Genomic DNA, 288358 nt, shown 5'->3' with positions numbered 1-288358 from the left:
CGATCGGACACATTCCGTCTGAATCTCCGACCGTGTGTACAAGGGCAAAGACAAAGCTCCTGGGCGGAGGTGGTGATCTCCCATAGACACAGAGTGAAAGATACAGCAGGAGAGATAGAGATGACTGGAGAGGGGGGAGAGAAGCCGCTGTTTGGTCAAGGAGAGGAGCAGGAAAGTTGTTATATGTTGGTGAAAGAAGACACTGAACTTTGGTGTGGTTATCTATAAGAAGACACTGCTGTTGTTCACAACTTTTCACATTTGGTTGGAGACACCTGGTGGCAGTTTATGGACACTGTATTCACATACTGTATACACATTATTAATGTATTTTTTTTTTTGTTTGAAGTCAGTTTGAATATTTGTGGAGCACAGTTATTAATATTTGTTTTATTATTCTGCATACCTTGGTTGTAATGAGTGGTTATTTGAGTTACTGTTGCCTTTCTATCATCTCAAACAAGTCTGCCCATTCTCCTCTGATCTCTGACATCAGCAAGGCATTTTCGTCCACAACTGCTGCTCACTGGATGTTTTCTCTTTTTCAAAGTCACTTAAATCTCCTTTCTTCCCCATTCTGATACTTGGTTTGAACTGCGGCAAATCGTGGTCTAGATCCCTAAATGCGTGGCTGCCATGATTGGCTGATTAGCAATTTGTGTTACCAAGCAATTAAACAGGTGTACCTAATAAAGTGGCTGGTGAGTGTATGTTCTCTATGCAAGACCTTTTTCATGATTTTCTTCAGTTTCAGTAGACTAGGTCTAATACTATGTACAGGATTACATTAGAAGTTTAACTTTATGCAGATATAAAATGCATTAATTAACACTGCTATGATTTCTTTAATACTTTAGGAAATGTAATTTGTTATTAAAATTAGTGTTAGTACCTGTCTTTAGCTTGGTATTCGCCTCTTGAGTTCCCTTATACAGCAGAGCTCAGACTGAGAGAGCAGCACAAGAAACCAGTCAGCTGTTTTGCAGTGTTTGGCCTTACTTGGTTGATTAGCTGCATATACACCAAATTCTAGCTGCAAGAATCTGCAGATTCTTGTATTTGGAATGACAGGTGCATACGAACACGGACGGATGCTTCGCCTGTACAAACCATTGAGAGGCTGACAGTAAGTGTCGGTTCATACTGAGGCAGCATGACTTGCAGCGCGACTGCCTCAGGCGACCTGGACATGACCGCTGCGGCGACTTGCAAAACAACTTCTCTATAGAGGTCAATGCAAGTCGCCCCCAAAGTCGTATAGGAAGGGTTTTATTTATGTATGTGCCCCATTGGGGAGATTCACCCACTTTATTTGTCTGGTTTACTATTATCACTGAGAGTAAAAGTGAAAGAAAATCCCAAATTTTCGGTTGTCACCAGAGCATAAAAAGAGGGGAAATCGTCCAATGAGGACACACGTTCTGGCGACCTTGGTGACAACCAGGGATTCCCTCACTTTGGAGAGATTTCTGCTCTCTTTCTGTTTTAGCTAAGAAACATGGTGTGAATGTTAATCTCCCTAGCTTTATGGCAAAATCAAAACTGATGGGTTCTAACCATCACTTATAGGCTGGGTTCACACTGCAGCGATGCGGGAACGCCGCGAATCCGCGGCGAGTTCCCGCATCGCATGCCTCCCGGCGGCAGTTCACACTGCCCTATGGGAACTGCTGGGAGTGTCAGTGAAATGTTAATGACACCCCCAGATCAGTTCGCATATCGCAGTGCGATCTGCAAACTCAGACAGGAATCGGATCGCATGGTGTGAACACCCATGCGATCCGATTCTGCTGCGGACCAAAAAAAGGGTCCTGTGCGAGTTTGGGGCGGGTGCGACGCAAATTCAGCCATACTATCTGTATGGCTGAACTCGCATCGCTACAGAGATCGGATGTGATTTGCGTTGCAGTGCGGTGCGAATCACATCCGGTTCTCGTAGCCGCAGCAGTGTGAACCCAGCCATAAAGCCCCATACACACTATGCGTTTTTCTGCTGAGTTTTTCCTTCAGGTTTACCAAAACCATGTAGTGTAAGGGCCATACAAATTGAAACTCCTAAGGTTTAACCTCATATTATATGGTTTTGGTAAATCTGAAGGAAAAACTCAGCAGAAAAACTGATAGTGTGTATGGGGCTTTACTCTAGCTCTGAACTGTATTCTGTGTGGAATAGAGATTTGTTTTTTGGAATGGAGATGTACACAGATGTAACCCCTCCATTCAATTGTACTGGTACACAGCGCCCCCCTCAAAACTGCACCCCATACACAGCGCACTCCCCTCAACCCTGCACACAGCGCCCCCCTCAAAACTGCACCCCATACACAGCGCGCTCCCCTCAACCCTGCACACAGTGCACCCCCTCAACCCTGCACACCGCACACAGCGCACCCCCTCAACCCTGGAAACTGTGGGGAAGAGAGCTTTGTATTGGTAGGGAGATGTACTCAGATGTAACCCTCAACTCTGTACTGGTACACAGTACCCTCCCTAACCCTGCACGCTGCACATAGCGCACCCCCTCAACCCTGCACACTACACATAGCGCACCCCCTCAACCCTGCACATTGCACACAGCGCACCCCCTTAACCCTGCAGGCCATACACAGCACACCCCCCTCAACCCTGCTTGCCATACAAAGCGCACATCCCCTCAACCCTGCATGCCACACACAGCACACTCCCTCAACCCTGCACTTCGTACACAGAACACCCCCTCAACCCTGCACTCCATACACAGCACACCTCTCAACTCTGCAATCCATACACAGCACACCTCTGAGCCCTGCATTCCACACTAAGTGCGCCCCTCAATCTTGCACTTCATACACAGCGCACCTCTCAACCCTCATTGAAAATAATTCATTGTAGAATTTTTTGTCTATTGGTGGGTCCCCTCACCTCTGCAGTCTGTTGTGTGCAAGCAGTGAGATGATGTGCTGTAACCTTAAGCAATCAAACAGTGGGTTGTAATGATGTGCTGTAACCTCTAGCAACCAATTAGGGAGCATTAATAATGTGCAGTAACCTCTAGCAACCAGTGAGTTGTAATGATGTGCTGTAACCTTCAGGAACCAATCAGTGAACAGTAATGATCTTCTGTAATATCTACCATGCAATCAGTGAGCAATAATAATTTGCAGTAACCTCTAGCAACCAATCAGTTGGTAGTAATGATGTGCAGTAACCTCTAGCAACTAATGGGTAAGCGGTAATTTTGTGCAGTAACTCTAGCAAAGTTCAGCAACCAAACAGTTAGGAATCAGATAGGTCAGTGTAGTAATCAGGTATGTTAGTATAGTGGTCAGGTAGGTCAATGTAGGAATCAGGTTGGTCAGTACTACTGTACTAGTGGAAGGACTCAGGGAGTGCTAAAAGTCTGCGGGGTTAGGGGATGTAAATTTCTTGCCTTAGCATGGGCACCGACAACCCATGCTACGCCACTGCTCCAGCAGATCTATAAAAGGGAAACATAACTACCCTAGGACAGCAGTATTGTCAAGCTATGGAGAGGGTACTGTTGGTTGGAACAGTAAATTTAGATGAACATTACATAAATGACTAACTTATTACATCATTACTTCAGGTATCACATTTTAAACAGTTACAAAACATTTTTTCCTTTTGGGATAAAAGTTTACATAAATAAATAAAAGCTAACCATTGTAAGTATCCCTGTCAGTATCACATAATTTGCCACTTTTGGTAGACAGTTTGGTCTGGTAAAGGAAGTTGAAAAATAATAGACTTACTGACAGGATCACCAGGTAAAAATAAAGGAAAAAAGCCTCAAAAAGAAAATGAATGCAGCCACCGCAGCTAAGAATTCAATACGATAATACATTCTTGTTTTGGGGTTAAAATGCACTTTAAGCGGAGAATTACTAAACACTGAAAATTGCAAACAAACCCCTTGAAGAGCTACAATACTATTGCAAGGGTGACATCTGCTGGTATTCTCTGGTCGGAAAGAAAAGAATATAGTGGAAGTCTGACATAAACCCTTGCAATAGTTATACTTTATAAAAGCAGCTTAGTGAGTAATATGTGTTTATTCTTCAATCTGAAAATATTGTTTGTCTTCTGCTGTTTATAATGTATTATTTATAAATCTTTAAAGGGCTTGCGCTGTATCACCTAGGATTCTAGGACAGACGAGAGGAGAGGAGGGGCCGGCGGGAGCAACGTGCCTCACTCACCCGATGCCTGTAATAATACCGCTAACGGCGCGTTGCTCGGCGCCAGCCCCTCCCCTCCTCTCATCCGTCCTAGACTCCTAGGTGATACAGTGCAAGGCTTGCACGGGGCCCCACACCTTCCCCCCTGTATACTCTCCCCCCCACACCGCCCCCTGTATACTCTCCCCCCCACACCGCCCCCTGTATACTCTCCCCCCCACACCATCCCCCTGTATACTCTCCCCCCCCACACCTTCCCCCCTGTATACTCTCCCCCCCATACCTTCCGCCTGTATACTCTCCCCCCACACCTTCCCCCTGTATACTCCCCCCACACCTTTCCCATTGTATACTCTCCCCCCACACTGTCCCCCTGTATATTCCCCCCCCTCCACACTGTCCCCCCTGTATATTCTCCCCCCACACTGTCCCCCCTGTATATTCTCCCCCCACACTGTCCCCCCTGTATACTCTCCCCCCACACCGTCCCCCCTGTATACTCTCCCCCACACCTTCCCCCCTGTATACTGTCCCCACACACCATCCCCCTGTATACTCTCCCCCACACCTTCCCCCTTGTATAATCTCCCCCCCACACCTTCCCCATTGTATACTCTCCCCCCCACACTGTCCCCCTGTATATTCTACCCCCCACACTGCCCCCCCTGTATATTCTCCCCCCACACTGTTCCCTTGTATATTCTCCCCCCACACTGTCCCCCTATATACACTCCCCCCCACACTGTCCCCCCTGTATACTCTACCCCCACACTGTCCCCCCTGTATACTCTCCCCCCACACTGTCCCCCTGTATACTCCCCCCTTACACTGTCCCCCTGTATACTCTCCCCCCACACTGTCCCACTTGTATACTCTCCCCCACACTGTCCCCCCACACTATCCCCCCTGTATGCTCTCCCCCACACTGTCCCCCCTATATGCTGTCCCCCCACACTGCCCCCCATATTCTCTCCCCCACACTGTCCCCCCTGTGTGCTCCCCTCCCCCCACAGTGTCCCCCTGTGTGCTCCCCCCCACAGCGCCCCCCTGTGTGCTCCCCCCCACAGCGTCCCCCTGTGTGCTCCCCCCACAGCGTCCCCCTGTGTGCTCCCCACCACAGTGTCCCCCTGTGTGCTCCGCCCCCCCCCGTGTCTCCCTGTGTGCTCCCCCCCATGTCCCCCTGTGCAGGTGTGGCTTGGGGTGCAGGGGGCCCCATGATCTTCTATTGCCCGGGGGCCCCATCAGTTGTCAGTCCTCCCCTGTTCACAATGTTTGATTTTGAGTCTTTTTGTTTATTTCATTAGTAAGTCCATCACGATTTTTCTTTGAAGAAGCTGAAACGGCGAAACTTGTCGGAAATACAAGCGTGGTAAAAGACAATGTTCTTGCATTAGAGGAATGACAACACGTGGCTTTACACATATTTTTAACCAATTATGTTTGATTAAATAAATATTATCTATTTTAAAAAAATATCCTGTGCTACCCTTGTAGTAAGCACCTAAAAAGCCCTGCCTCTCCTACCTTGTTAAAGATTTCCATCCACCCATGGCCTTTGGATTAAACATTCCCACTGTTACAGCATATGGTCAGATATCTACTGTGAGTTCTAACATTTTTAATAAACTGCCCACTAGATAGCACTTGTACCTTCTCTTCATACACATACACATGGGAGCATTGGGGAAAATCGCATGTGATTCAGACAGGAATTTACTGCATTCCTTTCCAAATCACATGTGAACCTTTGCAGTGTGAGTTGCAGCATTTTTTTGTATTGACACAAATCGCACCGCAAAGAATCAGTACTCGTACTCACAGAAAAAAATGGTATTGGTGCAACCCTAGTGAGAATGTTCCTCTTGGAGTCATGGCCTGATCTAGGGAGATGCTGGGGTGGGCTGTGTCACCCCAGATTTCAGGTGCAACCCTCCAAGCAGCCTACGAAGGTTATGTATCATTAGAAGCTGTCTGCAGCTACTGGCTGAGTGCCTGGGGACATTCTCACAGGGCCCAGCCAGCACTGAACACTCTTCAGAGAGAATTTGGAAGGTAGTGAGGAGGTGTTGTATCACGTCCTCACCACCTGCTTCAATTTCTAGAACCCCACACTAGCGCAACCTTCTGCATTGCATGTAGTTGTGGAGTGCTTGCGGAGCAGTCCCATTGACTTGAATGGGTCAGACTCAGCAGGAGTTGTGCCCACAGAAAACAAAAGGGGGTATAATTCCTGCCATTGCCAGGAAACAAAGCATCATAGTGGCAGCATGTGAACACCCCAGCCCTGTGTTGCCCATCATTTGTAAATTTACAGACAGTTTGTATAAAACAGGCACTTTTCTCCTGCCTGTAAATGTTCATGGACAGAAGAAAAGAGGCCATAAAAAATTCCCTTGTCAGCCAATTAGAGAACTGCCGGGCTCAGCCTCAGATCGGGCAGTGGGGAAGGTCCAGGTGGACATCATGGCACCTATAAGGCATGAGTTATATTCACACTCCTTATGGCATAAGTTGATGCTTCATTAAGGGCCGGTTCACACTATTGCGATGCGAAAACCCTGCAAATCAACTGCTGGTTCCCGTATGCACCCGACACGCACGGCAGTTCTTACTGCCATATGTGAACTGCTGGGGAGTGTCATTATATGTTAACGACACCCCCATTTAAGCTTGCATATCGCACTGCGAGCTGACAGTTTGGACATGAATCGGATCACATATGTGTGAATACACATGCGATCCGATTCTGGTCCGAACAGAAAAAAGGGTCCTGTGCGTGTTTGCACCGAATGCGGTGCAATATCAGCAATACTATCTGTATGGCTGACATCGCACCGCACAGACATCGCATGTAATGTGAATAGCAGTGGCGCTGCAAATTACATGCAATGTCTTCCATAGAAATAGTGCGAACCGGCCCTAATTGACACCATTGGTGAAGGTATGTGTAAGGGGTTACTCTGCCAGACTCTCATATAAGGGGCACTCTGCTGAACTTTGATGTAAGGGGAGACTCTGTCAGACTCTGATGTAAGGGGGATGCTGATGGACTCTGATGTAAGGGGGGACTCTGACGGACTCTGATGTAAGAGGGAATTCTGCCAGACTTTGATATATAGGGGGTCTCTGCAAGACCCTGGTGTAAGGGGGGACTCTGTCAGACTCTGATGTAAGGGAGGACTCTGCCAGACTCTGATGTAAGGGGGAATTCTGCCAGACTCTGATGTAAGGGGGAATTCTGCCAGACTCTGATGTAAGGGGGGACTCTGCCAGACTCTGATGTAAGGTGGCAGCACTCTGGGAACACAGTTATAAGATGGGACTATGATGTGGTGCTCATCCTGACCACTGCACTCCATATGTTGATTTGTTTTTTACTTACTCATTAGACTTTAGACATTAGACTCCCATTCACAAAATTCAATGTAGATGAAAAAACACCCCCAAAGAGGTATTGTGTTTTGACAGTGGAAAGAATTCCATGCTGCCAGAATTCACTGATCATGCAACCAGCTTTAGATGCATTTACAGTCGGTCAGTAGATCAACTTCTGTACAACCAGTCTGCCCATACATGGATTAAAACTCAGCTGGTCCCTGCTGAACCAGATGAATTTCAATCCATGTATGGCCACCTATTAGTATTTTGCAGGTACAAGGACTTTGGTATATGTGTGCATTGTATCCAGCAGGCACAAATTCTGTGCAATCCCCCTTTAAGCCTCCCCCTCCCCCCCCCCCCACTGGCCAGCTGCAGTCATTAATGTTATTTGTCCTGTGCCCTGCTGACCCCCTGTACACTGCCATACTTACCCCTGTCCTCCGCTCTGTTGACCCCCCCATCTTCTGCCCTGCTGACCCACTACACATTGCCCTGCTGACCCTTGTCTCCTGCCCTGCTGACCCACTACACCCTGCCCTGCTTCTCTCTGTCCTATGCCCTGCTGACCCACTACACACTGCCCTGCTTACCCACTACACACTGCCCTGCTTCTCTCTGTCCTATGCCCTGCTGACCCATTACACAATGCCCTGCTGCTTCTTGACTTCTGCACTGCTAACCCACTATACACTGCCCTGCTCCCCCTTGTCCTCTGCCCTGCTGGCCCAATACAAACTGCTCTGATGCTCCTTGTCCTCTGCTATGCTGACCCCCTATATACTGCCCTACAAACTGCTGACCCTATCCTTTGCCCTACTGACCCCTAATACACTGCCCTACTGAATCCTGTTTTTGTACACAGCCCTGCAGACCCCTTATCCCTCTGCCCAGCTGACATTTTCTACTGCACCCCCACATCAGACAGTCTAGATTCAGCCCTGCTTGGAGTCTTAAATCTCAGGCAGTTACTGAACCCACTAAAATGATAATCAATCACTGTAGTTTGAAGAATATATAATTGGATTAAATTGTGTTGTTTTTTTGTGATTTGCATTGAATTCAGATTTTAAAAGACAGTTTATGTTTTTGGATTTTGTTTGCTCATTGAATGTACATAACTTTTGTTTAAAGCAAGCAACAGGCATTGGGCTAACATTTTTTTTAATTATGTGCATATTTGCTTTGTCTCCTAGTTCTGCCACATAATAGATAAAAGTTCCTTGGTAATTTTGAATCATGACAGAGACATGCTGCAATTCACCACAAGATGGCAGCAATACTCTCTTTTTGTATAGGGACTACATAGCAGTCTACTTAAAGGAAACCTATATTTTACGTTAGTCTTTCCTCTTTGTTCCATTATGACAACCTTGGAACCCCTGTTTTTTTTTTTTTTTTTTTTTTTTTTTTGTCAAAGCTTAATTGAACAAGTTGCAGTTAGAAGCTGATTTGCTACCATGCACAACTGTCCCAGATTTTGCACTCTCCTGTTTTAGTAAATCAACCCCAATATCACATTATCCTACATGGGCAATGTGACAGTGTCCCTATCATTTTGAATTGGATAGAGTTCCCTACATGTTTAGAACCATCTCCACCAAGGTTTCCCTTTAGGATTATTTTAAGGTAAGTTAATAAGAGAGCTGGTTCATAGTAATATTTTTGGGCTTTTAAAAAAAATCCTTAAAGTGGGCCTAAAGGCAAAAGGTTTTTTTATCTTAATGCATCCTAATACTTACCTGATCCCATCTTGATCCAGCGATATTGCATTAGAGACTCAGCTGTTTGGGACTCTCCATCCTCATTGGCTGAGACAGCAGCGAAGTGCCATTGTTCCCTCCTGTCAATCAAAGTCAATAAAGAGAGAGAGGGGGCGGGGCCAGGACGCAGCTCCATGTCTGAATGGACACAGGAACCTCCGGCTTGACTCGAGGGCCCCTTAGCAAACTGCTTGCTGTGGGAGCACTCAGCAGGAGGGAGGGGCCACGAGTGCCAAAGAAGGACCCGAGATAAGGAGGATCTGGGCTGCTATGTGCAAAACCACTACACAGGGCAGATAAGTATAAAATGTTTGTTGTTTTAAACAAAATACAAAAAGGAAACTTTACAATCACTTTAATGTACCATTAAAGCCATAGTCAACACTTGACATGTGTGATAATCTAAAATAGAAGTATAAGCTACTGTGTGTAGAATGGAGTAATAATCTACTTCCAAATACTTTATTTCTTTATAGGTTCTGATCACGTGATGTTTATTCCCTTGGTGTGCACTGCACTGTGCGCTTGGTGAGCAGAACAAGCAGCAGCCTCTGACTCATCTTGAAGGCATCACTCCTGGAAGTTGTATTGCTTTTCCATGGCTGCCTAGGGCAGGTTGGTGCTGCTTTGGTCATGTGGAACACTTCAACAAGAAAAAAGTGTTCTAATTTCTAATGAAAAACAAACTTAAAATGCAAAGAAACACCAACATGAAAATACCAAGGCTGCATGTGGCTGGCTGCTTCGGTCTAATAATAAAATGGCAGATCTTTCTAGGGCCTGCTGACTAGGGATGAGCCTGCGGTTCGAGTCGAACGTAACTTCAATTTGAACATCAGGTGTTCATTTGCTCACAAACCAACTGAACATATGGGACATTCGCGGCAAATTCAAGCACCGCGGAATGTCCCGTAATGCACTGCAAGATCGCAATGCAATCACTGCGTGCTCTGCTGCAAGAGCCATAATTGGCCAAAGGCAGGCTGCCTATATATATATATATATATATATATATATATATATATATATATCTATACCTATACAGTCTAGTATAATATATATCTATATCTATATATACACTCTGCATTTAGTGTAGACTAGATAGTCAGTATAGACTCTACATTCAGCCAGTGCAGGCAGTGTAGTATATATAACACGGTGTAATGAAGTCTTTAAGGGGAACTCCGCGCCAACATTTAAAAATAAAATGGAGTGGGGATCCTCCCCAAAATTCATATCAGGTCCTTCAGGTCTGGTGTGGATTTTAAGGGGAACCCCATGCCATAAATAAAAAAAATGGCATGGGGGTCCCCCCCCCAAAATCCATACCAGGCCCTTCAGGTCGGGTATAGATTTTAAGGGGCACCCTTTGGCAAAATTTGAAAAAACAAAATGGCGCGGGGGTCCCCCAAAAATCCATACCAGACCCTTATCCGAGCATGCTACCTGGCAGTTCATTTGTTTTCAAGGTGAAGTGTAGTAGATGTGTAATTCCAAGGTATGTGTAATATTCTGAGTTAGCTAGGTTGTATTCTATTTGTAAGGACCTGAAGGTTTTTGGAGTTGAACCTTTCATCATATCTTCAATTTTTTTCTATCCATTTTTCCACCCAGCTTGAGACGTTTAAGTCAGGTATGATGTGTGTCAAGCTATAGGTAGGCATTGATAGCGTGGAGGTAATGGAGTCCTGAGATGGAGCATTTAACAAAGCTCTCCAGGCATAAAGTGATGCTGTGATAGTGGGAGAAAGCGATGCGTATCTAGGGGTGTATTGTTGACTAGTAAGAAAAAAGTGATAAAGATTGCCACATTTAAGTTGTACTGTATATATTCCAATTCTTTCCATCTGGTATTAGGGCTTTGGAGGAACCATGTTTTAATTTGCGACAATTTTGAGGCAATGTAGTAGTCTTTAAGTACTACTAAGCCCACTCCTCCCACCTTCCTAGTATTGATTAGTTTGAAGAATGTACACCTCGCCCTCTTTCCTTGTCAAAGATATCTATTGTAGTGATGGCCGAACGGTTCGCCCGGCGGTCGTTTCGCGGCGAATTTCCGACTTTCGCCGTCCGCGGGTTCGAACGCCTTTTTCCGTCGTTCGCCCCGGCGGACTTACGTGTTTAATGTATACAAGAACTTTAACCTTTCGTGACACGTTTATCATGTGTTACAGGACAACCAATTGAGACATGACAGCTCATGGACACTTGGACATTCCCCCTAACCTATAAATACACCCGATCCGGTGGCCATTTTACATTCTTTCTTCTGTCACTGTAGGGAAAGGATCCTGTGTGGAGTAGGGACAGAGAAAACGCTAGCTATTTGGTACACAAAAGTTCTTTTCAGGACTGGTATAGGTGTTAGGTCAGCAGCCTGAGTTTCTTTTGTCAGTTTAGATAAAGGGACAGAGCGCTGTATGCTGCTATTTTAGGGACAGCTCAGCCAGATTAGTCTTTCTTCATCATCATCATCATCATCATCATCATTAGCTGTTACTATCAGGTCCACAAAAGAGCTGTTCCAGCTAATCGTTCCAGCCTACTCTTTTTTGCCAATTTGTATAGGGACAGGCAGGAAGCAGTGTGTCAGGCAGTGAGGATAATTTTAAAGACTTGCTGTTACTATTAGTTCCACAAAGGTTCTTTTCAGGACTGGTATCAGTGGTACGGTAATAGGCTTGTACACGTATAATATTCTTTCTTCCAAATATAGAAAGAATATTATACTTGACTGCTGCCCTTCTGCTGCAGTCTGCTAATCATTCACAACTCACTTGTTCCACAAAGCTCTTTATCAGGACTGGTAACTTGGTCTGTCTAGGGTGCTACGGTACATAGGCTTGGGTGCGGTACAGTCTGCTGTTCTGTAAGGACCGCTATCGGTCCACAATACATAGGGTTGCCGTGCACTACTGCTGACCGCTGCCCTATACTGCAGCAGTCCTTCAGCGGTATAGGGACTGACGCACAGTCTGCTAAACACTAATACACAACCTGCTTGGTCCACAAAAGTTCTTATAAGGACTGGTAACTTGGTATAGGGTGCTACGGTACATAGGCCTGAGTGCAGTACAGTCTGCTGTTCTGTAAGGACCGCTATCGGTCCACAATACATAGGGTTGCCGTGCACTACTGCTGACCGCTGCCCTATACTGCAGCAGTCCTTCATTGGTATAGGGACTGACGTACAGTCTGCTAATCACTAACACACAACCTGCTTGGTCCACAAAAGTTCTTATAAGGACTGGTAACTTGGTATAGGGTGCTACGGTACATAGGCCTGAGTGCAGTACAGTCTGCTGTTCTGTAAGGACCGCTATCGGTCCACAATACATAGGGTTGCCGTGCACTACTGCTGACCGCTGCCCTATACTGCAGCAGTCCTTCATTGGTATAGGGACTGACGTACAGTCTGCTAATCACTAACACACAACCTGCTTGGTCCACAAAAGTTCTTATAAGGACTGGTAACTTGGTATAGGGTGCTACGGTACATAGGCCTGAGTGCGTTACAGTCTGCTGTTCTGTAAGGACCGCTATCGGTCCACAATACATAGGGTTGCCGTGCACTACTGCTGACCGCTGCCCTATACTGCAGCAGTCCTTCAGCGGTATAGGGACTGACGCACAGTCTGCTAAACACTAACACACAACCTGCTTGGTCCACAAAAGTTTTTATAAGGACTGGTAACTTGGTATAGGGTGCTACGGTACATAGGCCTGAGTGCAGTACAGTCTGCTGTTCTGTAAGGACCGCTATCGGTCCACAATACATAGGGTTGCCGTGCACTACTGCTGACCGCTGCCCTATACTGCAGCAGTCCTTCATTGGTATAGGGACTGACGTACAGTCTGCTAATCACTAACACACAACCTGCTTGGTCCACAAAAGTTCTTATAAGGACTGGTAACTTGGTATAGGGTGCTACGGTACATAGGCCTGAGTGCGTTACAGTCTGCTGTTCTGTAAGGACCGCTATCGGTCCACAATACATAGGGTTGCCGTGCACTACTGCTGACCGCTGCCCTATACTGCAGCAGTCCTTCATTGGTATAGGGACTGACGTACAGTCTGCTAATCACTAACACACAACCTGCTTGTTCCACAAAAGTTCTTATAAGGACTGGTAACTTGGTATAGGGTGCTACGGTACATAGGCTTGAGTGCGGTACAGTCTGCTGTTCTGTAAGGACCGCTATCGGTCCACAATAGATAGGGTTGACGTGCACCACTGCTGACCGCTGCCCTATACTGCAGCAGTCCTTCAGCGGTATAGGGACTGACGTACAGTCTGCTAAACACTAATACACAACCTGCTTGGTCCACAAAAGTTCTTATAAGGACTGGTAACTTGGTATAGGGTGCTACGGTACATAGGCTTGAGTGCGGTACAGTCTGCTGTTCTGTAAGGACCGCTATCGGTCCACAATAGATAGGGTTGACGTGCACCACTGCTGACCGCTGCCCTATACTGCAGCAGTCCTTCAGCGGTATAGGGACTGACGTACAGTCTGCTAAACACTAACACACAACCTGCTTGGTCCACAAAAGTTCTTATAAGGACTGGTAACTTGGTATAGGGTGCTACGGTACATAGGCTTGAGTGCGGTACAGTCTGCTGTTCTGTAAGGACCGCTATCGGTCCACAATAGATAGGGTTGACGTGCACCACTGCTGACCGCTGCCCTATACTGCAGCAGTCCTTCAGCGGTATAGGGACTGACGTACAGTCTGCTAAACACTAATACACAACCTGCTTGGTCCACAAAAGTTCTTATAAGGACTGGTAACTTGGTATAGGGTGCTACGGTACATAGGCTTGAGTGCGGTACAGTCTGCTGTTCTGTAAGGACCGCTATCGGTCCACAATAGATAGGGTTGACGTGCACCACTGCTGACCGCTCACCTATACTGCAGCAGTCCTTCAGCGGTATAGGGACTGACGTACAGTCTGCTAATCACTAACACACAACCTGCTTGTTCCACAAAAGTTCTTATAAGGACTGGTAACTTGGTATAGGGTGCTACGGTACATAGGCTTGAGTGCGGTACAGTCTGCTGTTCTGTAAGGACCGCTATCGGTCCACAATAGATAGGGTTGACGTGCACCACTGCTGACCGCTGCCCTATACTGCAGCAGTCCTTCAGCGGTATAGGGACTGACGTACAGTCTGCTAAACACTAATACACAACCTGCTTGGTCCACAAAAGTTCTTATAAGGACTGGTAACTTGGTATAGGGTGCTACGGTACATAGGCTTGAGTGCGGTACAGTCTGCTGTTCTGTAAGGACCGCTATCGGTCCACAATAGATAGGGTTGACGTGCACCACTGCTGACCGCTGCCCTATACTGCAGCAGTCCTTCAGCGGTATAGGGACTGACGTACAGTCTGCTAAACACTAATACACAACCTGCTTGGTCCACAAAAGTTCTTATAAGGACTGGTAACTTGGTATAGGGTGCTACGGTACATAGGCTTGAGTGCGGTACAGTCTGCTGTTCTGTAAGGACCGCTATCGGTCCACAATAGATAGGGTTGACGTGCACCACTGCTGACCGCTCACCTATACTGCAGCAGTCCTTCAGCGGTATAGGGACTAAGAGTTTTGTCACAGGGTCATTTAAAAAATGACATGCAGAGGAAGAGGCAGGCCCTTCCGCAGGGGTGGTAGGGGTAGGGCAGGAGCAACAGGCTTGAGCCAAAGTGGGAAGTTGCAGAAGGTGCGTTCAATTACTTTAAAGGATGCACCAGACTTGGTTGAGTGGCTCGCTCAGCCTTACTCTTCTGCACCCTCCTCATCCTCTCGATCTGCACCCTCTTCTTCACTCTCTGCTATGTGCACCCCCAAAGACACTACCACCAACAACACGACCACCACCACCACCACCACATACCTTCCGCTTGAGTCACTGGAATTATTTTCCGATCCATATCAAGAGGACATTTCTGATGCGCAGCCACTCTTGGTATTGGATCAGGAAGAGGAGGTAGCAACAAGCGCTACTCAGCAGTCTGACGCCAGTACCCAGATCAGCCCAAGGAGGAGGTTGGTCCCCGGTGTTGCTGCCTACTCTACTTATAGCGGTGGGGAAGGTGACGTTGATGATGACGTGTCTAGTGATGTCACGTGGGTGCCCACAAGAGAGGAAGAGGAGGGGAGTTCAGAGGGAGATATGGACCAGCAGATAGGGAGGAGAAGCAGCAATGACTTACATTGCACAGCAGGGACAAAGCAGACTGCAAATGTATCAGGAGCGAGTCATCGACCATGTACGGTCACATCTGGCGCTCCCAGGACACCGGCACATGGCTCCGCAGTGTGGGCTTTTTTTAACGTGTCCGCTGCTGACAATAGCGTTGCCATCTGCAATCTTTGCAGTCAACGCGTTAGTCGCGGTAAGCCCAATACTCACCTAGGGACGACCGCCTTAAGAAGGCACATGAGCAGCCATCACCGAGCCCAGTGGGAGCAACGGAACACACAAAGCCACACTGCAGGCTCTCACCGTCCAGCCTCGTCTTCTACTTCTCCTTCTCCTCTCTCCTCACAATTGTCCTCCACTCCACCTTCCATCACGCCAAGCTCACATTTTTCTGCAAAAAGGCAGGCTTCCGTGGGCCTAATGTTTGAGCGTAAAAAAATGATGACGCCGGATAACCCTCTTGCCCAACGGTTGGCGGCTGGCTTGTCAGAACTCATAGCCCGCCAACTACTGCCATATAAACTGGTGGACTCGGAGGCCTTTCGCAAATTTGTGGCCATTGGAACACCACAATGGAAGGTCCCAGGAAGGAAGTATTTCTCAGAGAAGGGCATCCCAGAGCTATATGGCCATGTTCAGCGGCAAGTGAATGTATCTCTGGCACACAGTGTCGGTGCCAAGATACATCTGACCACAGACACGTGGTCTAGCAAACACGGGCAGGGAAGGTATATCAGTTTTACTGCCCACTGGGTGAACCTTCTGACGGCCGTCAAGCATGTAACCCGTGGCACCCGTGTAGATTTGGTTTTACCGCCACGGATTGCATGCAGGCCTGACTCTTCTTCTCCTCCTCCTACTCCATCCTCCTCCCTCTCCTCCTCAGCTGCCTCCTCCTTTTCCGCTGCTAGCGTCTCTTCCACTGCACCGCCCAAGCTCCCCAGAACCTATTCCACATGCCAGGTGAGACGTTGCCATGCCGTGCTGCGTCTGTTGTGCCTGGAAGCAAAGAGCCACACTGGCCCGGCACTCCTTTCAGCTTTGCGTTCACAGGCAGATGAGTGGCTAACACCGCTCAATTTGACAGTTGGTAAAGTGGTGTGTGACAACGGTGCCAATCTGCTTAGCGCATTGAAACAGGGCAAAATCACGCACGTGCCGTGCATGGCACACGTCTTAAACTTGGTCGTGCAGCGATTCCTTGTCAAATACCCTGGGGTCCAGGACATCTTGCGGCAGGCAAGGAAAATCTCGGCCCATTTCAGAAGATCTTACACGGCCATGGCTCGCCTTGCTGACATTCAGCGGCGACACCATCTGCCGGTCAGACGTCTTATTTGCGATTGCCCGACGCGATGGAACTCAACCTTCTATATGCTTGATAGGCTGCTCCAGCAGAAACGTGCAGTTAACGTCTACCTGTATGAACTCTGCGAAAGAAACGGTTCTGGGGAGCTGGGTTTTTTTTCACCGCGCCAGTGGCTGCTCATGCGCGACACATGCAGACTTCTGCGGCCATTTGAGGAGATCACCAAACTGGTCAGTCGCAGCCATGGCGCCATCAGTGACATGGTACCTTATGCCTTCTTTCTGGAGCGTGCATTGCGTCGTGTCATTGATCAGGCTGTGGAGGAGCAGGAGCGGGAAGATGAGGAAGTCGCAATGCTGGATGAATTCCCAGGGGGGGCTACTCTATCTGAGACAAGTCAACAACAGGAGTCTGATGAGGAGTCAGAGGAGGATGGTGCCGGGGCGGATGAGCAGGAGCAAGAAGAGCATGCTTTAAACCTTTCTGGGATCCCTGTTGTGCGAGGATGGGGAGAGGAGAATGAAGAGGACGACATTATCCTGGATGATGAGCAGGAGCCAGGCCACCACACCGCTTCCACTTTAGTGCAAATGGGGGCCTTCATGCTCCAGTGTTTTAATAGGGACCCCCGTATAAAAAGCATGAGGGTCAAGGACCAGTACTGGGTGGCAACGTACTTAGACCCCCGGTACAAACACAAAATGGCGGAAATGTTACCGCCGTCGCAGAGGGCTGTCAGAATGCAGCACTTCCAGGCCTTGCTTCGAGAAATGCTGCATTCTGCTTTTGCGTGCGCTGGCAGAGGAGCAATTCCCACTCCCAGAGAAGGATTTGCGGGTACCAATCCAACAGCGCCTGCAAGAAGAGGCCGGTTTGAAGATGTGTTGGTGACTTCGGATATGAGGTCATTCTTTCAGCCGACCCATCGACAGGTGTCATCCGGATCCAGCATCAGGGAACGCCTAGACCGTCAGGTGTCCGACTACATTGGGTTAACGGCCGATGTGGACGCTCTGAGGAGTGATGAACCCCTAGACTACTGGGTGGGCAGGCTTGACCTCTGGCCAGAGCTTGCCCAATTTGCAATCGAACTGTTGGCTTGCCCCTCATCCAGTGTCCTGTCCGAAAGGACGTTCAGCGCAGCAGGGGGGATTGTGACCGATAAGCGTACTCGCCTAGCTCACCACAGTGTTAACTACCTCACATTTCTAAAAATGAATGAGGCATGGATCTCGGAGGAATTCAACACATGTGATCAGTAGACCATGTATATGTCTATAAACAATTTTTGGAATCAAGCACACAGACCTTCTTAATTCATTTGGCTCACTTCCCTGACCCAAAAAAGCACACCGTACTATATGCCCCTACCCTCCTCTTTGAAGAGGTTGAGCGGTGTCATATTTCTACTGGGGCTGCTTATTATGAGGGGTTCCCACCATCCCTGTGCTGTGCTGACTTCCTCCTGGGTGTTCTTATTATGAGGGGCTCCCACCATCCCTGTGCTGTGCTGACTTCCTCCTGGGGGTTCTTATTATGAGGGGATCACACCATCCCTGTGCTGTGCTGACTTCCTCCTGGGGCTGCTTACGGTGCTGCTGTCAGCGCTGTATGTCACGGAGCTGCTGTCAGCGCTGTATGTCACGGAGCTGCTGTCAGCGCTGTATGTCACGGAGCTGCTGTCAGCGCTGTATGTCACGGAGCTGCTGTCAGCGCTGTATGTCACGGAGCTGCTGTCAGCGCTGTATGTCACGGAGCTGCTGTCAGCGCTGTATGTCACGGAGCTGCTGTCAGCGCTGTATGTCACGGAGCTGCTGTCAGCGCTGTATGTCACGGAGCTGCTGTCAGCGCTGTATGTCACGGAGCTGCTGTCAGCGCTGTATGTCACGGTGCTGCTGTCAGCGCTGTATGTCACGGAGCTGCTGTCAGCGCTGTATGTCACGGAGCTGCTGTCAGTGCTGTATGTCACGGAGCTGCTGTCAGCGCTGTATGTCACGGAGCTGCTGTCAGCGCTGTATGTCACGGAGCTGCTGTCAGCGCTGTATGTCACGGTGCTGCTGTCAGCGCTGTATGTCACGGAGCTGCTGTCAGCGCTGTATGTCACGGAGCTGCTGTCAGCGCTGTATGTCACGGAGCTGCTGTCAGCGCTGTATGTCACGGAGCTGCTGTCAGCGCTGTATGTCACGGAGCTGCTGTCAGCGCTGTATGTCACGGTGCTGATGTCAGTGCTCTGTATTACGGTGCTGCTGTCAGTGCTCTGTATCTCCTGCACCCTCTTGTTTGCCTACCCTGGTCCCTGACCTTCCCTCTCCTCCATTGCCTTCATTAGCTCCATAGTCCTGAATTGTCAGAACAATTTCCCAAATAAAAAAAAAATGCTTGTAGTTATCGATCCCAAATTCACCTCATACATGTATTATGCTATTGTCCAGGTGGTGGGACTACGTGCTACCCCCTAATAATTACCCCGTGGCCGCAAATTCGACCTAAAGGTTTGCGAAATTCGCCTCCCATTGAAGTCAATGGAGCCCGCGGCGAACGGTCGTTTTCGCGAACGTTTGTGTCCGTTCGCGTTTCGCGTTCGCGAAACGTCCCGTCGGAAGTTCGTCCATCACTAATCTATTGATCATAGATTGGGCTTTAATAAAGAAGATGTTAGGCACTGGGATAGGGATGGTCCTAAATAGGTATAGAACTTGTGGTATCAGTACCATTTTAAAGGAAGCCAGTCTACTGGACCAGGATAATTCTGTTTTTTCTAGATCTTGGAGTTTGGGGTGTAGTTTATCTAAGACTATGGAGAAATTAGCTTTGAACGAGTCTTATGTGTTATGGTGATGCCTAAGTAATTTATACCGGTGGTGTTCCACGTATATAGGTATAATTGTTCCATTTTGCGCCTAGTTTTAGGAGGTATATTGATGCCAAGGCTGTATGACTTGTTGTTTACTTTGTAGTAGGATATACCATTGAATATTTTGAGTGTTTGATGTATCAAGGCTAATGAGGTCTCTGCGTCTGTGATCATGAGTATAACATCGCCAGCAAATAGACTGATGGTGTGTGCTGAGTTGTTAAACCTATGTCCTGTAATTTGAGGGTGGTTGTGTATGTAACTCACCAGAGGTTCCATGAGAAGGTTGAAAATTAATGATGAAAGTAGTCACCCCTGGCGAGTTCAATTTGTAATATTAAATGGAGTGGAAAGTGCCACCGAAGTGTAAACCTGGGCAGAGGGCTTGTAATATAATGCCATAATTGCAGAAAATATGGCGCCTTGGAATCCAAACTTCTTCAATAACCTGGAAAGATATCCCCAATGTATCCGATTGAATGCCTTCTCTGCATCCAAAACTAGATGCAGAGAAGGCGTTCCCTTCAGATTTCCGTGGCAGATTATATTAATTATGTGCCTAGTGGCGTCAGTGGTTTGATGTCCTTTTGTAAAACCAGATTGATCCATATGTATTAGCTGTGGAAGTATGTTTATCAGCCTCATGCCGCGTACACACGACCGGAATTTTCGACATCAAAAGTCCAACGGAATGATTCCAGCAGACCATTCGATCGTGTGTGGGCTGCAGCGGAGTTTTGATTTGCAAAAATCCGACAGACTTTAGAAATGGAACATGTTTCAAATTTTTCCGCCGGAACTCCGCTGGACCCAGTTCCTACAGAGAAATCCGCTCGTGTGTAAGCTAGTCCGACGGACAAAAACCGACGCGAGGGCAGCTACTGGCTACTGACTATGAACTTCCTTATTCTAGTCCGGTCGTACGTCATCACGTTCGAATCCGTCGGACTTTGGTGTGATTGTGTGTGGCCAAGTCCGATCATTCGGAAAGTCCGTCAGAACTCTGTCAGAACTCCGCCGAAAGTCCGTCAAGCCTAGTCCCTCAAAAAGTCCGGTCGTGTGTACGCGGCATTAGTGCGATCAGTTTGGCATATAGTTTCAGGTCGTTATTAAGTAACGATATTGGCCTGAAATTATGTGGAAGAGATGGTTTGGGCAGGGTGATTACAAGTGCTTTCAACATTTCTGATGGGAAGGAGGAAGAGGCATCTGCAAAGTTGAAAATACTGGTTAGGTGGGGTGTGAGGATGTACTCCCTTTTCTATTTTTAATATAAAGGGATGTTGGTGCTAATTGAATAAATTTGGGAATCAATGACTTCAAACTCTCTATCTGTACCCCATTTGTTCATGTTAATGTTAAATTTAATGTTAAATCTACTTCTTTTTCTTTTCGAATGATAAGCAAGGGATCAACCAGCATTTTGTCAAACTGGAGATTCAGAGTATCATCAGTAGATAGAGACAATAAGAAACTTTAGCTCTAGGATAAAATGGAGTCCTGTCACCCAGAGCTGTCATTTTTATATCAGTATTATATGACACCCGCTAGTAAATGTCTATTGCTAGTTGTGTTTATTACTCATTTATTTGCCAGACATGGGGCAAGAAAACAACCGTCTCTGACCTGCATTTAAAACCTAGACTTAGTTTAAAAACAAATCAGTGCCATTTTGACATGATGGGCTCTATGAATACACTGGTGTGGGTTATTTTTGTTCTGGGTTTAAAGATTAGTCATATTAAGGGTGACCACAATCCCCACTTAACTAAATGCTCCCAGACTGAGGTCACCTGGCAGCTGCTATCAGAGCTATAAAATGATATGTGGAAAGCTCATAACAGGCTTTCTCGTAAAGCTCTAATCAACTCAACAATGAGGAAGGATTGTAAATGCAATGAAAAGGGAAGTAGTGCTGATATCATTTGTTATGGAGCAATAACATTTGTCTGAGCCATTCTTTTTGTTCTAAAAACGAATTATTCTTCATTATACTGTACTGTTTAAATAGTCTGGTTGTGGGGGATATACTAGCTTGAAAAAAGCAAAACACTGCGCTACTTAAATCAAAATAGCGGCTAACATTCAAACATACAAAGTTAAAATAAATGTGAAAAATAAAATGTAGCGCTAAACAAACATTAAACCTTTTTTGAGTAGGTGTGAGTGACCTATACTCAACAAAGAAAAAACTATTAGGCCGCGTACACACGCGCGGACTGTTCGCCCAACCTTGTCCGCTGAACAGTGTTTGGGCGGACAGTCCGCTCGTGTGTGGGGCTTCAGCGGACAGTTTCAGCGGACAGTTGGCCGAACAAGGTCTTACGGAAATTCCGAAAAACTGTCCGCTGAAACAAGGTTTCAGCGGACTGTTCGCTCGTGTGTAGGCTTGTTCGGCCAACTAAGTCTCGCGCATGCTCAGAAAGGATTTCCACGTCGGAAGGTTGCATTGCAGTGTATAGGAGGTCGTATTTTTCGTCCCGTCGTACGTGCCGTTCACGTCATCGCGCACGGTTTCAGCAAACTGTTCGTCCGTCGTGTGTGGCCATGTCCGTCCATGCTAAGTTTGAGCGGACTGTTCGCTCAAACTGTTGGACGGACAAAGTTGGGCCAACAGTCCGCGCGTGTGTACGCGGCCTTAGGCTAATTAGCAAGCAAGTGCAAACCACACTTTAACTCAACGTATCCACAAGACACTTCACAGCAATCTGTTGGTCTATGGAGGTATCTTTAGATGCAACAATCTGAAGATATAAGATGGATACGCTTACCAGAACAGTTGGACCCGCATGCCATACGACAATGGGTCAAAAGAGCTTGTTAATCCCAACGGATTGCACTCCAACTCCTGGGGAGAAAGGGTCTCGGTGTGAAGTCCTCTCAAAAGCATCAGCAGTCCCAAATCGGAACAGGTGAATCCGATGATTACCAGCCAGTGGTTCACATGTTCAGGGTCGAAGGTACCTCAAGGACCCAATGTATCTCACTTTCAATTCAGGGGTTTGTGCAGGTAATATATAAATAGGAAGAAGAAAAAAGAAAAAGGCTCCGGATGGTGTAGGTAAAAAAAAACCCAATAGGTTTTAATAAAAAATGCGTATTATACAAATATAAAAAGTGATCACAAAAACAAAAATTTTCTATTAAATGAACTAGAAACAAAGCAATATGGGGTGCAAGTAATGCTGTCCGACGCATTACTTGCCCCTGTTGATGACCACTTGTGTCGAAACGCGTCGGGCAGCATTACTTGCACCCCATATTGCTTTGTTTCTAGTTCATTTTAAAAAAAAAATTGTTTTTGTGATCACTTTTTATATTTGTATAATACGCATTTTTTATTAAAACCTATTGTTTTTTTTTTACCTACACCATCCGGAGCCTTTTTCTTTTTTCTTCTTCCTATTTATATATTACCTGCACGAACCCCTGAATTGAAAGTGAGAAACATTGGGTCCTTGAGGTACCTTTGACCCTGAACATGTGAACTACTGGCTGGTAATCATCGGATTCACCTGTTCCGATTTGGGACTGCTGATGCTCTTGAGAGGACTTCACACCGAGACCCTTTCTCCCCAGGAGTTGGAGTGCAATCCGTTGGGATTAACAAGCTCTTTTGACCCATTGTTGTATGGCATGCGGGTCCAACTGTTCTGGTAAGCGTATCCATCTTATATCTTCAGATTGTTGCATCTACAGATACCTCCATAGACCAACAGATTGCTGTGAAGTGTCTTGTGGATACTTTGAGTTAAAGTCTATTTGAGAAGATTGTCCACTCTCTCTCCATACAAGTGGACTTGTGTACAGATTGATGAACTGGCAATACTTTTCTTTTCCTTTTAGGATCCACGTTATGTGTCCCTAATATGATTATATTGTCCATGCACTATTGTTTTTATATAGCACCAGGGACTATATCTCTGCACATAGTGTGATATACTAGCTTGACAGCACTATGGCCCTAATGTATTTTGTTTGTGGAACATGTTTGTCTTATCTAAAGAGGGGAAGTCTCTTTTTGAACCTTAGGTGGTTGATTGGGAGTCCCTCCTGTGTCTTTCCACTACAATATACCGTTAGGTCACCCTAAGCCTTCTTAACTTTCTTCACCACTGCCTTGCCTTTTTCTCTGGACTTTTCTTTACTCTCCTTATCTCTTCTTAGTTACTCTAAAAATAAGAAAAAATGGGGTAGGGCTATCCTGTGTATTGGTACGGTGGCCAGTTCTTGGGAGCCTTTAAGTTCACAGAGCGGGTATGTTAAATGCGTCTTTAACAGGGACACTCTGCAAACTCACTGTTCCCCGTTCATATCCAGATCTCATGTATAACTTGGATTTGTATAATCTATGTGTGATGGAACCCTCTTGACCACCCTGCTGAGGTGCATCTGTCCGCTAGGCAGCGCCCTCTGCCCTCCAAATCGTTCCGAGCAGTTTGAGAGCTAATACCAGCCTTTTTTAACCTAAACATCGTATACAGACAAGATGTGAGGTAGTCTCCAAAGGAATGACTCTTTATTGACTCTCAGACACATACTTTATCCCCGGGTTAGGCAAACTTTTGAGCACAGTGTGCCGAAAAATGTTTTTAAAGAAATTGAGCCTGACGATTTTATAACAAAAAAGCCGAAAAGGGTTTTTTATAAAGTAAATTCTGTAAACTACTTTAGTACTGAGAAATTAACATCCTGCACTCTCACGCCTCAGATCAGTCCCAATTCCTGCAACTCCATGCCTCAAATTACTGTCCTCCCTGCACATCTGCAGCATCACTGTAACCCCCTGCACATTTGTCCCACCACTGCAACTTCCTGCATATCTGCTCCACCACTGTAACCCCCTGCACTTCTGCCCCCCCATGACCTTCTGCACTTCTGCCCCACCACTGTAACCTTTTGCTCATCTGCACCACCGCTGTAATGCCCTCCTCATCTGCCCTACCACTGTAAGCCCCTGCTTATCTGCCCCACTACTGTAACCCCCTGTACATCTGCCCCACCACTGTACCAACCTACTCATCTGCCCCACCACTGTACCACTCTGCTCATCTGCCCCACCACTGTACCACTCTGCTCATCTGCCCCACCACTGTCCCCTCTATCTCATCTGCCCCACCAATGTACCCCCTTTCTCATCTACCCTACCAATGTACCCCCTTTCTCATCTGCCCCACCACTGTACCTCTCTGTTCCTGTGCCCACCACAGTAACCCCCTGATCATCTGCCCCACCATTGTAACCCCCTGTATATCTACCCCACAACGGTACCACCCTGATCATCTACCCCACCACTGTACCACCCTGCTCATCTGCCCCACCACTGTACCTCCTTTCTCATCTGCCCAACCACTGTAACACCATGCGCATCTGCCCCACCACTATAACCCCCTGCTCATCTGCCCCACCACTATAACTCCTGTACATCTGCCCCACCACTGTAACCCCCTGCTCATCTGCCCCACCACTGTACCACCCTGCTCATCTGCCCTACCACTGTACCCCCTTTTTCATCTGCCCCACCACTGTATCACCCTGCTCTTCTGCCCTACCAATGTACCCCCTTTCTCATCTACCCTACCAATGTACTCCCTTTCTTATGTGACCCATCACTGTAACACCCTGCACATCTGTCCCACCACTATACCTCCCTGCTCATCTGCCCCACCACTGTAACCCCCTGTACATCTGCCCCACCACTGTAACCCCTTGTACATCTGCCCCACCACTGTAACCCCCTGTACATCTGCCCCACCACTGTACCACCCTGCTCATCTGCCCCACCACTGTACCACCCTGCTCATCTGCCCCACTACTGTACCACCCTGCTCATCTTCCCAGATAGTGGGCGGGGCTAGCAGGACTGTTATTGGCTTTAGCAGTAGCTAATGACAGTCTTCCTCCTCCTGGAAACAGGAACCACCCCGCCCTAGTAGAACTGCACTCTATCTCTTCCTCATCACAAAAGCTGATGATCGCATGTACAGCAAAGTTAGAGAACCAACGTTCCCCATCTTTTACAATGTGTGAAGGCACAGTGCCTCCCCCTCAATGCAGGTGCGGGGTGGGGAACTCTGAAATTGGAATGCATTAGTGTCTCACTGACACTTCCCTGCGCTGCTCTGCTGATGGGGACGGAGTCGAGTGCTGGCAAAAGAGATTTTATGTGCCACTTGCAACACAGCGTTGTGCTTTATACCCTACAGGAGGACATCCCCCTCTTGATCATATTACTCTAACAATAAAAACTATACACAGGAGGAATATAATTACCAAGGCTAAACAACAGCCAACATAGACTATAAACATTACTTTAATTAAACAACTAGCCACCTGGACAATGTTGTGATTAATCAGATATCCCCACTTCAGGTCAGACTGTTTGGCACCGAGCTCACAAAGTACATATCACAGTGGTTTGCTAGAAGACAAATAGGTGAGTTAATTAGCACAATTAACTTTACAAACAGTGATCTCACCCCATCTCAGACTAGTAGACAACAGAAGACCCAGAGCTTTCCAGATTTCATTGGTCAGCTTTCTTTTCACATACATCTGTTTACTGAATTTCAGGTTGGCAGAGACCATCATGGCGTCCTTGATTGTTAAATATAATAATGTCATTTTTGCATTATATAACAGAACATCTTCCTAAATGCATGTAGCTCCCTCAAATGCCAGGGCCCATAGTCGGTAGCATGAGGCTATCCTTCAGCCCCCTCCAAAAGCCTCTGTCCGGGGTAAGTCTGTCATAATATGCATACTGCTGTACCGTTATTTTTGTATTACTTCTTTCTGTTATGACATAGATTTGCCTTCCCTGGTGAAAAATAAAATATTTGGAAAAATAAATTATTTTGTTTTATCTGTTCAATAAGTGCAAACATCTCAGAAAAGTGGTAGTAAAGGCTAAAGTCTTTTTTTTTTTACTTTAATACATTCTCTGCAATAAAGTAAAGAAAACTCCCATGATCAGCCCCTCCCCAACCCCCCCCCCCCCCCCTCCCGCCAATACTTACCTGAGCATGATCTTTATTCAGTGCTATGTCCAAGAACAGCAGTGCTGCTCTCTCTCTCCTCACAGGATGCAGAGGCAGCAGCATGATCCATTGGTTCCTGCTGGTGTCAATCAAATCCCACAATAGACGCGCACAGCCTGGCTTGGGATCAAGTTTGCACAAAAGCCCTCATAACAAGCAGCTTGCTATGGGGGAACTTGGAAAGGAGGGGGAGTCAAGAGCACTGGCAGGGAACCCCAGAAGAAGAAGTGTGGGGCTGCTCTCTGCAAAGCTGTTGCACAGAGCAAATAATTATAAAATCTTTATTATAAAAATTAAAGTTTACAATCAATAAATGTTCTGCTTTTCTTTCACTGTTCAATAATAGAGTCAGGGGATCCTTGACCAGGCTGCTTTGTCTAACTGCAGTGTATTCTGCATGAAGATCCTAGACCTGGTTTTTCTGTTTGGAACATTTGTCTGGATCATGAGACTAGTTGAACATAATCATAATAATAAGTCTTATTTCAGGTAAAACAGTTTAAATACAGTATATGGATTTCCCCAAACCAGTAAGTAGCTTTCAGTGCAAAAAAAAACAGTGTCATAAAATTTGGCAGGAGACTTCAGTGCTAACAACAAAAATAACTTCCACAATGAGCACCCATGGCCCACCAATCCCTAACACTTATTGTCTTCCAAACCCTTACCCTAGTCTACCCCTATACTTTACCTAACAAACTAACCCTTAATACTTAAACCATTAACACTCAAATTTAAAGTGATATTAAAACTAGACACTCAATTCACAATATAAGGTCTCCCACAGTACACAAAACATGGTAGTGCATTTATTTTAGAAAAGTCAAACCACGAAATACCTTTTAACAGCTAGGTATACAGCAGTCACATGACAGCGGTATACAGCAGTTCAGCTTCAAGGAGGAGCTTTCATTCCTCTCCGATGTTTCCTCTGTATGTCAGCAGAGGCAGTATGACCCATGACCCTCTGTCTGCGCTGCAGTGATTGGTGCTGTGCCAACCACATACACCCTCCCAAAAAAAACTTACAACAAAAACATTTTAAACACATTTCAGGCTGAGTTTACACTAGTGCTAATTGGATGCTGGGTTTCCCTGCTGGTCCAAGCTCTTAAAAGATCCCGGGTGCTCGAGAGGCACAGTAGAGAGTCGATGACTGACAATCAATTGCTCTCTGCTCACTGAAGGCTGAGGACCACCGAGCGATCACTGTTTTTTGATCACTTGGTTCTCAGTCTTATGCCCTGTACACATGGTCGGACTTTCCGACAGAAAATGTGCGATCGGATCGTGTTGTCGGAAAATCCGATCATGTACGGGCTCCATCAGACTTTTTCCGTCTGAATTTCCGACACACAAAGTTTGAGAGCTGGATCTAAAATTTTCCGACAACAAAATCTGATTGTTTAAATTCCAATCGTGTGTAGACAATTCCAACGGACAAAGTGCCACGCATGCTCAGAATAAATTACACGATGAAAGCTATTGGCTACTGGCCTCCTTATAGTCCCATCGTACGTGATTTACGTCACCTCATTCTGAACGATCGGATTTTCTGACAACTTTGTGTGACTGTGTGTATGTAAGCCTAGTTTGGGCCAAAATCCGTTGGGAAAAAATCAGATGGTTTTTGTTGTTGGATTGTCCAACCGTGTGTACAGGGCATTAGAGCCGGCGGGGGACAGCATGTGTCTAGGGAAGTATAAATGTATTGGGGTTTTTGTTATAAGCCCATACTTCTTTTTTTAAATAATAACAAAGTTATTGCTGAATAAACCAGTCCATAGCATAAATGTAAAATTTGCTGTGGTCCATAGGGGGTGTAAAGGTGTGACAGGTGAAGTGGTTAAAAAAGCCCTTAAAATAATCTCCTAAAACCTAATCTAAATCTCAAAATTGAGTAGACTAATGCCTGGTACAGTGCCCTGAAAAAGTATTCATACCCCTTGACATTTTGCACATTTTTTCATGTTATGACCAAAAACGTAAATGTATTTCATTGGGATTTTATGTGATAGACCAACACAAACAATTAGTGGCACATAGTTGTGAAGTGGAAGGAAAGTGATAAATAGTTTTCTAATATTTTTACAAATAAATATCTGAAAAGTGTGGTGTGCATTTGTATTCAACCCCCCTGAGTCAATACTTTGGAGACCCACCTTTTGGTGCAATCACAGCTGTAAGTCTTTTTGGGTAAGTCTCTACCAGCTTTGCACATCTAGTGAGTGAAATTGTTGCCCATTCTTCTATGCAAAATAGCTCAAGCTCTGTTAGATTGGATGGAGAGCATCTGTGAATAGCAATTTTCAAGTCTTGCAACAGATTCTCAATTGGATTTAGGTATGGACTTTGACTGGGCCATTCTAACACATGAATATGCTTTGAGCTAAACCATTCCATTGTAGCTCTGGCTGTATGTTTAGGGTCGTTGTCATCCTGGTGAACCTCTACCCCAGTCTCAAGTCTTTTGCAGACTCTAACAGGATTTCTTCTAAGATTGCCCTGTATTTTGCTCCATCCATCCTCCCATCAACTCTGACCAGCTTCCCTGTCCCTGCTGAAGAAAAGCAAGATGGTGGGTTCAGGGTGATGTACAGTGTTAGTTTTCCGTCACACGTAGCGTTTTGCTTTTAGGCAAAAACGTTAAATTTTGGTCTCATCTGACCATAACACCTTCTTCCACATGTTTTTGTCCCCCACGATCCAACGTTAGTACAGCTATCTCCCCCCACTGAGCTGTTGTGTTCTGACAGGGGGAAGCCCACCCCCACCAGAACACTTTGATAAGCACTCTCCACCATTGGTGAGACTGGTGATTGGGGGCCAGTCGGCTGCTGGTTTTTCAGCATGTTCGTCTTACGGCCAGCTTCTGTCAGACTGGATACCTTACACATGGGCTGAATGTCGGATGTTTTTTATTAAACCGGCCGATTGCACCCGACATTTGGCCCGCGTGTATGGGGCTTTAGGTTGGTCATAGATGAGTAAATTTTTTTCTTTCTGGAAGTGGAACTTCCGCTCATCAGATACCCCCCCCTCTATTGCCAAAATTGGCACCTTGCAGGGGGAAGGGAACAGGTATCCTGTTCAGGTATCCTGTTCCCACCCACAGGAGTCCGGGCCGCGGCCCATGACATCACCATGGGTCTCGCACATGTGCAGTAGGGTTCCCAGCGTGAACCGTAAGGCTACACTGTCGGGTACCCTTTACCCCCAATGGCAGCGGCAGCACTCGACAGCTGATGAAAACATCAGTTGCGGTGCTGACATTGCGGGACTCCAGGACAGGTAAGTGTTGTTAAAAGCCAGCAGCTGCAGTATGTATAGCTGCTGGCTTTTATTTTTATTTTTTTGGGGTCGGAACACCGCTTTAAATCATTTAAAGATTACAATTGTCTATGTAATATGGCCCTACAGAGACATCATCCTGAGGCAGCTAGAAATTAGGATGTTATAGAGTACATAATGTAAAATAAAAACACAGACAACATAATTATAGCTATTACAGCCAGGTAATCATTTTGTGCAAATACAGTTACTGGGAAATGTCATCTATTAAGCTGAAGCGGGATACAGAAGAGGTTCATTGTTTTTACAGGAAAAAAACAGAATAGATTCAGTTCACTAAGGTGTTTTTTTTAAATTTAATTCTACTCTCTGTTTTCTCATAAAATGTTCAATTATTAAACATAAAGATTGCTTATACCGCGTACACATGATCAGACTATCCGGCATCCGCCAGACAATTCGCCCATGTGTGGGCTCCGGCTGACATTTTCTTCCCAAAAGTCCGCCGGACTTTTTAAATGAACGGACCTGCCCACATTTTGAACGCGACTCCAGGTAGACGGGACTAGGGAAGAAAGACAATGTAGCTGCCTCCATCGACAAGTTTGACACGTCGCTAGCCCCGTCGCCTAGTATGGATTTAAAGGGGAACACCTACGCCGAAAAAAAGCGTGGGGTCCCCCCAAAGTCCATACCAGACCCTTATCTGAGCACGTAGCCTGGTCGGTCAGGAAAGGGGGTGGGGACGAGCGAGCGCTCCCCTCCTGAGCTTTCCCTCCTGCGGCCCCTCACCCCAAAGCACCTCATCCCCATGTTGATAAGGACAAGGGCCTCTTTCTGACAACCCTGGCTGTTGGTTGACGGGGTCTACGGGCGGGGGGCTTATCGGAATGTACCCCTACCAATTCACCTGGGGGAAAAAATGTCAATTAAAAAAACACAACACAGGTTTTTAAAGTAGTTTATTAGACTTGATGACATGATGTCAGCAAGAGCAGTTTGGCCACACCCACTGTTGGCATCATTGGGGGGCATGATGTCAGCAAGAGCAGTTTGGCCACACCCACTGTTAGCCGCAGCATGCTGCATTACCACTCTCCTTGGGGCACCCAAAGGTGTCCCAGGTCTTTTATAATCCTATAGTGTATACTATGCAAAAACGAATGTGCCCTGTGCCGCTAAAGTGTTCGGGTTTGGCTTGAAGAAAAGGTGGCGACCCTACAGTAGGGACCTATGGCTCCTGCTGCTATCTGTGTCTCCTGTGAGACCAGCAAGAGAAGGCAGAAAAGCTACAGCCGGGACAGCACTGGATCACTGATGGAACTCACAAGTGAGTGTTTGGTATGTGTGTTTTGAGGGGGTTGGGGCAATAAGATATAAAGCTGTTTACTTTAGAAACACCTTAAGGTGAGATACTTTTTTAATATTTGTGAAGTGACTTTACAAATCGGTGTTAAAATAACAATGCAAAGGCCCAAAATGCCTCCTTAGTTGAGCAGAGGCAGTTATCAGGCAGAACGACAGTCCTGTCATTTTGTTGATTTGCTGTGAGCCCAACCTATCATTTAAACTCCTCCATGGGGGCATGTCATCACACAGGCCTGGCTCACAGCACTCCAGGACTGAGTGGCGCTCACACATCATAATGCAAGTTCTGCTCAGTCCTAGAAGAATGCCCGCCACTGACAGGGGAAAGAGAGCGAAAAGTTGAGATGTCACCAGATTGCCTGGATGACTGCAAGAAAAAAATATGTTTTGGTTTGTTTTTTTAAAATAACTAATACCAAGGTGGGGATGCTTCAAGGGTTGGAGGCTTATAGTTGTAGGGGGTGGGGAGGGGATCCTGGAGTTCCACTTTAAACACAACTACGGTACTTACAAGGCTAGGTAACATGTTATACACCTTTAAATTAGGCTCTTGGAGATATGAGCTTTGTTAAGGTGCTACATCATCAGGACATCATCCCAACAAGAGCAGAACAGTTTTGGAAAATGTTTATTCCCTTTTATGTTTTGTATGAGCTAAGATAGAAAATAGTTGTAGCACTTCCACCAAGGGAGTTGCTTGGTAGATTGGGTTCTCTGTTCTTTGCCTCAACTCGGTGAATGACCTCAGCCCCTCTGACACACTAGGTTAAGCAAAGAGCATATTGCACTACTATTACTATTACAAATATAAATACCCTGCACACACTACAGTTCAGTAAGCAAACACCAGACTGTTTAGGAATAAAGAAGTATGTTATATTGCAACAAATAACGTAGGGAGCAATATATATATATATATATATATATATATATATATATATATATATATATATATATATATATATTGTAATGGACGCCGTGGCTGGGTCCTGGAAGGACGCTATATTTCCCCTCTGTTTGGGTTGTGCTCTCTTTAGGGAATGAAAATTGATTAACCCACCTGTTAGAGGAAGTGTCTTTAAAAGGCAAGGCAGGAAGTTGTAGATGGGTGTGGAGGAGTGGAGAAGACATGGTGGATGGTGTTTATGTTGGATTGCAGCTACTGAAGTGGACAGCAAAGTCCTGTTTGGAAGGCTCCTGGCAGGAGAAGCTACCTGCCATCAAGACCAAGCTCTGTTTCTGATAAGGACAGCTGTTCTGGACTTTGCAAGTCGGTGAGACTACAAATCTTTTTCCTTTTGTTTTTGGCTGCTGTAAAGCTATTTAAGTTAATAAACCCTTTGTTGTATGAAAAGCCTGTGTCCTGTGATCTACCTGGTCCCCCGAACATTACAAGTGGTGCTCGAATGCGGGCAGGACAAAGTAACAGGCATTTTTTCTTGCTATTTTTTTTGTGGATTTGAACTGGCATTTAAAGGGACAGTACAGTGAATTTATGTCCTGGGTTAAAGCTGCACAACTGCGGAAAGCTGAAACCATGGAGGAGCTAATTAAACAGCTGTCCTTGGCGAATATACAAGCGCAGACCCGCCATGAGGAAGCTAATCAGCGCTTAGCAACGCAGCACAACGAGGCACTGGCTTTGCAGCAAGAAAATACTCGCCTGTTGGTGGCCCAGTTAGCAGCCCAGCAAGCGACCCAACAAGGGGTTATGCAGGCTCAGATGGCGGCCTTAAAAGAATCAGTGCAGCAGCTGTCTCAGGGCCGTGAACAAGTGGCCGTTGCCCCTGGCAACCAGGTGACCATAAGGGCAAGCCATTTCTTGCAGAAGTTGTCCCCGAGTGATGATGTAGAGGCGTTTCTAGCAACATTTGAGAGGACGGCAGAGAGAGAAGGGTGGCCCCAGGACCAGTGGGCCGGCTTAATTGCTCCTTTCCTCACCGGAGATTCTCAAAAAGCCTATTTTGACCTACCACCAGAAGATGCTAAAAATTATCAAACACTAAAGGCAGAAATACTGGCTCGGTTGGGGGTGACTACGGCCGTTCGGGCCCAACGAGTGCACCAATGGAAGTATCGTTCAAACCGGCCACCGCGATCTCAAATGCATGACCTGGTGCAACTAGTAAAAAAATGGCTGCAGCCCGAAGTGTTGTCTGGCCCCCAAATTGTGGAGCGGATCGTGCTGGACCGATACTTAAGGTCACTGCCAGATGACCTTCAACGGTGGGTCAGTCATGGAGACCCCAAAACCGCGAACGGCCTTGTTGAGATGGTGGAACGATATACGGTGGTGGAGGATCTGCTTGGCCCCACCAAGCGTCAAGGGCCCAGTCTGCCACGGCCCTTCCGATCAACTGCCGCCCTTCGAACGGATGTCCCCAGGAGCCCTGGAACCAACACCCCGGAAGGCCAAGAGTCACACCCGTTACCCCCTCAGCGACCTGTTCCTGATCGGAGAGGAGGGGATGTACAATGTTGGCGATGTCATGCCTGGGGCCATACCCGGGCCCACTGCCCATTGCAGGAAGAACCCATGGAATGCGGGGTTCTTCGGAGGGGGTCTTTTTATGCCCATAAATCGTGTACAACACATCTTGACCTTGGAGAGAGGAATTTTGAGTGTGAAGTCCAAGTGAACAACCACCCTGCATGGGCCTTGCTGGACTCCGGAAGCATGGTAACCCTGGTTCACCCTAGAGCAGGGGTGTCCAAACTACGGCCCTCCAGCTGTTGCAGAACTACACATCCCATGAGGCATTGTAAAACTCTGACATTCAAAGACATGACTAGGCATGATGGGGATTGTAGTTCCTGAACAACTGGAGGGCCGTAGTTTGGACACCCCTGCCCTAGAGTAATTGGGAAGATCGGTCCGGTAAGCAAAATTTTGCGGGTTGTCTGCATTCATGGGGACACTAGAGAGTACCCTCTCATCTCGGTGTCCATCTCCACAGCATGTGGCACTGGTACTCAAGAGGTGGGGGTGGTAAAGAACTTGGTACATGACGTTATCATAGGACGAGACTGTCCATTATTTGCAAAACTTTGGAGACAAGGAGAACTATCTGAAAGGTCCAGAGACTGGGAAGAAACTAGTCCCTCTGTTCCTGTTGTAGAGGGTAATAACCCTGAGATGCCACATGTTCATAATATGGACCCAGTTGATAAAAACGCCAAGACTTTGGTTAATAATGATGAAAATAGTGCTGATACTGTTAAAGATGTCAATATGTGGGGTTCTCAGACCTACCTGAACACTGAGGGGGGGGAACCTTCCCCGCTTCAGGTAATGCTGGGGGAAGACGATGAGGAAATGGCCTCTACCCCTGACTTGCCAGATTTGGGTGTTCCCCAGGGGGCATTTGGTACTGCCCAGATGCAGGACCCCACTTTGGCCAGGGCACGGGAACAGGTTGTAGTAATAAATGGGGAGCCCCAAGAGCCAGGTGCTAATGAGCGGTGGCCACATTTTTCAATATGTAATGAATTGCTTTATCGGGTTACTAAAGTGAGAGAAAATGTGGTAGAACAATTATTGGTACCCCAACAATATAGACGCAAGGTCCTGGACCTGGCCCATGATGATGTTTTAGGGGGACACCTGGGAGTTGAAAAGACGGAGGCACGGATCGCCGACCGGTTTTACTGGCCAGGCTTGAAAGCAGAGGTAAGGAGATACTGTACCTCTTGTCCCACCTGTCAGTTGACCGCTCCGGCGACCCATTTCCGGAGCCCGTTGGTCCCTCTGCCCATAATTGAGGTCCCATTCGAAAGGATAGCCATGGATATAGTGGGTCCCTTGGTAAAGTCGGCTCGAGGTCATTCTTACATACTAGTGATCCTCGACTATGCCACTCGTTATCCTGAGGCACTACCCCTGCGGAATACCTCCTCTAAGGCTATTGCACGGGAGTTATTCCAGTTGTTTACACGGACGGGTTTTCCCAAGGAAATACTCACAGACCAGGGCACCCCGTTTATGTCGAAGGTTATGGCCGATGTATGCAGACTGTTCCGGATTAAGCAGCTGCGCACATCGGTCTACCATCCCCAAACAGATGGATTGGTAGAACGTTTTAATAAGACCCTTAAGTCTATGCTCAAGAGAGTGGTACAAAGGGATGGGAAAGACTGGGACTGCCTGTTACCAGCTCTCCTGTTCGCTATCCGAGAAGTGCCCCAGGCCTCCACTGGGTTTTCGCCCTTTGAATTGGTATATGGGCGGAGACCTCGTGGATTACTGGACTTTGTTAAAGAAGAATGGGAAAGTGAACCAATTCAGCATAAAAGTGTTCTTGAATATGTCTCTCAAATGCAGGAGAGGATCCGAACTGTGATGCCGCTAGTTAAGGAACACTTACAAAAAGCCCAGGAGGCTCAACGACGGGTCTATAATAGGGCAGCCAAAATTAGGAACTTTCAAGTGGGGGATCGAGTAGCAGTGTTGATTCCCACTGTGGAAAGTAAATTCTTGGCCAGATGGCAAGGCCCTTTCGAGGTTGTAGAAAAAATGGGAGAGGTAAATTATAGAGTCCACCAGCCAGGCAAGAGGAAACCCTTCCAGATATATCATGTAAACTTGTTAAAGCCCTGGACAGACAGGGAACCAGCAACCTCCCTTGCTAGTACAAAACTTGAGCCTCGGGTTGGGGTGGAGAGTGTCCAAGTAGCAAAGACCCTGTCTAAAACCCAAAGTCAGCAAGCAAAGGAGTTCTTGCAGCGAAATAAAGAAAAATTTTCAGACTTGCCAGGGCTCACTAGTGTCATAGAGCATGATATTATCACAGAACCAGGTGTCAAAGTTTTTGTCCGGCCTTACCGCATCCCAGAGGCTCAAAGGAAGGCCGTTTCAGAGGAAGTAAAAAAGATGTTAGACCTAGGGATTATTGAGGAATCGCAGAGTGAGTGGTCGAGCCCGATTGTGTTGGTACCGAAGCCCAACGGAACTCTGCGATTCTGCAATGATTTCCGGAAACTTAATGAAGTTTCCCGGTTTGATGCCTACCCCATGCCCCGGGTAGATGAGCTTATCGAGAGACTAGGTCCAGCCAGGTATATCACTACGTTAGACCTTACCAAGGGGTATTGGCAAATCCCGTTGACTAAGGCTGCTAGAGAGAAAACTGCTTTTTCTACCCCGGAGGGGAGTTTTCAGTACAAAAGGATGCCTTTTGGATTGCAAACTGCTCCAGCCACGTTCCAGAGAGCAATGGATAGGATTTTACGACCTCACCGGAAGTATGCCTCAGTATACTTGGACGATATAGTCATTTTTAGCAAAGACTGGGAATCACATTTGCCCAAAGTGCAGGCAGTGCTGGACTCTCTTTGGAAGGAGGGGTTTACAATAAACCCTGAAAAATGTGCTTTGGGAATGGAGGAGGTGAAATACCTGGGTTATATCGTGGGTAGAGGGGTAGTGAAACCGCAGGTCAACAAGATAGAGGCTATACAGAATTGGCCCCGCCCCCTCACAAAAAAGCAGGTACGTGCATTCCTGGGCATGGTGGGATACTACAGGAGGTTTGTACCCAACTTTGCCACGTTGGCGGCTCCGTTGACCGATCTGACTAAGGGTCGGAAATCGGTCATGGTGGAGTGGAATGCAGACGCTGAGAAGGCTTTTTTGGAGCTCAAGTCAGCGCTGTGCCAACACCCTGTCCTGGTAGCACCTAATTTTTCAAAAGAATTTATTGTCCAGACTGATGCATCCGATGTAGGATTGGGAGCGGTGTTGTCACAGGTTATTCATGGCGAGGAACACCCGATAGTCTTCCTCAGCAGGAAGTTAACACCAGCGGAGAAAAACTATGCCATAATTGAACGAGAGTGTCTGGCCATTAAGTGGGCTCTGGAATCCCTCAGATATTACCTTTTGGGTAGGAAGTTTAGGTTGATTTCTGACCATGCCCCTTTAACATGGCTGAGACAGGGAAAAGGGACTAATGCCAGGGTTACCCGGTGGTTCCTGGCACTCCAGGAATTTAAGTTTGTAGTGGAGCATAGGCCCGGGAGACTGCATCAAAACGCAGATGCCCTCTCCCGAGTCCATTGTTTGAGCTCCACTGTTGCCTCCACCTCCTTGGCGTTGGGGCACAGGGGGGGGATATGTAATGGATGCCGTGGCTGGGTCCTGGAAGGACGCTATATTTCCCCTCTGTTTGGGTTGTGCTCTCTTTAGGGAATGAAAATTGATTAACCCACCTGTTAGAGGAAGTGTCTTTAAAAGGCAAGGCAGGAAGTTGTAGATGGGTGTGGAGGAGTGGAGAAGACATGGTGGATGGTGTTTATGTTGGATTGCAGCTACTGAAGTGGACAGCAAAGTCCTGTTTGGAAGGCTCCTGGCAGGAGAAGCTACCTGCCATCAAGACCAAGCTCTGTTTCTGATAAGGACAGCTGTTCTGGACTTTGCAAGTCGGTGAGACTACAAATCTTTTTCCTTTTGTTTTTGGCTGCTGTAAAGCTATTTAAGTTAATAAACCCTTTGTTGTATGAAAAGCCTGTGTCCTGTGATCTACCTGGTCCCCCGAACATTACAATATATATATATATATATATATATATATATATATATATATATATATATATATAATATAGGAACAGGTAGAAAGTAAGTCAAATACATCTATTCTAGTCATATACATTTTATCTAGACAAAGGAGTTACTAAATTGCAGTAGCTTATAATAAGGATCTTTTCAGAAAGATTCATCTATAATTGGTAGTCTGCAAATCAGCATTAATCAATAACACAGATAACATTAACACCAGTGGTAAATGGTACTGTAATAACTTCCCTGAAACCAGTGTACTATGCTGCTATAGTGCACTCTAGGAATAACTATGCTAAGAAGATCCAGGTCTACTGCAATGGTACCCATTACTTTAGGCAGCAAGTGAAGTCCTTGCAGAACAGATTGTCTAATAGGACAGTTTATTTGCCGTAGTTCTTCAGTCAGCAAACGCTGGGGCCAGTGGAGTCTGCATGCAGTGGTTAGAGCTGCTAGTCAAATTTCCAGTCTCTAAGTGCTCAGTCTCTACTAGTAGCAACAGGTCAATGGCAGTCCTGGCCTCTCACAATCCCAGCAATATGGCAGCAACAGTCCCTTGTTCAGATGTTCTCTGGATCTGCCTGCAATGGCTCCCGTCCTCAGCCCACAGGTATGCAGCACTCCAGTCTTACTCCAGCAAAGGTCTATGTAACAGTCAGGAAAGGCATGGTCGTGCAGCAGGAATTGCACGACAAGGACGCACGTTCGCAGCACATCGGCGTGCACCTGTCACCAACACTGGTGCCAAAGGGGCTATTTAAACTGAGTGCACCAAGAACTCTTTGCTGTTTGGTCTGCAGCTTCTGTATGTTCTGACCTATTACCTGTGCTGACCTCTGATCTTGATTTGGCTTGTTCTCACTAACGCTATCTGCTTGATACCCCCAAATTCTCTTCTGCCTGCTGCTCTGCTGATCTGCCTGAACGTTACCCATCTGGCTTGTCTGACCCTGCACCTGCTCATCCATCCCGCCACGGCTCTACTCTGCAAATCGCATCCGGTTCCTGCTCCTGCTGCAATTCCAGCCTGCTACAACTCTGGTCTGCCTAACCATTACCGACCTGCCTGCTGCACACTGTGCAGGGACAGCCCTGTCAGCTCTCCGTTCTCCTCTATGGGGGATCGGATGAACATGGGCCGTGTGTCCGTGTTCATCCGATCTGCAGACGGATAGAAAAATAGGATTTTCCTCCGTCTGCAGAATCGGACAATAGCGGAGGCGGACGATATCAGGTGTCACACATCCACGTTCATCCGCAGACACCCGCTATCCCATAGAAGTGCATGTATGTCCGTATTTCATCCGCAAATGGATGGATGAAATACGGACATACTGTGTGAAAGGGGCCTAATGCATAAGATTAAGAACACTTACCAGATGTAAGGTAATTCACGCTTTAGAAGATTATCGACATCCTCAGGGCCTGCCTCCACCCTGGAAGTCTGTCAGGGAGTCTGGATAGCTGCTGGAAGGAGAGCTGGGATGCCTGGAGAGTCACAGGAAATTACGTCACAGGAGAAGGCAGGGTCCTGGATCATGAGATGGATGTGTGACACACATCTCCTTCTACTGGCCAGTCATCACATCCTTCACATGATCCAGGTCCCCGCCTCTTCCTGTGATGTAATTTCCTCCTGTGCGATCTACGCCGGGATGCATGGACTTCCTGGATGCTCCAAGCATCCCAGCTGTCCTTCCAGCAGATATCCAGACCCCCAGATCCAGATATCCAGATATCCAGACCCCCTGAAGGACTTACAGGATGGCGGCAGCCCCTGAGTATGATGATATTCTTCTAAAGCGTGAATTACGTCACATCCTGTAAGTGTTCCTAATCTTAAGCATTAAAATACCATGTTTTAATACTACACTTAGGTGTGCCTCCCCCTCCCTTCCTTTCTGTTAAAACTGTCAATTTAACTACTATCAAGGTCTTCATTACATTGATTTGCCTCTCACTTATTGTGCGGGTGACAAAAAAGTGTTCTTATTTCTGTCTACCCTCAATAACTCTATTTGGAAAGGGTTGTCACTGAAATCATGCTAATTAAGCCCTGACAGTGATTATAACTCTTCTTTACTCTATCAAAAATGAAAAAAAAAAAAAAAAGTTGAGGCTGGACATACACTTTAAGGATAGGTGGAGCATGCAATTTACAAATGAGTAATTGTAATAGTGGAGGGGAAGGTTGGGTTGAAAAATTTAGGAAATACTTTCTACAAACATTGTACTCAAAAATAAGAATATATATATATATTTTAAAGTTTTATAAAATAGTAGTGTAGCGCACTACTCCCTTGGGAGCTGCAAAGTGTGTTCACTACCTTTCTGTTAACTTGTTCCGTTCTTCCTCCCCATGTATAAGTTCCACAAACAGCAGACAGACCTTGAAACTTTATAAAAGGCTTCATTTCTTGAGCTTGAATGGGCGTTACATTAAAGTAGAGGATATGAGTTGCCTCTAATAATATGGTTTGTAACTGATACTCTGTACTTTCCTTTGATGAACCGACCAGCATCACTCTGAATAACGCTGCGGGTTATGGATGTTAAAAGTCCCAGGCCTCACCACCTACCGTGACTCTTGCAATCCGCCCAGTGTCAGTTCTGGAAAGTGTCCCTCACTAGGTCCTTGGACACAAGCGAGTTGATGGTTAAGCACTGCTGGGTTGCACTCCCTTTGCTCTCTCCCAATCGACAGTCCATGATTGCCACAGAAGGTCAATCCCAGTTTCCTTCGCCTACTCCTCCTCTGCATGGTCCGGTACATCCCAGGCTGGGACACCCAGTTTTCTCCTCCAGATTACATAGCGACTGTGTGGGCTATCCAGCACTGAGGTCCCTGAACCCTCAGGCCTTCAAACCCGCTCCTGCGATCCAGCACTGGGGTCTCTGAACCCCCAGGCTTTCAAGCCTGCTCCATGCTCTTCTCCTCCCAGGAAGCAGGGGACCCCCAGCTTATATGCGAGTCCTGCCCCTGCCAACACAAATTAATGATTGGTCCAGAGCTCTCCACATAAGCTGCCTGCCACTCCAGTCCCAACATTTTACTGAAAGGCTGAGGGGATCTCTCTGAGCCAGAGTGTAGGTGGCCACACCCCCCTCCACTCTGTCACTCCTACCTCCAAAATAAACAACCAGGCCTAGAAAAGTGCAAGGCCCTGGCTAAATTTACTGTACCTATCAATATATACAGAAAACCTGTTTAGCACTCACTAGAATGGGTGGGCGCTACGATAGCTGACAGTAAAAATAAAAAGATATATTTTTTTTAACACTGATTTTCAAAATGGCTTTCATATCACTTATAATACATTTTAAATTAGAGCCACATTTTGTCATTATTTCATTATTACAGTACCTCTCTGAATTTGCAACTGGATGAGTCAGTCTAGAAATCTGCTGGTCACGCAGGCAATGCTGATGAGCAGGATCTAGTAAAATCTTTATGCTTCTCAAATCAATGGCTCTGGGAAGTCTGTCATTATCTGGCGAGTGCAGTTATTACTATTCGCATTATAACTCATTACAGGACTGTGATTATAAATATACTGTAGTGTCACAGTTAAGCGGTTGTATACCCGCTGAATTTTTTATTTTTTTTTGCTCTCCTCCAAAGGAAAAGGCATAATGAACTAGTATGCACTGCATACTAGCTCATTATGAAATACCTTAGAACGAGGCCCCGACATCTGTCCCGATCCACGCCGAGGGAGCTGACATATTCCCTCTGCGTTTCTTCCGGGTATCGCGGCTCCGGCGCTGTGAGTGGCCGGAGACGCGATATCGTCATTCCCGCTCATGCGCGCAGGAGATTTCTCTCCGGCAGGGTCCGGCATCTGCCGGGCTTCCAGCGGAGAATCCAATGTGCTCATGCGCTGCTGCAGTCAGCGGTGCATTGCAAGGGGAATATGTACGGTTTAGGAGATATTTTTTTTACCTACAGGTAAGCCTTATTATAGGCTTTCCTGTAGGTAAAAGTCCCAAATTTGACTATACAACCACTTTAGTTTTTGACTTAATTTCAAATTACATTATTGTGACATTGTGAATAAGTCAAAGAAGCATATTCTTCAAATGTAAAATAAACAGAACAGGCATATTATTCTGTCTATGAAAACTCAGTTAGCTAGTGTTCAGCATTGAAAATGTAGGTCTTATTGATAGGGTTTAAAAAACCTAGAATGTTGAAAATTCTGAGTTGGGACCTCCTGGCTATTAAATGGCATTGACAGTCCATACATGGCTTCCAGCGGCTTTGTTGAATGTTGTTAGTGGTCAGCTTCAGACTGAATTAGGTCATTAGTCACTCCCTTTAGTGTGCTGATATTTGGCCTGCTGGAAAATCTTTACTAGATATACCACAGACTGTTTTACTTGCAAATTCTGCTTATTAGCTGCTTCTTTAGCAGAATATTGTAATGCCGCGTACATACGATTGGAATTCCAGCCAGAAAAAGACCGATGAGAGCTTTTCATCGGAAAATGCGTGTATGCTCCATTGGAATTTACCTGTCTGAATTTCCACCAGCCAAAAATTGATAGCATGTTCTCAATTTTCCAGACGGAAAAACGTTCTATCGGTAATTCCGATCGTGTGTATGCAATTCCGACACGCCAAAAATCACGCATGCTCAGATTCAACTACGAGACAGAAGCTATTGGCTACTGGCTATTGAACTTCCTTTTTCTAGTCACGTCGTACGTGTTGTACGTCACCGCGTTATAAACGATCGGAATTCAATGCGACCGTGTGTAGGCAAGACAGCTTGAGCCGAATTCTACCGGAATTCCGTCGGGAAAACCATCAGAGCTTTTTCCGATGAGAATTCCGATCGTGTGTATGTGGCATTAGAGTTGCTTGGATGGTTTGTACTTTTTAAATATATTGTGTACCAGAATAATCCAATGCAAAAACATCAAGATAACAACTTACCATCTATGGAAAGGTGTCACTTTATTATAATTGGAGTTACAAATGTGTGGAAAAATATGTTTCTGAGAGAAAAGCACGACCAAAGGATTCCAACAATGGAATCTGCTATTTGACACTGTGCCTTGATTAGCTTACTCATGCATTTCACAGAGAAGACGTGTGGTAGACATGGAAAAGCCCTTTAAACATAGTTGGTGTCTCAGCTGTCAGGGCCAGTAACAGGAAGTCAGTGCGGCTGAATCACAATTATTTTGACTATGTGGCTGAGCGGCCAGTACCCCCCTAGAGAACAGCTGAGCCGTGCAGCCCACAGAGAATGCTACACATGAAAACTCATCTGCTGGCACAGCCTGAGAGAATTTTGCATATCTTACTTCACATACTGGAGACTTTGCTTTTGCGAACTCTCTGTATGTGTCTATATCTGTGTATAGTATTTAAAAATGATATGAACTTTTGTAATATAACAACGTTTTGTGACTTTGAGGAAGCCAAATTGAGAAGTAATTTAAGGTGTAACTCAAACCCCTACTGGGCTATTGTTAGGCAGGGTGTGTGTGTGTATGTGTCACTATATAAAATTTCCTGAAACGATAAGCCAGGAAATAGACCAGCATCAATTTGTAGGCTTTAGGGATGAGCAAATCTGCTCTGGATTGATTTGCAAGGTTTTGCCAAATTCTGCATGCAGTCTGGACTGCAAATTCTAAATATTAACTATATTGTCAAAAGTATTGGAACTCCTGCCTTTACACACCCATGAACCTTAATGGCATCCCCGTCTTAGCCCGTAGGGTTCATTATTGAGTTGGCCCACCCTTTGCAGCTATAACAGCTTCAACTCTCCTGTGAAGGCCATCTACAAGGTTTAGGAGTGTGTCTATGGGAATGTAAGCCAATCTTTCAGAAGCGGATTTGTGAGATCGGGCACTTATGTTGGACAAGAAGGCCTGGCTTGCAGTCTCTGCTCTAATTCATCCCAAAGGTGTTCTATTGGGTTGAGGTCAGGACTCTGTACAGGCCAGTCAGGGTCCTCCACCCCAAACTCGCTCATCCATATCTTTATGGACCTTGCTTTGTGCACTGGTGCGCAGTCATGTTGGAACAGGAAGGGGCCATCCCCAAACTGTTCCCACAAAGTTAGGAGCATGAAATTGTCTAAAATGTCTTGGGTGGAAGAACTTGACTGGCCTGCACAGTCCTGACCTCAAGACTTCTTTCTAAGTCCGCCGGACTTTTGGGAACAAAAAGTCTGTCGGAGCCCACACACGGGCGGATTGTCCGGCGGACTCTGGTCCGCCGGGTAATCCGATCATGTGTACGCGGCATAACTCAACTAACCACTCGTTACAACCAAGGTATGCAGAATACATCTCTGAACTCACAACACTTTTATTCTTGAAGCACACTGGATGCCACGCTTGTCAGCTAAGAACAGGAAACTGAGGCTACAATTTGCACAGGCTCACCAAAATTGGACAATAAAAGATTAGAAAAACGTTGCCTGGTCTGATGAGTCTCGATTTCAGCTATGACATTCAGATGGTAGGGTCACAATTTGGAGTAATCAACATGAAAGCATGGATCCATCCTGCCTTGTATCAATGGTTCAGACTGGTGGTGGTGGTGTAATGGTGTGGGGGTATTTTCTTGGCACACTTTGGGACCTTTAGTACCACTTGAGCATCGTTTAAATGCCACGGCCTACCTGAGTATTGTTGCTGACCATGTCCATCCCTTTATGACTACAGTGTACCCATCTTCTGATGGCTACTTTCAGCAGAATAATTGCACTGTGTCACAAAGCTCATCTAATATAAATGTGGGATAATTATTATAGCAAAAAGTCAAAATTATTGTTTTTTTTTTCAAAATGGTCGCTATTTTTTTGTTTATAACGCAAAAAATAAAAAACTCAGGGGTGATCAAATAGCACCAAAAGAAAGCTCCATTTGTGGGAAAAAAAGGACATCAATTTTGTTTCAGGTAAAACGTCACACGTCCGCGCAATTGTCAGTTAAAATTACGCAGTGCCAAATCACAAAAAATGCTCCGGTCATTAAGAGGGTAAAACCTTCCAGGGCTGAAGTGGTTAAATTAGTTTAACCAACTTAATTCGTTTTCGGAATTCATATTGTTTATTCGTACTCAAATCAATTCTAAATTTCAGAATTCAAATCATTTTCTAATCAATTTTTATTTTCTATTCTATTTTATTCTCTTTGGAAATTGGAAAAATATTCGAAAATGTTTCAAATTCAAATTTGAAAACTATTCTGATTCAAAAACTTTTTGAATTCGAAAACTATTTGAAATTGATTTGAAAACTATTAGAATCTATTCAAATTTCATCCGATTTTTTTTTTTTTCTCGTTATTTCGGATTTGTATAAATTTGGTACTATTGTAATTCGGAGATTCGCATACATCCAAATTTCCAAAAAAATTACAATTCGTCTGAATTTCAATTCAGAACGAAACAAACTGCACATGTCTAGCCATTGGTTTGAACCCCAACCATAGCACCACGTTCTTGGAGTTTGCATGTTCTCCCTGTGCCTGCATGGGTTTCCTTCCACACTCCAAAGTCATGCTGGTAGGTTAATTGACTCCTGCCTAAATTGCCCCTCGTATGTGTGTGTGTGTGTGTGTATAAATGTTAGGGACCTTTGATTGTAAATAGATATCTGATTGCCAGTAGGAGACTATCCAAGAAACTGGCAGAGGAGACATCCTTTAAGGGGAAACCTACTCTTTCCCTCCTCAACAGGTACCTCTCCCTAATGCTGCTCCTACTTTGTCCCTGAATTACATCTCCTTCTATATGGTACTATTCTGACTCAAGATGGCCACTCAAATCTTGTGGGAATTTGGTATCCAACAGAACTCATCCCTTCCCCAAAATGGCTGCCCGAAGCCCATATCACAAATTATTCCTCAATGGGCTCTTGACAGCCTAAAGAAATCAGTTTGAAGGATATGCTGCAGCCTACGCCTGCCTACACTTACCCCCTCCTAACGAATGCAGCCTTCTACATAACAAATTACCAAACACATTATGAAAAACAGCAAAAAGGTTTCACAAAATATAGTCAAAATATAGTCAGAATATTTAGTGGGCATAAGTCCTCTGGTGTACTTTGCAAGGATGCGGTTTCCTCTGTCCACCTCTCAATTGGATATTTCAAGGCTCCGGGAATAGAGGATAGCTGTTTATCTTGATGGTCATCACTCACAGACAGGACATGTTTGATCTGAGAATTTGGAGTTCCTGAAGTAAAATATTACGGTTCATTCTGAGTTTCTGGACTGAGTGATTGACTCTCTGTTGGTGGCAAATACTACTCCAGTGGGGCCTCCAGGATTGGGTCAAGCCTATTATTTTAAAATCATTGAGGGTTGTGGAGGGTAATGGAAGTGTGTCTGCACCAAAGGCACAAGGTTGCAGCAGATTATGCTAAAATAATTTCCAAAGCATTTTCTGATCTTCCAAACATCATACACAGGATGATTTGGAAAGGGTTAATTTTCAATGCAATATGGACAAGGTTAAACGTGTAGCGCTAAACGAAAAGGTGAAAAATGTGCCAGGAAAAAAACCTGTATGGTGACCCCTGTGTACAACCGCCAAGGGGTATGCCAATGTTTCCTATGGTGAGAACATTAATCTGAATAAACATCAAACTAGTGGTAATAAACCATTTACCTCAAAAAGTTGTGCATTAAATATGTCTATAGGACATTTACCACATAACGATATATTGCTTTGTGTGCAAAAATGAAAATAATCAAAAATAATCAATAAAACAAAACAGTTTGTTGATATAGGTATAAAGTCTCTTTATATGGTGAAAATGATCGAATCCCACGTTTGTAGTCAAATTATCAATCCACCTTCGCTCTTAAAGGGATAACATGTGAACACCACGTGACAGTCCCACCACCACTGTGAATGCGGGCTTACCGAAACGTATTGGACCCAAAGGAATACATATTCAAAGGGTCATACAGGCTTTTTGTGATACCAGTAGAAATTCGAACTCATGCCGATTGAATCTCCAGGGAAACATCAAAACGGTCTCTCCACCCATATAATTGATGATGATAGGTTTTCTCCAATTGTGTAAAGGTCCAGTTCAAAATATTGGACACATGAAATAAGAAGATGGGGCCATATAGTGTAATACCATTTAAAAAAACAAAATTGAATAAGAATAGTAACAAACTCACATTTGAGAAGTAAATCAAGCTCTTTTCAGACGATGTCTATGAGGACGAAACGCGTCGGGAGCACTCTACTGCAGCCGATTTTTATTTGAAAAGCATTTTATTTGAAAAGCGCTTGATTTACTTCTCAAATGTGAGTTTGTTACTATTCTTATTAAATTTTATTTTTTAAATGGTATTACACTATATGGCCTACTGTTGTCTGTGTACATGTCCACTTGTCCCCCTATCAAGTATTCTGCAAACATTTCCGTTATGGCCCATACTACCCTGTTTCCCTGAAAATAAGACCTAGCGTGATTGTCAGTGATGGCTGCAATATAAGCCCTACCCCCTAAATAAGCCCTACCCTGTTTCCCTGAAAATAAGTCCTACCCTGAAAATAAGACCTACACGGACTTTAACTAGGGCTTATTTGGGGTGTAGGGCTTATATTGCAGCCATCACCGACAATCACGCTAGGTCTTATTTTCGGGGAAACAGGGTACCATCAGCTCTAGCTTAAAGGAATTATTGTTATGCAGCTTGCGTTCTGTTGGCCACAAAGGTTGACTTGCATAGGCAATGACATGCTCAACCTTACCCTGCTACTGGGCAATTGCAATCTCAAGTCCCAAAGAACTGCCATTAGTGTACATATGGAAAGGTTTTGTGTAAACAGCATACACCAGAAGTGGAGCAGTAGTTAGTTGTTCCTGTAGTGTCTCAAAAGCTTCAGCTTGGGTAGATTGCCTACTGGACTAGACGGAAATGTTATGTCTTTTTGGTGGGTTGAATGTCTGCACAATAATTGTGTAAATATTGGGAGTGACAATCTATGCAAAACTGTGGTGGAAAAAAAAAGTACCCTACCAGCTCCAGAAAGGAGCAAAGTTAGACCCCTTTCACACCACACCGCCGATAGCGTGGGTGGTAAACCGCATTTTGGCCGCTAGCGGGGCGCTTTTACCCCCACTAGCGGCCACGAAAGGGTTAAAACCGCCGGCAATACGCCGCAATAGTGGCGTTTTGCCGGCGGTATTACAGCGCTGCCCCATTGATTTCAATGGGGAGCAGTGGTGGAGGAGCGGTAAACACACCGCTCCGTCACTGCTCCAAAGAAGCTGCTGGCAGGACTTTTTTCTGATGTCCTGCCAGTGCACCGCTGTAGTGTGAAAGCCCAAGGGCTTTCACACTACAGACAATGGTGCAGCTTCTTTAGGGCGTTTTGCAGGTGCTATTTCTAACGCTATAGCGTCTGCAAAACGCCCTGGTGTGAAAGGGGTCTTAAATTACTGTTTTTGGAACCAGCCAGTCCTGTACCACCTGGATTTTAGATAAATCAGAAGATACTCCCCCAGCTTCTATGACATGGACTTTATCCAGTTTAGCATGAGGTGACACTTCCTGGGCTTTAACTTTAATCCATATTGTGTCAATCTGGTGAAGACCTGATCAAAATAGACTGGAAAAATTTAATGTGAACAAATGACCAGAGCCAGATGGATTACACCCAAGAGTCCTCAAAGAAGTCAGCCAGGTGATTGCTAGATTGCTAATCCTAGGAAAGCTTACTGGCGGGAATGGTGCCAGCGTATTGATGAAAAGCTAATGTGGTACAAGAATTCAAGAATGGGCCAAGATATATACCTGTAAACTACAGGCAAGCCAGCCTAAAATCAATGGTTTGTAAACTACTGAAAGGGATGATAAGGGACCATATCTAGGAAAGGTGGTGATAAATAGCACATCTTTAGAGCCATGTGGACTGTGCACTGTCTGTTCTGTAGGACTATATACAGTATTTCTAAAAGGTTATGGACCCAGGCATAGCACAGACACCCAGAACCCAGTCATGGCCTGCTACAGCAGACAAGTGTAAAATAGAGCAAAATAACAGAATAAAAGAAAATGGCCACTAACACAGCTTCAGTAAAGCTTTTATTTGCAAATTTGACAACCCAGAACTACCAGTCTTGAAAATTCAAGATAAAAATGTTGCTAATTAGAGAAGGTACATGTATAAATGAAGTCAGGCCAGAACATCCTTCAGATGATTGGATAGAGAAAGTTCAAAAAACTCAGAACACAATCTCTCTTAGCATAGAAGATGATCAAATCATAAATATATGTAAGTGTGAAACTGACAAAGAAATGTGGGAAGGATTACAAAAGGTGCATAAAAGAGCTAATCTCAGCAATAAACTATTTAATTAGAAAGCTAAACCAAACCAAGCAGACGAAGGGCCAGGATTTGTAGGTTTGCACACCTTGAAAATGGTTGAACGACCATTCATGCCACAGCACTATCACTCAGTGGTTTACCAGAAAGTTACGAAACGCCATAGCACTTGATGCATGTCCAGCTGATGACCTTATATTGGAATATGTTAAGTGCAAGTTTTTGGATGAATATAAGCATAAAAGAGAAAGCATTATTAGTGAATTAATCTTCTGTCGCAGAGTCTGCTTTAAAGATGAAAAATAGAAATAAGGTCATGTAAAACCTGATTGCAGAATCTGGAAAACTAGAATGCAAAAAAAAACGAAACTACAAAAGGCCTAAAGTGTGAAGGAAGAAACAGATTTTGCTTCAGATAATAAATTTATATTTTAATTGAAAAGTCACACCTCATCTTTGCAGGCATTGTCTGTTAATTCAGGAGCTACAGGTAACATGACAAATGAGATACATTTCTTTATTTGCCTTGACCAAAGTAAAACAGAAAAAATCCCACAGCTAATGGGCAAATAATGAAATCTGAAGGAATAGGAGACTTTTTTTACTGTCCTATTTCCCAGAGTGTCACCACAAAGATACTTGTGAAAAATGTCCTCTATGTCCCTGCTCTGGAAACAAATTTTTTATCGGTAAAGAAGCTCATAAAACAAGGCAATGTAGTGACCTTCCAAGATGACAGTTGTGCCATCACAAAAGGGGATATCTTACTTGCAAATGCTAAAATTCATTCAAATTGCCTTCACTCATGGACTAGATGACTTGGATACAGAAGTCCTGACATAATTAAGAAATTAACTGAGAAAAATCTTTCCAAAGCAGAGTAACATCAAAGTTAAGAAACCTCTGGATTTAATTATTTAGATCCTTGCAGTCCAATGGAAAAATTTTAATCCAGGAAAAATAGGTATTTTCTCACTTTATAGATTACTCCAGGTATACAACACTACTGTATATCTAAATAAAGGAAGAATACTGCACATTTGTAAAAATATAAAAATAAATAATGTCAATCACCACCATTACAGTGTAAATTGTCCAGCGGCACCACAGGTTCCCCCAGAAGAAGTCCTTTTGTGATGAAGTCGGTCGGGTAAGGGGCTGTTTCCTGCTATCATATTTGTTTGCACAGTGTCTGGATATCTTAAGGCGGCCACCTATATTGTACACAACGCTGGTTTTACCTGTACTAATATAAGTGCAATACTTTATATTAAACAAACCTTTTGGGATTTTACACTATATGTTGTCTCTTTAATTTTTTGATCAATCTGATTGCGGGGTGGATGGAGCTTGGTTTGAATATCCTGCTTATGCCCTGTTTGATCTGAGGACACATCTCCAGCTGATAACCCCTGCAAAGAATGTTACATCAAGCCCATTTGAATCTTCATAATAAAGGGTCCAGGTTCTCTGGTAAGAGTCTATATTGCCTGGTGGAGGTTTTCTTTTTTGGGTTCAACTACTTATCACAAATTTGTGTTTTTTACAGTTGGACTTAAAGTGGAGGGCCACCCTTAAAAAAAAACAAAAAAAAATAGCATTAATATTTTTTAAAAAAAAACAAAAAAAAAATTTTTTTTTTAAATTTACCAGAAACCCCTGTTGCAGAGGCAGTCTTACTAATCTGCCTCTTCCTATTCCTTATCAAACACTCGGATGGACCTCCAGTTGACCCCTTCTACAAGAATGGAAAGATTGTTGACTGCCTTCAAGGTGAGACAAGATGGGTCTAGTGTTGAGGCTTGCTTAAACTGTTGCTGGTAGGAAGTATAGTCCATACTGATCAACTCTGACCCGGTGCCAACGAAACAATTTGCCTGGTGGCGATTTAAAACTGCGAACACCACTGGGCAAGAAGATATTTTCTTGGAGCTAGCATATAACTAAAGGCAATCGTTTTTGTTTTTTTTTGTTTTTGTTTTGGATAGAGGGAGGTGGATTTTTTTTTTATTTTTTTTTTGCTGTTGATGCCCCTGTTAGGGGGTATCACCCTCTCTATTGGTCCTATTTACCATTATCATTGAAAGCGCAAGTAAAAGAAAATCCCAAATTTTGAGTTGTCTCCAGAAAAGTAATAGAAGGGAAATCTTCCATTGGGGACACTAGTTCTGGTGACCTGAGAGTCCCCAAGAGACTCCCTTAATTTGCAAGGATTTCCACTCACTTCCTGTTTTGGCTATGGGACAGGAAGTGAAGGTTTAAGCCTGGGACCAGATGAAATAATTTCTACAGGTTGCCTTTCAGCCTCAGGAACTTCTAGTTGAATGGCATATGAAGGTGAGGCCTGTTCTCTCCTCAGTCCCTGCGGAAAGGATTACTGCCTCGACTTGCACTTAACAACAGATACATCTTGTCTGATCAAAGTGTTGGACTCGGTCTACTCTCTAACTGTACTATCGAGTGCATGTGGATATAAAGGAGAGAGAAGAATTGACTTCTGTTTGCTTTTGATTTAGCTTCACAGCTTTCGAGTAGGACAGCATTGAGCTTCCCCACTGCATTAGCCCACAATGGGTCCTGTAGAATCGTTTTAATGGGGCCAGCTTATATATCCGAGATAAACTGATCCCACATCACTTGATCCAGAGTGCCTATAGTGGCACAGCCTAGTTGTTTTTTTTCCTTCCAGCCAACTCCTAAACCACTGTAAAAAGAATTTGTGGCATAACTCAGCTGGAGAAAGGACTTCACCGTACAGTTCTCTAATTGAGCTATGAGTTGTACCAGTATGGTCTGTTCTGCATTCGACAAAACCCGTACAGCTCTCCTAGGATCCCCTACCATGGAGTTAATTGCCATGTCAGGGAGATATGTCATTTGCACCTAAAACAGGTGGGCCAAAGGTGGGTGTCAAAGCTGCTTCCAATGGTACCATGGAGCGTGGGTTTTCCATATGCCACATATTATACCAAGTTGAAGTAACTGATCAATACCAACTATTATTTTTATCAGTTATGTATTACTTTGTCTAGTCCCTATAGATTAGTTAGTCTATCACTCTGAGCACATGCTATCGTTAATATCACAATACTACAGCAATTAGCTATGAACCCAAACACACAGTCTAAAATCAAACAAATCTCATTTATTTCCCAAGGAAATAAGAAAGCTTAGGTATCAATAGAAATTACAAGAGTACATAGCATACAATCAGAATACAATACAAGCAGTATACTTAGCAGATCCTCGTGACTGAACCTCATGATGGAATAAGAGACAGCTCTCTTTGATGAATCCCTTTTTGATAAACACACACCATCCAAACCGCATCCTACTGCCAGTCCCATTTGCTTTGGACCAACCAGTGTTGACATGACAGCCCTCCTTATATTACTGACTGTCCTGCCATACTTGGCTTCTGGGGACAGTATTGCAGTCGATGTGCCCTGGGCCATCTTCGTCATCAATCTCTTTGAAGCTTCGTGCACACCAGGTGGGCTGAAGATAACTCCTTTGCTATGCAGATTCTGTTTGGTGCCACATTCCTCTATACCTTTTAAACATGTGGGACTGCAAATATCAATATGGCTGAGTTTGGTTGTACAAACAGATGTGTAGAACTTTAGATATATAACATTAATTCATGTTCAATTCCAACACAAGTGTAGGCGGAGCCTGATCAGTTTACCTGAAGCGTGAGAGGAATCACCACAAGGAGTTTTTTGAATATGATGATATATTGTAGAAATTTCACAGGCACAAACAAGGCAGATGGTACTATATACACAATATTGTCAAAAGTATTGAGACACCTGCCTTTACATGGACATGAACTTTAATGGCATCTCAGTCTTAGCTGGTAGGGTTCAATATTAAGTTGGCCCACCCCTTGCAGCTACAACAGCTTCAAATCTCCTGGGAAGGCCATCCACAATGTTTAATGGCACGTACACACGACCAGACCAGACCTAGAAATAGAACATGTTTCAAATCTGTGCGACTGACTCAATTCCTATTGGGAAAACAATTTGTCTGTATGCTGGTCCGACGGACCAAATATGACGCAAGTGAAGCTACTGGCCATTGAACTTCCTTTTTAAGTCCCATATTATGCCATCACGTTCAAAAGGAACAGACTTTCGAATGGACTTGGACCTCATATGTGGCCAAGTACATTTGTTTGGAAAGTCTGTGGGAACTCCGCTGAAAGTCCGTCAGGAAGACCGTCGGACCTAGTCTGGCAGAAAGTCCAGTTGTCTGTACGCGGCATAAGAGTGTGTCTATGCGAATATTTGACCATTCTTCCAGAAGCGCATTTGGGAGGTCAGGCACAGGTGCTGGACAAAAAGACCTGGCTTGCAGTCTCCGCTCTAATTCATCCCAAAGGTGTTCTATCGGGTTTAGGTCGGGACTCTGAGCAGGCCAGTCGAATTCCTCCATCCCAAACTCGCTCAGTTTCAGTGTGAAGAATTTTTAAGGTGTTAGCATACCAAGACATTTTGGACAATTTCATGCTCCCAACTTGGTGAGAACAATTTAGGGAGTAATTGGTCACCACACAAGGCTGATGCCAGAGTGCACCATGACAGCAGAACACCTGGTGCTGCAGGCTGGTTTGATCAACTAGCTTTAGGCCTGGCTGGCCTCAATTTTAGCCTGACTATCTGCTCTGACCTCTGGCCAGTGTAAATATTATACAGGGTAGTGTCCAGAAGTCAGTAGTATGCAGGGCAGGGAAATGTACAGAAGTCAATAAGAAGTAGGCTAGTGTTCAATGTTCAGTCATGTTTAGGGCTGTGTCCAGGGGTCAGTAGCAAGTAGGGCAGGGCACAGAGGGCAGTAGGCTGTAGGACAGTGTACAGAGGTCAACAGGATAAAAGGAGAACTATACAGAGGTGAGCAGCATGCAGAGCAGTGTATAGGGATCGGTAGGACAGATGACAGGGGGAGCAGGTCAGGGGTTAGCAGGGAGGACAACAGGGGCCCAGTAGGGAAATGGACAGGGGTTAGTAGGACAAAAGACATGGCATCAGCAGGTCAAAAGACCGGGCGTCATCAGGGCAGAGGACAGGGTGTTAACAAAGGAATCAAGAGGGCACGGTACTGGGGGTCAGGAGAGTACGATGTGTGTGTGTGTGTGGGGCGGTGGCAGGAGGGCAAAGTACAGGGGTGGGGTCAGGTGGCCACTATATAGGGATGTAACGAGTCGACAGGTAGATTGCAATCGATGGTTTGTCAACCCTTGTTGTAGACTATACAGTTCTTCAGGCAGAGAAAACATTGTTTATAAGGCCCCTTTGACATGGGGCGAACTCTGTTGAGATCAGCAGGGGATCTGTCCGCTGATTTCCTGCTCTGATCCCTTGCTGATCAAAGCAAAGCAGGCAGATGAGCCATCTGTGTCGGCTCAGTTTTTTGCAGAGTGGACACAGACAGAGCCCACTCGGCTATATGGGCAGCCAGTAGTAAATGGATTGCACTGTCCGTTTAAACCAAACTGCCCTCTGATACAATATGTGTAGATTGAGGAGAATGGATTCCCTTCAATTTTTTCTTAGATGACCAGAGGTAGGCAAATGTAAGCTTACACAAGTCCGTTTACACCTGCCACTCCATATGTGAATAGACTGTCCAATCAGATCTACCTGAAAAACTGACAAGTGGACCTGATAGAACCCTTTATGTGAAAAGGGCCTAAGTAAGGCAGTTTTCCAGCAGTGATATGATACACACTTACAGATTACAGGATTTCAGAAGAGTGCTTCTCTTGCAAGGTTGATTTGGAAGGATTGATCCTCTTTTTGGAACAAAGTCCCTTTGCTCCCCTTTCCTCCTCATTTGTCCCTCATTTTGGTCTGATGTTCATTCCTGTTTAAATAATACACCATTTATATATCAAAAAGTGTTTTACACTTTTGGTTAAATTTTTAAATTTCAAAAGCCAGAATAAGGGAATTGTATTGATAGGAAAAGCACTTTTGCTTTTTTTGTGTATTAAATCTCCATGTAACGGGGATATGAATGGGAGTGTTTCCTTTGCCAATGTTGATTAGGCTAATATGCTTCCCTCTTTCCTGTTTCAGAAGGTTGGGAGGGATGTTTTTCAGTAAACTGGCAGAGAAGACACTATGTAGAGTGGAACCTACTCTTTCCCTCCTCAACACTTACCTCTTCCTAACGCTCTCCCTATCCAGCAGGGGTTCTGATCCTAGCTTACTCCCACATACTGAATGGCACAGAGTCAAGACGCCGATCCGATTTTAGAATCCAATAGGATTTATGGGCATCGCCAAGATGGCTGCGTGGAACCCATAACAGAGCACAATCGTTCCTCGATAGGTACAGTGCCAGTACAGCACTACCTAGTACAGTGGTGTCCTGCACCTACCTATAGTCTGCTGACTGGATAGTGAAGGAGCAGTAACATATAATGAGCTATTAAATCTCCTAATTTTGCCAGCGTGTGCATTGTCAGCACATGTACAACACAGAGAAGCCTGATTAGTACCTTGTGGTGCTCCTATCGCTCTATCTGAGTGCTGTTATGGGTAGGATGACATGAAACAGGTTTCAAAACTAGAGCCAAATTGACCAGCTTTACTTTGCCAAAATCAGAACAGTTTGTAAATGTGGGCAGCACAGTGGCTAAGTGGTTAGCACTTCCATTTAGCAGCACTAGGGTCATTAGTTTGAATCCCAACCATGGTACTACCTGGCTTTAGTTTGCATGTTCTCCCTGTGCCTGTGTGGGTTTTCTCCCACACTACAAAGACATGCTGGTAGGTTCATTGGCTTCTGTCTAAATTTGACCTAGTATGCAGGGGTGGTCCCTTACCTTTCCTTCACTGCCACCACCCCCACCCCCTATCCATGCATCTGGCCCCTTTCATGACACCAGGCGCATAAATTACAACGGCAGGTTTTTTCTCTGAAGCCCCTGATTAGAACCAGAGGCTCTTATAGGCTTCAAAATAGGGTGGGCTCCGTACGCAGGGCATTGCACTCGGAGCCCACCCAGGTGTGCTAGAATAGCAAATTAATATTTGCTATTCTAACACTGAATCGCCTCTCCGCCAATCAGGAAGTGTGGGTCTGATACCTGTTTCCCGATTGGCTGAAAGGACAGGCGATCCTATTAGTGACCTAGGAGGAGGAGGAGGGAGATGCACACTGGAAGCCGCCATGATCCACAGGAGGAGGAAGGAAGAAAGCTAGCACTCGCTGGACATGCAGCCTGCCTGCCCGCTTCCTAGATGAGGTACCAACTGACCAACCGAGGGGGGGGGGGGGGGTTGGCAGGGTTGTTTGCCCCCCCAAAAGAAAAAAATCAACCAACCGCCGCTGCTAGTATGTGTATGTACAAATGTGAGTTAGGGATTTTAGATTGTTAGCTCCTTGAGGGCAAGGACTGATGTGAATGTACAGTATACTGTATATGTAAAGTGCTGTGCAAATTGATGGTACTATAAAAGTACCTGTAATAAATAAAAAACATGCTGCAATATTATGCATTGAACAATTGGACAAAACTAAGGCGGTCATTTGTGGGTTTAAAGAGTGCAATGGGCTTTAACTGATTGCTGAGGGCTATAGAAGGACCAGCATCTGCAGGGCCCAGCTTTTAAACAACACAGATATTGGCCATATCCTTTGAGCTATTTCTAAATATCCGGCTCAGTCTTTTATCATGTCTTGTTTAACCTAGAAACCTAATGATGGATCTGTATTTTGTATCTGGTACTCTTTAATCCAAGAGTCATTGGTTCTACGTGTTTGGTGTGGGGGTATGCATATGTTTTCTTTTGCATGTCTAAAAATTAGAATTGGAAAAATTAGTTCCTCAGTCATACAATATTTGAGTCATATTTGCATTGTGCAAGGAAAGGTAACACAAAAAATACCAGGCCTTTGTTACAGTAACAAATCCATGCAAATCAGTTTGCAAATGTTTTATTAGGACAGAATTCTTGTCTAGCTGAAAAGTGGGGTATTTGGTTTAAATAGAAAAGCTGCAAAAAAATATATTTTAACCAGTTAACATTTTTATTTATGATCCTTGCAATGACAGAACAACTAATATGGAGCAAAAAGTTTGACCCCAAGAAAGAATCCCTGTCCGTTCTCCCCAATATATCATGCTGACAACACAGGTTAAAGTGAGCCTTGGGAGAAATGCAAGATACTTTACTTGCATCACAGGTTTCCTTCTATGGAGCATAGGCACTTACATGCTTGTCACCATAGTTTATACTGTGCACAGTATGTATTAAGAAATGGTGCACTTTGTTAAATAGAGAATTTTTCTGTTGCTGTGATAGAGTGTAGTTTGCTCTCTGTAGAGGCAATATTCTAATATGAGTTTCTTAGTTTTGCCTATACTGGTTTCCAAATCTTACCACCCTGGTAACTGGCTTCTGTAATGTGTCTTCCTGTTTTTTTTTTTTTTTTTGGGGGGGGGGGGGGGGGGGTTGGTTTTGATATTTGGTTCTCACCCTCCCCACTTCTGACCCTTTGGGTAGTTCCATTTTATGATTCCAAGTTCCAATGTGACCAAAGTACCTACTTGTGTTTTAAGTAATATAGATAGGGTGGTCGCTAAAAGTAATCAGTGAGACTGAGACAGTTACATTTTCTGAGCTCTGTACTTACTGGAAACTCCTATTGTATCACAGGACCTACTGTATGTTTCTTTCTTAGTTCAGGCTAATAACATGTTAAAAAGAAGAAATGGTCTCCTGCCAGACTGTTATGCCCCGTACACATGATTGGAAATTCGGCCAGCAAAAGACCGATGAGAGCTTTTGGTCGGAAAAAGCAATCGTGTGTATGCTCCATCGGACTTTTGCTGGCCGAATTTCGGCCAGCAAAAGATTGAGAAGCATATTCTCAATTTTTCGGTCGGAAAAAGTTCCTATCTGAAAATCCGTTCGTGTGTATGCAATTCCGACGCACATGCTCACATTCAACTAGGAGACAGAAGCTATTGGCTACTGGGTATTGAACTTCCTTTTTATAGTCCCGTCGTACGTGTTGTATGTCACCACGATGACGGTTGGAATTTGATGTGACCATGTGTATGCAAGACAGCTTGAGCGAAATCCTGTCGGAATTCCATTGGGAAAACCATCAGTGCTTTTTCCGACCAAAATTTAGATCGTGTGTACGTGGCATTAGAGGTATGGAAGCTTAGAAAGAATGAACATGTACACAAAATGTAAAAAAAAAAAAAATGACATAGAAAAACAAAATCATTTTTGTTCACAGAAAGGGTTGCTGCTTCCTTTTGCTTGCTTTTTTTTCACTTCATATTATTATTAATATTATTATTGAACAATGTTTATACAATACATGTTTTTAAATTGACTCTAGACTTTAAAGTGGTTCTTAAGCCACTACAGAAGGGATATGCAATTAGCGGATCTCCAGCTGTTGCAGAACTACAAGTCCCATGAGGCATAACAAGTCTCTGAAAGCCACAAACATGACACTCAGAGGCAGAGGCATGATGGGAGTTGTAGTTTTGCAACAGCTGGAGGTCCGCTAATTGCATATCCCTGAACTACAGTATAACCATACAATCCCTTCTACCTTATATCAGAGCATCTCCCAGCACTCACGTGACTCCTCGGCTCTCTCCTCTCCCTGGCTGACAGCTAAAGCAGTAGAGGCCTAGAACTCCCGCTGATGCCGAGCAGTCATATGAGCGATGGGAGATGCTCTGATATAAGATAGAAATTTCCACAGTTTTTATATAACACAGACACTGGGACACATAGGGGGTTATTTACGAAAGGCAAATCCACTTTGCACTACAAGTGCACTGCAAGTGCGCTTGGAAGTGCAGTCGCTGTACATTTGAGGGGTAGATCTGAAATGAGGGAAAGCTCTGCTGATTTTATCATCCAATCATGTGCAAGCTAAAATGCTGTTTATTATTTTCCTTGCATGTCACCTTCCACTATACAGCGACTTCACTTCCAAGTGCACATGTAGTGCAAAGTGGATTTGCCTTTTGTGTCCACAAAGTTGTTTGTGTATCCAACAGGTGGTGTAAAAACACTGGTATTGTGCAGCATTTTGACACTGAGCTGGCAGCAACCCCAAACTGAAAAGCTTCCATGGCCACTTTGAACTGCTACTAAAGAAAGAGTTAAAGTGATTGTAAACGATCACCTTGTAAAACAACACATTCAGTTTAAAATAAAAATGAAATGCAAAACATTTTTGTATAAATATAAAAAAAAGATTATAAATGCTTTTTTTCCCCTTTTTATATAAATGATCACATTCCCTCTGTTCTCAACTGCATATAAGTTGGGGGAGGAGAAGCAGCAGCACACTAAGCTTTCCAGTGAATGGCTGTGCAGCGGGGGCGTGTCAGGACAAGTCTGATCATTGGAGCAGAGTACGCTGAGTTCCCATCACAGCTAGAGACCTGACCATGGTGTGTTCTCCCGCTTAGTATGGGCAGTTTTTAATAGGAAAGCAGAGGGACTGGCATGAAAACCAGGCATTTCACTCAAAGGAAGCAATACAAAGAGAACAGGATACTTGCTCATACAAGTACATCGTACAGCAGGCACAAATCAGTAATATGAAGTTTTGGGGTAACAACCGTTTTAAGGACAAGAGTGCCACACCAGGGCACTGAAGTAACAAAAACGTTTATTTTAATAAAAAGCAGACTTTGTGTACATATCCAACATGTTTCAGTGGCTCAGGAGTGCCCTCTTCACCAGGGCTGGATATACAGTAAACTGTAAGTGGAAAAGAATGCACTCAAAGTTTTGAATTAACTGGGTTATTAAAAGCAGCTTATAGGTATGCTCATCTCTAGCTGTTTGTTGCAGCTGATGAATGAAATGAACTAAGCAAGCCTGGATCCACTGACATGTGAAATTGCCCTGATCATGTGCAAAGGTAACAAGGTCAGAAGTACTTGAAAGTGTGCGCAAAGATTCAGGTGCTGTACTGAGCATAGTGCTCACCCCCGTAGGGTCCGCTGAGAATAGACAGGTTCTCCCTAAGTAATACAGAGACTGCCCGTCACAAGCACAGTTTTATGCACACTGAGAACAAAGGTTTAGTCTAGGGGATATCTTTTTAGAATTTATTGTTGGGTAACTTAAAACTGGAGAGGGGTTTGGGGGATTCAGGATACTCCAAAATGGTAATACTAACCATTAAAGTGGATGTAAACCCGATTTTTTATTTTATTTCATAATGTAGAGTATAAGATTTCCTATCATTTGAGCCCAGTCTTGCCTCAAAGAGTTAATCCAGCTCTGAGCAATCCTCTTATTGTTCAGTGAGATAAATCTTGACAAACAGAGAAAAACTTTGTCAAATCCTCCCCCTTGCTGTGAGTGACAGGTGATTTACATATCTCGTGCACTAGCCTAAGAGACATGCATTATTTTTAAATTCCCTCCCACTCCTTTCTTCTGCTGCTCTGCCAGGATTGGATACATGCAGGAGACATGTATACAGGCATACCCCACTTTTAAGTACACAATGGCGTGTAGCAGCCAGAAACCCTTGCAGGGCGGCCTTAGAACTATTGGGCTTACCAGTTACCTCCTCTCGGCCTGCTCTTCCACGTCTAGGGGTTCCCAGTGTTGATAACCAATGACTTGAATGCTGACACAAATAAAGTCCTTTTGAAAGGTTTTATTTTGCAGTAATAACATCAAATATCACAGTCTCTTGTGGGAACAGAGGGCACGGGTGAAGAACTCAGGCACCTTGAACTGCAGGTCTAGCAAAGTCTCTAATTCCACCAAGAAAGTAGTCACTCGCAGCTGGGTATTTCAAGGCTGAACAGATCTCTAGCCAGAGATCATGGCAGTCAGCAAATTGACTCGAAACTTGAAGCAATTCTATGAACATGTACAAGTTGTAACTAAGGGTGAACAGGAACCTTTTCCTCAGTACCTGGAATGTTTCCCTCTCCTCAATGGTACTGGAAAACGTGAATTTGTCAATGTCCTTCCCAACTCAGTAACCAGGCACTTCCCAGGATGTCACTTGCCAGCCCTCCTCCGAAAAGTCCTCCCCCGGTCACTTCCACGAGCTGTGGTGCCTCTCCAAGCCGAGAGCACACCGGACACCTTGAATCCTCCCTCAGTTACTGCGCCTCGGACCAGAAGGTTCCGAGACTCGGGAACAGACGGATCCCTACCCCAGACCAGGCAGGTCCATTGGGGGCCTCTAACAGGAACATGTTGCGGGTGTGAAACACCCCGTGACCGGGACTCCTCATGGGGCTACCCCCGGTCCTGGAACCAGAACAGACCACACAGGCCTCACAAACTCCTCTCCCTAAACACGTGACCCACACATCTTAAGTACCCCTTCCCGGACTCCCCAGCAGGGCCTGGCACTCCCAGTGACTGGTTCCGAGAAGGTTGATACTCAAAACGTCCAACCAGGCCTGGTTCTGGCCTGTGACGTGCACCTCACTGCTCACATGACCAGGCAGAACTTCCAACACAGCAAACAAATAAACCCCATTGTGTACTTAAAAGTGGGGTATGCCTGTATCCTTATAGATAACCCCTATGGCAGTAGTTTAGAAAGCATTACATTGGGTTTACATCCACTTTAAGAGGGCAAACTTTTTAGCAGACAATCTTTATAAGAGCAGACACATGCTTAAGTCCCAAACCAGTTCTTACTCACAATGTCCCAGGAGCTGTCTACCACCAGGAATCCGCAGCAAGCCAGCAGTCTCTTACTACATACTGTAACCCCTTTGAATATGCAAAATTTATTGCAAAATATGATACAGTCTGAAACCCTCCCAAAATTAGAACCCCTTATTGCAGTTGTTCCTTTTAGATGTTTTATTTTTGTGTAGGAAAGAAACTGTGTTCTTCAATGCAAGTTGTTTCCAAATGTTCTGCCAATGATATAGTAACCTTGGAAAAAACTATAACATATTTCGATCTTCTATACATGCCTATGTAATTTGTTAAATTGACAAACATAATTTGAACAATAAATCGAACATCTGTATTTTTTTTGTTCCCCACCAACCTGACATCAGTCAGACATTAGCGAGGCCATAACAGGCATCTCTTACACCTGACAACAACACAATTTTTTATTGACTGTTAAATTTATTTTCTATTATAGGGAATACAGTCTCCTTAGAATAAAAGAAGAGTTAGTATGGAGTCCTGTGGCCTATGCCTTCCATGGTGGCCTATGGCATTCACTGTGGTTTGTATTCTCTGCTTCAGAGAAGATTTAATATTATCGGTTATGTAACCAATAGCAATGATTATAATAAGTCATCAGCGAATGGCCACACCATTAGTAGAGTTTTCATTTTATTTACATACTTCCCATTTTTTAAACATTAAAAGGTTAATATTTCACAAATATACAATTTTTACTAAAATTTTTTTTTTTTACAAGACTTTTTCAATAATTCTCCCCACCCATAATCATGGTAGTGACTGAGAATAGATACAGGCTGAATGTCTATTCATATTGGTCGAGTTGCCTAACTCTTCTCAGTATAGTATAACGCAAGTGATTGGTGAAAGTCTGTAAATCTTTCCAACCCTTGAATCACACAATTCAGAATCAATGTCAGATATAAAAAGTTTCTCATTTCAACTGAGCCCAGGTCAAACCCACCTTGTCAAGTAGCTTCACAGGTCATAATCATGAACATTTGGTCATTCTTTTATCAGCCTAGCTACCTCTGTATCAGGCCCAATAACATGTAGATAGCATTTACACTTTAGCTTATAGAACACTGTACGGGTATTCCACTGGTTAATAAATACATCCTAATTATAGTTGGCTCCATGGAAATATAATTCCCCTTTTTCATAGCACACCTGCACTGGTCATTCTGCATTCTTATGCCGCGTACACACGACCGGACTTTTCAACAGCAAAGGTCAGACAGAACGAATCCGTCGGACAATTCAATCGTGTGTGGGCTCCATCAGACCTTTGCTGTCCAAAAATCTGAGGGACTTTAGAAATAGAACATGTTTCAAAATTTTCTGCCAGAACTCCGCCGGACCCAGTTCCTATGGAGAAATCAGCTCGTCTGTATGCTAGCCCGACGGACGAAAACTGACGCTAGGGTAGCTATTGGCTACTGGCTATGAACTTCCTTATTCTAGTCTGGTCAGGGCCGTTTTTAAGGCAGGGCAAAAGGGGCAGCTGCCCTGGGCCCTGTCATTGTTTTGGGGCCCAAAGCAGCTGCCTCATACTTGCCAACTATCCTGGTTTAAATTCCCTTGTCCCTTGAGGTTTTAGTCCAGTGCTGTGTCTCAATATCTCAGTGTGAAGTGCTGCTACTAATGCTGCCCAGCTCTGCCCTATTGTTGTGTACAGATGACTCACCTGTAGACCCTGTGTGTATATGTAAATTACCAGCATTCATATATAAATAGTGACGGCATTGATATGTAAATAGCGGTGGACGACGGCATTGATATGTATATCATGCCCCCCTGACGTCATATCCACAGTAATCTCTAGCAACCAAGCAACAAGCAGAAATCGTGTGCTGTAACCTCTAGCAACTAACCAGTGAGCTATAATGTGTGCTGTAACCTCTAGCAACCAGTCAGTGAGCGATAATGATACACTGTAACCTCTGGCAACCAATTGCAATAGCTGCCTGATCTGATTCAGTAAACTGAATTTTGAGTCTAGCTGCTATTTATTGTATGTCTCAGAGCAGATGGAGAGCAAAACTGCATGGGGGGCCCCAAGAAAAGTTTTGCCCAGGGTCCAATCAATATTAAAGACGGCCCTGAGTCCGGTCATACGTCATCACGTTAGAATCCGTCGGACTTTGGTGTGATTGTGTGTGGCCAAGTCCGTTCATTCGGAAAGTCTGTCGGAACTCCGCCGAAAGTCCGTCGGGAAGACCGTTGGACCTAGTCTGCCGGAAAGTCCAGTTGTGTGTACGTGGAATTACCTGTACACGAAGAGCCAGATTAGAGAAAGTACTGGTATACATGGACACGTTTATAGGGTATCTCAAAGTTTATTTGAACATATCCTAAAACAGTGATGGCGAACCTTGGCACCCCTGATGTTTTGGAACTACATTTCCCATGATGCTCAAGGATTCTGCAGTGTGGTTGAGCATCATGGGAAATGTAGTTCCAAAACATCTGGAGTGCCAAGGTTCGCCATCACTGTCCTAAAATGTAGCTAAACCCAAATAACTACACTCAATGTGCTGTTGTATTTTACAAATACAAAAAACAGATGAATTTTTTCATTTGCACAGGGATGCGATGCGTCTGTTTCCAGGTATAACCAAAACTGGGGATGTCCAAATTAAAGCCAAAGCTGGGTCAGGCTTTCTGATCACAGTGGGCAATCATAATAACACATTTAAAGATATAGATAAACACATCGTGCTGTTTTTTTCTGGATGCTAATTTTATGTATAAAATGATGTGTGCATATTCAAGGATCAAATCCTTATAAATCCTAATCACAAACTGCTCAGTGCTTCCAGAAGCATTTAGAACAGGGGTTAACCAGAGCAGGAGGAGTGTCTCATTTTAGGCACTAGGACCTGGAAGCAAACACCCACACTGGTAGGAATCCCTTGGCTGGGAGCTCAGATAACAAAGGCAGATTGGAAATAGTCTTCATTCCAACAGCATCCTCAGCTTGTACCAGTGGCAGCACGGTGAGTAGCTGCTTTCCAGTAATGCATGTGTTTGCCTATTCATTCTGAATTCAGCGCTTGCCATACTATATAAATGATAACGTAGAGAATTATGTAGAATAATTTATATGTTTACTGCAGCACATTTCACCCACTAAAATACGATCAGATTTTTTTTTTTTATTTCTTTTAAATTGAGCATATTATATTTAGTACAATATTTAATAATTGTAGTACCGATTGCAGCTATGTGTATAAACCACCAATAGGAGTAGGCTTTAACGAATGGAATTTGAACCTTGTGCTACAATTATTGGGATGTAGAATTTTATTAGAGGAGTGGTCCTGGGGGAGGAGGGGGATTGTCTGCTGTGTCACATAGGTGACAGACAGTAAGTCGATTGGCGTGCTGCTGATCTCATACTGAGTGGTTGTTACGGTAACAGAGGGCTTGGTAGATGCATGGAAATTAAATGGAAATAAGTACTTATATCTTGCATTTTTTAGTCTTTTTAATTTATACTTAACAACGAGTTGTATGCTACCCAGTGATATTTGATAAATCGGAATGGCAATATGATATCTTCTGAAACAATATGTAATATAAAAGTCATGCATGGATCACAGGTAAATCTTTAAACTAAGATATATAACAAGAAATGTTGGCTTAGGAAAGTTAGAAACAAAGACGTATGCTTAGTTAGCATAGTAAAGAAAATTTAAATCGTGAGCATGTAGCCTTTTTTTTTTTTTTTTCCTAGAAATTTTAATTTATTCAGACAATGAGCATGGCGTTACGTGAAGAGGTGTGCCTCCATTTCTCAATGCTGCTACATAGGATTGTAATAATACATCCCCCTGGTGCAGTACAACCAGGGGTGAAGAATGCTATGCTGATACATATACATATTAAACATGCAGAATGTAGAGAAATGGGAGAGGCCAATTGTCATGGAGTTAACACCTTCCTTCCAATTTTTCTGAACAGTGGTGCAGCTGTGCCGTAGAATATATATTACCAGCTTTTCCTGTTCCACCCATTCTCTGCAGCATGGTGTCTAGGATGGATAGCGCAGATATAAAACCTTGAAACAATACACAGGGCTGATTTAAAACCATTCGATAAAAGGGTTCATTTTAGAGCAGGTATTTCCATCCCGACTAGCTAGTGCCATTGTGTTAGACTCTTTAGAACAAATAATAATATTTTTTTTTTTTTTTTTTTTTACATTTGGCTAGCTAATAACAGAGTTTTTTTTTGGGTGCTGTGGGTGTGAAACCGAACATGTGGTTGATGGTTGGCTTGTCTTGTTGCTGATCAATAATCCTTTGTTGCTCGCTGTCACGTACTGATTGCAAATTTTAAAGGGATGCAATTTCTGGGTGATTCTAGTTTATGTACTTTTCACAAGGGTACTTAGAATACATACATTTTCTTGAAATATATTTCTTTGCACAAATGTTTAGTTATACATAAGCTTATCATTTTGATGATGGCATTTATCCTATTTATGAGATAACATAGCTGGTTAGATTCAGATTTAAACTGGATTTGTTTAATCTGCTTATTTGTAGACTGGGAGGAGGGCCAGATACTTAAACGTTTGTTCATCCCCCAACCACAGATAATAACAGCATAAGTATAGGACCATGATGGTCTAAGGTTCAAGTACTTGTAAAGTTTGGTAATTTGAGTTCAAATCCCCTATTTATTCCATGAACACATTTACCTCCCCACTTACAAAGTATATATTTGCTTTAGGGTGAATGTATCATAACTTATATGCATACAGTGGCCAGTTTATTAGGTACACCTATCTAGGACCTCAATGGAAGTGCATATGGTCAACTACATTACTGAGGTATGGTGTAGCGTTTTAATAATGGTTATCTGGCATTATGGGTCAAATTAATCACTTTTATTAGTCAAATTAGATGGGTTTATTGGTTGAGTTAGATGGATTTTTATTGGTTGAAGTATTTTGAGTCTATTGAACAAGATGGACTTTTGTCTTGTTTTCAACCTGAATAACTATGTAATATGTGCTGAAAAAACATTCCCCAAACCATTACACTACCACCAGCTGCCTGAACTGCTCACACAAGACGTATGTATCCATGGTTACACGCTATGTACAGTATACCATATTTTGATCTTACCATCCGCATGTTGCAGTAGAAATTGAGATTGATCAGACCAGGCAACATTTTTCCAGTCTTCTATTACTCGGTTTTGTTGACCATGTGCCCTCTGTAGCTGCAATTTCATCTTCTTGCCTAACCTGGTTTGGTCTTTGGCTTTCATGGTTCAACATGTTGTGTGTTTTTTAATGGTTTCCAGTAGACCACTATAGAGAAGATTGGTTATTTGAGTAAGTGGGGGATTTCTATGACCTTGGACAAGTCTGGCCGTTCTTCTCTGACCTTCTTAATAACAGTGTTTTCACCCCAGAACTGACGCTTACTGGGCGTTTCTTGTTTTTTTCCCACCATTTTCTGATGGTTTCTGAGATACTACAACCACCAGGTCTGACATCAACAATCGCAGAACAAAGTTTCTTGATCATTCATCTGATTCATAATTTGGCTATTTGTGTTAACATGCTGGTTTATCCTACAAAGTAAATGAGAGTGATTTCTAAATGACAGATTTCAAGACCGATTGTTCCACTTAGCAGTTGATGAATAGTCAAATGGCAACTATTTTTATTGACATGTATGGGAAAATATTGTCCGATTATCTCATCCTAAAGAGAGATCGTGTACAATGGTCATTATGTTTCATTATCTTCTCGCATGGTGTACTGTCTTGTTTGTACTTTGTTTCAGTGTCCTCTCACCATCAAAGCTACTTGTATTTTCAGTTATAAATAATTTAGAAATAATTAGGTCCTCATGTATCAACATGTTTTTATTTAAAAAGGGAGTTATTTCCTCACATGTGCCAATGCTGTTCAAGCTTTCAGGGAGCTCTGATACTGATTGTCAGGTCACCTTGAGGCGAGGTGACAGATGCACACCGTAGGGATCAGGAGTGCACCGCAAGGTTGTGGACCCTACGGCTGACTGCTGCGGATGGGATACAGGTCCCACCGGGGTTAGAGCGTAAGATTCCCTGGGGCGTGGAGTCTAAGAGCCAGCAGGTGTTCACCAGAGCCTCGAGTGGTGAGGATGGACTTGGCTGCAACTGGCTCCAGGTCGCGACCCCCAGGGTCCCCCAGCTCACACCCACAGTAGGCAACTGGAGGATAGGGATGGTGAGGGACAAAGCCAAGGTCGGGGCCACAAGCAGACAGGAATGGTCAGGGACACGCCAAAAGGTCAGGATCACAGGCAAACAGGGATAGTCAAAGACACGCCAAAGTCGGTAACGGAACAACAGAAGAGCACACGGCAGGTAACAGGAAGCTAAACACACAAAGGAATACACAATGGTTGATCAGCCCTGTTGGCTTGCAGTGCACAGGTTAATATAAGGTTCCCTGATAGGGCCTGGGGTGGAGCCATGCTTAGAGGAGAGGTTATAAAAACCACCAGGTGGAAGTGGCGGGCCTCTTAGCCTAAACACATGAGCAAACAGGAAGATCACTGCATAACCATGACACTGATTAGTGGCTGTGAACAAGTATTCCTAATTGTTAATTGACTCATGTTGTTGATACACAAGACCTTTTGTGATCATTTGCACTTTGTTTCAAAGTTTAGCGATTAGGTATGTCTACCTAAACAAAAACCACCCATGCATCTTGTACCCTAGTACTCAATCTATATAGTATGTCTGAGATCCATTGTCATAGAGATAGATTAAGGATGAATGAGACCCTTAGCAAAGTTGCAGTTTAGCCCCACATCCCCTCAAATGACAGTGATAAGGATTTCAATAAACACAGAGAAGACACCCATGTGCATTGTCTGTACTGGCATGGCATGCCCCATCAGACACCAACTGCCCACACGTGCTTCCTCTTTGTTGAAGTGACAAGCAGGTACACAGCTTTAATCAGTTTTGTTATCCCTCTGGCTTACTTGATTATGAAGACTGTAGTTGGGCCCCCTGAACATCCAATGGGCCCTACACCTCTGCCTAGGTTGACTTGTAGTTGATCTGGCTCTGTTCATAGAGTTTTCTGTATCGGCTCTATGTCAATCATGGTTTTGCTGCTCTTAGCAGATCAAAGATGTTTTATGGTATCTGTTGCATCACATCTCTCAAGAATGCAAATTTTTTTGAAAGTATTAAATACCTGATTGGCTCATGTCCCACCAGAAATCACAAACTTCTGGGTCTTAAGGTGGTGGGGAACTTTTACGCCAGGAGCAAATGTCTGAGTTTTTCAATTGACTCTTAAAATAGGTGTTTTATGTGTTAACATGTTGTCTGTTAAAATATTTTTTTCCACTGAAAACCATGTCCATGGGTAATTTTAAACATCCGCATTAGGGTTAGTATGAGGCAAGGATCAGTATTTCTCTCTTCTGAAATTCGCCATGTAGTTACATAATTTACATTTTTACATTGTCATGTTAAGATTAGACCGGTCCTTTAATCCTATTTGAACATCCCTCACACGACGTCTGTGTTGCCAGCTTTGCCTTCGGTCATACTACTGGCAGAGTCTGCCATGTGATAATTGCCTTTCTTGTTGCATCCCTCAACCATGGTAACTGATTCTTTTGTGTGGGCTCAGGCTGCGGCAGAATCAAATAGATGACATCATGCCACATGTACGAGGATTGTCTTTTATATTTAGGAAATGTGGCTCGATTAAGAATAAAACAGATTCATGAAGTTGAGTCATGGGAAATGCTGAAAAATACTTTAGCTAAAAGCGCATTTATAGACAAATTTCAAAATACAGTGAAGGCTTGGGAAAAATGAAAGAGAAATGAGCTGTGAGGCATGCAGTTACACCCCATTTATAACTAACAGGACTGGCATAACACGATAGGGTGTTCACATCAGCTGAGTGCCATCTCTTCAGGGTTCCCTATAAGTTAGCAGCACCTGATTATTATTTTTTATATATATAAATATATATATTATCAACAGACAATGCCCATACCTGTAACAGTTTCATTTTGTGTGACAGTACCCTAGTGTTAATATAGAACATATGATTTTTTTCCTCTTCATATATGTTCTAATATTTCCATTATTCCTTGATTTGTTTAACCTGATGACACCGACATTTGGCAAGCATATTACAATCCCAGCAGTTTACACATTATGTCAGCTGTCAGTGAAATGATAAAGAAGTGGGTGTGCCATCCTCAGATCCATCATACGTTGTCTAGTCTAAACAAGGCCCGTCCATAGACATAGATGCCACCTGTCCCCAATTTCCAGGCACATTCCCAGGTTTTAATTTAGAATTTATTACAGATCTGACCATTAATCAAATTTGCAACATTTCCATTTTTAAATGTATTCATATGATGCTTGTATTTAAAGATTAGAAAATATTTACAAAGGGACATTTAAGACTAAAAAAAATTGTAGTGTGAAACTGTCCTAAGCATTTTGGCTAGGTTCACACCTAAGCGCTCTGCGAGCCGTGTTTGCTCAGGCGCAGCAGAGCATTCATTTTAATGGGCTGCTGTGCCTGCGTTCCATGCAGAAAAAGGTTCCTGCACCTTTTTTTAAAAATGCAGCTAGAGGAAAATTACATTTCTCACAACTGAATGCATGGGGTGCCATAAAAACCCCATGCACACTATCAGATTTTCTGCTGACTTTTTCCTTCAGATTTACCAAAACCATGTAGTACAAGGGCCTGCCTGATTGCATACAAATTGAAACTCCTAAGGTTTGACCTCATATTATATGGTTTTGGTAAATCTGAAGGAAAAACTCAGCAGAAAAACTGACAGTGTGTATGGGGCTTAAGAATGAATGGCAGCCCCACGCTAAGGAGCAGAGAGGTTTGGTTGCAGGTTCAGAAACAGGTGTGATCTACACCCTGCGCCGCACCTGCAACCACCTGCACATGTGTAAACTTAGCCTTTAAAGTGGTTGTAAACCCTCCCCCACAACTTTGCCCCAATATAAATCAGCATAAAAAACCCTAATGATCACTGCTTGTAGATATCTCCTTACTTGCTTAGTATTGTTGTAATCCTTGTTGTTCTGTCGAATGAAGTCACTGAGCATGCCCAGATCTCCCCTGATTTAAGGCACACTCTCTGTGCTTATCTATCTGTTATCAGGATTTCCTACGGCACAACACTGAACTCTGCTAATCACTCAGAGCTTCCTCCTACACACCATGTGACCATGTGACCTCACATACAGTCTAAACTTGGCCATTGCTGCGGTCTTATCAGCTGAAGCTGATAAGTCTGACAAAGGGAAACATTAGACATCGGCACAAGTAAATACTATGAAATAAACAAGTAAGCTATGAACAGGGAAGCAGGGTTGCCATAGAAATGTTGGATTGAGAAGGAGGCTTGGTTAACAGTACAGGACGTGCTCAATGTAAGGGCGGAAATACACTCCACTGTGGACTCAGAAAACAATACTTAAGATGGCGCTGCCTAACCCCTGGAAACAAGTTTTTTAACGTTTCTTTAAACAGTAAGTAATATGCGATTTGGGCTGGATTACAGTGGCTATAGTCTGATAATGACTTATTATAATGGACTAAATGAAAAGAAGCATCAGAGTGGGAGAGTTTACTTCCTCTTTAAAGCAGTAGTAAACCGCACCAATTTTTTTATTAACCGTACAAGGTAAAGGCACCATTATGAAATACTTACCTTAGAATGAAGTCCTGCAGTGCTGCGCTGTCACCACTGACAGGTGCTTCCATCTACACCCAGTCTTCCTTCTGGGTTCACGTCCACCGGCCATCTGATTGGCACACATGCGCGTAGGAGTCACAGACCACGGCACAAAGCTCTGAAGGGACGGCACGGGTATACTGTCCCTTCAGAGTGCATGCGTTGGTGACGTTAGGTTTAGAAGATAATAACTGTACTTACAAGTAAGTACTTGTATAACTTGTATGTTATTATAGGCTTACCTTTAAGTACAAGTGCCCAAAAAGTGTTTAATTCCACTGTAAAAGTGAATTATGTAGCATTTCAGTGTATTGCTGAAATATAGTTTGAAATGCTGATAACTGTGATACACTTGATCACTAGAAATTGCCCCATTGCCTACCTATATTTGGCAATCCTATAACATTTTGTTAACCATTTCAATACTGGGCAGTGGGTACTTTCACACCTTTCCTGCCAAGGCCAATTTTCAGCTTTCAGCGCTGTCGCACTTTGAATGACAATTGCACGGTCATGCGACACTGTACCCAAAGGACATTTTTATATTTTTTTCACAGAAATAGAGCTTTCTTTTGGTGGTATTTAATCACCAGGACAGTACAAATATCCTCCAAATTACCCCTTTTTGAAAAGTAGACAGTCTAAGGTATTTAGTAAGAGACATGGCGAGTTTTTGGAAGTTTTTAATTTTTTTGTCCAATTTTTTGAGAAATTAAAACATTTGTAAAAAAAAATAAAAATAAAATTCACAATTGTTTTTTTACATACCATCACCAGTGCTGTACAACATATAATACGTGTAGCGGTAATCAGGGACATGTAAAAAAAAAAAAATAATAATAATGAATTTAACACACTGTAGCCAGAGCAATACAGTGTTACCATAGTAATACTGTACTACTCTGAGAAAGTGATCAGGATTTTTTTTCTCATACACATTATGATTGTTTATACCAGTGAATTTCACTGGTATAAGCAACCATTTTTATTGAATGAAACTGTGTTTTGTTGTGATTAGCTGTGATTGGCCACAACTAATCACATGGTACAGATGGGCTGTGATTGGTCCTGTCTGTACCATGTGATCACTGTGACCAATCACAACTAGCAACACAATTGTACACATTGGTTGGCATGAAAGGAAGCCATCCATTGTTTACAACTGTCATGCGATCTGCTGTGATTGGTCACAGTGATCTCATGGTACCGGCAGCTGGCCGATACACTGATCAGTCATCAACTGTGACTGGAGGATACAGCTGGTGACAGATCACGCCGCAGTGTGGCCCCAGGGTTGCACGCAAGTGTGATCTGGGAGGAGACATATGCCCAGCCTATAGCAAAATGACGGCTGGGTGGGAAGTGGCCAAAGTGGTTGTAAACCCTTTCATATAGTGAAGTGACTAGCTGCAGGTGATCCAAAGAGATAAAGCAAATCCTCCTACATACGTTGTACCCATTTATCTGCAGCAATTTCTCTCCTCCACAACCTTCTAAAACACACTGATAAAATAATTTTTCTCATCACTAGAAAGCAGGGGGCAGGGATCTGACATCACACACAGAGCACAGAGCTCTATTGAAATCTGAAACCTGAGTGAGGGAAAGGACACATCCCCTCTACACACTGATACAGGGAAATAGTCAATAGCTTGCAGTGCTGGAGGGGGGCTGGCTATGTCCCAGGAGGCTGTTGTGTACCCTTACAATCTTATTAGTGATTCATGCAGATAGCAGAGGAGAGATCAGAGAGGAACCACACTTGGTACTTTGGATTGAGGCATGTACCCACTAGAGTAGGATGTGATTTGTTCATTTTTAATAACTGAGGTTTACAGCCACTTTTCAGGCTGGTCCGATTTTCATTGCATTCAGAAACAGGCCTGGCATCACTGCAGTTGTGGTGAACCTGAATCAACATTTTCTCTCAAATTTTTGGGTGAAAGAATTTGTTCATTTTAATAGCAGAAAAGAGGGTGAGTATTAAAAGATGTCTGAGATATGTCAGAACGGTATAATATCTCAGGAGGTATTTCTCATACATATACCTGCTTGTTAAAGGATACCTGTACTAAGAGAAGCTTTCTGTCCTTTATGACCTTTTTTTTGTTGATTTGCCTTCTCTAATTTTAGTGCATCATGCAGCAAGTGATGTCAGAACTTCTAATCTGCATACTACTATCAGGTCACTGACTGAGGCTGGGTTCAAACTAGTGTGCATTAGATGCAGATTTTCTCTGCATCCAATTCGCATGACAGGAGATTGTGACCAACTCTCAATGGAGCTGGTCCACACATGTCCATGGCGGCTGCGGGGCGGATTGCACAGGAGTCCTGCGCATCTTTGGCTCTGTTTCAGGTCTGAATTCAGGCAAAATTGTGGGCCTGATTTGTCCCTGAAACAGAGAACAGGGACCCCTACTATGAGCCACATCCATTTTAGGTGTGAACCCAGCCTCAGACAAGTATTGGAACCATTACATCAGTCTAAGCCCCTGTACACACGGTCGGAGATTTCCACAACCAAATCCGTCGGATTTTGTCCGTCAGATCTTGTCCGAAACTGTTGCATACACACGGTCGGGCCAAGTTGGCGAAAAATCCAATCTTTCAGAATGTGATGACGTAATTTCGTTACGATGGGACTACGTTCAGGCTAGTAGCCAATAGCTTTGATGTAGGAATTTGATCTGAGCATGCGTGGCACTTGGTCCGATCAAAATTCTCTACACATGATCGGAATATGTCCAACCAGCCCAGTTGGTCGGGAAATATTTCCAACATGTTGGAAAATTGGGTCCGACGGAGATTTGGACAGAATCAATCCGATGCATACCACACACAGTCGGATTATCTGACGACACGGTCCGATAAGACGCATTCCGACGGATTCTCCGACCGTGTGTACGCGGCATAACAGCCAGGCAGCAAAATCTGCAATAAGTCACCATGTGCAGCCAGGATTTCTGTTCATTTTCTTTTTTTTTTTGAAGGGAGAGAAAGAACTGCAGGCAGCTATACAAACCTTCTGTTTAAGTAGACTAAATTAGACAAAGTCACCTTCACTTGAATAAACGAAGCGCATCCATCTTCAATGTTCATATACCCTCTTGGCTTTGCATGGGCTCAGGTGTTTAGTCTACTGTTTGCCTCAATTAACAATCTCAGCATTTAGGGCATGCCTCAATTCAGTCACTTTACAGTATCAATTATTTACCATCTATGGGCAACATGAGAATGTGCATGTAACAAGTGAAAGGAATTATTAATGTTACAAGGGGATTGCTCTGTTTGTTAGTTTCTCTAGAAGAGACATGGAAGTAACATTGTCATCTCTGCATGATTGCCTTTTTTAGGTCTCAAGAGGAACTAAGAAATGGAGCTTGATTTTGGACACTTTGACGAGCGGGATAAGACTTCGAGGAATGCAAAAACATCTCGGATGAATGGATTGCCCAGTCCTACACACAGTGCTCACTGCAGTTTTTACAGAACCCGTACCTTGCAGGCCCTCAGTAATGAAAAGAAAGCCAAAAAAGTACGGTTCTATCGTAACGGCGATCGATACTTCAAGGGGATAGTATACGCCGTCTCTCCTGACCGCTTTAGAAGTTTTGATGCTTTGCTGGCTGACTTGACCAGGTCTCTCTCTGATAATATTAACTTGCCCCAAGGTGTTCGCTACATCTACACCATTGATGGATCAATCAAGATTACCAGCATGGATGAACTAGAGGAAGGTGAGTTATTGTCTTATAGCTTTCATTCTCATATTTAAATATATACAGTATCTAATTCAACAGCAGCTGGTTTTACAAGATGTGCAAATGTTACTATAAAAATTCCGAGGACACTTTCTTATCAAATGGCAGACTGCTTTTCCAGTTGACACTTATCAAAAGCTTGTTACTTAGATTAGTTACACTAGCACTAATCAGAGCAAAAATGATGTGTATGAATTCAACTTGGCATGGGGATGTTATTTCAGACAAGTAAAGAATTACATTACAACATTCAAAACCAAGTTCTTCATTTGCATTATGTTCTTTTTTACAAACTGTACTTGTACATCAACTCCTCTCTAGAGACCTGCAGTATGCTACCCTTTGATGCACACTGATACACTTTGCTGAGCATGACATCTTCTCAGACACAATAAATAGTCCCAGTGGTAGATCTGTTATTTCTGTTACATCTTTCACAACATTATTTTAGTCAAGCAATCTCCAGTCGCCAAATAAAATAATGTGGTCCCATGGTAAGAACTCATTCATCTCTAGAGAAATCAGTGCTACAATCTTTATTAAAGCACCCAGTAATTTACAGTGTAATGTAACAACATGATGGAGCCTTCTCTTTTTTTTGTTTGCAGTTAACTTTTAAAAAAGTCCAGAAAAAATGATATTATAATATATATATATATATATATATATATATATATATATATATATATATATATATATATATATATCAATTTTTCTGGACTTTACTTTAAGTAAATGTTCTCATGCCGAAGGAAACAACATTAATGCAGTTACTATATCTAAGGACTGGTAAATTGGTAAATTGCTATATATTACACTTTTTGTTTCTTGGGTTTAAGTAGACTTGAGAATACACTGATGATTTGTAAGGTCAACATCTTTGCATGCAGTGTATTCTCAAGTCTACTTAAAGAGGAAGTAAACCCTGATGGCTTTACTTCCTCTTTGTCTCCCTGCAAAGGTAAAGCATAATGGGCTACTATGCATCGCATAGTAGCCCATTATGTGTTGCTTACCTGACACAGGAGCCAGCGATGTCACCGCTGTCCCCTGTAGTCCGGAGCATCCATCTTCTTCAGGGTATCGCTGCTCCGGCCACTCACAGTGCTGGAGCAGCAATGACGTCACTCCCGCGCATGAGCACGGGAGCCGCCACTAACGGCATATCGCCGTAGACAGCTGTGACTGTATTTTAGTAAATATCTCCTAAACCGTGTAGGTTTAGGAGATATTTCTTGAGCCTACAGCTAAGCCTTAATCTAGGCTTACCTGTAGGTCAAAGTGGTTTGTAAGGGTTTACAACCACTTTAAATTAAACAAAAAAAAAAAGTGTAATATATAGCAACTTACCAGTCCTTAGATATAGTAGCTGCATTAATGTTCTTTCCTTAGGGCATGAGAACATTTACTTAAAGTAAAGTTCATTGCGGGTTGATCCTATCAATGTCTTTGAACTAAATTAACATCTCAAGCAATGTTGTCAGCTCTCCCAGTGATCTTTGGTGAACCACAAAATCCTTGTTACCTATGTAATGGATTTGATGAGTAGGAGTTTGTAGTTTTCAGGTCACCTGGGGCCAGGTGATAGGTGTACCCTGTTGGGGTCAGGAGTGCACCGCTAAGGTAGTGGACTCTACGGCTGACTGCTGCGGATGGAGCTATGGGTGGTTCAGGAAAGCAGGTCCACTGGAGCACCAACATGGATCTCACTGGGAGCTAGACCATAAGATTCACCAGGGCGTGGAGTCTAAGAGCCAGCAGGTATTCACCAGGGCCCCTGGTGGTGGCGATGGACTTTGCTGCAACTGGCTCCAGGTCACGGCCCCCAGGGTCTCCCAGCTTATGCTCACAATAGGCTACTAGAAGATAGAGAGGAAGCAGCAGTCCAGGACAACAAGGGATAGTCAGAATATAAGCCAAAGTTTCGGGCAACTAGCAGACAAGGATTAGACAAAGAACACGCCGAAAGTCAGGGTAATAAGCAGGCAGGGATAGTCAAAGAACAAACCAAAATCGGTGAACAGACACAGACATAGAGCACACGGCAAGAAACACACAGGAAGCCAAACACGCAATATTAATCAGCAAGGTTGACTTGCAGTGCACAGGTTAATATAGTGTTCCTCGTTGGAGGCTGGGGTGGGGCCATGCTTGTGGAAAGATTACTTAAGCAGACAGGTGTGAGAGTGCAGGCCCTAGGGCTGATACACAACCAGAGGTAAGCAGACAGACAGGGCATGAAAGCATTACTGCAGATTCAAGACAGTAGTCCAAATTAGCAGAACAGCCTATGGTGACAATGCTGCATAGATACAGTACAATTAATGAGTTGTGTCACTCTAGGACAAGAACTGTTTTAATGGTAGGATCACCAGGTAAAAAAAGCCTGTAAAAAGAAACTAAAGTAGCCACCACATCAAATTACTGGTAAACTACAATATATTACATTTTGTTTTGGGGTGGAATTCCAGGCTTAACTAATCCGAAAAATGCTCCCTCCCCCTTCTAAAACCTATGCTGACTAAGCTATGTATAAAACACGTATATACTTACCTATTTTCAGGCTGCTGCCGTTTGATCACATGATGCCAGCTTGTGCCAGCCAGCTGAAGGAGAGAGTGGAAAGAGCACTCGACAATGGCTGGGAATGCCTGGTGATGTCACCCATGGGCTCCTATGGCCCATCCAAAGTGGTGCTCCCTACTCTCCACTGCAGCTGCCACTGTTTGACACAAGGAAGCTGGATCATGTGCATCTTCCTTACCCAGGTTAGTCAGCATAGATGTTAGAAGGTGGGAGGGCACACCTTTTTTTAAGATTAGTTAGATTTATCCTGGAATTACATTTTAAGAAAACCATCTGGTTAAACGTTAAAACTAATATAAACACAAAAACACAATGAAATGAATTGCTGATTACCAGTACTTGCATGTAGTGGCTGCATTAGTTTTCATTTGTCCCTGTGTGAGAAGTTCTTATTATTATGATTGCTCATAAGAGCTTCCAATCCAAGAGGGTAGAGCAAGCGGTACAAAAGGTAATAACTGTGAGGGATAAGCTGATGAGTTGTTAGGTGGGGGTGGAATAGGCTTCCCTGAAGAGATGAGTTTTTATGGATTGCCTAAAGGTGGACAGAGTAAAACCTAACCATACGGATTGAGGTAGAGGGTCCTGAAGAAAGAGAGAGGTTCTGGAGAAGTCCTGGAGACAAGCATGGGAGGAGTCAAGGGAGCTAGAGACCAAAAAGGATTTCAGGAGGAACAGAGTGGACAGTTTGGGTGATATTCTGAGACAAGATTGTAGCTGTAGCTCGGGGCAGTGCTGTGAACGACTTTGCATGTTATTATTAGTATTTTGAATTTAATTTATTGGACAATTGGAAGGATTGGCAGAGAGAAGTGGTGGACACTGAGTGGTTGATAAGGTAGATTAATCTGGCAGCAGCATTAATGTAAACTGAACAGGGGATAGCCTGTGTAAAGGTAGGCCTATGAGGAGAGAGTTGCAATAGTCAAGTAAAGAGATATTAAGGGAGTGAATGTGTAGCTTGTTGGTTTCATTGGTTAAAAGAGGGCAAATTTTACAGAGGTGAAGTCTATAAGCTTTTGATAGTGATTGGATTTGGGGCTGAAAGAACAGATCAGTGTCTACGTTTACACCTAATACTATAACATGAGGGGAACGACTATTAAATGTGGTTATTCAGCAATTTGGATGTATCCGATTCTCTGAATGTCACTGAATTCCATTAAAATGTGTTTTATTTTCTAACGAATTCCAATGATTATAATTCAGATCAGTCGAAAAACAATCAGCCAATTCTAATTCTGAGTGATGAAATAGCTGGTTATTAATCAGCAGGTCAGGAAACCGACAGCTCACGTCATTGACAACCATGATTCATCATCTGTCAGCAGGCTTTCCTGGCATTATACGGTCTGTGCCCATCATATACAGCCATTGTGCCCATCATATGCAGCCATTGTGCCCACATATGCAACTTCTGTGCCCACCATATACAGCCATTGTGCCCACCATATGCAGCCATTGTACCCACCATATGCAGCCATTGTACCCACCATATGCAGCTTCTGTGCCCATCATATGCAGCCTCTGTGCCCATAAGAGGCAGCCTCTGTGCCCATAATATGAACCCTGTGTCCATCATATGCAGCCCCTGTGCCCACCAGGTGAATGAGTAGGGGTACATGGTACCCCAATACTCATTCACATAAGGTGGGGGGCCGCTTATTAAATGGGGGCTCCCGGATTCCGATAAGCCCCCCGCCCGCAGACCCCTACAACCAACGGTCATGGTTGTTGGGAAGAGGCCCTTGTCCTCATCAACATGGGGACAAGGTGCTTTGGGGTGGGGGGCCGCGCGGCCCCCCTTTCCCAAAGAACCTCCCATGTTGAGGGCACACGGCCTGGTACGGCTCAGGAGGGGGGGGGGGCCCTCGCTCGTCTCCAACCCCTTTTCTGACCGGCCAGGTAGTGTGCTCGGATAAGGGTCTGATATGGACCTGGGGGGACTCCCACGCCGTTTTATCAGCGTAGGGCTTTCCCTTTAAGTCCATACCAGGTGACAGGGCCAGCGTTGTGTCAATCTCGCCGCCGAAGGCCACACACGGGCAGATTGTCTGCTTTTCCGCCAGATAGTTTGATCGTTTGTACGTGGCATTAGGCAGTTAAAACCATGGAGCCCCCCTCACAAGTTTCTGGAGGTTTCTTGTGCGTGTGCTGTAGTGGGATAACATTGAACTCAGTGTACACATTGGCCACTAGATGAAGATGACCATCTCTACTGTACATTACACATACGTAGGTTGCACCAAATTTTTTTACAAGATGACAGCTGAAAGAAAATGAGTTTTTAAGAGACAAGCTGTATTGCAAGCCTATGGTTTATGCACTTTCATTTGGTATTGGGTACATTACATTAATACAGTAATTTCTCTATAGAGTATTTAATGTAAAGTTTTAATTTCTTTGATTTCATCAATTTTTTTTCATGCTCTTGTAACAATTTAAGAAAGATTTAATGTAAAAGTAAATATTACTTTCATCTGTTGTCATGGGGCCCTTAATTACTGCCGGGCTCATAGGCCGGTGCTTACTCTGCTTGTGGTGTTGGTGAATGTTGGCTTTATCCATTCTGCTGTCTTTGCAATTAAAAATTGGTTGAAAGTGGTTAAAATTCCCCTAAAAGCAAAGTGCCTGGCCACCATTAGATCTCTGTACACAGATGTCTATTTTAGAGGGATAGTCTATAGCAGCCTTTCTCAACCTTTTCAACACAGAGGAACCCTTGAAATAGTTCTCTGGTCTCGGAGGAACCCCTGCTAAAAATTTGAAATCTACAACTCTTGATACATTAGTGTGATGGTCAGTGGGAAGAATGGTCCTTACACTTGTGGTCATTGGGAAGAATTACCTCCTTACAGATAGCTAAAAAGATCAATGGTGTCAGTGGGAACTTATCTGAGAGGCAGAAATTGGCCAATGCTGAAGGAACCCCTAGCAACCTCTGGAGGAACCCTGGTTGAGAATCACTGGTCTATAGGCTCTGAAGTGTTTGAGGTCTAATGGCTTATTTCAATCTGATCTGCTGATTGAAGAAGAATGGATAACATTCATGTTATCTCTGCTGGCAACATTTTACTGCATTGGTAGTTTATTTATTTTAAGTTCCTAGAAAATGCCAAAAACCTGAAATGCATTTATGTCTCTTTATGTCTCTTATTCTGTGTAATAAATGTTTCTTTCACAAATGGCCCCTTGCTCGCAAACACTAATGTGGATTCATATGGGAAAGAAATTCCCTGAGCCTAATCTATCACTGGCCAGAGGGCCCAGGTGGCTCTCTGCCCATTAATTTGTGTACTGGTAGCAGAGCAGATGACTCCCAAGCTCCCTAGGGTGACATGTCAGATGTTTAAATATAATTTATTTGAAGCAAATTAAGTTACAATATATATTTTAACAGATATTTTATACAAATATAAAATCTTCACCAGTATAATTAATTCATTTGGCATTATGAAGTATAGCAGGACATACTGTAAGTGTCTGTGTTGTCCATTACAACCTGCTATTAATTACACTAGAAAAACTACAGTTAGAAATGTGTTGTTTATGGCTGAAAAAGACAAAGATGATAAGGTGAAATATAGACAAACCTATCAAGTTTGTCATTTTATGACCTGCAGCAATGTTGGTTCACAGGGAGGTAAAACATCAGTATGATCCATACAGCCCCAGAACAGGTGAAATCCTGGCTCCACAGACACATTTGCATCAATGCTATGTTAGGTCTTTTTCGCCTTTAGTTATTATAACACTAGTAACATTTGTGAGAAAAAACATTTTAAATTGTATTTATTTTGATATCACTTCCATATATAGCAATGGTATTGCCTTTGTCCAGCCCTTAAGGCGCTATTCCTCCCACTGACACCAACAATTGGGCAGTAATTTCTGCAGGGACACCAACAATGGGGCACTATTCCTTCCACTGACACCAACAATGGGGCACTATTCCTTCCACTGACACCAACGATGGGGCACTATTCCTTCCACTGACACCAACGATGGGACACTATTCCTTCCACTGACACCAAAGATGGGGCACTATTCCCTCCACTGACACCAACGATGGGGCGCTATTCCTTCCACTGACTCCAACAACAGGGCACTAATCCTTCCACTGACACCAATGATGGGGCACTTTTCCTTCCACTGACACCAATGATGAGCCACTATTCCTTCCACTGACACCAACGACAGGGCACTATTCCTTCCACTGACGCCAACGATGGGGCACTATTCCTTCCACTGACACCAACGATGTCAGCGGAAGGATTTGCATGAAAAAAATGGTCAGAATTGAATTTGGGTACAGACCACACAATTGTCATTCAAAATGTTACAGCGATTAAAGCTAAAAATTGGCCTGGGCAGGAAGGGGGTGAAAGTGCCGGTATTGAAGTGGTTAAGCGGTTCTATAGCCTAAATATTTTATACCCTAATGCATTCCTTGTTTAAGCATCAGCATTCACCACCCCCACCCCTTTACTTACCTGAGCCCTCATTTGATCCAGCTCTGTACACATCTCTCCCTTCACTTCCTGCAGGGGGTGGGTCCAAATCCTGCTGTCTGTGTGTCAGAAACCATGAAATCAGGCCGAGACAGAAGTACAGTTAATTCACACTTGTTTAATAATAAAAGTAAAATGAACAAACATAGTCAAAACTAGCCAAAGTTCAGTAACCGGAACGGATAGTCAGCCAAGCCAGAAGTCAGGGATCAATGTAGTGGAACAGCAAGCAGGATCTGGAGCCAGAAGGGATGTCAGCAAAGCAAGTTTTTGAACAGGAATGCACGAGAGCATCTCCGTGGTGTTGACCAAGGCGAAGGCAGAGATCCACTGGGCTGAACGAGCACATTCATAGTCTGAGCTTTAGAAGTATTCAGCAGCATTTTCCTGTTCAAGGGATTCCACCTGCCTGTGTGGGGGTGGATAACCCCTCCCGAGCCTTTTCACTTAAGCAGTTGTTCATTAAGGTTCCGGAAGGGCAGACTCAGGGGACCCACACCTGAAAGTTTCTTTGACACCACCAAGCCTTCACTTAAGGATCCAGTCCGCACAACCTCATCAGAAAGACACCTGGAAGCAGCTAAATGGGCACAGCTACTCCCTTGGTCTCATGAGTACTACTCTACTACAAAGATTCTGGTGACTGTGTACTGCTGGGATAGCTAGGTCAAGTAGTTCTCCTCCCTGGGGGTTCATACCTATGGCCTTCTCTAGTCTATCATAGGAGAACCATCTTCTGAACCACAGCCACCTTCTGGGCCCACCTCCCCAGGGATTGGCTGCAGCATCCTAAATATTCATGCTGTTCATTTGCTTTGCTCCACTCCCTATGTTCCAGTACTTTTTAGAAGGCAGGGGACAGCAATCAAACACGTAGCCTGTGAAATCCAGAACAGTCGTAAGAAATCAACAACAGCTCCAATGATTACAGAGGAACCAAAAAGGCGAAATTTACCTGACGTCCTAGAAACCTAACTAGGAGAATGCTACAAAAAAAAGCAAAGAGGCTCAGTTTCATTTTTTAAACTAGATCTTCAATCGCTGTCATTGCCTTAGGGGGCAATATGTAATGAAAAACAAATATCACAAGCTGTGCACACTACTATGCTACACACACCATGACTGGTTACTAGCATTCATTCATAAAATGCAAGTTGTGGTGTGTAGCCAGTAGAGCGGCCCCAGAGAGTCTTGCAGCAGAGAGAGTGCTTGGCCATGTAACTTTGACAAGTCCCTTGAGTGGGCTCTGCTCCCAGCTTTTTTCTGTTTTTCTATAAACTCCCTCTTGTATAATATTGCTACAATAACTATAGATTACCGAATCTGGTAGCTGCATACGGTTCATTTAAAATGCGCAATGCTTTTTTTTCCAAGCTGCCGCTTCTGTATGAGGCTCTTGGTTGATATCCTTTGAATTTTCTCCAATTCTAATATATCACTTGCACTGAACAGTTCCCCTAATTTTGCCCCTTTTCTCCAGGTTGGCCACTGTGTTTCACTTTGAACAGGCTACCTTGATATTTTATGTAAACCTATTTGGCACTATAGACATTTTACACAACAATACATAACATTTTGTCTAGGGAAATTAACAATTCTTTGTGAGTAGCTAAAGGTCTCCTGATCTCTAAAATACAAATATATTTTATCACATATGGAAAAGCTATTAGACGTGGGAGAAGAAAATTTTTCCTAAAATGTATTGTTTTCATATGAAATGACCTTGCATAGGGTTTAGATTTGCCAATTACAGTATCATATTGTTCTGCTTTTGTGGAAAAAGTAGGACTGATGTATAAAAACGAAAACAAAGCATTATCTGTGGTATTTTCCATAGGTCGGTTGCTCCAGACAGAAACACTACTTTTTATTTTTTACTTGGATATTTCGGGCTCATTATGTTTTAAAGTGGTTTTAAAGCATCAGTTTTTTTTAGAAATAATTTGTTCTCTGCATTAAAGAGGACGTACCCACTCTGCAGGCTTGTACTTACAGGCAAGCCTATAATAAGGCTTACCAGTAGGTACTATGAATATCTCCTAAACCGTGAAGATTTAGGAGATATTTGCACTTCATGCAGCTGGTGATATCACCGGCGCATGCGTTCTGAGGGAACGGTATACCTGTGTCGTCCCTTTAGAGCTCCATGGTGCGGTCAGTGACTCCCGTGCGAATGCGCAGGAATGATGTCATCGTGGCGCAGCCAATCAGACAGCTGAGGACGCATACCTGGAAGGAAGACCGGGTGAAGATGGAAGCATCTGTCAGAGCTGACAGCACGTTGGTGCAGGGCTTTGTTCTAAGGTAAAAAAAAACCTGCAAAAAGCACATTATGCCTTTACAGTGGCCCGAAGCTGCTCTTTTGGGGTCCCCAGGTGGCTCTCACGGCTCCTCCCCGCATCAGATAACCCCCTAGGGGAAGCGCTTCCCCGAGGGGGTTATCTTGCAGACGCGCTCCAGCATTTGGTGTCCATAGCTGCCGAATGTATCACTCAGACCCGCCCCCGGTGCCCCGCTTTATTGAGAGCCAATGGCTGCGCTGCTATCAATCTATCCAATCAGGATACGAGACACCGGCCGGAGCTGGTGTGCTCCTTCCTGCCGCACAAATTTCGGGGCTCAGGTAAGTATAAGGGGGGCTCTGGGGTGCTGCTGCATCGAAAAATGTTTTTCATCTTGATGCATAGAATGCATTAAGGTGAAAAACAGCGATGGTTTACAACCCCTTTACTTTATTACTCCATTTAGACATTAACAGCTGGCAGTTTTACCATTCATAGCTGAATACCAAGTCAGTTCCGGAAGCGGAGCCAAACCCATTGATTTAACAGTATCAAAAAACAGTTACATTCCCAGCACATGACAGGAATTTAACTGTCACATTGGTTGTATGCTTTATGACCTCTATGATTAATCCTCGGTGGGTGGGGCGAAACATGTCAGAGGGCATGACTTGTGGAGTGATGTAAGGCTGAGGCCATCTCACACAACATAGACTGGACTGAGAGAGCAGTGATTTTTCTAAGCATACTACACACACTACTGGATGGTGATATTTCATACCAACACCCCATTCCTGAGCATCAGTGGGAAATATTTATCTTGCTTTTTTGTTTGGAAAGGCACTACATGTGTGCTCTCAACCAAACCATCGAACCATCAAATGACTGGAGTCATAACCGATCGCTTGTGCAACATCATGGCAGTTGAAGATCAAACAAAGGCCAAGGTGGCAGCTTCCTTGGCTGAAAACAATAGGAGGGTTTAATGCCGCCTAAAGGGCAACTGATGCCTTAAACAGTCCAATATTAGTGCCCACCTCAGCCACACTATTGCTTAATTGACAGGAGATTAAGACTCATTAAGTACTGAAGTGAAATAAAAATTGGGCATGGATGAAATTCAAGCGACTAAATTCGTTTTTTTTATTTTGAAACGATGAGGGAAATTATTTCTATGATAAATGATAATTAAAAATAGTTATATTATTGTATATTTTTGTTCACTCCGCATTAACAATTCTCATGATGATGTTCACAGAGTCACACTTTATTGTTAACAAAATTGAAAAATTTACTCAAAACCCTTTTATAAAAAAAAAAGACTCTGATGGAGAGTGTAGCGGTAGTGCAGAGTATAGTCTGCTGTGGAATGGACTATCAGGAAGCACCTTGGAGTGATATGTCTAACATATAGACCTTTAAAGTATAAATAATCGTGAACAATCAATATTCTTCTCCCATTTTTATTTATTCTTCTCTCCTTCTCTTTCCTTTCATTTCTGTTCTATACTTTTTAGGGCACTTCTCAGAGGCCCACCATTTCATTCTTCTTTTCAAACTAAATAATAGATTTTTCTACACAAACTCAGAGTATTTCTAAATAGACCATCGATGTAATGATCGGCTGATCACAAAGCAATTTTGTTGGTTTTACTAGTAATATACTCTACCACTGAACTCAATTATACTTTGTTATATTTTAATATGATACTCCTGTACAGATGTTAGTATTATTGTACAATTGTTATATCTAAGATCCAATAAAAGCTTATTGTTTAAAAAAAAAAAAAGGGTGAGGCACTGGCAAATTTACCTAACTCTTACCTATTAGCACCCACCTAAAGGTGGTGGGCGCTACAAGAACAATATATGCCCCACACATATACTGCCATTCTTGGGGTATTGTTTCTGGCTAGGAAACTTATTGCTAGAAAATGGCTATCTACAACGGCCCCACACAAACAGAATGGACTTCATCCATAAACGACTCTCTTATTAGAGAACAACTCACATACAAACACAGAGGTAGTCCAAGAAAATTTGAGAATATATGGGATCCCAGGTTGGACACCCCTGGATTAGCTCCACTACACCTGGTCCACAATAGAATCCTAGGGGGCAGAACCATACCAGTAATTATTCCACTTTAGAACTTAGCACTAAGAGGAACTTGCGAGGTTTGAGAGATCTGTGTGAATGATCACCCATCTACCCCAGAAGGGAGCTACTATGAAAATCCCGGGTCCTGCAGAGGTTGAACTGTTTATATTTGTTTTACCCACTGGTTCATATATGAAAATGCTGAACACCGCTCCGTGCTGGTTAGGGGATGACGGTCTTCGGCTCTGCTCAGTGGTTCTGGTAGGGTCGGGAGCAGAACGGGGAAGAATATAAGGAGGACACACGTGACATGTAAGGTGACCAAAGAATTACAACCTCAGTTGTCTTATTATACAATGATATCTTTATTTGCATTTATTATTGTAGAAATATAAGACGGTCATTTAACATTCATACCTTTGTGTCCTCACAAATGTAGAATGTGTTTTGTGTAGTGAAATGAAAAAAGCTGTTGTTTTTTTGTTTTTTGTGTTTGTTTTCAATAAAAAATATCTGATTTAAAATATGTATCAGTCATCACTGTCATTGTGATTTTGGATGCACAGTTGGGCACGGAAGCATAGAAATCTATGTGGCTTTATCCTCCAGTAACAAACTTCTAGTTTGGATTGGAATAATTGGATTTATAATAGGAGCAATGATGAATAAATACCTTCTATTTTTAAGGAAAGCTGTCGTCACAGAGACCATTGATTACCTCTCCTTCTGCAAATGATGGTTGCATTCTAGTAATGCTGGCCTCAATACTTTGAATCACCAACCCAGATCAAGAATGAAGATAAAGACTTCCTACTTTTCTCCTACATTAATGACCTGTATACTTATTCTGGCCAAGGACAGCCAACAAAGAGTATTTACAGGAGGAAATCAGAAATGGTAGCTCATGCATTTCCTTTAGGACAGAGTTAATTGTGCTCTGCTCTGTAAGACAAGAGAGGTCACTGTGATATGTAATGATGGGCAATTGAAGCAACTGTATGTATTAATTAACCTAAGATTACTGAAAAAAGAATCATCTACATAACTCTAATGCCGCGTACACATGACCAGACTTCGAGGGACTAGGTCCGACGTTCTTTCCGGCGGACTTTCAATGGAGTTCCGACAGACTTTCCGAATGAACAGACTTGGCCGCACACAATCACACCAAAGTCCGACAGATTCGAACGTGATGATGTACGACCGGACTAGAATAAGGAAGTTCATAGCCAGTAGCCAATTGCTGCCCTAGCATCGGTTTTTGTCCGTCTGACTAGCATACACACCAATGGATTTCTCGGTCCGGCGGAGTTCCAGTGGAAAAATTTAAAACATGTTCTATTTCTAAAGTCCGCCGGATTTTTGGCAAGCAAAGGTCCGGTGGAGCCCACACATGATTGAATTGTCCGACGGACTCGTTCCGTCTGACTTTTGCTGTCAAAAAGTCCGGTCGTGTGTACGCGGCATTAGAACTAGGATACCTGAATCAAGAAATTACATTTTCTGCCCTCTGATGCATGTTCCGCGCACGTACATTATTTTTTAATTGAATAAATCTATATCCCTACTAAAGTCAAAGTTGCCTTGGATCAATTGTAACTCATCTCAACCTAACACCACTTCAAACAAGAAAAAGCCTGTTATCAACAGCTAAGACATTTTGTTTTCGAAGTTGGAGGAGAGTAATGGTTTTGTCCAGTGGTAATTGGCCTGTAAAATGTTTGGCCTCAGAAGTTACCCTTGTATCTCTAGGATGGAACACTGCAATTAGTTTTTTTTTTTTTGTGCTTACAGTTACGTAAGGAAACAAAAACACAATCTCTAAGGCTATATGATAAATAGTACAGTGGAAATCCTTTTATTGTAATTTTGGAAATAAAAACTAAATAGGAAATACATAGTGTTAGGAAGTTGAATATCTCCAACATTCATGAGCTCGTGTGTTCATCCAGGCTTTTCTAACATTGTCAAAATACTGTGCAGCATAAGCATATACTGGTGCCAGTATAAATGTTACTGCTCAATCAAACATAGCAAAATCTTGACAGATACACAGAGCAATTGGTTTCTGAAAGAAAAGTTTCTTAATATTCTGATTTTCCTAGCAGGAGTAGAAGCCTAATTGCTTGCTATAGGTCAGCCATGCACGACTGCTAGTATTCCTTTACTGTATTTCTAAAATAAAAGCTCTAGAATGGGCAAGGGCATTTTCATAAGTCAACCCTACTTGCTTTTGAAGCAATACTGTATCTACTTTCAAACAGCATTTTCTGAACATTTGCTCACCCTTTACTTCCTTCCCGCTGTGCTAATCTAAGACCACCCTCCCCCTCCTCTGCTGTACAGTATATGCACACAATTATGATACCGAGGTCACTGGCATTATGCCGCAATGGTTCTCTGTGTGTGACTGATGCCTCTTCTACTCTCCACTGCCTGTGTGTGCGTAGTGGAAAGCCACATACTAATATCAGCCCAGGAGACTGTGCTTTTCTAGCCACATAGAAGGAAGTGGGATCCAGCATCAGAACACAGAAACAGACCCAGCAACAGAAAACAGAAACAGCATTTGGGTTATCTTAAAGACTACACTAATCCCAGAGTGGACCTGGCTTTTGGAGACAGTTCTGCTGATCTTATCTATGCCCCCCCCCCCCCCCCAAATACCAGCAACTAGCTCCCAGCACAGGAAGTCTCTCATCACTAATAACTTGCTTGTGGCTCTTTTGTAGAGCATGTTGTAGATCATTCAGTAGATCGGTTGGCATGTAGGAGTCACAAAGTTATTAGTGACAGGGAGACTTCCTGTGCTGGGAGTTGCTTGCTGCTGGTATATGCAGGGACCACTGCACGTTAGAGAAGATCAGCAGCACTGTTACTAAATACCAGGTCCACTGTGGGAATAGTGTAGAGTCTTTAAGATAACCCAAATGCTGTCCCTGTTTTCCATGTCTGTGTTGCAATCGGACATAACCTTCTAATTTATGGCCTTTTCAGCTAAGAGCGCCTCCTTACCAGTGGCGGCTGGTGCTAAAAAATTTTGGGGGGTCGCAAATTGAAAAATTCTGAAAAAAACTCCTGTCAATTGCAGCCTAACTGTGCCCATCAAATGCAGCCACTGTGCCCATCAAACGCAGCCACTGTTCCCATCAAACGCCGCCACTGTGCCATCAATTTCTGCCACTGTACCATCAAACACAGCCACTGTGCCCATCAGTTGCCGCCACTGTGTCCATCAAATGCAGCCACTGCGTCCATCAATTGCCACCACTGTACCATAAAACACAGCCACTGTGCCCATCAACTGCCTCCACTGTGCCATCAAACGCAGCCACTGTGCCCATCAAACGCAGCCACTGTGCCAATCAATTGCTGCCACTGTATCATCAAACACAGCCACTGTGCCAAACGCAACCACTGAGCCCATCAATTGCTGCCACTGTGCCATCAAATACAGCCACTGTGCCCCATCAAATAACGCTACAGTGCCCATCATAGGCAGCCACTGTGCCCATCTTATGCAGCCACCTTGCCCATCTTATGCAGCCTCACTGTGCCCCATCTAATGCAGCCTCACTGTTTCCAGTCTAATGCAGCCTCACTGTGCCCAGCCTAATGCAGCCCTGAGCCTCACTTTCCTTACTGGCAGCTCCACTTGCGCCGTGAGTTCCACAGAGCTGCCGGCGTCACTTCCAGGTTCCCTTAAACAGGGAAACCGGAAGTAACCTCTTCACTTGAATAACAAAGCTTCTGCCCTTAGTAATACTATGGGCGGAAGCTGCTCGGTGCTTTGGATTGCGCCGCAAAACAGGTCAAAGGCCGGCAAATGAAGCGCTTAGTTTACAATCTCGTGATTGCATTGATGTGGCTCTTCCCACCATAGTGCACTGTGTCCAGCGCCTAAACACAGTGCACTTAATCTCCCTGGCGGTATTCCCGGTATTCTCGGGGTGGAATTTCAGAACCAAAAGTGGTAACCCTGAGCCAGACTCGGGATCGCATCGCAGGATCCAGAAAGAGTGTGATTACCTTATCCCCTGGATCCAACAATGTCCCCTCCCCCCCCCCCCCCCCCGTTGTGTGAGCTGCTCGTCCTCCGCTCGATGTATCACGGAGCCAAGCTCCGTTCCCTGTGAGCGTTGCTGATAATGGTGCCAAATTAAAAAAATTGAAACACACACATTACCTACAGTATAATGTAATCTTACAGATTACATTGCTGTATGAAATTATTTGACATCCCTTTTGTCCCTAGTGGTCTGTCCAGTGCACTGCATGTAGTTTTAGATTATAAAAACTGTTCTTTCTGCCTGGTAACTAGAGATTGTCCATAGCAACCAAAACTGTCCCTCTACATCAAAAGTGGTTTTAGACCAGCTAGAAAACAGCGATAATAAATTAATCACTCGCAGAATTGAGCGATAGGGATTTGTGGGGAGATCCATCATCAAACCCTAAAAAGTAATGACAGTGACAATTCTGCAACTGAGCAAATTTCTGTGTTTTTGATTTGATTAAATTATTGAATAATTTTTTATTATTATCATATTATTATTTGTTATAATTATTTATAGTTATTTATTATATTTTAATTTATGATTTTGTTCTTCAAATTTTATCATACCCAGGATGTCTACTAGACTCTGGTTTGGACAGATTTAAGTGAGTTATTCCTAAGAATTACAGGCCTACAATATAAAACGCAAAATTTCCATGCAAAATAATTGTACCGCTTTAAGCATCAAAAAATCTGAACTAATCATAATGCCAGGGAGGTTAAAGAACATTTTTTTCAATTACTTTTTTTACATGGACCTTTTAAAAAACAAATTTTTTTTGGTGACCGCTAGGCGGGGCGGGGGGGGGGTTGGTTGGATGGCGGCGCCTGTGCACCCCCTATGGACGGGCTGCCACTGCTCCTTACACCTTGGTTTCTGCTGCTTCTTACACAGGCACTGTAATTCTTGGCTTGGTAGTTAACACCACCAACCCCCCCAACACACACCTATGCAAAAACACACATCCTCTATGTCCTCTGCTTATGCCTGCAATTGGAGTTACAGCTGACAGCTCCCTGCAGACACACTGCTCACTACCATGCAGCACCACCCCCCTCCTTACCACCACCACACTTGCCTAAAATGGCATCATCACCAACCTCCTCCTCCTTCCAACCCAATCCCCTGTGCTCTCACCATTGCAACTGGAACCTATCCTCCTCCCCACTACAGCACACAAACCCCAACTCTCACCAAGGCCCCTGATCCCTATGCTCCCTCTGCTCACACTGCCCCTCTCACATGCCCCCACATCACTTACCACTGCACCAATGGTTGCCTCAGTGCTTCTACCGCCCCCCACTGTGCCAATATGCTTTTCTGTGCTTTCCTCCATTGTAGTGACGTGTTTTACCTTCTTCAGCCCACTCAACAAATGGGCACACTTTTGCTAGTTGCTCTCTAAAAAGAAGGTTTAGCATGGTCGTTAGTGTTAATTACACAGTTTTGTGTGAGCTGGCACCATTAACATTCTGGACTGTGCATCTACTGTAAGTTAATAATGATAATGAGAAAGACAAAAGCTATGAATTATTTTACAGATATTTTTGTGATTGTAAATGCTTTAAAGAAAAAAACAAAAAAAAAAAAACAAGTTTATACTTAACTGCTCTGTGCGGCCCGGAAACCTCCTCTTCTCAGGTACCTAACCAGTGTTTCTGGCTCTTCCTCTCTAGCTAGTGCCCCCATAGAAAGCCACTTTCTACTGGGACACTCATGCGGGCCTGCTCTCACAGACAGTGGGACTCCCATCACAGGCTTTGATTGACAGCAGCAGCATCCAATGACTCCTCCTGCCTCAGCAAATCCTGTGTGACCAGGAAGTGAGGGGAGAGAAGAGCTGCAGACGGGGACAGTGCTGGATCAAATGAGGGCTCATTTAAGTAAAAGAGGAGGATACTGTTGCCTAAACATTTGTTACCTTAATGCAGGAATGCATTAAGGTAAAAATGTTTAGGCTTTAGAACTAATTAAAGTGCTCAGTGCTGTGGACCTACCATACCGACATCATGAATCATCTGAAGGCTAAAGTAGAGGTACTTTGTGTTACCATAATTGTTGGTGTTAATCTTCAGATATATTTCTTTGTCCCTGTGGAACCCCATAAATTCCAATCTCTATTTGTACACAAGACTTTAAAGCAATATTAAACACAAAACTTAAAACGTAATATATTTCAGCTTACCAAGCATGAGATGTGGTGGCTACACTAGCTTTCTTTTTTAGTTTTTTTTCCTCTGCTTTCAACTGGTGACATGAAAGACACCGAAAGACACCACTAACAGTAGCATTAAAAGCATCCAGTGCATGAGGCCTTATAATAATACAAGTTAGGAATACTGCACAGGCAGAAAAGAAGTAAAAAAAAAAAAAAAAAACTTAAAACATCTATGTTTAGAAATATTAATCAATTTGCCACTAATGATAAATGATAACGCTGATTTAAAAATGCGCCAGCCAAAAATATTTTTTCAGGCATATTTGATTCTAGTTTTTCAGTGTAATAATCAATCCATGTTTTTGTACTGGTGCATCTGTTGACCTGAAAGTTTGATGGCCATATAAGCTAAAGCATGTAATTACTTATTAGTTTCACAGTGTGGAGTCCTCTGTGCTGTCATACCATAAGGCCATCTGTCCCTTTCTGTGCTGACTTGGCAGCTCAGCATTGCTTTGCCTGGAAGGCTGCCCTGCCTACTACACAGAGGCAGATTTTGCATTGTAATGGCAGGTGGTGAAGCTTTTACATGACAATGCAGTCCTATGCCTTTTACAAGGATCACAGTTTATGTTATTGGGCAGGAAATGGTCAATCTGTTTAACCTTCTTCCTGCCAATGTTACGCAAGGCACTGTTAGCACTGCTCCCTTTTTTTTATTTAGGGAAATTTCAACTTTGTCTTTCAAATATGTGAATTCACTCTTATAGTCGGCGATGATGTACAATAATTTCCAAGGATGCATTGCAGGTAAATTCTATTATAATGAAGTGTGGTGTCAATGGTCTCAAAGACGCACAAATAGTGTCATGTTTCTTTAATTGCAATATAGACACTTTATTATTTATATAGGTGTCTGCAATCCCCTGTGGTCAGGAGACCTGTACAAATCAATGACAGGCTGACGACCGGGGCTGTCTGGGGACATTTTGCTTCCAGGGTCGTTCATTTGTTCCTAATCATATGTAACTGCTCAATGTGAAGTTACATGCGAACAACCGTGGCACTTATCAGCTTATTATTGATTTGTACAGGCTTCCTGGTCATGGCTGATAACAATCACCTATGATTCTTGCTGCAGAAATGCTAAATATTGGCTGTGTATGACCGAATGTATATGGACTGTGTGAATGAGGCCTAATGGACATCTCAGCATAAGCAAAGTCAACTGACCAGAGCTAAGGGATTGCTTGGTAATGATCGTATATATTTTTTTTTAAATGGTACTGTTGTATTAGGGGACATGTCAGGAACCTATTTATGCAGATAGGTTACCAAAAGGTCCACTTTAAGAAACCCCACATGTGTTGAAAAAATCAAAATCTTCTCCAGGTTAGTTATATATATTTACATTTTTATAACAATTGCAACTATGTGCTCAAATGCCTTCAAACAGACTAGGCAGATCAGTCTGCTATGATAACACAATCAGTCCCAATCTTTAAAAAAAAGAAAATGTGCATGTCAGGTTTCCTCCTTACATGCAGTACCTTTGGGGAGTATCTCACCAAGAATAAAAGACTCACTGTAGCTATGTGGAGGATACCTGATGTATAGAGCTTCTCCAACATTAACATGGTCGCCATTTTTTTTTTTTTTTAGTTTTTTGCTCTTTTCATAAAACTATAGGTGGCTGCAGATGTAAATAGAATGGCCAATGCTAGTAACAGTGGGGTACTACTTTAAGGAGTGCTACTCAGCAAAACAGGATTTTACTAACCTGTAACTCACCTGTCCTGTGCTTTCCATTAGCATGCACAGTATATTGAAGACGGGTCACATAACCTAAAAGAAAATATAGGAACCAAAAGGTTCCAAACTTGCACAAATCAAGGACCAAAAAACGAATTAACTACAACAAAGAGCTGTACGTTGTAAAGTGTAAAAAACACCTATAACGTGAAAAGAAACAAAGGAACCGCGCTCTTATATCATGAATTACATATCACCATAGTGAATAAACAAATAAATAAATATACCTTAATTTAAATTATGGAGGGCAAGAGCAAAGGACACTCTCATGATGCAGTATTTCAAATAATTTAATTAAAAAATACGGTTGTATTACATCAAAGACGACAAGGATCAGCATGTATTGTATAGAAATCGCCGGTTTGCGCTCCACCTGCGTTCCAGCTGACCAGAAATGACATATCTCAAACACCAGCCAATGTCGTTTTGTCAGCGTACGTCTGACGTCTTCAGAGGTTACATAACCTACATTACTTTGTATTGTCAAATATTAATATCTGAGGCTAAAAATACCGAGCTTGAGCTTGTAATGACAAATGCTTTGGTATCTTCAGCCACTATTAATGTATGTTTTTTCTAAATTTAACACCCATAACTTTTTATATCACTCCTTATTTTACTGTTCACAATATAGCAAAATTAATATAATATTTACCTTTATGTTTAACGCCAAACCCCTGGAAATATAGATACACAGTTGAAATACACTTATGAGAATGGTTTTATCTGCCAAAGGATTTGTAAATTTTTGCAGACAATTTTGTGATCCAGGCATCCCTGCCAAACAACACCTTCACTCTAACCAGCACAAACCAATTGAGAAAACAGGAACAGGTGCACCCGAGCTACCACCTCCTGTGCAATGCCTGGTGAGCCTCAAGAAAACAGCACTCAGCCTATGAAGTCTCTGTAAGCCTCCATATAGTCCATGCAAAAAAGGAGAAAGGCTGGTGCTATGAACGTCAGCTAAAACATTGTTTTATTATTGCATGTGAACAGCAGTCAAAAAGAAAGCCAAAGCATTTCACCCATCAGGCCTTAATCATGGCTGATTATCATCATGGCTGATTATCATCAGGCGAATCCGAAGGTTCTTTTTCCTGCCTCTAAATGTTGAGCTCAAAATATGCATAATCGCCCTAATTTGCATGGACACATTGGATAACATTGAGTAGCTTCTACAGGTAGAACACAAAACTCCTGTAGAAGCAACGTTTTTTAAGCCAGTGTGCATGGAGCCTTACAGAAACATGTATTACACAAAATCATAATTTTGATGACATGGAAAATTGTCAAGTTGCAGTTGCACCAGCTTTTTTGTGGCCCCTGGGGAGGGGTTTACAGAAATGACACGTCCAAGGGGCTGGATGTAGAGTGCTAAAACATGTGTGATATTTTTGGAAGACCATCCCTCTAGGTCAGATTTGCAAATGCAATCGTGTTTTTATAGGGTCTTGTGTTACAATCTGAAAACCAATAAATTATTGCATGGTATGAAATAATGGCTTGATAGAGACCAATTATGATGTATCTTTTATGTGTGGCTTCGTCAGAAGAGGTAATGTTTACCATCAGTTTGCTGCGCCTCATAAGATGGGGATGTTTAGTCTTAGCCCTTGTACACACGGTCGGACATTCTGACAACCAAATCCGTTGGATTTTGTCCGACGGCTTTTGTCCGACGGATTTTGTCCGAAACTGTTGCATACACACGGTCAGACAAAGTTGTCGGAAAATCCGATTGTACGTGATAACGTGATGGCGTTATTTCATTACGATGGGACTATGTTCAGGCTAGTAGCCAATAGTTTTGGTCTAGGAATTTGATCTGAGCATGCGTGGCACTTTGTCCGTCGGAGTAGGCTACACATGATTGGAGTATGTTCAATCGGAGCATGTTGTCTGAAAATGTTACCGGCAAGTTGGAAAAGTTGGTCCGTCGGATATTCTGACGGAAACAGTCCGATGGAGACCACACACAGTCGGAATATCCGACAAAACGGTCCGATAGGACACATTCCGTCGGAATCTCCGACCGTGTGTACAAGGGCTAAAAGTGATTGTTACTTCCTTTTACAGTAGTGTAGACATACTTTATAAAGATACAGTATCTCACAAAAGTGAGTACACCCCTCACATTTTTGTAAATATTTTATTATATCTTTTCATGTGACAACACCAAAGAAATTACATTTTGCTACAATGTAAAGTATTGAGTGTACAACTTGTATAACAGTGTAAATTTGCTGTCCCCTCAAAATAACTCAAAACACAGCCATTAATGTCTAAACTGCTGGCAGGAAAAGTGAGTACACCCCTAAGTGAAAATGTCCCGAACTGGTCAGCACTCATGCAGCCCCAGACCATGAAACTCCCACCACCATGCTTGATTGTAGGCAAGACACACTTGTCTTTGTACTCCTCACCTGGTTGCCGCCACACCTGCTTGACACCATCTGAAACAAATATGTTTATTTTAGTCTCATAAAGACCACAGGACATGGTTCCAGTAATCCATGACCTTAGTCTGGTTGTTTTCATAAAACTGTTTGCAGGCATTCTTGTACATCATCTTTAGAAGAGGCTTCATTCTGGGACAACAGCCATGCAGACCAATTTGGTGCAGTGTGTGGTGTGACAGACTTACCCCCACCTCCTCAACCTCTGCAGCAATGCTAGCAGCACTGATATGTCTATTTCCCAAAGATAACCTTTGGATATGATGCTTGTGAACTCAACTTCTTTGGTTGACCATGGTGAGGCCTGTTCTGAGTGGAACCTGTCCTGTCAAACCGCAGTAAGGTCTTGGCCACCCTGCTGCAGCTCAGATTCAGGGTCTTGGCAATCTTCTTATAGCCTAAGCCATCTTTATGTAGTGCAAAAATGTTTTTTTTTTTTTTTAGATCCTCAGAGTTCTTTGCCGTGAGGTGCCATATTGAACTTCCAGTGACCAGTATGAGAGAGTCACATGACACCGGGGAGGGAAAATGGCTAGCTTGGCCAAATTTGGACATTTTTACTTGTGTGTACTTACTTTTGTTGTCAGCAGTTTAGACATTAATGACTATGTGAGTTATTTTGAGAAGAATTCAAATTTACACTGTTATACAAGCTGTACACTCACGACTTTACATTGTAGCAAACAGGGCCATCTTTAATATTGATTGGACCCCGGGCAAAAAAATTTTTGGGGGCCCCCTCCCATGCAATTTCACTCTCCACCTGCTCTGAGACATACAATAAATAGAAGCTGGACTTAAAATCAGTTTACTGTATCAGATCAGGCAGCAAATGTGATTGGTTGCCAGAAGTTACAGCACACATTACGGCTCACAGATTAGTTGCTAGAGGTTACAGCAAATTATTTCTGCTTGTTAATTAGTTGCTAGAGATTACTGTACAGTAATACTGCTCACTGATTGATAGAGGTTACAGCACATCATCTTCTCACTGCAGGGAAGCATGATATACATATGAATGCCACCTTTATTTACATATCAATGCAGATGGCCACAGCTCTTTGCTTAGTAATGCCGCTGCTATTTACATATGAATGCCAGTTATTTATATGTAAACACAGGGTCTGCAGGTGAGTCATCTGTACACAACAACAGGGCTAAAACTTCAAGGGACAAGGAAATTTAAACTGGGATAGTTGGCAAGTATGAGGCAGCTGCTTTGGGCCCCACAACAATGACAGGGCCCAGGGCAGCTGCCCCTTTTGCCCTGCCTTAAAGACGGCCCTGGTAGCAAAGTGTCATTTCTTCAGTGTTGTCACATGAAAATATATAATAAAATATTTACAAAAATGTGAGGGGTGTATTCACTTTTGTGAGATACTGTATCCCCATTATATCCAGAGTTGTATAAAACTTAAAGCCTGGTACACACTACGAAAAAACTGCCAGCTATGGTCGGAGCCATTGTACTCACTATGCGAGGCAAGTACAGCGATCTCCCCCACTGAACAGTTGTGTTCTGACAGGGGGTCAGCCCCTCCGGTAGAACGCTCCAGTCAGCGCTCTCCGCCACTGGCGGAGGGCGCTGATTGGGTGACGGTTGACTCCTGGTTTTCCAGCATGCGTGTCTGACAGAAGCTGGCCAAACAGCCGATTTCTTTCAGACAGACTGTCATACACACAGGCTGAATGTTGGACTTTTTTTTAAACCGGCCAATGTCTCCCAACATTTGCCCCGTGGGTACCTGGCTTAACACTATGTAATCCACAACCTAAACTGCAGATGTGGAGTCTCTTACCAGGTAGGCATTTTACACTCTGCTATTAGCAGGCCTAGATTAAGAGCCATTCTATTTAGTGGATTTTTTTGACCTCTAATTAGTCATTTACAACTGGGCCCCCTTGACAAGCCTCTGGTTATCAGGATTTTGCTTATGATAGTCATCAGCACTTTGTGCAAGGCTACAGGTTGTGAGGCATGCTAAGCCACATTTACATTAACCTGCTGCCCTGCTTAGTTTTCTGAATTTAATTTATGATACTGCTAGGATTTTACAATCTTCTGCTTACAAAGTTTAAAACAGAAGTATCACCACAACTTGTAAATCTATCTTCAATCCCCCAGGGGACCAAGTAGCCCATGACTTTGTTGTTCTGCTCCATGCTGTGGTGCTGAAACCAACCACATCTCAGATTTTCCATTTTCATTTAACTTTTTTTTACATGTATTCATATACTGAATTAGTTTCATAGTATAAGAATGGGGTGGAGAGATTTGAAGTCCTCACACCAGCCAGCAGATAGATCAGTCAGAGCTGCAGAGCTGTGTAACTCATCTGCCACCTTACACAGCCCTATCAGTGCTGACTCATCATTTACTAATGTGAGTATGAGTCTTTTAAGGATTACTAGCAGCCAATAGTCCAGCGCTGGCATGGCTGTGTGAGCCAGCAGATGAATCACCAGCTCTGACAGATCTATCTGCCCGCTATGGATATCGGATGATGTACAGGGAGCTTTATACCCAATGCCATATTTAACATTTTTTGACCAAATCATTTTTAACTGTGCCAAATACATTTAGTCTCTCTCTTGTTTTCCGTGATAATGGTACATACCGTACAGACAATTTACTGTGAAGTGGGCTAAAAGGTACCAAAAAAGGCGCCCACCTTACTATAAACTAATTGTATTGTCATGTAGATCTATAAGCCCTTGTACACACGGTCGGAGAATCCGTCGGAATGTGTCCTATCGGACCGTGTTGCCGGATAATCCGACTGTGTGTGGTATGTATCGGACTGATTCCGTCGGAATATCCGTCTGACCCAATTTTCCAACATGTTGGAAATATTTTCCGACCAACTGGTTCGATCGGACATACTCCGATCATGTGTAGAGAATTTTAATCAGACCAAGTGCCACGCATGCTCAGATCAAATTCCTACATTAAAGCTATTGGTTACTAGTCCCATCGTAACGAAATTACGTCATCACGTTCTGAATGATCGGATTTTTCGACAACTTAGTCTGACCGTGTGTATGCAACAGTTTCGGACAAGATCCGACAGGCAAAATCCGACGGACAAAATCCGACGGATTTGGTTGGCAGAATGTCCGACCTTGTGTACAGGGGCTAAGGCATACTCTGTAGAAACCATTGTTTCCATATACTGCACCGGCCATGGCCAACTAAGCTGAAACAGAGCTATGTAGTTTGGAATAATAGGCTTTATAATAATAAACTGTATCTGTAGTATAAACCCTAGAAACAAAATGGTGTGCTTTGCATGCTCTGTTCACTATCCTGAAATGAAGTAAACCCCATAGTTTTTGCATTTTTTTTTTTTTTTACATTTATCTATTTAAAAAAAAAATAAGGCTGTACTTGCCATTTCTAGTTAGTCTAATTAGCAGTGTTTTCTGCTAATTGTTTCCAATTATAATTACAAATACATCCATGCTCAAGTTCTATACAGCTTAGTTATTGATCTTAAAAAAAAAATGGAATAAATTAAAAAGGAAAGTGCTGCAGGTCGCAATGTTAGGGAGGGTATAAAACGGAATTTCTTAGCATACATATTTATAGCTGCGGTGGAATTTCAGTTCTGCGGTGCGGGGTCCATGAATAGGATACAGGCTGCTGGAATGAGGGGGCTGTTTAGATAAGCATGTGCTGCTTTTCAGCAAGGCTAAAACCGCTCCAATTAATTTGCAAATCCCATTGAGACTAGAAGCTGAAATAAATTAAAATGGATGGGTATGAGATGTGTTTAGAGGGACTGGCAAGCAATGTTAATCTTATAAGCAGTTTTAGTTCCTTCCTTGCTTCAAGTAGCAGTATAAAATAAGCATATGCATGGTGGCCATGGCTTATTAACATAGCCTCAGGTTAAAGGCGGTTTAACACCTCAATAGTTGCCACCATCTGTAAATCTGTTTTTTTTGTTTGTTTTTTTCAAATGTTCCCTGTTATAAAAAAAAAAAAGATTTTTCATAAATTGAATAGCAGGTACTTTAACCCTGTTGTGTTGCTGTAGGCATATTTGTAAGGCAAGTAATGTGGTCTACTGTTTAGAGATTGCGTAGCTTCCATGGTAACTACAGGTTTAACTTACACTGTCTTTATTCAACGTCGTATGCTGAATGCCTGTTTTTTTTTTTTTTTTTTCTACTCACAGCAATTTTTAGATATTAAAGATCTTTTCATGTCATTCTTGCCTTCACATTTTAAGGTCACAGTTCACCTAAGCCCTTGTACACATGGTCGGACATTCCGACGGAAAATGTCCGATCGGACCATGTTATCGGATAATCCGACCGTGTGTGGGCTCCATCGGACTATTTCCGTTGGAATATCCGACCGACAAAGTTTTAGAGCTGGGCTATAAAATTTTCCGACAACATGATCCGATCGGACTTTGTCCGACCGTTTGTAGAGAATTCCGATCGGACAAAGTGCCACGCATGCTCAGATCAAATTCCTAGACCAAAGCTATTGGCTACTAGCCTGAACGTAGTTCCGTCGTAACGAAATAATGTCATCACATTCTGAACTATCGGATTTTCCAACAACTTTGTCCGACCGTGTGTATGCAACACCAGTTTCGGACAAAATCCGTCGGACAACATTCGACGGATTTTGTTGTCGGAATGTCCGACCGTGTGTACAAGGGCTAAGATGTTCTTATATAATGGACATAAATGAATTTTTAAGGTGAATTAGACAACAATCATAATTATAAGATATTATTTATAAGATTATAAGATATCGATTTCTCTAGCCCTGTGCATAGTACTACTTCAAAATTATATTTTAGACTAAAGGGTTTATTTAAATTATCCTACCAAACCACATATTATATGGCGGCTGTTAAAACTGTGTTTTACTCATACAAAAATATACATCATAAAGCCATGTTAATAATCTTGTTTGGACAGATAAAGATTAACAAAAGGGATGAGGATGACCGGGTTAGCTATGAATCTATAAGTGCAGGGATATGCGATTGGCACTCATTTTGAACTGATGACTATAATGACTCTCTGTGACCTGAGATTGGATCACTTTTGAGTGGAGTGGCAGTTCCTGCTGCAAGGTTCACAATGGTGTGATGTGGTTTGCCTGCAGTGCTGGCTTACCTGCAGTTTTCCTTCATTTTATCCATGATTTTAGAGACGGTCCCTAAGATTTGTATTAGGTCGCACATTTTTTGCCGTATTTTCTGAAAGTGCACCAAAGATGCAGATGCCGGACTTTTGGTATGATTTCAGAAAACGCTCAACCTAAAAAAATCTGTGTGACTGCAGCTAAAACCACTGGTAAGATGCAGTAAACTGCGGATACACCGACACTGCAGCCGGACCGCTACACACCAGGACCATGTACTGGCTGATGACAGGTTCTGCTGGAGGACAAAGTAAGAAATATTGGGAGGGAGAGAGATGAGCAGTAAAGATGCTCTTTCATTGTCCAGTGAGCAATCTGTAGGCAGAGAGGATTAGGAATCTGCCTTGCTAAATCAGGACATAAGTATGTCACCTGCCTGCCACGCCTTGTGTCAAGGGGTGTACAGAAAAACTTAAGGTTAATTAAAAAAATAAAATAACTAACAAACATATTATACTCACTTACCCTGTGCAGTGGTTTTGCATAGAGCAGTCCCAATCCTATTATTTTTGGGTCCCCTGCTGGCACTTCTGGCCCCTCCTCTTAAACCAGTGCCCCCAATAGCAAGCTGCTAGTTCTAGGGGCACTGGTGCATGCTTACTCCTGAGCCCCGCTCTATGCATCCATAAAACACACAGAGCCGTGCCTGGGCCCCGCCCCCATTCTCTGCTCATTGACTTACTGGCTGTGATTGACAGTAACAGGAACCATTGGCTCCTGCTGCTGTCTCAGCCTATGAGGAATGAGATATCCAGGAGAAGCTCTCTTGTACATCGCTGGATTGAGAGACAGCTCAGGTGAGTATTAGAGTTGCTGGGGGGGTGGGTGGGGTGACATGTATAGAAGGTTGAAACCACTTTATGGTATTATTATGATTTTTATTATTATTACCTTCTGCCTGTGATGTGCTCTTTTGTAACACGCACTAATGCTTGGCTTTTAGGTTAAGTTCACATTTTTGCAGAGGAAAATTCACTTTCTGCAGAGGAAAGCAGGCGAAAGCATTGTCAGAGGGTATTGTCAGGGGGCATTGTGATCTCTGTGAGAAGTAATAATTCCCGCTCTATCACTTCACCCGGGGTTCAATATCTTAATTTTACCAGATGATGTAGTAACTCACACCCAGGCACATGGGAAATAAAGTATACCTAACAAAGCTAGGGTATTGGACTTTCCTAAAAAGGAGTTGTACCCCTCTTTGGGGGGGGGGGGTCATGAGAAATGGCCCTTCCCAAACAGGATGTTGCACTAGACCTGTAGGTAAATAAGAGAACCATAAGAAGAATGGGATTGATAATATAGTTGTCAGTGCCTCAACCAAGCACAGAGCCTCTGTGAACAGAGGTCCCTTCCTGGGAAATTACCCAGTAACCTAACAAAAGTAATTGGAAGCAGTGGAACTAGCACAATCAGCATATAACATTAACTACAAGCATATAGATGCACATCAGTATGGACATAATACAAGCTTTATATAAGAAGAGTTTAAAAACGGTACATACATTCAATGTACAAACAGATATTATCAGCAAAGGAATCGATAGGATTCCTGATGGAATTGTGCAAATATATCTAGTTATATATACTTATTCATAGAGATAACGCCAGATGAATGTTGCAGCAAAGTCCCATTACAGAGGTCCCCGAGGACGATGCAGCATATGCCTTTGTGTCTGAGACCCGAAGACAAGATCTGTGGTGATGAGGATACCCTCCAGCCTTTACTCAACCAATCTTGAATGCAGTCCTAGTTATCTGTCTGTCTCTTCTAATCTAGCATTATTAGCATGGACAGGACATGTGGCTGAGACTTTCTCTCTCTCCACTTCCTCTTTCCAGGATCTTTTCCCAACAATCCCCCAAGTCAATAAGTGACATACATAATATTACATTACAGTGTGATACTAGCAGATAATGGTAGAGGGCAGGGGATCCCTACAGAGGGAGGTGGTGGTTACATGACTGAAATATCCAAAAAGGGTCAGTAGTAGGATGTATGACATGCAGAGGTCTAGAAAGTAAAACTAGGGGAGAGGCAGTGGCTTCTAAGATGATAATACTGTTAACTTTATGTTGCTGGTGGTTATGGGTAACCTACCCATATTTGTTTTGTTTTTCCCCCAATATTTGCATATCTATGATTCTGCACTTGTTATACACACTCTGTAAAATATACAGTATATCATTGTTTTCTTTACAATCTTAGTTATCTGTATCTATGCCTTATTATGTGGTGATGTTGTAAAACACTGAAATAAAGACTGAAAAAAGTATACCTAAAGGCAAATTTTTTTTTAGTTTTGGACAGAAAGGGGTAGGGTTAAAACCTCTGTAGGATTTTATTGCTGTCTGTGACCCCATGGCGGAGAGTCACCCTCTCTGTTTATCCTGGTGACCATAGGCTCTGGAACAGAACATGATTGAAAATCTAAAATTTTGAGCTGCCACTAGAACAACAATAGGGTGGGGATCTTCCGATTGGGATGCTTGTTCAGGTGCTGTCTGACCCATACACGCTATTAGATTTTCTGCAGATTTTTGTCTTCACATTTACCAAAACCATATAATATGAGGTCAAACCTTAAGAGTTTCATGTTGTATGCAATCAGGCAGGCCCTTGCATTACATGGTTTTGGTGAATCTGAAGGAAAATCTGCAGAAAATCTAATAGTGTGTATGGGATCTTAAGCCTCGTACACACGGTTTGGTTGTTGGACGACAGAGCGTCTGATTTTTGTCAAAAGGGCATGTGCAGGATTTTGTCTAGCATACTAGCTATCCTCAAATTGTTGTTTGCAAACACGAGCCTAGTGACATATTACGAGAGTATAGAGAAAGTTAATTTCTCAAGCGCCACCCATTGGGCCCCTTCTGCTTATTTCATGTTAGTAGAAGTTTGATTCGTTATTTTCAGATCGTACAAAACAAATGCTTTTTAAAATAAGTTTGGCATAACTACATGCAAAGCAGCTTCACTATTATCCCATTAAAAGAGATGAGAATTTCAACATTTCATCAATTGTCACGTCACGAATGTTAATTCTAGATTACGAACAGTAGTTTACAAGTCCGAACTCTTCCCAGTTGTTCCTTGATTCGGAGCATGCGTGTTTGCAATTTCAACTTTTCTGTGATGGATTTCTGTAATAAACAACCGAAAATCAGACGTTGAGTTCACATGAGACAAAAATTTTATAGCCTGCACATCCAGCTGCTTTTGTCTGATGTAAAAGTCAAATCGTCTGTCGAATGCACCGTACTAACGATACAAAAATCCGGAGACAGCTCATCTTCAGACTTTTCCCTTCTGATTTTCGTACCGTGTGTGCGAGGCCTAAAGCCTCGTACACATGGTACGAAAATCAGAAGGGGATTGACGTTTGACAGACTGTTGTCTGAAGTTCTTACCATTAGTATGCTCCTTTCAACAATTGTTTTCCATTTTTCGGCCAACAAATGTTGAATGACAGGCTGGTAAATTTTTGTCAAACGTCAGCTCCACGTCAGATTTTCGGATGGTCAGTACACAAATTCATCACACAAAAATCGAAAGTACAAACATGCATGCTCGGAATCAATGCTCAAAATTAGTAAAAGGGGCCCAAAGGGTGGCGCTCAAGAGCTAAAATTACTTGTAGTTCCTCACTACATTCATGTTTGTGGCACAACACTTTTTGTGTAACGTTAGCATGCAAATAAGATCCTGGCACACACCATTTTGACAAAAATCAGGCGCTTGGTTGTCCAACAATCGTACTGTGTGTACGAGGCTTAAGAGAGAATATCCCTCATGTTAGGAGATATCTTTTTGCTTCCTGTGGTGTCTACAGCACAAAAAGTGAAGGGAAATTCTTGAACAAGACATATTAAAAAAAAAAAACCTGAGAGAGGTTTTATCTATTCCCTACTGTATACAAAATGGAAAAAAGAATTTTTTAAAATATACACTTTAGTTCCACGTTAACATAAAAAAAATATATATGTTGCTAGGTCTACTTTAAAGATGAATTCTAGTAATATAGACATAAAAATCCCCTGTACAACTGATGACATTTTTATCTGCCCATAGGAGTGTCAAAAGCAAAGTTTATCTATTTAAATATGTTTGGTACTTGTCATGTCTTGTAGGTGAAAGCTATGTTTGTTCATCCGACAACTTTTTCAAGAGACTGGAATACACTAAGAATGTCAATCCAAACTGGTCTGTGAATGTGAAGACCCCCTCAGCTCAGAAGTCCCCACAATCACTTGGCAGCAGCAATAATGCCCAGTCCAGGGAGAGCAAGGACTTTGTCCGTCCCAAGCTGGTAACTATCATTCGGAGTGGAGTAAAACCAAGGAAGGCTGTACGTGTTCTCCTTAATAAAAAGACGGCCCATTCATTCGAGCAAGTACTCACTGATATCACTGATGCTATTAAGCTGGAGACAGGAGTGGTGAAGAAGCTCTACACCTTGGATGGAAAACAGGTAAGCTCATATTTGGAAAATAAACATAATGGTCTAAAAGAACTACAAGTAAACATTAAATCGAAACTCCATGTAAAGAGCTAAGTACATGGTTTATATAAACGTTTTCTCTTTTCTTGACTAAGGATTTGTAATTTTGTTTGGCTAGTTTTGAGATTTACACACACATTCTACACTTTACAGCTTGAGTAAGAAACTCTGCTGCTGATGGTACTTTTCTGCTTCTTGGATCACCTACCTACTAACCGGACTGTCGTTAGCTGTCGTTATACAGTCTTAGAAATATGTGTAAATCACAAGACTCAGACAAGGCTGTAAAGAATTGGAAAACCCTTTGGCATGTAAAATAGTGAACATATAAGTACTTAAACTGTGAATTTTTAGCCTTTTGTCTGGCATATTGCTTAAAGTGGTAGTAAAGCCTACCTTGTTTTCTTGTACCTACAGGTAAGCCTTATTTTAGTCTTATGGGCAGGTAGACAGAACAAAACTCTGGATAGCCATAGCTATGAGTTAGCACTGATTTCAGTGCGAAACACGTCAGCTCTATTGCACCCCCTTTTTTTTGCTGTGAATGTTTGATGTGATATGACCTATGATTTTTTAATAAAACACGGGATTTCAAGTCTTCTTCCAGTGTGCGGCTATCTAGAGTTTTGTTCTGTCTACCTGCCCATAGTGTGTGTAACAGCCAGCACCTGGGGCTCATCAATAGGAGAAAGAGCTTTTGCCCTGGAGGGCTATCTTGGAGCGGTGTTTTTTCCTTCCTTATTTTAGTCTCACCTGTAGGTACAGTAAATATCTCCTAAAGGTGCATCCTTTAGGAGATATTTACTAAAGTAGCAGCCAGTGACGTCACCAGCGCATACGCACTGCGCAGGAGTGACGTCATCGTGACTTGGCCAGTCAGTGCCGAAGCCCGCAAACCCTGCAGGAAGACCAGGTGAAGATGTAAGCCCTATCAGTGGTAACAGCGCCCCACTGGAGGGCTTCATTATAAGGTAAGTCTTTCATTAGCTGCTAGTATGCAATGCATACTAGCACATTATTCTATTATTTTGCAGGGGATATTTATTTATATATTTTGGTGCTTTACTACTCCTTTAAAAGAAGAACATTTTCCTTTATAACCAATGATTATTAAATGCACCCCTTTGATGCAGAAGGTGTGATCTTTTGCTTTATAATCTTCCAATAATTTGTGCCATTTTATATTTATGGTTGAATGGTATGTAAATGTTACCATCAAAAAATGAAGAGTCTGCTTAGACCCCATACATCCTATTAGATTTTCTGCAGATTTTTGTCTTCAGATTTATCAAAACCATATAATATGTACCGTAGTCAAACCTCAAGAGTTTCAATTTGTATGCAATCAGGCAGGCCCTTGCACTAAATGGTTTTGGTAAATCTGAAGACAAAAATATGCAGACAATCTAATAGTGTGTATGGGGCCTTAGAGTTGTGCTGAACAGAAGAATATGTAGTTGCACTCAGCTGTTTAGGTTTTGCTTCTGATTTGCATTTGTGAAAGATTTTTTAAACAATTGGCACGTAGTTTAGTTAAGTAAATATACAACTGTATTTATTGTTGCTTTTGCCAGGCAACACATCACTTTTCTTTTTTTCATTCACATAAGTCAGTGTAAATGTATCAAAAAGACTTCCCAACAATGATCTCAGACAACCCTTAAGCCTTGTACACACGATCGGAGAATCCGTCGGAATGTGTCCTATCGGACTGTGTTGTCGGATAATCCGACTGTGTGTGGCATGCATCGGAATGTTTCCATCGGAATATCCGTCGGACCCAAATTTCCAACTTGTTGGAAATATTTCCCGACCAACTGCTTCGATCGGACATACTCCGATCATGTGTAGAGAATTTTGATCAGACCAAGTGCCACGCATGCTCAGATCAAATTCCTACATCAAAGCTATTGGCTACTAGCCTGAATGTAGTCCCATCGTAACGAAATGACGTCATCACGTTCTGAAAGATCGGATTTTTCGACAACTTAGTCCGACCGTGTGTATGCAACAGTTTCGGACAAGATCCGACGGACAAAATCCGACGGGCAAAATCCGACGGATTTGGTTGTCGAAATCTCTGACCGTGTGTACAGGGGCTTAGACTGACCTCAAATGCAAGCCAGTAGTAGTGAGTAGTGAAGTGAGTATCTATGAATATGTTTTTTTTAATAATTGCAGTAATCGTGTATTGCTATATTTAGATTTCTCTCAACCAATGACTGCAGAGATCTAGAGAAATCCGCACTTTGCCCAGATTGGTATGATTTCAGAAGTATACAAGAGACAGTGCAGCGCTAAATAAACACAAGTCCATAAAAATATATAATGATAAAAAAGAAGATCCAAGCACTCTTCAATGGTGAACTGCCAGTGCAAATATAGTATGTAGGTGACTTTGTGGGAAAACCTCCACCACAGTATAAGATGGCCGCTCACCTCACTATGTTGACCCTTTAATTATAGAGAGTCTAAAGCACTTTCCCACTCAGGGTATCAGAATGATGAGCGCTGCATACGTGCCTCAAGTCCTCACTTCTCAATAACAGAGTACCACTGGTAATTTGCTCTCACAATTCACATGTATTAAGGGGATAAAAAGCAATACAAAGTGTTCTCAGTTTGTAAAGTTTAATGTATTAAAAGCAAAAAAAAGTAAACTCACAATGGTGGCACTTAAACCAAGTGCTAGGTCGATACAGCATATAAATATCCAAGTCGAATGATGGCTGTGGGTGACGTCACATCAGTCCGTACATGTTACGTCCAGTGTGGGCGGGACTTCATCAGCGGATGATTTCAGATGTCACAGACCAAAGATGGATCAAAGCTTGAGCATATCTAAACCCAAGAACATTCATTTCATATATTACAGTTTACCAGTGCTTAGATGTGGAGTCTGAATTCCTTTCTTTTTTCCACCTGGTGATCCTGCTAGTAACACACTTCCTGTCCTAGAGTGACAATGCTCACTGAGCCTATTCTATCTAAAGAGGATTAGCACTGTCACCACAGGAGAAGACTATAAAACATTTCTCCATCCCCTCCATAACATAAAGAGAAGTGTTCTGTACTGCACAGAGAGAACTGAGAGCAGTGCTCATAAGCCTGAAGCATAGGCACAAGAGTACAAGAACTCGAAAACTCACTGAATTTCTTTCGGGGTCAACGGGTATTGTTACAGGTACCTTTAACTTTCAGTTGTGTCTTAAACATGCCAAAAGGGAGCATATATAGTTAGGTTTTACATATGTTTTTTTTTACTATATATGCTATTTTAAGATAAAACTGATACAGTAACTTTCACTCAGTGACACTTTTTATATGTAAATGGTGTTCTGATGAGTCAGTGTTCCTCGGGGCGGACTACAAGTCCCAGCAGCCATCTTCTTCTCTCTTTATCTGCAACTCCAAAAAAAAACCTAGGAATCCAATTCCCTTTCCCTTTTATATCAAACAGGATGGGACCCTAAAAAACCTGCAAACTTAGCCCAAGGGAGGTGTTGAAAACATGAACCTCTTCCCCTTGGCTAGGTCAGCCAGAACTGACTAACTTGCAGTAGGCAACCTGCTTACAAGTTCATTAAATGACATAAAGTTGTGGCACCCACTATTATATTAGTTGTATGTTTAACAAAGATGCACTCACTTCACATAATTCATTTCTGTCTTCTGGCAGACATATTGTAGTAAGCTAGCAGACAAAAGGGTCATTTGTGTTTAGTGGGGGTCATAGGATTGACCTCATAAATCCAGGTAAACCTGAAGACTTTTCATTTTTATGCCCTCATGGTCCATCACTTCCTAATAAAATGTGTAGTCAACCATTACAATAAAGATTTAGTGTATCTTACAAAATAAAACTACACTCATTTAGTGATGCTCATGCCATCAAATGATTGTATAAATTAATTATGTTTCACTTGTCCTAGTGCTGCCAGATTAGGAAATTAGGAATGAAAGAAGCCCAGTACTATTGAGCACAAAAGACATTTAGCACCAAGTATTGCTCAGTGCTGCAGACACAGAGGTGAAGGGACTATATATATATATATATATATATATATATATATATATATATATATATATATATATATATATATATATATTGTGAGGGGGTTAGCTCGGTAGCGGGTGTGTGTGACCCCCTGGATGGGTTCACAACACAAAGTCAGGCACAGCAGACAGCGGTGTAGGTGCAAAAAAACAAAAGATCCGGTTTATTTATGCTACATGCAATGATACATATAACAGCCAAGCAAAATAAAACAAGAAAATAAATCCTGGTCAGCTTGACCTCTAACTACACACGTAGACTCCCTGTCTAACAACTGGGTGCAGCCTTGTGCTGCCCCAGTCCCTGTCTCTATTGTAGAGGTTTGCCACACAGGCGTTAACTCACCGCACAGAACAGATCTCAGACTCCCCAGTCTATACACACAAAACTGGTTCCAGGATGGAGCATCTCCCTATGCATGCTGGTTTTTTTTGTAGAGGTCTTAATGAGCCCACTTACTACAGCTGGGCTCATTAACTCTTCCCCTCTAATTGTAAAAGTCTGCATAAAGCCTGAATCTAGGACACACATATTTCCCATCCTGAATACAACCAGGTGATTTTACCTGCGTGCTGCCACAATATATATATATATATATATATATATATATATATATACATATATATATATATATGTGTGTGTGTGTGTGTGTGTGTGTGTACTTTTGAATATGTATTGAGTTTCATTGCTTGCCTTTTAACATGTTGCACCTCATCCAGGCCCCGATTTCTTTAAATAGGGGCTTCAAAAGTTTTATTATAATTTGTAATATGAACTATATTATGTTTAGTCATTGCACAACACAAGTTTCTGTTTTTCCTTATAGTATTAGAGGGATCACAATGTGAATAAGGCATCTAATATAAGATACAAATTTAAAAGAAAAATCTAACACCCTTTCTGCCTTTTACAGAAGCCTAAATGCAAATATCGAGTATCCTTGTGCTTAGAGGTTCTATTATGTGAGATGCTAAATGGTATTTCCTACAGTAACACTGAGCCAGACCACGTTAGTAACATAGCAAACTGTTCCTTTTTTTAACTCATTTAAGTAAATGTACTGGCATTGTCTACTATTGTGTCTGTAGTAGTTAAGAATTTCAATTATTAGTGCAATGATTGAGTTGAATATGTAGGACCTCAAAAAAAAAAAAAACGGTCAGATTTCAGCTTTTGCAATCAAATGGGGATTAAAATGAAATCAGATTGGTTAGTGTGGGTTGCACTATCTTGTACACTATTAATATATTTGCATTAAATAATCATATATAGTTCATCAAGACACATTCAGTTATTAATTCTGTAAAAATGATTCCATATAAGTGGTTCAGGAGATGAACTGTTATTTTAATACTTTTTTTTTTGCATACTTAAAGTATGAAATTTCTAGGACACCTCAAAGTGTAAAGGTCTTTTTGGCAAGTGTGGAAAATGTGAAAACCAACATAAAGTCACTTCACGCTGAAATCCATAAAACCATTTTAAGAGATTAATATGAGAAACCTTTCTTTAGAAAAAGCTGAGTTAACGCAACACCAAGAATAATCTTTATATTAAGTCCAGCTGACAGTGCTTACACATATCTTCATCCTTATCAATAGCAGCAGACTCAAGGATTACATGTAAATGAGACACCGAAAAGACTTTCATCGCTTCTTTAAATGGCATCTGAGTAATGTTTTCAATGAGTTCAAGACATAAAATTAAGTTCTACATGTACCGCAGAAGCTGGGCAGGGTAAAACATGAAGCAATATCAGCTCTTTTTGCAAGTCCTAAAATAGTAAGTTTTGAGTAAAAGTTTTCATTGACTCTTTAAGGCTCCATGCACACTAGTTTTTTGGGGGTTTTTTAAGCTAAAATATGCTTTGAAAAATCCTGGATAAAAAACCCTTGTAATAAGTAAAAGGAAAAAAAAAGCTCTAAAAATGCTACTAGTAGCGTTTAGAAGAGTTTAGGAGTGTTTACCAGTGTTTAGGAGCGTTTCTGCTGAAAGAGCGCTCCATGAAACTTTTTTTTCTGTTCCTAGACGCTGAAGCTTAAAAAAACGCTAATGGCCTAAGTAGTGTGCATGGACACATAGGATAACATTATTTAGCTTCTAGGAGCAGAAAAGAGAATGCTAATAACAGCTTCTAGGAGCTTAACAAATTGCTAGTGTGCTTTACCCTCTGTCTTGCTAATAAGGATCAACTTTATTTTTTGTAGAATGGGGAAGTGTTAGAACCTCTGTCAGGTTTCTATTTTTTTCTGGACCTTCCAGTTCCTTTTGTTTCTTGTCCTGGTGTCAAAAGGATAGGAAGTTAGGGGAAATGTCCAAAATAAGGACGCAATTTAATGCCACGTACACACGATCGAATTGTCTGGCGTACTTAGTCCGACATACAATCCGGCGGATAATCCGGCGGACTTTCTACTGAATGGACTTGGCCACACACGGACACACAGAAAGTCCGACGTTCGCTTGCGCGATGATGTACAGCACGTACGACGGGACTAGAAAAAGGAAGTTCAATAGCCAGTAGCCAATAGCTTCCTTTTTCGTACTTGCTTCTGAGCATGCGTCATTCTTAGTCCGCCGTACTAGCATACTGACGAACGTATTGTCCGCTGAAACCCAAGTCCGACGGGAAGATTGGAGTCCAAAAATACTTTCTTAGTCCGCCGGACTTCACGCTGGAAAAGTCAGCTGAAGCCCACACACAATCGAATTGTCCGCTGAAATGCGTTTCGGCGGACTAAGTACGCCGGACAATCTGATCGTGTGTACGCGGCATAATATAATGCTCACAGATATCTTCCCTCTTTCTTACTCTTATTGAAAACCCAAAATAATGTTTTAGTAGTCAGGCTTTAAAGCGTACCTGTGTCCATTCTGTAAGCATTAAAGTTTTTACTTATTTTTTAACAAGCATTAAAATAGCCCTTTAGCCCTGGTTCACACTGGAGAGTTTTGACATTCTCCAAACCTGAGATGTCAATTCAGTAAAATATGTCATGCCAAATGCTAAACATGCATAGGTTCCAATGTGAACACCTCAGTAGACAACAAATAAACTATCACTGCTAGACTGCTTTAAGCCATAAGCAACGTACCGGTACACACAATCGGATTTTCGTCAGAGAATTGTGTGATGACAGACTGTTTGCCTAAAATCCGACCATTAGTATGCTCCATCAGACAATTGTCCAACTTTCCACTAACAAATGTTGGATGGTAGGCTAGTAAATTTTTAGCGGACAAAGGTCTGTTGTCAGATTTTCCCATCATGTCTACACAAGTCCATTACAGAAGTCCAAAGTACAAACACGCATGCTCGGAATCAATGCTCACCAAACATGACATTAGCAGAAGATGCCGAAAGGGTGGCGCTCAAGAGCTGAAATTCCACATAGTACGTCACTACGTTTGTGTTTGTTGGCTGACAATGTTGGCCGTTTGTATGCCGTTTGTTGGCGATTTGTATGCAAGACAAGTTCCTGGCTAGGGATGAGTTTGGTGTTTGAGTCGAACGCATGTTCGCCCATTCGGTGAAGCCAGAACTCTGTGGGCCCTTTATTGCTGTTTTCCAATAGAGCAATCTGCAGGAGTTAGTAGGTGTTGTGTGCCTCCAGCACAGCACAATATACACCTGTATCTACCCTTTATTGCTGGAGTTCTCTAATACAGCCATCTGCAGAAGTTAGTGGGTGTTGTGTGCCTCCAGCACAGCACAGTATACACCTGTATCTACCCTTTATTGCTGGTGTTCTCTAACAGAGCCATCTGCATGAGTTAGTGGGTGTTGTGTGCCTCCAGCACAGCACAATATACACCCGTATCTACCCTTTATTGCTGGTGTTTTCTAACAGAGCCATCTGCATGAGTTAGTGGGTGTTGTGTGCCTCCAGCACAGAACAGTATACACCTGTATCTACCCTTTATTGCTGGAGTTCTCTAAATACAGCCATCTGCAGTAGTTAGTGGGTGTTGTGTGCCTCCAGCACAGTATACACCTGTATCTACCCTTTATTGCTGGTGTTCTATCATACAGGCATCTGCAGGAGTTAGCGGGTGTTGTGTGCCTCCAGCACAATATACACTACCCAACTGCTGGTTTTCCCATCTCCCTGCAGGCCATTACTATGTCTGGAAGGCCAACAAGGAGAGGCAGACAGTCACAAGTCAATAAAAGAGGGCAAGCAGGCTCTGTGTCTAGACACAACAGTGCTGGTCGTGGACGTGGCGCATTGTCATAAGCACGTGGCCATGGGACACACTTGACCTTATTTTCGGCAGCTGGACGCGTTGAGCCGCATCATGCTGAAGACTTGGTAGAGTGGATGACCAAGCCCTTTTCATCCTCCTCATCCTCTCTCACCCAGACTCAGGGTACTGGCAAAGCAGCTGCCAACGCATCCTCTTCCCTCGTCTCAATGTCATCATCAGTCACTCCTTCCCTAGGTCCACCATGTCCTCCTGAGGAGTCCCCCGAACTGTTTTAGCACAGTGTTGGGTACATGCTCCAGGAGGATGCCCAGTGTTTTGAAGGCTCTGATGATGATACTCAGCTAGAGGAAGGCAGTAGCGTGAGAACAGAGGCAATGCTCAAGAAGGACAGCAATCTGGCAGTCATGTTCCACAAGCTGCAGCATACTGCCAGGTTTGCTCCAGTGATGAAGAGGGAGGGGAGGATGAGGTCACTGACTCCACGTGGGTGTCTGGTAGGAGAGAGGAGGAGGAGGCACATCTCCAACGAGGCAGGATTCCCTCCGGGGGCCAGCTTAGGGGCAGCACACCGACTGAATCACACCACAGAGCTCCGCCTGTGCAGGGGGCTACCTCTGTGTGTTATTCCAAAAGTTCTTTGATGTGGGCCTTTTTTGAGACGAATGCATCAGATCGCACCACTGCTATTTGCAACATATGTCTCAAGCGTATCTCGCGTGGCCAAAGCATCAGCTGCTTGGGCACCACATGCTTGACCAGACATATGTTGATCTGCCATGCAGCTCGTTGGCAAGTGTACCTTAAAGACTCACACCAAAGAATAAAGTGGACCTCTCCTTGCTCCTCATCAGCTGGGATCTCCAACCCCACTAGACCTTCAGTCCTCTCTGAAACCTGCACTGAGAGGAATGAAGATGTAGAATTAGGTGTGTCACAGCCAAGTGGTTGTGGGCACTCTGCTAGCAGTACACCTACGTCCAGTTGTAGCAGGCAAATTTCCCTGCCCCAGCTGCTGGACTGTAGAAAGAAGTTCACTCCCAGCCATCCACATGCCCAGAAGTTGAATGCTAGCTTGACTAAATTGCTAGCACTTCAACTGCCTTTTCAGTTGGTAGACTCAGCCCCCTTCCGTGAGTTTGTGCAATGTGCGGTTCCTCAGTGGCAGGTCCCCAAACGCCACTTTTTGCCATGGAAGGCGATTCCTGCTCTCTACCGGCATTTAGAAGGCAATGTCCTTGCCTCGCTGGACAGGGCGGTCAATGGTAAGGTACATATTATACAGGAATACCTAGGGGCAAGGTCAGACTTGGACACCTTTCCCACCGAAAATTGTCTGGCTTACTGGGTCTTGAGGATGGATCACTGGCCAGAGTTTGCGCAGTATGCAATTCAGCTACTGGCCTGTCCTGCATCCAGCGTTCTTTCGTAACACACCTTCAGTGCTGCTGGTGGCTTTGCAACCGATCACAGGGTGCACCTGTCCACCGACTTGGTTGATCGACTGACCTTCATAAAGATGAATCAGTCTTGGATCACCACCAGCTACCAAGCTCCTGAAGCTGATGTAACCAAATAATTTTTTTTGAAATGTCGCATCTCTTCAAGACTATGCTGATGCTGAGTGACTGTCCTGTTATGTTGACTGCCTATCCTCTTCCTCCTCAATAATCCCGCTGATATCTTGGAAGAACATTTTTGGTTCTGGGTGATGCCCCCAGCCCAATTTTTCAGCCCGTTTAACAGGGGCGTGTAATTAAATTTTTTGATGCAATGCTTTGCAGCAGGGCTCATTCCTGCCCTCCAACTAGAGTATCTGGGAGAGGTTGCAGTGTAGTGGCACCAGCAAGCAGTGCCTAAGGCCCAATTTTTCAGCCCCTGTTTAACAGGGGCATGTAATTACAATTTGTGATGCAATGCTTTGCAGCAGGGCTCATTCCTGCACTCCAACTAGAGTATATGGGAGAGGTTGCAGTGTTGTGGCACCAGCAAGCAGTGCCTAAGGCTCAATTTTTCAGCCCCTGATTAACAGGGGCATGTAATTACATTTCTTGATACAATATTTCACAGCAGGGCCCTTTCCTGTGCCCACCGAGAGTAACTGTGAAGACTTATAGTGTTGTGGCACCAGCACCATCACCACAAACACCAAAGGCCCAATTTTTCTACCACTGTTCAACAATGGCATGAAATTACAATTCTTGATATAATCGTTCACAGCAGAGTGCTCCAGCACCCACCAAGAGTCACTTTGAGGGCTTACAGTGTTGTGGCAACACCAACACCTTGTTCCGCCATTTCTGCAGAGCATATAGGGCAGGCCCCTACTTTCAAACATCCAACTTACAAACGTCTCCTACTTACAAAAGGAAGGAGACAACAGGAAGTGAGATGAAAAAAGACGGACAGCCAAAAAAATTATACAGGGGTGATAAACCTCCCCATGTTTTCCAAAAAAGCTTAAAAATAGATTTTTTGGACTGGAGCTACACTTTCAAAATGTGCCAGTTCAAAATTACAAACAGATTCTACTTAACGCAACAAACCTACACAGTCCCTGTCTTGTTTGCACCGCCTGTATACTGCTGTTCTAAGTATATAGGGCCTGGGGGCCCCACACCTTTCCTTTTTTTTTTTTTTTGGGTACAGGGTTTCCCTTAATATCCGTACAAGACCCAAAGGGGCTGGTAATGGGCAGGGGGGCTACCCATGCCATTTTTCTCAATGATTTTCATCCATATTGCCGGAACCAGATATTACATTAAAACCGGAAGCAGTTTTAAATGACTTTTTTTCCGTTAAATTTCATTTTGTGCAGGGACTGTTCTAAACACAGGAAACACATGCCACTTCACAGGCATACTATAGAAACCCCCCAGGCACGATATTTAAAGGAATATTTCACTTTTTTTTTCACTTCGTCATTAAAATCAGTGCTCCCGAAAAAAATGGCCATTTTTAAAAACAATTTTGCCATTGATCCATGTCCCCTGGGGCAGGAGCCAGGTCCCCAAACCCATTTTAGGACAATATTTTGCATATTAGCCATTAAAATTAGCACTTTTTATGTTGAACGTTCGAGTCCCATAGACTTCAATGGGGTTCTAAAGTTCGCACAAATATTCGGTCCGTTCGAAAGTTCTGGTGCGAACCGAACCGGGGGATGTTCAGCTCATCCCTATTCCTGGCACATGCCCTTCAGATAAAAGTCTGACACTTTGTTGTCAAACATTCCGATCGTGTATACTACAAGGCTTAAGTGAAAAAAGTGGATCCCTTAGCACAGCATGGAACTGGGATCTGAGTGGCAATTGCTTTTTGACTGAATAAGTTTGTAGCAGGAACCTTGTGGTGTGTACTGCTAGGGAGAATTTACATTTGTAAAAGTTTGGAAATCCTATTACATTGGTTTTAGGTAAGATCTGTTCCATTTTTGTCCCACAGCCACCAATTAGATTCAAGCTTTCATTTCAACTTTAATTTTAATTACTTCGTTTTTTACTGCACATTTAAACCTGATTGGTGGCTATCAGTTAACATTTCTCTTCTGGCAATATAATATGCTGCATTGAATATTTAGTTTCAATATGTGCAAATTTTTTTTTTTTTTTTTGCTGTACCCATGTGTTTTTGCCCCTACAACAGGGGCTGCTAGTTCAGACAGCACTGATTTGACATAATAAAACATAAATATATAAGGCAGTAAGACAGTCTCAACGCATTTGGCTTTGTTACAAAGCTGGTCTGAGCTGTGAGAAAAAGAGGCATAGAGCTATTTTTGTTTAATTTATATTGAGCTGACATTTCCTCCAGAAAGCCTTAGGCTCCATCCACATTAATGCGGTGTGGGAACATGCACATTACTGCGCTTGTTACTGCAATGCGAGTCACTGTGTGCTTCTTGCATTAGAGTGATACAGTGCTATTCATTCTCAATGGAACTCCAAAATGCCTTTCCGACAGAGGTGCGCTGCACAGTGGTACAGCACACAACGTGCTAATATGTATTGCAGTCTGGTGCTCTGTCAAAATGGGTGCAAGATTTGTGGGCCACTGAATGGTCTGCCTAATGCAGCACAGATAAACATGTGAAAAACCTTGCACACTTTACCACACCTCACCTCAATGGTTAGGTGTGAACCTGGACTAACAGAGAACATTAAACCAGTAGGAGTCTTCAGGCTATGCAGATAATGTCCTTGATGGTAATGGAGCCCAGCGTCTCAGCATTATGGTCACAAGTGATAATTGGCATGCTCATTAAATAATATAGTATCAAAGTCTATGGTTTGCAGCAGCTACAAATAACTGAAACCAAAAAAAAATCATTATGCATGAGGCCAACCATGCATGGCTTGATATAGGCGAGCAATGCAACCAGTAATAATAAGCATATGTGGCAACATGCTTGGAAAAACTAGGTGACACATTTAGTTATTCATTTTTCTCTGGAGATAACAATGGAAAGGCTATTTTACTGCACTGATGAATCATTTGAGTGATGCTGTCATAATAAGACAGTGCAGATCCTGGCGGTGCTTCGGTGGTTTGCAATAAGCACTTGCAGATCTCTCATCACCTTTTCATGGACATCTTCCTCTGAATGGCCATTTTATAAGATGTCAGTTAAGAACTGTAGGTAGCTCAATCTGCAACAGATTTGACAAAATACTGGCTTGTGGTAATCACCATACTAATAACGCTTGTGGGACATGGGAAACAATCATGTCTTTCATCTCGTCCTAGTGCCATCCGACTACTGGAGTGGAGTACTGGTGCATACAGTGATTGGCAGACCAGCTTAAAAATAAACTTTTCTGTAGTGATAATGACACTGTTACTCAGTTTGTTTTAAGGGCCAAATTTAATGGTGAAGGAAAAGCATTAATTTCTTTCACCATAAAAGCACCTCCTATGTCAACGTGATAAATGATACCTATTAAAAAACAGATTAGTAGTCTGACATTCTGCTATTATGCAGGACACATATACCGTACACATAAACCCAAGCCTTAGGAAACTATCCAATACAGTACCACTATATTTTCCTTTCTTGTAAGCATACAATATTAAATACACAATCACATCAAACAGTACAGACTTTACAAATTCGTTTTTTTAAGTCACTGTGACTGTTGCATGCTAAAAATGCTATGATATAAAAACATAATCCATAAGAATCTATCTATTGATTTCAAGGCTAAGTTTAGATGTGCAGTTGGGACAGCAGTAAAAGCAGTAAGTTGTGTTTTTAGCATCACCAATGCCCGCCTGAAGCTGCAATGGTAGCAGGTGGGGGTGTTTACATGCTGATGTCATGATGCTTCACTTTGGTCCTGCAGCAAAAACTATCTAACACATTGCGATCCATGGACACCAAACCCGCCAAACACAACATATTTAATCAAATGGGGAAGCTCTGCAAACGCCACACACACACACACACACACACACACACACACACACACACACACACACACACACACACACACACACACACACACACACACACACACACACACACACACACACACGGTTATTTACGAAAGGCAAATTCATTTCAGATCTACTCCTCAGATTTACAGCGACAGCACTTCCAAGTGCACTTGCAGTGCAATTTCAAGTGCACTTTGCACTTGTAGTTTGCACTTGTAGTGCAAAATGAATGTGTCTTTTGTAAATAACCCCCATTGTGTGCAAAACATGCACTTGCAGAACGTTTGTTGGCAAGAATGGGGTTAAAACAGGTGGGGAAGAAGCATCACATCAACGCATGTCAAATCCAGCCTAAAGACATTAAAGTGTTGACTAGAGGTGTAGCAACCAGTTTGGGTCCCTAACTATTTTAGCCTACTACAAAAGTCGGACCACTATCCAGCTGTATGAGGGGTTTGGGGAACTGAAGTCCACCATAAAAGTAAAGCAAGGTAGATATTTTGAAGGAAACTGATGGTAGAAAGAGATGAGCTGCTATTGCTGACTTGTATTTAAAGAGTGTATCCAGTGTTTTGGATAGAGTAGGGAAGGATTAGAACACCTGTCAGGTTTTAATGCCACTGGAGAGGTTCCTTCACTTCTTATCTGGTAAAAAGGTGTCCACAGGACAGGAAGTGAGGGGAAATCTCTCTAACAGCAACACGGGCAGAAGTTTTTGTTTTTTGGGGGAGGGGGTGTAAGTAGTCTATTTCCCTGCTGCAGATTTTCCCTTACTGCCTGTCTGGAAAAAGGTTGTCCGGAAAACACTACATTCTATGCAAAATAAAAATAAAATGGAACTTTGCGTATAGATACACTCTACCGTTTTTTCCATCAGAATAAATTCTGACGGTTTTTCTGACGGAGTTCCGCTGAAACGGTCTTGCCTACACATGATCACATCAAAGTCTGATCGTCTAGAACGCAGTGACATACAACACGTACGACGGGACTAGAAAAAGTAAGTTCAATAGCCAGTAGCCAATAGCTGCCCATGCGTCGTTTTTCCTCCGTCGGAACAGCATACAGATGAACAGTTTTCCTGATAGGAATTGATTCCGTTGGAAAGATTTAAAACATGTTCTAATTCTAGGTCAGTCAGAGTTTTCTAAAAAAAAAAAGTCTGAGGCCCACACACGATCCGAATATCTGATGAAAAGATTCCGTCTGACTTTTTCTGCCGGAAAGTCCCACCGTGTGTACACAACATAAAAAGTGCAGGATTAAAAGCTTTCATTGTGATCCTTGCTTTACTACTACTAGTAAGACACAGACGTAGAAGAAGCATGTGGCTTAATCCAGGTCAGATTCACTATGTAGTAAATAAAGGTTAAGTAAAAATCAGGATAGTAACCCTGAGAACCTGCTCCCTTTAAAGGTAATAATGGTCATGGCATTGTGCATAAACGCCAGCATTGACCACATGGTAACTTAGCAATTGAAAACTATCACAGTTTTTTCTCCAAAAAAAGAACTTGCAAGAGATTCGAAAGCTCCCATTTACCAAATGTCGGCATGCTGAACAAAATCAGACAATGGTTTACAAACAAGGGTGGGGAGGGATAAGCTGTATACAAAGTCAAAGGTCACAATTATTTTAGGTCTCCACATCTGTTGAACTATCAAATCTATAATATAGGTCAAAAGCAATGAGCAGAGAACAAAGACTTTGTTCCCTCATCTGCATTTTTATTCAGAGACTGAAAGAGTTTGAGGTTTATAGAGTGGCCCCATAGGGTGCAAACAAATGGACACAGTTCTCACATCAGCTGTGAGTTAACAATGAATACTTAGAAATCATTATAATAATGGTCAATTATGGCATCTTCAGAAAATATATTTATGCAATAACGAAGGAATAAAATGAACATAAGGCTGGAGTTATATCAAATCCAATGCAGTGAGAAATTATCAAATCTGTCTCAAACAGTTAAAGTAGATCTCAATCCAATCATAAATAATTCATGGAAGTACAAGTATGCACAAACATTAGTTCTATTTTCTGCTTTCTGTAAGGGTGAGAAAATCCCCTTTCCTCCCGTGACATCATCACGGGGCCACTATGGTCTATGCTTAATTTGAGCCAAGAGGTAGAATTCAAAAAGGCACATTCTTGTTAATTAATAATCACAAGCTAGATTTTACAGTTTGGGTAAAGTTATACTTTAACATGTTTATGTCCTTTCATAGGTTCTTATCAGTCTTTTTAAAGTAACTCTGTTGCCAAAAAACTAAAAGAAAGGCAAAAGGAGAGTATTAATGCTTACTTGTCCTGCTGCCCATGCCACAGATCATCACTCATCACTTTGTAGAGCTACAGCTACATGCAGAATATTTAGCATCCGACATGTCTGGGTGTGTCAGATACCTGTATCCCCCACCAAGGCCTGTGGTTTTACCTGTTGGCCCTTACATTGCTATTGTGGCCCTGGGGCACAGGGTTTGATTTACTAAAACAGGAGACTGCAAAATCTGGTGCAAATGTGCATGGTAGCCAATCAGCCTCTAACTTCAGCTTCACTTTAAAGGGGTTGTAAATCTACGTGTTTTTTCACCTTAATGCATTCTATGCATTAAGGTGAAAATGACTGGCCCCCCATTTTACTTACCTGAGCCCTGGAACTTGACCCACATGGACGCGCTGTCTCTCTGCCCGGAGTTATCGGCATTGATTGGATAGATTGATAGCAGCGCAGCCATTGGCTCCCGCTGCTGTCAATCAAATTCAGTAACATGGGGGGGGGGGGGCGAGTCCTGCATTCGGCCTCTATGGATGCACGAATGCTGGACATGGGAGCGTACCCACAGGGTAATCCCCCGGGAGATTCTCCCAGGGGGTTATCTGATGTGAGGGGGGGCCGCGAGAGCCGCCGGGGGACCACAGAAGAGCAGGTTTCGGGGCCACTCTGTGCAAAACAAGCTGCACAGTGGAGGTAAGTATATGCTTGTTATTTAAAAAGAAAAACAAACCCTTACAATCACTTTAAGCTTTGACAAAAAAAACCTGGAAGATGATTGGCTTCTGTGGAGAGCTACACCAAATATTGCACTCCCCAGTTTTAGTAAATCAACCCCACAGTGTATCTGGAGGAATACCTTGCTGAACTGCAGTAGATGTGTTATTTTTTACATAAGTAATTAAGAAACTGAAATTAGCTGTCAGTGTCATTAACTATCTTGATGTATATAGCCCAGCATTACTTTTCCTGTAACAGACTTTAAGAAGAGATGAATAAATAGATCAACCTAAACTCAGATCATAACCAAATCAATCTAGAGCCAATTTGAAAGAGAAATCTCCAGACAGAAATATGTTCCAAGGCGTTGATTTCGCCACTAGTTATACATTGTCCTCAAGCTGTCTAACCTTCCTTGTTCCTTTCTTGTGTTCCCATCATATCTTGTCAAGGCTGTCATGGTTAAACAGTAACCTCGTTTTTAATTGTCACATAACTCTGTCTTCAATAACAATAAAAAGAGCAGCTTCAGTCAATATGTACAGTGAACTGTTCATAAAAAAATAAATAAAATATTCCCAAATTCTGATTTAGGAAACTCACGCATATTATATTGATCTGTGTATTATATTGATCTGTGTAAGAAAGCCTGCCCTAAGCCAGCCTGCTGCAGAAAAAATAAACTTGCTCTCTGTGTGTAAGCAGTGGTGTATCTAGAGAGGACCAACACTCCACTCTCCTTAGTCAGATCTAAGGCTCTAAGGCCTTGTGATCAGCAGACTCTCCCTGCAGACTGGAAAAAGCTCTACATGTGACTCAGTATGCAGGGTGTAGCGGACAGAGGGCACTTGACCTTTTCTACAGCTTCCTGACGGGGGGGGGGGGGGGGGGTAGGATTATTTTTTTCCTTCAGGGGCTGCACTCAAAAGAAAATGTACTGTAAGCCGTTGCACACCTTTTGGTTTTGATGCACCTATAATGTACTTATGTGATTTTAACTGAAAGTTCACTCGGAATTTAGGGGGATGTGATTGTATGTTGTGTAGCTTCCATTTTTTCTATATGCAAGAAGCAGCAAGTATCCTATAGCAGAAAATGAAGAATCGCTCTACTTGGATTTCTGAACTATAGGAGGGCCAAGAATACCAGATCACTGATATAAATTTGGACTTTATGCAGTAGGGTGGTAGTGCAGCTATGACTAAAATATAGATGCCTGTGTTCCTGTATACATCTGATGGCTCGATTTTCAGTTTTAACTGGATAAGAGCAATAGTAGGGTTTTCAGTGGCTCAGCACAACAGGAAAAGGAGAACAAATTGGACCATTATAGCAACAACAAAAAAATTGTATTATTAAATCATTTTTAAAATGTATATTGCTGTTGAGGATTATCCCAGGAAAGTTTGATAATAGTTTCTTCTGTGAGTATCGGAATATCCCGCAGCTGGTTACTGCAGCAGATTTTTCAAAGGTTGCTTATCTACCTCTAGCACCCACGTCGAATGATAACAAATTTAGCTTCTGTGATACTAAATTGTATGATACATTGTGACTCTTAATTTTCATTTTTTTTATATTTTTTGCGGCTAAGCCAATTTAATTAGCATATTTAAGGTAAACCTGTCACAAATCTACAAACTTTCAGATGGAGCATATGATAAAGTGTATCAACAGATATCTTTAAAGTCCCACTGCAGGCAAAATATGAATAAACTCCCAGCCCACTCTAACCCAACCTACAAGGCGGTTTGTTTTGGTGAAGCTGGAGGCTGGGAGGAAGCGTTTGAGTTTATTCAAATGATGCCTGAAATGGAACATAGTTTTCCCTAATTCCTAAGTCATATTGGTAAAAATATAAAAGTTTCAATTTTAGTAACAGATTTTATCTTTAAAGCCCCACTCCAGGGAAATAATGAATAAACTCCCTTGCTTTCAGCATTTCTTTAGCCGTTTTATTTTTCCTACCGGTTGAAGATACTGTATTCTCACGTAACAATGAATAGAAACTTTTGGTTTGGATATTTTAGGCACTGATAAATAAATAAAGCAATACATTTTTTATTTATTAAGCCCCACATAAAAGCATAGCCCAATAGTGTTAAAAACAGAACAAGGGGGATAGGAGGCATGGAAGCACGAGGAAGAGTCAAGATTGGCATATCATTTAAAAAACACAAGTAAAGGCGCAAAAAAACTTAGAACCATTAGTATCCCAATAGCAAAACCGTTATAAAATATATAGTCTATGTTAGTCCATGTAGGTAGTCAATAGCATATGGGAAATAAAAAGTCCAGAGCACTCAAGGCTGCCATCATATAGGAACAGAAACTAGGTTCCAAAAGCACTGCAAGAAAACAAGGAGAGAGGTGTCTCTGAGTGAAGATGTTTTAAAAACTTTAATGATACATAAGGTTATCAACTTACATTTGAGTAGTAAGTGTGAGCAGGTGGGTCCCAACAAGGGTGAGTCCTGGTGATGACGATCCTGCTTCCTCGGTCCTTCACGCACGGGCGTTGTCTGCATCGGAATCCTCCGCTGTGAAGGAAAATCTGGCTGCTGTGGGAAGACTCATGCCACGTACACACGATCGGAATTCTCTTTGGAAAAAGCTCTGATGGTTTTCCAGACGGAATTCCGACGGAATTCGGCTCAAGCTATCTTGCCTACACACGGTCACACCAAATTCCGATCGTTTATAACACGTACGACGCGACTAGAAAAAGGAAGTTCAATAGCCAGTAGCCAATAGCTTCTGTCTCGTAGTTGAATCTGAGCATGCGTGATTTTTGGCGTGTCAGAATTGCATACACACGATCGTAATTACCGATAGAACGTTTTTCCGTCGGGAAAATCATCGGAGAACGGAGTCAGAGAACATGCTATAAATTTTTGGCTGGTGGGAATTCGGACAGCTAAATTCCGATAGAGCATACACACGGTCGCATTTTCCGATGAAAAGCTCTCATCGGTCTTTTTTTGGCTGGAATTCCTTTCGTGCGTACGCGGCATTAGAGCGAGGCGTGAGGCACAATGGGAAGAATGGCAACAGAGAATGACGTCACACATTATGAGGCGCATTTCGTGAGCATGCGCACTGCGATATTATGGCAAGCCGCACTCCTTTTTCAAACAGACTGTTGACCCACATGCTCGCACTTACTACTCAAATGTGAGTTGATAACCTTATGTATCATTAAAGTTTTTAAAACATCTACACTCTGAGTCGCCTCCCTCCTTGTTTTCTGGCACATCATTTCAGCTGCCTATAATTGATTGTGACATGCAGTTCTCCTTCAAGGTAACCTCTGCCTTGTTACATCATATGTTCAGTTGGTGGGACACGGTTACTTTAAAGCAGCCACTTTACTAGATGCTTCTGCCTATATATATATATATATATATATATATATATATATATATATATATATATATATATATATAGGCTGTGCAGTCCCACCTTAACATATTCATTATTTCTGCGATTCTCGTGTCATTTGTAGTCTGGCAGCTGCAGATTCAGGTTGCTAGGAAACAGCCTCAGCAACACAAAAGGTTCTCAGCTGGATCAGTCTGATCTGTCATGCTGCAAATAGCTGGGCTTGATTTTTCTTTTTTTTTCTCTATATCTGCAGTTTGGGATCTGATGTGACCAGCTTACTCATTTTATGCATGCAATGATAGGGTTAATATGAACACTACAAATCACAGTGGCAACAGTAGTCTATTTGAAGGCATTTTGTTCAATAAATGTTTTTATTTAGATTTTGCTTTGAATCATCTCTTCAGTAATAATTTGTCCTTACCATTCTACACTTTTGACATTGAGGTTTCTAGAATATACAGTGATTTAGGCAGAACGTAAAACCCCTTTTTCAGGGATGTCACAATTAATGATCAAAATATTTTATAGTTGCCCTCTTATTCCCAAGTCATATTTCTAAAATTTCAAGATTACATTTTAGTATTGAAAAAAAAGAAAACATATCAAAGCATCTGTATCATACCATACCATCAAAATGCTATTCGCTATATTTATATCATTACTGTCACAATGAATATATCCATCAGTGCCACCAAATACCACCAAGTCCTTGATACAAAAATATAGAATTACACTCAGGTAATTTGAATCGCGGATGGAATCGCCATGATTCTGCCCATGATTCAGAATTGCGGCAAAACACGAGATGCGTTTGCGATGCTATAATTTTTCAATGGCACCCCAAATAATGACATCACAAACATGCCCTGCTTTCTTCCACGATACTGAATCGTGGGCAGAATCGCAGAAATTCCGCCCGCAATTCAAATCTCCAAGGTGTGAATGGAACCTTAGCGATTGATACATTAAACAATAGTTGGAAATGTCTAAGCATTTCGGACATTCCGACAACAAAATCCGTCGGATTTTGTCCGACGGATCTTGTCCGAAACTGGTGTTGCATACACACGGTCGGACAAAGTTGACGGAAAATCCGATCATTCGTAACGTGATGATGTTATTTAGTTACGACGGGACTACGTTCAGGCTAGTAGCCAATAGCTTTGGTCTAGGAATTTGATCTGAGCATGCGTGGCACTTTGTCCGATCGGAATTCTCTACAAATGATCGGACAAAGTCCGATCGGATCATGTTGTCCGAAAATTTTATAGCCCAGCTCTAAAACTTTGTCGGTCGGATATTCCGATGGAAACAGTCCGATGGAGCCCACACACGGTCGAATTATCCAACAACATGGTCCAATTGGACATTTTCCGTCGGAATGCCTGACCGTGTGTACAAGGGCTTAAAGGAAATGAGCGCAACAATGGAAATTAATGACTTTAAGGTAACTAACAGAAAAAGGCCCAAATTAAATGTTTACATTTAAAAAGGCTCTTGAGAGGCATATGGTAGCCACCATTGCAGTCATGGAACAAGCATAAATGAGTGTGAGAAAAGTGGTAGAGCTACTATACCTATACTATATCTCTATAGTAGTTTTGGGTTGAAGTCAGAATGACAGCCAGGGAACCAGCATTCTCAAAGTTCAGTAACCGCAGTCTCATTAGGGCTTGTTTATACAAAATTTCTCATGATAAAACACTTGGTCTTGGCATGCAGACTGCTGTCACTTCAGGGCCTGGGGCTGCAATGCATTGCACTGTTTACTTTTTCTTTCTTTTTTTTTTTACTTTTATTTGAAGATCCACAAAGTGACATATCATTTAAGTCTCCGCACTGCAGTATGGTGCATGGTGGTCTGGTGACATTCAGTTCCTTCCAATGCTCTACGGTAAAATGCTACATTTCTGAATTTTACCATAGCTCACCATACTTTCCAGCTGCATTGCAATGTTAATGGAACACTGACATTACAATTGCTTTCAATGTGCCCTAGTGGTGACCTGCATTGTTCCAGTGCAGAAAAATGCTGGTCACTGCACTGTGTGTGAATGAACCCTCCCATGACCACGGGAGTCTATGCCGTTTCCTGTCCCGCCGCGCTGTCTGCTGGGACACACACAGGTCCCAGAGACAGCGCGGACCATTCCTTGTGCGCTGCGCGACTTGCGCATGCACAGTAGGGAACCGGGAAGTGAAGCCGCAACGCTTCACTTCCTGATTCCCTCACCTAAAATGGCGGCGGTAGCAGCCGAGACCCGAGCGATCGATCGGTCTCGGCTGCCGATATCGCTGCATTCCTGGGACAGGTGAGTGTCTATTTATTAAAAGTCAGCAGCTGTAGTATTTATAGCTGCTGGCTTTTAATATTTTTTTTGTAGGTGGAATCCCTCTTTAAGATAAAAGGCCTTCTGTGTGCAACAGCCCCCCTCAGTCCCCCCAATACTTACCTGAGCCCATCTCAATCCAGCAATGTTCCACAAGAGACTCGGCTGTCCGGGACTCTCTCTCCTCAATGGCTGAGACAGTAGCAAAGTACCATTGGCTCCCGCTGCTGTCAGTCAAATTCAGTGAGCGGATGAGGAGCGAGGGGGTGGGGCGGGCCACAGCTCCATATCTGAATGGACACACGGTGCTGTGACTCGGCTCGGAAGCCCTCATAGCAAGCTGCTTGCTGTGGGGAGCACTCAACAGGAGGAAGGGGCCAGGAGCGCCAAAGGGGGACCTGAAAAGAGGAGGATCTGGGCTGCTCTGTGCAAAACCATTACATGGAGGAGATAAGTATAACATGTTTGTTATTTTTAACAAAAAAAAACAAGACTTTAGTATCACTTTAAAGTGGCTGTAAATACAGCGCCGGAGCCACGATACCCAGAAGTAACCCCCTCCCGGGAGCGATGTCGGCTGCCAGAGCGGTGAACGAGGACCTCTGCGGGGGCTTCGATCTTAGGTAAGTAATTCACAATGAGCTAGTATGCTATGCATACTAGCTCATTATGCCTTTGTTTTGCAGTTTACAACAACTTTAATAGTTTGTTTTGTCTAGTGGAGAGAAACAATATTTCTTGCTTGATCCTCCACTCCCTGGCAGAAGGTGCTCCCCCATACTCTGGCGGTGGACTGTTCTTTAGGATCATCACATCGCATAGCAAATCTATTGACCCTGCTTCGGTCTTGATAATGTCAGGACCTTAGATCACTGGAGTATGAGGGAGAAGAAGTTGCGGGGACTGGTCTAGCTGTAGAGAGGAATGGAGGATTGGGCAAGTAAATATTTTCTTTTTTTCCTCTAGATCACAGCTCCACTGCAAGGAATACGTTTTTAGTTGCCCAATGTTGCTTGTATCAGCTACTGTACTGTTGCTTCAAAAGAGAAGAAGCCAGCTGCACATCTTCACATCTCCACCGTCTATAGAAAGCTGATCTGTCTGGAGCTGGCCCTGGTCCTGAATGTTTATTTTTTTTCTGTGGTTTTTTTGACCACAGCGTGTTTGAAGATGCCAAATACCCCCAGTTTGTTTAAAGATATCAACAAATCAAATAAAATCTCACTTGTTCATTATATAACACTTATCTAAAGGCTGAATATTACTTATGCCGTGTACACACCATCGAATTACCCTGCGGACTCGGTCCGCCGGACCACAGTACACCGGACAATTCGATCGTGTGCGGGCTCCAGCGGACTTTTTCATCGTAAAGTCCGGCGGAAAGTAGTTTTGACTCAAAATTTGTCCGCCGGACTTGGCTTTCAGCAGAAAATCCATTCGTCAGTGTGCTAGTCCAGCGGACTAAGAATGACACATGCTCAGAAGCAAGTACGAGAAGGAAGCTATTGGCTACTGGCTATTGAACTTCCTTTTTCTAGTCCCGTCGTACGTGTTGTACGTCACCGGGTTATAAACAATCGGTATTTGGTGTGACCGCGTGTAGGCAAAACAGCTTGAGCCGAATTCCGTCGGAATTCCGTCGGGAAACCCATCAGAGCTTTTTTTCCCGACGAGAATTCTGAACGTGTATACGCGGCATTAAGCTCGCCACACTCATAAGCATTTTCCATATTTAAAAACCTATAGTAACATATTTATACCAATAATGTGTTTTACACACTTATCCTGCTAATCCTTACATTAAACAAGAAACACTGTGATTTATTCCTTTAAATTGCTTTGGGAATGCACATTTTCATCTCTAGGATGTTATTCTTGAATTTTTTGAAGTGTGATACAAATTTATGAGACACTACGCCTTGAACTTGTTTGTTGAGAGTTCTCGTCTGATTCTTATAATAAATTCTGAGTGAAAGTGACAGGAAAAGCAGCAAAGATGTCTTTGGTTAAATAATATAAATGCCAAGTTTCCACGCAGCTAAATTACTGTACTAGATTATAATATTAAATTTTATTAGCTTAAAGCAGTACTTTTCAGGCAGACGATTCCCGCCCTTCTCTTGTTTCATTTAGAAAGAAAAGATTTTATTTAAAGCAAAGGACATTTTCCTAGTAAAACGAATTCCCCATGATATGTGTTTGAGTGTTTTTAAGACAGATCTCGGCTTGGAGCTGTAATGTTTAAGTTAAGTTAAAATACAGCAGAGGACAGTGAAGTGTTTTACTTGAATGATTTCCAAGGCTCCGTTTTTTTTCTCTCCCTGTGTCAGTAACAAAATAGCTGTGGCTGAACAGACCGCTGTAATGGAAATTCTGATTTCATCTAAAATTGTGCAAGATCAGATTTTCTGCAGTATGATCTCAGCTTAACAGGCTGGCTTTTGCGGTCTTCTATACCAAAAAAATAAGCTCTCCCTCTCTTCTAATAAGCAAATTCTCCAGTTGTGTTGCCTTTGAAATATGTTCACTCAGCAATAATTTTTACAAATATTGACAACGTAGATTGCTTTTGTGTTTTCTGTCCAGAAATATTCTCAGTGCAATGAAGTCATCCATTTTTTTTTCTTGGTTATCTTATGCAGCTGCCAACAGAACATCGAAATATTATGTTGAAAATTTCAAACGGACTACCAAAGGTTAATTATAATTAAAGTAGAACTAAACACTTTTTTTTAACATTTCGACAACAACTATCATTTAGGAAAACATTCTACAGTATATAGGCCTATGTGCTTAGAAGACAGGAGGAAGGAAGGAGTAAAGAGTGTAGGAGTGGCACGGAGACAAGAGGAGGGAGCAGAGAGATGCGGAGTGCAGCGTGCTGCTCAAGGTTTTGGAGGAAGATGTGTGAATGTATGCAGGAACATGCTCACAATGGCAGGCTCACAATGGCAGCTCCAAAGGATGCCATAATGGGATAGTGCCATCAAACAAAAGGCATCTGAGGGTATCCAGGGATCTGAACCAGGAAGCAGGCACTAATGCATTCTGAAGCCAAAGCTTTTTCTTCAGACCGGTCTGAAGAAGAAGCTTTGGCTTCGAAATGCATTACCATCTCTTTCATCCTTTTTTTTTTTATAAATTTCTGTTTATTAAGCATGTTTTTATATAGCATACAAACATCTGGGTTATGCCAACATGACAGTCACCCGGAAACAACAGCCACGCGGGGCCTAACATATCAACCTGACTAACATAGTCTTCTGGCTTTTGAACATTCCCCAACTTCATCTCTTCCATCTTTAAATGCCAATTATCTGCTTGCTGTGACATCACGTCTGGCCTGACGCCATCTTGCGGTTCATGCTGGTCACGGCTGTGATCAGAGGCTTCCTACTTCCTGTTTGGATCCCTGGATACCCCCCACACACATTATCCGTGCTTGTGGTGGCTATAGGCCAGGGATATGCAATTAGTGGACCTCCAGCTGTTGCAGAACTACAAATCCCATCATGCCTCTGCTTCTGGGTGTCATGCTTGTGGTTGTCAGAGTCTTGTTATGCCGCATGGACTTGTAGCTCTGCAGCAGCTGGAGGCATGCTAATTGCTTATGCCTGCTATAGGCCATCCAGATGCTGAAAACAGACTCCAGGACTGGTGATTACAACACCTATGCCTATCTGATCCTGCTATTTTGTGAGTGTATAATTTTCTTTTATATTAAATCTACACTTAGTTTGGTGCCCCTCTGTTCTTCCTTTACCCACAGAGTCTACTCCTTTGCTCTAAGCCCACGTACACACGGTCGGAGATTTTGCCAACCAAATCCGTCGGATTTTGCCCGTCGGATTTAGCCCGACGGATTGTGTCCGAAACTGTTGCATACACACGGTCGGGCCAAGTTGGCGAAAAATCCGATCTTTCAGAACGTGATGACGTAATTTCGTTACGATGGGACTACATTCAGGCTAGTAGCCAATAGCTTTGATGTAGGAATTTGATCTGAGCATGCGTGGCACTTGGTCCGATGAAAATGCTCTACACATGATCGGATTAGGTCCGTCCAGCCCAGTTGGTCGGGAAATATTTCCAACATGTTGGAAAATTGGGTCGGGCGGAGATTCGGACGGAATCAGTCCGATGCATACCACACACAGTCGGATTATCTGACGACACGGTCCGATAAGACTCATTCCGACAGATTCTCCGACCGTGTGTACAAGGGCTTAGGGTGCTTCCTCCAGGTGTTGACAGAAGTACATTATGGACTAAAATTGACTATTCATCCTGTATACAAATTCATAATTTTGCATATATATAGATATATATATATATATATCTATATATATAATTTGCATCCAGATGTCACATCATCATTGGTCTAGCGCCACTGTTCATCCTGGTTTTTATTACCATTGACGAGCATAAAGAAAGGTTTATGACAGAAGAGAATAACTTGCTATCTTCTGTCTTAAAAACCCTACCTATCAGTGGATTTCATTTTTTAAAAATGTAACACTGCTTTACATTTTTTAGAGGTTCCCTATATGCTAGTGAATCTTCAATTTTGATTATAAACAAATAAATAGATAAATAGTAAAATATTCCCACAACCCGTCACTCCTATTGCTTGAATATCCAAGTATCCGAGTACACACTGCTTGTTAGCATTCCTCTGTTGAGTAGGACTAGATCTCAGACAGTTCTCTGCCTACTGTGTATCAATGTCTGTATGATGATAATACACAGTAGGCAGAGGTGTCACGTGGAGATAATTGCAAGATTGCTGTGAACGCCGTCTTTCCTATTCTCGGACTCAGTTTACAGCCATTCATCCCATCTTCCACATAGGTCAGCTGTGGAAAATAGTTGTTACTGTATAACTGCTTAGTATTTTAGACAGCTGCACCTAAAAATTTATATTCTGACCTGGTTTGTGGTTCAGATACCTCTGCATGAAAGTACTCACTCATATCTGAAAATAGTGGTCTTTAGAAACAGAATTTATAAAAATAATTTAAATGCACATTTAGGATCCTTTCCTACTAGGTGTGTTGTATTGCACCGGGCAGCTTGTTCCATTGTAGTCCCAACACAAAGACAAGGCAAATTGCTTTTTGCACAATCAAGTCAGGTCTGTACTTTTTTCACTGCAAAGTGTTGTGATGCAGTACTCCACATCACAATGAAATCGAAAATTGAAAATAAAAAGGTAAAAACTTGACGTGCTGTTTGCAGAGCACAACACAGTGCACTGCCTTCTAACATAGTTGTTGATGTTCACAGTTTAAAGTTCTCAAATGCGTACAACATTTTTTATAATTGACATGTAATCTACCACAGCAGAAAAAAAAAAAGAAAAAACAATGCTGGTGCTTCTTTTTCCTGTGGTTCACAAAGTATTGCTCCTTAAGCTAGGAATATCTCCATAATTTTCTGAGTGTTGGGATGACTGGTTTCACAGAAGGCAGTTTGTAAAGCCTATATAATTTGGGTATTACAGCTCTTTGGATTTTTCAGTTTGTGGTCCATAGACAACTGGTGGTTCATTAGTGTGTGCTGGATGATCTCTGGCTATGTTATGCTGTAGGAACTGGTGGGAGTAGTTGGCAACCAAGTCGAGTATTTCAAGCTAAAGCTTCTTTCCAACCTTGTCAGGAGCAAGTATGGTCCTATGCTGCTTCGTTATGCTTCATGCTTCCTTATGCATAATAATGTGCATGTGATGCATAAGAGAGTCTAAGCCCTTGTACACACGGTCGGAGATTCCGACGGAAAATGTCCGATCGGACCGTGTCGTCGGATAATCCGACTGTGTGTGGGCTCCATCGGACTGTTTCCGTCGGAATATCCGACGGACAAAGTTTTAGAGCTGAGCTATAAAACTTTCCAATAACATGATCTGATCGGACTTTGTACAATTGTGTGTAGAGAATTCCGATCAGACAAAGTGCCACGCATGCTCAGATCAAATTCTTAGACCAAAGCTATTGGCTACTAGCGTGAACGTAGTCCTGTCGTAACGAAATAACGTCATCACATTATGTACGATCGGATTTTCCGACAACTTTGTCCGACCGTGTGTATGCAACACAAGTTTCAGACAAAATCCGACGGATTTTGTTGTCGGAATGTCTGACCGTGTGTACAAGGGCTAAGGCTGGCCATACACTATACAATTTTCCTGTACACTTTTCTTTTTAGATTTTCCGAAACCATATAATAGGAGGTCAAACCTAAACACTTTCAATTTGTATGCAATCATGCAGGTCCTTGCACTACATAGTTGAAGGTAAATCTAAAGGAAATTGAACAAGTGTATACTGTATGGCCAGCCTAAGTGTAGCAATAAGATAATCAGGGCTTTTAAAGAGCAGTAACTGGCAGGGGCAGTTTTAAAGGGTTAACAACCAGAGATCAGAAAAAGGTCCACTTTTTGCAATCTACTTATCAGGTACTTTACAGAAGGTACAGTCCATACTCAGATCCAAGCTTACAAACAATCTTTCTGAATTGCTGTCCCACAAGTAATACATTTTGTCTTCTGTTCAGCCTTCCCTCTGAAAGAGGCAATGCTGGGGTTCTACATACAGCATTTCTACGCCCCTGTACACACTGTCGGAGATTTCGACAACCAAATCCGACGGATTTTGTCAGTCGGATCTTGTCCGAAACTGTTGCATACACACGGTCGGACTAAGTTGTCGAAAAATCCGATCTTTCAGAACGTGATGACGTAATTTCGTTACGATGGGACTACATTCAGGCTAGTAGCCAATAGTTTTGATGTAGGAATTTGATCTGAGCATGTGTGGCACTTGGTCCGATCAAAATTCGCTACACATGATCGGAGTATGTCCGATCGAACCAGTTGGTCGGGAAATATTTCCAACAAATTGGAAAATTGGGTCCGACGGATATTCAGACGGAATCAGTCCGATGCATACCACACACAGTCGGATTATCCGACAACACGGTCCGATAGGACACATTCCGACTAATTCCCTGACCGTGTGTACAAGGGCTACTAATGCTATAATCATTCATTCTAAAATAAATATTGGCAATCAGTTAGATCCACTGAAAGGATTCGGATATATAGATCCCTACTCACCACACTACAGATCATTCATAGCACCCTTAAAGGAACTATTCACCCCTTGCTGTGTATACTTCTGTGTGCCAGACAGCTAATCAATAGACACGGTTGGTCTGATTTTACTAACAGAGTTGAGAATCTCCACGCAATAAATTGTGTGAAGATTAACTTCAGTTATCTAATCATATGAAAATCATATTTATGTTCACCTTTAATATCGAATTAGTAAAATATGAAATAATTAAACAGGGATTTGCTTTTTACAAAATTGACAATTAACAATTGAAGTAAAATTGAAGTAAATATTCACACGTTGTATTGTGTAAAAATCCTCAATTCTTTTAGTAAATCAATTTTATTAATAACCAATCTGCCCACTCATTCCTCGTGTACAGATATAACGGGAAGAAGTTGTGTAATATTTCCCGACTTTGATAATTAAACCAGGTAGCTATCTGACAATGATAAATGAAGTCGTTTACCATCCGCCTAGCCTTTGTTTTACCTGTAATGGCCTTTTTATTTGATTGTCAGCATATGCAAGGATTCCAATAATTACTGGAAAGTGTTAAACAGCAGCATAGAAATCAGATTTGCAATGAAGCATAGCCCACTTAAAAAGAGAAAATAACATCCGCATTGTAGCCAAAGGCTGTATTAATTGTATTTAGAGGAATTTAATTCCAGCTAATCTTCATTAACAATACCATCTTAGTATGCATAATTCAATGTGATTTTCCACACTTGCTATTCAATAACATTCTCTACAGAGACATGGGATTGCTGGCATTATTCTCCAATACATTGTACAGCGTGCAAGTATTTTTAGTAGGTTTTCCTATTATTTATTACATACCATTTTTTCCGCTAAGGCTAAGAAAAAAATGTGGAGATACAAAGATGTCATTCAGTAAAAAATATTTATTTTAAATGAAACCCTTCAAATACCCTTGAGGGGATTTATTAAAGTAAAGAAATTAACCAGCATTTACTTTGGACATTAAAGGCAGGGTAAATTCTAAAGAATTATGCATCTTCAAAGCAAAATACAGATTAACTTCTCTTTATTTCCCTAAACCTTTCAACCAGTACACAGTTTTAAATTCTGCCTATGGATAGGCATTAAAAGACACCAACCCATTTTAGCCAGGAAAACCTCCTTATCTCTGATTTAAATGGGACTTTACATGCATATCAGAAGGTCCCCAAAATAAAGGTCACTTCTTTGCATGATAATGAATGTTTTTCAAATTCCCCATTTCCCTTAAAAATTTGTGGAATCCTAAATTATTTGTATTGAAAACTTTATTCTGCATGCACAGCCTGAACAGTGTTTTCAACATGTAAGAGATATACTGAAATATACTGACATATGCAGTTTGCTCTGTCATGGAGACATTGCTCGTTGGGGGACAGCAGCAATTGTTATCACAGTAACAGAGCTACAGTTTTCCTTTACCTTCATCATGCAAAGGGTGGCTCAGGAAATACATGTTACAGATGGTATAACACATAATACAGGCATTGGCCTGGTCCAAATGTAGATGCCCACATGTCCCTCCTTTCACTGCTGACAGCTAGTTAATCTAAAGGAGCCCTGATGCAAGGGTGGTAGCGGAACAGGGACCGATATGTTTACGCAGATCATGCCTATAGTCCTTCCTCTATGTTCATTGGAAACTGTTCTGACAATAGGCAAAGTAGGGCTAGGGAAAAGAACACACCTGCAATAGCGGTAGAGAATTTTTTTTGTCTTAGCCATGTCAATGCTGTAACCAAATGTTACAGTATACATGTGCAGGATTTAGAGATGAGTAAGGGCGACCAAGAATATCAAAATTGGCAGTGCTATATCAAAACAGGATAGCGAAGGGGCCAGTTTTTGTTTTTGACTACAAGAAGAATCATTGATCTTGACCGGAAGTCATTGATTTTACTATTCAGTAAACCAGATAGCCAACAAATTGTATTACTTTAAAGTGTATCTCCAGTCAAACCTTATATTGGATTCCATAACAAATGGTCAGAATCCCATTTATCTAAGAAGATTTCCCCTCACATCATGACCCAGAGACAACACGGAAAGTGAACCTCTCCAAAGTGAGGTGAAATTCCTTATAAGCCCTTGTACACACGGTCGTAAATTTCCGACCACAAAATCCGTCTGATTTTTTCCGACGGATTTTGTCCGAAACCGGTGTTGCATACACAGTCGGACAAAGTTGTCGGAAAATCCAATCGTTCGGAACGTGATGTTGTTCGTACGTAACGACGGGACTACGTTCAGGCTAGTAGCCAATAGCTTTGGTCTCGTAATTTGATCTGAGCATGCGTGGCACTTTGTCCGATTGGAATTCTCTACAAACGATCGGACAAAGGCCAATTGGATCATGTTGTCGGAAAATTTTATATCCAGCTCTCAAACTTTGTTGGTCGGACATTCCAACGGAAAAATGGAGCCCACACACGGTCGGATTATCCGACAACACGGTCCGATCGGACATTTTCCGTCGGAATGTCCGACCATGTGTACAAGGGCTAAGACAGTTGTCAGAAGGTGTTTCCATTAGAAGACTTCCCTGCATTGCCTATTCTACTAATAACCAGAAGATTTTGTATTTACCAACATGTTCTCTCCTGATGACATTGGTCACTGGGACAAATCCGCTCGATTTGTCCCAGTGACCAGTGTCCGCTTGAAAGCCGAGTCCGGCGGACAATTTTGAGTCAAGTCTTCTTTCTAAGTCCGCCGGACCTTTGGGAAGAAAAAGTCCATTGGAGCCCACACGCAATCGAATTGTCCGGCGAACTCTAATCTGCCGGACTAAGTCCGCCGGATAGTCTGATTGTGTGTACGTGGCATTACTCTCTTTCACTCTGGCTTCCAGTTCTCAAGGTTCTCAGGTTAAAAATTTGCGGCAGCAACAAGCATTTGCCATTTGTCTTTACTGCTGATGGGAGACTGCTGTGCCTCCAGATTTTGTCCAATGATTTAGAAGCACTAGTGTTACCATGCTAAAGAGTTTTTTGGCGTAGGGGTTACCCTTAAAGCCCATACCATGTGCTGGATGGATGAAGGCGGCGAGATTGACTTCCTTCTCTAGTCCCGTCGTACCTGAAGTCACGTTCAAAAGGAACGAACTTTAGTCCGTGTGTGGGCAAGTCTGCTCGTTCGGAAAGTCCGGTGGACCTCCGCTGCAAAGTCTGGCGGATTGTTCGATCGTGTGTATGCGGCATAACAGTCACCAAGCCTGAATGTCAAAAAGAAGCATATTTGTGTTCCTTTTTTTTTAAAGCCCAGCTCCAAGAAAAAAGTTATTGCAAATCTTACCCGAGCTATGTAGAAAAAATGTTATAGGAATGCTCTGTGTGCGTTGCTGTTGTATAGTAATAAAATCAAACCTCACTACAAGCAAGCCCTGCTAGAGTTCAGGGTGCTGCAGGCATATGAGCAGCAGCTATGAAGCCGTAAAGGATTTTGGTCACTCCATACTCATTCACAGGAAGCCTTTTTTTTAACAGAATACAAGACGTTCTTTAATTGGAGGATGGGAAATCATGTGCATCTCCATCCCTCCTGCTCACTGTAAGAATTGATAATGTTAAAAGGTTGATTTATTGTCCAATAAAAAGTCTATAGGTAAAGAGGTGACCCAGAAAGCTACATTGCTAAACCAAGAAGATAAATTGTTCAATCAGGCATTGTCTGGCTGTACATTGTGGAAAAAGGATTAAACCCAAAAGCAAACATTTATTACTATATTGCAGCTTAACACTTATTAGATGTGATGACTGTATTGGTTTCCCTTTTTAGGCTTTCTTTCTTCTATTTTTATATGGTGATCCTGCCAGCAAGTATGTTGTTTTTCAAGATCTTAAAGCGTTTTTTTTTAATTTTTTCTTTATATTTAAATACTTTTTCTTTATTTATATATTAATATGTTGTTACGCAGATAGCAAAACAATGTTAAAAAAGAAATATAGAATCTTAAGCTACGATACCAAATATTGTAATATAACATTCTAATGTTGCTTTAATTACCCACTTCCTTCCTCCCCATGCATAGCTATCCCCCCACACCACTCAGTTATCAACCCTATAGCACCAAGCTATAGCAACAGCTATATTAGCTATAAGACAAAAAGAAAGGAAAGGGGAGAGGGAAGAGGCAGAAAAAAGAATCAGGAAGAGGGCAAGGGGAGATACTTTAGACCTCGCTCGTCCTATAAAGGGAGACCCATCTTATCCAACCAAAGGCTCCACACTGTCTTAAACTTTCTATAATTTCCTTGTCTAATAAAAATCACTCTCTCATTCCCTACTATTGAGTTGACAGTCGCGACCCAGTTCTCTACAAGCAGGGGACTATTTGCTTGCCAGTGCTGGGCAATTAATTTCCTCGCCTGAAATAGGCATCTTAGCGCTGCTTCAGTGATGTCCTTCGGGACATTACCCTCCTCCATATTCCCCAATAGGCAGGTCTTGACCGTCGGCTCAATTGTAATCTTAAAAGTTTTATTTGTCCTGTCTACAATCTCTACCCAGTATCTGAATAGCTTCGGACATTTCCATAACATGTGGACAAAATCACCAGGAGCCCTACACCTAGGGCATTGGTCATCCTGATGCCACCCGAGTTTAAACATTTTTAAAGCGTTACTAAAGCCACAACAGTACAATCAGTCTGTATATGCAGTAAAGCATGCATGCTATACTCACTGTGGAACCTAAGGGGTTAAACCTCTGCATTGTGTGAAAAGGTTTTTTTAATCCTGTCTTCTGTGATCCTCCCTTCTTCTATTGTCCCCAATCCATCTCCTGATAGTACAGAGCCTTGGGGGTAAGCTGCACATGCTCAGTTTGGTGTATATTGCTAGAGACATTTTGGGAGGGTGCGTGTGATCATCACAGGGCCAATACAGCACTATCCAGACAGAGGGTCAGGGGTTCTGCAGCCTCCATAGGACAATCAGAGGAGAATACAAACTCCTCCTACAAGCTTTAACCAGACACTGATACAAGTCACAAGACTGCTCTAACTGCTAATGAGTAAACGTATTTAGCAGTTTATATTTACTACAATTATTGAATTTCCATGGTCCTGGGTTTACGTTAAGTTTGCCAGCAAAATGTATCAGTTTATATTGGTGAGACAAACCTCTGAACACCGGTGGGGTGGGGGGGATTAAAATGATCAGCATTTATTTATTCATGCAACATTTTTATCCCAAAAGAAAAAAAAAATGTTTGCTGTAACTGATTATAAGTGTTAGCTGGAGTCTGGCATCGGTTTGTTTAGTGTATCTAAATCTGCTAGTACATTTAACACTACCCTCCCCCCAGACTGACAATGCTGTTGTCCATTGTGCCTCTTATGCTTATCCCTCCAGAGTTGTGACTCACCAATACAGGAGGTGTGCTACTGGCCAGATCATCAGGTGATGTCTGACAATGGAAAGAGCTTCTGATATTTTATAGCACAAGTTAAATGCTCTACCTTTCTTTTTGCAGACCACTTCATAGAGGTTAATTATTTAAGGTACTTGTATAGCACAAGGCTCAATTTACGCAGCACTTTACATATACATTGTACATTCACATCAGTCCCCACCCTCAAGAAGCTTATAATCTAAGGTCCCTAACTCACATTCACATACTAGGACCAATTTAGACAGAAGCCAATTTACCTACCAGCATGTCTTCAGAGTGTGGGAGGAAACCGGAGTACCCAGAGGAAACCCACACAGGCACAGGGAGAACATGCAAACTCCAGGCAGGTAGTGTCGTGTTTGGGAATCAAACCAGCGACCCTTTTTACTGCTTGGCGAGAGTGCTAACCACTACACCACTGTGCTGCCCAGGTTATGTATTATTGATGCTTTAGACCTCATGGATCTCATGTATATCATAGGTAGATCTGATAAGATGTCTTTCATGATAGATTTCTTCCATTTATTATGGTGTTATTGGTCTGTATTATGTAGCTACCCATCATATGTTTTTATCCTGTTATGTTCTCCTTTTTGTGTATCTACAATAGTTTGTTGTATACACGGAGATATGCAAGGATTGTTTGCTGCTCTGCTCTGTATTGTTCCTTTTTTTTCTTCAGGAAACATTTAATAACAAAACGACTGAAACAGATCACTAGGTGAAAACAGCCAAAAAAAAAGAAAGCTGGGGCAGCCACCACATCTAATGTTTGGCAAGCTGCAATATAATCCATTTTTGGTTTTGGGAAAAAAAGAAAAAAAGAAGAAAAAAAAGAAAAAAAAATGGAAAAAAAAATACATTTTTGGTTTTGGGTTTAAAGTGGTTGTAAACTCTCCCCCACAACTTTGTCCCATGTAAATCAGCATAAAAAACCCAAATGAACACTACTAATCACTCAGAACTTCCTCCTACACACCATGTGACCATGTGACCTCACATACAGTCTAAACTTGGCCATTACTGCAGTCTTATCAGCTGAAGCTGATAAGTCTGACAAAGGCAAACATTATACATCAGCACAAGTAAATACTATGAAATAAGTAAGCTATGAACAGGGAAGCAGGGTTGCCATAGAAACGTTGGATTGAGAAGGAGGCTTGGTTAACAGTACAGGAAGTGCTTAATGTAAGGGCGGAAATACACTCCACTGTGGACTCAGAAAACAATACTTAAGATGGCGCTGCCTAACCCCTGGAAACAAGTTTTTTTAAAGTTTCTTTAAACAGTAAGTAATATGCGATTTGGGCTGGATTACAGTGGCTATAGTCTGATAATGACTTATTATAATGGACTAAATGAAGAGAAGCATCAGAGTGGGAGAGTTTACTTCCTCTTTAATACGGCTGTAAATCAGAAAAGTATCTAATTATTATTTGAAAGGCATATTATGTACCGTATTTTCCAGCGTATAAGACGACCTTTTACACTTAAAAAAACTGGGCAAAAAGGAGGGGTCGTCTTATACGCCGGGTCAGCTGCTGGGATGCCTTCTGGATGTCCGGTAATACTGTATGTAGCTTCGGCTACATACAGTATATACCACTGAGCCAATCCCAGTGAGCAATGTATTCAAATGAATACAGAGCCTGCTCGGATTGGAGTAACAATCTCTACCAATCCGAGCAGGCTACACACAGTAGCCTGCTTGGATTGGCTTTGAGAGTGAGAAAGGCGCGGGCTGATGATGTTACAGCCTCTGCCAATCCAAGCAGGCTTTGTATTCATTAATAGAATACATCGCTCGCCGTGATTGGCTCCAGCACCAGCAAGAAGGAAGAAGGAAATGGCTCCAGCAAGAACGAAGAAGAGGGATATGAAGCGTCGGAAGCCTCGGAATGGGGGGTCATCTTAAACGGTGAGTACGGGCAAAACATTTTAAAAACCTGTACAGTTATGGGGTCGTCTTATATGCAGGGTCGTCTTATACACCGGCAAATACGGTATATATTTTAACTGTGCATTTAGCTGATTGCTTGACGCTTCACATTTATGATAATGCTGTAAATTATCTACAGACCTGCTAGGGTTTTATGGTTGATCATTTCACAGTTACAATCACACTGTCACTATTGCTGATTTACTTGGTTTACTTTATATCAACTCATTCATAGTTCATTTGCAAATAAAGTGTTTCAATGTCTCTATTTCTCAGCAGAATTGTGTTGCCTTTTTTTATGTACAGTTGGGATGATCTAGTTAAAATACATAGCTGGTATAATTTACCTTAGGAGCGCACTGTAGCTCAGATATTTGTTCTAATTCTTCTAGAAAATGATCCCGCAATGCCCAGAGGTTGACATGACAAGCTCCACTCTATACTGATAGTTCCACGAATCTTTTGATTTTCAGCTACATTTCTGAAAACTTCCAGAAGCAGAGGGCTTTTTTTTGTCACTATAAAGGAATCCATCACACAGAGAGGAAGGCTATATCCCGAGTCTGAAATTGTATCAACAGAGATTGATGGTAGAAATCTGCATGCAGCACTGCTAACTTGTGCTGTTAGAGAATGGGAAATGCTTAATGTGAAATGGGATGGGTTTTGTGTTCCAGCTCACCCTGTGGCATTTTCCGTATTATAAAATGATTTAAAAATCCAATTGGATTTCCATATAATGGCCACAGCAGACCCAGTAATTGCAGATATTTCACCAATAAAGTCTAAGCCCTTGTACACACGGTCGGAGATTCCGACAACCAAATCCGTCGGATTTTGTCAGACGGATTTTGTCCGAAACTATTGTATACACACGGTCGGACAAAGTTGTCTGAAAATCCGACGTGACGACGTTATTTCGTTGCGACGGGACTATGTTCAGGCTAGTAGCCAATAGCTTTGATGTAGGAATTTGATCTGAGCATGCGTGGCAATTTGTCCGATCGGAATTCTCTACACATGATCAGAGTATGTCCGATAGGAGCATTTTGTCGGAAAATATTTCCGGCAAGTTGGAAAATTTGGTCCGGCAGATATTCCGACAGAAACAGTCCGATGCATACCACACACAGTCGGAATATCCGACAAAACGCTCCGATCGGACACATTCCGTCGGAATCTCTGATCGTGTGTACAAGAGCTAACAGGGAACTAAAGCATTTACTAAAAACTGAAGTATCAGTTTTAAATGGACCGAACCTTTAAAGGAAAAGTACAGCCAAAGCTCATTAGCTCTACTTCTGTGGATCACAGGAGTGCAGTCAGGATCCACTCATATGCCTGGACCATCACCCAGCTCAGTCTTCCAGTGAGCAGCCTTGCCCCAGTGTAATTTGCAGCCTTGTCATTTGTAGCCTTGTCATTGCAGTCTTGAAGTTTAAAAATGGTGTCCCGCCGAGATAGAGTCCTGTGTATCTCAGCGGCTCTCGGGTCCTGACGAGTGTACTCGGCTTGGCTCACGGTCACGCCCAGTCCCTGTGTTATGTCCATCATAGGGCGGGACTGGGCATGACTGTGAGCGGAGCCCAGCAGAGTACACTCGGCTATGTATCTCAGCAGGGCCCCCTATTTGGCGGGGCCCATGGGCTTGAGCCCAGTCAAGCCCAATGGTAAGTCCTGCCCTGGTTACAAGGACAAAAAAGAAGATTTCTTTGTGGTGGTAGACATTGTATGTTAGGTGGGTGAGATGCCCGGACAATGGAGATCTCAGAGGAGATTTATTAAAACTGGAACACTCAGAATCTGGTGCAACTGTGTATGATAGCCAATCAGCTTCTAAATTCAGCTTATTCAGTTAAGTTTTACCAATATATCTTGTAAGTTGATTGGTTCCTATGCACAGCTGCACCAGATTTTGCACACTCCAGTTTTAGTAAATAACCCCCTCATCACAAATTTCCCCTGTCCTGGGTTTTTAATGATTGGCAACCTCCTGGGAAGGGAGTGAGTTATTGGGTACAGATAGAGGGGGATAAAAAGGAGAGTTAAAGGTAGAGTTGGAGAGGTAGGAGTTGATGAGGAATGGATGAGTGAATGTTAATATAACTATATGATTAGTTCTTAAATTAATCCTATGCAATAACCTAAACTGAAAATTACAATTTGCTATTGTTTTTTAAACCTTTTATGTACATAGAGGCAGGTGTACAGTACCATTTGAATACAATGCAGACGTTATTGTTACTGCAGGTGAACAAGGATTATCATTTTACTAGAAGCTAAGCAAAACGCAGTGCAGTATTTGGCAGGATCCTCATTAGATTATTTTGATCGAATTAATACTTTTTAGTGAATGACGCTTTAAGCCGCGTACACACGTGGCGGACTGTCTGGCCAACTTAGTCCGACAGACAATCCGATGGACAGTCCGTCATACTTTCGAATGAACGGACTTGCCCACACACGGCCCTTTTTGAGCGGACTAATACGGCGGACTAAGTCCGCCATACTATCCGCCCTACTTTTGAAATGAACGGACTCGCCCACACACGTGGAGGAAAGTCCGCTCATTTCGAGCGCGTCTCCAGGTAGGCGGGGCCCGCGAAGGAGACGTCACTGACCCCGCCGCCTGGTATGGACTTAAAGGGGAACCCCAACGCCGAAAAAAATCGGCATGGTGGTCCCCCCCAAGTCCACAACAGACCCTTGTCCGAGCACGCTACCTGGCCGGCCAGGAAAGGGGGGTGAGCGAGCGCCCCCCCTCCTGAGCCGTACCAGGCCGCGTGCCCTCAAAATGGGGGGGTGCCTCAGGGAAGGGGGGCCGCGCGGCCCCCCCCACCCCAAAGCACCTTGTCCCCATGTTGATGAGGACAAGGGCCTCTTCCCGACAACCCTGGCCGTTGGTTGTCGGGGTCTGCGGGCGGGGGGCTTATCGGAATCCGGGAGCCCCCTTTAATAAGGGGGCCCCCGGATACCGGCCCCCCACCCTATGTGAATGAGTATGGGGTACAATGTACCCCTACCCATTCACCTGTGAAAAAAAGTACAAAAAAAACACAACACAGGGTTAAAATATTTTATTGCACAGCTCCGGGGGTCTTCCGTCTTCAGGGGTCTTCTCGCCGGACTCCTCCGCTATCTTCTTGTAGCTCTTTTGCTAGCGGAGGAGTCCGGCTTTCTTCCTCGCCGCCGGCCTCTTCTCCCGACTTCGGGGGTCTTGTCCCCCTCTTCGGTTCTTCTGCCGGGCCACCGCGCCTTCTTATAGCTCTTTTACAGGCGGTGGCCCGGTCTTCTGTCGCCGCCGTCGCCGCCGTCGCCGCCGCCTTCCGTTCTTCTTCTTCTTCTTCTTCTCCTGGAGATGTTGCCTCAACGATCTCTCCGGCCGGAATGCCAGGGACGCACTGCGCGGCCACTTTTATAGGGACAATGGGGCGGTGTCACATGGCTTTATGTCACATGGGTTGGTCACATGGGTTGATGTCACATGGGGACTATGACATTGTAAGGGGGCGGGGTCACCATGTGACCAACCCATGTGACATAAAGCCATGTGACACCGCCCCTTGCCCCTATATAAGTGGCCGCGCAGTGCGTCCCTGGCATTCCGGCCGGAGAGATCGTCGAGGCAACATCTCCTGGAGAAGAAGAAGAAGAAGAAGAAGAACGGAAGGCGGCGGCGACGGCGGCGACAGAAGACCGGGCCACCGCCTGTAAAAGAGCTATAAGAAGGCGCGTGGCCCGGCAGAAGAACTGAAGAGGGGGACAAGACCCCCGAAGTCGGGAGAAGAGGCCGGCGGCGAGGAAGAAAGCCGGACTCCTCCGCTAGCAAAAGAGCTACAAGAAGATAGCGGAGGAGTCCGGCGAGAAGACCCCCGAAGACGGAAGACCCCCGGAGCTGTGCAATAAAGTATTTTATCTCGTGTGTTGTGTTTTTTTTTGTACTTTTATTTTACAGGTGAATGGGTAGTGGTACATTGTACCCCATACTCATTCACATAGGGTGGGGGGCCGGTATCCGGGGGCCCCCTTATTAAAGGGGGCTCCCGGATTCCGATAAGCCCCCCGCCCGCAGACCCCGACAACCAACGGCCAGGGTTGTCGGGAAGAGGCCCTTGTCCTCATCAACATGGGGACAAGGTGCTTTGGGGTGGGGGGGCCGCGCGGCCCCCCCTTCCCCAAGGCAACCCCCATGTTGAGGGCACGCAGCCTGGTACGGCTCAGGAGGGGGGGGCGCTCGCTCGCCCCCCTTTCCTGGCCGGCCGGGTAGCGTGCTCGGACAAGGGTCTGTTGTGGACTTTTTGTGGACTTTTGGCGATTTTTTGCGGCGTTGGGGTTCCCCTTTAAGTCCATACCAGGCGGCGGGGCCAGCGACGTCTCCGTCGCGGGCCCCGCCTACCTGGATACCCGCTCGAAATGAGCGGACTTTTCTCCGGGTGGGAAAAGTCCGCTCATTTCAAAAGTACAGCGGACTGGCACACACACGGGCGGATTGTCCGCTGAAATGCGAGTCCGACGGACTGTATTACGGAAATTCCGAAATACTTAGTCCGCCAGACTGCACGCTGAAAAAGTCAGCTGAAGCCCACACACGAGCGGACTGTCCGCTGAAATGTGTTTCGGCGGACTAAGTAGGCCAGACAGTCTGCCCGTGTGTACGCGGCTTAAGTCTTTACAATAGTAGCATGCATGGATGAGATTGTCTACAATAGCCAAAACGCAGCTGATGAGGACCCCCTCCTCCTAAAACATAATAACAAAACTTCTCTGAGGGTGCTACAGTGATGATGAAAATTATGTCGGAAGAAAAAGTCAATGGTTTACAAAATACTTTTGGCTACAGGCTCAGCCATCTCTTGGTGCATATACACATTAGAATAACAAAAAAATAATAATTATTAAAATTAAATTATAAAATGATCTTCTTTAACTTGTAATGCCTACTTATAAAATGTTTTATATACTACCTACCTGTATTCTTTCAACCCAATACAAACCTGTCTGAAAAAAAGCCAACCCACCCTGTCTTAGGCATCCTTCACTGCCTATACCAGTGATGGTGAACCTTGGCACCCCAGATGTTCTGGAACTACATTTCCCATGATGCTCATGCACTCTGCAGTGTAGTTGAGGATCATGGGAAATGTAGTTCCAAAACATCTGGGGTGCCAAGGTTCGCCATCACTGGCCTATACTAACCACTGCTGCTCTATATTTTAAGTCAGGGGAAACATGCATCAGCTGCCTCCCTACAAAGCAGCAGTTGGGTGGCCAATCACAAGGCCTCAGCACAGTCATGTGGGGAGCCATTTGGTCTGCAGTCATTGACAATTGTCAAAGACTTTGCAAGAGTACTACATGATCGTGCAGGGATCTGAGTGGTTGAGGAACACCAGTAAAACAAGGTAGAGGCACTTCATAAATATGTGGGGTACTGGTGCCTTCAGACTTAAGTTTCTACTGATGAATTCTGATTTCCCTTTCTTTTACGAGTTATTCTTTTTGATACATACCATAGTAAAAGGAATCTTAAAAGCTGTTAATGTGCTGCAGTATAGGCATTCCACATGACATTTTTGATTTTTGAACGGCCTGTTTGCTTTCACTGGGGTAAATATTCTATCATCCATTCAACATCAATGCAATGCTGATCATTGAAGCTACTTCATTGCTTGTCAAAACACCTGCCAAAAAAGACATGGAATAAAGATGAGAAAGGGGTGTTGGAGTGTTGAGAAGTCTGTGTTTGAGTCTGTGTTCTTTCCATTTGCTTTTGTATTCCATCTGGCTATTTTCTTTGTCAGTTAATAGCAAGCACTTTCAGCATGTGAAAGAAGGATGTAATTACTACGTAGATACCATGCACATCGGGGTCTAGTAAAACATCTAAAACCAGCCTCCACTTGTGTATATTTTTCCTAATGATTACCAGTTTCAAATGAAATAATTATATGAAGAAAATATATTTTTTGTGTGTGTATATATGTATATATATATATATATCTTATTATATTTATATATTTCTGAATTGTGTTTCTTAGTATTCAGTTCCCCTTATCTCTTGTATCTTCTCCCTTTGAGCTCCTATTTGTTCTGTCAACTCAAAAGAGAGCAGTATCTGAAGCATGCATGGATTTTTTAAAAATATAGTGGTCTTTGTAGCTGCATTAACCAATAACTACTTAACCACCAAACCACCAATGGATTAAACCGGAAGCCCTTTCACACCTAGACCACCCCGTGTTCACGGTAAAGCGCACCAGATTCTTAGTGCTCCAGTTTTAGTACATCTCCCCCTGAGTAATCGGTACTGATCACTCACTGTGTTATAACTAAAGCATAGTAAACTGTGTTTATTTGGGGGGTGTTGGCTGTTGGGATGGCTGTTGGGATGGCTGAATGGGTCCTTGCAGTTTCTAACAGCAGCCCTGCCTAGGGTTATAATATTTTAGAGACCAACGACTCTTTAAGGTTATACTTAAAATTATAAATCAACTAAATTGTGGCAACCAAAGCTGAATGGGTGAATCTTCAGTTGATCAGGAAATCTTATTTATCAGCTGTTAACAGTTGTAGCAGCCCACCCTTTTTCTAAAATATGTGAGCTGTTATTAGCTAAATAGAATTTGCTGCTCAGACATTGAATCTTTGCCATTTGGATCCTTCCTGTGCTCAGGAAGGACACAAGTTTGCTACTGCTAGAATATTTTTTAACCAAATTTATTTTTAAATAACACGTTTACTTTTTATGTTTTTTTGTGGATTAGATCTAGAATTTGGCTATTTAGATGCCCTAATTATAGTAGATGTAAAGCCTAACCAAATTACTTTTAGTACATTAAAGCAATCGCTTACAATTGCCATTTTTCCTATTATTCAATTGTTTCATATCAGTGCAGCTAATTTCTGCAACTCCTTTGCAGCTACTACCTGTCTACATGCATGGACTCCACCAATGGCTACGTGACATTTCTCAGGGCAGGTTTTCTGATGGTGACAACAGTAAATCATGCCTGCAGAACGTGTTGAACTGGACACTTATAGGTTTGGAAGCCTACACGTCAGGGTGAAAAAGACAGATAAAGTTAGATAAACAGGTTGTCTTATCCTGTAAAAGCTATGTCTCATGTCCTACCCCTTTCTGTTTCCTGAGACTCCCTATTGGCCAGTGCAATCTCCCATAAAAAAAAAGAGTAGGCAGGCTTAGAGGGTTGAAAAGGTAAAGGCAAGCTCAGCAAGTTGAAATTTGCATATCATTTAGGCTGTTTCACATACCTAGTAGTGAGCCTGACATGAAGAGGAAGACCTCTCATACAGCTCCAGCTCAGGGGCTATTGGTAGTAAGACAGCAGCCACAGGAGCACGGCGAGGTATGAGTGCCTGTGATCAGTCCAGTAGTCCGCATGTGTGGCAGCAGTCAGTAGGTGGATGTGGAAGCAGAAAAGGCTGGTGGCAGATGAGCTGCCACGGAGCTTGGCTGGCGGCAGACTGTGGATGTGCAGCTGGAAGCAGGAACCAGATGTGAATTTGCTGGACTGAAAAGCTGTAGCTGGCTGGATGAGCAGGATGCAGGGTCAGACAAGCTGGGTCGGTAACGGTTGGGCAGATCAGGCAGAGACGAGAGGCAGCAGGATAGTTGGGTCACAAGCCAAGTAAGAAACAGAAGATAAGTCAGGCAAGAACAGGAGGCAGAAGCAGAATACAAAGACGGACTGTGGTCAGGGCAGGAAGCAGACAAACAAAGGTCGGGAACAAGCTGAGTCAGCCTCAGAAGTCAAACACAGGAACCAGGAATGAGCACACAGAAGCTGTAGACCAAACAGCAATGAGCCAATACTGTAGCCTGTTTAAAAAGCCCATTTGGCGCCAGCATTGGTGACAGGTGCATACCTGTATGCGTGAGTGCTCACTCTGGCCGGCTAGTTGGTGTCCTGCACATGAGCATATGTATGCACCAAGAAACGTAATTTTCACTATGGGCAAGCCTTTCCTGGCAGGTTGCCTGTGTGTATGGATTTACCAATCATTCTGACATGCCATTTTCATTCAAGGTAACCTCTGCTAACTTCACTTTCAAAGAGGTTAAAATACTTCACTGTCCTAATAATCTAGATGGCTAGGTAGACTTCCACTGTCCTAATAAACAAAATAGCTAGGTAGACATCCACTGTCCTAACGCACTATTGTCCTAATAAGCTAGATGGATAGGGTTCACTGTGCTAATAAATAAAATAGCTAGATCGACTTCAATTTCCCTAACAAACCAGATGGGTGGGTAGATTTCACTGTCCTAATATGAGATGGTGTGGTTGATTTCCACAATCCTAATAAACTAGATGGCTATATAGACTACTGTTGTCCCAATGAACTAGGTGGCTAGGTAGATTTCCACTGTCCTAATTAATTAGACGGTAGATAAACCTTCATTGTCCTAATAGACTAAATGGCTAGGTAGACTTCCACTTCCCCAACAAACCAGATTGCTAGGTAGATTCTCACTATCTCAGCAAACTAGATGGATAAATAGACTTCCACTGTCCTAATAAACTAAATTTCTAGATAGACTTCAACTTCACTAACAAACCAGATGGCTAGGTACACCTTCACTGTGCTAATGAACTAAATGGCTGGATTGACTTTCGCTGTCCTAATAAACTAAATGGCTAGGTAGACTTCCACTGTTAAAATAAAATAGGTGGCCAGATGGACTAACTCTGTCCTAATAAGGTAAATGGTTGAGAGCAAGGGAACAGTCTGTTTCAGTTTAAAAATAAATCATGTATGGGAAAAAAAACATGGCATTTACCAACTAGTAAAAATATTTTTTAGTAATGCAAGAATTGTGTTTAAGAAGACCTATTTATCACTATTATGTAAGTGCTAACGTCCACACGTAGCAGTAATGTAACTTGTCCCAGAATCTCAGGTTATTCTCTACAGGGAACAGGAGACATAAGTGTAAATAATGGCACACAAGTTTTACTATTGATTGGCCCATTCTTGTTAGTAATTACAATTAGATTGCCTGGAAAGTGATTGATTTCAATTCATCATGCCTTTACAGTGAGGAATATTCACATGTTTTTTATTCTGACCATTTTCTGTACAAATGTTCCATAAGAAAATGTACTGGGCTTTGATGTCCATGTAATCCAGAATTATTAACAAACATTTCTGCTCTGTCATATTATATTTAGAAATATATTTAGAAACTAGAAGGCTAGACTCAACGGTGGAACTGTCAGTATGTGGCCACTAGGGGATGAGCTTTGAGTTTGAGTCGAACGTAAATTAAACTCGAACATCGGGTGTTCACCGAACAGCAAATTTTATAGGGCGTTCTCGGCAAATTTTAGTACCCCATAATGCATTGCGAGAACGCAGTGCATTGCTGTATGATGATTGACCAAAGCATACACCTGGCCTGCATGCTTTGGCCAATCACAGCATGATCCTTAGCGAGAGCCATAGCTGGCCAAAGGCAGGGTGCCTTTGGCCAATCATGGCTCAGGGGGACTAAGTCCACACTCCACATTATATAACGCTGGTTACACAGCACCGTATAATGTGTTATAGTGGTCAGAGATAGAGAGATTGAGCTAGATTAGGCAGGCATATTAGTTAGTTAGTGGCAGTGTATTTGATATATATATCAGTCAGACTAGTATATATATATATATATATATATATATATATATATATATATATATATATATATATATGATATATATATAGATGTGAACCACATAAACACGTCACAAGATTAAAAACATAAAGTAGACCCGAATTGTGCCCTGGTCTGCTGGACGGTATGCCAGGAGAAGGGGGCATACCCAAGATAATTAAGTGGATGGTTTGTAGAGAAAGTGTTTTGAGAGAAGTGCCCTAAAAAGGGGAATGGGCAGGTGGGCACCGCGCACTGAAACCGACAAAGACGGTGGGTGGTCTGCTTAAATACCCCCCGGCTCCTCCCATAATTTCAGGCCATATACAGTACATCTGTTTGAGGCTTTAATGAGAAACTGCATTGTTGAACTGTATTTTCTCTGTAGAAAAACATATTGCGCTGAGAATTGTGTCATTTGTAAACAACGTATAGTATTTGTATGTAGTAAAACAACAGATAAACAACCATTTAAAATGTATACACTTAAAAATTACTATACAATTGACTCTAAAGTTTCCCTTTATTAATACAGAGACATAGGTTGAGAATTGACTGTTACATGTTTTCAAATATGTGAATGGATTTCATTTCAATGCAACTTACTAAAGAGAAACCATACACATGTTCTGTTTATTAAATAAAGCCTTTTAAACTGGAGTTTAACATATATTTCAATATTATTTGCAAGGGGACAGTTCTGTTTAACATGCAAATTCTTATAGCCGACCCTGTTGAAAACCTTTGGACCTTGATTTCTTTAAAGGAAAACAGCAGGAAGACTCATATGCAGTCTGGAATATTAATTATTAATAATTTTTCTCTATTGCCCCTTGCTGGGACTAAAAGCAGAATGAACAAGCATATTATCAAGGGCAGGCAGAGACATCAGGAAGCTTATTACCAGGGTTGGATTGAGTGGATAAAGATAGCCCTAAAACATAAAGCACCTTGGAGACCATTTCTAAATCTAAAAAACACGCCTTACTATGCTCTGATGTTCCTCTGTATGTACGGCTTCTCTTCTCAAAAGTATGTAACCCAAAATGTGATAGATTTCATACTATATAACAGTATGTTATTGCCAGTTGAAGGGGATAATGGTAGCCTCTTTCCTTTGATACAGTCAACATGTCACCTATGGTAAACCCCAAAATCCCCAAATTGGGTGGGACCAGAATAACACAGCAATGTGAAGATTTGCAAAAAAAAAAAGAAAGACGTAAATTATCAAAGAATTTAAGACAAATATTTTGTCTTTACAAAATGAAGTAAAGGCAATCTTGCGAATTAAAGGCAATGATGCAGCAGCAATTATGTACTTAAAACTTACTTTAGAACAAAGCCCTCCAGTTTCACGATGTCACCAGTGAGAGGGCTGACATCTTTCCCCGGCCTTCCTTATGGGTTTGCGGCCTCTGGCTACATGGGTGTCCAGAGGGCGTGATGACATCGCTCCCATGCATGCACGCGGAAGCTGCAGTTTAGGGAAAGGGCTCTCAAGATCCGTCACTGTAAGCCAAACCTTCAGAGCGCATTGGCGCTGGTGATGTCACTGGTTGCATGCAAATTTAGGAGATATTCACAGTACCTACAGTTAAGCCTTATTATAGGCTTACCTGTAGATACAAATGATGTAACAGAGTTTACTACCATTTTAAGTTTAGTGGTCATTTAAAACCATATTAGCATCGAATGCCGAATGTGTGTGTGGCTTAAATCAAATTTTACCAAATGTTACAAGCACAGGTGTATTAAGGGATGAGCAGTCCTACCTAAGATTCCCCCAGACCTCAAACTTTTTCAGACACATGTATTCTTCTAGTAAATACCAGTGTTGCCAGAATTCCAGTCCAGAATAGACATGATCATTCATTGATTATGAGCTCTATAGTGAGCACTAGGGATGAGCTGAACACCCCCCCCCCCCCAATTCGCTTTGCACCAGAACTTGCGAACAGACAGAAAAATTTGTGCGAACATGCAAACATCATTAAAGTCTATGGGACACAAACGTGAAAAATCAAAAGTGCTCAGAGTTTAGTGAGCGGTTTTCTGCTCAGAATCCAGCACTGCTCCACTCGGTTATCCAATGTCATTAGGGCAATATAGACGGGAAGGGGTAGTCAAATCTTAGACCCCTTTCACACTTTGGCGCTTTTCGTTTTAGCACTAAAAATAGCACCTGTAAAGTGCCTGAAAAGCACATCTCATGCCTTCCCAGTGTGAAAGCCTTTCACACTGGGGGGTGGTGCGCTTGCAGGATGGGAAAAAGTCCTGCAAGCAGCATCCTTGGGGTGCTGTTGGAGCAGTGTATACACCACTCCTAAACTGCCCGTGCCATTGAAATCAATGAGCAGCGCTTTACAGACACTTTTAACCCTTTATTCAGCCACTAGCGGAGGGTTAAAAGAGGCCCACTAGTGGCCGAAATGTGCCTCTAAGGCTACTTTCACACTGGGGCAGTGGGGGTGTTACTGGTAAAGCACAGCTAGTTTTAGTGGCACTTTACCGCTGTTATAGCGGCACTTTTCGCCCACTAGTGGGGCGCTTTTAACTCCTGCTAGCGGACGAATAAAGGGTTAAAAGTGCCCATGTTGGGGCGTTATGGAAGCACTTTGCAGGTGCTTCGGCAGCAATGCCCATTCATTTCAATGGACAGGGATGGTGGAGGAGAGGTGTATTCATGGCTCCCGCACCACCCCAAAGATGCTACCTGCAGGACTTTTTTTCCTCGGACTTTCACACTGGGGTGGCTTGAGAGGTGCTTTACAGGTGCTTTAAAGGTGCTATTTTTAGTGCAAAAACGCCTGTAAAGTGCCTTAGTGTGAAAGGAGTCTAAAACAGCAGTAAAGCGCCGCTAAAACTAAAAGTGGTTTACCGCTAAGGCCCCCCGTCCCAGTGTGAAAGTAGCCTAAGTGCCAGTCTACCTTGAAGGAAAAGTTTCCTACCTGCCCAGTCACCCCCCCCCCCCCCCACCCCAAGAACAGTCTTTTGGCACAACCAGACTCTTGGGACCTAAGATTGTTGTCTGTTCTGAAATCTGATAGAACAATTGATTGCAATTTCTTAACCAACGGCACCCTTGGGCCAGTAATCAGTAGTTACACTGCTGTATGTTGCTTATTAACTACAGAACTTTTAATGTCTACAATAAAAATCAGTTACATTTGATATGCATCAGCTGGTTTAAAAGTGCTGATGTCATGTGACTTTGACACTTGGATGTCAGAAAGACGAACATCTCAGAGGGAAAGCACATTGCTTGGCATCATTTAAAACAAAACAAAAAATCTGGTTGTTATATATTATTCTCGGATGCAAAATATTAATATTTGCTAGATCGCACCAAACGTTTTGCCATGTTACTCATATGTGTAGGTAGATGAGTCTGCTGTCTTCAGAAATCCCCAGAGTTGAATGGGATGCTGTCCAAATGAAATCTGCCTGCTGCACAACAGGCATTGGACGTGAGCAGATTGTCAAACATGGCTTTTTTTTTTTTCCAGTGTAAGAGCTTTAATTCACTGCAGTCAATTATGCAGTTTTAAACATTACACATTGAATTCTCACTGCAGCCAACTAGAGCTACTGCATACTGCTGGTGAATACAAATGGCTTTAGCTTGACTTACGTAGTGCAAGGTTTGCTGAAAAACTAGGTATAAAATAGAAGATATTTCATCCACACGACAGGACAAAGGAAAAAATGTTAAGCTCTCTGGGAACAATTGCATCCTCTTTTTGTGTAGCTGGTTTGTAACAAATGAGTGTGTATGTTGAATCTAAGCTTATCCCACTCAGATAATGCACTGATATGTAAAAAGATTCCTTATTGTCAAGGAAAACATTGCTCCTTACTGGTAGACCAGATCAAATGAGCAATACTCTGTAAGCACTGCAGTGTCTTTATTAATCCTGGTAGACAGGTTGTAAAATACAGACTTACGAATTACATTTTTTGCTCTTTTAATTTTTATTAGATTAATTATTAAATATTGATTCATTTTTAAAGGGGTTAGGAAAACGAGTGATATTACTCATGTGTGAAACAATAGCTCTTAAAAAAAAATATATATATATATATATATATATATATATATATATATATATATATATATATATATATATATATATATATAGCATTAAAGAACACTCAAATTTATTATGACATTTATGCATTTACAGCAAAATCCAAGCAGGTATAAAACACCAACAAATCAATTTTTGCATTTAATAAAAAAAAAAAAAAAAAATTGGTTTATTTTTACATGCAATAAGCAAAATCTGCATGTAAATGGCATTGACTTCCTAGAATCCCCTACACAGGAACACACAAACTAGAGGGGGAGGACAGCACTGGGTCCTGTTGCTTTGCATAGTGTTGATCATTTAGCACCAGTAGCTTTTTGATAGAAGAGTAACAACCTTATCAGTGAATCTGTGCTCATTCATTGCCCAGTTGCAGTCTATGAGGGTAATTTACTAAAGAAGTTGAGAATGTGACACACAAAAAAAAGTATCCAATTATGTGCAGATGAAATAAATTGATTAGAGTTTGCTCTTCACAGGACTGCATACGTGAAGTGAATAATGTGCAGCCTACACAGGAGTGAGTGCATGTAGACAGGAAGTGGCTAGAAAAAGCAAATCAGCAACACTGGCATGCAAAAAAAGGCTAAAAAAATGTAAATAGTGTGACAGTTTGTTTTAGTAAATACCACCCAGTTAGGGCCGGTTCACACTGCGACGCGAGGCGAGGCGACACGGCTCGCCTCGCCTCGCTCCCGCAAGTCGCCACCATTCAGTACTATGGAACCGTTCTGAGAGGAGCGACTCGAGTCGCTCCGACTCAGAAAAAAGGTTCCTGTACTACTTCGGGGCGACTTCGGGGGCGACTTGCATTGACTTCTATGCAGAAGTCCTCTGCAAGTCGCCGCTGAGCTCCCCGCAAGTCGCGGCGAGGTAAGTCGGAGACGCCTCGCCGCGGCTCGCTGTGTGAACCGGCCTTTAGGGTTTGGGTCTACTTTAAGGGGCTGCTATAGGCATTGTAATATATTACATTGCATGTTTTTATCTTTACCAATTTAGGAACAGGAAAGTTTGCAGTGAAGGGGTTAAAAGCTTGCCATTGTGCCAAACAATGACATCAGATCCCCAAGCCATTTCTTCTGGCAACGGGTAATTAGTGACAGCAGGGCAGACAGCTATGGGTATAATTATTAATGCTGCAGCAGATAAGGATGTGGCTGGTGGGTAACTCATAAAGCAGCAAGGCTGTGCACATGGAGCTGACCTTTGTGCTGAGACATAACTCTACTGACACTGAGACAGCAGCTGTTTACTTAATCTTCTTGTACCACACCCTACATGAGCCATTAGATTTGCTTCTACATATTAGAAGTAATGGAAATATTTTTTTAAAACCATATGTAGAATAAACTGATATTAAAAAGCATCCAGTCTTTTATGTTTTATTCACATTTGTTTTATTTAAAAAAAAAAAAAAAAATGATACATACTTCATAAGATAAGAAATAAAGAAATATTTAGGGTAATCGTTTTTTGTACAACATAAAATTCCTAAAATCATAGAGATTACTTCATAAAATTGACAAAATTAGAAAATGTATGTATGTCTTGAGTCAGATGGCTTAAGAGCCGGTTCACACTGCGGGCGATGCGAGGCAACACGACTTGCCTCGCCTCGATCTGACAAGTCGCCCCCGTTCTGTACAATGGAACCGTTCTGAGAGGAGCGACTCGAGTCGCTCCGACTCAGAAAAAAGGTTCCTGTACTACTTTCGGGCGACCTCGGGGCGACTTGCATTGACTTCTATACAGAAGTCATCTGCAAGTTGCCGCTGAGGTCGCGGCAGGTCGCGGCGAGGCAAGTCGGTGTCGCCTCGCATCGCCTGCAGTGTGAACCGGCCCTAAGAGAAAATGATCAGTGTTGCACCTACAGCATGGGGTGGAGGAGTTGCTCACAGTCATGTCTATGTTGCCATCTCCTGTGACCCTCAAATCAGCCCTTATGGGCATGAGTAGAACTGGAAGCCTCCACATATTATTCATCTGCTCGTAGGGACTGATTTGAGGCAGGGGCATAAAAAAGCCCCCCCTAATGCATTGAAACCTGTGGAGGGTCTCTATGCCCTAAGGCCTGGTTCACACCTATGCATTTTTTCGTGCGTCTTCATTTTTGCAGAAACATACTACAGTCCATTTAACATTGTTTACTATGGGTCATGTTCACATCTATGAATTTTATGGAAAGGGCCAGGGACTTTTTTTTCTGGTTTTTGGTTTCATAGACTTGAATAGATTATTATTATTATTATTATACAGGTTTTATATAGCGCCAACAGTTTGCTCAGCGCTTTACAACATGAGGGCAGACATTACAGTTACATTACAATTTGGTACAAGAGGATTAAAAATGTATATTGAGGAGTATATGCCAGCTATGGTAGAGGATGCTGTTGACAGGTTTGACAAGATCTGGGATATGTGGGATCATTCCGAGTATGGTTCTCCTCCCTGAATCCCTCCAGTACCCCACATACAGTTCCATGTCACCCTATCATCAACCATCCTCTCTATGTCCTTGTTGACCTGGTTACACATAACAGCCCACTGCTTAACACCTCCTAGGTCTATGTCCCCAGGGTATACCCAGATAACACTCTGCCTTTTCAGTAGTTTTGCCTGTATTATGATCAACATATTTTTCTTTTTGTTTCTTTGTCTTTTTTTTTATGTTTGATTTCTCTGACTTTAATATGTATAACTTGCTATATCTGTATTCCAACAAATTTTCAATAAAAATACAATAAAAAAAAAAATGTATATTGAAAAATGCAAAATGCACCTGGAATATGCAAACTGCAACCTGCAAAGGTGTGAATTGGGCCTTAACCTCCCTGGCGGTATGATTATTTCTGATTTTAGGTGCTGAAAGTGGTAAAATTATTTTGCATGGAAATTTGGCATTTTATATTGTAGGCCTGCAATTCTTATGCCGCGTAAACACGACCGGACTTTTCGAGGGACTAGGTCCGACGGACTTTCGGCGGAGTTCTGACGGAGTTCTGATGGACTTTCCGAATGAATGGACTTGGCCACACACAATCACACCAAAGTCCGACGGATTCGAACGTGATGACGTACGACCGGACTAGAATAAGGAAGTTCATAGCCAGTAGCCACTAGCTGCCCTCGCGTCGGTTTTTGTCCGTCGGACTAGCACACACAGGAGCGGATTTCTCAGTAGGAACTGGGTCCGGTGGAGTTCCGGTGGAAAAATTTGAAACATGTTCCATTTCTGAAAGTCTGTCGGATTTTTGCAAATCAAAAGTCCGCTGCAGCCCACACACGATCGAATGGTCCGCCGGAATCGTTCCGTCGGACCTTTGATGTCAAAGTCCGGTCGTGTGTACGTGGCATTAGGAATAACTCTCTTAAATCTGTTCAAACCAGAGTGTAGTAGACATCCCGGGTATGATAACGTTTCTAGTATAATAAATAACTATAAATAATGATAACAAATAATAATAAAAATTATTCAATAATGTAATCAAATCCAAAAACACTGAAATTTGCTGATTTGCAGAATTGTCGCTGTCATTAGATTTAGTGTTTGATGACGGATCTCCCCACAAATCGATATCGCTCAATTCTGCAAGTGAATCTAATTTATTATCGCTGTTTTCTAGCTGGTCTAAAATCACTTTTGACATAAAGGGACAGTTTTTGGTTGCTATGGACAATCTCCAAATTCCAGGAAGAAAAAAAACAGTATTTATAATATAAAAGTGCATGCAGGGCACTGGACAGACCACTAGGGACAAAGGGGATGTGTATTTTTTTTTTATACAGTACTGTAATCTTACAGATTACTGTATAATGTATGTGTTTTGTGTTTTTACTTTTTTGAATTTGGCACCGATCTCCGCTCCCGTGCGTTGTAACGTCGCAGGGAACGGAGATCAGCGGCACTTGGGCACTGTGTGAATCGAGCGGAGGACGGCTCGCATACACAGCGGGGAGGACATCACAGGATCCAGGGGACAAGGTAAGTAAGGCCGCGTACACACGGGCGGACTGTTCGCCCAACTTAGTTTGTCAAACAATCCGACAAACAGTCCGCTCAAAATTTGCATGAGCGGACTTGACCACACACGATGAACGAACAGTCCGCTGAAAGCGTGCGCGATGACGTGAACGGCACGTGCGACGGGACTAGAAAAACGACGTCCTATACACTGCAATGCAACCTTCGGCGTGTAAATCCTTTCTGAGCATGCGCGGAACTTAGTTTGACGAACAAGCCTACACACGCGCGGACTGTCCCCTCAAACCAAGTTTCAGCGGACTGTCTTACGGGAATTCCGAAAAACTTTGTTCGTCAGACTGTCCGCTGAAACTGTCCGCTGAAGCCCACACACGAGCGGACTGTCCGCTGAAACACTGTTCAGCGGACAAAGTTGGGCGAACAGTCCGCCCGTGTGTACGCGGCCTAAGTCTCCCTGTATCCTGCAATGCGATCCCGAGTCTGGCTCGGGGTTACCACTCGTGGTACTGAAATTCCACCCCGAGCCAGACTTGGTAATACCGCCAGGCAAGTTAGTCATTAAGTCACTGACCTGGAACAAATATGCAGAGAAGCATCCATGACTTTTCTCTGACTTTGCAAATCTGTTTCAGGTCAGTCAGTCAGAAATGAATGAATCCAAAGGGTCAACTAACATTTTCAAGAGGTGGTTTCAAAATGTCAGATTACTCAGATTTTACACACATAGAGAGCCTCCACAGTGCAAAAAAATCCTAATAAATCTGGGTCAAATCAGCCACCACAAACAAACAAATAACACTTTATAGCTAACTATGTTGTCGTTTTTGTTAGAATGAGTTACAATTTCAGAGAGGTCTTTTGTATATAGTAATATAGTGCAGTGCTGATGAAAAATGAAATAAGCAATGAGATTATTTCCAATATAAATTGATACAATATATAAATGTGCAGATAAATATACAACAAATTAAGATTGTCCAACAATAATGAGAAAATGTAAGCAAACCAACAGTGTTAGTGCATATAAAGTGAATATAGTCCATATAATATAGATAATGTGACTGTGAATCTGGGTGAAATGGTTGTCTGTAGATAATCCACCACCATAAGGAAAGAGGTTTACCTGACAGGTTGAACCCAGCTAGGTGTATGCCTGATGGGTCAACCAAGCTTTTAGTGTAAAGCCCCGTACACACTATCAGATTGTCTGCTGAGTTTTTCCTTCAGATTTACCAAAACCATATAATATGAGGTCAAACCTTAGGAGTTTCAATGTGTATGCAATCAGGCAGGCCCTTCTACTACATGGTTTTGGTAAATCTGAAGGAAAAACTCAGCAGACAATCTGATAGTGTGTACGGGGCTTAACACACCCAAGGAAAGTTACAGCAACCACGACTTCCAATATAGACCAATCTGGTAGGGATCCGTTAAAGTAGCGACATCAATAGGTATCCACCATAGGTATAATGACCGAAGGTCTTTTGTATATGAACTAATTGGGGAGATTTTCTGTGACTTGTTCTTGCGACAAATGTACAGGAAAGAAAGGAAGGGACATTTGTCATTGGGATAGGAAGTTACAGACAGCAGTAAAAACATTGGGGTTGATTTGCTAAATGCAAAAATCAGCTGTTCACTTAGCAAGAGAACGTTCCCCAGAGCATAGTAAATGTGGTAAAATTATACTTTGCAAAGAATACCCAATCACATGCAAGGAAAGTTTGAAAAAAATGCATTTTTGCTTGCACATGATTGGATGATGAAAGTCAGCAGAGTGTCACCTCATTCACTAAACCCTGCAAAGTGCAATCCTCCTTGCAACGTGAACAGTTTATTTGCCTTTATTCAATTGACGATTGTCAGAAGATCTAGTCCTTTACTCCTGACAAAAATTTCACATTTTTGCAGTGCTTGCCATCATAAAATGAATTTACAGCTATTCTTACCAATAGGGACATTGCAATAAAAACCCAACAGAGGCTGTAACCCTTTCCTGCTTTTTACTAAATTAAATTAAATGTTTAAGCTGGAGATGAGCTTTATGGAGCAGCAATATAGATGATGCGTTATCTTGCAATATAATTATCATGAAGAGCACTTTTGATAGTCAGGAGCAGGGTATTGAAAATACATTCCTGAAATTGGCAGGTTGGCAAGTTTACAGGTTACACTTACCTGACACAGGAGCCAGTGAAGTCACCGCTGTCCCCTTGTGTACGGAGCCTCCATCTTCTTGGTGGGTCTCTCTGCTCCGGCACTGTCATGCGGCGGAGCCATGGTGACGTCACTCCCGCGCAAGCGCACGGGAGCCGCCACTCGCGGCATATCGCCGTTAACAGCAGTTCACTCAGTGCACCTGCGCGCCGCTGTCTACGGCGCATGCACCACAGACAGCGGCGCCTGTCTTTTGGAAAATATCTCCTAAACCGTGTAGGTTTAGGAGATATTTCTTAGACCTACAGGTAAGCCTTAATCTAGGCTTACCTGTAGGTCAAAGTGGTTTGTAAGGGTTTACAACCACTTTAAGCATGGTACACACCTGCCAAATATTGGCTGGTGTCGGCCGGTTCAACAAAAACTGTCCGATGTTTGACCCGTGCGTTTAGCATCCTGTCTGACAAAAGCCGTCTGAGTGTCCAGCTTCTGTCGAAGGGATGTGTCAAAAATACCTCTGCCGATCGGCATCCAACCACCGCTCTAAGCCAATGGCTGTGAACGCTGACTGGTGTGTTCTGGCGGGGGGGGGGGGGGAGATTCCCCCTGTCAGAACAAAATAGCTCAGTGGGGAGTTAGTACTGCGGCTCCTCCTGAGCTACTCAGTTTTTTCTTGTTCAGCCCACTGGATGTACTAATTTTAATACCCTGTTCTCATTTTTTTTCTCAGTACTGAAAATTGTCAAAGACCATTTGTTTGTGAAAAATTGTAGTTTATCCATATTTATTCCATGATCCATGTCATTTAGATCACTACTATGACATCTTGTAATCCTTGAGTCAAAATGATGACCTTAGGGAGACGGTGATTAAAGAAAAGGGGAGGGCGTGTACAATAGTGGAGGCGTGGCACTTCAGTTAATGACTGAGCAGCCATTGTTGGTGACAGCCCTGCTGTGATGGAAGGTCCCAGATCCAGCCTCTCTTTGTTTTCCTAACTCAGACAAAATGTGCAATTTCAGATCTTCTTTGCCTGCAGGCTTTTGGAAATGCTGCTATAAATACACAGTATAATGAGCTGAAGAAATTTGAATCAAATTAGTAGCTTGCTTCCCCTAGCAATAATCTGTTATCAGCTCACTTCCCGACACCAGAAGACATTGCTAGCTGGCAGCTCAGGGAAACATTTACAATTATTAACTCCTCTTACCCCGAAGGGGGTTTGCTAGGGGTGAATTTGGGTTCTCCCCGGGCAAGAAATTGAAGAATGCAGTAAACTCTAATTACCCAAAAACATTTTTAGATATTGTCTATATATGGCTTTTCATAGAATCATGTAACACTAAAGCCTTGTACACACGGTCGGACATTCCGAAGACAAAATCCGTCTGATTTTTTTCTGATGGATTTTAGGCCAAACTTGTCTTGCATACACACAGTCGCACAAAGTTGTCAGAAAATCCGATCAGTCAGAACGAGGTGACGTAAATCGACGTACGATGGGACTATAAAGAGGCCAGTAGCCAATAGCTTTCATCTCGTAATTTATTCTGAGTATGCGTGGGACTTTGTGCTTCGGAATTGTCTACACCCACGATCGGAATTTAAACGATCGGATCTTGTTGTCGGAAAATTTTACATCCAGCTCTCAACTTTGTGTGTCTGGAATTCCGACCGAAAAAGCCCAATGGAGCCCACACACGATCGGAATTTCCGACAACACAATCCGATCGCACATTTTCCATTGGAAAGTCTGACCGTGTGTACAGGACATTAGAGGGAGGTAATCAACATGTACAATAATACAGTATAACACCTGAATAATGAATTCTCTACAACTTGTAGCAAACCAGTGTATTATCACCAATACTTAAGGCTTTATTATTATGGTATTTTGCATTTTTAAAGTCTATTGATACCATTGGGCCTTGGCAGACTGCAAACATATCTGTAAATAGATGGAATTACATAGCTATTTTGTTTTCTTTACATGCATTCAAAAGTAGCTCTATTTACCAGGGATGTAACCATAGGTGTCTCAAATGTAACCCGGCCCCATGCTCCTGCGGGCCCATGAAGCTCACCTGTACACCTGGATTGGAGGGTCTGCAGGGACAGCATATAGAGCAGGGATATGCAATTAGCGGACCTCCAGCTAGTGCAGAACTACAAGTCCCATGAGGCATAGCAAGACTCTGACAGCCAAAAGCATGACACCCAGAGGCAGAGGCATGATGGGACTTGTAGTTTTGCAACAGCTGGAGGTCTGCTAATTGCATATCCCTGATTTTTTTACCAAAAATATGTAAAAGAATACGTATCGACCTAAACTGAGGGGAAAAAACGTTTTTTTATACTTTTTTGGGGGATATTTATTATAGCAAAAGTAAAAAATAATGCGTTTTTTTTTCAAAATTGTCGCTCTTTATTTGTTTATAGCGCAAAAAATAAAAACTGCAGGGGTGATAAAGTACCACCAAAAGAAAGCTCTATTTGTGGGAATTCTGTTCAATTTTGTTTGGGAGACACGTCGCACGACCGCGCAATTGTCAGTTAAATCGACGCAGTGCCGAATCGCAAAAAGTGGTCTGGTCTTTGGCCAGCAAAATGGTCCAGGGCTTATGTGTTTAATTGTGTGCAGCTGAGGCTGCAGAGATGGAGATTGAGGGCTGCCACTGTGTCCTCATTCCACAGCTTTCCACAAACATGTTGAGGAATTTTGGACTCTCCCTTTAACCCTTACATATAGTATCTTTAAAGTGGTTGTAAACCCTTACAAACCACTTTGACCTACAGGTAAGCCTAGATTAAGGCTTACCTGTAGGTCCAAGAAATATCTCCTAAATCTATACGGTTTAGGAGATATTTACCTGAAGACAGCCACCGCTGTCTATGGTGCATGCGCCGTAGACAGCGGCACGCAGGCGCACTGGGCAAGCCGCAGATCGCGGCGATATGCCGCGAGTGTCGGCTCCCGTGCGCATTCGCGGGAGTGACGTCATGATTGTGATGTGATTCGCCGGAGCAGCGAGACCCACCAAGAAGATGGACGCTCGGAACTACAGGGGACAGCGGTGACATCGCTGGCTCCTGTGTCAGGTAAGTGACACATAATGGACTACTATGTGATGCATAGTAGTCCATTATGCTTTACCTTTGCAGGGAATCAAAGAGGAAGTAAACCCATCAGGGTTTACTTCCTCTTTAATGCATGTCTCTGTACATCTTCTGTTTCATAAGTGCCATACTAAGGAGACTTTTCCTTCTGTATATTGGAGGTGTAACATTTACTGTTTAGCTTTTAGTTGTCTATGTGGTTTTTACTATCGACATTACTGTTGAATACGTTATTTATACTTTTAACCTATTGTTGTGTGACTCCTTGGGGTGCCAATAAAGTCCAATTATTTTTTCAGATTTGTTTTTATTTTGTAAAAGGCAATATAATATGTACTGTTGGAATTATTCAACTATTTAAAATAAATAAATCATAGGAATTGTCTTCCTAAGGTCATTACCATACTGTTTCTGACTGTACTTTATATTTCAGCATACCAGTCCTGAATATACATTTTTCTTTACAATAATGTTTTCTGTATTAACCTTTACATAGACATCTACATTTTTACAAATCTGTGTCAGAGGTAAAGCTGGGATATTCAAAACCCCATTTGCTGACCTGTTTTTATTTTTTGTAGGTGACTTGCCTCCATGATTTCTTTGGGGAGGATGATGTATTTATTGCATGCGGGCCAGAGAAATTCCGATATGCTCAAGATGACTTTTCTCTGGATGAGAATGGTAAGCCATGCAAATAATATGCTTTTGTCTTCTCTGTATTCTGATGAATCAATAACATATGATCTTTGAATTGTATTTATCAGTTTCCAAGGCCCCAATTTTGGTTCTGTTAAATGCATGTAAAATTGCATTAAAAAAACACAATGTGATCTGTGCTGTTACAGTAATTGGCACTGTACACACATGTATATTTTTATATAATGTGCTTGTTAAAGGGGTTGTAAAGGTTCGTTTTTTATTTTCTAAATAGGTTCCTTTAAGCTAGTGCATTGTTGGTTCACTTACCTTTTCCTTTGATTTCCCTTTTAAATGTTTTTGTTCTTTGCTTTCTTTGTCTGAATTTCTCACTTCCTGTTCCTCCTCAGTAAGCTGTTCAGTAATGCCCCATACACACTATCAGTTTTTCTGCTGAGTTTTTCCTTCAGGTTTACCAAAACCATGTAGTGCAAGGGCCTGCCTGATTGCATACAAATTGAAACTCCTAAGGTCTGACCTCATATTATATGGTTTTGGTAAATCTGAAGGAAAAACTCAGCAGAAAAACTGATAGTGTGTATGGGGCTTAAGCTGCTCTGGCTGACTAAACACCACTCGGATGATGGTGTGAAGCTTACTGAGGAGAAACAGGAAGTGAGAAATTCAGACAAAGAAAAAAAAACATTTAGAAGAGAAATTGAAGGAAAAGGTAAGTGAACCAACAATGTACTAGCTTAAAGGAACCTATTTAGAAAATAAAAAACAAAGCTTTACAACCCCTTTAAGGCCCATTCAGATTTATGTGTTGTGGTAACACATTTTAAAACCCCTTTCATCATGTATTAATACAACACACAGTAAGGCCGCGTACACACGCGGGGACTGTTCGCCCAACTTTGTCCGTCAAACAGTTTCGGCAAACAGTCCGCTCAAAATTAGCATGGACGGACATGGCCACACACGACGAACGAACAGTTTGCTGAAACCGTGCGCGATGACGTGAACGGCACGTACGACGGGACGAAAAATACGACGTCCTATACACTGCATTATAACTTTCGGCGTGTAAATCCTTTCTGAGCATGCGCGGAACTTAGTTTGTCGAACAAGCCTACACACGAGGGAACTGTTCGCTGAAACAAAGTTTCAGCGGACAGTTTTTCGGAAATTCCGAAAAACCTTGTTCAGCGGACTGTTCGCTGAAACTGTCCGCTGAAAGCCCACACACGGGCGGACTGTCCGCCGAAACACTGTTCAGCGGACAAAGTTGGCCGAACAGTCCCCGCGTGTGTACGCGGCCTAAGTCATATAACTGCAGTGCTTTACAATGATACATATTTGAATTAATACAGTGGCAGTTATCAAAGCTGCACTGCTTCGCACCACTGCAGTGATCATGCCCATTGTTTTGCTGAATTGTGGTATATTGGCAGCCCATTCACAATGCCTTAATACAATGCATGTTAATGTTTGATGCAACCGTGCAACCGTGCACTAACAGACATTCATTGATGCACCCCAAAAGAGTGAGTGAGCCTTAAAGTCCTGCAAGTAGCATATATAGTAATGTTATAGTAACCAAGTGCACAAAAGTAAGCTGTAGCAGCCTGGGCAAATAGAAGGGGCTAAGTTATTCATTAAAATATCTAATGATTATTTGCTAATCGCAGCAATTAGCTATCAGTAGTGATTTATTACAAATAATAGCGCAAAGCTCCAATTGCATGCAAGTTTCAACACAGGAAACCATTTGTATCCTCTGTTTAGCAACTGATTGTTACTCTTCATAATTAATCACTAACATTCTAAGAGTAGTTGCTAAAACTTGCTACTTATGTAGTTTACACAATAGCAAATATTTTGTTCCATTTGTTTAACAATCGATCACAACTGTTCATGATTAGTTATCAAATTTAGTACCGGATTTAGTGAATATTACTGTACTAAACTTTTTAGCATGTTGACCCTCTAAACATTTCCAGTGTAGCTTTAGACCCCTTTCACACCAAGGGCATTTTGCAGGCGCTATAGAGTTAGAAATAAGTTAGAAATAACTCCGTCCTAAGACCCCTTCCACACTACTCCGCCCATAGCGTCAGCGGTAAAACGCCGCTAAAAATAGCGGTGTTTTACTGTCGGATTTGCAGCGCATTTTGGCCGCTAGCGGGGTGCTTTTACCCCCGCTAGCGGCCGAGAAAGGGTTAAAACCCCCGACAATATGCCGCAATAGCGGTGTTTTGCCGGCGGTATTACAGTGCTGCCCCATTGATGTCAATGGGGAGCAGCGGTGGAGGAACATATTAATTTATTTTAGGCTACACTTAGACCCCTTTCACATCACCCCGCCCATAGCGACGGTGGTAGTCGGATTTGCGGCGCATTTCGGCCATTAGCGGGACGCTTTTACCCCCCGCTAGCGGCCGAGAAAGGGTTAAACCCCCCGGCAATACGCTGCAATAGCAGCGTTTTGCTGGCGGTATTACAGCGCTGCTCCATTGATTTCAATGGAGCAGCAGTAAACACACCGCTCCTTCACCGCTCCAAAGAAGCTGCAGGCAGGACTTTTCCTGACGTCCTGCCAGCACACCGCCCTCGGCTTTCACACTACAGACAATGGTGCAGCTGTTTTAAGGCGGATTGCAGGCTCTATTTCTAACGCTATAGCGCCTGCAAAACGCCCTTGGTGTGAAAGGGGTCTAAAACAGCTGCACCATTGTCTATAGTGTGAAAGCCCGAGCTCTTTCACACTGCAGTGGTGCGCTGGCAGGACGTCAGGAAAAGTCCTGCCTGTATCTTCTTTGGAGCGGTGAAGGAGCGGTGTGTTTACTGCTGCTCCATTGAAATCAATGGAGCAGCGCTGTAATACCGCCAGCAAAACGCTGCTATTGCAGCGTATTGCCGGGGGGTTTAACCCTTTCTCGGCCGCTAGCGGGGGGTAAAAGCGTCCCGCTAATGGCCGAAATGCGCCGCAAATCCGACTACCACCGTCGCTATGGGCGGGGTGATGTGAAAGGGGTCTAAGTGTAGCCTAAAATAAATGATACCCTCATCAAGGTGAAAATAGGCCAGGCTATTACTAGGAATAAAAACAAAAGAATGTTAGAAAGCTATAGTGGCTCTCCCACAGAAAAGAAGTTGCATAAAGAGGACTAACCAAGGTTTAATTATATCAAAGTGGAAATGGATGTAAATTACTTTATTGAAAAAATGTATAAATATCAAAATATGGCAGGCACATACGTCCAACACCTCCAAACACAGAAAAAAAGGTTAAAAAGAGTGGACAAAGTTGTCACATACTGCTGTGCTGATTGTGTGTGACAACGTTGTCCTCTCTTTTTAACCTTTTTATTGATGTTTGGAGGTGTTGGCCATATGTGTCTGTCATATTTTGATATTTATCTAATTTTTCAATAAAGTCGTTTACATCCATTGATATAATTAAACTGTGGTTTGTCCTCTTTATGGAACTTCTTTTCTGAGGGATAGCCACTATAGCTTCCCCACGATCTTTTGTTTGATTGATTGATTTAACCCCTCTGGCGGTGTTCCCAAGTCTGGCTCAGGGTGCAAGTTTTGTACCAAAAGGGGTAACCCCCGAGCCAGACTCGGGACCGCATCGCTGTATGCAGGAGGAGGTTACTTACCTTCTCCCCTGGATCCAGCGATGTCCCCCCGCTGTACGAGCAGCTCGTCCTCCGCCGGATCTATCACAGAGCCGATCTCCGTTCCCTGCAAGCGTTGCGATGCACGGGGACGGAGAACGGCGCCAAATTCAAAAAGTGAAACACACAGTATACATACAGTATAATGTAATCTTACAGATTACATTGCTGTATGTAATAATTTCACATCCCCTTTGTCCCTAGTGGTCTGCCCAGTGTCCTGCATGCAGTTTTATAATATAAAAACTGTTCTTTATGCCTGGAAACTGGAGATTGTCCATAGCAACCACAACTGTCCCTTAACATCAAAAATGGTTTTAGACCAGCTAGAAAACAGCGATAATAAATTGGAATCACTCGCAGAATTGATCGATAGCGATTTGTGGGGAGATCCGTCATCAAATACTGAAAAGTAATGACAGTGACAATTCTGCAACTGAGCAAATTTCAGTGTTTTTGATTTGATTACATTATTGAATAATTTTTATTATTGTTATATTATTATTTGGTATAATTATTTATAGTTATTTATTATGATATAATTTATGATTTCATTTTTCAAACTTTATCATACCCGGGATGTCTGCTAGACTCTGGTTTGGACAGATTTAAGTGAGTTATTCCTAAGAATTACAGGACTACAATATAAAATGCCAAATTTTCATGCAAAATAATTGTACCGCTTTTAGCACCTAAAATCTAAAATAATCATACCGCCAGGGAGGTTAAGGCCCTGCCATTGTTTTTATACAAATTTATTACTAGGAATACATGGTAAAATGCTGACTGGCATAACATTCGTTTATAAAATACCAGAAAACTCAGAAAAATAATCTTTCAGATTGGCCTGTGTGAACAAATGGCTTTGTCAAGACGTTTTCCTTCTTTTTTGAAATGTAACTGGATAGACAGTGGCTATGGTGAACAAGTTTCTCGAGTCAGCAGTTTGTTTCCATGCAACTACAAATTGCCGTTTTTTTCGCTCCTGTAAGTTATCTTACAAGACCCATGCTACTTTGCTTTGCTTCTGTCTACAAATGTGCAGCAAAGCATATAACAGCTTTGGGGGAAAAGCTGCCATGCTGACTTGTCTTCTTTTGTATCTTTTATACTATCTTTGCTGGAGTTTGGTGTGAAAACCTGGCATTGTGCAAGTAAAAATACATTCTGCCTGACCTCACAACAAACTCTACGGCTGGAACTCCAGGGGCAAACAGATTTTGCTGTCTGGCACAATAAATGCCAGGGGGGAAATACAATGACATGCAATTATTTTTGTTTGATTTATAATGAAAAACACATATTTATGCCAGGCTGTTTAGCATTGGTTCACCAAATCTCTGTGCACTTTTCACCCTGCTTTTGTATTTATTTAAACTCTTTCCATTTTTAATTAAAGTAGACATCTCATTATTGTACTGTGAAAGCAGCCATTTGTAAACATATATTCACATCCGATATTTTGATTGTAGATACAAAGAAAATAATAAAAGTTTTAAGGTCAAAAGGACCCGTAAAAGACAGTATTAAGAGGATCTGCCATTACTGATTTGTTTTGGAAAGTGCACAGCCTGGATCTGTAATCCATATGTAGGCAGGTGCTGTCTATTTTCTCCACTGCAGGTGGCGCTATTCTGCAGGGGCACTGTTGTTGGAGAGGAAGTCAAGAGGAACAGGGTTCCTCTATGGTTTCCTGGGTCACTGGAACAACTATCCTATTGGATGATGCCGCCCCATGTGACTCGAGCAGCCATCTCAGGTCAGCCACAGCCTATTCAAAGCATTACTAAACCGAAAACAGTCAAATCAGTCTGTATGTATATAGTAAAGCATGCTCAGGGGCGGACTGACAACTCATGGGGCCCCCGGGCAATAGGAGATTATGGGGCCACACAGTAGACACAAACATACACACAGTATACAATAACACAGTATACACAGACATGTTTCTATTGGCTGAGAAGGTACTGGAGAGGTGGGGCAGCTATAATCTCAGGATTTTTAGACCAAAAGGATGTGGGTAAGGGACATTTCAGAGACAGAAGTAAAATAAAAAAACACAATTTTTTACATACTGTCCCTGGTTTTACTGAAGCTGGCAACCCTGATGGGGCCCCCTAGTGGCCCCTGAGCATGCTTGTTATACTCACTGTGGAAGGGGTTAATCCTCTGCATTGTGTAAAAAGGCTGTTTGATTCTATCTTCTCTGATCCTCCCCTCCTTCCCCTGTCTCCAAACCATCTCCTGATAGAACAGAGGATAGGGGACAAGCTACACATGCTCAGTTTCGTGTGTATTGCTAGACGTTTTTTCTTTTTCTTGGGAGAGTGCATGTGATCAGCACAGGGCCAATCAGCACTGTCCAGGCAGAGGGTCAGGGGCCCCGCAGTCAGAGGAGAATGAAAACTCCTTCTACAAGCTTTAACCAGACACTGAAAGAAGTCACAAGACTGATCTAACTGCTAATAAAAAAAAGATATTTAGTAATTTATATTTACTACAACTATTCGATTTTCATTTTCTGTGTACTGTGGGAGACCAGATATAGTGAATGCAGGGTCCTGGGCTTACTAACACTTTAAACCTTTAATGGATGTGTTAAACAATGTGATAAATATGGCGCCAACAACGTAAAAAAGCAAAAAATGTCCATATGTGTGCAGCTGCCCCTTTAAGTGGATGACCCACCTTGAAATCAAAACATTAAAGAAAGTAAGGTGATACTAAACCACCACAATACCTCATATAAGTGATACTGAATAGAACATATTCCAAAATAAATCCATAAATATTTTCTCAATTATAAATAAACATATGTATGAGTATAAATGTCCCAAAAAATATAATAGTCCTTTTCAAAGTTCTCCAGCCACCGTGCTTAAAGATGTGAAGTGCTTTAGGCTGGGTTCACACTAGAGCATGGAGCGGCCCACAGCAGGGGGTCCAGTGCATCTCCATTCATTGTTTCAGCTCCAATTTCAGCCCGCATTTTTGGCTGAATTGAGACCTGAAACAGACCAGAAGACGCACGGAACTCCAAATCACACCGGAGCTGCTCCGATGTGTGAACCGGCTCCATAGAGAGACGGTCACAATCTCCTGCTATGCGAATTGGATGCATCCAATTCGCAATAGTGTGAACCCAGCCTTAATCTCCTTCAATTAGTGCACTACCACAGTGTTTATAAAATGCACACTCACAACCATAAGCTTTTGACAAGCCTCAACTAATTTGGGATAATAACCAGTTATTCCTCGGATCATACTTCAGGTAATCTGCATGGGGTTCTGTATAAGGTCCACAGACACCAGGCCTTCCAGATATATCTCTCTCAGTCAATAGTGAAAGGACCCAAAAAGGATAATACATTGTAATAGTGTACTACTTTTTACATTTTGTGGTGCTGCCATTAGCACCAATATAAACAGCCTTAAGTTTGTTGCAAGCCATTAATAGGGAGCCGGTGTGCGTTCCAAAGCTCGGAAGTGATGCGCAAGACCCAACAGGAAGTGACGTCAACGATGGCGGATGCGCAGGCTTTGAGAAGGGCACACATCCATTAATGTTTTAAAGGATGTGTACTTCTTTCACAATAAGTTAGCTATTAGCTCTTACCTTTTATATCCAGGGAGATCAAGAATGTTTACAAAAATAGATAATCCATTTTTCCTTAACCTCCCTGGCGGTATGATTCAGTCTGGAATTAGGTGCTGAAAGCGGTACAATTATTTTGCACGGAAATCTGGCTTTTATTTTGTAGTCCTGTAATTCTTAGGAATAACGCTCTTAAATCTGTTCAAACCAGAGTCTAGCAGACATCCCGGGTATGATAAAGTTTATAATATAATAAAGAATAATAAAAATTATTCAATAATGTAATCAAATCCAAAAACACTGAAAAATTGACACTTTTTGGTTGCTATGGACAATCTCCAAATTCCAGGCAGTAAAAAACAGTATTTATAATATAAAAGTGCATGCAGGGCACTGCACAGACCACTAGGGACAAAGGGGGTGTGTATTTTTTAATACAGCACTGTAATCTGTAAGATTACAGTGCTGTGTGTGTTTTGTGTCTTTTTACATTTTTAAATTTGCCGCCGTTCTCCGCTCCCGTGCGCCGTAACGCCGCAGGGAACGGAGCTCGGCAGCATTCGGCACTGTGAATCGAGCGGAGGACAACTCGATCACATAGCGTGGGGGACATCGCTGGATCCAGGGGACAAGGTGAGTAACTCTCCCTGTGTCCTCCCCTGCATCGAGCGAAGCCATCCCGAGTCTGGCTTGGGGTTACCGCTCCTATCAGTATATTCCTACCCCGAGCCAGACTCGGGATTACCACTAGGGAGGTTAATCCTTCTGTTATTATAGCTCTACTGGACCCATCATGGTTCCTGCCTGTTCTCTTATCTTTTTCTATATATCTTGATAAAGTTGTCTGTAGACACAGTGCACACAGGATATATAGTAAATACCCCCTAGGATAACTTACAAATGACTGTCAGGAATCATCAGTAAGGCCACTTTCACACTGAGGCGCTTCTAAACTGCCAGTAAAAACACTGAGCGCTTTTGAAGAGATTTTCAGGTGCTTTTGAAGCACTTTCCACTCATTTCAATGGAGAGGGGAGTTTTTCACAGCCCTGCCAGCAAACTGCCCCAGTGTGAAAGCGTTCATTGATTTTAATGGAAATAAGTTTTCGTGAGCGTGAAAGCGCCTGAAAAGCGCCTCAGTGTGAAAGTGGTCTAACATGCACATTTACAAACATGCAGGGAATAACTTCATTTCTACTAGTATAAAAAAAACTGCAGCTTCTCTTCTCTATTTCCGGTCAGCACCTTTCATTTTGTAAATGCTTCCGCTACACTACGCTGAAAAGACACTTTGTGTAGAAATCATGATCTTTTGGGTGTTGGCATTGGTTGTAGCAACATAAGTTAAGTCTATTTATTTTAAAAAAAAAGCTGTGCACATTCCACAAAAATCGCATGTGGATTTGTGAAACACCACCCCACTTTATTAAATAAATATTGCATTTATTTTATTGTTACTGTATAAAATGTGGCCAAATTCTGCAGGTCTTTACAGAGTAAATAGAAACATGATTGATAATGTAGCACCATGCTTTTGGACAACTATGGGCTTTTGGACAACTTTGGGTTTTATTGCTGATGTACTATGAGTAAAAATTGTTTGGGACAACAAAATGGCTGCCTCCTATACATGTCCAGGTAATGTAGCATGTAATTTGACACATGTATTATAGTTTTATTTTTGCTATTTAAAAAAACACCAATTACTTTGTTCCTGTCCAAGCAGAGTGTCGTGTCATGAAGGGAAACCCCCCTCCGCAGACACCAAAATCAAGTTCTGCAGGTTTGAAGAGTTCAGCCAAAAGTCCAGCACCACAGCGCCGCAGCAAATCCCCTGCTGATTCAGGTTAGTAAAATGACTGAATACAGTACTTTATGGCATAATGCTATTGTATCTCTCCACATCACAAAATGCCACTCCACATTCACAGGGTACCAGCAAGAGACCACAACTTGATTCACAGGGTATCATTGGGGTGCATTGGCCTGACTCTAAAGGTTTCTAATACTTTTGCACTCTATAGTAAATGTCAAATAAAAAATGCTTGAGTGGAGGTTTTAAATTAGTAGTGCTCAACCTTTTTCTGACATGGATGACAGAATAAAACAAAAATGTGTTTGGACCCCTTTACTGCACATACAACATACAACTAAACACATGTGTAAACACAGCTGCACACACACATATTGTAAACATATACAGCTTTCATCTATACATATGGGCACACACACATTGGGGTTACTAAGACTGAAGAGTACAAAGCACAGCTGTGCCACTGGAAGACCGATCCAGCCATTTCCTCCCATCCGCAGCCTAGTGTTCCAGTGAGCGATGGAAGGACAGAGCAGAGAGTTGTTCTCTTTGTTCAGAGAAGAGGGTAGAACTGAGCGATTAGCAGTCTTTAAGCAATCTTTGATCACTCACTTCTCAGTGCAGAGGCACCATGGAACAGAAGTAACATCAGACTGATATTGCATCCACCCTGGTGAGTATAAGATTTTTATTGTAAATCCCATACTTCTCTTTTAAGTAAGTTTGACAAATGCCTTCTGTGTGTGTGTTCTCTATTTATTTTAAAGGGAGAGTGGTGTCAAATGGAAAGTGTTTTTGGTTTGGTGGCTCAGTAGTACCCCCGCTCATCAGGGGGTAATACTGCTCAGCAGATCTTCAGCTCATCAGTGTTCTGGCTCAGTAGATATCCGGCTTAGCAGTTCTCCAGTTCACTAGTACCCCCAATTTAGTAGATCCCCCACTCTGTAGTTTCCTGGCTCAATAAATCCCCTGCTCAGCATTTTTCCAGTTCAGTAGAAGCCCCCTTCTCCCTGATCGGTTGTACATCCCCCCTCAGCAAAATTGCACAACATCCCTCCAATTTTTGCTCATTACCCCGCCCCCCCCCCCCCGGTAATACATTACCACCTCCTGAGCTCATTGCCCAGTAGTACATTTTTGCCCCTCCTCCCCATCTATGGTAAACAAGTTTCCCTAGTCAGTGTGTACAGGACTGTAAGGTAACCATTTAATTTAGTAAAAAGCGTTTTGCTTGGCATTCAGAGCGCTTTAAAAAAGAGTGTCAAATGCCACATCTTGAAGCAAGTGTAAATGAGGCCTAAAGCCTAGTACACACGATCGGATTTTCCGACAGGAAATGTGTGATGACAGGCTGTTGGCGGTAAATCTGACCGTTTGTACGCTCCATCGGACAATTGTTGTTGGATTTTCCGTGGACAGATGTTGGATAGCAGGTATTAAAATTTTCCGCAGACAAATGTCTGTTGTCGGATTTTCTGAGTGTGTGCACATAAGTCCGTCGGACAAAATTCCAAAGTACAAACACGCATGCTCGGAAGCAAGGACGAGCCAGAAGCAGTCAGTCTTGTAAACTAGTGTTCGTAATGGAGAATTAACATTCATCACGAGGCAAATTATGAAATCTCGAAATCCAGCGCACATTCTCTTTTTCTTTAATGGGATAATAATGAAGCTGCTTTGCTGGTGATACTGATGGAGTTATTGCAAACAAATTTTCGAAGGCTTTTTTTTTTTCTAGTGATATCAAGATATCAAGAAAAGCAAAAACATTATTTATTTGTTTTTGGGCAAGTTACCTCAGCACCCTTATCCCGTAGTTTTTAAGGTCAAAGATACAACTATTGAATAGTAATGATGGGCTAATGGCGCTACCTCAAACCTTCTGTTACCTATTATCTTCCCTATAGGCTCTGTGAGACCCAATTTGTGCTTACTATAATGTCCCAATTGTTTAGTGTTTATGTCCAACTAATTCTTTCTATTAACCCAAATTCAACCATGTGCCACTACAAATCAATTATATTGCTTACCCTAAAAAAAGGTGACACGTACAGTTATTCACTAGCATGATCAAACCCTCAATCAGAATCCCAAAGGGATAAAAAATAAATAAATTAAACCCTAAAACACCCAAAACCACATATAAAATCCAAGAATCCCAAACAATATACAAAGTATTTTTGTGATAGTAATTTTTGTGATACCAAAAATATTAGTATACTACACAGCAAGCAACCGCACTTAGTGTACAAAACCCCTAATCGGGGAAAATTACACCTATAATCGCACTGCGTTTGTGCAGTTCCTGTGCAATTACTGATACTGTGCACAATTTATATTTCCACTATAATACCCCGTGGGTGAAAAAATATATTACAATAAAGGAACAAAGACCACCAAGACCATGAAAAATACAAAAATAAAAAATAATAAAAAAATAAAAAGGAATAAATGTGCGGGGTGGTTCCTAACCCCCTTGCAAATGTGAAAAATACAAAAACCTAGAAAAAATGTAAATAAAATCCAAAAAATATCAATAGGTATATATATATATATATATAAGGTCCACAAAGAGTCTCTTATCATGTATTTTCAACCATGCGATTATTCTTTTTCAAATAACAGGAAGGTGACTTTTGTGATTAGGCCTGCTTATTGGTGACTTCCGTGCTTGTTCCCCCTCAAGGGTCCCCACTCACCGAATCCACGCACCCCCTAGGGGGTATATTGCCTGTAATCTGTGCTCCACTGGGTTGAGGATTCTTCTAATTAGCTCTGTCTTCAGCTGGTCTTCCCCAGGGTTTATTGGAAATGATGAGAGAAGGAGGCTTTGTTATCCACCAATGGGTCCTCAAGAAAGAAAAAATCTACTCATGGTGTAGTATTCTCAATAACTGACCACTTGAGAGAAAGGGAAACGGGCTACAAAAAAGTTCTTCAAAAAGGCTTGCACAGAGTAATAGCTTCTGAAAAGATTTATATACCTTATTGATATGTATATAGCAGAGGACTAATGATCACTCAAAATATGCTTTATTACAAAAATGTTATATAATTACAGAAAAGAGAGCTTTCGCATATGCTAAAAAATTATTTTACAGCGCTTAGTGCAAAAAAAACTTTTTTACAAAAATGTCCCTTTAAGTCAAAAGTGCGATCTACAGCAATTGCACTATGAGCCTGTAAATTTAGTATATATGTATGTACCAATAATGCATCTCAAAAGAGTATACCAAAAAGTGGCAAAAAATAAAATAAACTAAAAGCCAGAAAATCAGAAAAATATTAAAAATAAAAATAAAAAATAAAAAATAAAAATGTATCTTAAAAACAGCGGTACAATCCTTTTTAGTGCAAACCAGCGCTATACACAGTTACATGGAGCCTAAGTCCCCAATTCTCTAGGGGGTCCCGTTTTTTTAGGCACTACAGGCTTCCCATACACTGGATGCAAAGCTACTTATCTTCATTAAGCAGTCATCCTCCTATGGACGGAGGTTTAAAAGAAATTTTAGCACCAGCCCGGTTCGCTCATCCACAAGGGTAATCCCCTAATCGAACGGCGTGCGCTCCAGCTGCGCTCCACCGGGTCAGGCGCACCGGAAGTGACGTGGTGTACGTAATGACGCTGTACGCGTTTCGTCATAGACGTCCTCAGCAGCTGGTGCTAAAATTTCTTTTAAACCTCCGTCCATAGGAGGATGACTGCTTAATGAAGATAAGTAGCTTTGCATCCAGTGTATGGGAAGCCTGTAGTGCCTAAAAAAACGGGACCCCCTAGAGAATTGGGGACTTAGGCTCCATGTAACTGTGTATAGCGCTGGTTTGCACTAAAAAGGATTGTACCGCTGTTTTTAAGATACATTTTTTTTTTTTATTTTTTTATTTTTTTTTTTATATTTTTCTGATTTTCTGGCTTTTAGTTTATTTTATTTTTTGCCACTTTTTGGTATACTCTTTTGAGATGCATTATTGGTACATACATATATACTAAATTTACAGGCTCATAGTACAATTGCTGTAGATCGCACTTTTGACTTAAAGGGACATTTTTGTAAAAAAGTTTTTTTTGCACTAAGCGCTGTAAAATAATTTTTTAGCATATGCGAAAGCTCTCTTTTCTGTAATTATATAACATTTTTGTAATAAAGCATATTTTGAGTGATCATTAGTCCTCTGCTATATACATATCAATAAGGTATATAAATCTTTTCAGAAGCTATTACTCTGTGCAAGCCTTTTTGAAGAACTTTTTTGTAGCCCGTTTCCCTTTCTCTCAAGTGGTCAGTTATTGAGAATACTACACCATGAGTAGATTTTTTCTTTCTTGAGGACCCATTGGTGGATAACAAAGCCTCCTTCTCTCATCATTTCCAATAAACCCTGGGGAAGACCAGCTGAAGACAGAGCTAATTAGAAGAATCCTCAACTCAGTGGAGCACAGATTACAGGCAATATACCCCCTAGGGGGTGCGTGGATTCGGTGAGTGGGGACCCTTGAGGGGGAACGAGCACGGAAGTCACCAATAAGCAGGCCTAATCACAAAAGTCACCTTCCTGTTATTTGAAAAAGAATAATCGCATGGTTGAAAATACATGATAAGAGACTCTTTGTGGACCTTATATATATATATATATACCTATTGATATTTTTTGGATTTTATTTACATTTTTTCTAGGTTTTTGTATTTTTCACATTTGCAAGGGGGTTAGGAACCACCCCGCACATTTATTCATTTTTATTTTTTTATTATTTTTTATTTTTGTATTTTTCATGGTCTTGGTGGTCTTTGTTCCTTTATTGTAATATATTTTTTCACCCACGGGGTATTATAGTGGAAATATAAATTGTGCACAGTATCAGTAATTGCACAGGAACTGCACAAACGCAGTGCGATTATAGGTGTAATTTTCCCCGATTAGGGGTTTTGTACACTAAGTGCGGTTGCTTGCTGTGTAGTATACTAATATTTTTGGTATCACAAAAATTACTATCACAAAAATACTTTGTATATTGTTTGGGATTCTTGGATTTTATATGTGGTTTTGGGTGTTTTAGGGTTTAATTTATTTATTTTTTATCCCTTTGGGATTCTGATTGAGGGTTTGATCACGCTAGTGAATAACTGTACGTGTCACCTTTTTTTAGGGTAAGCAATATAATTGATTTGTAGTGGCACATGGTTGAATTTGGGTTAATAGAAAGAATTAGTTGGACATAAACACTAAACAATTGGGACATTATAGTAAGCACAAATTGGGTCTCACAGAGCCTATAGGGAAGATAATAGGTAACAGAAGGTTTGAGGTAGCGCCATTAGCCCATCATTACTATTCAATTTTTAAACATAACCTGGGTTTCAGATTGTGTTCTTAGGGAGGCAGCAACCTCATAGTGATTAATATAAATAGATCCAACTTTTATATATGCATTTTCTACATTGCTATACCTCATAAAAACTGCAACTAGTAACACATTATCAATAGAGTCAGGGGGAGACACTGGCATTCACATATATCCCTGTTTGACTGTGACCTGCTCCATAAGCGCGGCCTTCCGTGTACAGTTAAAGATACAACTATGTTCGTGTACCTTGTTAATTTTACATTGCATTTTTTTAAATGTAATTGCCTACTCCCAAACTGTCATTTGAAGTAAAACACATAGCAAAGCATTATTGTACATTAAAAAAATAAAACAATGAGACCGTAGACCACACACTCACCCACCTTTAACACGAAAATTAGTAGAAGGAGCCCAAAGGGTGGCACTAAAGAGCTGAAAAAACATGTAGTACATCACTACCTTCGTGATTGTTGGCCAACAATTGCGTGCCGTTTGTATGCAAGACAAGTTTGGGCCAATGCCCTTCGGACAAAAGTCCATGGTTTTGTTGGCCAACAAACTGTGTGTATGAGGCTTTGGTCATAATCTTGCTTGCTGCCCCCATCTGCAGTGCTATATTTAGTGCTCTAACATGAGACATTTGTTTGTATTATCAGATAATTTGAATAAAAAGTTCCTTCTAATACCAGGGTATTGCTGAAAATAAAATAGGAAACCGTAATAAATAACAGAAGTGGATTAGGTCTGGATTTGCTGTCCTTTGTACTATATTTCATTTCAGTCCAACAAGACTTGTGTTTCTACAATAAACAATGCTGTTTATTTGCATTAAACTTTTTAATTTGCATCATGTCTAGCTTTGAAGCTACAAAGTTTCGGTTAGCATTAGGATTATGAGATGCATAATGAAACCTGTTGCAATTAGGCCATTCATTTCCAACTCAATGCAAACATTGTACCTGCACTATTTTTCTTAACAAATCTGTATTATTATTTGTGTGTTGTGCTATGTTTTATACCACAGATCCTTTTTTCTTTATTGCATATTAGAGTTTAAGTGCCAATCAGAATGAACAGCAACACAAACAACATATACCAAAGCCTTAACATAAGTACTGTGTGTTAAAACGTGCATTAATGGGCATTACTACAACCCACAAGTGTAACTCAACCCTCAAATGACACAGGATGTATGGTACCAGTCATAAACTTTATTTTTATTTTTATTTTTTTATAATTAATGTTTATTGAAGAAGAGAAGTGTGTACAAAGCATAACGATCAATACATAAACCAAGATCAAGGGCAGCATCATTATATCGTTAGTTACAATGGAACAGTCAACTACACCCACCTCTTTCATTATGAAAGGGAGAATACAGTGGACAGAAATAGAGGAAGAGTAAAGGAAAGGAAAAAGAAACAGGAAGAGAGAGAAATAGAGAAATAAGGGAGGATGTGGGAGAAGGTGGGGGGGGGGGGAGGGGGGAAGGAAGGCAGACCACCCTCGGATAAACAATTGCAAAGTTACAGTAGAGGCTGCATAACTGGATGAATATTTAAAGGCAACCCAACAGGCCCAGATCTTCGTTGCCAACTCAGATTTACCCCGGAGGGAGAGAGTCATGTCCTCCATGTAGTATGTGGTATCCACGTTGAGTAACCAACGCCGGAGCGTGGGGATCGTCTTCAGCTTCCAAAACTGAGGAATGAGGGTTTTGGCAGCGTTTAGGAGGTGTGGTGTAATCGACCTTTTATAGGGGCCCGTCGGCCTCCCCGTGCAATGGAACAGAACATACCACGGGTCGTTAGGTACCTCCCACCCCTGGATTTCTTTAATCGTATATAAAATCGCCAGCCAGAATGGGCGGATCCTCGGGCAGTACCACCAAATATGAGCATGAGTGGCTACCTCCCCGCACTCCCACCAGCACAGTGGGGAGGACTGAGGAGAAAACCTGTGTAAAACAACCGGTGTGTAGTGCCATCTGGTCAAAAGTTTATACGCCATTTCTGATGCTTTAGAAGATCCAGAGGAGGTATGAGCCAGGGTTAAGATTTGTGACTGCTGGGACGGAGATAGAGCCGTATGCAGTTCCCTTTCCCAGTACCGTAGGAATGAGGGAGTACCAGTAGAAGTGAGGGACAACAATGCCTGATAAAAGTACGAAACCGGCCTCTCAATCGGGCCAGGGTCGGCAAATGCGGTTTCCACAGGTGTAAGCTCTGCCAAGGAATGCAAGGGCTTTGGGAGCATGCGAACAAAGTTCAATAGTTTATGATATTTCCAGCGATCCATGTAGGATATGGGGGAGTCACCCATGATGGAAGAAAGTGGCAAAACGCCGGATGGGCCGGCGAACTGCGTTAGTAGGCATGCGCTAGTGCCCAGCCGCCACGGGTGAATCTGAGGGTCCATGTTACCCGGGGGGAGTCATAAACTTTATATCAGTTGAGATGGTAGGGGCAGAAGTTTTCTACCACAGCTGAATTAGGCCCCATGCACACGAGACACTGTTAAACATGTGCTCAGAGGCAGTTGGACACTTTTTTCAACTGCCCCTGAACTCATTCAATGTTATCCTATGTGTCCATGTACACAGTCTCGTTCTTTGCCGTTTTTATGCAGTTGTGTTTAACTTCGTTTTTCCAGAAGCAAAAAAATGGGTTCAGATGCAAACGTTTTCCACGTTTCAGATGCCAAACACGTCAAAACGCGGTAACGTTAGTTTATAAGCGTTTTTAAAGGTGCCCTATTTATTTACATTAAAAATCTCAAAAATTATGGCAAATGATGAAAAACCATTACATTTTTTTTAAACAATTGCAAATGCAAGTGGACAATCCACAACTTGTGGAAAGTGACTTGGCAGGTGGTAAGTGACGTGGCAAGTGGACAATCCACAACTTGTGGCAGGTGACATGGCAAGTGGACAATCCACAACTTGTGGCAGGTGACGTGGCAAGTGATGTGGCAGGTGACCTGGCAAGTAATGTGGCAAGTGGACAATCCACAACTTGTGGCAGATGATGTGGCAGGTGAAGTGGCAAGTGACGTGGCAAGTGGACAATCCACAACTTGTGGTAGTAGACGTAGCAAGAGACATGGCAGGTGACGTGGAAAGTGACGTGGCAAGTGGACGATCCACAACTTGTGGCAGGTGATGTGGGAAGTGATGCGGCAAGTGACCTGGCAAGTGGACAATCCACAACTTGTGGCAGGTGACGTGGCAAGTGACATGCTAAATACAAGTTCACTGCTGCTCTCACAGCTGCTGATACTCACTCTGGTCTCACATAATGGCTGAAATAGTTAATAATAATGTTTTTTGAGCTTGTGAAGGGTCTATGATGTTATCTAAACGTTGATGCTAACTAAACACTTCTAGACGCAAACGCGGTAAACCGCAGCTAAATCACGCTAAAAATCACAGCAAAACAGGCGTTTCTAAATGCCATTTTCAGCTTTTAAAAACATGTGTTCAGCAGAGTTTGCACCGGCGTCTTGTGTGCATGGGGCCTTAGGCTGGATTCACACCTATGCATTTTTAGCGCATTTTGCAGATTTGTACTACAGAACGTGTTCCATAGGAAACCATGTTAAAAGGACTGTAGTACAAAAAGCGCTAAAAATGCATAGGTGTGAATCCAGCCTTACTGGGTCAGGTGATTTTCCCTTATATTAGGTCCCGTTCACACTGACAAAGACACGCAACAAGAGGATTTCCATAGTACATGGAAAAATATTACAAGTGTTTGTTTGTTTTTTTGTTTTTTGGGTGGTTTTTTGTGCATCATCACATTTTTTGGCCCCATAGACATAGGTGGCATACAAAAAACATTTTTAAGCATTTTAGTGCATGCCACAAGTCCCTACCACCTAGCAACCGCTACATTTTGACTTTCATTGGCCTAATGAAAATGGGAAAAAAAACTGAATGGATGAAAATGCATTAAAGTGCACATAAGGAAAAAAAAAAAAAACTTGCTAAAAATCGTAAGGAAATGTGGACGCAAAGCTGTAAAACTAATGTGGTTATAATGACAAATGTGATTCCTGTATTTTGCCTTTTCAGATACTTCTGGAATGACTGGGTTATAAACATTTTAGTAACAGTAGGAATACTGGATCATAGATCCTCTACTGGCCCATTTAAAAAAAATTTTTTTTTACAAGCACTAAGGTTGCCTATTAAATCCAGCTAATTTTGTCCAGACAGGCTGATAATGAAAATATCTATGAACCCCCTGAAAGTAAACCTGTGCCTAGATCATATACACTTAGCCCTTGTACACACGGTCGGAGATTCCGAAGGAATGTTTCCTATCGGACCGTTTTGTCGGATATTCCGACTGTGTGTGGTCTGCATCGGACTGTTTCCGTTGGAATATCTGACGGACCAAGTTTTCCAACTTGCCAGTAAAATTTTCCGACAAAATGCTCCTATCGGACATACTCCGATCATGTGTAGCCTACTCCGACGGACAACGCTCAGATCAAATTCCTAGACCAAAGCTATTGGCTACTAGCCTGAACGTAGTCCCGTCCTAACGAAATAACGGCATCACGTTATGTACAATCGGATTTTCCGACAACTTAGTCCGACCGTGTGTATGCAACATCACTTCCGGACTCCTTCCGGAATTAATCAGTCGGAATTACTCAGACGGATTTGGTTGTCGGAATCTCCGACTGTGTGTACAAGGGCTAAGGCCTCTTTCACACGAACAATCTGTTCAGGTCTGCCTGTTAGTTTTTTAGGCGGACCTGAACGGACGCTCCATAGACCTCTATGGAGCATCGGATGTCAGCGGTGACCTGTCCGCTGACATCCGACCCGCTCCAATCCGAAAAAGTGTAACGGAGGAAAAACCTACTTTCCATCTGAGGATCGGATCGGGTGACGACGGACTCTACGGTCCATCCTCATCCGATCCCCCATAGGGGAGAGCGGGGCTCTGACAGGTCCGTTCCTGCAAAGTGTGCAGAGACCGACCTGTCATCTTCCTGCTCAGAGCGGGCTCTGTACATGGGCACGTCCGTGTGAAGGAGCCCTAAAGTGTAATCTGATCAAGCAGTAGTAAAACAAACCTTCATTCATCTATGTGCCTGTAAGTATTGTGGAGAATTCAAATTAATTTCACAACACAATGGTTGTTTTTTTTTTATGGAAAGCAGATCCTGGCATGTAATTATACAACAGGTGTTTTGAAGCTGTAAAGTTTAGGGAAGTACTGCACCTTCTCCTTCACCCTTCACTCTCTAAGGCCCCTTTCACACTGGGGCGGTTTTCAGGCACTACAGCGCTAAAAATAGCGCCTGAAAAAAATGGCCACTTGCACTCCAGTGTGAAAGCCAGAGGGCTTTCACACTGGAGCAGTGCGCTAGCAGGACGGTAAAAAAAGTCCTGCTAGTCGCATCTTTGGAGCGGTGAAAGGAAATCAATGGGACAGCGCGGCTATACTGCCGGCAAAGTGCCAGCACTTTGCTGGCATTTTAACCCTTTTTCGGCCGCTAGCGGGGGTTAAAACCACCCCGCTAGCGACCGTAGACCGACGGTAAAGCGCCGCTAAAAATGGCGGCGCTTTACCGCCGACGCCCGCACCACCCCAGTGTGAAAAGGGCCTAAGCTAACAGACTAGATGGAGACTGGACTGCCCACTGCTAACTCTTTGCTGTAAAGACTAGAAGTTTAGGGAGGCAGCACTGGGGGAGCAGGAGCCAGCAATTATAAACTTTTAAGAATTTTATATAAACTTTTATAGAATTTTAAGAAATAGTTTACTGGTGAATTATTATTATTTATTTTATTGTGCTTAATGTTAAAGTGATTCTAAAGGCTAAAGGCTTTTTTTTTTTAACCTTAACCGATTGCCGACTGCCTCACACCAATATACTTCGGCAGAAGGGCTCGTACAGGCAAACTAACATACCTGTACGTTGCCCTTTAAGAAGCGGCCAGCGGGCGCACACGTCGTCGGCAAGCTCCGTGAGTCGGGTGGCAGGTCCCGCGGACTCGATCGCCGTGAGGATACCCACGATCGTCTCACGGAGAGGAAGAATGGGGAGATGCTAATGTAAACAAGCATCTCCCCATTCTGCCTAGTGACAGGGTCACTGATCTCTGCTCCCTGTGATCGGGAGCAGAGATCAGTGACGTGTCACATGTAGCCACGCCCCCCCACAGTTAGAATCACTCCCCAGGACATACTTAACCCCTACACTGCCAGTGTCCTTTACACAGGAATCAGTGCATTTGTATAGCACTGATAAATGACAATGGTCCCAAAAATGTTTAAAAAATGTCCGATGTGTCTGCCATAATGTCGCAATCACGATAAAAAGCACTGATCGCCGCCATTACTAGTAAAAAAAAAAAAAATTAATAGTAATGGCAAAAAAAACTATCCCCTATTTTGTAAACGCTATAACTTAGCTTATTGCGTTTTTTTTTTTTTTTTTTTACCAAACATATGTAGAAGCATACGTATCGGCCTAAACTGAAGAAAAAAAATATTATTATAAATTTTTGGGGGATATTTATTATAGCAAAATGTAAAAAATAATGTGTTTTTTTCAAAATTGTCGCTCTTTTTTGTTTATAGCGCAAAAAATAAACCACAGGGGTGATCATATACCAACAAAAGAAAGCTCTATTTGTGGGAAAAAAACGATGTCAATTTTGTTTGGGAGCCACGTCGCATGACCGTGCAATTGTCAGTTAGACCTGCAATTGTCAGTTAGTGCTGAATCGCAAAAAGTGCTCTGGTCAGGAAGGGGGTAAATTCTTCCGGGGTTTGAACTAGTTAATGCATTCTCTGCATTAACTACTTGCCATCCGAGCAATTTCTGACACTTCACTCCTACGTGTAAAAATCTACTTTTTTTTGCTAGAAAATTACTTAGAACCCCCAAACATTATATATTTTTTTTCTTAGCAGAGACCCTATGGAATAAAATGGTGGGTGTTGCAATTTTTTATGTCACAATGTATTTGCACAGCAGTTTTTCAAACGCAATTTTTTTTGGAAATAAAAAACACTTTCATTAATTAAAAAAATAAAAATAAAATAAACACTAAAGTTAGCCCATTTTTTTTTTTGCATAATGTGAAAGATGATGTCAGTCCTGCTATAAGTCGCAGATCGCTGCCATTACTAGTAAAAAATAAAAGATGAAAAAATATCCCATAGATTGTAGACACTATAACTTTTGCGCAAACCAAAAATATGTAGCAGAATACATATTGGCTTAAATTGATGAAGAAATTAGATTTCTTAATTTTTTTTTAATTGTATGTGTTTTATAGCAGAAAGTACATTTTTTATTTTTTTTTAATGGTTGGTCCTTTTTTATTTATAGCGCAAACAATAAAAAAACAGAGTTGATCAAATACCACCAAAAGAAAACTCTATTTGTGAGAAAAAAAGGACATACATTTTATTTGGGTGTAGCATCGCACGACCGCGCAATTGTCAGTTAAACTAACGCAGTGCTGCATCGCAAAAAATGGCCTGGTCATGAAGAGGGGGTAAAACTTCCGGAAGTCAAATGGTTATTTTAGAAAAATAAAACGTAACCTTTAATATCACTTTAAGCTAAAAAAACACTGATAACTTAATGCTACTTTAATGACTTTGCGTTGAAAGCATCTAGAGAGATCAGGGGCGGCTTGTTTTAGTGGCCACGTGGGAATCGCACAGGCAAGCAAAAATGCTTTTTTTTTTTTTTTTCCTTGCACCTGATTGGGTATTCTTCTTGAAACTGGATTTACACCTATGCATTTTTAGTGCTTTTTGCAGATTTTCACTACAGTCCATTTAACATGGTTTCCTATGGAACACGTTCTGTAGTGCAAATTTGAAAAATGCAAAAAGCACAAAAACTGCATAGGTGTGAATCCAACCTTACAAAGTGAAGGCTCACCACATTCATTAAGTTCTGGGGATAATGAGTGCAACTACGCTCACAAAGGGCACAGTCTATTTGCCTTTAGTAAATCAACCACTTAGACCCCTTTCACAGCGAGGGCGTTTTGCAAGCGCTATAGTGTTAGAAATGGCGCCTGCAATCTGCCCTCAAACTGCTGCACCATTGTCTCCAGTGTGAAAGCCCGAGGTCTTTCACACTGGAGCGGTGCACTGGCAGGATGTCAGGAAAAGTCCTGCCAGCAGCTTCTGTGGAGCGGTGAAGGAGCGGTGTGTTTACCGCTCCTCCACCGCTGCTCCCCATTGAAATCAATGAGGCAGTGCTGCAATAACGCTGGCAAAACACCGCTATTGCACTATATTGCGGGCGGTTTTAACCCTTTCTAGGCCACTAGCGGGGGGGGTAAAAGTGCCCCACTAGTGGCCGAAATGCGCCGCAAATCCACCGGGAAAACGCCACTAAAAATAGCAGCGTTTTACTGCCGCCGCTATGAGCAGCGCAGTGTGAAAGCCCTCTTAGGCTGCTTTCACACTGGGGCGGTATTCAGGCGTTACAGCGCTATAAATAGCGCCTGTGTAACGCCTGAAAAAAACCGGCCCCTTTAACTCCAGTGTGAAAGCCGGAGGGCTTTCACACTGGAGCGATGCGCTGGCAGGACGGTGAAAAAAGTCCTGCCAGCCGCATCTTTGCAGCGGTGAAGGAGCGGTGTATTCACCGCTCCTATACCGCTGCTACCCATTGAAATCAATGGGACACCGCGGCAATACCGCCGGCAAAGCGCCGCTGCAGCGGCGCTTTGCGGGCGGGTTTAACCCCTTTTCGGCCGCTAGCGGGGGTTAAAACCACCCCGCTAGCGCCCGCACACCGCCGCTAAAACGACGGTAAAGCGCCGCTAAAAATAGCGGCGCTTTACCGCCGACGCTGCTCTCGCCCCAGTGTGAAAGCAGCCTAAGTGCTTTAGGGAAAGGGAAGTAAACACTATAGAAATGTGTGCTTTCTTCAGAATTCAATTTGGAAGTTTACAACCACTTTAAAGCTCTTTCACTGTTTGGTAAAAATATGTTAATGGTTTAATGTTTGCAATCTAGGCACAGTTGCACTTTAAAGCGGAGGTCCACCCTAAAGTGGACCTTCCGCTCATCGGACCCCTTCCCCCCTCCGGTGCCACAATCGCCACCTTTCAGGGGGGAGGGGGGTGCAGTTAACTGGATAATCCAGGTATCTGCACCCACTTCCGGGATAGCTCTCTGCGGAAAGGGGCGTAACTTACGCCCCTTTCCGCAAGTGCCCCGCTGCCTGCTGGGAAACACACAGATCCCAGAGGCAGCGGGGAGCGTCCTTATTGCGCAGCGCGATTCGCGCATGCGCAGTAGGGAACTGGGAAATGAAGCCGAAAGGCTCCATTTCCTGATTCCCATACCCAAGATGGCGGCGGCAGGACCCGACAGGCGACCTAGAGATCGGCTTCGGGTGCCGACATCGCGGGCGCGCTGGACAGGTAAGCGTCACTATTTTAAAAGTCAGCAGCTGCAGTATTTGTAGCTGCTGGCTTTTAAAAAAAAAAAAACGCGGAGTCCCGGTGGACTCCCGCTTTAAGTGCGATCAGATTGGCCAAATCAATCACTGTCCTGCCTGGTCAGCACATAAACATGCATCATGCACACAGGGGTTGAGTTAAAACCGGAGAGTGCTTATCTGCTGCAGCTGTTCATAGAAACTGATCTGCTTTTTTTTTTAAGTCAAAGCTTAATTGATCAAGCTGACGTTAGATGCTGATTGGCTATACCATGCACAGCTGCACCTTATTTTGCAATCTCCAATTTTAGTAAATGAACCTCACAGTAACTTGGCTAAGGTCATGTAGTTAGTTATACAATTTGTATAGGGACTTGTTTTATAAGGGCCTATATTTTTTATTAGCTCATTAAGTCACATACTTTTTGCTGTGATTTGGATTTGTTCATAGACTTTCTACTTTCCCTTGGAGGGATTTTTCTGTAGAGTTTTATAGTGAGCACTTCATTATATGTGAACTGACATTCTGATAACAGTAAATATTGCATCGTACAACTGAACAATTATGTGTCATATGAATTATGTGATGAAACACTCATTTTCTTTATAGCTGGAATGATTGTGTTTGGATACTGAGACTTATTTTTCTGTGACTTAGTCTAGACCAATAAAATGTCACTCTGAATGATATCCTTCTGCTTGTGGTTAGAAAAGTGCTATTTTACAGAACCACATAAAGATTATACTTCCACGTTTTACTTGAGATTCATATTGAAAATTAATTATGCATGGTGTTTCTTAATTATTTATAAGACGTCCATATGTCTTACAGCTTAGGGCTTACCATTTCCTTCCTTTCTTTGACCTATCTATGTCATTCTTAAATGAAAAAAATGGGGAGAATATAGGTTTAATGTGTACGAAAGAAAATAAATTTGTAGGACTAAGGCCTGATTCACACCTATGCATTTTTAGTGCTTTTTGCAGATTTGCACTACAGAACGTGTTCCATAAGAAACCATGTCAAATGGACTGTAGTGCAAATCTGCAAAGTGCAAAAAGCACTAAAACTGCCATAGGTGTGAATCCAGCCTAAAGACTTGTTCCCCTCCAGAAAAGGCATTTCAATTCCTGCCATGGTTTGGGTTTGAGAATGGAGATGTTCACTTTCAGGGTTGGTATTGAAAAGACCAAATAGTGAATAATATTGTATTTTGGTAACAGTATATGGCTTATACCCGTAATGCCTAAATCGGTATATGAATCTCTTTTTTACATTGACAGAAATTCTTTTTACCCCTGTTGCACTCAGGTGTCCCAATCAGCATATCTCCACAAACATATACAATGCCCTCCTTCAGCATAAAGTCCTTTTTTTATTTTTCTAATCATTTTTTGTTATTATTTTTTGCTATTATTTATTCTGTATGCCTTTCTACTTTTACACACAGACCAGTGTGCCCACCAAATGTTACGGTGGTTAGGACAAACCAAATAACAGTGGTCAGCTCTAATGCTGGCCATACACTATACAAAAAATTGGCTGAACATTCGGCCGTGAGCGCAAACGATAGTCAGGGCCGTCTTAAAGGCTAGGTTCACATTGCTGCGATGCGGGAACGCCGCGAATCCGCGGCGTTTTCCCGCATCGCATACCTCCCGCCGGCAGTTCACACTGCCCTATGCGGACGGCTGGGGGTGTCAATGTTATGTTAATGACACCCCCAGATCCGTCGGCATATCGCAGTGCGATCTGCCGACTCGCACAGGAATCGGATCGCATGGTGTGAACCCCCATGCGATCCGATTCCGTTGCGGACCCAAAAAAGGGTCCCGTGCGAGTTTGCTGCGGGACCGCTGCGAGTTCAGCCATACTATCTGTATGGCTGAACTCGCAGCGCTACGGAGATCGGATGTGATTTGCTGTGCGAATCACATCCGGTTCTCCCCCCGCAGCGGTGTGAACCCAGCCAAAGGCAGGGCAAAAGGGGCCCTGTCATTGTTGTGGGGCCCAAAGCATCTGCCTCAAACTATCCCAGTTTAAATTCCCTTGTCCCTTGAAGTTTGTGCTGTGCTAGCAACCAACCAGTGAGCAGTATTGCTGTACAGTAATCTCTAGCAACCAATTAACAAGCAGAAATCATGTGTTGTAATGTCTAGAAACTAATCAGTGAGCCGTAATGTGTGCTATAACCTCCAGTCAGTAAGCAGTAATGATATGCTGTAACTGCTGGCAACCAATCGCAATGGCTGCCTGATCTGATACAGTAAACTGATTTTAAGTCTAGCTGCTATTTATTGTATGTCTCAGAGCAGGTGGAGAGTGAAATTGCATGGGGTCCAATCAATATTAAAGACAGCCCTGGCGATAATGCCATCATGTAATGACCGATAAATTGTTCAGTGGACATAAATGAATGCATTTTTTGTTCGTTTTTTTTTTTTTCTTTTTTTTTTTTTTTTTTTTTTACATATACCTAGTGCAGACAGTTCGGACGGGAAACACATTAACCTTTCAATTTATCGTTCATTCGGCAGGAAATTTCCAAACTTGTCCTTCATTTTTTTTTTGCTCAAAAACGTCCCAACAATTATCGATTTTGTTCCCATTAACTGGCCGAAAAACTAAAAAACTGTCTAAATAACTGAATTTTGCCCAATATTTTGTATAGTGTATGGACAGCATTAATCATATGGTTTAAACCTTTTTATCCAAAGGATACAAATCATGTTGTAACTGCTTAAAAAAAGTTTAGCTGGAGCTTTGCTTTAATTCAATTCATTGAAAATGACATGTCCGCAGGGTGACAACTTTTCTGTGTAATTGCACTGCAGGTCTAACATCATAGTCACCCTGTTAAAGAAAATGAAAACATAACAGGTGCACTGTTAGGCCCCTTTCACACCGGTGCGGGCGCTGGCGGTAAAACTGCTCTATTTTTAGTGCTGCTTTATTGTCGTTTTAGCGTCGGTATTCTGCCGCTAGCGGGGCAGTTTTACCCCCTTGCTAGTGGCCGAGAAACGGTTAAAACCACTTCAAAGGTTTTTTTTTTTTTACCGTCCTGCCAGCGCACCGCTCCAGTGTGAAAGCCCTCGGGGCTTTTACATTGAAGACAAAGCAGCGGCTTTTTCAGGGCGCTTTGCAGGCGCTATTTTTAGCACTGTAGCGCCTGCAAAGCGCCCCAGTGTGAAAGGGGTCTTACTGGGGGGGGGGGGGCATACAAAGTCAAAAACTGCTATGGTAATGCTAGTTTAACAAAGACTGTTAGTAGATCACTTTAGCAGATCCTTGGAAAGAGGTGGAGGTTGCAATTCTAAATTAACACCTAGCTCACCTGGGGTGTTCTCAGGTGTAAATGTAGAAATGGTGACAGGGCCATAGTACTAGTTATTATTATGCTGTATATTTTTGTTGTATGGCCCAGTTCACATCAGATGCAGTTCCGTTTTTTTCTGCACCAATACAGTTCTAACTGGAAACTGACCGCATGGTGTGAACTAGAGCTATTGGAATACATGGAAACCACTGTGCATGCATTTTTAGTGCAGAAAAAAAGCGCACGGAACTGCATCTGGTGTGAACTGGCCCTTAATGAAGAAATGGTCATCTTGTGTGGGGGGGGGGCTCAAAATTCCCCCTTCATCTGGGCTCAAAAAATGCCAGCAATAATAGGAGATGAAACTGGACAAGAAGTACAGCAATAAAAATCATAAGATTTGTAACTATAATCAGTTGTCTAACCAATCACCAATTAGACCCCTTTCACACTGAAGCGCTGGAAAAACCGCGGGTCATTTTTGCAGTGATTTTGAGGCTCTAGCTTTGTACTTTTTTAAGGTCATGTGACAACATGACCTTAAAAAAAAAAGAGAGCCATTTTGTGGTGCTTTTAAAGTGCTGCCCATTCATTTCAATGGGCAGGGGCGTTTTTGAGGCACTTTTTATGGCGCGCCAAAGTTGGCCCAAAGATGCTGCCTGCAGGACTTTTTTCACCGCCCTGCAAGCGCACTGCCCCAGTATGAAAGCATCCATTGAAAAGAATGGGAGGCAGTTTTCAGGTGCTATTTTTAGTGCAAAAGTGCCGGAAAAGCGCCTCAGTGTGAAAGGGGGTCTTAGGCCTGATTCACACCTATGCAGTTTTAGTGCTTTTTGCATTTTGCAGATTTGGACTACAGTCCATTTGGTTTCCTATGGAACATGTTCTGTAGTGCAAATCTGTAAAATGCAAAAAGCAATAAAAATGCATAGGTGTGAATCCAGCCTAAGGCTGCTTTCACACTGGGGCGGGAGCGGCGTCGGCGGTAAAGTGCCGCTATTTTTAGCGGCGCTTTACCGTCGTTTTAGCGGCGGTCTGCGGGCGCTAGCGGGGTGGTTTTAACCCCCGCTAGTGGCCGAAAAAGGGTTAAACCCGCCCGCAAAGCGCCGCTGCAGCGGCGCTTTGCCGGCGGTATTGCCGCGGTGTCCCATTGATTTCAATGGGTAGGAGCGGTGAATACACCACTCCTTCACCGCTCCAAAGATGCGGCTAGCAGGACTCTTTTCACCGTCCTGCCAGCGCATCGCTCCAGTGTGAAAGCCCTCCGGCTTTCACACTGGAGGGAAAGGGGCCGGTTTTTTTCAGGCGCTACACAGGCGCTATTTTTAGCGCTGTAACGCCTGAATACCGCCCCAGTGTGAAAGCAGCCTTACAGTTGAAAATCTTATGCTTTTATTTGCAGTATTTCTTGTCCAATGGTGTGCCAAGTTGTAATATATATGTATATGAATACTGTTTATTGTCACAGTGCTAGGCCCTGCCACTGTAAGTATAGGGAAAAGCAACACAGGGGTCACACTAATGTAGCGTGGGGGGCTCCAGAGTAGTGTTTCTGAGCTGAGAAAATTAGGTATTCAGTTTTCTCAGGTTTTGTAATCCCAGATGGAGGCCTGGAGCTTGAATTATTTTAAAGTGTCTTGGGTGGGATGAAGCCTTCAATCCTGTGTCCGGGTCTTATTAGAGACCTGCAGGCTTGGTGAGGGTACAGGTGTGCACACTCGTTATAAGCTAAGGCATGGCCATAGCTCAATGCTCCAGCCAGGAGGGAGGTATGCTCCTGTTAGGAGACAGAGATACCCTACTGAAGAGACTGTGCAGTTGATTTACTAAAAAATTTAGCTTGTTCAATTACAGCAGTAGTAAAGCCTGCTTTGTGATTTTTTACCTACAGGTAAGCCTATAATAAGGCTTACCTGTAGGTAAAATGAATATCTCCTAAACAAGCACCGTTTAGGAGATATTCACAATGGGTGCAGCCAATAATATCACCAGCACATGTGTTCTGAAGGTCCGGCATACCTAGCTGGAACTTTAGAGCTTCATTCCTGAATGTTGTCGGGGCTCCATCCAGTCACACAGCCGGAGCGTGCAAACCCAGAAGAAAGACCGGGGGGAACATGTCAGCCCTCTCAGCAGCCACAATGCAGCACTGGAGGGCTTCATTGTAAGGTATTTCACAATGTGCTAGTGCATACTAGCACATTATACCATTGTCTTAGAGCAGTGATGGCGAACCTTGGCACCCCAGATGTTTTGGAACTACATTTTCCATGATGCTCCACTACACTGCAGAGTGCATGAGCATTATGGGAAATGTAGTTCCAAAACATCTGGGGTGCCAAGGTTCGCCATCACTGTCTTAGAGGTATTTTTTTTTTTAAACCAGCCGTGGTTTACAACCACTTTTAAGCACTATCCAATTTTAGTAAATCAACTCCAGTGCTCCATGTTTGAGAGAGTTGAGGTGGCTACGTGAATCTGGGAGACTAAGGCTGGTTTCACACCTATGCATATTTTGTGCATTTTGCAGATTTGCACTACAGATCGTGTTCCATAGGAAACCATGTTAAATGGACTGTGGTGCAAATGTACAAAATGCACTAAGAAAGCTGGGACAACTATCCTGGGAAATCCTTTCAGGGGAGTGAGAGCCCTGAGTGTCAAGAGAACCTCTAATGAAATACCAGGAGTGGGCCCATACAGTGGGGAGCTGTGACTATGGGCTGGGTGAGCCAGGAAAGTCCAGAGAGCCAAAATAAGCTGGATGAGATGGTCTGAGGGGACAGTGACAAGAGCAGCAGTGTGGCTGAAGAGAGAGCCAGGTGGCTTGGCATTTTTGGTACCCTGTTTTACTGTGTGAAACTGGAACCCCTTTATGTGCAACTTTTAGTTTTCGTTCAAATAAAAGCAGTTTGGATTGGCATGGTCTCACTTAAAAAATACTTTTACCACTGTGCTAACGATTCCCCCCCCCCCCCCATATCACAACATATATATATATATATATATATATATATATATATATATATATATATACACAGTATATCAGTGCAAAAATATGAATAAAGTGTATGTTGCCAATGCTTGTATTAAATGTGGTAAAAGAGCAGGCTATGCTGATTGATTTTGGAAAATGAGATGTTGCAGTGAATTAGTGAAACAAACATATTGAACATGTATTCAATCATAGGAATATAATGCATTTTTAAGATGTTAGGCAATCCTTTGACGATCATATTGTTATATCATATTATTATATCATATCATGTCAAATGGAAACATTAAATATTTTACTGAAGGCTGACTACATATTTTATTTGCATGACTGAGTTTTTACTTTATTACTCTGTGCAATTTATCAGAAGACAAGCCTATGAATACTGGTACAGCTGCTACTTCCCAATGTATGTGCCTTGAAATGGCAATGTATGTCTACCTCAGTGGCAGTCATCAGGTTTTTCAGAACTACAGATCACTGTAAATAAGTAAAATTAGACTTTAAAGTGTCAGCTCCAAAAATGACACTTGCCAAACTTGGTTCTGTTGCTTTTTGTACAAGGTAAAACTTGGAAGAATAAAGCAGCAGGAGAATGCAGAATCTTAAATGGAAGGTCCAGTTTAATGATGATCACAAACCAGATATTTAAAGCCAAACGTGTGTGTGTGTGTGTGGTAGGAGTTAATATTCCTGTTTTTTTTTTTGTTTTTTTTGCCCCTGACCCAATTGGGGAGATCAGTGATCCCATGACAAGAGCGGGCGTGGCAATTGTCCCCAAGACCGCAATAACAACATTGTCAGACGTTCTAAGCTATCCCTGTCTTATGTTTTTAATTGTGTTCCCCATTGGAGACATTTTTCCTACGACTTTCTGTTCTGACAGGATGGGAGGGGAAATATTCAAATTAGAGACACAGTCAACAATGAAAAAACACAGCGGCTCTAACCCTTCCCCTCTCGGTACAAAATGAAAGAAAATGCTTTGAATGAAGTTGGCCTTTAAGCCCTTCACACCTAATGCCCCATACACACGATGAGATTATCGGACGAATCTTTGTCCGTTTTTTTTTTTTTTTGCATGCTAATCTCACGTCAAATCTGATGAATTTACTAAAGTCACGAACATTCTCGTATGACAGAATAAAAATTCAGAAGTGATGTCATGTGTTGTAATGCATTTGTATTGCATTTTCGAATGACAGCTGTACTGATTAAAGAAAAATCGTACGAAAAAAATTTCCATGCATGTCCGATAGAATAATATCACATAAACTGTCCTGATCGGCTCTCGAAAGCTCTGTACTAGTAATGATGCGATTATTGTACGATCGTTTTGAATGCGGCATTTTTCATACGATTTTCGGATCGTGTTTACGGGGTTTAAGGGTAAAATAAATCGAAATACCTAAGCACAATTTAGCAATTTTGACAAATGTTAGAGAAAGAGACAGCATAAAATACATAAATACACAAAGTAGTTATGACAATATGTACAGTTTTACTAACACAATATACAGTACTTGTATAAACTAATTTCACAAAGATGCAACTTTGTTCATTCAAGTGACATTCTCCATCACAGAACACAACCACATAAGGACTTCATATTGTCTCTAGTAGCAATGCAGGGTGATGGTTTTGTAATAGTTACAAATTAATCTTAGAAACAAGACAATCTAATCAGCAAGGCATGTTTTCCGGGCTTTAATTTCATGCTTGCTTAATGGAGGGGTTGGAGTAAGGAGATAAAAGCATTTCCATGAGTCTGGAAGCAATTATCCAGCAGAGATACACCATGCCAATCAGGTCCAAATTTGCATCTACATCCCAGTAGACTTTAAAGATGGCTGTCCTAGGGAGAGCACATGTTATTCTGCAGGGGCTGGAGAGGTATACAGTCCCAAACCGAAGAATTATATCACCAAGATACTAATGAGTTAATTAAATATATATTGTTTGTATGTACGTATGTGTAAAGGATATTTGGAATAATGAGGTTCGTGTTCCAGAAATTATGCTTGTTATTTATGTTAACCATATTTATGCTATCCCTTTGATTGGGTAAGCCGGAACCATACACATTTTAAGATACTGTACAGTATTTTCAAACATTTTATGTGTGTTTGTTTCAGAAACCTTGTTTGTATGTGTAGTTATCTATGCTCACCTTATTATGGCTAATATGTGTACAATACATATTTGGGCTCTACTTCCTGCTACACAGATTGCTCTTTTAGTACTACTACTCACAATGCAAACCTATGATTCAGGGGCTCATTGTATACCGTGCATTCTCTCTGTGGCTGATGTTTTGGGGGGGGGGGGGGTTGTGGTTAATCTACACATATTTATAGTTTTTATGATTATACAGGATTTATATTGCACCAACTACTAGCTCAACACTTTACAATCTACAGCGCTGAGAGTACAGTTACAATACATTAAAATACACAAGGGTTAAGAGGGCCCTGCTCATAAGAGCATTCTTACCAGAATAACAAAACATTTGAAAATGAAGTATGTAGTAGAATTCGAATGCGGCATTTTTCGTACGATTTTCGGATCGTGTGTACGGGGCTTAAGGGTAAAACAAATCTAAATTATGAAATGACCACTAAATTTGTATATACATTAATACTGTAATTTCACAAGATCAGCCATTTGGTTACCCACCATTTTGGTGCTGGTAATTATTAGACCCCTTTCACACTGGGGCACTTTGCAGGTGCTACAGCACTAAAAATAGCGCCTGCACAGTGCCCTGAAAGAGCCGCTGTTGTGTCTCCAGTGTGAAAGCCCCGAGGAGCGATGCGCTGGCAGGACGGTAAAAAAAGTCCAGCTAGCAGCATCTCTGGAGCGGTGAAGGAGTGGTGTATACATCGCTCCTTCACTGCTCCTGCCCATTGAACTCAATGGGGTAGCACGGCTATACCGCCGGAAAAGCGCTGCTTTTAACCCTCTCTCGGCCACTAGCAGGGAGGTAAAATGGCCCGCTAGCGGCCGAATACTGTTTCTAAAACAACGGTAAAGTGGCGCTAAAAATAGCGCTGTTTTACCCCTGACACCGCTCCCACCCCATTGTGAAAGGGGCCTTAAAGCCCAATTCCAGGAAAAAAAATTAATTTAAATAATGCATTGTGTATCAATTGCCTTATTCTTCAGTCTTGATTTAGAAGACTAAGTTAAATTTTCCTCTATGAGGAAGATAATTCCCTACCCTGGAGAATAGGCATTTTTCCCTGCTCATTATCTTCTTGGACACTGGTTCCCCCTCCCCCTGACACCACAGAAATGTGCTGCTCTTTAGCAGAGACACAGCAGTGCCATTAATTAATTACACCCCCATGCATCTGCTGAGATGTGCGTTTTTCACCTCCACCAAAATTCACAGTGTTGTGGCACTATTTTGAAAAAGGGTTCCACCTCCAATTTGTTTACCTTTTGTAGAACAGGCTGATGTTAGACTTAATGACCACAGTTGTAGGCAGGACTTTCAAGCTTCCCCCTTTACCTCCCCAGTGGGTAGCATTCAGAAGAAGTGATGGTGGATATGACCTCAGGGAGCATGATATACATATGAATGCCACCTCTATTTAAATATCAATGCCACCGGTCTGTGTCTATTTACATATTAATCCTGCCACAATTTTCATATCAATTCCGGTTATTTACATATAGACACAGGGTCTGCAGGTGAGTCATCTGTACACTGCAATAGGGCAGAGCTGGGCAGCATTCGTAACAGAACTTCACACTGAGATATTGGGACATGACATGGGACTAAAACTTCAAGGGAATTTAAACTGGGATAGTTGGCAAGTATGAGGCAGCTGCTCTGTGCCTCACAACAATGATGGGGCCCAAGGCAGCTGCCCCTTTTGCCCTGGCTTAAAAAATGGCACTGTAGATATAGAAAACAATTATGCCAAGATTTATGTATGAATATATAGGGCTTATTTAGTCATGGATTTTCAGCTTTAAGAAATCTGGAACAAACAAACTGAACAAAAAGTGGGGCAGTTGAAGTATTTACTTAATTTGGCAAGTAAAGTCTGACTGGTAGCCCTGGGCAACATGTTAGATTCATGTCTGCTCCATTGTTCATACATTAGCCTTCAGGCCAGACAACACCTAGAACTGCTAGCAGACTTGAAAGCTTTTGAAGCTTTCATTTATCACAGGTCGAATTTTGGAGCACATTGTGGCTGGCGGACTCCTTACCGTTCATATGCACCTGAGAAATGAGCAGCATAGCTGGATATCGCACCTTATTTAGTCTGTTACAAACTAAAATTTTATTTCACTGGCTCCTTATTAACTTGTAAACCTGAACAAGGGTACAATGGATACTTCATAAAGTTTATCAATTCTTTATCCCACCACTAAAGCAACCTGATTTTTATTGGAAACACTGTTCACAAACCTGCCCTTTTAAAGGGTAAAAGCCGTTTTCTAGATGTTCCTAAGATTGATAGTTCCTGAAAAACAGATTTTACATTCTAGGAATCTTGTTCTTAAATGGGACCTCCACCCTGAAGTGGAAGTTACGCTCATCTGATCCCTCCCCCCCTCCGGTGCCACAATCGGCACCTTTCAGGGGGGAGGGGGGTGCAGATACCTGGATAATCCAGGTATCTGCCCCCATTTCCTGGACAAGCTCGCCGCAGATGCCACCCCCCCCCCATTGTGTTCTGGGAAACACACAGTTCCCTGGACACAGCGGGGACCAGTACAGACGCGCAGTGCGACTCGCGCATGCGCAGTAGGGAAACTGGCAGTGAAGCCGCAATGCTTCACTTTCCGATTCCCTGACAGAGGATGGCGGTGGAGAGATGAGCGATTGCTCGTCATCTGCCACCGACATCGCTGGACCCTGGGACAGGTAAGTGTCAATTTATTAAAAGTCAGCAGCTGCAATATTTGTAGCTGCTGGCTTTTAATATTTTTTTTTTAAAGGTGCAGGTCTTTAACCTCTCTCTTTAATTGTGTTTTTTTTTTCCCACTTACCTATCAAACACCATTCACCATGAACCAAGTCATTTTTGCAACTGTCAGCAGTGTAAATGTTTTTAGAATTTCCATTATTTTTGTAGGATATTAATCCTTAATTCTATAGGGAGGCAAACAATTTTTCTACTATGATTTAAACTGTCCGTGTCCATAATAGTAATCATTCATACTCCCTGTCTGATTTCATTCCTGTGGTTGCTTTGCCATATGCAGCAAAGGCAGTTCTTGCAGGCACCTTCAGACTCTTTAGGCCATAATTGCAAAAGGTCACTGGAGGAAGAATTTATCAACCAATCAGATTCTTATATCCATCATTCATATCCATGGTTGTCAGTGATCATTTGCTGTCTCTGGGTACTTTTAGTTAAGATATTTTTACTGTGTCTCATTATGCTTCTTATAACTTTTGGCATATGTTTTAGATTTATTTTAGTCCAAGTTTCGCACTGTGATCTTTTGCTTTTTCTTAAATGTCAGCAGCTGTCCACACAATTCTGGAGGCATTGTGAATTTAGCAGAAAGGTAGAAATAGCATATTCCCTCTGTCCTCTATAGCTTTCTTCTTGTCTTATTCACTACATGTCAAGAACACAATTGCGTTGCTAAAGCCTGGCCTCCAGCAGACCTGAGCATGAATAGTTCAGACCGTAAATACCAAAGATGTTGTTTTCAAGCATGGCATACTGTAAAGGACAAAATATTTCAGAATATATATATATATATATATCTCAATCATCAACATCTAAAATATTCTACTCCCAGTGACCCCAGGACATTTTCTACTCCCACTACCCACAGTTTGGCTCCCCTAAAGTCTGAAGGACAATAAACTGGCCCTTGGTTAAGAAAGTTTGGAGACCCCTGATCTAGAGGGACTAGAAACTGGAGCTACAGAAAGTTCCTGCATTTTGGGCACCCAGGTGGTCACTATGGGCAGAACCTCTACATTTCCTTTTTATGTTTTCAAGCAAAAATGACCCATCAGTAAAAGCCAATTGGCACATAGGCAGGTAGCAGACCTAGGTTGTGTATTACACATTAAGGGCTAACATAGTATGAACTCATTGCAGCGTTTATGGCTTGATGTATATTGCATATTCTTAAACACATAAACATCTTCAAAAGACTCTGCACTCCTTATTACAAATTATTTTCAAACTGAACAGTTAATTGGCTTGTTGCATAGACACAGAAATGTGATTTTATATGCACATTTGATTTGTGCTTTAATGCTATTTATTATTTAGACTACTTAAAATTTTATATTTTTATATTCTTTGGCAGCAAATGGAACATCAAGCAGTCAACTATCTACCCCTAAATCTAAGCAGTCTCCTATCTCCACCCCAACCAGTCCTGGAAGCCTCCGTAAGCACAAGGTATTATGTTTCTTCTCCTACCTCCTAATAATTATTTTTTAGCATTTTAGTAGTTAATACCATGATAATCTCTACCCAACAAATGTGATTTTTATTTGAGTAGGTGGACAATATCTCTCCCAGTGGTATTCTTGGTACATTAAATACAAAAGATCTATTTAAAATAAAGGTCAACAGGCAGATGAAAAATACAGCTTTATTTATATAATTTACAAATCAGTCCAAAAACACAAGTGATGTCTCTGTGCATTATCTATCAGGATATATGTGGTCACAAAAATCAAAACAGTAGAATTTTTTCTTTCGAATCGCTGTGCTCAGGTCCCCCTCCTCAGCGGCAGGTGATCTCAATACTCTACGCTTCCATGTTCCAGGACTCACACAATACCCTACAAACAGAACATGATTTTTGGGAGAGGCAACTAAATATTGAAATATCGCATACTAGCTGGGAGGGCATTCACTTATACATTCATAAAGAATCACTGAATGTCCACACTCAGGAAAACGGGTATAAGATTAAGACACAGTGGTATAAAACACCGGAGATACTTTATAAATTCATACCCATGGTCTCCGAACTTTGCTGGAGATGTGGCCAAGAGCGAGGTACCTTCCTATATGTATGGTGGGGCTGCCCTCAGATTCGGCCATATTGGCGGAAAATACATGATGCAATGACTGCAGTCTCTTAGCTCCCCTGGAATTTACGCCAGCACAGTACCTCCTTCATCGTTCAAAAAAGATGCTTTAAATCAGCAGCTATGCATATGGTGAACGCTGCCAGGCTATGCCTACTGGTTCATTGGAAATCCACTTCGACTCCATCAATGAAAGAATGGGTGTCATGCACTGACCACATTGCAAGGATAGAGGAGCTGATATATACCACCCAAGATAGGATCTCCAACTACATGGCAATTTGGGAAACTTTAAGTTTCGTAAGTCCCAAGAATGCCAAAATCTATTGAACAACAGTGGCTAATATGCTAGCAGCAACTAAGCTTTACCATAATTGCACTCAGATGGCTTGAGATGCATTAACAAAGCAATAGGTGAGCTGAGAGGAGTGGATGGGGAGGGTAGCTAGTGGTTATCTTGCCCCCTCTCCGAACTCTGTTCACATGCTCCCTCTTCCCCCCTCTGCCTCTCCCTTGACCCCTCTTTCCTTTCCTATCTTCCCTCCCCCTCTTTTTCCCCTTCCCAAAGGATTCCCAACACATGGAGGATATGGAGCGAGGGGCCGACTTAATTGCGGGCCCCTGGTCCGCCTCCCTCTGAAGATCAGACATACAGTTATGGGGATGTAAGACACCCTAGTGGTCCAAACTTAGTAAGATATAAATAAGACGATAAGCAGAAATATTAACACAATTGAACCTTATAATCTAAAATGCTTAATTGTGATCTACTTGTCTGGCCAAATAGAGAAACCAGATGTGCATTTAGACATTGAGTTTTGAGACAAATAAGTGATCATCGATTTTTGTTTAACATTGCAAATGGTGCCTTAATTAAAAAAAAACAGTTCTGACATATAGAACTCACATTTGTGCTTGAACAAATGACCTGGTAACAATAGTGACATTTAATGAATCTTTAGGTATTAAACCTATAGCCCATTAGCTCTCCCTCCTCTCTCCTGCGGCCGCCACTGACTAAAACAGGGCCAGAGCAGGCTGAAAACAGGTAAGTATATACATCTTTCTTACACAGATTAGTTAGCATAGGTGTTAGGAGGAGGGGTGGGACATTTTTAAGACTAATTAGGTTTATCCATGAATTCTACTTTAGGCCCCTTTCACACATGCGGACGATATGTCCGTATTTCATCCATCCGTTTGCGGATGAAATACGGGCATACATTCATCCCTATGGGATAGCGGGTGTCTGCGGATGAACATCCGCAGACACCCGATATCGTTCGCCTCCGCTACTGTCCGATTCTGCAGACGGAGGAAAATCCTATTTTTCTATCCGTCTGCAGAGCGGATCGGATGAACACGGACAGACGGTCCGTGCTCATCCAATCCCCATAGAGGAGAGCGGAGAGCTGACAGGGCGGTCCCTGTACAGTGTGCGGAGACCGCCCTGTCCGCCGCCGGCTCAGCGGGGACAACGGAACGATTCCCGATGAGCAAGCGGATCATCACGGGGCGGATCATTACTGATCCGCCCCGTGTGAAAGGGGCCTTATACGTATTTTGTTTGTGTATTTAGCTGTGTGACTGCAGTTCAGGTTTACCCACAAGATATGCAAAGTCTGAATCTAATGTAGTCTTAACCCTCTTACTGTAGTTTCTGCAAATGTATTAATTTATGAAAAACATAATGAAACAAAACCCCTGTGACGGCTGTAAAGGTAGCAGGTAGATGTAGCTAATGTAACTAACTATATCCCTATAGATATTTACACAACTATGGCCAGAAAGAAAAATACACTTTCATGTGGTTGTGTATTTATTTGAAAATACAGTAATTAACCACTTCAGCCCCAGGGCATTTGGCTGGCCAAAGACCAGATCACTTTTTGCGATTCGGCACTGTGTTGCTTTAACTGACAATTGTGCGGTCGTGGGACGTGGCTCCCAAACAATATTGACGTCCTTTTTCCCCACAAATAGAACTTTCTTTTGGTGGTATTTGATCACCTCTGTGGTTTTTATTTTTTGTGTTTAGAAACAAACAATTTTGAAAAAAAAACGCATTATTTTTTATTTTTTGCTATAATATATATCCCCAAAAAATAAATAAACATTTTTTTCCTCAGTTTAGGCCGATATATATTCTACATATTTTTGGTTAAAAAAAATCGCAATAAGCGTTTAATGGTTTGCGCAAAAGTTAAAGCGTCTACAAAATAGGGGATAGTTTTATGGCATTTTTATTAATATTTTTTTTTTTTACTAGTAATGGCAGCGATCAGCAATTTTTATCGTGACTGCGACATGGCAGACCCATCGGACACTTTTGGCGCTATTTTGGGACCATTCACATTTATACAATGCACTGATTACTGTGTGAATGTGACTAGTAGTGAAGGGGTTAACCAGGAGGGGGAACTGCAGGGGTTAAGTGTGTCCTAGGGAGTGATTCTAACTGTGGGGCGAGGGGCTGTGTGTGACACTACACTGATCACCGCTCCTGATCACAGGGAGCTGTGATCAGTGTCATTAGGCAGAACTGGGAAATGCTTGTTTACATCAGCATTTCCCCGTTCTTCCTCTCTGTGAGATGAATGCGGGTATCCCCACAGACATCGACTTCGCGGGACCCCCGGTCGGACTCACAGAGCTAGCGGCAGGCACATGCGCCTGCTATGCAAGCCTCGCAAGATCATGTACAATAACGTGATTTCGTGCAGCAGAGCCAACCTGTCACAGTAAAACTGCAGCGGCTGGTCCGCAAGCAGTTAAATACATTTTTATATACACCTAACATAAATACAAATATATCTCTTTATATCAGCACTATGTTATCCCCTCCACTGCATAATTATCTATGTGGACCCTCAAGGTCAAAGCTCCAAAAGATAAACCACATTTATTACTAATTAATATCTATTTGTAAATCTTAAAAAATAAAATGAAGGAGGAAGTCATCGGTATAACACTATTCCAATGAACACTACGCCAATGAACACCTCGGTTTAGACTCAACCTCCATTGACGTGTAAACGTATCAATCAAATATATCACTAGGCTGTGAAAAAACTTTTAACTTAAATATTAATACCCACATAACTCATAAGGACACTATACTAAAACCATAATCGCTTGAGTACAATTGTACATAAATGCATTCCTCTCTTTTCCTATGGATCCAAATGTACCACAATAATACTATTGTATTGTAAATTTGTATTTGCAAATTTCAACAATATTGAGTTCAGTGGGGATGAACTAGTTTTTTTTTGCATCTTTGTATTTATGCACTTTGATCATTCAATTTTGTTTTAATTCCAGCTCAGGATCAGTATTTTTTACTTTATCATTATAATTTCTTGAATTTTTATTCTTTGCCCCTGTACACACGGTTGGAGATTTCGACAACCAAATCCGTTGCATTTTGTCCGTCGGATTTTGTCCGTTGGATCTTGTCCGAAACTGTTGCATACACACGGTCGGACTAAGTTGTCGAAAAATCCGATCATTCAGAACGTGATGACGTAATTTCGTTACGATGGGACTACATTCAGGCTAGTAGCCAATAGCTTTGATGTAGGAATTTGATCTGAGCGTGCGTGGCACTTGGTCCGATCAAAATTCTCTACACATGTTCGGAGTATGTCCGATCGAACCAGTTGGTCGGGAAATATTTCCAACAAGTTGGAAAATTGGGTTCGACGGAATCAGTCCGATGCATACCACACACAGTCGGATTATCCAACAACACGGTCCGATAGGACACATTCCGACGGATTCTCCGACCGTGTGTACAAGGGCTTTGAAATTTACAGCCTCAGGAGGTTAAATCATCCCACATATTTAAATTACAATCTAACATTTTTTTAGTCATTTTTATATACTCTTTCACCATACACACCTGCTAAGTCTTTGCACATTTGAATGATGGCCAATGATGCATAAATACTCCCCCACATGCCTGGGATCTTCATCTCCATGACTAAGCTCCTAGGGGCGAAGTGAAATGCGATGGGGGCATGGCCTGGTCAGAGTCCAGGCTGAGGTTGGCGTTCATACATCCAGCATAGGGACAACACGGATATGTGGCTTCAGGGAGTCTTTTCTTTACTACCAGTGATTGTAGGAGCCGGGACGAGCTCCCTCCCATGCCAGCATTTCTAGTGGTGGATGCTTGAGATACATACCCCGTTCCAGTAAGCTTGAGCAACACACAAAGCAGTCCAGGGTCACACTGATAGCAATGTTTGAGGTAAAACTAGAGATTGCACAGGCCAGCATATAGAGATATAAAAAAAAAACACTTTTCATAGAATATTTAACAGTCCAAAGTGGAGCACATAAGAGAAGTTAATTGTTAGGGTTTACATACACTTTAATGTATAATATAAAATGTATAGTTATTAAAACGGAAACAAACCTGTACTTTTAGTTAACACATTTTCTACTTGTTACTTTTAACAGGATCTGTACCTACCCCTGTCTTTGGATGACTCTGACTCCCTTGGAGACTCCATGTAAAGAATAACAGTGAATTGTGTCCGCAATGTGTAGAATCACACAGCAGAAAAGAAAAGCAGACCGACACACTGGTGCTTTTTAAAGAATCCAATTACAGCTTTCATTTTTCTTTTTCCTGTGATTAATAGTTTGTGTCATCAATTTTATGTGACCCAGGCTGATGGGGATAAGCAACTGTTATAGTGTTGAAGCAGGCTTCACAATTGTATACTGTATGCCATTTAGGAGTTGTACTTAGAACCAAACATGTTGTTTCTATGAGCTGTAGATGGTGTCAGAAAACTGAGCCTATCAACAGTCATTGGGTATTGCCTTGTTATCAAGGGTGGTAAGAATCATGACACATGTTGGGGAAAATAACTAATGTCTATTGTATATTGCTGATAATGTTTTGTCAGATTTATATTGCTATCCGAAACTATTCCAATTGGAAATGATGATGATATCTGACATTATTCAACTTTGTTTCTTCAGTATCACCTTCAAAATTTATAAACTTATAAAGTTTCTGAAATCCTCATTTAAGGTTTTCTTAGTTTAAACCTCTGCTACTATTGCTTTCAACTAAATTGTCTTTTGAGGCTGGTGCAAGTTGATTCTTTACAATAGGACCGCGGGAGCACACAACGGAAACTGCTCTTTATCTCACCACCTATTGATTGGTTGCTGTCTCTGTTAATTTTCAGTTTGAGAGAATCAATCATAAAACAAGGAGAAGTCCCGTTAGTTGCACTATGAAAATAGCTGGTATAGGACAAATTGCATCTGTTTCCAGAAAAACCTTTAGCTTGACAGTTAAATTCTTTATTGCACAGAGTAGTAATTTAGTGTGTAGTGATTATAACACTTGTCTATTTATATAAGACTTGAACCCCTTTGTTGCCATGGATAACTATTGATATTTATTTATTTTTTGTCTTTTTTTTTTTTATTGTATAGAAAGGATAAGTTATAGTAACGCTCACTTGTTTTACACAACTTTTGATCATTAGTTATTATTCTATTCCATATTGACCCATTTGATAAGTCACACTAAATAATGGAGAGACTAATCAATGCAATTGAGGCAGAGGTCAAATGCTCTTTGACAATTGAGATTCCAGGTGGCTTTCTTATTTCCTTATCACCATCCGAGTCGCATTCCTTTTTGATGCCTATACCACCATCACATGTTATTATAGACAATATTCAAGAAAGAAATCCCAGTTTAGCACCAGTTAGTTGGAATACTAGCAAAATGGGAAGCAAACCCGACAGTTATAAATCATTTGTTAAATACAGAAAACAGTTTCAGTGATTTAATATAAAACACAATTATGCTCAAACACTAAATAAATAATAATAAAACTGCACTCTAGATTTACAGTTTATGCTCTGTATTCAGAACTGCTTGTTATAGGGTCATCATGTTGTCTAGGCAAAGTTTATCTGAATCTTGATGAAACTGTAAAGGCAAAGGCATGGGTAAAACACTAGAAAACACAGCAATCGTGAGCAATAACTAATCAGTTATGAATGTGCAGAAACAGTTGCATTTACTACATCCCTTGAAGCATTTTAATTCACATTAAATCACATGATTACAGCGATAATGATCCAACATGTACAACATCCTCACTTCATCTGGTCTACAGGATTCCCTAATTCAAGCTATATTTTTCACTGATACACCACAGTTGTCAGTTGCATCAGCTACTTTATTGCCCTGTAGATAGGTGGTTTACCTGGCACTCATCTTTGACAGACAAACCAAAATATTTGAAAATGGTTGATATCAAAATACTGCATACCGTAGGCAGTTGTCAAGGGAGAGACTAGCCAAAAGATTAATGCGCAAACTCTTCCATGGAGATCAATTACTTTAATTATGCCTGATTATTCTGATAATTTAGATAATTAAATACATACAAAATGTTATTGTATAAGGAAAAACTAAACAATGAACATTTAATGCTAGATTCTGATTCCCTTAACCCCTTGTTTATAAGTTTAATTTGATAACTTTATTGATCAGCTACATTAATTCATTCTATACATTTGCTTTAAAATTCTTAATTATTCACATAATAGAAGCTAAATACATTTGTGTGATTCTCAAGAAAACCTGCCATTGGTTAGTGATGACATGTGCTAAGCTCTATATCAGTGATGATTGGATGTTTATGCAAGTGCCTTATTGCTATAATAATCATTTTCAAGCAGGGTACATGCAGGAGACCACAAGTGAGTATTTCAAAAAGAGATTAAAAAAAAAGTGTTTGCAGAAAACACAAATGACTACATAACACGTGACCAGGAAAGAAATTATGTTTACTGCATTCACAACAGTAATAATGTGTAAAGGGGAAGTGGACCCAACTTAAGACCCCTTGGTGCTAAAAACAGTGTTGCCACCGATTTACCACCTCTTAGATTGGCACCTTGGCTCCTCTTCTTCACATATGTCATTCACTAACCAGATACTCTTGCGCTACTCTGGGAAAGATGCATCTGAAAATGTATTGCTCTTATAAGAACTTCTTTATTTACTAAATGAATCCCTTTTAAAAGTTTCTAATTTAAAAACAAAAATACTGATATTTCCTTCAAAATTTTACAAAGAGTTATTTATGGGTGCTCAAATATATTAAACATCTCTGACATCTACCTTTCCAATGATTGTAGCTTTCTGGTTAGACATACAACTGATTACCATTCCATTGTTGGCAAACAATCCCTTCAAGCCCCAAGCTAAATTGTATACATAAACTATTACATAAACACAAAAACAAGAGTCAATGCAACAAAAAAAAAAAGAAACAGGCCTGCTAACAGGTCCTTTCTTAATAAATGTCCCTAAATAACTCTATACTCTTTCAGGTATAGGAAAAGTTGCACACATAAACCATACATTTCACTGGACATACAATATATCTGCCTCTATAAAATGCTACCAGCTTTGTAATGCTGGCCATGCATGCATTGATCAGGTTATTCAATGGAACTCTTTTAATAATATGATCAAATCTAGCAATTGTTGAATTTTGTTTATTGATTATTGCTCTAAAAAGCGACTGTATGGGTTGGACATTTAAATGATTTATAAGTTGATCATGGAGTGTATAAAGCATTCAATCAATTCTGAAACAATCACTTGCTTTTCTAAATAAACTATTTACATTGATAGCGATTGATGAAACAAAATATTTAGTTTGTGCTCCGTAAATCATTTCTCATATTGAACAACTTTGATACAACCAGATTGAATGGCTGTTTGTGTGATCAGTACGTATATGGCCAGCATTATAATCAGTTCTGAAAACACAGATTCTTTGTTTTCAGCTATCAAACAGGATTTTACCTGTAAACCAGGATGCATTTTTGTAATCATTCGTTTTTACTGTCCTTTATCTACTTTTTATAAACCACTCCATTTCAGTTAATTCAACAATTCTCTGGGATCATGCATTGTCTCAAATGTATTTGAAAAAATCATTCAGGTCCCTATTTACCATTTGAAAGAAATAATTTTTAAGTGTTTTTATACTTTTTGTAAAAACAAGGATTCTGTTTTCAGCACAAGAACAATTTTGCTGTATCAATGTAGATTACAGTGATTCTTTTTATTACTGAACTTTTCTAATGTCATTTAGGTACTACTTTCTGTCTGGTTTGTTGTAACAATATATAATAATACAATGATGTGATGCTTACTAAAAAAGTGCTAAGTAGACTATAATGTCAGATTTATCAAATTATTGTATACATATCAAATCAGTCCACCGACCATAATAAATTACAGTGTATTGTTTCCACCAGAAGCATTGGTTTGGTCAGTTTTGAGGTTGGTTTTCTATGTCTGTACTAATAGTCCTTATGCACACAGGACCTTTGTCCAGCTCTCCTAGACACCTTTCCTCCTGGCAGTGGCACTTTGGCAGAAAAAACACTTGATGCTTGTAATTGCATGTAATACATTTAGGCACGTTTAGGAGTGTCAGGCGCTTGGACATCAATTAATTTCATTGGCAGGATTAATAATATATTTTGGCCATTGATAGGCTCGTTTAGCACTTGAGAGATAATTCCTATCATTGACACACGTTTAGACACATTTACATGTATCAAGTGTTTTTTCTGCCAAAACACCACTATTCTTGGACATGCTGGCAGTTGGTATTTTCTGCCTCCAAATGCCCCTGCCTCTAAATTCCTCTAAAGACCTATGTGTGAATGGATACATAGACTAAAATGAAGGGGTGTTTAGAGGGAGAAAACAAAACGCTAGCCGCCCCTTGGAACAGCGTTGAAAACATCCATTGTGTATCAGGACTAAAAATCATATATGAATACATATTCTCATAGTAACCACCAATATCTACCAGCACAATACATGGTTAAAAAGGTGTGGGAGCATTTTCTACAAGGGCAAATGTAAGACGTCCATGCAATTCATTATCTACTGAAGCTGCAGTGTGTTAAAAATGCATTTTCAGAATAAAAATAATTCAGTAAATCAGCAGGAAATAAAAACAAATATATTGTCCACTGGAGCAATTAAAAAATAGCTTGAGGTCTTGCCAATAAGAATCAATAAAATGACCTTTGAGGAGTAATTTATGTAAACCAATGAATCTGACATCCCATGTTTGGGGAAAATAAAACCACACGGTTTGCTAGCAGAGTGTTTTAGTTGGAAGGGATGCAGTGTTGTTTTCTAATGCAGTTTAGAAAGGAAAAGCATCTTATTGGCTGCTTTGAGTAACACTTCATCTTTATAAACCAGACCTTCTCTTATAAAATTAGAAGAGCTAGAAGAATTTTGTTGTTAGATGCTATGTTTAGAGACTAATAACTCAACATCATGCAGTATGTAATTTTGTGTCTCTGCAGAGATAAAGCAAATGTATATTTTGCACACAGTGAGGTTGCTTTTGTAAAACTGGAGAGTGCAAAATCTGATGCAGCTCTGCATAGAAACCAAGCAGCTTCCAGATTTTTCTTTGGTCAAAGCTTAACTAAACCAGCTGAAGTTAGGAGCTGATTGGCTATCATGCACAGCTGCACCAGATTTTGCACTCTCTAGTTTTAGTCACTTAAACCCCCTGTTTATTTTTCCTTTCTCTTCGATTAGGGTTAACATTATTGGCCCTCTGGCTTATCCCCAGAAGCTGGTTGCTCTTCAAAACTTTAGGGTTTACAGATGCATTTCGTGTAAGCTTATCCAACTCAGATATTTTTTACTTTAGCTGTATATAGGGTCAGTGAAAAAATGGAGTGCTATTGAGCATGCATTCATATAATAGCATAAACACGATCATGCATTCATATTATACAACAGCTCCAAAGCGTTAATATTCATGTTTTATTAAAAATAGTTGTTGATCTTACAACTGAGCCATCCTCCTAAAGTATGAACCGGGCCAACAGTGAACACATTCCTACCATCCATTGTATTATTATAATAATGATCCATGTGTGAGCCCACTATAGTGAGCTAATTATAGTTTGACCAAAGCGTTCCAACTTGCTGCAGTACATAATTTGGATAGTGGCAAGGAACATAATGCACGTGTTCATACCAAACAATAAGCATGGATTCTTGAGTCGTACACTTTTTATTGTCCATATTGGTTTTACACCCTTGTCATAGGACTACATAAAAACTGTGTAAGAAGAAACACAGATTTTTAGAGATTCTCATCATAGCTTTCCTAGACCTATGGTGCTCACAGGAACACCATCATAGACAGGCTAAATGAGACCTCATTTGTTCAAATCATAAGGTTCCCTTGTGCAAGGCAGAAATTGATTTTGATAATTATTATTTAGTCAGCCTAACCTGGATAGTCAGCATTTAGGATGGTAGGGGTTGTCTTTTGGTGACTGTATGTGTCCACATATGCAATTATATGGTTGCTTCTATTACTGTCTGTACAATCCCAATATCTGCAGTACCAAATAGAAAGAGTCCAGACTTTAAATATGGGAAAATATAACAAGCATTGACTATCAAATGATGCTTGAAAAATACACTAAATTAGGGCCCATTTGAACTTCCTGTGCCATTATGATTACATTGTGTAATAAAAGTAGCTGACCATAATTGTATTAGGTTATGTTTTCTAAAGATGCTTACCACTGTCCTCTTTGAAAAAACAATATATCATTTTCTATTATGTTTGTTTTCCCCAGCATCAAGTAGGTTACACAACAATCAGGAAGCATGTTTCTGTTAGCTGATTGGTGCACAAATGAAAGTCTAATGTACTTATCAAATTATTTAATGAATGTCTAAGACCACTAACTTCAATGCTGACAGTCATCAAACCAGTTATAGATCTGTTTTGGGTAGCTGTATTTTTTTTTTCTGTCCATGTATTTTTATTTTTATTTTTTTAGCCTACAGCACCTGGTATTCCCAGGTGGTCCCCCATCCAGGTACTAACCAGGCCCAGCCCTGCTTGGCCTCCAAGGTCAGATGAGATTGGGCGTGTTCAGGGTGATGTGACTGTAGGCCAATTTGTACATGTATTTATATGTATTTACCTTTTTCTTTTTCATATTTAATATGCCTGAGCTTGTGTATAAATATATAACTCCCTTTGAAATTAGATTCTTACTCATCTGTTACCATATGTAGCATCTCATCTTACTAACCCCCATCGCCACCACCATTAGCTCCATGGCAATCAAATACTTTTATTATTTTTTTATTTATGAGCCTGAAAGGGAGAGGCTTTGGACTGAACCAATACAATGTAATTTTATGTTTTTATGCTTCATAGCTCCATAGAAAAATCCAAGAGGAATATTTTATTTACAAAAAACAATAGACAAGTGCAAGTGTTCTCCATAACAACTACCGTAGTCAGCATGTTTTTATGTGGTGCAGGCTATAGAATGAAAGCAAACATCTGCCATGCGACAGATGAAACCTTTGCATGTCACTTTTGTTGTTCCTGAAAATACTAACATTATATCAAGCTAAATTTTTAACTTCTAGTATCCCTACTGCCCCAAGTTTTTTGTATTTGGTTCAAATCCTAAATGTATTAGAGCCTTATATATCTAGTAATTAAATCCCACATACGGGGTTGTCTTTTTGAGAAGCACATAACCACTTTAAAGTAGACTCTTCTGAAGAGTGTGTTGTGATAGTTACATGATTTGTGTCTGTAGTGAGGCATTTGCAGTCATGTCATAGGTGCTGCTAATATCCCGTGTGTTTTAGATTAGATTAGACTATTGTTGTAGTATTTATTACATTGATGCAGGGAATGTCCCAGATAACTTTTACAGGAAGTGTAGTTGCTAAGGAAAAATGTGTGTTTAATGATAAAGCACCAGCAATTGTGATGTCAGAATTCATTTTTTGGCCATTTTGATCTTCAAGAATTGTCATATTTCTAAGAAATAACCTTTACAGGTTTGCACTGTGTCAAAATGACTATGTCCTGTGTTTTCTACCAGAATGTTACGGGGATACGTTGCACCATTAACTATCTTACAGTATGTCACTAGTATGGTGACACAGAAAGTTGAATGTAAGCACTAAAAAACCTGCCACTTGGGAGCAGATGTTATTTGATGTATTAAAGAAGACTAAGCCCTTGTACACACGGTCGGAGAATCCGTCGGAATGTGTCCTATCGGACCGTGTTGTCGGATAATCCTACTGTGTGTGGTATGCATCGGACTGTTTCCATCGGAATATCCGTCGGACCAAATTTTCAAACTTGCTGGAAATATTTTCCGACAAACTGGTCCGATAGGACATTCTCCGATCATGTGTAGAGAATTCCGATCGGACAAAGCGCCACGCATGCTCAGATCAAATTCCTACAGCAAAGCTATTGGCTACTAGACTGAACGTAGTCCCATCGTAACGAAATTACGTCATCATCGGATTTTTTGACAACTTTGTCCAACCGTGTGTATGCAACAGTTTCGGACAAGATCCGATGGACAAAATCCGACGGATTTGGTTGTCGAAATGTCCGACCGTGTGTACAAGGGCTAAGAACTCCCATCATGTATGTTCAGAAGGGTGGGGCTTCCCAAAGCTTTAAAAACATGGTCCTCAACCCTTAGTAAACCTTTCGCAATAGGCAAATACAATGAAAGATGCAGAGTTAATTTTTGTAATAAAGATATATCAGGTTTTTTTTCAATTATATAGCAAACATTTGATGAAATTCTAGAAATTATACAGTTTCTACCTGTTTGCTGAAAGCTTTCTGCGAACGTCAACAAATATAGATGAAAATCATAGAGCTCCCAAGCAAGTGGTTGGGAACTACTGCCCTAGAGAGTGATGGGGACATATGTCAGCCATCTGAGAATTTGAGGTGATTGATTTTATAGCCTTCAGGGCACCCAACTTTGGGGGAAATAATTTGGCCCAGTGTTAATCCATATGCCATTCCTTCTTTAATATTAATAATCTGCATATATGCAGAACAATCTTTTTTCATATGAAACGTATTGAGGTAACTATGGTAATATGCGAAGATATTACAAAATGGTTCTGTGCTGAAGCCAGCTTTTATATTTACATCACCAAGTACTGCCATTAATCTTGGGTTTGGAAGTAGGACTTTTCTCATAGTTTTTTTAACTTATGTATAAAGACTGTTTTTAGAAGAAACATTTTTATACTGCAGTTTTAATATTTATGTTTGATAATGTAATGTTCAGCTGAATCTGACTCTTTTTCAGGGCAGTTTTTATTTGTGTGTTTGCAGGGATAAATAAAAGAGAAGGGGGCTTGGGGAGGGGGGGGGGGGGGGGTTAGTGTGATACTAGGCCTTTGGGAATATTTAAGCTGCATATTTATGAGGTAGTGAATGTGTATTTTATCAAACATTCATTGGTGGTAAATTAATCACCATTCTTTAACGCACCTGCAGTGAATGTTTGGTAAATGTTAGATTCACTTCTTTATAGATATGCCTCCTATGAAAAAACATGGGATGTCATGTACAATTTTTTAGCATATGTTTGCTTTCCACCAAATATAAATCTCCCAAAACTTAATTCTGTTTTGCAAACTGTTTGCCAAACAGTTGTTTCAGTGCTTAAAAATTTAAAATTCTGCTTTTTTTTATAATAATGGACTGTAGCATTCTGTGCAGCAGCACAGAGCAGGGTCTATCCCGCCAGCTTTCTTTTAAATTGTGCAGTCTTACAACTAACAAAAAATAGCATTAAAGATACACTTACTCTGTATTACCCTTACTGTGTAGTTTTTCTACTTCGGACAATTGTGCATTCCCTTTTTACACTAAAGTAAATTATTCTTAAAAAGAATACAAAACTAGTTAGAAATTTAGCATTTTAATAAGCGAGTGAGGAATTATATTGTTCTTGAGTCTTCAGATTCTGCAAACATGATATTGCTACCAAACATTCAAGAATAAAATAAAGCCATTTTGAAGTCCACTAAAACTTTATGCATAAATATTTGTGCCATATTTTGTATGTGAAACCCCAATCCTGAATTAAGAGTTCTGGATGTTTGAGAACCATTTTATTTTGATGACCCATATTAATGGTCACAGATTAATATTACCAATCTGGACACTGAAACTATATTTGACTCCTAAAACCTACTGTTGTATTTCTTAAATGTTTAGGTATTTCATATGTAGTGGGCACTGATTCAAATATGAAAAGAGCTGATGAATTTCAGATGAGGGGTTGAGCCAAACTGTTCTCAATGTATCATGATGTAATATAGCGCAGCTTGAAGCCAATGATTTCTTGCTAAATGTATACAGCACATGCATGGTATTTGATAATTATGTCTCAGTCCTGGTGCGTTTGCTTTTTTTAATTATTTTTTGGTGGTTATTGCCCCTTGTGCTGCTAGATGGAATCCCACACACACACACTGCAGAGCAATGACTTTGGGCTCCATATGGAAGCAGGGGGGTAAAATAACATTTGTTTGCCATCTAAACTGTACAGCAAAGCTTTTTATTGATGTTTAAAAAGAAAGAAATTAGGAATAGCTGTAGTTAGGATTCAAGTACTTAGTCGATTAGTGGGTGTAACTTTATAGAAGTGTAGCGTATTCTTTAACAAGACTTATGGGGTGCATGCATGAAAATGTGCAGTGCATTTCTTCATACTACTGGTAACAAATAGGGTTTTCTCACTTGACTTTTTCATGATTGTCTTTCAGATGAGTTGGATTATTATAAAAGCATTGCTTGGTACTGTATGTAGTCTTAGACCGTTGGTTTTTATTCTAGGATTTTATTCTTGACTGCTAAAGGAGCAGAGGGACATATACTTGGGTTATGGTGGATATTACGATAATGGATAATGTGAATGTAAAAAGAAAAAAAAGATTTTTTCTGATTGTAAGACAAGAATCATTTGTTGAAGTATAAAGTTTGTACCAAGCCACAGCCTCAAGTTAGGGTATGTACAGATGTGCTCTTTGAATATTTAGGCTATATTCGTTCACTGCCTGTTAAATGGATTTCAACTGAAAGTGTAAATTAAGTTCCTTTAAGCACTATGTAGAAAGCATCAGCATTACACATGAGAGTACCTACTAGAAGGAACATGACCTACAGCCCGGCATTGAGCATTATCATGAGCCTTACTAGGTATATTTTACAGCTTAATTAAACTCTGTAAATGAAAGTTCATAGAAAAAAATACTACAGACAAAGATTTGTGTGTATATACTCTTAAATACAGCTGTCTGTGGCTTGAAAAAACATTTATCCAATCTTACTTACACAACTTATTTCATGATCCAATGACATGTGCAAGAAAATACAGATTCATTAAACAAAGGAAATTAATCTAAAGGATCATTTTGTTGTTTGAGGGAGACCATTACACTAATGAAATCTTTATTTGGTGCAAGGGCTGATCTGTTTAGTGAACATGAACTCTGTATTCTAAAAATTATTCAGCATATGAGTTGTAGAAATATTCGTTTCTTACAGCTATCAACACAGTGGTGTGCTTATTATGATTTGACTATATGTAACACATGAAAGCAATTTGATTTAATTTGAAACAAACTGTCCCTCTTATTATCTAACAAAGTTACAGAGAGAGGTGCATGCATTTATATTATAAATATAGAACAGTGACATTTTTAGCAGTTAATATTTTATCTATGGTGCATGCAGGTGACATCATATTGTCTGATGCAGATGTGCTCAACCATTTGTGTGTTGAAATCTCAGGAGTGCCATTTTTATCACTCCAAACATGAGAATATGCGGTCCTCCATTTATTATTATAACTTAAAATAATGTGTAAACCCCCAAAAATTAATGTGGGGCTGAGGCCCATTGGGTGTCCTCCTTAAGGTTGATGTGTTGAGTGAATTTAGATGTTATTAGGACCTATAACCCAGGTTCATTGCCAAACAGTGGGAAACCCAGCACCTCGTATATTCACAATAACATTGCAAGTCTACGGTAATACAATGGCTATTTTACCCATATGTGCTTCTGTATGCATCTTAGGGATTTACCACTCAAACAGGGCCCCAAGCTAGTGACAGACACAGAGTTCAAACCAAAATGAAGGTGCACAAACACATTGGGATGTCAAGGAAATATGCTGCTTCAGTTGGTCTAGCACCTGGCAAAGGCCTAGACTTATTTAAGAAGACACGGCAAAATGAAACAATGATGTGCATTACAGTGACCCATGGCAACCAGCAAGAAATTAAAGGTATAACAGTGTTGGAAGGATTTTAATCCACTGCAATGGATAATGACACTTTGCTCGTTATTGCTTGCCAGCTCCCAACAAAGTGAATTTAAAGTGAGTGTAAACCCTTATTTTTTTTTAAAAACAAGCATGCTTTACTTACCTGCTCTGTGTAATGATTTTGCACAGAGCAGCACATACAGTATCTTCTTCCTGAGTCTCTCACACACAATCCTGGCTCCTTCGCCCTGCTGAGTGCCCACTATAGCAAGCCACTCACTATGGGGTCACATGTGAAGGCCCCCCCCCCCCCCCAGAGCTGGCTTTGCATGTCCATAGAAAAACAAAGTGCAGCTTAACCCCACCCTCTGTTCCCTCCTCACTGGCTGAGATTGACAGCGATAGGAGCCAATGCTCCCTGTGCTGTCTCTGAGCCTATGAGGAGGGAGAGATCCACTGCTCTTGTGCATATCGCTGGATCGAGATCGGGCTCAGGTACATATAAAGGGAGGTTGGGGGGGGGAGAGCTGCACTCAGAAGATTTTTTACATCACTGCAGGTAATAAAAAAACTTTCAGCCTTTAGGACCACTTAAACTGTAACTTTGAAATGCACGGATTTTAGATGGCATAGACACTGCCAGCAGAAGCAGCTTTTGGCTTCTCAGATGAGCATGACATCAGCATATATGGGTGTTTTTTGGACATAAGAACCAAATCAGTTGATTCAATAGGTATTGAATATTTTGATAAAAATGTTTGGGGACTGCACAGGATTTCTTTAATCTTGCAGCAACAAGCCATATATTACTTTTTTTATCCTACAAAGCACAAAGGGCTTCATGCTTAAAAATATCTAGGGGTAGACTGGTATTTTTTTTTTTTTTTTTTGCCAATAGCAGACATCTATTCCTATACTTCATTGGAAGCATAAAAGAATATAATTGATTGGTTGCAGGGACAACAGGAACTATTTTTCCTGCAGATATATTTTTTTTTTTTTACATAAAGCCCAATAATTTAAAATGAGTTGCTGCAGGATGCAATGTATCTATTTATTAACATGTTATTGAATATCCTTTTGTATTTGGCAAAAGTGGTGTTTTTATTAAAAAAAAACAAAAAAACAATGTGTACTGTTTTACATACTAATCTTGTTAAAATAAAACCGAATTTCACCTCTGTACTAATAAATCTTTGTATGGATTTCTTAGACATAACAATTTTCAGACCCTAACCTATGCACCTTTGTAATGTTTCTGCCCTCACTGCTACCTAATAGAATGTTTCATATTATATAACACTATTCAGCAGAAAATGTTCTCCTTTTTTATAGTTTTTTTTTTTTTTTCTTTTTATATGAGCCTTTTTTTCTCATTGCCATGTAAATTTTGAATATGTGTGTAAACTCATTTACAAAAAAATAAATAAAATTTGCTTTAAGATGTTTCTTGTTTTTATGTTCTGTTCTGTTGCATTAGGCAATGCAAGTTAATTAGCACTATTTTATCTTTTGGGTTCATCGGAATCAACCAGCTTTTCTTTTTTTTTTTTTTTTTTTGTATCAGAAGTATGTAATCAGAAAGTTCCCAATACCACTACAAAAGCTGCCTCCTTGGATGCTCAAATAGAATCTCTAACCATCCACATAAGAAAGGAATGTGTGCGTGTGTGTGTATATACATTTGAGCTATTGAACTCCGTGAACAGAGATCAAGGGGGTACAGGGAGCACCTGTAAATATATGAACAGTAACCAAGAGCCCCCCTTTGCTGAATGACAAAATTGCTAAATATCATTCTGAAAAATGCAATTTATTGTATTTTTAGCTCCTTGAATTATTATGACTTAACAAAGAAAGTATAGAAAACAAGATAAGGTCTGGTGTCACCACTAACACACCTCCATCCCTGTAATATGCAACAAAAAAAGAGAAAATTTTGCCCTGGGACTTTAGATGAGGCGAGCAACACTAAGCCAATATGGGTGTTCAGTGAAAGACAAGCTGCAAAGGAATCCATGCAGTGCTAAACCTCCAAGTTATACCCAGGAACATTTATTGGCTTAGTGGTGCTCACCTCATCTAAAGTCCCAGGGCGAAATTTTCTTTTTTTTTTGTAACAAAGAAAGTGTGTATGTACAAACTACTATATATTGCCTTAATTCAGTAGACAACCTGATTTGTAAATTTTAAAGGCAAAGGAAAATGTGTGCTTGGCCCCTAGAAACCATTACATACATACTTAACATAGCCAAAGTAAAAAAAATCATAATGCCGCGTACACACGACAAGACTTTTCGAGGGACTAGGTCCGTCAGACTTTCGACGGAGTTCTGACAGAGTTCTGACGGACTTTCCGAATGAACGGACTTGGCCACACACAATCACACCAAAGTCAGACGGATTCGAACCTGATGACGTACGACGGGACTAGAATAAGGAAGTTCATAGCCAGTAGCCAATAGCTGCCCTTGCGTCGGTTTTTGTCCGTCGGACTAGCACACACACGAGCGGATTTCTCGGTAGGAACTGGGTCCGGCGGAAAAATTTGAAACATGTTCCATTTCTAAAGTCTGTCGGATTTTTGCAAATCAAAAGTCCGCTGCAGCCCCCACACGATCGAATGGTCTGCCGGAATCGTTCCGTCGGACCTATGATGTCGAAAAGTCCGGTCGTGTGTACGCGGCATAACTGTGACCATGATCCAGCTTCAAGAGCCTTTGTGTGTGTCTAAATGCCACCATCGATTTCGTTTTCAGAAATTAAAATGTACCGTATTTAAATGACCATTGATCGGGGTAGTGTAGTAGTATAAAGAAAGCCTCTTTACATTTCCTAAGCTTTTTTTTTTGTTTTGTTTTGTTTTAGAATCTGCCTAGGAATGGCATGTAAGCCACATCAAAATTACAAACATTTCAAGCTTTCAAGTCAATTGGGGATTTCAGGATTCATAGCATCATTTTAGGTGACCCAGAGGCCAAATGTCCTAGTAAATATTCATGAAACTCCTTTCCCATATGTCAAACACTTACATTATGATAGGAACTCTGCAGACAGACAGTTGCTGGAAGAAAGTGATATAAATATGTTACTACAGCTGTTCAGTGATTCACAAATGTTCCGCAACAAATGCAAGGCTATTTAAAATAAATAAGGTTACCTCTTGGAGATCTCAATGATACTTTTGTTGGTGAAGAAAGCAGAGCATGTTGATTGAATGTTAGACTAGACATGCACATTTGCAATCTAAATTTCATATGTTTTGATTGGTGTTTTTCACACGCAAGGCTCAATACAATAACATGTACCACATGCTATTTACCATAAACAAATAATTATTTTAAGCCATATGATGGTGGTTTTTAGCTCCCATTGGTTCTTGTTTATGAAAATATCAGTTGTAATGGGGAATAACACTTGCTATAGCTCACTAAATTAAAGTGTTAATAAACCTACAACAGGAAAATCAGTCTGTATATGCATTAAAGCATGACTGTTATACTCAACGTGGAACTTAAGGGGTTAATTCACTGCAATGTGTCCGTTTGATCATGTCTTCTCTGATCCTCCCCTTCTTTCACTGTCCCCCATCCATTTCCTTATAAGACAAAGCTTTAGGAGTCACTCTGCACATGCTCAGTTTGATAGATTGCTAGAGAGTTTTTTTTTCCCTTGGGCGAGTGGGTGCATGTGATTGTCCCAAGGCCAATCAGCTCTATCCAGAGGTTCGGGGGTCCTACAGCCTCATAGGACACTTAGAGTAGAATGAAAAGTCCTCCTACAAGCTTTAACCAGAGACTGATAGAAATCATAAGACTGCTATATACTGCTGATGAGAAAAGGCATTTAGCTGTTTATATTTACTAAAATAGTTGTGTTCCCATGTTCTATGTACTATGCAAGGCCAGATACAGTATCTCACAAAAGTGAGTACACCCCTCACATTTTTGTTAATATTTGATTATATCTTTTCATTTGACAACACTGAAGAAATTACACATTGCTACAATGTAAAGCAGTGAGTGTACAGCTTGTATAACAGTGTAAATTTGCTGTCCCCTCAAAATAACTCAACACACAGCCATTAATGTCTAAACCACTGGCGAGAAAAGTGAATACACCCCTAAGTGAAAATGTCCAAATTGGGCCCAAAGTGTCAATATTTTGTATGGCCACCATTATTTTCCAGCACTGCCTTAACCCTCTTGGGCATGGAGTTCACCAGAGCTTCACAAGTTGCCACTGGAATCCTCTTCCACTCCTCCTTGATGACATCACAGAACTGGTGGATGTTAGAGACCTTGCGCTCCTCCACCTTCCATTTGAGGATGCCCAACAGATGCTCAATAGGGTTTAGGTCTGGAGACATGCCTGGCCAGTCCATTACCTTTACCCTCAGCTTCTTTAGTAAGGCAGTGGTCATCTTGGAGGTTTGCTTGGGGTTGTTATCATGTTGGAATACTGCCCTGCGGCCCAGTCCATGATGAAGGGATCATGCTCTGCTTCAGTATGTCACAGTACACATTGGCATTCAAGATTCCCTCAATGAACTGTAGATTCCCAGTTCTGGAAGCACTCATGCAACCCCAGACCATGAAACTCCCACCACCATGCTTGACTGTAGGCAAGACACACTTGTCTTTGTACTCCTCACCTGGTTGCCGCCACGTACGCTTGACAACATCTGAACCAAATAAGTTTATCTTGGTCTTATCCGACCACAGGACCTGGTTCCAGTAATCCATGTCCTTAGTCTGCTTGTCTTCAGCAAACTGTTTGCAAGCTTTCTTGTGCACCATCTTTAGAAGAGGCTATCTTCTGGGATGACAGCCATGCAGACCAATTTGAGGCAGCGTGCGGCGTATGGTCTGAGCACTGACAGGCTGACCCCCCTCACCCCTTCAACCTTTGCAGCAATGCCGGCAGCACTCATACGTCTATTTTCCAAAGACAACCTCTGTATATGACGCTGAGCACTTGCACTCAACTTCTTTGGTCGACCATGGCGAGGCCTGCTCTGAGTGGAACCTGTCCTGTTACACCTCTGTATGGTTTTGGCCACCGTGCTGCAGCTCAGTTTCAGGGTCTTGGCAATCTTCTTATAGACTAGGCCATCTTTATGTAGAGCAATAATTATTTTTTTCAGATCCTCAGAGAGTTCTTTACCATGAGGTGCCATGTTAGACTTCCAGTGACCAGTATGAGAGAGTGAGAGCGATAACACCAAATTTAACACACCTGCTCCCCATTCACACACTACCTATCACAGTTTCGAAGGCCATAAAATGCCAAAATAACACAAAACCCCCCCAAATGACCCCATTTTGGAAAGTAGACACCCCAAGCTATTTACTGAGAGGCATGTTGAGTCCATGGAATATTTTATATTTTGCCACAAGTTGCGGGAATATTACAAAATGATATATTGCTCACACATGCTATGGGCATATGTGAAATTACACCCCAAAATACATTCTGCTGCTTCTCTTGAGTACGGGGATACCACATGTGTGGGACTTTTTGGGAGCCTAGCCGCGCACGGGCCCCCCGAAAACCAATTACCGCCTTCAGGATTTAAATATAAAACGCTACCAAAAAAAACTGTTAGCGATCGCAGGGATCAGGCCTGACTCTGCAAATGCTGCAGTTATGTGTTTAGTGTTTTGTAAGTGACAGTGATCGATCGATACTGCACTTGGGTGGGCTGGGTGGAGGGGCAAAACGCAGGTGCTAGCAGGTATCTGGGCTGATCCCGCTAACAATGCGTTTTTTTGGAACCCTGAACTGCTGGGGACGCTAGTATAGATCTGATCAGATCAGATATTGATCTGTTCAGATACTATACCACTACGTGTATGCTTTGCGCGTGGGTGTTAGCGGGTACTGGCACTAACCTAGTGCTGCCTGGGGCGACGCAGACCCTATCTGACCCTAAAACCTAATTGATATCACCCGCCGGGTGATCAGGGGGTTAAACCTTTATTGGGTAATAAATGGTGGGTGCCCTGATGCTATAAAAAGCAAACTAACTAACCAGAGTCACCCGTAACACTTATATGGTGATCACTGGTGAAAGGGTTAACTAGGGGCAATCAGGGGATTAAAACCTTTATTAGGTAGTATATGGGGGTCCCTGACGCTATATAAAAACCTGACGGGGAACCTAAATAACTAACTGGCTAACCAGCGTCACCAGTGCCACTTATACGGGGATCGCTGGTGAAAGGGTTAACTCTAGGGGCAATCAGGGGGTTAAAATCTTTATTAGGTATGATATGGGGGTAACTAACGCTATAAGAACCTGACGGTGAAGCTAAAAAATAACTAGCTACCTAGCGGCACCAGTGACACTAATGCAGCGATCAGAAAAACGATCGCTTAGTGACACTGGCAAAAGGGGGTGAAAGGGTTATCTGGGGGCAATCAGGGGGTTAAAACCTTTATTAGATAGTATATGGGGTCCCGGACGCTATATAAAAACCTGACGGGGAACCTAAATAACTAAATAACTAACTGGCTAACCAGTGTCACCAGTGACACTTATGAGGTGATCGCTGGTGAAAGGGTTAACTCTAGGGGCAATCAGGGGGTTAAAACCTTTATTAGGTAGTATATGGGGGCACCTAACGCTATAAAAACCTGGCGGTGAACCTAAAAAATAACTAGCTACCTAGTGGCACCAGTGACACTAATGCAGCGATCAGAAAAACGATCGCTTAGTGACACTGACAAAAGGGGGTGAAAGGGTTAACTCTAGGGGCAATCAGGGGGTTAAACCTTTATTGGGGGGGTAGGGGGCTACCCTGGACCTAACACTAACTGTCCTGACACTTTTTACTGTCACAACTGACACTAAATGCAGTGATCAGTAAATAAATGATCACTGCAATCAGTGACACTGTGACTGGGAGAGGGGGGGGGATCGGGGGGGCAATCGGGGGTGATTTTGTGTGCCTATGTGTACCTACATGTCAGTGTAGTGATTGGTGCACTTACTATGTCTTCTCTCCTCGCCGTCCGGTCAAAAAGACCGCCCGAGGAGTGTGACATCACTTCCTCCTGCCTGTTTTTACACTACACAGGCAGGGGAAGCTTCTCATTCGATCGAGAGGGGATGGCCAGAAACCAATGGCCATCCCCTCATCCCGGATCGCTCCTGAAGCGAAACGGACCGCCGCAGCCAGCTGGAAGGCAGGCACGTACGGGTACATGCTTGTGCCCGTACATGCCATTCTGCCGACGTATTTTTACATGCGGCGGTCCTTAAGTGGTTAAAAAATGCCATTGTTTATTGCTATAAAGCCAGTCTTCGGCCATCTTGACAGGCTAGCGAGGGGTGACGTCACTCCCTTACATGCACAGAAGTACAGCCATCTTGGCACACAGGCAGTGTGCCAAAATGTAAACTGAGCTGCAACTGTATAACTCAATCTACATTCTACAGCTGTGAACAATAAGGTAAGTGTATTTTATTGCAGAAGAACCATTGCGTGTCTCTTCTGCAATAAAAGGCCAGTTTGCAATTTTTTTTTCCAACTTTAGTTCCACGTTAAGGGAAGCAGCAATAGCACTACAAGCTACATTTGCACTTGCACCTTAGTGCAAATCATTGTTGTACATTAGTGCAAACCATTGTTGTGCATCAACACCTTTTTGTTTTATTAACAAACTGCATCAAAATGCAAAGATGGTTTACATGTATGCATTGTGGCACACTGAAAGGCATGTGCATTGAGATTCATTGGAGAAGTGTATTATTCAAAATGAATGGCACTGCAACACAGTAAATTGTGGCTAGTGCAATAATGTATCTTTTGGTAAAAATCCACCTTGCTGATTGTTACCGAAATGTGCAAGTCTGAAAGGGGCCTAAAGCATAGAGTCACAAAAACAACCTTAGGGCCGATAATCTTATTTTCTATTAATGGATGCAGTACAAGTTATGTGGATGTTCAAATAAAAATTGAGGAGTATTTATTTTCTATGTTACCAACTGCAAATTCAGATTCATTGTCGATCGGCTGTGCTTTTGCAGCATTGCCAGAATGAACTGGCAAGAATCAATGAAACATTTATCTCAGCTAACATTGTTTTCAGTGTGTCGTCTGGTCTCTGGCAGTCTTGCAGCTTGAATTCCTGTGAGATAATTTTCTGCATTTTCTTCCATGCAATTTCATCATGTGTTGAAGAGAATCATCTTAAGCCATAGACATAGACTGATCAAAATGAAACTGATTGAATTTTGATCCACATTTAGGCGCCATGGTTGTACTGAATTCAATCTATCAATTGACTTCAGTACAGCCAACTTGTTAGGTTCTTTTCATTCGATCATTGTATTCTCGTGACTGGGAAACTTCCCACTGTCAGAATACAACAGCGCTGCCAGAGGGATTCCCCCATCAACTCTGACTGTTTTGAGGGGGGAATCAAGCAATTTATTCATCTTCAACCCATGGTTGAAGGGAAGAAAATTGCATAATGTATGGCCTGCCTTAGCAGGATGGAATTCTTAGCCCTTGTACACACGGTCGGACATTCCGACGGAAAATGTCCGATCGGACCGCGTTGTCGGATAATCCGACTATGTGTGGGCTACATCAGACTGTTTCCGTCGGAATATCCGACCGACAAAGTTTTAGAGCTGGGCTATAACATTTTCCGACAACATGATCCGATCGGACAAAGTCCGATCGTTTGTAGAGAATTCCGATCGGACAAAGTGTCACGCATGCTCAGATCAAATTCCTAGACCAAAGCTATTGGCTACTAGCCTGAACGTAATCCCGTCGTAACTAAATTACGTCATCACTTTACGAACAATCGGATTTTTCAACAACTTTGTCCGACATTGTGTATGCAACACCAGTTTCGGACAAAGTCTGACGGATTTTGTTGTCGGAATGTCCGACCGTGTGTACAAGGGCTTAGAATTGTACTGTTTGATGATCCTGTGACAGAACAATGCACGAAGAACGGATTCCACACATGAATGAAAACTGAATGAACAAAAACTGTTATCTATCACATCTATCTATCTATTACAACTGTTATACTATTGCAGTATATGTGATTCAAGCCTTCATTTAAAGCTGGCCTAAAGTCCTATAACAAGTCTGTTTTTTTTTTCCACCATCCTTCACTCTCCAGTCAAAAATGGTGTAACTAAATTGGTTATTATCCTACTTAGGTATCCACTGATTGATCCAAGTTCAGCAGGGATCAGCCAAATTTCTCTTCATCTATGAAGCGAGCGAGAAGTTGCTGGCAGACAAATGGCGCTGCGGTTTCTTCTGGTGTTTTAACAGATTGTTTGTTAAAGATTGGTGCACTGGAAGCGCCTTAAGCTTGTGAATACCACTACTGAGTTTTAATAAATTATGTGGTTCTAAAAGATATAAGCACTATGTTTGTTTCCATCCACATGTCACGGAGGGGATTGATCCAAGGATAAGCACAGGAGCTTGGAGATTCCTTGTTAATTGATCCCAGTAGTGGCTCATCAGCGCTTATAGACCAAACTTAAGAGTGAGGTCACATATCCTGGAGCTGAGAATATTACCATAGGGGGGGAGTACAAGAGTGGAGACACTTTGATTATATGTGCAGTAGAGGGGGCTTTTGGGACTTTAAATGAGATGCACTGTAATATGCTTCTCCATCCCTATTCAATACATAGAGAAAAAGGGTCGGGACTTTAAATGAGGTGTCTATATTGTAGCTAATCGAAGGAGTCAAAGTGAAGCATAAACAAGTATTTATTTGTTTGCCATGATTGAGTAGGTACATGGCAGACAATACATGCAATAATGGCACATAATATAACAAAACATGTATCCAAAAACATTTACATGTTAAAAACATGAATAGAATATACAATATACAATAGTATTGTCCTCAATAATAAAAATCATTATAATATAGCAGTTATAATCCACGGCATTGCCTGAATCCAAAGACCATGTAAATATGTATGCATTGCATCTAGGTTAGGCCCAACGCGTTTCATGGGATCTATCCAATCATCGGGGCGGATGCACGATACATCTATAAAGAGAGGTAAATATATCAACATCAACCATTCATGGACAAGAAATGAAACATACATACAGGGAGGATAAGGTGGTCATCCTTGTAAAACTCACGTATCTGCTTAGTGTGAAACAAACACACCGATACATGGATACATGTTTTGTTATATTATGTGCCATTATTGCATGTATTGTCTGCCATGTACCTACTCAATCATGGCAAACAAATAAATACTTGTTTATGCTTCCCTTTGACTCCTTCGATTAGCTACAATATAGACACCTCATTTAAAGTCCCGACCCTTTTTGATTATATGTGGAACACTTTCGAACGGATGACACTTACCCCTTGTACACACGGTCGGACATTCCGACGGAAAATGTCCGATCGGACCGTGTTGTCGGATAATCCGACTGTGTGTGGGCTCCATCGGACTGTTTCCGTTGGAATATCCGACCAACAAAGTTTTAGAGCAGGGCTATAAAATTTTCCGACAACATGATCCGATCGGACTTTGTCCAATTGTGTGTAGAGAATTCTGATCGGACAAAGTGCCACGCATGCTCAGATCAAATTCCTAGACCAAAGCTATTGGCTACTAGCCTGAACATAGTCCCATCGTAACGAAATAACATCACCACGTTCTGAACGATCGGATTTTCCGACAACTTTGTCCGACCGTGTGTATGCAACAGTTTCGGACAAAATCCGTCGGACAAAATCCAACAGATTTGGTTGTCAGAATGTCTGACCGTGTGTACAAGGGCTTAGAAGTTTATAAAGGATTTATATTGATAGACTTGTGTTTTTAAGATATAGAAGCAGTATACAGAAGAACATTCATTTTGCATGTTTTTTTAATATCTTTTTCACTTGATTTTTTTTTAGCACGATTATTATTCAATATAAAGTATTAAGCAAATATATTATTTAGAACAAGGGTGCCCAACCAGTGGCCCGGGGGCCACATGTGACCTGCGGAGCCCTCTCATGTGGCCCGCGACCTCCTGCTCTGGGATGGTGGGTTGGCAAGCCCAGATTGTGGGTTGCCGACCCGTCATCCCAGAGCATAAGTGTTGTTAATAAAGCTGGCGGTAGAGAAAGCAAGTGGCTACAGAGCTGCATAAACCGATGCTTGCTGTAAGCGCCGCCTCCTGTCACAAGCGGAGTGATACCAAATGCACTCTGCCTGGGACAGCAACAGCCGGGCGATACCTGAATGGAAGACTGTTATTAAAGGTAAGTTTATTACTAAAATCACAGTGCATATACGGGCATATCTCTTCTGCAGTGTTACTAGGCTGCTTCAAACTGATCCGCAGGTTCAGCACAGAACACCTGTGGGTTACCTGCATTGAGCCATAAACTTTTGTTATTACCTGCAGGTGTGGTGAGCTTTCAGAAAGTGCACCACACCTGCAGGATATAATAGAAGTCTAAGTGCAGCTAACCCGCAGAAGAGCCACAGGTGTACTGCACAGGTAATCCACAACATGTCAGTGTGAAAGCTGCATTAGGCCCCTTTGGCATGATCGGTCCAACCCAATTGGACCCTCCATTCACCTTTATTGAGCCACGGATGTAAACGGATTTGTGTCCGTATATACCCACCTACCTCCAATCCGGTCCACTAAAAAAAATTAAAGGGGGATCCGTCCCATTCTATCATGTCAGATCAGATCGCAGGGCCCATAGAGTAGAGAAAGCCATGTCTGTGTCCGCTCTGCATATGAAGGGTGGACATGGACTTGTCATCCGTCCACTCCACTCATTGTGGCCCGCGTCTGGTTACAAAGTCACTTAAGTGTCCCTCGCTCTTTAAAAGGTTGGGCACCCCTGGTTTAGAACAACACTTGGATGTAGGGATAGCCCTGCACTATATATTATTTTGAATATGATTTGGCGCATGTATATGCTAATGTTAACAGTGTCAGCAGCTGTATTTAATTCATCTTCAATTTATTTGGATATTATGATAAGGCACAGTGAACACACAAGGTAGCTTGCAAGGCTTTTTACATATAATAAGCCAATCTGCTTGTTTTTATTTAGTGGCAGCATTTTCTTAGATCTAATTAATAAATTTGCACTCCACTTTCAATTTCCTCATAGATTTTCATTACCAAGGGAATTCCCTTAATTTTAATCAAGAATGTAGACTATGGGGGTGGAATTACTAAAACTGGAGAATGGAAAATCTGGTACAGCTGTGCATGGGAGCCAGTCAGCTTCTAACTTCAGCTTGTTCAACTAGGCTTTGACAAAAAAAAAACTGGATGCTGATTGGTTTCTATGTAGAGCTGCACTAGATTGTGCACTCTCCAGTTTTAATAAATTAACCTCTAAGGCAGGTTATCATAAAGGCAGGTTTCCATTTGGGGGGGTTATCTGATCACATTTAGAAAGCAGAAATCTAAGCATTCATTTCCTAAGAAGCAGGTTGAGGTACTAAAAGATCTCAAACTCATCCATCTCTCTGGTTGGAGAAAAGGACAAACCTTTCCACAGTAGTTTTACATGTCGTTCCTTCAGCTGGAAATCTGATATTTGATCACTTTCATATTTTCCATAGCGAGCCTTGCATTTCAATGGGCTGATCCCTCCAACAAGTTCCTCCATTCCTCAAACCTGGCTTTGAAGGCCAAAAGTTCCCGGTCCCCTACATCATAGATTCTTTCAGCTGATGTGAGTTTTCGTGAAAAGAATGCCACAGGATGGGTCACTTCTTTGAGGCCTTGACATTATGATAGAAGGGTCCCAACTGCTGTTTCTGAAGCATCCACCTCTACAATGTAGCGCGGGATCCTGAAGAGCACGCACTATGCTTTTTGAAAGTTAAGGTTACACCTGAACTGCAGTTTAGTTCAGGTACAATTGTTCTAAATTTGGACCTCAGCATCAGCCTGAATGGACTATAGAATGTTCAGCCTGGCCACAGGGGGCACTGTTTCTTCTGGCAGGCATGGAACCACAGTCTAGTAGGGTGCTTTAACCAGTTCCCGACCAGCGCACGCCGATGTACGTCGGCAGAATGGCACGGGCGGTCGGGACCCCCATGAGTCCGGTCGCGGGACCCGCGGACTCGATCGCCGCGGGGATACCCGCGATTGTCTCACGGGACGGCTGAATGGAGGAAATGCCGTGTAAACAGCATTTCTCCATTCTGCCTAGCAACTAGTGACGCTGATCTCTGCTCCATGTGATTGGAGCAGAGATCAGTGTTCACTAAATGAAAGCCCAACCCCCCCACAGTTAGCAACACACCCCTAGGAACACTTAACCCCTACACTGCCACCCCATGGTTAACCCCTTCACTGCCAGTGTCATTTACACAGGAATGACTGCATTTATATAGCAGTGATTACTGTAGAAATGACAATAGTCCGAAAAATGTGTCAAAAATGTCCGATGTGTCCGCCACAATGTCACAGTCACAAAAAAAATCGCTGATCACCGCCATTACTAGTAAAAAAATAAATAATACAAAATTATTAATAAAAATGCCATAAAACTATCCCTATTTTGTAAACGCTATAACTTTTGCGCAAACCAATCAATAATCGCTTATTGCGATTTTTTTTACCAAAAATATTTAGAAGAATACGTATCGGCCTAAACTGAGGGGAAAAAATGTTTTTTTATATATTTTTGGGGGATATTTATTATAACAAAAAGTAAAAAATTATGCGTTTTTTTCAAAATTGTCGCTCTATTTTTGTTTATAGCGCAAAAAATAAAAACCGCAGAGGTGATCAAATACCACTAAAAGAAAGCTCTATTTGTGGGAAAAAAGGACGTCAATTTTGTTTGGGCGCCACGTCGTACGACCGCGCAATTGTCAGTTAAACCGACGCAGTGCCGAATCGCAAAAAGGGGTCTGGTCTTTGACCAGCAAAATGGTCCGGTCTGTAAGTGGTTACGTTTACTCTATTTCAGAGCCCGCCCAGTGGGAGTGTCACTCTTGCTGTGCTTTCTGGGAGAGGGCACTTAAGATGCAGATGTCACGAGGTCCAGGTTTCCGGTCCAGAAGGATGTTCTGACTCCATGGTCCTGGTCCTCCTAACCAGCCCCCAAGAAGGCTATAGCCTGGGGTGTGGATCCACATGACTTATGGGCTGGCTAGCCTGAGGCAAGGAAACTAAAGAAGGATTCCTAGGTGGTCCTGTGCTGTCTCTGGTAGTTGGAGAGGACCAGTAACTTCATAGCTATCCAGGGGAGGACGCAGAAGAAGGCCACGTACGGGTTGGCTTCTTAACAAGAGCCTAGAAGGGCTGAAGTACCTAAGTGAATACAGTCTCGTGGGTATCGCCAAGCTGGCTGAAAGATCCAGGTATCACATGAGTGTTCCATAAGTTAGTTTCCTGAAGTCTACAACACCGTCTGTGGCAGAGACGTACTCCTCTATGTTCTAGAACAACGTCTGTGGCAGAGACTTGTTCCTGAGTAAAGCACCTTGTTGGCTGCTAGGCCTTGTGAGAGAGGGACAATTCAACTTGAGTGAACATCCAATTGTGAATAGCTATTCTCTGGATTTAGTCAAAGTAAGCAGATTCTTCATTATTGACACTAAGAGTACCTGAACTTCCTTTCCTAACCCTCTGATCCTATTTTGAGAGACTGTTCGTTGTCTACGTTTTGCAAATAAAAATCCCTTTATGCAGATCTGTCGTCAGTCTCTGAGTTTACTGGGCCATCTACCATGGAAACCCCTTGACACAGATCGAGGAGGAGAAGGTAACGGTAAGCCCAATCAAACCAGCAGCTCTTTCGGGGACCAGTGCTACAACAATATAGGGCAAGGTAGAATCTGGGTGACTTAAGACAGGAGCAATAGTAAACTGTCTCTTTAATGTTTCAAAAGCAGCTTGTGCCTCAGAAGTCCAACAGAAGTGGATATCTTGCTTGGTCAGCTGTCTAATGGGGGGAATAATAGCCGAAAAGTTCTTGATAAATTTGGGAAAAAAGTCAGCAAAGCCCACAAAGCGTTGTATTCCCTTCTTGTCTGTGTGGGCTGGCCAATCTAGTATCGCTGAGACTTTCTGTGGGTCCATCTTGATCCCTTCGGTCAAAATGATCAGCTCTAAGAACTGGATGCTCCATTGCTCAAAGTCAGTTTTGCCATACAGTCCATGTTTGCGGAGCCAGCACAATATTCTTTTAACATGCCCTAGGAACATGCAGAGGAAGGCCTCTCATACAACTCCAGCTCACAGACCGCTGGCAGGTAGTAGATGAGCTGATACGATGCTTGACTGGTGGCTGGCTTGGGATGAACAACACGGAGCAGTACCAGATGCAGGCTTGCAGGGCTGGGAGCTGTAGCAGGCTGGATGAGTGAGATGCAGGGTCAGACAGGCCGGTTCGCCTTAATTCTAATGTTGCACAGTAAGGCCGAATATCTGTCAGATGTTGTTAGGAGACCAAGCCCACCCAATCCCAGCACTGGTGGGCAAGTAGAATGACCCAGGGGACAGCTGGGGCAAAGCAGTCCGTCCCAAGGGTGGTGATTTATGGAAGATCAGCAATTAGGTGGTAAATCTGACAAGTGGTGACAGCTCTTTATATTGACTAGGGAGTCTATTGGGCATATGACCGTCCGTCTCGGCATCCAACAACCAAATGTTACTGTGCAACATTAGAATTAAGGCGATTATATTGGGAGTTTCTTGAGAGTAGAGTAACCATCGGCCACACCTATCTTGTCTGACTGTTTTTAACCACAAGTACCATGGAATGCTTATTGAATATATCTCTTTGAATACAATTGCCCTGTACTGTACCTACCCCTAAAGGAGGAGACGTAGGCTCTCCGAAACGCGCAGGGTACTTAAGCATCAGCGATCACTGTACCATAGATGTATTATTGATAAGTTTGTTCACACATTCCGTGTTATGATGTTTTTATGATACTTATATTTAATAAACTTTTTTACATTCTATACATTTATACTTGGTGTACGTGCCTAAAAAGCCCACCACTAGGGGATCCTTAATCTTTGGTTTAAAATTCTGGATGTGGCACACAATATTGCAAAATTATTGCCATCCATACCTACATTGCTAATCTGTACACTGCCCCCACAGTTAGAAACACCTCCCTAGGGAACACTTAACCCCATGAGCGCTCCCTAGTGTTCCCTGCCAGTGACATTTATACAGTAATCAGTGGCTATTTTTTGCTCTGATCACTGTATAAATGTCACTGGTCCCAAAAAAGTGTCAAAAGTGTCCGTCTGCCACAATGTTGCGGTCCCGATAAAAATGGCAGATCACCTAGTAAAAAGTAAATAAACAATAAAAATGCCATAAATCTATCCCCTATTTTGTAGATGCTATAATTTTTGCCCAAACCAATCTATATACGCTTATTGCGATCTCTATATGTTTCCTTTATAGATTTATAGATCCTTCAGTGCAGTTATAGGATTTCAGAGTCCAGTGCAACATGAATACAAAAAGTGTAGTCACCATGTAATTAAAATAAATTCCTAGCAGTGTCATCCCTGCACCTTACATTAAATATTTTAAACAAGCACACATAGAACACACTTCTTGTCATCAAACATGGACAAAAAAGAGTAGACATACATGAGGGAAAAAGCAGTAAATTAGGGGTACACTTTAAATTCAGGAATTAGGCAATATCGCCACCTAGTGGTTCCTGTGCTTTGTGAGCGAGGAAGCCAGGGGAATACAAAATAAAAGTAAAATGAACAATTTCATGTAGGAAAATACAGAAGTGTGTTTGTAAAATTCAGAAAATGATGGGTTTTTTTTGTTTTTGGGCGATAACCCCTGAAGACATCAGACGTAGGCTGACGAAACGGCATTGGGTGGTGTTTGAGATATGTAATTTCCGGGTAGCTGCAACGCAGGTGGAGCGCTAACTATCAATTCCTATACAATACATGCAGATCCCTTCTTTGATGTAAGTGCAAGTCAACCTTTTTTTTAAATAAATTATTTGAATTACTGCACAATGAGAGCATTCTTTCCTCTTCCTCTCTATATGGTAAAACTGGAGCTTTAAATACGCTATCTACATACATATTGAATGGATGGAAGCAGCGGTTTGGATTCATTCCTGTGACCTCATGTATGACATCTTTGATTGTCCCATATGCATAATTTGACTCCCTGTAATAGGGGGTCAATTAAGTTTGGTGAGTGCATAGTTTGTCTGCATGCGGGGGGAGAGGAACCTTTCCTATAACCAGTGAGGACGTTATTTACGTGTGGGATCTATATATGGACTTCACAATTTTCATGTATTATAATTTAAATAAAGATGGGTTTATTTATTTATTTTTATTCACTATTCTTTATTCACTCTGGTGATATGTATCTTATGATTCAAGAGTGCGGTTTCTTTGTTTCTTTTCACAGGTGCTATGTCATCATAGGTGTTTTTTACACTTTACAAAACGCAGCTCTTTGTTGTAGTTTGTTTGTTTTTTTGGTCATGGAATAGTGCGGGGTTGGAACCTATTGGTTCTTATATTCTCTTTTAATAGTTCATATGCTCACAAAATAAATAGAATAGAAAAATAAACAAGAAAAAATAAAAAGGATGAATGAAGAATATGTGAAAGTATATTATATATATATATATATATATATATATATATATATAATATATATATATATATATATCCAGCTTCCCACATGCAGTTCCGAATGGATGATCGTGCTAAGAATCAACTAATCCCACATGGAGAAGCTGCCACCACTGTGCTGAATATGGCAGGTAAGCCACTTACCAGAAAGAATGATCCCACCAAGAGATCATATAAACATGTGTGGATCCTGTCTGTAGGGCGAATGACCAGCCAGCTTCAGAGCATGGAATCAGGTTTGAGTGGCTCCTTGTTTTCCACAGGTCACATCGGGCAATGTAAGAAGGAACTTACATGCACAAAGATGAGATTGAGCAATAAATATTCAAATCGTGCTCCGCCACCTGCAGAACAGTCGGCACAGATGAGCGTTGTGGGGCTAGCTCTGATCCAAAGTGTTTCCTATTAAGAGACTTTGAATGGGAATGGAGACTAGTGGATTTAGGAAATATCCATTGCCATTTACCATCAAATGAAAGCCCATTTTGTCCTAAAAAAAATTGTATAATCCAACTGGATGCACAAAGTACCATATTTATCGCCGTATAACATGTGCCGGCGTATAACACGTACCACAAATTTAGGAGGGAATTTTAAGGAAAAAAACTTTTAGGAGGGAAGTTTAAGGAAAAAAATGTACATTTAAATGCCCATCAATGCAGCCTTATCAGTGTCCATCTGCAGCCTTGTCAGTGTCATATGCAGCCTTGTCAGTGTTATTTTCAGCTTTGGTTTTTAAAAATGGTGCCGCTGAGATGCAGAGCTGGATGTCCTGTGTATCTCAGCAGCACTCGGTAGTTCTCAGCGGTTCTCTGCGGCTTTCGGACGCTCTCGGCCATTCTCAGCAGCTTTCGGACGCTCTCTGCGTCTTTCGGGAGCACTTGGCTGCCAAGAATGGCCGAGAAAGCCCAAGAGCATCCGAAAGCTGGCGAGAATGGCCGAAAGCCGCCGAAAGCTGCCGAGAATGGCCGAAAGACACCCAAAGGCTCAAAATCGGCAGGGGATCAGTGTATAACATGCTCCCACGATTTTTCCCTGATTTTATATGCCGATAAATACGGTAGTTTTGATGAAATGTACAGTTTTACTAACACATGGCAAAGTTGTAAAATTCTGTTTAGGCATTAAGATTTATTTTACCCTTAGACGCTAAGGGGTTAAGCTAATGTGTATATTGGACAGTCTAAGACAGTGGTTATCCACCCTGTCCTCAAGTATCCCCAACAGGCCATGTTTTCAGGTTTTCCTTTATTTTTGCACAGGTGCTTTAAATCAGAGTCAATGGTTTGGTATTTTGGACAGCTATTTTATCTAAGAGAAAATCCCAAAACACTGCCTGTTGGGGGTACTTGAGGACAGGGTTGAGAACCACTGGTCTAAGGTATCTGGTTACCCTGCACCCTTACACAGCTATTGGTATCCAGTGCGATGTCAGGAACACTGCACCATACAGGAGGGCACTCTCATTTTCTCAATACAGGACATTGTTGAGCATGGGGGATAGCCAGTACCTGAGACCCTTTTAGAGCTCTCTCAATCCAAGTAACCTCTCGCACTTATAACACAAAAGCATATAGTCACTAGGAATCCATTCAGGGTAATTACTCATAAGCCCCCAGGACAGCTGCCTTTGGTGACATACTGCAGTCAGTTTCATGTGACTTCCAAGTCCCAGCTCTGCCACCACTGAGACCTCACAGAGCACCAACACAGTCCAAAAGCTGCCTCAGGGGCAATAGCCCCCTGAGGGTTGGAACTCTCCCAGCTAATGGAATAGACCATCTCTCCAGAGCTCCAGACTATTTTTCAGCTTCCCCAGCCACTATCCCCAGGGATTGGAAAGGTCCTGATCAATATTCAGGCTGGTTATTTGAATTCTCCCTCACTAAGCTCTAGAAACTTCTTCTAAAGGCAGGGGGAAGCAATCAAACTCCCAGCCTGTGAAACCCTGAACAGGCCAGATCAAAAAATCACTGCTCCTTTGATTACATAAGGAGCCAAAAACAAAATTAACCTAGCATCCTATGCTAGGAGGGCGCTACAGGTGTCTTTTACTTCCACCTAGGGTTCAGTGTTAAAAAAAAGAAATGGAATGCCATTCCCTTACAAGATATAGAAGCCCAGCATACCAGGCCAGTATTCCTGTGTCTGTATAGCAGCAAGCCTGCAGGCCTGCCATTGTGCTGTTACCATCCTTATACTCTTCAAGAGGTGTGCCATTAGGAATGTGGCCTCCCTCCAAATAAAGCAGTCTAATGCCCCATACACACGGTCGGAATGTCCGACCACAAAATCAGTCTGATTTTTTCCAACGGATTTTGGCTGAAACTTGTGTTGCATACATGTGGTCGCACAAAGTTGTTAGAAAATCTGATTGTTCGGAATGAGGTGACGTATAAAATGGACGATGGGACTACGTAGAGGCCGGTAGCCAATAGCTTTTGTCTCCAAATTTTTTCTGAGCATGCGTGGCACTTTGTGCGTCGGAATTCTCTACACACGATCGGAAAAAGTCCAATCGGGTTTTGTTGTCGGAAAATTTTAGATCCAGCTCTCAAACTTTTTCTGTCGGAAATTCTGACGGAAAAAGTCAGATAGAGCCCACACACGACCGGATTTTCCGAAAACATAATCCGATCTGACTTTTTCTGTCGAAATTTACGACCTTGTGTATGGGACATAATAGATCATAGCTTGGGAGGGAGGGTCCACTAGCTAGTATAAGCTTGGGAGGGAGGGCCCACATACCAGCTTCCCTTCAGCTATGGGTTTATCAACCTAAATAGCTGATGTGTTGGGCATCACTTGTTTTTCTTATAGTGGGAAGTGCCATCTTCTTTCACCATGATTAAAATGGGGTACAAAAAAGTTAAAAAGTATTAAGGCACTTTCTGAATTTCCTATTCCACAGTAATTTGGTTATTTGGGTTCAAGTACAAATACAGCAACGTTGACCATATTGTCTGCAAGTAGCAAGTAGCTCAACCACCAGTGCAGGCTGCTCTTACCATTTGGTTGTTATGGCTGTTAGACTTTGTGGTGTATTATGTCTTCTATACATTATGCATTGCTAGATGCATATTAGAGCCTGTTTTAATTGGTGATGCATTGCACACAGATAGTGTTCATGTTTCTGCACTGCAAAGCCTAACCCCTCAGCCACAAAGTGGAAACTGAGCCATTTGCCTTATTACGTAGATATTGGGCTTGGCCTTTAGAGGGAACTTGACATTGGAAAAAGCTTTTAGAAATGTAATTTATTATATTTTTACCTAATTGTAGATCCTCAAACAAACATTAGGAAAATCCAAGGTGTGTAGCTAATAACCACATTGCTAACCAGGATGTATGGTTGAACTGGATTGAATAAACGGCAGGAGCGTCAACTGGGGGCCCCAGAAGAGGAAGATCAGGGCTGCTCTGTGCAAAACCTTTACACAAAATATTACATATTTGTTCATTTAAAAAAAAAAAAAAATAAATAAAATCACTTTACCAGTTGCCGAACAGCCGCCGCAGTTATACTGCAGCAAGTTGGCTTGGCTGCGCAAATCGACGTACTGGTACGTCGGTTCTTGCACTGGCTTTTGCAGGAGTGCGACCACCGCCGGGTCACGGGAAAGAGAGGCAGAATGGAGATCTGCCTTTTTAAACACGGTAGATCCCCGTTCTGACAGGGGAGGCGAGAGAGATCAGCTGTTCCTAGTGATCAGGAACAATGATCTCTCTCTACTCCCAGTGAACCCATCCCCCTGACAGTTAGAAAGTACCTCCCTAGGGAACACTTAACCCTTTGATCACCACTAGTGTTAACCCCTTCCCTGCCAGTGCCATTTATACAGTGATCAGTGCATTTTTGTAGCGCTGATCAATGTATTGGTGTCACTGGTCACCAAAAAGAGTCAGTGTTGTCCGTCACATTGTCACAATCCCGCAAAAAATCACAGATTGCCGTCATTACTAGTAAAAACAATAAAAAATAAAAAGTCCCCCAAATTTTTCTCCTATTTTGTATACGCTTTAACTTTTGCGCAAACCAATCAATATACGCTTATTGCATAGTAGTTACATAGTAGGTGAGGTTGAAAAAAAGTGCATCAAGTCCAACCTATGATTTTATTTTACCAAAAATATGTAGCAAAATACATATTGGCCTAAACTGATGAATACATTTTGTTTTATATATTTTTTTGGATATGTATTATAGCAGAAAGTAAATAATATTGTTGTTTTTCTTTCAAAATTGTCGGTATTTTTTGTTTATAGCGCAAAAAATAAAAATCGCAGAGGTGATCAAATACCACCAAAAGAAAGCTCTATTTTTGGGGGAAAAAAGAACATAAATTTTGTTTGGGTACAGCGGGGAATGACCACGCAATTGTCAGTTAAAATAAAGCAGTGCCGTATTGCGAAAAATGGCCTGGTCAGGAAGTGGGTAAATCCTTCCGGGGCTTAGCTGGTTAAGTAAATGGCTAATGCTCATCACTGCTCTTTTCAGTAGCTCATGATACAATTTTATGACTATTTACTCTCTATGAATAAGTAATTGCCTATTGCTGCCATCTACTGGATAAAGCTGATATTGCATACAACATTTTGGAATTGTTCTAATACTGTTCAGCAACACAGAAAAAAATTTGCATAAAAATGTATACAATTTTTGTCTACACATACTGTTTGCAAATTTCTCTCCTTTTTAATGGAAATATACAAATAAGGAAATATAAGCGTTGTATTATTTAAACCAAAAAATAGCCAATACTGTATGCTTCATTTATAAAAATAAAGTGTGATTTTTCACTAAAAGTGTTTTTTCTCCTGTTTATGTGCCCTTTGTCAGTAAACAACCACACTTTACATATTTATTTAATTTAAAAAAATAGGATTTTAAATAAACATAAAGTAGGGATACATATGTTGCTTAAAAATAATCCAATGCCTGATCTTAACCTAAAATTAAATATTGCATTAATTAATCATACCTTAAATGATTAGCAATAATCTGAGCGCGATTATTTCCTTTTGTTTATAGGAATGCACTCAAAGTGATTAGAATGCTAATAAGTGCAATCAGAAAGTCAAAGAGGTGATCAGGATCAGAGTATTTTCTACCTACTGGCGCCAGCCATGATAAATGCTCTGCAGATTCTCCTAAGATGCTGCTTGCTGCCTTCATGATGGTTACCTTCCAGATACCATGTAACCAGTGCCGGGACAAGGTCATCCAGCGCCCAGGGCAAAGATGCCAAACTGCGCCGCCCTTTCCCTTAGGGTTAGGGTCAGTGTGCCCCCTACCCCTGCAATAAACCATTGCGCCAGGGGCAGCCGTCTCTCCTGCCCACCCCTTGTTGTGGCCCTGCATGTAGCAATCAATTATCACTGTGGTGTCCATACCAGGTAGGAATCAGGAGCTGTGCTCCTCCTACAGACCTATATCTATGTAAAATGTAGATGCCAAAATTTTCACAAAGATACCAGCTACTCATCCTAATAGTTTCATTCTCACTCTAATACATGGCATTCAGTCTGGCTTCCTGCCTCCCAAGGGTATACAGTGGGGATCAAAAGTTTGGGCACCCCAGGTAAAAATGTGTATTAATGTGCATAACGAAGCCAAGGAAAGATGGAAAAATCTCCAAATGGCATCAAATTACAGATTAGACATTCTTATAATATGTCAAAAAAAGGTAGATTTTATTTCCATCATTTACACTTTCAAAATGACAGAAAACAAAAAAATGTTTACCCTTGGTGTCTTTGGCTCTCCCATGTTTATAGAAATACTTTGGGGCTGCAGTACCTGTGCTTATTCATTGGTGGTTTTCTCAGGTGGATAACAACCTTAGCGGCTGCTTTACTAGTCTCCTATTCCAAATTAAGTAATTTTGGGGCCCAATTTTCTGGGGCCCCGTTCTAAACCCAACATCACTGTTCCTTTGAAGACTACTCTCCATGTTTTGATACAGTGTCAGGGCTGGGCTCTTAGCAGCTTCCTTCTCTGTGCTCAGGCTGCTCAACTGCTGGATAATTATCAGCAATCATTGATCCTTCAGTGGCTCACCTGGTCATCATCATCTGCTCGTCGGTCCCACCTACAGCCAGCCCGTTCTGTCTATTTAAACTGCCTTGTTCATTCCTTCCCTGCCTTTGCCTTGGTCAACATATCTGGAGAATCTCTGCTGTGTTCCTGTGAAAGACTTTGCCCAGCTGACGTCCCTTCTGGTTTCTGATCCTGTTCTTCTGCCTCCGACTACTCTGATCTCTGGTTTCCTGATTACTGGCCTGTCTGACTACCCAATTTGGTTACTGATCCCTGGCGTATCTTTTGACCATGTTTACTGATCTGTACCATTTTTACCATTATAATTAAAGGTGTGATTTTTACTACATTTCTGTCTCAGTCTCATTCATGGTTCCTGACAGACAGGTCAGCATTAAATTAGGTACCCCCATACATCCCACTTTGGGGGAACTCCATGCTTACCCACTTCTATCCCATGATGGATCTGTCTATTTGGGCCAAATATGGTATTTAAAAGCTTTAGGATGTTATGTGTCAAAGACATCTATCTGTTAACTGTTTGATGGGCTGTGATCCTTGTACCACCTGCCCAATTGGATGTACTGTACTTCAGATACTTATAGCTTATACAAGCATAGGTTCAATTTGTGTTTCTTATGATATTGTCAAGAGACAGATGGATGCATCTAAAATTTCTGCTTAGAGTATATTACTTGCCACAGCTTTTTGCCACAATTTATAATAATGTCACTGAACCTGGTACACATGGTGTGGTCATGTCATTTTAGCAGAAGGTGGTGGTAGATATGTATGCAGTGAGGTGGTGATCTCTATGGATCCACTAATACTGTTATTAGGGGTGTGTGACATGGTTGATACTACTTACAGTAAAAATATGTTTATTTTCTATACTGCATACTATGCTCAAAAGACTATTCTTTCCTAAGTGGAAGCTTTCTGACCAGTCTGCATTTTTCCCCCAAAAAATCACAAAAATCTGTCTGGAGGCTGGGGAGTTGACGTTGTAACATGGGCTAGTTTGGTATATTAAACTATTGACCCATGGTCCTTTCTTTATGTTGTTTTTTTCTGGGTCTCAAGTAGGTCACTGAGATCTTGCCATCCATCCCCTCCTTGCTCTCCTCTTTCCTCTCATCCCTTTCCCTAGATCGCGGCTTAATTTGTCTGGACTTTGATCAATCATTCTTAATTTCCGTTCCTTGCCCTAAACCCCCCCCTCCCCACCCCCGCTTTTCTCCCTTTTCCTTCCTTGCTGGATGGAAGACCCTACAGGTTCTATTTAATAATCAAGTCTGCTCAACCCGCATTAAGGGGGGGTACACACTATATTGCATGTATATCATACCTTTATGATGTACTATTGGATGCTATGCTATCCTCTGAATTCTCATTCTTTGTCTTATGAGACTATATGCTGCTATTTTTTTTTTTTTGTGCTATTTGTACAAAAAAGTTCAAAGAAGGTTTATAAAAAAAATCAATGCAAAGCTTTCTACTCAGCATGGCAGCACAATAAATGTACCTTTTGCACCTGTACTCTGTCTTGAAATAACTGTTTAGGCTGTCTAACCCACCTACGTTTACATTTTATACTCATTGTGAGTCCTTTAAATCCCCCAGGATTAATTTAGGCACTTACATTTCTCCAAGGAAGGCAAGAAATGCTGGGCAGGATATGAAGTTATAACAAGAGATTACAGGATTTCTTGTTCTATGGTAGTAAACTTTTTCTCTAGCTCAGAGGCATGCTATTCCTGTATCATTACATATCTATCCCCCTCTCCTATTGCTTCCACAGTTATAGCAAACCTGTCACATTATGGTGTGTAAATAAAACTAGACCATTCACTTTGCAAAGTGAATGTTAAAGATTTATTCCAGGTATGGTGTATTTTTACAAAAGAATGTTTGATATTTTCATTGATATACCAATACCCCTGTATTCTAAAAATCATTGAAGTACTACAACGCCCAAGTTGAGCTCAAAAACAACATTGTTCTGGTCTGTACTTACACTTGGTGAAGTGAATCGTTTAGAATGCCTGGCTATGAAATGTATGTATCCAGGTGCCAGCCACTGCAAGCTGAATACAGAAGACTTAATCCTTGTTACCACGGATCAGCTAGTTCCCCTCTAGTGCTTGCAATCAGACTCTTACCTCACTTCCTAACTATAGAGCAGGGGAGTTTCTCTTCTGGGACCAGAGCAGAAGACCTTGGGACCTGTAGTGTTGCAGTCAACTATCCCTGTACTTCTGAATCCCTTCTAGACTACACATTCCAAATAAATTGCCAGTGAAAAGGACTGTGGGAGAGACTATATATTAAACTGCCACTGGCAGGCTCGCTCTCTTTGCCCAAATCCCCCAACAGATTGTTGGATCGCTATCCTGCACACAGTGACAGTACACTGTTGCAGCCTGGCCAGCTACAGTCACGCTTCCAACGGCAGATCCGCAGCACTGGGCCCCACTTGGGAGGCTAAGCAACGTTTCTGGTCAGTAGCCTGAGAGCAGCAAAGTGGGCATGGACATGGACTGCTGACTTCAGTACCCGGCCAGTCAACTGAACATCACTTGGATTGTGGAATCTGTACCACTTGTCCTGTTCCCACAGTCAGAGCTTATCTTCAAGTCAGGATTGGTGAGCGGGTGAATGCCCACAACTCTTCATCCTATCATTCTCTTGTTTAGAAACACTGCATGCAGACACCATAATCAGGACACTTTAAAGGCACCACTATCCCATTGCTTCAGTCACACCCTTTCCTGGCTCTACGGATCCTTAAAGATTTACATCTTGTTCATGGGCCTCTACGTGCTAGTGAAGATACCACCTTGCACGTTTGAGGATGCCCCACAGATGCTCAGTAGGATTTAGGTCTGAAGCCATGCTTGGCCAGTCCATCACCTTTACCCCCAGGTTCTTTAGCAAGGCAGTGGTCATCTTGGAGGTGTGTTTGGGGTTGTTATCATGTAACGAGTAGAGAGTAAAAATTATAAAACAAAAACTTTTCTTTCACTCATAGTGTTTGGCTGAAGCCATTTATTATCAGTCAACTGTGTTTACTCTTTTTAAATCATAATCACAACAGAAACTACCCAAATGACCCTGATCAAAAGTTTACATACCCCAGTTCTTAATATCGTGTATTGTCCCCTTTAACATCAATGACAGCTTGAAGTCTTTTGTAGTATTTGTGGATGAGGCTCTTTATCTTCTCAGATGGTAAAGTGGCCCATTCCTCTTGGCAAAAAGCCTCCAGTTCCTGTAAATTCTCAGGCTGTCTTGCATGAAGTACACGTTTGAGATCTACCCAGAGTGGCTCAATGATATTGAGATCAGGAGACTGAGATGGCCACTCTACAACCTTCACTTTATTCTGCTGTAGCCAATGACAGGTCAACTTGGTACTGTGTTTTGGATCATTGTCATGTTGGAATGTTCAAGTACGTCCCATGCTCTGCTTCCGGGCTGATAAATGCAAATGTTCCTCCAGTATTTTTTAATAACATATTGCATTAATCAACATCAGTGATCCCCCTTCATGTTTTACAGTAGGAATGGTATACCTTTCATCATAGGTCTTGTTGACTCCTTTGCAAATGAAGCGTTTATAGTTGTAGCCAAAAAGCTCAATTTTGGTCTCATCACTCCAAATGACTTTGTGGCAGAAGGTTTGAGGCTTGTCTCTGTACTGTTTGGCATGTTGTAAGCGGGATACTTTGTGGCATTTGTGTAGTAAGGGCTTTCTTCTGGCGATTCGACCATGCATCCCATCTTTATTCAAGTGTCTCCTTATTGTTCATATTTTTTTTTAAATATTTTATTTAGTGGTATGCGACATACAATGCATAGGTAACTTCACACAGAATGAAATATAAGCAATTACAAACATGTGATCACATAGCACGGGTATCTGGGCCAACGGTAAAAATTCAGAGGAAAATTAACACATGTGCACCTTTGTGAACACTGCAAGAACCCAAGTACCCTGGAGGTGTAAAAATGATGCTTCAATACCTCGGGTTCCCCCAGCACCCAAAGAACTATAGGTATTAGCCCCGATACCCTTGGAAAAAATTAGGTATCTATATATGGGGGAAGAGTATTGCGCAGTGGTCAGTTAGGGTCGGGACATACCGATGTTTTTCTTTTTTTTTGGGGGGGGGGGGGTTAAAATGGGAGATAGTGAGGCTAAAAGAGAAAAGGGGAAAAGAGATTAGTTTTGGGATGGAAATTGTGGAGAGGGGAGAAAGGAGATGGGGGGGAATTTGGATAAAGTGGAGGGAGTGGGACTTCCACCCAGGGAGCAAGGGACACCCCCAGCCTTATTGTTTATATTGAAACAGCCACACCACATGTTTTCAGAGCGTCCTGTATTTCACCTTAAGTTATTTGTGTTTTTTTCTTTGCATCTCGAACAATTTTCTTGGCAGTTGTAGCTAAAATTTTAACCCCCTAAGTTAAATTATCAAAATTGGGCCCAATTAGCCAGCTCTCACTCTCTCAGTCTGGTCACTGGAGGTTCAACATGGCACCTCATGGCAAAGTACTCTCTGAGGATCTGAAAAAAATAATTGTTGCCCTACATAAAGATGGCCTAGGATATAAGAAGATTGCCAAGACCCTGAAACTGAGCTGCAGCACGGTGGCCAAGACCATACAGCAGTTTAACAGGACAGGTTCCACTCAGAACAGGTCTCGCCATGGTCGACCAACCAAAGATATTGAGTGCACGTGCTCAGTGTCATATCCAGAGGTTGTCTTTGGTAAATAGACGTATGAGTGCTGCCAGCATTGCCACAGACGTTGAAGGGGTGGGGGGGTCAGTCTGTCCGTGTCAACATGTGTGGCGGCAACAAGGTGAGGAGTACAAAGACAAGTGTGTCTTGCCTACAGCCAAGCATGGTGATGGGAGTGTCATGGTTTGGGGCTATATGAGTGCTGTCAGCATTGGCAAGCTACAATTCATTGAGAGAACCATGAATGCCAACATGTACTGTGACAAACGGAAGCAGAGCATGATCCCCTCTCCTCAGAGACTGGCCTGCAGGGCAAAATTCGAACACTAATGACCTCAAACACACCTCCAAGATGACCATTGCCTTCCTAAAGAAGCTATGGGTAAATGTAATGGACTGGCCAAGTCTCCAGACGTAAACCCTATTGAGCATCTGTGGGGCATCCTCAAACGGAAGGTGGAGGAGCGCAAGGTCTCTAACATCCACAGCTCTGTGATGTCGTCATGGAGGAGTGGAAAAGGACTCTAGTGGCAACCTGTGAAGCTCTGGTGAACTCCATGCCCAAGAGGGTTAAGGCAGTGATGGAAAATAATGGTGGTCACACACAATATTGACACTTTGGGCCCAATTTGCATATTTTCACTTAGGGGTGTACTCACTTTTGTTGCCAGTGGTTTAGACATTAATGGCTGTGTGTTGAGTTATTTTGAGGGCAACTTTACACTGTTATACAAGCTGTACACTCACTACTTAAAATTATAGCAAAGTGTAATTTCTTCAGTGTTGTCACATGAAAAAATATAATAAAATATTTACAACGTGAGGGGTGTACTCACTTTTGTGAGATACTGTATATTCAAGTAATGCAATTGGAGAGTACCAGATTGGTTACCTTTACTCAGGTTGGCTCTATGAGTCCAGGCAGGAGGAGAGGAGAGGAATGACCCTCTATGTCAGGCCTCTCTCTTCTGTCCTCTGACACCACAGGCTCAACTTCAAACACTTTACTCAAATCACTATTTAATGGCTTAATTTCCCACATAAACTGTCCCATCTGGGCCCATATGTCACTAGTAGCTTCAGTCCTTTTGAAGAAAGATGAGGCTTTGTATCTTCAGCTAGTGACTCTTGTTGGTGCACTTAAACTCCTGAAAAGCAGGGCCAAACAACACAACTGGTCCGGATCATCAAGTAAAGAATACAGGATCTTCCTCAGCAAGGTGAAAGAACAATGGTGTCTGTATACAGTGTCTCTGTGAATGGATAGCCTTATCCTTTAGCCCTGTGGCACTACAGGTGTCAGCAAGATGACTAACAGCAATGATGTCTGTATACAGTGTCCATTTAACTCTGTCTGTGTGCAGTGTTCTTGTTTCCTGCAAATGGGCAAAAGCTCTCTCACCCAATCCTATGGCCAAGGCTTTTCTAGGGACCCGACTGGTCCCCTCACATTGGAACGCTTCACACCGTCGGTGCAAGTGCATCTTGATATGCACCTGGGATCCCCCTCTCTCAGGCTGGATGTCCCGACTGGCTGTGGATGCCTGAAATCACGCGGTGGAATGACCTGGGAGGCAGCACCTCTCCCCTAGGTCTAATCTCTTCGTATACTTCGTAGAATCTGAGCAATCTCCTCAGATCAGCAAGATGGAGTCTCTAGTTCCTTTTCACCCAGAGCAGGCTGGCTATTGTAGTTCTGTCTCCATAGAAAGCTAGGGGGGCATTTTAGATGGGGACTATATATCCCATAATCCTTTGCAGCTGCTGCTTGTTAAAATCCTTCTGACTTGCTCCTGTAATTGCTTCTGTCATTGGCTCTCCTCCTCCTGCCAATAAGGACATGAGACGATGCAGAGTGAGCAGCCCTGTGTGTCTGTGTGAGGAGAAAAAAAGAAGGGGGGGAATATCCCCCTCAGAAACTGACAGGCACTTTCTCCCTCACAGAAGAATCTTAGCCAGCTTAGCCAGGCAGCCAGATATCCAGGGCACCCGCTATACATCATAAATATTAACAGTTTTTTTTCTAAAACCTAACTCCATCTTTTTTAAAACCTTTGTTGCATCTCAACTTCCTGTCTACACCACAGCATAATTTATGCTGAAAAGAGCACATGTAATTTTAATTAGAAACTGATCTAACAGGGTGACAAACCAATAACTTATGGGAAAACAGGGACAGACTGTCAAAGGCAGGTTTTAGACTGGGACCTAGGACAAGAGTCAAACTTTAGGCCTCCTTGACTGGAACACAGCAGGTTCACTGATACAACCCAGGTTATAGGGTACAGAAGGATCTGTTGCCAAATATCTTCCTACCTTTAGAGAACTGGTGCAGCTCTCTGACTATTAACACTTGTGCGCTGCGACTAAAATGCATGCAGCACACTGCAGCACACTGAATTTTGATGGCCTTCATTATGAATGGCACATCATTACAGTGTACAGGAAAGGGCAAAGCATGGCACACCCAACATTCAGCATAGCACAAACCTGTGCAGTTTGCTTTGCTGCTGCTAAAGAAGGGTCATGGGCTTTTTTTTGATCCATTGTAATATGTTAACAGCCTAATCATAATGAATGGGCTGCTTTAACACAAATCACAGAAGTATGGTAATGTACACGCATTAAAGCCCGAAAAATACGGGCAGAGTGTTTGAGATACATATGACACCAGGTAAAGAAACCTTACAAATTTTATAAATACAATTTTAAATTTAATTTGGTTTTTGCATTTCTATTTAATCTCTTATTAACCCTTAGATAAACCTAATCAGCCTTCATTAACCCATTACTTTCACCCTTAGCTATTTTTCTGCTGATTTTATATATATTTTTTGTAATTGATATATTTTTTTTCATTCCTTTTGTTTGTTATTTATTTAATGTCACATAAAGAAAATGCACAAAAGTGAAACAAATATCCTTTTTTTATTTGCAAATATCTTTTGTTAACATTGTCCTAGAAACTTAATTTTTATTGACATTTTAAACAGGACAACTTATAGAACAAAATGTATATATATTTTTTTTGATTTATAGATGAACTATAATTTTTAAACTGATGGTGGTAAAAAAAAAAAAAAAAAAAAAAACTTTTTTGTCTATAGGTTACATATTTGTCTGTAGAAAAAAAAAATTACAAGGAAATATTGAAAAAAAAGCTAGTTTGTTGCCCCCAAAAGTAATATATGTATTTTAAATCCCAAGTAATGATGAAGTTATCACCGAATAAACAGGCTCATAGTGGAAAAATTGTTCTGGGATATACAGCTGCAAGATCTGAAGTAGTGAATACTGGAGTAGTGAAGTAGTAAATGGTTCTGTGCATTTTAAAAATGGTTTACATGGTTCATAATTTATACCTATGGAAGGTGACTTTTGATAGAAACTTGCATCAATGATGTAGACTATTTTTTAAACACAAAAAGATAGCCCTAGTAGTAAGGTAATGTGGGCTAAGGTGATGGTAATTAGAGTCATTCAGAAGATAGTTGTGTTTTCTGAGACAGTTTAAAGAGTTCCAACCAAAAGTGGAAGTTCCGCTTTAAGCACTCCATAACCCCTTCTATGTCACATTTGGCATGTCATTTATTTTGGGTGGAGCAGGTACCTTGTTTTGACAGGTAGCTACTGCCACTTCTGCTTGGGCCGCCTAGGCAACTTGAGCAGAAGTTCTCCCTCCCTGCAATCTTCTGGGACACGCCACATCTTCCAGAAGATTGCCCGGGCACTAAGGAGGCGATGGACGTCTTGAACATGCGCAGTGCGCACCCAGCTGTGAAGCCGCAGGCTGTCACAGCCGGGTGCCCACACTTGTAATGCTAATGCCGGGGAGAGAGGATGGAGAGAACCGAGGGTTCAGCTGGCCGCATCACTGGATTATGGGCTAGGGGAGTGTGTTTAATAAAAGTCGTGCCCCTGGACTATGTTACTCTATTACGAAACACGTAGGGCGGAGCAATGCGCTAACGTCACCTCGTGTATGTGGTTGGAGATCCAGGAAGTGCGGGTTGTTCGATTGTGTGCCGGTCGGTGCACCGGACTTTAAGGCCGCGTACACACGGGCGGACTGTTCGCCCAACTTAGTTCGTCAGACAATCCGACAAACAGTCCGCTCAAAATTTACATGAACGGACTTGACCACACACGATGAGCAGACAGTCCGCTGAAAGCGTGCGCGATGACGTGAATTCGACGTCCAATACACTGCAATGCAACCTTCGCCGTGTAAATCCTTTCTGAGCATGCGCGAAACTTAGTCTGACGAACGAGCCTACACACGAGCGGACTGTCCGCTGAAACCAAGTTTGGGCGGACAGTCTTACGGAAATTCCGAAAAACTTTGTTCGTCAGACTGTCCGCTGAAACAGTCCGCTGAAGCCCACACACGAGCGGACTGTCCGCTGAAACACTGTTCAACGGACAAAGTTGGGCGAACAGTCCGCCCGTGTGTACGCGGCCTAAGCTTCTAAACATCTTCAATAATGTAAGTGCAATTGCTGTTTTTATTTATGGAATAAATTGGAAGTTTTTACACTATTGGAGCATTTATCTCTTTTATGCTAACCATAATGCCAATGAGTTCTGGTCCATATGGGATGATATGAGCACTGTGTATACCATCTAAGACTTGGGAATCGTGCATTAAGGAGACCAGTAGAAGCATCTGAGGGCCTAGGAAATATATCGGTACATGCCTTCTGTGACCCTCTGTAACGGGGTCAAATAGTTCCGATAAGAAGTGAATCTTCACATATCGGTGGTGGACTGAGCACGTCTTACAGTTGAAAGATTGGATTTGTTTTTTTCTTCACTGATGGACTTTGATATTTATATTTATTGTGTATAATTTGCACGGGTGCAGGTTTAACGTTTTCATCCACGTATTTGTATTTATTTTTAGTTTTTTTAATTTTAGGTGTCATTTATTAATTTGTCCTATATTATTAATTTTGTGGGGACTCTTATTTATGTCTGATCATTTCAGCACATTGGGTTTTATACATCAGATGCGTGCTGTTCTTTTTGAGTTAGGCAGCGTGATTCTGATTAATGTTTGTATTACATACACATTTGAGATTGTGGTGTGTTATTGGTGTAGCGCAACTTTTTTCCTTTTTTTTTAAATAAAAGTCAGCACCTACACTTTTTGTACCTGCTGACTTTTAATAAACACAAAAATCACTGGAACGTCGTTTTAAATACAAAATTGTCATGTCTGACTGGAGTGTACCTTTAACACACAGGCTGAAAAAGTCAACATTTATTTTCTGCTGTTTGACCTTGTGTCTTTATAATTTCCACATGAACTTTATGTGAACTATCTCTTTCAACTAAGTGTATTGCTCTTCAATGTATTAATGGTGTTGTGTTGTACAGTATGAAAAGGTACATTGAAAATGGTGTGACAGCACTTACAGTATATCCATACCTACAATCATGTTATATTCAACAACATCAGCACACAAGTGCAAGGTTCATATGTGTCACACTAAGTTAGCATATGCTGAAAAGGATGTCACTTGAATTATGTACAGTATCTCACAACAGTGAATATACCCTCACAGTTTTGTAAATATTTTTATATCTTTTCACATGACAACACTAAGGAAATGATACTTTGCTACAATGTAAAGTAGTGAGTATACTGCTTTTATAACAGTGTCAGTTTGCTGTCACCTGAAAATAACTCAACACACAGCCATTATTGTCTAAACTGCTGGCAACAGGAATGAGTACAACCCTAAGTGAAAGTGTCTAAATTGGGCCCAAAGTGTCAATATTTTGTGTGGCCACCATTATTTTCCAGCACTGCCTTAACCCTCTTGGGCATGGAATTCACCAGAACTTCACAGGTTCTCTTCCACTCCTCTGACATCACAGAACTGGTGGATGTTAGAGACCTTGCGCTACCTCCACCATCCATTTGAGGATGCCCCACAGATGCTCAATAGGGTTTAGGTCTGGAAACATTTTGGCCAGTCTATCACCTTTACCCTCAGCTTCTTTAGCAAGCCAGTGGCCATCTTGGAGGTGTGTTTGGCATCATTATTGTTACAGAACTCACTGTCACTGTGTGTTTTGGAAGGGGCTGGGCTGGCCTCCTACCCACAGACTATGGCCCAGCATAGAACGAGAGACTTGGGGACAAAATGGCAATGGGATAATGTAATTATGTCCCTATATAAGTTGCATTCCTCCTTTCTATCCTCTCCCTCTTGTTATTGTGTGTAATTATGCTATGTCATGGCATGTAGATAAAAGGTGTGGAGATGCCTCCCAGTGGGGGATGTGTAAGGAGGAGCTGCCAACATTTCATAATTCCTTTATGTGTTTCAACTGTAGTTTCTCTTTGTACAAGTGTTGAGTTCCCATTGATTCTTCCTTGTTCCCTACCCCCTTTATGACAAGGCTAAGGGGAGTGTCTCTAACTGTGTTTAAAAGTGTATGTTTTGTACTTATAAACAGTTTATGCTCTGTATGTTTATGTCCTCAACATCATTGTGATTTGCCTCGTGATTGGGGGGGGGGGGGGGATAAGGGCTGGTTTTGGTGAGGCTTCTGGCTGAGGGTGCGTTCGGAGGGGAGGAGACACAGTTCTGGAGGAGATGACCAGACATGGTATCGGGGATCCATCACAGTTATCATGTTGGAATACAGCCCTGCCTGCCCAGTCTCTGAAGGGAGGGGATCATGCACTGCTTCAGTATGTCACAGTACATGTTGCCATTCATTATTCCCTCAATGAACTGTAGGTTCAAGTGTTTCGCGGATTATAAATACTGCAGATTTTTATGATCAGTATAGATGGTAATACAATGGGGAGAACCCTCTAGAAGATGTCTCCATTCTTGAAGAGCTAGTTTAATAGCGAGTAGTTCACAGTCCCCAATGGTATAGTTCTTCTCCGCATCAGAAAACTTCTTGGAAAATAATCCGCAAGGCTGAGACTTGCCCTGCTGAGCTTGGAGTAGGACGGCACCAACTCCTACTGAAGAGGCATCTACCTCCAAAGAAAAGGGTTTAGTAATGTCCAGACATAGAAGAATTGGGGCGGAGAGGAAGGCTGCCTTGAGTTTGAGGAAAGCATCAATGGCTTCAGGGACCAGAGCCGAGCATTGACACCTTTGCAGGTGAGAGATGTTATAGGGCCCACCAAGATGGAGTAGTTACGAATGAATTAGCTATAGTAATTGGTGAAGCCCAAAAAGCCTTGGGTGACTTTAAGACCAGAGGGCTGGGGCCACTCAGAGATGGCCTGAAGTTTGGCTGGGTCCATGAGGAGGCCTTTTGACGAGATTATGTAACCCAGAAATGGAACTTGTGTTTGTTCAAATAGACATTTCTCCAACTTTGCATATAGACAATTGTCCCGTAGATGCTGTAGCGCAGCTTTCACATGAAGACGATGGTTAAATAAGTCTGGTGAAAAAATGAGAATGTCATCTACATATACAATAAACACAGACATACAGATGGTCGCAAAAGATCTCATTAACAAAATTTTGGAAGACCACTGTGGCATTGCATAAGCCAAAGAGCATCACAAGATACTCATAATGTCCTTCTCTGTTGTTAAAGGCAGTCATCCATTCATCTCCTTCCCGGATTCTTATTAAATTGTAGGCCCCTCCAAGATCCAGTTTAGTGAAAACGTAATAACCTCATAGTCTGTCAAAGAGTTCTGAAATTAAAGGAAGAGGGTATCGGTTCTTCATGGTGATGGCGTTAAGACACCTGTAGTCAATGCATGGATGGAGTGAACCATCTTTTTTTCGCCACAAAGAAGAACCCGCTGCGGTAGGTGAGTTAGATTTCCTGATGAAACCCTTTTGCAGGTTTTCCCGAATGTATTCAGACATGTTGTGTCTCGGGGATAGATAGAGGGTAAACTCGGCTTCGGGGAGGAGAGGCCCCAGGTAAAAGATCAATGGAGCAGTCAAAGTCTCTGTGAGGAAGAAGGCGATCAGTGGACTTTTTGCAGAAAGCATCTCAGAAGGACTGATATTGGACAGGCAACATGGGAGTTGTGGAGGTCTCAGCAAGAGGAATGGAAAGAGGAGGTAGCACCTTGGAAATACATCTTTGCTGACATGGAGGATCCCAAGCCAATACTTGTCCAGAATTGCAGTCAAGATTCGGGGAGTGTTTCTGCAACAAAGGAAGGCCCAGGATGATGGGACTGGAGGGTTAAGGCAAAATTAGGAAAGAGATCTCCTCACCATGCAAAACCCCAATGCGTAAGTCAATAGGAGGGGTTTTAAACCGGATGGGACTCATAGGCAAGAAGGAGCCATCTACTGTGGTCATGGAGAGAGGTATAGCCAAGGCAACAAAGGCGATGCCCGACTCGGAAGCTAAAGATTGTTCAATGAAAAGGAGCTGGAGGTCGGAGGTGATAGAATCGTGTGATTCCCAGAGTGGAGAGGCCCAAGCTAGAGCATCATCGGAGAGGAGAGAGATGATATATGCAAATTTGGTGCGATCAGTTGGAAAATGGTGGCTGGAAAGTTCAAAGTGGATGGAACATTGATTAATGAAGCCCTGACAAGCCTTAGGGTGGCCAGAAAAATGAGGTGGTGATGGCAGATGCAGGCAGAGATTGTGCCAGGTGTAGCAGGTAAAACGGGAGCAACTGAAGCAGGAGCAGGAATGGGAGGAGCTGAATTTGCAGCGAGTTGCAGACTATCCAGACCGGCAAGATCCTGAAGAACCAGTATTATTTGCTCTTGATTTTCTTGCTGGTAGTTAAGTCTCTGAACTAGATGCATTTGCTCCTCGGTCAATTCTCAGAGGCGCTCATGGCTTGAGAAAACTGTCACGGTACTACTTACAGTGAGCCCACAGGCAAGCAGGTGACACGGGATCCCCCATTGCGTGGAGTCTAAGGGCCAGCCGGTATTCTGCCAGGGACCTCCTTACAATGGTTTGGGCTTAGCTGTGTGCTGACCCCAGGTCACGACCCCCGGGCTCACCCTGCTCGCTAGGGAAGTATCAGAAGACACTGTTAGACAAGGATGGATGGACGGATGAAGCAAAGGAGAGCCGGATAGTGAGCCAAGGTCGGGGCGGGCTGCACAAGAGATCAGTTCACGAGAGGTCAGGTAAAACAGGTTACATGAAGGGAGCTCAGAAACAAATGTTGCTCAAGCAACCAGTAGCTGGTTTGAAAGGGATTTAAATAGAAAAGCACATGAGTGGCTGGACAGAAAGTAGCAGGAAGGAATCATATATTAGGCAACAGGTGAGGGGCGGCGACACCCATAGCTGCAGAGTGCACAGAGCTGAACACCAGCTAGTGAAACAACAGGTGCCAGCCGACCTACAGCAGTAAAGGTGAGACACAGATCAGCTCCGCAGCTGATCTGTAACAGCTCCCCAGTGTCAGCAGCCCTCATGCAGCCCCAGACCATGACACTCCCATCACCATACTTGACTGTAGGCAAGACACACTTGTCTTGGTGCTCCTTACCTGGTTGCCACCACACACGATTGAATCCATCTGAACCAAATACGTTTATTTTGGTCTCATCAGACCACGGGACATAGTTACAGTAATCCATGTCCTTAGTCTGTTTGTCTTCAGCAAACTGTTTGCAGGCTTTCTTGTGCATAATCTCTAGAAGAGGCTTCCTTCTGGGACAACAGCCATGGAGACCAATTTGATGCAATTTGATGCAGTCTGAGCACTGACAGGCTAACCACCCACCCCTTCAACCTCTGCAGCAATGTTGCCATCACTCATACAGCTATTTCCCAAAGACAACCTCTGGATATGACGCTGAGCACATGCACTCAAATTCTTTGGTTGACCATGGCGAGGTCTGTTCTGAGTGGAACCTGTTCTGTTAAACTGCAGTATGGTCTTGGCCACCATGCTCAATTTTAGGGTATTGGCAATCTTCTAATAGCCTAAGCTATCTTTATGTAGAACAACAATTCTTTTTTCCAGATCCCCAGAGAGTTCTTTGCCATGAGGTGCCATGTTGAACCTCCAGTGACCAGTTTGAGAGAGTGAGTGCGATCACACAAAATTTAACACACCTGCTCCCCATTCACACCTGAGACCTTCTAACACTAACAAGCCACAGGACACCGGGGAGGAAAATGGCTAATTGGGCCCAATTTGGACATTTTCACTTAGGGGTGTACTCACTTTTGTTGCTAGTGGTTTAGACATTAATGGCTGTGTGTTGAGTTATTTTGAGGGGACAGCAAATTTTCACTGTTATACAAGCTGTACGCCCGCTACACTACATTGTAGCAAAGTGGAATTTCTTCAGTGTTGTCAGATGAAAATATAGAATAAAATATTTACAAAAATGTGTGTACTCACTTTTTTGAGATACTGTATATTATGAAGCAATCTTTAGGAAATAACTTTATTATTTGTCAAAATTGTTTTTTAAGAAAACCATGTCAGCATACCAGACCCTTATCCAAGCAAGCAGCCTGGCAAGCCAGGGAAGGAATGGAATGAGTGTGTGCCTTTAACCCCTAAATTATACTGGGCCACATACCTTAAGGAGGAGGGGGTACCTAGCCAGGGAGTACAACTTAGCAAAACACCTCGTCCTTATGTCCAGTGGTTTTCCGGTCTGTGGGCAGGGCGCTTATTGGAATCTGGAAGCCCACTTTAACAATAAGGGAGCTGTTTTGGTTTGCCTCTATTAAGGTTCTTGCAGTAAACCCAAGGAAGCTTAGACCTCTGTAGTGTACTTACATGCTTTTACTATACAAAAATGCTACACATAAACTATTACAATTTGAGAAATACAAAACAAGACTGACAGATATTACAAAATATTCCTACAACGTACAAGCCTTCTATTAGACATGTGCATAATGGAAAAATATGTTTCGTTTTGGATATATTCGTTATGTTACGAATTAATTTAGTGTCAATTCAGAATTGTGTTTATTTTTGTTTCGGTTTTGTTAAATTTTGTTTAATTTATTATTTTTCTAATGAATTCCAAATTTTCAGTACGACTAGAATTTGAATCGGTCAAAAAATGATCGAATTCTGTGTGAAGAAAAGTTGGTTGTTCAGCAGCGGGTCAGGAAAGCTGGCGGCCTCGTCCTTATCAACAGATGACTCATCAGCTGTCAGCTAGCTTCCCCACTGCCCTTTGAATCTGGTATGGATTCTAAGGGGAACCCCATGCCAATTTTTTTTCTAAAAAATGTTATGTGGTTCCACCAAAATCCATACCAGACCCTTATCCAAGCATGCATGCAGGAAAGGGGGGTGAGCGAGGAGTGTCCCCGAGCTATACCAAGCCACATGCCTTCAACATGGGGGGTGCTTTGGGGCAGGAGGTCTCTGGTAGGGATTAGGGGGTCCCCACACTGTTTTTTTCCGGAATTTTCTATTGCTGCCATTGTTTTGTTTATATTTCAACAGTCAGTGTGGAAGCCCGCTGACAGCTGAAGAGTCATCGGTGTTGAGGAGGAGGCAGTCGGCTTTCTGGACCACTGCTTAACAACCAGCTATTCTTCACACAGAATTTTTCGACAGATCCGAATTTTAATCATTCTGAAAATTTGAATTCATTAGAAAATTAATTAAACAAGAACAATTTTAAAGAATTTCAACAAAATTCCTTACTATTCCTTACTATTTCATTCAGAGATTCGGATAAATTCGAATCTGTGAATAACCTTTGTTAAAATTAAAATTTGTTTGGACCCAAACAGATGGCATATATCTACTTTCTATTAGGAATGAGCCGAACACCCCCCGATTCTCACCAGAACTTTCAAACATGCGAACACCATTAAAGTCTAGGGGACATGAACGTGAAAACTCAAAAGTGCTAATTTTAAAGGCTTATATGCAAGTTATTGCCATAAAGTGTTTGGGGACACAGGTCCCGCCCCAGGGGACATGTATCAATGCAAACAAAGTTTTTTTCAGGAGAAGTGATATTTAAAATGCGTAAAGTGAAGCAATAACAATGAAATATTCCTTTAAATATCATGCCTGGGGGTCCCCTTAGTCTGCCTGTAAAGTAGTGCATGTTTCGCACGTTTAGCAAAGTACCACAGCAAAATTACATTTCTAAAGGAAAAAAATATAATTTAAAATCGCTCATGGCTGTAATTTATTGCCAGATCCCAGCTATATGGCTAAATACATGAAAAATCATTTAAAATGACAGCGGGGGTCCCCCCATATGAAGCCCTTCAGGTCTGGTATGGATATTAAGGTGAACTCCACGCCATTTTTTTTTTAAATGGCGTGGGTGTCCCTTCCCAAAATCCATGCCAGACCCAAAGGGCCTGGTATGGATCGGGAGAACCCATGCCGTTTTTTTTTCTTAATTCTGTCAGAGGGCTCCCCTTAACCACTTCAATACACTATATTATATATTGTACACTGCACTATAGACCATGCACTGTATTATATATTCTACACTGAGTGCACTAATTACTCTGAACTGCAGTATATATACTATATGAACTGCACTATATAAACTCTGAAAACAAAAAAAAGGGAAAAAAGATTTGCACTGGGTGTGTAATAAAAATTTTAAAATTATGAAAAAAAAAAAAAACGTGAAGGATATCCTTCAGCTGAACACTATAATCCTGATATAGGGCATAACAGATATAAGTGGAAAAAGCAGTGCAGCGCTGGATAAAAAAATCAATCTAATAAACAGTATGTACCAAATATAATAACAACATAAGCAATAAATTTACAATATAACATTAGTGTACATAATCAAATGTAAATACCATGAGTTTAAAATAGTTCATGTTTATTCAAGTGAAAAAAACATTAAAAAAAAGTCCAAAATAAACAATATATTACCAAAATACGTGCATATAAACACAAAATTGTGATCATAAAGTGTTCATAAGTGAAAGTGTTCAAACGAAGAATACTGAAAATATTTTTCTGGTGCAAAACTGTAGATCTATATTTTTCACCACTAGTGTTTCCCATCACCTATCAATAAGCAATGGAGGCTTACCGAAAGCCTGCGACCGCTCTTGTTCAGGCGGTTAAAACCAGCTTAGAAGAGGGAAACCAGGAACGCTGTATGGGATTACATGAACTTCACTTCCAGATGGCCTGTAGACATCAGTGAAAGACCCCTTCCATAACGCACTTGCAGGTAAGCAAACACCTGTCCACCAATGAATAGGTACCTCCACAGCGCTTGATAAGTTCACCATAAAGGATGTGGAAAGGAAGGAAATCCAATGGTGCAGAGATTCCTTTGATAGTTTATTGAAGTATCAAAAAAAAATTACAGTTGTATAAAACAACCCCTTGCAAGGATAAGAATAAAAAAGCTTCACTCGTATCCATAAAAACCAAACTCTCACATGCGCAGTGCATAAAAACGTGCCAACCCTATGACCATTTTGTCACAACTGACGTCATCAGGGGTACCCACATATACATCTATTATAAAAGAGACCCAAAAATAGTCATATAAAGTGCATCCATCATCAACTGCATCATTCAGAGATGCAGATCAATGTTAATCACAAAAAAAGAAATCCCGCCAACAGAGGGACACATCCAATCCCATCATTGACTTACTGTGAAAGACATCTCTGGGGGGGTTGAGGCACTAAAAGTAAACAAGGGGGCAGAGTTTTCCGAGTGACATGGGCATGGCCATATTTGATCAAAATCATTTTCAAAAAGATATATGGCCATATATGGTCAGAGATGTCACCCTATGCCTTCTTTATTTTTAAGGCCAGAAATTCCCACTTATTAAATTTATATTTCATAGGTTGGACTTGTGTCTTTTTTCAACCTCGCCTACTATGTAACTATGTAATGAGACTGGGTGATGTTTCTGATTACTAAAAACGCAGTGGGTGTCTGCACCCACTACTTCCTTAGTAACTATTGACAGGAAGGAATCTGTCATATACCGTATAGTAGGAGTTGAAACACGTCAAATGTATATTATGTTCCTTTCTAGTGATGGCCGAACGGTTCGCCCGGCGGTCGTTTCGCGGCGAATTTCCGACATTCGCGGTCCGCACGTTCGAACGCCTTTTTCCGTCGTTCGCCGCGGCGGACTTACGTGTTTAATGTATACAAGAACTTTAACCTTTGGTGACACGTTTATCATGTGATACAGGACAGCCAATTGAGACATGACAGCACATGGACACTTGTACATTCCCCCTAACCTATAAATACACCCGATCCGGTGGCCATTTTACATTCTTTCTTCTGTTAAGATAGGGACAGGTTCCTGTGTGGAGTAGGGAGAGATAAACCACTAGCTATTTGGTACACAAAAGTTCTTTTCAGGACTGGTATAGGTGTTAGGTGTTGATAGGTTTGCTGTGCTGCTGATTCTTGCAGCAGCCTGAGTGTCTTTTGTTAGTTTAGAGAAAGGGAAAGGACGGTGTATGCTACAGGGACAGCCAGATTAGTCTTTCATCATCATCATCATCATCATCATCATTAGCTGTTACTATCAAGGTCCACAAAAGAGCTGTTCCAGTAACCACTAATCGTTCTCTTTTTTTGCCAATTTGTATAGGGACAGGAAGGAAGCAGTGTTGTCAGGCAGTGAGGGTAATTTTAAAGACTTGCTGTTATTATTAGTTCCACAAAGGTTCTTTTCAGGACTGGTATCAGTGGTACAGTAATAGGCTTGTACATGTATAATATTCTTTCTTCCAAATATAGAAAGGATATTATACTTGACTGCTGCCCTTCTGCTGCAGTCTGCTAAACATTCACAACTCACTTGTTCCACAAAAGTTCTTATAAGGACTGGTAACTTGGTATAGGGTGCTACGGTACATAGGCTTGAGTGCGGTACAGTCTGCTGTTCTGTAAGGACCGCTATCGGTCCACAATAGATAGGGTTGACGTGCACCACTGCTGACCGCTGCCCTATACTGCAGCAGTCCTTCAGCGGTATAGGGACTGACGTACAGTCTGCTAATCACTAACACACAACCTGCTTGTTCCACAAAAGTTCTTATAAGGACTGGTAACTTGGTATAGGGTGCTACGGTACATAGGCTTGAGTGCGGTACAGTCTGCTGTTCTGTAAGGACCGCTATCGGTCCACAATAGATAGGGTTGACGTGCACCACTGCTGACCGCTCACCTATACTGCAGCAGTCCTTCAGCGGTATAGGGACTGACGTACAGTCTGCTAAACACTAATACACAACCTGCTTGTTCCACAAAAGTTCTTATAAGGACTGGTAACTTGGTATAGGGTGCTACGGTACATAGGCTTGAGTGCGGTACAGTCTGCTGTTCTGTAAGGACCGCTATCGGTCCACAATAGATAGGGTTGACGTGCACCACTGCTGACCGCTCACCTATACTGCAGCAGTCCTTCAGCGGTATAGGGACTGACGTACAGTCTGCTAATCACTAACACACAACCTGCTTGTTCCACAAAAGTTCTTATAAGGACTGGTAACTTGGTATAGGGTGCTACGGTACATAGGCTTGAGTGCGGTACAGTCTGCTGTTCTGTAAGGACCGCTATCGGTCCACAATAGATAGGGTTGACGTGCACCACTGCTGACCGCTCACCTATACTGCAGCAGTCCTTCAGCGGTATAGGGACTGACGTACAGTCTGCTAAACACTAATACACAACCTGCTTGTTCCACAAAAGTTCTTATAAGGACTGGTAACTTGGTATAGGGTGCTACGGTACATAGGCTTGAGTGCGGTACAGTCTGCTGTTCTGTAAGGACCGCTATCGGTCCACAATAGATAGGGTTGACGTGCACCACTGCTGACCGCTGCCCTATACTGCAGCAGTCCTTCAGCGGTATAGGGACTGACGTACAGTCTGCTAAACACTAATACACAACCTGCTTGGTCCACAAAAGTTCTTATAAGGACTGGTAACTTGGTATAGGGTGCTACGGTACATAGGCTTGAGTGCGGTACAGTCTGCTGTTCTGTAAGGACCGCTATCGGTCCACAATAGATAGGGTTGACGTGCACCACTGCTGACCGCTCACCTATACTGCAGCAGTCCTTCAGCGGTATAGGGACTGACGTACAGTCTGCTAATCACTAACACACAACCTGCTTGTTCCACAAAAGTTCTTATAAGGACTGGTAACTTGGTATAGGGTGCTACGGTACATAGGCTTGAGTGCGGTACAGTCTGCTGTTCTGTAAGGACCGCTATCGGTCCACAATAGATAGGGTTGACGTGCACCACTGCTGACCGCTGCCCTATACTGCAGCAGTCCTTCAGCGGTATAGGGACTGACGTACAGTCTGCTAAACACTAATACACAACCTGCTTGGTCCACAAAAGTTCTTATAAGGACTGGTAACTTGGTATAGGGTGCTACGGTACATAGGCTTGAGTGCGGTACAGTCTGCTGTTCTGTAAGGACCGCTATCGGTCCACAATAGATAGGGTTGACGTGCACCACTGCTGACCGCTGCCCTATACTGCAGCAGTCCTTCAGCGGTATAGGGACTGACGTACAGTCTGCTAATCACTAACACACAACCTGCTTGTTCCACAAAAGTTCTTATAAGGACTGGTAACTTGGTATAGGGTGCTACGGTACATAGGCTTGAGTGCGGTACAGTCTGCTGTTCTGTAAGGACCGCTATCGGTCCACAATAGATAGGGTTGACGTGCACCACTGCTGACCGCTGCCCTATACTGCAGCAGTCCTTCAGCGGTATAGGGACTGACGTACAGTCTGCTAAAAACTAATACACAACCTGCTTGGTCCACAAAAGTTCTTATAAGGACTGGTAACTTGGTATAGGGTGCTACGGTACATAGGCTTGAGTGCGGTACAGTCTGCTGTTCTGTAAGGACCGCTATCGGTCCACAATAGATAGGGTTGACGTGCACCACTGCTGACCGCTCACCTATACTGCAGCAGTCCTTCAGCGGTATAGGGACTGACGTACAGTCTGCTAAACACTAATACACAACCTGCTTGTTCCACAAAAGTTCTTATAAGGACTGGTAACTTGGTATAGGGTGCTACGGTACATAGGCTTGAGTGCGGTACAGTCTGCTGTTCTGTAAGGACCGCTATCGGTCCACAATAGATAGGGTTGACGTGCACCACTGCTGACCGCTCACCTATACTGCAGCAGTCCTTCAGCGGTATAGGGACTGACGTACAGTCTGCTAAACACTAATACACAACCTGCTTGTTCCACAAAAGTTCTTATAAGGACTGGTAACTTGGTATAGGGTGCTACGGTACATAGGCTTGAGTGCGGTACAGTCTGCTGTTCTGTAAGGACCGCTATCGGTCCACAATAGATAGGGTTGACGTGCACCACTGCTGACCGCTCACCTATACTGCAGCAGTCCTTCAGCGGTATAGGGACTGACGTACAGTCTGCTAATCACTAACACACAACCTGCTTGTTCCACAAAAGTTCTTATAAGGACTGGTAACTTGGTATAGGGTGCTACGGTACATAGGCTTGAGTGCGGTACAGTCTGCTGTTCTGTAAGGACCGCTATCGGTCCACAATAGATAGGGTTGACGTGCACCACTGCTGACCGCTCACCTATACTGCAGCAGTCCTTCAGCGGTATAGGGACTGACGTACAGTCTGCTAAACACTAATACACAACCTGCTTGTTCCACAAAAGTTCTTATAAGGACTGGTAACTTGGTATAGGGTGCTACGGTACATAGGCTTGAGTGCGGTACAGTCTGCTGTTCTGTAAGGACCGCTATCGGTCCACAATAGATAGGGTTGACGTGCACCACTGCTGACCGCTGCCCTATACTGCAGCAGTCCTTCAGCGGTATAGGGACTGACGTACAGTCTGCTAAACACTAATACACAACCTGCTTGGTCCACAAAAGTTCTTATAAGGACTGGTAACTTGGTATAGGGTGCTACGGTACATAGGCTTGAGTGCGGTACAGTCTGCTGTTCTGTAAGGACCGCTATCGGTCCACAATAGATAGGGTTGACGTGCACCACTGCTGACCGCTGCCCTATACTGCAGCAGTCCTTCAGCGGTATAGGGACTGACGTACAGTCTGCTAAACACTAATACACAACCTGCTTGGTCCACAAAAGTTCTTATAAGGACTGGTAACTTGGTATAGGGTGCTACGGTACATAGGCTTGAGTGCGGTACAGTCTGCTGTTCTGTAAGGACCGCTATAGGTCCACAATAGATAGGGTTGACGTGCACCACTGCTGACCGCTCACCTATACTGCAGCAGTCCTTCAGCGGTATAGGGACTAAGAGTTTTGTCACAGGGTCATTTAAAAAATGACATGCAGAGGAAGAGGCAGGCCCTTCCGCAGGGGTGGTAGGGGTAGGGCAGGAGCAACAGGCTTGAGCCAAAGTGGGAAGTTGCAGAAGGTGCGTTCAATTACTTTAAAGGATGCACCAGACTTGGTTGAGTGGCTCGCTCAGCCTTACTCTTCTGCACCCTCCTCATCCTCTCGATCTGCACCCTCTTCTTCACTCTCTGCTATGTGCACCCCCAAAGACACTACCACCAACAACACGACCACCACCACCACCACCACATACCTTCCGCTTGAGTCACTGGAATTATTTTCCGATCCATATCAAGAGGACATTTCTGATGCGCAGCCACTCTTGGTATTGGATCAGGAAGAGGAGGTAGCAACAAGCGCTACTCAGCAGTCTGACGCCAGTACCCAGATCAGCCCAAGGAGGAGGTTGGTCCCCGGTGTTGCTGCCTACTCCGAGATCTCTACTTATAGCGGTGGGGAAGGTGACGTTGATGATGACGTGTCTAGTGATGTCACGTGGGTGCCCACAAGAGAGGAAGAGGAGGGGAGTTCAGAGGGAGATATGGACCAGCAGATAGGGAGGAGAAGCAGCAATGACTTACATTGCACAGCAGGGACAAAGCAGACTGCAAATGTATCAGGAGCGAGTCATCGACCATGTACGGTCACATCTGGCGCTCCCAGGACACCGGCACATGGCTCCGCAGTGTGGGCTTTTTTAAACGTGTCCGCTGCTGACAATAGCGTTGCCATCTGCAATCTTTGCAGTCAACGCGTTAGTCGCGGTAAGCCCAATACTCACCTAGGGACGACCGCCTTAAGAAGGCACATGAGCAGCCATCACCGAGCCCAGTGGGAGCAACGGAACACACAAAGCCACACTGCAGGCTCTCACCGTCCAGCCTCGTCTTCTACTTCTCCTTCTCCTCTCTCCTCACAATTGTCCTCCACTCCACCTTCCATCACGCCAAGCTCACATTTTTCTGCAAAAAGGCAGGCTTCCGTGGGCCTAATGTTTGAGCGTAAAAAAATGATGATGCCGGATAACCCTCTTGCCCAACGGTTGGCGGCTGGCTTGTCAGAACTCATAGCCCGCCAACTACTGCCATATAAACTGGTGGACTCGGAGGCCTTTCGCAAATTTGTGGCCATTGGAACACCACAATGGAAGGTCCCAGGAAGGAAGTATTTCTCAGAGAAGGGCATCCCAGAGCTATATGGCCATGTTCAGCGGCAAGTGAATGTATCTCTGGCACACAGTGTCGGTGCCAAGATACATCTGACCACAGACACGTGGTCTAGCAAACACGGGCAGGGAAGGTATATCAGTTTTACTGCCCACTGGGTGAACCTTCTGACGGCCGTCAAGCATGTAACCCGTGGCACCCGTGTAGATTTGGTTTTACCGCCACGGATTGCATGCAGGCCTGACTCTTCTTCTCCTCCTCCTACTCCATCCTCCTCCCTCTCCTCCTCAGCTGCCTCCTCCTTTTCCGCTGCTAGCGTCTCTTCCACTGCACCGCCCAAGCTCCCCAGAACCTATTCCACATGCCAGGTGAGACGTTGCCATGCCGTGCTGCGTCTGTTGTGCCTGGAAGCAAAGAGCCACACTGGCCCGGCACTCCTTTCAGCTTTGCGTTCACAGGCAGATGAGTGGCTAACACCGCTCAATTTGACAGTTGGTAAAGTGGTGTGTGACAACGGTGCCAATCTGCTTAGCGCATTGAAACAGGGCAAAATCACGCACGTGCCGTGCATGGCACACGTCTTAAACTTGGTCGTGCAGCGATTCCTTGTCAAATACCCTGGGGTCCAGGACATCTTGCGGCAGGCAAGGAAAATCTCGGCCCATTTCAGAAGATCTTACACGGCCATGGCTCGCCTTGCTGACATTCAGCGGCGACACCATCTGCCGGTCAGACGTCTTATTTGCGATTGCCCGACGCGATGGAACTCAACCTTCTATATGCTTGATAGGCTGCTCCAGCAGAAACGTGCAGTTAACGTCTACCTGTATGAACTCTGCGAAAGAAACGGTTCTGGGGAGCTGGGTTTTTTTTCACCGCGCCAGTGGCTGCTCATGCGCGACACATGCAGACTTCTGCGGCCATTTGAGGAGATCACCAAACTGGTCAGTCGCAGCCATGGCGCCATCAGTGACATGGTACCTTATGCCTTCTTTCTGGAGCGTGCATTGCGTCGTGTCATTGATCAGGCTGTGGAGGAGCAGGAGCGGGAAGATGAGGAAGTCGCAATGCTGGATGAATTCCCAGGGGGGGCTACTCTATCTGAGACAAGTCAACAACAGGAGTCTGATGAGGAGTCAGAGGAGGATGGTGCCGGGGCGGATGAGCAGGAGCAAGAAGAGCATGCTTTAAACCTTTCTGGGATCCCTGTTGTGCGAGGATGGGGAGAGGAGAATGAAGAGGACGACATTATCCTGGATGATGAGCAGGAGCCAGGCCACCACACCGCTTCCACTTTAGTGCAAATGGGGGCCTTCATGCTCCAGTGTTTTAATAGGGACCCCCGTATAAAAAGCATGAGGGTCAAGGACCAGTACTGGGTGGCAACGTACTTAGACCCCCGGTACAAACACAAAATGGCGGAAATGTTACCGCCGTCGCAGAGGGCTGTCAGAATGCAGCACTTCCAGGCCTTGCTTCGAGAAATGCTGCATTCTGCTTTTGCGTGCGCTGGCAGAGGAGCAATTCCCACTCCCAGAGAAGGATTTGCGGGTACCAATCCAACAGCGCCTGCAAGAAGAGGCCGGTTTGAAGATGTGTTGGTGACTTCGGATATGAGGTCATTCTTTCAGCCGACCCATCGACAGGTGTCATCCGGATCCAGCATCAGGGAACGCCTAGACCGTCAGGTGTCCGACTACATTGGGTTAACGGCCGATGTGGACGCTCTGAGGAGTGATGAACCCCTAGACTACTGGGTGGGCAGGCTTGACCTCTGGCCAGAGCTTGCCCAATTTGCAATCGAACTGTTGGCTTGCCCCTCATCCAGTGTCCTGTCCGAAAGGACGTTCAGCGCAGCAGGGGGGATTGTGACCGATAAGCGTACTCGCCTAGCTCACCACAGTGTTAACTACCTCACATTTCTAAAAATGAATGAGGCATGGATCTCGGAGGAATTCAACACATGTGACCAGTAGACCATGTATATGTCTATAAACTATTTTTTTAATCAAGCACACAGACCTTCTTAATTCATTTGGCTCACTTCCTTGACCCAAAAAAGCACACCGTACTATATGCCCCTACCCTCCTCTTTGAAGAGGTTGAGCGGTGTCATATTTCTACTGGGGCTGCTTATGATATCCCTGTGCTGTGCTGACTTCCTCCTGGGGGTTCTTATTATGAAGGGATCACACTATCCCTGTGCTGTGCTGACTTCCTCCTGGGGGTTCTTATTATGAGGGGATCACACCATCCCTGTGCTGTGCTGACTTCCTCCTGGGGCTGCTTACGGTGCTGCTGTCAGTGCTGTATGTCACGGTGCTGCTGTCAGCGCTGTATGTCACGGTGCTGCTGTCAGCGCTGTATGTCACGGTGCTGCTGTCAGCGCTGTATGTCACGGTGCTGCTGTCAGCGCTGTATGTCACGGTGCTGCTGTCAGCGCTGTATGTCACGGTGCTGCTGTCAGCGCTGTATGTCACGGTGCTGCTGTCAGCGCTGTATGTCACGGTGCTGCTGTCAGCGCTGTATGTCACGGTGCTGCTGTCAGCGCTGTATGTCACGGTGCTGCTGTCAGCGCTGTATGTCACGGTGCTGCTGTCAGTGCTCTGTATTACGGTGCTGCTGTCAGATGCCTCTATCACGGTGCATGTGTCATTCCGGTATGTCACGCTGCTGGTGATCATCTCCTGCACCCTCTTCTTTGCCTACCCTGGTCCCTGACCTTCCCTCTCCTCCATTGCCTTCATTAGCTCCATAGTCCTGAATTGTTAGAACAATTTCCCAAATAAAATAAAAATGCTTGTAGTTATCGATCCCAAATTCACCTCATACATGTATTATGTCATTGTCCAGATGGTGGGACTACGTTTTACCCCCTAATAATTACCACGTGGCCGCAAATTCGACATGAAGGTTTGCAAAGTTCGCCTCCCATTGAAGTCAATGGGGCCCGCGGCGAACGGTCGGTTTCGCGAACGTTTGGGTCCGTTCGCATTTCGCGTTCGCGAAACGTCCCGTCGGAAGTTCGTCCATCACTATTCCTTTCCAGCTAAAGGAACAAAAAGCTTGGCTTTGTGATTTTTGAACCAAATCTTGAGCTTATCCTTAGTGTTCGGCAGACAGGGAGAAGCCAGAGCAGCACTAGAGACTGTATGAAGGTGGCAGGTTGACAGAGTCATACTAAAGCAGCCTGTCTTAAGGTGGTGGGAACTGAAGTTGGCATAGAAGAAGTTTCTGGGCAGATTTAGTAGATTAAACTGTTGTGGAACTTCCTAAGCTATCATTACTTTTTTATTCCACCATGGATTCTGTCAGTGAAAATGAAGGTTCAAACTGTAGAGTCTACTTTAAGCTATTTACTACTTTGAATTATAATAACTGTGATATGTCTGTATGTTCTTCCTTAATAGTACAGATGCTGCTTACCACTGCAAGCACCAGTCCATTCACACACGCGCCAATAACAGTCTAGGGCAGTGATGGCGAACCTTGGCACCCCAGGTGTTTTGGAACTACATTTCCCATGATGCTCATGCACTCTGCAGTGTAGTGGAGCATCATGGGAAATGTAGTTTCAAAACATCAGCAGTGCCAAGGTTCGCCATCACTGGTCTAGGGGATGTCTTTTTAAGATTTATTGCTTAAATAAACTTTAACAGGAGAAGGGTTAGGGCATGGGAATACTCCAAAGCGAATAGCACTTAGCAATTAGAGAACAATCTACTCCTTGATTAAACATGAATGTTAGACAGTCTAACCCCCAGCAGCTGTAGACCATAAGGTAAATTTTGGGCTAAGACACCACAGCTGAAGACCATAAGGCCTGTTTTTTTCTCATCTAGATAACTATGCACAACTACTAGTAGCCAATGCGATTTCCAGAACACTGCATAGTCACAGGAATCAATTAAGGTCTATGCTTACAAGTCCCCTAGACTGCTGGCACCTTTCAGCTTCCTCCAGACATAGACCAGTGAGTGACACAGTCCTTCTCCGGACCAGATCCCTTGGGGTAGTTTCCTGCAATCAGCTTCTAAGCAGATCCATCTAGGCCCTTAACTCTGACGCCACTGATGCCTCTAGAACAGCTGCATGAAGGCAGTAGCCCCTCAGGCTCTGGGGCCCTCCTGGGGAGAGAGAACCCAGCTACCCTGTGCTTCAGACTATTTAACACCATTCCAGCCCCACTGGACATGCCTCACCAGAGATTGGCTAGAACCTGATAAATATTCAGTCTGGTTATTTTGAATCTCCCACCCAAAGCTTCTTCAAGAGACAGAGGAAAGCAATCAAACTCCCAGCCTGTCAAACCCTGAACAGACCAGGCCAAACCATCATTGCTCCCTTGATTGCAGAAGAAGCCAAACATTGAATTGACCTAGCATGTTACATGTCTAATAAAAAGCTTTTAAATTATTGATGAAAGCACAACTGGCTTTATGGCAGGTCTATAGACTTGAGCATGACATGCCTCTTTTAGAAGAAAAAGCTATGTTCTATAATCATCCCCTAGCAACTTTCATCATACAGTAAATATACCGGAGATGTTGTTCTTGGCTCTTCTGTTGCAATTGGACGCCTCCTTTACCAGGAATTTTATTCCATGTAGTAAAGCAATTAAAAACAAGGGCTCTTATTCAAAAAAACATTTAATGGAACGGCTGCTTAGTTCCACTTCTATCGGACAGTGATGACAGAAGGACTAATAGCCATGGCCAAATGTAACTGTGTTCCAAAATAAACACTCAGGAGGTCTTGGAGGATGTAATAAATTGTTTCATAATTTTTTATCTTTAAAGCTGTTTTATTTTGGACAAAACAACTTAAAGGGTTGTAAACCCTCGTGTTTTTTTCACCTTAATGCATCCTATGCATTAAGGTGAAAAAACTTCTGACAGTGACTGGCCCCCCCAGCCCCCCATTTTACTCACCTGAGCACTTCGATCCCTCGGTGGAGACATGCTGTACCTCTGTGCCTGGGGTTCTCGGCTCTTGATTGGATAGATTGACAGCAGTGCAGCCATTGGCTCTTGCTGCTGTCAGTCAAATACAATGAGGGGGGTGGGGGGGGGCAGGGCCGAGTCTATGGGCACAAATGCTGGGCTTGGGGGCATGCATGCAAGGTAACCCCCCGGGAGAGCACTTCTAGGGGGTTATACCATGCGGGGAGGAGCTGATAGCACCACCGGGGGACCCCAGAAGAGGATGATTGGGGCCACTCTGTCCAAAATGAACTGCACCGTGGAGGTAAGTATGACATATTTGTTATAATATAGAATCACTTTAAATGATTCTTTGCCTTTCTGCATAATACCACAACAAATGTGTAATACATGAATTTATGGTTGTTTGTATCAACCAGGACTTTGCTATGCGCATTCTAAACAGAGTGTCAAAGTCAAGGAAATTTAAATGCTGCTACTTAATAAATGTTAAAGATAAACTCCATGTAAGCAGCTAAATAAATGCTTGAGCTACACATTCTGTATAGGAGCTAAGTTGACTACCAGGGGTCAATCAAGGGGTTAAATGTGTGTTCCCTCAGTGCGTTCTAACTGTATGGGGATAGGACTGACTGGGGGAGGAGACTTATCGTTGTTCCTACTTAGTAGGAACAATGATAGGTCTCCTCTCCCCTGACACAACCAGGATTTGTGCTGGCTCTCGTGCACGTGATTGGCCCTCTGGCGGCTCTTAAAGGGGAACGACATACCCTTATGGGGTTTTGCGCAGCCGTACCATTCTACCGCAGTATATCTGCATGAGGTGGTCTGCAAGCTGTTAATATGTATCCTCATCTGTCAAATGTCTCCCCTCTGTCTGTTATGAGACCTGAAAAACTGCAGATTCTGTGGGTTGGTCTGTTGTCCAGAGCTTGGTGGGCAGAGTTGTGATGTCAGTAGACTCCCCTTGTCAACATATATTTTCTCATATATTTCCCTGTGTATTTCTTACACTGAACTTATGCTGGTCTTGTGAATTATGCCCCGTGATCAAGAACATCTAGTCAAAACCCAGGAAAGTCACTACCTGACTTCAGCATGCCCAATCATGCTGAGGTGTGGAGCAGCCAATCCTGGGACAGCTGGAGAAGAAAGGAGGAGTGATGTGAAGGACACAGAATGTCTCTCTCACACTTGTGGAACAGATGCCTTTTTCACTGTGTGTCAGTTTTTATCTTGCTGAAAAAAGATATGAGGACTGCTCAGAGATGGATTAACTTTTCGTGGCAAGACTGGGCACAGATGACATGAAATCCTATACTCTAAAAGGTACAAGTCTCAACTAAAAATGATTTTCTTTCAGGCGTACATTCACTTTAAAACCTGTAGTCAGGAAGGCTGAATAGTTTATATGCATAATTCATTTCTAATCATTTTTTTCATAAAATGCAATCAGTATGAGTGAAGTAGAGAACAACAATCATCATGACCAACCTGGTATAACTTACAATCTCGCCGATGAAAGCTGTGAGATTGACTTCTCTTTCTAGTCCCGTTGTACATGGAGTCACGTTCAAAATTAATGGACTTTAGTCCATGTGTGGGCAAGTCCGTTCATTTTGAAAGTCCGTCAGGAAGTCCGTCGTGTGTGCTCAAGTCCGCTCGATCGAAAGTCCATCGGACCTCCGCCAAAAGTCAGTCGGGAAGACCGTCGGACCTAGTCCGTTGAAACATTTTGTAAATCTTTTCTTTCTTACTGTTCTGAACTGGCAAAGCTGTGATGATTCTGGGTAGCATAGGAGTTTGATCTCTTCTTCCAAGTCTCCCATTTTTTTTCTATTGGGATACTACCTTACAAGCAGATAGGAATGTGTAGTAGGCAGACAGTAGTAGGTACGCTGCATTTATCCCACATTACCAGAAATTGCCAGAGCTTTGTCTGGTCAAAATGCCACAAGTTTTGGACATTGGGGGGAGGCAGGGGTTAATGAAAGCTGCTTTATGTATTTCCAGATATATTCAAGTGTCTTCACATATATATAGTTGCTAACTGTTTTTTTAAAGTGACAAGTTAAGTGACAAGTTATGTCACGTTAAATGCAGATTTTTGTTAGCCACCCGCACCCTTCAAACCATACATATGTTGTTAATCCGGAACTTCAGTCTAACTGAAGTGCAGGATATTGCTTTAAAATCAGTGCTGCTGAAATTATTCACAGAACTCAAGACAAGCTGTACAATTGAAATTCTTATACAGTATGTGAACTGTTTTACCTGCCAAAAGATTTGGAATTTTTGCTACTGTTGTGCAATCCATAGGATCAGCAAAAGATAACACAATATGCAACAGAATCTGAACTTTTGATCAGTCACATGCGAGCTTAATAGAAGCCTGCTTTCAGCAGTAAAACTTTTATCATGCAGTTTCCTAAAGAAAAAATATATAAACTAAAAGTGTAATTATTATAACTAAAAATAGACATACTGTAACTGCTATAGTAATTAAACCCTAAACTAAGAGTTGAAATATAAGGCATATTTTCATGGAAAAAAAACAAAGTGGAACATTGCTTATAGCCAGAATGTGCATTCAAGTGCAACTGTCATAAGATAAATATGGAGGCTGTCATTGCAGACCTCTATCTCTAAATTTGCCAGCTAACTGATCAGTATTGTGATACTTTGCCTTTATTAAAGCGGTACCTACCTATAGGTAAGCCTGTAAAGTAAATATTTTCTAAATGTGCACCGTGCATATTTGCATTTGTAGCAGCCGGTGATGTCACTGGCTCATGTGCACTGTGCCCATACTAGCGGCATGCTGTCAATTGAGAGAGCTCAATCAAGTGGCCTCAGCCCGTGAACCCAGAAAGAAGACAGAATGGTGATGGATTCTCTGTCAGCAGTAATGATATGATTTTTTTAGGTAAGTCTGTCATAATGTGCTAGTATGCAGTGGAGTTTTTGGTGGAGTTTACATTCTCAGTTGTAATAACAATTTCATAACTTCTAATGCTGCGTACACACGATCGAATTGTCTGGCGTACTTAGTCCGACATACAATCCGGCGGATAGTCTGGCGGACTTTCTACCGAACGGACTTGGCCACACACGGACACACAGAAAGTCCGACGTTCGCTTGCGCGATGACGTACAGCACGTACGACGGGACTAGAAAAAGCCAGTATCCAATAGCTTCCTTTTTCGTACTTGCTTTGAGCATGCGTCATTCTTAGTCCGCCGTACTAGCATACTGACGAACGTATTGTCCGCTGAAACCCAAGTCTGACGGGAAGAATGGAGTGCAAAAATACTTTCTTAGTCCGCCGGACTTCACGCTGGAAAAGTCCGCTGAAGCCCACACACGATCAAATTGTCCGCTGAAATGCGTTTCGGCGGACTAAGTACGCCGGACAATCTGATCGTGTGTATGCGGCATAAGGATGCATTAATGATCACTGGGTATAGAATTATATACATTTATATGAACCTATATTGATTTCTTGCATTTTTGATGAAATAAATACATATTTCGTCAATTCACACCAATTTAGAGGTTATTTATAAGATAAGTAGGTAAGACCCTTACCATGCCAACATCCAAAATATATATTCAAGGATTGACCAAGTCAAAAAACTAGTGGACTTTGTGGGCACATAATGAGAGAAAGAATCAACACAAGTATAAATTTTATTATAACATAGTTAAAAAAAAAAAAACATATAAACAGCATACAAACACCCTGTATGGACACAGTTACTAGTTACCAAATAATGCAGTTATAGAGGACTGGACCTACAGTACAAAGATTCATTTAATACTGTATCAAGGTAAAATAAAAATTTCCGATCCAGTAATGTCTCCAAAACTTTGCTCGGAAACGCGTTTCACTAAAATATTAGCTTCCTCAGGACAGATACTGGGTAGGTGCTGGTATATTTAAAAACAAGAAAGTACATGTGTAAGTATTTAATGTAGTATATATCTATATAAGTATGAATTATGATTGTTACAACATTTCTCCAGGAGTACATATACACAGAGACTAATTACATATAAACATAACAACGTGTATGCTTGCCTGGTAAACTTGTGGCTCAAGGTGTGGGAGAACTTGACCAAACTGACAAACAGCCGATAAAACGAAATTTCATATGTGTGTCTAAAGTAGTGGGATACACATATATCATGTGGTCTATAGTAGACACCACTAAATAAGACAAAAAACAACAAACATATGCATTATACATTAAGGTGCTACTATAAAGGTCCCCCAATTCAAGACCGATTTATACTAGACTTAGCTCTCACCTGGCATATAGTAGTGATGTATAGGTATTTGAGTATAAATCACACACAAGTGGTCACAAATTCCCACTATAAGCGTCTTCAATACGATATCTAAAAATAAACCAAGTCAATAATCAGATATTGACCCTTTAGATAGAGCATATATAATAAGAACAATTACAAAAGAAGATATCCAGAGAGTATATACGAATGGTACTTACCAATCGTACCAAGAGATGGCCCATGGATACCCGACCAAGTTATTAAATGGGTAAGTATACAGTCCCCTTAAGGGGGCATAGCAAACTGTTAAGTATTTGGCATATTACAAAACAAAACAAAAAAACCCATGGACCCACCTGAATGTGTAAAAACTGTGCTTATCACATAGGGGGAGACCTTTTGTTGGGGCTCCACTTTCATCATCATCATTTGGGCTACTTTCCCATGGGACCCCTAAGACAGAGAGGCGAGCAGGTGAGGTAACGGTAAGTCCAAAAAAAACAGTAGCTCCTTCGGGGGTTAGTGCTACACTTTTTTATTGATTCTCTCTCTCATTATGTTCCTACAAAGTCTGCTAATTTTTTGACTTGGTCAATCCTTGAATATTAATTATAAGATAGCTGTCACATCAGTGGATGTTATCTTATACCTGAATTCAGTTTAGGGTGGAGCACACATACTGTATATTGGTATATAATGGTATAGGTAATAATCATTCTGGTGGTATCATCCTCATTTTGTCGGGGTCTCTTACACAGAGCTTCCTGTCTGGTCTGTTTCTCTTTCTGAATTGAGGCAAGAACAGAAGCAGCCAGGTCAGGGCTGGGGGAGAATCAGCCAGAAGAATTGGTCGGTGAAAATCCACCAGGTTCCAGTCTTATGTGTGTCCTCATTTGGTGGAAGTTTGAACACACGTATTCATGAAATTTTTCATTCCTAACAAAAAATACATTTTGTATTGATGGGCAGGAGCATACTTGAATGGTAGAAAGAACTTTTGGCTTTCAGGTGGCTTTCAGGGAGAGGTCAAAGAACATTGGTTTGAGTTCCCTGGTTTGGTGTGGCATTGGTTGTTGCCTACATTTTCCCTGTTGGTGATTGGGGTGGAAATTAAGGTGGATTTGTTCCAATGCACAGATTAAATGGAGATATCAAAGGTTTGTTTTTTTTTTAGCTTGTGTGGGAACTATTTTCAGACATGTGGCAACCAGTGTTTGATTTGAGTTTTTTTTTTTGCCCACAAATAAAAATTAACCACTTCAACCCCAGAAGAATTTACCCCCTTCCTGACCAGAGCACTTTTCGCGATTCGGTACTGCGTCACTTTAACTGACAATTCCAGTCCTGCGACCTGGCTCCCAAATTGATGTCCTTTTTTTCCCACAAATAGAGCTTCCTTTTGGTGGTATTTGATCACCTCTGCTTTTTTTTATATCCCCAAAAAATATATAAAAAAAATGTTTTCCCTCAGTTTAGGCTGATATGTATTCTTCTACATATTTTTGGTAAAGAAAAATGCAATAAGCGTTTATTGATTGGTTTGCGCAAAAGTTATAGCGTCTACATAATAGGGGTTAGTTTTATGGCATTTTTATTGATAATTTTAGTTTTTACTAGTAATGGCGGCAATCTGTGATTTTTTATCGTGACTGTGACATTATGGCACACACATCAGACACTTTTGGGATCTTTTGGGACCATTCACATTTATACAGCGATCAGTGTGATTAAAAATGCATTGATTACTGTGTAAATGTGACTGGCAGTGAATGGGTTGACCACTAGGTGGCGCTGTAGGGGTTAAGTGTGTCCTAGGGCAGTGATGGCGAACCTTGGCACCCCAGATGTTTTGGAACAACATTTCCCATGATGCACAATGTAGTTCCAAAACATTGCAGAGTGCCAAGGTTCGCCATCACTGTCCTAGGGAATGATTCTAACTGTAAGGGGGGCTGTTTACAGGGAGCTGTGATCAGCAACAGTGCCATTAGGCAGAAAGGGGAGATGCTTGTTTACATTAGTGTCTCCCCATTCTTCCTCACCGTAAGACGATCGCGGGTATCCCCGCAAACTTTGAGTCCGCGGGACCCACGATCACGGTCATGGAGCTCCCGGCCAGCGCGCGCGCCGCCTCTTAGATGGCAAGGTACAGGTACGTTAATCTGCCTGTACGTGCCCTTCTGCCGCAGTATATCTGTGTGAGGCGGTCGGGAAGTGGTTAAAAAAGCAACTTCAAAATATATTGGTCTAATGTGTGATATTACAGTTTGTTACCATCTTTTGGAATTCACTACAGGCAATTTTTTCGTGATGACGGGGTTAAATTAAGTAGGTCTCAAGGTCTTAAATTTTGGGCTTTGGGAGGGCCCGAAGCAAGCCCCGCAGGTGTGACAGGGTATTCAAAATTGAGTTGTCAATTTCTGAATGCTCTGGGCCATAATACTCCAACAAAAATAATTTGTGTCACATTTTATTATTTATGAGGTTTATTGTACATATTACGTTTCTCCAGTCTCTTTTGATATGCTTTATCCTTCAGACATTGCATCATTTTTGTTACCTGCATCTGGACCTGTTCTATGTTATCAATATCTTCTTTCGTAAATGAGCTCTAACTAAAGCTCTAGATAGGTCCTTTCAATTTGGGAAAACAAATGTGAATCAGGTATAGCTGTAAAAAGTGCCGTGGTTAATGGAACACATGGGAATATATAAATATACATTGTAAGTAGTCCACTAAGAGTTAAGGTAAGATAAAAGAATCTGCTAGGAAAGAATGCAAAACATTCTAAGCCACACCACATGGTGAAACTCTCAGGCACTGGCAGATTTGCAATGTTAACTAAACATCTCCTGATGCTTCTAAAATAGTAAGTACAGTTCGAGATTCATTATTATGACTATGTTCTTTAGGGACACCCTGTGCAGTAAATTCTAAATATTGATTAGAGATTGGAATGCATACACACGGTCGGACAAAGTTGTCAGAAAATCCGATCGTTCAGAACGTGGTGACGTTATTTCCTTACGATGGGACTACGTTCAGGCTAGTAGTCAATAGCTTTGGTCTAGGAATTAGATCTGAGCATGCGTGGCAATTGTCCAATCGGAATTCTCTACACACAAATCGGACAAAGTCCGATCGGATCATGTTATCGGAAAATTTTATAGCCCAGCTGGAAAACTTGGTCCGTCAGATATTCCGATGGAAACAGTCCGATGGAGCCCACACATGGTCGGATTATCCGACAACACGGTCCTATCGGACATTGTCCATCGGAATATCCGACCGTGTGTACAAGGGCTTACACTGACATACTGGCTTCAATAATTTATGAATTACTGGGTTATCAAACTGACACAAGCATGCAAATCAGTATTGAAGCCAGAGGACCAGCATGACAGTCAGACAAGGAACATTTGATGAATAACAAGTGACCAGTGGTAAACTTCATGTTCCACTAAGAAGGTTTTTAAAAAAAAAAAAACATTCAAAATTTGGACTTCACCACAGTCAAGACATATTTATATGCAGTTGATATAATTGTGTTCTTATAATGTTGATGATAACGATTTATAAAGAACACAACAGTGAGACTTCATCAGATATACAAAGGTAGATTTACTAAAACTGGTACACACAGAATCTTGTACAGCTGTGCATAGTAACGAATTGGCTTCTAATTTAAGCTTGTTGAATTAAGCTTTGGTAATAAAACCTAGAAGCTGATTGGTTTCTATGCACAGCTGCACCAGATTCTGAGCGCACCAGTTTTAGTAAATCTCCCCCACAGAATATCCTATATACATATTTTTGTAGGTAATTTGTTTCAGCACTGCAGAACTACTTGGATTACACTTTTAACACAATTTTAAAGTGATTCTAAAGCCTCAAGGTTTAGAAAAATCTTCTGTGCTGCAGGAGCCCCCCAGCTCCCTCTTAGGCCTCATTCAGACGAGGTGGATCCGCTTGCACGGAGTCCGCCTCTGTCTGCCGGCTCTCCAGGAGTTCTCTCCATTGATCTCCGCCGAGCCGGCGGATGACAGGTCCCTCTCTGCTCACTGAGCGGGTAGGGGCTTGTCGAGCGCCGCAGGATTCTATGGTGAGATCGGATGAAAACGGACAGCATGCCAGCGACGGATCCGGACGTAGGGCCATCCGTCTGCTTTTGGTGGATCGGACCGGGTCAGATGTCAGCGGACATGTCACCGCTGACATCCGTCGCTCCATAGACTAGCATGGAGCACCCATTAAGGTCCGCCGTCAAAACTGACAGGTGGACCTGAACGGTCCGACAGTCTGAAAGGGGCCTTAGTCTTACCTGAGCCCAATCCGATCCAATGATGTGCACCAGAGCAGCGGCTCTTGCCGCTATCTCCCTCCTCATCTCCCTCCAGCCATTGGCTCCTGCTGCTGTCCATCAAATGCCATGATGAGAGATCGGGGGGCGGGGCAGAGTCGTCCGGTCTGTGTCAATAGACGCATACTGGGTAGCTTGAGTGCAAGCACCCATGGGAGCACCCAGGGAAAGTGGCTTTCTCTGGGGGCACTCACCAAAGAAAGAGGGGCCTGGAGCGCCAGCGGGGGAACCCAGAAATAGAAGAACGGGGCTGCTCTGTGCAAAACCATTACACAGAGCAGGTAAGTATAACATGTTTGTTATTTTGGTTAAAAACAAAACAAAACAAACAAGGTTTATAATCACTTTAACTTTCAGCATATACATAAAAGTATTATATGAATATGTAGCACTCTCTAGTGTACAAAGTTGATAGGAAAATTTAACTCAATCACTATAGCTTAAAGAGGTTGTAAACTCTTTAAAAAAAAAAAAAAATACCTGTAAGACAAAGGCATAATGAGCTAGTATGCGATGCATAGAACAAAGCCTTCCAGCGGCGCTCACACTGACAAAATTTTCCCGGAGTTTCTTCAGGGTTCACGGGCTTAGGTGCTGTGAGTGACCGGAGCCACAATGACGTCACTCCCGAGCATTCGCACGGGAACCATTGTTCACAGCACAGGGCTCGTCAATGGCTGCATGTAATTAACCACTTGACCACTGGGCACTTAAACACCCTTAATAACCAGACCAATTTATAGCTTTCAGTGCTCTCACAATTTGAATGACAATTACTCAGTCATGCAACACTGTACCCATATGACATTTTTGTCCTTTTTTTCACACAAATAGAGCTTTCTTTTGGTGGTATTTAATCCCCGCTCGGTTTTTTATTTTTTGTGATATAAAAGAAAAAAGACCGAAAATTCTGTAAAAAAAAATGAATTTTTCTTCGTTTCTGTTATAAAATTTAGCAGATTAGTAATTTTTCTTCATAAATTTTGTCCAAAATTTATACCACTACTATTATTTGGACTTTGTAAAAGTTATAGAGTCCACAAGCTATGGTGCCAACATCTGAAAATTGAGAACACATGAAGTACTGACGGCCTATCTCATTTCTTGAGACTCTAACATGCCAGAGAAGTACAAATACCCCCCAAATTACCCCTTTTTGGAAAGAAGACATTCCAAGGTATTTAGTAAGAGGCATGATGAGTTTTTGAAGTTGTCATTTTTTCCCACAATTATTTGCAAAATCAAGATTTTTTTTACTTTTTTTTTTTTCACAAAATTGTCATATTATCAGTTTATTTTTCACACACAGCATATGCATACCACAAATTACACCCCAAAACACATTCTGCTATTACTCCCGAGTATGGCGATACCACATATGTGAGATTTTTACACAGCGTGGCCACAGAGGCCCAACATGCAGGGAGCACCATCAGGCGTTCTGGAGCACCCAGGACAATTCTGACATTTCTCTCCTACATGTAAAAATCATCATTTATTTGCTAGAAAATTACATAGAACCCCAAAACATTATATATGTTTTTTTAGCAAACACCCTGGAGAATACAATGGTGGTCGTTGCAACTTTTTATCTCACACGGTATATGCACAGCAATTTTTCGAATGCTTTTTTTTGGAAAAAAAAAACAGTTTTGTGCTTAAAAAAAAAAAAAAACAGTTAAGTTAGCCCAATTTTTGCATAATGTGAAAGATGAAGTTACGCCGAGTAAATAGATACCTAACATGTCACTCTTCAAAATTGCACACGCTTGTGGAATGGCGCCAAACATCGCTACTTAAAAATCTCCATAGGCGACGCTTTAATTTTTTTTACTGGTTACATGTTTTGAGTTACAGGGCTAGAATTATTGCTCTCGCTCTAACGTTCGCAGTGATACCTCACATGTATGGTTTGAACACCATTTTCATATGTGGGTGGGACTTACGTATGGCTGGGTTTGGCAGGGTATCTCCGAGTATGGCAGGGTATCTCCGAGTATGGCTGGGTATCTCCGAGTATGGCTGGGTATCTCCGGGTATGGCTGGGTATCTCCGGGTATGGCTGGGTATCTCTGGGCAGGGCTGGACTGGGACAGAAATTTGGCCCTGGACTTTATCCAGACCGGCCCACTTACATTTTGAGTGTCCCATCACCAGCCCCCTTACAACAGAGTGTCCCACCAGCACCGCTTACATCAGAGTGTCCCATTACCAGCCCCCTTACATCAGAGCATCCCATCAGCACCCCCTTACATCAGAGTGTCCCATGAGCAGCCCCCTTACATCAGAGCATCCCATCAGCACCCCCTTACATCAGAGTGTCCCATCAGCACCCCCTTACAACAGAGTGTCCTATAAGCACCCCCTTACATCAGAGTGTCCCATCAGCACCCCCTTACATCAGAGTGTCCCATCAGCACCCCCTTACATCAGAGTGTCCCATCAGCACCCCCTTACATCAGAGTGTCCCATCAGCACCCCCTTACAACAGAGTGTCCTATCAGCACCCCCCTTACATCAGAGTGGCCCATCAACAGCCCCCTTACATCGGAGTGGCCCACTGAGCCATCGGCCCACCGGGAAACTCCCGGTAGTCCCGATGGCCAGTACATGCCTGTCTCTGGGTATGACAATTTATGGCAGGGTATTGCAGAGTATTGGCGGGTATTGCAGAGTATTGGCTGGCATTGCAGAGTAGTAGCTGGCATTGCAGAGTAGTAGCTGGCATTGCAGGGTATTGGCTGGTATTGCAGTGTATTGGCAGGGAATTGAGGAGTTAAATTTTGGTGAGCAGCGATGTGGGCACTGCAGATGCAGCCCACAGCGCTGCTGACACCGATCTCTTCCCCCTCCGCTGTACCGATCGGTACAGAGAGGCGGAGGGAGGAACCGGCGTCATAACATGATGCCGGTTTGTATGCAAGTGATCACTCCGTCATTTGATTTACTGTGATCCGTGATGCGCAGGGTCCTGCAGGGTCCGGCGGTCACGGATGCTCTCGAGTGCGTGCCCCAGGGGGTGCGTGAGAGCGGAATTCTGGGAGGACGTCATATGATGGCCTCTCAGAGTTAAACAACCGCCCTGTAGCCGTCATTCGGCTATGGGCCGGTTGTTAAGTGGTTAAATATCTCCTAAACGGTACACATTTAGGAGATATTTACACTACCTATAGATAAGCCTATATTAAGGCTTACCTATATGTAAATGACTGCAGAGAAAGTTTACTTCCTCTTTAAGTGAGTCTGGGTAGTTGCTGTAGGTTCACATGTAGGTCAGGCTGGAGGGCTCTACAGATCTGGCTTCTGGTACCTCCCCCCTGATCCTAGAAACTAACAGAAAGTTCTAGAAGCTAGTGGGTGGAGGTGAGGGACCAGTGATCTGCATATTTATGAGAATTTGATCAATCCACAGGCAGGAGGCTGGCAAGGCGGTTGGAAGGGCTCATAAATATGAAAGAGCCTGGACAGCAGTGTTGTTATCGGATGGAAGATGGAGTGTTTAGGCTGGAGTTGTGAGGCCTGTGAGGGGACCCCAGGGCTGGGGGGCTCTGCCTCCAGGCTGGAGCTGAGGAGAGGGCAAGAGAAGTTGGAGAGGAATCTCCACTAACCTACCGTCTTATCCAGGAGACACCCTGTCAAGTGAACAAAGATCTTTCTAGCAGGAGGCCTGAACAGCACTCTATGCAAGCAGCAGAATTCAAGGGACAGTGTGAGTACCCCTACCTGATCAAGCACAAATAGGGAGAAGGCTCCCGGATGCAATATTTAGCATGATTTTGTGGGACAGTGTCACAGCTAACCTAAATCCCTTGCTCTGGGACATTTCTCAAAACAGCCAGGTGGACTGGTATTTTTCGCTAAAGGGACACAGAGCTCCTACATGCAGTTGACATGTTGCTATTTTCCACCAAGGTGAAATAGTGTTCCTACATATAGTTGAGACTTTGCTATTTTCTACTAAGGGGACACAGTGCTTCTGCATGTGGTTTGGGCCAAGGAAGCTGCTATCATAGCCTTGGTACAACACAAATAGTCAATTATTATTATGACTTATGATTTAGATGGCTTGACAGTTTGGATGAAATCACAAGCAACTGTGATGTTTATCTTCCGTGGCATGCCTTGAATGAAACTGGAAATGGTTAAATCTATGGATTTTGTTCGCCTTTAATCAATACATAGTGGAAGAACCATAAACTGCACTCTGTAAAGCCTCATACACACGATAGGACTTTGTACAAACTTTCCCTTGGATTTTTGTACAAAGGGTGTCGGCCCTGAACTTGTATTGCATACACACAGCAGGACTTTTTCAGCCAACTTTCACCAAATCATGTGTTTTTTCTGCTCTTTACCGCCACCTTTGGTCAACTTCTGTATTGTTGTCTGATCTTTTGCATTGGTTCTGAGCATGCCTGTTTGTACTTTGTACAAAAGTCCTATGGTTTTCTGTACACACGATCAGACTTTGCTCCATCAGACTTTTGTTGCCAGAAAGTTTGTCTGTTCGCACAGCCAACAAAAGTACGATGAAAAGCAAAAAAGTTTGTCCGATGGAGCGTACACATGGTCGGATGTTGCTCCAAAACAGCTAATTTGCATGTTTGTTGTCAAAAAGTCTGATCGTGTGTATGGGCCTTTAGATTGTCTTTAGTTTTTTCAGCAAAGGTCAGTTGCAGCTTGTCTTCTACTCTTGTAATTTGCTCCACTCCCCTCCTTCCCATAATAGATCTCATACTAAGTGTGGCTCCAGTCTACACCTCCCAGAGTCCTAGGTCACTGAATCTCAGCCTTCTATTATGACTCACAGTCACAGCTCTTTATTACAAAACAGGGCTATGAGGTTTAAACTCAAGATTTTCCTCTAATGAACACCACCTTGGTCCGGTTAGCAGCTCTGCACAGTCCTGGCAGCTGGAACATGTTAGACTATTGATTTCTGGGATTGTTTTTCACTGAGCTGACAGAGCATAGAGAGCTACAGAGTTCAGAGGTAAGACATATCGGATACAGAATGGTTTTCATATTTCCAAAGAAAAACAAGTGTAACATTTTGTTTCCAATTCCAAGTACTTTTATTGTCTGTAGACAGTTAGAAATGCCGTATTCATTATTAGGGTTTTCTGTATGATTAATCGGATTCAGAACACTGAGCATCTGATTCAGTTACAATGTCTGTTTATTTGGAAAATAATCTTTCCTGGCCTTCCAAGTGCCTCATTTAGCCATTTGCTTGTGTAAATGATATGGAATATAGTTGTTTTGTACCAGAAATACGCAGATAACCAAAAACATTTACATGGATGTTTGTTTAAAAGTGGATTTACCGGTTTCAGTTATTTTTACATGCAAAAATTTTTTTGTATCCTATACGGTACTATTATAGCTTCAACTTTATAAAGTGTTATATTTGCATAATAATTTTTTATATTTTATAATTCCATTGTATAGGCAAAGTATCTTCCAGTAATACCTGCTATTTACACTAGAGGATTAATTAATAAGGCAAAGGACAAATACCTAAAAACAAAGCTGTAATAAAAACAAAAATGTATTATATTGTAGCTTACCAATCCCTAGTTGTGGTGACTGTATTTGTTTTCTTCTTTTAGGCTTTTTTCCTATACACAATATCTCACAAAACCCTAGGTACATCCCTCACATTGTGTATTTATACACACATTGTATCTCACAAAAGTGAGTACACCCCTCACATTTTTGTAAATATTTTATTATATCTTTTCAAGTGACAACACTGAAGAAATTACACTTTGCTACAATGTAAAGTAGTGAGTGTACAGCTTGTATAGCAGTGTACATTTCTG

At 42.4% G+C, this 288358-nt stretch overlaps 1 protein-coding gene and 1 non-coding gene across 5 annotated transcripts in view; one reads left to right on the top strand and one right to left on the bottom strand.

The window, feature by feature from the left end:
* Positions 1 to 215777: 215777 nt before the first annotated feature.
* LOC143989005 (5S ribosomal RNA) lies at positions 215778 to 215896 on the bottom strand. Its single transcript, XR_013276956.1, has one exon. It is a non-coding gene; the product is annotated as a 5S ribosomal RNA (ribosomal RNA).
* Positions 215897 to 287286: 71390 nt separating this feature from the next.
* CAPN6 (calpain 6) overlaps positions 287287 to 288358 on the top strand; it is a 117601-nt gene continuing 116529 nt past the window's right edge. Inside the window, exon 1 of one of the 4 annotated variants that reach the window (XR_013274380.1) lies at positions 287287 to 287526. The gene's annotated coding sequence lies outside the window, so the exon portion shown is untranslated. The remainder of the gene's footprint in view (positions 287527 to 288358) is intronic. The other 3 variants (XR_013274384.1, XM_077480072.1, XM_077479988.1) reach the window with 3 other exon arrangements.

Source organism: Lithobates pipiens, unplaced genomic scaffold (genome assembly GCF_037356315.1).
Source record: "Lithobates pipiens isolate NorthernLeopardFrog02 unplaced genomic scaffold, aLitPip1_a1.2 Scaffold_1, whole genome shotgun sequence".
In the NCBI taxonomy this organism is placed as follows: Eukaryota; Metazoa; Chordata; class Amphibia; order Anura; family Ranidae; genus Lithobates; species Lithobates pipiens.
The sequence above is the reverse complement of the archived record's forward strand: the minus strand, read 5'-3'. Positions and strand labels throughout refer to the sequence as shown.